The sequence below is a fragment of the Primulina tabacum genome, chromosome 5 (assembly GCF_025594145.1).
Source record: "Primulina tabacum isolate GXHZ01 chromosome 5, ASM2559414v2, whole genome shotgun sequence".
NCBI lineage: Eukaryota > Viridiplantae > Streptophyta > Magnoliopsida > Lamiales > Gesneriaceae > Primulina > Primulina tabacum.
This window is the reverse complement of record NC_134554.1, coordinates 2,685,201-2,965,876: the sequence shown is the minus strand read 5'-3', so window position 1 is coordinate 2,965,876 and position 280,676 is coordinate 2,685,201. Positions and strand designations below refer to the sequence as shown.

At 34.4% G+C, this 280,676-nt stretch overlaps 37 protein-coding genes, 3 long non-coding RNA genes and 5 pseudogenes across 80 annotated transcripts; 22 read left to right on the top strand and 23 right to left on the bottom strand.

The window, feature by feature from the left end:
- Window positions 1-530: 530 nt before the first annotated feature.
- On the bottom strand, window positions 531-1,347 carry LOC142545507 (uncharacterized). Its single transcript, XR_012820292.1, has 3 exons — window positions 1,219-1,347; window positions 1,047-1,140; window positions 531-852 (listed from the first exon to the last, which is right to left on the bottom strand). It is a non-coding gene; the product is annotated as an uncharacterized LOC142545507 (long non-coding RNA).
- A 1,403-nt stretch (window positions 1,348-2,750) lies between these two features.
- On the bottom strand, window positions 2,751-6,973 carry LOC142545505 (putative methyltransferase PMT7). 2 transcript variants are annotated; one of them, XM_075652731.1, is made up of 7 exons: window positions 6,507-6,973; window positions 5,612-6,020; window positions 4,945-5,234; window positions 4,342-4,713; window positions 3,806-4,052; window positions 3,587-3,725; window positions 2,751-3,386 (listed from the first exon to the last, which is right to left on the bottom strand). In XM_075652731.1, exons 1-7 carry the CDS (start codon window positions 6,706-6,708, stop codon window positions 3,225-3,227), a joined length of 1,821 nt encoding a protein of 606 aa, XP_075508846.1. In that variant the 5' UTR covers window positions 6,709-6,973; the 3' UTR covers window positions 2,751-3,224. The 2 variants fall into 2 exon arrangements, with proteins under 2 accessions (XP_075508846.1, XP_075508847.1); XM_075652732.1 differs by lacking the exon at window positions 6,507-6,973 and adding an exon at window positions 6,140-6,457.
- A 2,137-nt stretch (window positions 6,974-9,110) lies between these two features.
- Window positions 9,111-11,339, top strand: LOC142544570 (uncharacterized). The gene is made up of 3 exons (XR_012820061.1): window positions 9,111-9,819; window positions 9,946-10,145; window positions 10,649-11,339. It is a non-coding gene; the product is annotated as an uncharacterized LOC142544570 (long non-coding RNA).
- Window positions 11,340-13,226: 1,887 nt separating this feature from the next.
- LOC142545504 (putative calcium-binding protein CML35) lies at window positions 13,227-14,115 on the bottom strand. Its single transcript, XM_075652729.1, has one exon. The coding sequence runs from the start codon at window positions 14,015-14,017 to the stop codon at window positions 13,370-13,372; it is 648 nt and encodes a 215-aa protein (XP_075508844.1). The 5' UTR covers window positions 14,018-14,115; the 3' UTR covers window positions 13,227-13,369.
- A 2,273-nt stretch (window positions 14,116-16,388) lies between these two features.
- On the bottom strand, window positions 16,389-18,537 carry LOC142544569 (triacylglycerol lipase SDP1-like). Its single transcript, XM_075651608.1, has one exon. The coding sequence runs from the start codon at window positions 17,639-17,641 to the stop codon at window positions 16,535-16,537; it is 1,107 nt and encodes a 368-aa protein (XP_075507723.1). The 5' UTR covers window positions 17,642-18,537; the 3' UTR covers window positions 16,389-16,534.
- A 5,064-nt stretch (window positions 18,538-23,601) lies between these two features.
- On the top strand, window positions 23,602-27,993 carry LOC142545503 (calmodulin binding protein PICBP-like). Of its 3 annotated transcripts, none has more exons than XR_012820290.1 (4): window positions 23,602-23,992; window positions 24,254-26,100; window positions 26,180-27,648; window positions 27,762-27,993. XR_012820290.1 is itself a non-coding variant. In XM_075652728.1 (3 exons), the coding sequence occupies exons 2-3, from the start codon at window positions 25,761-25,763 to the stop codon at window positions 27,586-27,588; spliced, it is 1,749 nt and encodes a 582-aa protein (XP_075508843.1). In that variant the 5' UTR covers window positions 23,602-23,992; window positions 24,254-25,760; the 3' UTR covers window positions 27,589-27,993. The 3 variants fall into 3 exon arrangements, 1 of the variants encoding a protein (XP_075508843.1); XR_012820291.1 differs by having other exon boundaries at window positions 27,748-27,993; XM_075652728.1 differs by having other exon boundaries at window positions 26,180-27,993.
- Window positions 27,994-31,483: 3,490 nt separating this feature from the next.
- Window positions 31,484-34,780, bottom strand: LOC142545624 (putative protein phosphatase 2C 55). The gene is made up of 3 exons (XM_075652899.1): window positions 34,463-34,780; window positions 34,047-34,415; window positions 31,484-31,606 (listed from the first exon to the last, which is right to left on the bottom strand). Exons 1-3 carry the CDS (start codon window positions 34,778-34,780, stop codon window positions 31,484-31,486), a joined length of 810 nt encoding a protein of 269 aa, XP_075509014.1.
- Window positions 34,781-35,371: 591 nt separating this feature from the next.
- LOC142545565 (putative protein phosphatase 2C 55) lies at window positions 35,372-36,178 on the top strand. Its single transcript, XM_075652816.1, has one exon. It carries the CDS (start codon window positions 35,372-35,374, stop codon window positions 36,176-36,178), a length of 807 nt encoding a protein of 268 aa, XP_075508931.1.
- A 1,643-nt stretch (window positions 36,179-37,821) lies between these two features.
- Window positions 37,822-39,751, top strand: LOC142545501 (protein EARLY RESPONSIVE TO DEHYDRATION 15-like). Of its 3 annotated transcripts, none has more exons than XM_075652725.1 (3): window positions 37,822-37,976; window positions 38,348-38,724; window positions 39,404-39,751. In XM_075652725.1, exons 2-3 carry the CDS (start codon window positions 38,376-38,378, stop codon window positions 39,484-39,486), a joined length of 432 nt encoding a protein of 143 aa, XP_075508840.1. In that variant the 5' UTR covers window positions 37,822-37,976; window positions 38,348-38,375; the 3' UTR covers window positions 39,487-39,751. The 3 variants fall into 3 exon arrangements, with proteins under 3 accessions (XP_075508840.1, XP_075508842.1, XP_075508841.1); XM_075652727.1 differs by having other exon boundaries at window positions 37,826-37,915; XM_075652726.1 differs by having other exon boundaries at window positions 37,833-37,960.
- A 329-nt stretch (window positions 39,752-40,080) lies between these two features.
- Window positions 40,081-44,184, bottom strand: LOC142545500 (GTP-binding protein BRASSINAZOLE INSENSITIVE PALE GREEN 2, chloroplastic). 7 transcript variants are annotated; one of them, XM_075652721.1, is made up of 6 exons: window positions 44,038-44,167; window positions 43,823-43,899; window positions 42,924-43,104; window positions 41,516-42,838; window positions 41,222-41,385; window positions 40,081-40,692 (listed from the first exon to the last, which is right to left on the bottom strand). In XM_075652721.1, the coding sequence occupies exons 3-6, from the start codon at window positions 43,039-43,041 to the stop codon at window positions 40,342-40,344; spliced, it is 1,956 nt and encodes a 651-aa protein (XP_075508836.1). In that variant the 5' UTR covers window positions 43,042-43,104; window positions 43,823-43,899; window positions 44,038-44,167; the 3' UTR covers window positions 40,081-40,341. The 7 variants fall into 7 exon arrangements, with proteins under 7 accessions (XP_075508836.1, XP_075508834.1, XP_075508833.1 ...); XM_075652719.1 differs by having other exon boundaries at window positions 43,823-43,911; window positions 44,085-44,166; XM_075652718.1 differs by having other exon boundaries at window positions 43,823-43,911; window positions 44,038-44,163.
- A 1,002-nt stretch (window positions 44,185-45,186) lies between these two features.
- Window positions 45,187-46,750, top strand: LOC142544568 (putative F-box protein At5g04010). The gene has a single exon (XM_075651607.1). The coding sequence runs from the start codon at window positions 45,217-45,219 to the stop codon at window positions 45,982-45,984; it is 768 nt and encodes a 255-aa protein (XP_075507722.1). The 5' UTR covers window positions 45,187-45,216; the 3' UTR covers window positions 45,985-46,750.
- A 2,770-nt stretch (window positions 46,751-49,520) lies between these two features.
- Window positions 49,521-52,220, bottom strand: LOC142545499 (uncharacterized). 2 transcript variants are annotated; one of them, XM_075652715.1, is made up of 3 exons: window positions 51,919-52,220; window positions 51,605-51,699; window positions 49,521-50,781 (listed from the first exon to the last, which is right to left on the bottom strand). In XM_075652715.1, the coding sequence occupies exons 2-3, from the start codon at window positions 51,687-51,689 to the stop codon at window positions 49,844-49,846; spliced, it is 1,023 nt and encodes a 340-aa protein (XP_075508830.1). In that variant the 5' UTR covers window positions 51,690-51,699; window positions 51,919-52,220; the 3' UTR covers window positions 49,521-49,843. The 2 variants fall into 2 exon arrangements, with proteins under 2 accessions (XP_075508830.1, XP_075508831.1); XM_075652716.1 differs by lacking the exon at window positions 51,919-52,220 and having other exon boundaries at window positions 51,605-51,725.
- A 1,631-nt stretch (window positions 52,221-53,851) lies between these two features.
- LOC142545497 (uncharacterized) lies at window positions 53,852-57,981 on the top strand. 3 transcript variants are annotated; one of them, XM_075652713.1, is made up of 11 exons: window positions 53,860-54,005; window positions 54,104-54,179; window positions 55,200-55,322; window positions 55,417-55,500; window positions 55,745-55,825; window positions 56,106-56,245; window positions 56,348-56,447; window positions 56,531-56,600; window positions 56,874-56,936; window positions 57,024-57,126; window positions 57,372-57,980. In XM_075652713.1, exons 3-10 carry the CDS (start codon window positions 55,261-55,263, stop codon window positions 57,102-57,104), a joined length of 681 nt encoding a protein of 226 aa, XP_075508828.1. In that variant the 5' UTR covers window positions 53,860-54,005; window positions 54,104-54,179; window positions 55,200-55,260; the 3' UTR covers window positions 57,105-57,126; window positions 57,372-57,980. The 3 variants fall into 3 exon arrangements, with proteins under 3 accessions (XP_075508829.1, XP_075508827.1, XP_075508828.1); XM_075652714.1 differs by lacking the exon at window positions 54,104-54,179 and having other exon boundaries at window positions 53,852-54,036; window positions 57,469-57,981; XM_075652712.1 differs by lacking the exon at window positions 54,104-54,179 and having other exon boundaries at window positions 53,853-54,036.
- A 1,060-nt stretch (window positions 57,982-59,041) lies between these two features.
- Window positions 59,042-72,511, top strand: LOC142545496 (chromatin-remodeling ATPase INO80). Its single transcript, XM_075652711.1, is given in 24 exon segments — window positions 59,042-59,346; window positions 59,593-59,680; window positions 59,946-60,330; window positions 61,024-61,459; window positions 61,548-61,748; window positions 61,885-61,995; window positions 62,201-62,628; window positions 62,705-62,813; window positions 62,902-62,982; window positions 63,055-63,227; window positions 64,977-65,102; window positions 65,907-66,068; window positions 66,146-66,203; window positions 66,649-66,879; window positions 67,238-67,384; window positions 67,543-67,779; window positions 67,781-68,101; window positions 68,197-68,454; window positions 68,532-68,639; window positions 70,313-70,407; window positions 70,496-70,652; window positions 70,955-71,152; window positions 71,240-71,392; window positions 71,923-72,511. Coding segments are annotated over 24 exon segments (4,557 nt in total). The 5' UTR covers window positions 59,042-59,298; the 3' UTR covers window positions 72,169-72,511.
- A 4,802-nt stretch (window positions 72,512-77,313) lies between these two features.
- Window positions 77,314-78,963, bottom strand: LOC142545495 (zeatin O-glucosyltransferase-like). Its single transcript, XM_075652710.1, has one exon. It carries the CDS (start codon window positions 78,881-78,883, stop codon window positions 77,513-77,515), a length of 1,371 nt encoding a protein of 456 aa, XP_075508825.1. The 5' UTR covers window positions 78,884-78,963; the 3' UTR covers window positions 77,314-77,512.
- A 7,154-nt stretch (window positions 78,964-86,117) lies between these two features.
- LOC142544567 (protein MIZU-KUSSEI 1-like) lies at window positions 86,118-87,045 on the top strand. Its single transcript, XM_075651606.1, has one exon. It carries the CDS (start codon window positions 86,163-86,165, stop codon window positions 86,943-86,945), a length of 783 nt encoding a protein of 260 aa, XP_075507721.1. The 5' UTR covers window positions 86,118-86,162; the 3' UTR covers window positions 86,946-87,045.
- Window positions 87,046-87,821: 776 nt separating this feature from the next.
- Window positions 87,822-96,866, bottom strand: LOC142545494 (villin-3-like; annotated as a pseudogene).
- A 3,191-nt stretch (window positions 96,867-100,057) lies between these two features.
- LOC142545493 (uncharacterized) lies at window positions 100,058-102,584 on the bottom strand. Of its 6 annotated transcripts, none has more exons than XR_012820289.1 (5): window positions 102,570-102,584; window positions 101,084-101,189; window positions 100,879-101,008; window positions 100,614-100,735; window positions 100,058-100,542 (listed from the first exon to the last, which is right to left on the bottom strand). XR_012820289.1 is itself a non-coding variant. In XM_075652709.1 (4 exons), the coding sequence occupies exons 1-3, from the start codon at window positions 101,172-101,174 to the stop codon at window positions 100,714-100,716; spliced, it is 243 nt and encodes an 80-aa protein (XP_075508824.1). In that variant the 5' UTR covers window positions 101,175-102,475; the 3' UTR covers window positions 100,076-100,542; window positions 100,711-100,713. The 6 variants fall into 6 exon arrangements, 1 of the variants encoding a protein (XP_075508824.1); XR_012820288.1 differs by lacking the exon at window positions 102,570-102,584 and adding an exon at window positions 102,482-102,500; XR_012820287.1 differs by lacking the exon at window positions 102,570-102,584 and adding an exon at window positions 102,273-102,475 and having other exon boundaries at window positions 100,059-100,542.
- Window positions 102,585-116,214: 13,630 nt separating this feature from the next.
- Window positions 116,215-118,368, bottom strand: LOC142545492 (1,4-dihydroxy-2-naphthoyl-CoA thioesterase 1-like). Its single transcript, XM_075652707.1, has 3 exons — window positions 117,281-118,368; window positions 116,772-116,963; window positions 116,215-116,557 (listed from the first exon to the last, which is right to left on the bottom strand). Exons 1-3 carry the CDS (start codon window positions 117,416-117,418, stop codon window positions 116,405-116,407), a joined length of 483 nt encoding a protein of 160 aa, XP_075508822.1. The 5' UTR covers window positions 117,419-118,368; the 3' UTR covers window positions 116,215-116,404.
- On the top strand, window positions 118,077-120,032 carry LOC142545389 (pentatricopeptide repeat-containing protein At2g29760, chloroplastic-like; annotated as a pseudogene).
- A 1,015-nt stretch (window positions 120,033-121,047) lies between these two features.
- Window positions 121,048-128,776, bottom strand: LOC142545491 (putative elongation factor TypA-like SVR3, chloroplastic). The gene is given in 15 exon segments (XM_075652706.1): window positions 121,048-121,455; window positions 121,551-121,746; window positions 122,384-122,549; window positions 122,753-122,847; window positions 123,231-123,315; window positions 123,392-123,543; window positions 123,711-123,827; window positions 123,910-124,044; window positions 124,779-124,868; window positions 125,838-125,990; window positions 126,132-126,308; window positions 127,101-127,238; window positions 127,240-127,305; window positions 127,533-127,642; window positions 128,410-128,776. Coding segments are annotated over 15 exon segments (2,076 nt in total). The 5' UTR covers window positions 128,672-128,776; the 3' UTR covers window positions 121,048-121,321.
- A 4,189-nt stretch (window positions 128,777-132,965) lies between these two features.
- On the top strand, window positions 132,966-134,449 carry LOC142545490 (remorin 4.2-like). The gene is made up of 2 exons (XM_075652705.1): window positions 132,966-133,600; window positions 134,147-134,449. Exons 1-2 carry the CDS (start codon window positions 132,977-132,979, stop codon window positions 134,336-134,338), a joined length of 816 nt encoding a protein of 271 aa, XP_075508820.1. The 5' UTR covers window positions 132,966-132,976; the 3' UTR covers window positions 134,339-134,449.
- A 3,106-nt stretch (window positions 134,450-137,555) lies between these two features.
- Window positions 137,556-141,670, top strand: LOC142545488 (zinc finger CCCH domain-containing protein 30-like; annotated as a pseudogene).
- Window positions 141,671-143,690: 2,020 nt separating this feature from the next.
- LOC142545487 (uncharacterized) lies at window positions 143,691-157,440 on the top strand. 2 transcript variants are annotated; one of them, XM_075652704.1, is made up of 24 exons: window positions 143,693-143,979; window positions 144,101-144,201; window positions 144,417-144,627; window positions 144,744-144,825; window positions 145,444-145,744; window positions 147,157-147,259; window positions 147,361-147,497; window positions 148,675-148,848; window positions 149,753-149,958; window positions 150,035-150,178; window positions 150,273-150,361; window positions 150,715-150,862; window positions 151,686-151,738; window positions 151,922-151,977; window positions 152,357-152,520; window positions 153,931-154,100; window positions 154,655-154,712; window positions 154,805-154,877; window positions 155,468-155,569; window positions 155,652-155,748; window positions 155,822-155,950; window positions 156,028-156,260; window positions 156,339-156,479; window positions 157,169-157,440. In XM_075652704.1, exons 1-24 carry the CDS (start codon window positions 143,772-143,774, stop codon window positions 157,346-157,348), a joined length of 3,360 nt encoding a protein of 1,119 aa, XP_075508819.1. In that variant the 5' UTR covers window positions 143,693-143,771; the 3' UTR covers window positions 157,349-157,440. The 2 variants fall into 2 exon arrangements, 1 of the variants encoding a protein (XP_075508819.1); XR_012820284.1 differs by lacking the exon at window positions 157,169-157,440 and having other exon boundaries at window positions 143,691-143,979; window positions 156,044-156,260; window positions 156,339-156,480.
- Window positions 157,441-159,312: 1,872 nt separating this feature from the next.
- On the top strand, window positions 159,313-164,468 carry LOC142545485 (1-acyl-sn-glycerol-3-phosphate acyltransferase 2-like). Its single transcript, XM_075652699.1, has 11 exons — window positions 159,313-159,760; window positions 159,954-160,076; window positions 160,967-161,006; window positions 161,114-161,187; window positions 161,262-161,321; window positions 162,199-162,276; window positions 162,423-162,581; window positions 163,117-163,242; window positions 163,670-163,762; window positions 163,901-163,984; window positions 164,064-164,468. The coding sequence occupies exons 1-11, from the start codon at window positions 159,680-159,682 to the stop codon at window positions 164,307-164,309; spliced, it is 1,164 nt and encodes a 387-aa protein (XP_075508814.1). The 5' UTR covers window positions 159,313-159,679; the 3' UTR covers window positions 164,310-164,468.
- LOC142545486 (target of rapamycin complex subunit LST8-like) lies at window positions 164,104-168,506 on the bottom strand. Of its 6 annotated transcripts, XR_012820283.1 has the most exons (11): window positions 168,352-168,486; window positions 167,831-167,922; window positions 167,119-167,232; window positions 166,937-167,039; window positions 166,746-166,781; window positions 166,502-166,571; window positions 165,994-166,071; window positions 165,348-165,426; window positions 165,125-165,219; window positions 164,317-165,031; window positions 164,104-164,232 (listed from the first exon to the last, which is right to left on the bottom strand). XR_012820283.1 is itself a non-coding variant. In XM_075652702.1 (9 exons), exons 4-9 carry the CDS (start codon window positions 166,816-166,818, stop codon window positions 164,689-164,691), a joined length of 681 nt encoding a protein of 226 aa, XP_075508817.1. In that variant the 5' UTR covers window positions 166,819-166,821; window positions 166,937-167,039; window positions 167,831-167,922; window positions 168,352-168,486; the 3' UTR covers window positions 164,562-164,688. The 6 variants fall into 6 exon arrangements, 4 of the variants coding, with proteins under 4 accessions (XP_075508817.1, XP_075508818.1, XP_075508815.1 ...); XR_012820282.1 differs by having other exon boundaries at window positions 166,502-166,821; XM_075652702.1 differs by lacking the exons at window positions 164,104-164,232; window positions 167,119-167,232 and having other exon boundaries at window positions 164,562-164,698; window positions 164,945-165,219; window positions 165,310-165,426; window positions 166,688-166,821.
- A 646-nt stretch (window positions 168,507-169,152) lies between these two features.
- LOC142545484 (serine/threonine-protein kinase Nek6-like) lies at window positions 169,153-174,945 on the bottom strand (annotated as a pseudogene).
- A 2,707-nt stretch (window positions 174,946-177,652) lies between these two features.
- On the bottom strand, window positions 177,653-180,061 carry LOC142545293 (chaperone protein dnaJ 6-like; annotated as a pseudogene).
- Window positions 180,062-182,406: 2,345 nt separating this feature from the next.
- LOC142545173 (uncharacterized) lies at window positions 182,407-182,817 on the bottom strand. Its single transcript, XM_075652168.1, has one exon. The coding sequence runs from the start codon at window positions 182,815-182,817 to the stop codon at window positions 182,407-182,409; it is 411 nt and encodes a 136-aa protein (XP_075508283.1).
- Window positions 182,818-185,202: 2,385 nt separating this feature from the next.
- LOC142545483 (transcription factor bHLH48-like) lies at window positions 185,203-191,006 on the bottom strand. 2 transcript variants are annotated; one of them, XM_075652697.1, is made up of 8 exons: window positions 190,722-191,006; window positions 189,848-190,348; window positions 189,595-189,729; window positions 189,434-189,499; window positions 186,640-186,708; window positions 186,148-186,219; window positions 185,794-186,001; window positions 185,203-185,712 (listed from the first exon to the last, which is right to left on the bottom strand). In XM_075652697.1, exons 2-8 carry the CDS (start codon window positions 190,304-190,306, stop codon window positions 185,678-185,680), a joined length of 1,044 nt encoding a protein of 347 aa, XP_075508812.1. In that variant the 5' UTR covers window positions 190,307-190,348; window positions 190,722-191,006; the 3' UTR covers window positions 185,203-185,677. The 2 variants fall into 2 exon arrangements, with proteins under 2 accessions (XP_075508812.1, XP_075508813.1); XM_075652698.1 differs by having other exon boundaries at window positions 185,203-185,564; window positions 189,848-191,004.
- Window positions 191,007-200,078: 9,072 nt separating this feature from the next.
- LOC142545480 (OVARIAN TUMOR DOMAIN-containing deubiquitinating enzyme 4-like) lies at window positions 200,079-203,817 on the top strand. Its single transcript, XM_075652695.1, has 5 exons — window positions 200,079-201,223; window positions 201,398-201,519; window positions 202,447-202,487; window positions 202,652-202,750; window positions 203,167-203,817. The coding sequence occupies exons 1-5, from the start codon at window positions 200,668-200,670 to the stop codon at window positions 203,336-203,338; spliced, it is 990 nt and encodes a 329-aa protein (XP_075508810.1). The 5' UTR covers window positions 200,079-200,667; the 3' UTR covers window positions 203,339-203,817.
- Window positions 203,818-204,464: 647 nt separating this feature from the next.
- LOC142545481 (ras-related protein RABA4d-like) lies at window positions 204,465-206,535 on the top strand. Its single transcript, XM_075652696.1, has 2 exons — window positions 204,465-205,072; window positions 205,666-206,535. Exons 1-2 carry the CDS (start codon window positions 204,843-204,845, stop codon window positions 206,111-206,113), a joined length of 678 nt encoding a protein of 225 aa, XP_075508811.1. The 5' UTR covers window positions 204,465-204,842; the 3' UTR covers window positions 206,114-206,535.
- An 873-nt stretch (window positions 206,536-207,408) lies between these two features.
- LOC142545479 (FT-interacting protein 3-like) lies at window positions 207,409-210,832 on the bottom strand. 4 transcript variants are annotated; one of them, XM_075652692.1, is made up of 3 exons: window positions 210,397-210,832; window positions 210,147-210,181; window positions 207,409-210,001 (listed from the first exon to the last, which is right to left on the bottom strand). In XM_075652692.1, the coding sequence occupies exon 3, from the start codon at window positions 209,893-209,895 to the stop codon at window positions 207,583-207,585; it is 2,313 nt and encodes a 770-aa protein (XP_075508807.1). In that variant the 5' UTR covers window positions 209,896-210,001; window positions 210,147-210,181; window positions 210,397-210,832; the 3' UTR covers window positions 207,409-207,582. The 4 variants fall into 4 exon arrangements, with proteins under 4 accessions (XP_075508807.1, XP_075508809.1, XP_075508806.1 ...); XM_075652694.1 differs by having other exon boundaries at window positions 207,409-209,978; XM_075652691.1 differs by having other exon boundaries at window positions 210,438-210,832.
- A 3,214-nt stretch (window positions 210,833-214,046) lies between these two features.
- LOC142545478 (protein STRUBBELIG-RECEPTOR FAMILY 2-like) lies at window positions 214,047-218,722 on the bottom strand. Its single transcript, XM_075652690.1, is given in 17 exon segments — window positions 214,047-214,369; window positions 214,445-214,601; window positions 214,699-214,838; window positions 214,918-215,065; window positions 215,176-215,441; window positions 215,537-215,811; window positions 215,935-216,260; window positions 216,364-216,429; window positions 216,514-216,579; window positions 216,666-216,737; window positions 216,819-216,865; window positions 216,867-216,891; window positions 216,963-217,034; window positions 217,130-217,195; window positions 217,297-217,368; window positions 217,447-217,579; window positions 217,864-218,722. Coding segments are annotated over 17 exon segments (2,193 nt in total). The 5' UTR covers window positions 217,952-218,722; the 3' UTR covers window positions 214,047-214,195.
- A 1,410-nt stretch (window positions 218,723-220,132) lies between these two features.
- Window positions 220,133-222,939, bottom strand: LOC142545477 (squamosa promoter-binding-like protein 9). Its single transcript, XM_075652689.1, has 4 exons — window positions 222,822-222,939; window positions 222,336-222,684; window positions 221,046-221,185; window positions 220,133-220,926 (listed from the first exon to the last, which is right to left on the bottom strand). Exons 1-4 carry the CDS (start codon window positions 222,862-222,864, stop codon window positions 220,346-220,348), a joined length of 1,113 nt encoding a protein of 370 aa, XP_075508804.1. The 5' UTR covers window positions 222,865-222,939; the 3' UTR covers window positions 220,133-220,345.
- A 2,887-nt stretch (window positions 222,940-225,826) lies between these two features.
- Window positions 225,827-230,335, top strand: LOC142545476 (protein EMSY-LIKE 3-like). 6 transcript variants are annotated; one of them, XM_075652683.1, is made up of 10 exons: window positions 225,827-226,123; window positions 226,310-226,513; window positions 226,822-227,024; window positions 227,136-227,492; window positions 227,580-227,768; window positions 228,589-228,657; window positions 229,076-229,291; window positions 229,386-229,454; window positions 229,538-229,595; window positions 229,989-230,335. In XM_075652683.1, the coding sequence occupies exons 2-10, from the start codon at window positions 226,504-226,506 to the stop codon at window positions 230,003-230,005; spliced, it is 1,188 nt and encodes a 395-aa protein (XP_075508798.1). In that variant the 5' UTR covers window positions 225,827-226,123; window positions 226,310-226,503; the 3' UTR covers window positions 230,006-230,335. The 6 variants fall into 6 exon arrangements, with proteins under 6 accessions (XP_075508798.1, XP_075508801.1, XP_075508802.1 ...); XM_075652686.1 differs by adding an exon at window positions 226,602-226,726 and having other exon boundaries at window positions 225,827-226,513; XM_075652687.1 differs by lacking the exon at window positions 226,310-226,513.
- A 2,474-nt stretch (window positions 230,336-232,809) lies between these two features.
- LOC142545475 (uncharacterized) lies at window positions 232,810-236,180 on the bottom strand. 3 transcript variants are annotated; one of them, XM_075652679.1, is made up of 3 exons: window positions 235,685-236,180; window positions 234,823-235,537; window positions 232,810-234,056 (listed from the first exon to the last, which is right to left on the bottom strand). In XM_075652679.1, exons 1-3 carry the CDS (start codon window positions 236,050-236,052, stop codon window positions 232,992-232,994), a joined length of 2,148 nt encoding a protein of 715 aa, XP_075508794.1. In that variant the 5' UTR covers window positions 236,053-236,180; the 3' UTR covers window positions 232,810-232,991. The 3 variants fall into 3 exon arrangements, with proteins under 3 accessions (XP_075508794.1, XP_075508795.1, XP_075508796.1); XM_075652680.1 differs by having other exon boundaries at window positions 232,810-234,053; XM_075652681.1 differs by having other exon boundaries at window positions 235,704-235,911.
- Window positions 236,181-238,215: 2,035 nt separating this feature from the next.
- On the bottom strand, window positions 238,216-239,521 carry LOC142545474 (uncharacterized). Its single transcript, XM_075652677.1, has one exon. It carries the CDS (start codon window positions 239,373-239,375, stop codon window positions 238,350-238,352), a length of 1,026 nt encoding a protein of 341 aa, XP_075508792.1. The 5' UTR covers window positions 239,376-239,521; the 3' UTR covers window positions 238,216-238,349.
- Window positions 239,522-240,549: 1,028 nt separating this feature from the next.
- Window positions 240,550-245,651, bottom strand: LOC142545473 (enoyl-[acyl-carrier-protein] reductase [NADH] 2, chloroplastic-like). The gene is made up of 13 exons (XM_075652676.1): window positions 245,487-245,651; window positions 244,200-244,463; window positions 243,404-243,513; window positions 243,255-243,310; window positions 243,090-243,174; window positions 242,966-243,013; window positions 242,650-242,724; window positions 242,463-242,574; window positions 242,335-242,386; window positions 242,202-242,253; window positions 242,052-242,109; window positions 241,371-241,469; window positions 240,550-240,899 (listed from the first exon to the last, which is right to left on the bottom strand). The coding sequence occupies exons 2-13, from the start codon at window positions 244,459-244,461 to the stop codon at window positions 240,751-240,753; spliced, it is 1,158 nt and encodes a 385-aa protein (XP_075508791.1). The 5' UTR covers window positions 244,462-244,463; window positions 245,487-245,651; the 3' UTR covers window positions 240,550-240,750.
- A 3,153-nt stretch (window positions 245,652-248,804) lies between these two features.
- On the top strand, window positions 248,805-251,389 carry LOC142545472 (zinc finger CCCH domain-containing protein 14-like). Of its 2 annotated transcripts, XM_075652675.1 has the most exons (4): window positions 248,805-249,134; window positions 249,803-249,863; window positions 250,359-250,645; window positions 250,691-251,389. In XM_075652675.1, exons 1-4 carry the CDS (start codon window positions 249,062-249,064, stop codon window positions 251,128-251,130), a joined length of 861 nt encoding a protein of 286 aa, XP_075508790.1. In that variant the 5' UTR covers window positions 248,805-249,061; the 3' UTR covers window positions 251,131-251,389. The 2 variants fall into 2 exon arrangements, with proteins under 2 accessions (XP_075508790.1, XP_075508789.1); XM_075652674.1 differs by having other exon boundaries at window positions 250,359-251,389.
- Window positions 251,390-254,077: 2,688 nt separating this feature from the next.
- Window positions 254,078-257,926, top strand: LOC142545470 (delta(12)-fatty-acid desaturase FAD2-like). 2 transcript variants are annotated; one of them, XM_075652672.1, is made up of 3 exons: window positions 254,109-254,221; window positions 255,941-256,007; window positions 256,515-257,926. In XM_075652672.1, the coding sequence occupies exon 3, from the start codon at window positions 256,526-256,528 to the stop codon at window positions 257,675-257,677; it is 1,152 nt and encodes a 383-aa protein (XP_075508787.1). In that variant the 5' UTR covers window positions 254,109-254,221; window positions 255,941-256,007; window positions 256,515-256,525; the 3' UTR covers window positions 257,678-257,926. The 2 variants fall into 2 exon arrangements, with proteins under 2 accessions (XP_075508786.1, XP_075508787.1); XM_075652671.1 differs by lacking the exon at window positions 255,941-256,007 and having other exon boundaries at window positions 254,078-254,221.
- A 4,075-nt stretch (window positions 257,927-262,001) lies between these two features.
- Window positions 262,002-264,607, top strand: LOC142545469 (actin-97). The gene is made up of 5 exons (XM_075652670.1): window positions 262,002-262,141; window positions 262,752-262,819; window positions 263,085-263,478; window positions 263,636-264,249; window positions 264,341-264,607. The coding sequence occupies exons 2-5, from the start codon at window positions 262,760-262,762 to the stop codon at window positions 264,404-264,406; spliced, it is 1,134 nt and encodes a 377-aa protein (XP_075508785.1). The 5' UTR covers window positions 262,002-262,141; window positions 262,752-262,759; the 3' UTR covers window positions 264,407-264,607.
- Window positions 264,608-265,574: 967 nt separating this feature from the next.
- Window positions 265,575-268,835, top strand: LOC142545468 (uncharacterized). Of its 3 annotated transcripts, none has more exons than XR_012820280.1 (3): window positions 265,575-265,713; window positions 266,230-268,574; window positions 268,708-268,835. It is a non-coding gene; the product is annotated as an uncharacterized LOC142545468 (long non-coding RNA). The 3 variants fall into 3 exon arrangements; XR_012820278.1 differs by having other exon boundaries at window positions 265,649-265,786; XR_012820281.1 differs by lacking the exon at window positions 265,575-265,713 and having other exon boundaries at window positions 266,355-266,480; window positions 266,619-268,574.
- A 1,928-nt stretch (window positions 268,836-270,763) lies between these two features.
- Window positions 270,764-273,113, top strand: LOC142545467 (uncharacterized). Its single transcript, XM_075652669.1, has 4 exons — window positions 270,764-271,353; window positions 271,554-271,621; window positions 272,197-272,273; window positions 272,406-273,113. Exons 1-4 carry the CDS (start codon window positions 271,147-271,149, stop codon window positions 272,891-272,893), a joined length of 840 nt encoding a protein of 279 aa, XP_075508784.1. The 5' UTR covers window positions 270,764-271,146; the 3' UTR covers window positions 272,894-273,113.
- A 1,784-nt stretch (window positions 273,114-274,897) lies between these two features.
- On the top strand, window positions 274,898-277,320 carry LOC142545466 (uncharacterized). Its single transcript, XM_075652668.1, has 2 exons — window positions 274,898-275,127; window positions 275,539-277,320. Exon 2 carries the CDS (start codon window positions 275,694-275,696, stop codon window positions 276,987-276,989), a length of 1,296 nt encoding a protein of 431 aa, XP_075508783.1. The 5' UTR covers window positions 274,898-275,127; window positions 275,539-275,693; the 3' UTR covers window positions 276,990-277,320.
- Window positions 277,321-280,676: the final 3,356 nt, after the last annotated feature.

The following is a 280,676-nucleotide window of genomic DNA, read 5'->3' as shown; positions in this document are numbered from 1 at the left end:
TTTTTAATTACGTAAATAATAGACTAACTCACCAGTAACATGTTTAAGTTGCGTTTATATAAACTGTAACTGCAGTTACTGTTCAGTGTCTTCTTTTGTGGCACGACGATTAAAACGTGGCTACCGGTTTATTTTTTAATTAAAAAGATTGAGTTGCATCTTTACTAACAACCATAACTCTTTATACATGATACACATCTGGAGTGAAAAGTTGATACCTGAATGAAAGTTTCGTTTTCAATTCACGTAAGTTGCAGGATCAATTATTGGAAGGAGATTGTTTTGTCTGTAAGCAGCATTTGCATAATTTATCTAATGTGATTGTTTACGTGGCATAATAATTAAGAGTAGTGTTTAGTTAGTTGTGAGGTTTAGAAAATTATAGTTGTAACAATAGTAACTTTTGGTACAATGATTTACACTTGGTCCAACATTTGCATGTTTTTTTTATCGGGGTTCATATGAGCTTTAATGAATGACATTTTTTGTCATTATGTGTACTGATAACATAATATATACTGGGAAACCAATGTCAAAAACTCTTCTACTAGTTTTTGATAAGTTGCAGCTGAGTGAGGAATGAGAATATATTGTCAAAAAAAGAGCTCTATGTAACGATATCTATAGCTAGGGAGTACCCAAGATATCTGTATACATAATTGCATGGCTCTAAAAACAAAATCACCAAACAAAGTAATACTGATAAGAGCATACTTCTGAAAGACAGCAGCGGCCAGGTGCAAAGTGAGTAAAACAACGTCGATTAATTTAACAGGTACTTATGTCCCTTATATCTCAATGTTCAATCAGAAGCATACTTCACACATCCAGCAGCAACATAACGCGAAGAGGCTGAACAAAAAGAGGAGGGTCACTCAGAGTTAGCCAGTGGCTTCAAGCACACGTTGCTTTTTGGTAAGGTTTGTTAGACTGAATATAGAAATGATTGAAATTTGCAATTGGATGTCTTATCAAAACTTCGACATATAATGGGAAGGATAATTTCTTTAAAGTAGTTTGATATGAATATGAGTTAAGGTCTTTACCATCCCTCGATGAATCCCTTGTCTCCTTTGGCTTTTGTTCGTGACCAGCACTTCATCTTCTTCTTACATGCTGGACGATTTTCCTCCGGATAACCTTCAGGCAAAAGTTTCAGTAATATCAGTTAATTTAACAGAAGTACTGTGCTTTTGTCTGTACGTGTGAGAGAGAGACCTGGAGGAGGAGGTTGTGTTGCTTGGTTCTGCATTTTGGTAGAGGAATAGACTAAGTTTCAATGTACGTGGGATTTTAAGAACACCGTATATATATAACATCTAAACTATGCGTAAAAATTCTACTTTTTAATTACATACTTATCTTATAAAATTAGAAAATAAAAGCCTTTGATCACACCAAACCTATTTCCTTTTTTTTTAATAATAAAATCCATCTTGAGATTTTCTTCAAGTAAATATGTTTTGACAATCTTAAATGACGGTACAAACCAAGTGTTTTTTTTATTTTTTTTAGATTATGAGGGAGATGGATGCCATAATTAAGGTGGTGTTGCATTTTGGTTGGTTCGATTGACGTTACACGGTCGATCTCAGGATGTACTGAATGATAATAACCATATCGAGTTAAATCATTCAGAAAGAAAAATTGAAAAGCTCAAGTTTGAAAGCATTTGTGCAAACTAGCAAGCTTTCCCACTTCATTTTATGGAAAAGTAAAGAATCCTTAAATCGTGTATATCATCGAATGGCAACAATTGGGGTCTCAAGATTTTAATTTTATATTGTCCAGATACGATTAGATTTCGCGGTCTCTTGGTCTAGTAGCATAATACTCTCCCGACTATGGAAGAGGCTAGAGGTTCGACCTCAGACAAGAAAAATCATCTCCCCAATTGTAATAATAATAATAATAATAATAATAATAATAAAAGAACGGAACTGTTAGATATATGTTAGAATTCGAGTTAATTGATTTTTAATTAAACAATAATAATTCAGAATATATGATATAATGATTTTTCAGTTGTTGGATTCCTTGCTTGGTGAAGATTGAAGAATAAAAGGCATCAGGTACTTCATCACAGCGCCAAAGTCAATAGAATAAATGGAAAGCACTTTTGATGGGAATTTTCTTTAGTTCAAAGAATATATTCTGAATTTCTATAAATAAATTTGTCTTGACAAAACACATTATTAAAAGAACGAGAGGTGTGAATGAATTTTCCGTGAAATATTTTTATAATTAACAATTCAACTCTTTCGAATGACACATTCTATCAAATATTATATCATGAGTTAATGATTTTTATTTCATCAAAATAAATTTAGAAATATTAATATATCCACATGCATGCATGTATGTATGTATGTATGTATGTATAAATGATATATATTAAAAACGAAATAAAATAAAATCAAGCAAGCCATGGTTTTACTTTTGAATAGCTCTTAGGATTTTACAAGAGAGAGGTGCTAGACTGACTGCTAGTGATATTTAGTTCTCTCATAAATATAAACATATTAAAATTGTGCATTATGGAAAACAACATTCCAAAATGATAGGTTACATAAATTAAACACAACATCTTTCACCAAGGGAAGAAAAACCATCTTGACAATTTTTTTAGAAAATATTACATGTTCAAATTCAAACTCTAATTTGCGCCGTACCAAACATTAACAATAGTTAGTATTTCAAGCTTCAATCAAACTCGAGCTACTTCAATGAATTGCAAGCTACAGATCAAATGTAAAATCATGAGAGATATTCTCTTCGGTCCTTTTGCACCCCTAGGCATGAGCTTCAAGGCATCATGCCATAAATATAAGATTTTACAGATACAGAAAAGAGTTATAAAGCAACAACACTTCACAGCATACTATTTCTCATTTGCCAATAACCAGTTGATGTCCAAGGAAAAAATTGTATCCTACATCTCAGTTCGACTGCGACAAAAAAACATATATGCACTCCTTCCGAGATTATGATGAAATGTTTATAAACCAATCGGAACTCAGTTAAGCATATACAGTTTCGTCGTTAAGCATGAGTAACCAAACAATTTAGAAGCACTCACAATTGCTGTCTTCTGACAGCTCCATTGGGATGTTTGACGGACTGTGATGGAAGAAAGTCCTATTTACCTCGTGATACAAGAAGTGCAAACCGATTAGTTTACATCTAGAAGCACTTGCAGAAATATGGCTTCCCATATTCATGCATCAAAGGATTGCCCAGAACTTCTTCCGGCAAAATAAGACTTGTTCCATTTTCTTCTCATCATTTTCCAGAGTATGCAGTTGAGTATCCCAAAGAAACTTTGGAGCAAGATCTGCGATCTTTGTCATAATACTTGCATCTTCACCTCTAATAATTGCATAACCCTGAACAGCAAGATTCATGAAACTCAAGATACTTGCTTACAAACTTAGTCGTAAAATTTGGCTACATTTCTCAACATTAAGGCTTCCTTATATGATTTATATAATTGGAAAGTGCAGAACATTAAATATAAGTCAAGATTACTGGTAAACAACTTTATCAAGAAAGCACGCATAAAAGTGATAATATCAGCAATACACACCTGAGGTCGCAACATACGATCCATCTCCAGCATTATGTCCTCGAGTAAGCAACCTTCTTCACGGTTCTTGTAATGAGATAGAAGATTGTTGGCATGTATCAGATCATATGAACGTGGGTATGTTGAGAATGGTTCGCACCTGTTGGTACCGAAGGAAATCTTGATATAGTATTACACTAATTGGCATGAACAACTTACAAGTTAAACTCTACAACATACCAGTCGTGGAAAGCACCAATTAAACCCCTGTCATAAATGGCAGATAAGGTATTGTTGGCGCTTATAGGAACTACATTCATAATCCAAACAGGCCATGTTTTCAAGGCAACTGCAAATCCACCGAGGAAAGCATTCATGTCCATGACGTTGCGTACATCTTTCTCTTCAGCATCCATCAATCTCCAGTAATGCCGAATTTGGTCCTGCCAGTAGATTGTATCTACCAAAAACTTTTCTCGATTGATACCTGCATCGAACACATCGACCGAGGTAGGCTAATTTTTTTTCCTTATTAAGCTCAAATTGGAACTGTGTTAGAAAATCAAAGTTATAATTATGCGAGAAAAGTTGAAACACGGCATTCAGAGGTGTCGATGAAGAGAATTTCAAAATTTTTCTTAGAATCTGTCATGATGTGATTGATATAATGTTTGAGAACTAATTATCACCGTTATTATAAATTATAATATCATCACGGCATATTTCAATCATGCATATTCCATTCCAAACTGGTTTTTTTACAAAGGTGAATGTACCTAGCTTGCTGAGGGTTCCAGAAAACTCTGAGAGACGCTGAGGCATAGGAGGGAGTTTCTGGGAAACACGTTCAGCTATACAGTTCCTCAATGGTGCTTTCCACGAGGGCTTTTCATCATCAAGGTGATTGCATACATTGATAATTTTTTGCTGCGCATTTTTCTGTATGCATGAGTTGTCCTCTGGCTTAATCCAGATTGCTGTCTGCACTTTCCGAGCAATGAGTTTCCAGCACATAGCAGAAGTCAGATTCATCACCTTATCCCAAATCAATGGATATTCTTTATCAGTTTTGTAAGCAGGAGGAGCTGAGTAGACAAAATATCCATTTGATCTCAATAGACGATCCACTTCTTTGATCAGAATGCCTTCTGCAATCATAAGTGAAAAGTGCTATGTATTATTCTACTTCAATATAGTTGGAGTATTCTCCTCAGATGAAAGTATATCCCGTAAGGCTTTAGCATACTAAACATAAATAACCTCAATAGGTAAGGTCTACGAACTCAAAATAGTGAAAATATGGCAGGAACTGTTTAAAATCGATACTTTCCAACAGAGACCTCTCAATAAATCTAAACGATACATACGAAAAGGCTTACCATTCTCATGCCAGTCAACACGACATCTGGAACAATGGACCATCTCAAAGGTGTTACTGGGATATGGTAACATTTTGGTGGACAAAGAAGAAATCATAGCACCAATTCCTCGTTCTAGAGCAAATTGAATTTGATTTTCATGACCATCTTTGGGAGCAAAAGACATAGTTTGAATGTTCAAGGGAAGAAGGTAAGCTGAGAAGCTAGCTACTCCACAACCAACATCTAAAATTTGAAACACACCAGCAGAAAGGAGGTTTCCATTGTCATTTGTAGTCATATTTCCCAATCTGAAAAAATAAAAGGATTATTGATTAATCAATACCTGAATAGCACAAGGGTAAACATCACAGTCTTCAGTGAGTTCTTGGGACTTAAAAGATGCCGATAAACCTATCTTTTAACAATCAAAATCTTCTAATTTGATCACTTGCAACAATTCACAGATGTAGCCGAAAATTCAAATACGTAAAAAAAATACCCTCGGTTCCATTCAAGAAAAAGAATGAACCTTCAGACCAATGTATGCACATATGTAGACACATAAATACCTATTTCTAGAGATACACACGTACAAACACATATACATATAAGTGTGCGAATATTACTCTGTGTGTGTGGACGTGTGTATCTATATAGAGTCAGAACAAGTTGAAATTAGAAGTACCTCTCAATGTATTCAGAAGCTCCATTCTTGAAATGAGTACCCCCGCCAGGAAACCACCACAATTGACCCTTCTCATGCACCCAATTTTGCCCTCCTTTCACCTCAGCAAGATGTGTATGATTCACATTGCTTCGCCAGACATAGTCCCTGCTAGAAGGCCACCTGATCGGTATCTTATAGTCAGCTGGTGGTGGCACCAAACAAAATAAGCGCCTTCTGAGTGGAGGGCAATGCCTCTCTAGCTCCTCCTTTCTGGAAAGATCTAACTTCGGCAGTAACTCTTTGATGTAAGAAATGTCGTGGCAAGGAATATACTCATCGTATTTTGAAGGACAAATGTTCATTCCTGTTACTGGAATCCTTAGCGGTACTGTACGGTATGTAAGACTAACTTTATTTGTAAACACGCCTGCAAGTATCAAATTGCAGAAACACTCAGAAATACATACATTTGAAGCATTAGTTGGTCACGAGAATACAGGTTGAATATTAAGTATAGGGAAAGTACATATATTTTTTAAACATTACAAGTTAAATTTGATATTTTCCCCTCAATTTTGGGTTGACTAGCTGGATCACATGATTGGTAGATCAAAGCTCGAACTCAAAAACTCAACCGGGCTCGATTTGTTGGAGACCAATAAATCAGAAATACCATATATCACATACAATTTTCAACATTTCTCCCATTAATTATGTCAGTCCAAGGCGCTACGAATGATGGAGCAAGCCACCAAGCTCTACAAAGTCGAATTTCAGATACCACATAGTGAGCTTAATCTCACGCCGGTTAAGAATCCAAGAATCCATTTTCTAACAAATAGAAACTCTGCTGTTATATCAAATAACTAGGAGTAATTAGTTAATTCATCAATATCAAATACTAATGCACTACCAGAGTTAACCGTATCATTGGAGATGAACACAGACGCTTCGTTCTGTTGCACGGCTGGCTGTTCAAATGGTACATAGGGAGACGAGGAGCTGTTTCCGAAGAGTGTCCCGACGTAGAAAGAAGCAGCCATTGTTAAAAGGATAAGCATTATGCGCTGACCCGTCTTCCAATCAAAGGCTCCCACGTTGAAAAATCCCACCATTTTTCCTACCTCGATAATCACTCCGGCATCGATATGTGGGCGCTAATCAGTTGAAGAGGGCTTGAATTCGAATGACATTGTTGTACGGAGGCAGATCGAGAGATCTCACACAAACCCAACCCAAGGTGCGTGAAATGCGTGAGACAGAGGAGGAGGAGGAGTACTGGCAATCTTGGCGGAGAAAGCTATGGCGTCGGTGGATCCATTGGAAGGAACCAGAGAGATGCTGCTGCACAGAAGAGGCATAAAAAGACGAAATTTAAATCACATAAATTATTTGTTTGTCTATAAAAAAAATTAAATTTAGACTTACAAAATGAAAATCAAGTTTCTTATATTCGTCAAAAATGTACAAAATATGAAAAAGTTAAGAGAAAATCCAAAATAATATCAGGGTTTTAATAAATATAACAAAACTCCATGCAAAATTTTCTCTGTTTCAAATCAATATTGGCTAAGTAGTTTTTAAATATTAACACAAGAGTCAAACAACAAACATTATATATTCTCTGCAATTAATGATAATCATCATGCAGACTAATCTACGGAACGGATCCCAAAGCAAGGTATTAATGCATCAACTCCTAGTATACTTTGATGGATCCATTTGTGTGTGTGTATATATATATATATATATTATTAATAACTTATTTATTTTTAATTTATTAAATAATGAATATCCGTCATAATAAGAAATAATTTTAATTATTTATTAGATTTTAGCATTTTTATTGTATAATTAATAAAATTCAAAAATAATTTAATTTTAAACTAATATAAACCGAATTGGGTCCCTCAGATTTCAAGTCCGAGACTAGAGGGGTCCAATTTGAGTTTGACAAAATCTGTCCAGACCTAGCCAATTCGAGGGAGATTTAGATGATTAAACGGGTCTATAAGTAGGGTGGAACGAGCCCAATGATTGAGTAAACCCATCTCGAACCTGTCCTCGTCCACTGTTATACTAGTTATTTTGCACAGCGTGTATAAAGTTTTTTTTATTATTGATTGGCTAAAGTGAAATTAGACTAAATTATGAAGGGATTAAATTGATATTTGAATTGTTAAAATAAAAAAATAAAAATAAAAGTGTGTTGAAATTTAAAAAAAAAAAACAAAAATTAATATTAGTATCTTATAAGGTTAAAGTTGGAAGAAAAAATTGGTTTGTCCTAGGTGGTTACTATCATGTCCTCAACTTTAATAAAATAGAATAGATATTATTAATAATTCATATATATTTTTATTATATTAATAACAAATATTCTAATCAATAATTTTAGTTCATAATTTTATATAATTGAGTAAATTGTATTATATTATGATATGTTTATATGAAAATATGTAATTATGATTTTTTATGATTTGAATATAAATTAATAGATTTTAAATTATTATAATTTTTTTTAAAAAAATTAAAAATTATATAGCGGAGGCAATCCAAATTGGACCCATTGGTTTTTGAGCGGACGTGACTGGTCTAGAAATGAGATGAGACAGATCTCGAATTTGGTCAAATCGTTCCAGACCTATCTTATTGTCATTTTTCAACACGAGTTTTCTAAATAACACAATCAAAAATAAATAAATAAATTTAACGACCAAACAATTAGAATAAAATTTAACATATAAAAGATCAAGAAAATCGAACCAAGTATATTCGCATCTTCCCCTCCCCCATTGTAATTTTTTTAAAAAAAATTGAATGGAAGAGAAAAAAAAGAGAGAAATTCGATACCCTAAAAAGAAAGAGTGAAACAAAAAGTTCAAAAATATAAAATATAAATAATTATAATTTTTCAAAAAAAATTACAAATAACCTTTAGAGGAGTGCTCAGGTGAGAAAAGACTTAAAAAAAATTAAAAAACAATTTAATTTACCTAATTAAAAATTATTTTTTACAATTTTATTATTTGTTAGTGTTTTTTTTATTTTTGAAACCGAAGCGAAAATGGAAATTTCCATAAAAACAAATTGGAATGAACCAAAAATGGTGTAAACCAAAACGTAAATTCGAAATTTATTGTTACAATTGATTATTTGGATTTTCATAAAAACTCATGAAATATCACAATTTAATTTTGTGATACCAATTTTTTTTATCATTCTCAGTTATTTTTTTTTACTGTAAGCACAGCCATTTGGTTTGGATAAACAGTAGATGCGCGTTCGAAAAATCCTGTCTAGAAGGATTCTTGATTATTAGAATCATGTAGTTCTAGATTTCACATCTGAAATGCCGTGGAATCTAACCCATTCCGGCATCGTACATTTCAGTTTGTTTCACCCTGGGCGCCCACTTCATGTAAAAAAAAAAAAAATTGACTCGAAAAAATCCGAAGCAGTTGGATCGACTATTGCGGACATTGCCAGCAGGGGTAGGGTCGAGTAAACGGTAGATTTCAACCCGAAGACTCCCTTTTTCCTTACTTTATGCCAGACAAATGATTATGATTCCAGTGGACGTACCGTTTGGTGGATAAGTGGTTTTAACTGTCCACTATATCCCGTGAGAATGACTAATTCTTGCTTGGCATTTTTCAGATTTTTTTGCAGATCTGCATTTTGTTGAAAAATATGATGAAAACCTAGTGTGCCAGCTAGCTTTTACGGACCTTATGTCATCATGCAGAAATTCCAGATCATTTTCCACGGGAATTCGATCCCCAAGGAGAAGCAGATGCGGTATTTATCGGTGCCGGCGTGGTGGCAAAAGCGGTGGCGCGTGAGCTTGCCATGAGACACGGCAGAGAAGTTGTAGTGATAGAGTCCGCTCCCACTTTTGGGACATGTACAAGCTCTCGGAACAGTGAAGTTGTTCACTCTGGGATTTACTATCCTCGAAATTCACTAAAGGTTCTTGCATTCTTGAATACCGTTGAATTGTTTGCAGAAGACAACTGCTTGTAAAGAGCATGAAATTCCCCATCTGCGAATTGGCAAGCTTATTGTTGCTACCGGCTTGTCAGGAATTCCCAAGATGAACTTGTTGATGACTCGAGGAGTTGAAATGGAGTCCAAGGGCTAAGGATGATGGAAGGTCAAAAGGCTACAACAATGAAACCAGAATTACAGTGTGTGAAAGCCTTATCATCACCCATTTCTGGTTAGTTTATAGCCATTCGTTTATGCTATAATTATTGGTATGCATCTTATCTTGTATTATTCATTTAACTGGGTCTCACACAGATAAAAAACCTTATCATCGTTAGATATATTATGTCTATTTAGGGGAGAAGCTGAAACCCATTGCGCAATCTTCACATTCGCGAGAGCAAGTCCCTTAAAAGCTGGGACAAAAAATCTAGTCCAAAGACGGATCTCATTCTCATTCCCAAGCTTGTCGTGAACTGTGCTGGCCTTAGTGCCTTGGCTCTTTGTAAGAGAATGCAAGGCATAAACGAAGGAACCACTACCAGACCCTACTTTGCTCGTGGTTGCTATTTCACACTAGTAAACATTAAAACTTCCCAGTTTCAACATCTGATCTGTCCCATCCCAGACGATGGTGGCCTTGTGTGCATGTTATAATTGCAAGCATTCTTGACTTAATATTGTTCATTGTTAAGTATTTACTATATCTAAATAAAGCCTAAAGACAGAGAAGGAAAGAAAATGTATTTTATGTTTTATGTTAGACTTTTGAATTCGGGCAATTTTGCACGTGGACCCATAAAAGACACAAATACTACAAAATGAATTGTCTGGGGGTGTTAATTAGCATCTTATACATAACACAGGTTCCACATGCAACACCTTTGAAAAGGTTCGGTTGAACATCTGATAAATACTTCCATGATAAAAAATTAGAGTAGCACAGATAAAGGGCCCATAAAATAGTCATTTTTTTGTTGCATTCCAGTAAATAATATTACTTTTGATCATTTTTGAGTTGATGGCCGGGAATCCTACATAAGTATTCACCCGTGTTGGCTGCAGGGAGAGGAGATTCATCGTATACCAGGCCTCATTAACCTTCTTGGTATGGAATCACCTGGGCTCACTTCAAGTATGGCCATTGCAGACCATATTGCTGCCACTTTATCAAAATAAATCTTTTCTCTCACACGGAGGAGACAACCGACAGTTTGAGAGGCGTTTGCGTAGGACCGAAATGAGGTATATCCAATCACACCCTTTTCACCAATGTTGCTTCTAAATTGAACGTATGGAGATTTTGGATTTTCTTGTAAGGAAAATGGCATCAAAGTTGAAATTATCATGACATCGATGAATATTTTTTCGATTTACTTGTGAGCTAGAAGTAGAAGATAAAGATGATTATTTCTTATCATAGTCATCGGACATCAAAACCGGTGTTTGGAATCTAATGTGAGCCGGGTATAGCTTGTTTATTTGAAAATTATAATTTGTCATGTCCACATAGTATTGGAGGACGAAGTGGATAACCAACCGGAGGAGCGGATGCCACATTTCATATCAGAGTCGTGATTATGTATTTGATTTCTACACGTCAGCGACGATGCAATTCCTTAATATTCAGACACTCGACATGCCAACTACGCGATGGGCATCATGTCGTAACTTTTATACCATAATTCATTCGCACGTCTTTCAACTCCATCAATATTTCAAGCACGTTAGACGCAACAGGCCACGTTTTTTTGTAAAGATAAGTTCAACGAACCTTAGTGCAACATTCTTTTTGAACTTTTAGCATTCAAAATAATGCATCGAAATTTAAGAACGAAGTTTTGTACTTGTCCGTAGAAGCTAAAGTCTCTTTGAAACTTCGACGAAATTACACTATATTGCGCAAGTCCGCCGTCCCATAACTTTGGTGCAAGTCAGAGTAAAAATACGTGAACCATTAATACATAAAGTAATGCCATGCCGCCACCACGCGGAGACCGAGACCCTTCGAACTCCAGTTGGGCAATCTAAAGAAAGACATTCTATCTGAGCGAAATATAAAATCGTTTGAAATTCAACTATAACAAAATTTTCAAATTAATTTTAATATCTTATTTTACTAAATAATATTAATTTATAGTAATGTAATATAATTATAGTTATGAAACATAAAAACGACAGATTTATTTCCAATATCTTATTTTATTAAAAAAATATGTGATTATAGTAATAAAATATTGAAACTAAAAACGTACGATACATTGAACATTAAAAATCCTTAATGCAATTGATTGTTTATTATCTTCTAGTTAAATACATGTGATTTGTTCACAATTTACGTTTGCAAACTAACTAATCAATTTTGTGAAATAGATCTTCAACTCGATCGACTCATAAAAAATTTTATATGAAAAGTATTATTTTTCATTGGAGTTATGGATTAAGTTGACATGTCTCGTAAATAAAAAGATTTATGAAATTGTCTCATACATAACTTAATATAATTGATGACAAATTTAATCTATTTGATGACCTTTTTTATAACTATATCTTATATTTACTGTTTTGTAAAATTTGATTCTATTAAAGTAACTATTTTGACATGACATCATCCCAAAAAAATTTGGATTTTATCCCGACTTTTATTTAAATAAATTTTTTATATACTTTTTAACGCATTTAACATATCTTATCCATCTCTATTTATATTTCTCTCAAAAAATTTCTTATATTTGACAAATTAGTTTTCAATGTATTTTTATCATCGTTTAAAACAATTACATTTTAAAAAAATATTTTAAAACTAAACATATATTGTACATAAACAAATAAACATATATTATATATGCAATGTGTGACATATCCATGGTATAAATATATTATGAAAGACCAATACTAATGGGTAATATTTTATGATACGATATCATGAATTTGAGTAGACTTTTTTTGAGACAGTCTCACGAATCTTTATATATGAGACGGGTCAATTCTACCGATATTCACAATAAAAAGTAATATTCTTAGTATAAAAAGTAATATTTTTTTCATGGATGATCCAAATAAGAGATTTGTCTCACAAAATACGACCCGTGAGACCGTTTCACACAAGATTGTGCCTACAAATTTTTATTCATACAATTAAAAAATGTAGTTAGATGTTTGGGACAATATATATGATCAAAAATAGTAACTCATATGAGAAAAAACTCCGCACATGGTTCCGAGATCTTTTATGAACAAGAGAGACCGTAAGTAATCTAGTGTTGTGGTTTTTCATCATCAAAATATGGTTTTTTTTATGTTCATTTTATTTGTATTTTTTAGAAAAAATAAAACAAAAAATAATGTTCTTAATATACAAAATATATTTTTTAATTGATAGAACATCTATCAATTGTTTTTATAAGAATGTCTGAAATTTTTTTTAATAGATATCTTATGAAACGATCTCACGAATTTTTATCTGTGAGATGAGTCAATCTTATCGATATTCACAATAAAAAACAATATTTTTAGCATAAAAAATAATATTTTTTCATACATAACCCAAATAAATAAAAGATCTGTCTCACAAATACGACTCGTGATATCATCTTACACAAGTTTTTGCTTTTTTTTAATCAACTATTTCAAGAACTAATCCTTTAATTCCAATTCCAACAAACCAAAAATTTCCAATAATAAAAATAAAATACTTTGAATTTTCATGATCATCGAAACAAGCAAACAATAAGTTGGTCCTTTCCATTTTGCTAATTTTTTTGACAAAACGAAGAAAAATTGAGTTCATCTTTGCTGCTCCATCATACGGCTGAAATCCTCGAAGCACACAAATCCGTCCCCATTCCGGTCCACATCTGCGATCATTCGCCGGCAGTCCTCCACCGTGCACCGCGCGTCGCCGATTATTTCGAAGACCTTGTAAAGCTCCTCCGCCGATATCTTCCCATTCCCATCGGAGTCGAAGAAGGCGAATACCTCCCTCAGCTCCCAGTCGCAAGCCGGCTTCGCAAAAGCCGAGCCGATGGCGTAGAACTCCTCCAGAGAGATGCACCCGTCCCCATCTCTATCCACCTCGCTCAGCATCATGTTCAGCTCCTCGTCGCTCGGTGGCTCGGCCCCCAGACGGCTGAGCAAGGCCTCCAGCTGCTCCTTCCTGACCTTCCCTTCGCGGCCTCTGTCCATCATCTCGAACGCCTGTTTGAGCTCAAAGAAAACATCAGGTTCGCTGGATCGGATATCCGAGGACGATGATGGGATAACGCTAGTCGGTGTGGATAACCCTTGGGGCTTCTTGAATGATCCATCGTCGGAGCACGACGAAGACGTCGTATGAGATCCGAAGGATGACGGGTCCGTTTCGGATCTGGAAACGGAGCGAGATTGCTTGCGTTTCTTAAAAATCTTGGTGGGGATGATCCTGGCGAGTTTCATGGCGGAAACTGGAACAGGAGACAACAAAAGTCGCACGGCGTTGTGATTTGGAGAAAGGAAGAGGAAAATGCAGGGTTTAAATGCATGGGGAAGCAAGAGTGAGTGAGCTTCCACGAAATTTCCTAGAGAGAGATGAAAAAGGCGGGCAGTTGAGATAGTCTCGTTTCCTCATAAAAATAGTTTATTGTTAAGCAGGTTTGAATTTTATTCCATATTTTTAAAAAATAATAATTAATTTTGATTGTGTTAATTTTAAATATTTTTATCAAAATATTGTTTCGAAAAACATGCAATCAATTTATCCTATCTTTTCCAAATTTAATTTGTAATTTTTTAACATTTAAACATTTTTGATTACGTCTCTGGTAAGACGGTCTCACGAATCTTTATCTGTGAGACATGTCAACCCTATCGATATTCACAATAAAAAGTAATAATCTTGGCATAAAAAGTACTATTTTTCATTGATGACCCAAATAAGATATATTTCATCAGATAAATTTGTACCAACATTTTTTTCAAGCGTATTCTAATTTAGTTGAACAAGTGTGCATTATTTATATTTGTGTAACGTTGTGTGCATTAAAAGGTGAATTTTAAAATGTTATATCTATCTATATCGGATATAATTTATATTTTATACACTGAAGACAAACTTTGTCGACATGATCATCAATAAATTATCACATCATCCAATTTCACCGTATTTTCGACAATAGACATGAGTGGTATATGTTTGAAAGCTGAATGAGACCCCATACTTTATCATTTTTCGAATTATTGAAAATAATTATCGGTTTGTTCGTTTTTCTTCAATAAATAGGTATAAATATTATATCTGCCAAGTGTCAATAAATGAAATATACACGATATCTATTCCTATTGAGTTTCTAGGGTTGAAAGGACTAAAAAATTACATTTCACTTTACTTTTTATATAGGACACATTAAATGAATAAAAAAAATATTAATGATATATGTAATTATCAAAATGGTATACGCTGATAAAATACTTAATTTTGAAATATCAAAAACACGATTATATAAGAAATCAAATATTTGACAATAATGTCGAGAAAATTTAGAGAAATGTGTGTAGAAAATTACAACTCATTAACTATACGCATAAAGAGAGAGATAAAAATGATTGCAAAATCTTAAAAAATCATATCATAATACAATTTTAAAAAAAAGGGTGTGGTGTAATTAGATCACATGAGTAAAAATTGAATAAGTTTTGATGAAATGTGAAGGATAACAGGTCGGGGTGATATTATCCTAAATGATCATGAATCTAAAAGTAGTTTATATAATAATATTAATAATGATATCACTAACGTGGCAAATTGTGAATTATCAAATTTCAAGATTAGGATAGAACGAGACTTAGAACACGTTTCGTCAAAGAAGTTCATGTGTTAAAATCAATATTTTTTTAAAAAAAAATTACTTTCTTAAAAAATATAATAACCATTTTAAAAAAATACTTTTTAATATTTATCAAAACCTCAAAATCACTTCTTTTTTTTAAAATAATTTTTTTTAAAGCTATCCAAACTCACTGCTAAGACAAATTTCAGAAATAAATCAGAAAGGCCCGTGATTCTATTTTTCAATCTTTTATTGACAAAAATTTGTGTGAGACGATCTCACGGGTCGTATTTTGTGAGACAGATTTCTTATTTGGGTCATCCATGAAAAAATATTACTCTTTATGCTAAGAGTATTATTTTTTATTGTGAATATCGGTAGGGTTGATCCGTCTTACAAATAAAGATTCGTGAGACCGTATCACAAGAGACCTACTCTATTTTAGATGAAATTATAATAAAATATATTTTCTTGTATTCTCGAATAAAACCAGTGAATGTCGTGTCGTGCTAGTTGGCTAATCTAGGCCATCCTATCTATCTACACCACTCGTGTCGTATGATTTTGTAACTTCCATTGTCATTCTCCTTATTGGATCTTTATATTCATATTCAGTTGTCGTTGCCTACATTATTGATGTTCAGTGTCGACAACTTTCATCGAAATTTCCTCGGCTTTTCATCAGGGACAAGCAAGTCATTGTCAAAGCATGGTCTCCTTGCTTATCTTAAATCAACAAAAACGAGGCAGTATTCGGTAATCTTTCTGGTTATTTTGGTTTCCTGTTTTCTTAAAATTGTTGAATACATAGAACGTCTAGCGTAGAAAGTAATTTATATTTTCAAGATGCCCACCTCAATTATTAATCTTTAACACAGGAGTCTTCAAACATGAACTGTAAGTTGCCACAAGATATTTCATTGAGACCAGTTGACCGATCACTTTCAACTTATCTAACACCGATGTTTCGTGTTTTGGATTAAGTCTCGTATCCAAAATCTAATCATAACAAACTTCATCCCAATAGGAATACAATATATAACTTATTTCTGATCGGGGAGTAGTAACCGTATGGACCAAATCGTGTACCACAAATTTCTACATGGTATACAACAATTACAGAGGCCGGAGGGTATGTTATGCAACCTCAACCATCCGTAACATACTTGTCACATATACTGTCACTAGAATTACTATCATTCCGGATTTGACTCGAATCGACATCATCTACATATATGTTGTCGTCTCTAGCATCGTCCTCCTTTTCAGAAACCGAGCTAACATCCATTTCCTTTTCCAGAGAGTGGAGTTGCACACACTCCGCGACTGAATCATGTGGCGAGCTATTATGGTCTGAATCATGACTACTCCTATTTGATGGAGTCAAGACTTCCTTTCTCACGACATTGAACACTATACCATTGTGAATTCCTTCAGGCTGCAAAAAATCTCCTTCGGCCACCATAATGCTTGAACTGGTGCCAGGAAGATCTCGGTTATTCAAGTCTATCTGATCAAATTCGGTGTCGGATGTTCTACCCGGTGTTGAAATTATATTCGTGCATTTATGGGTTTGATCTCTTTCCTGAATCTGGACTCGAAGGTTGTTTCTGGTCATCATTGAATCAGTCTCAAGATTCTGTACAAAGTCGAAAAACTTGTCCGCCGAGGTTGTTCTCATCAAGGGACCGCCAGATCGTGTCCAAGTGTTGGGATCAACGCTCTCAGATTCACTGTCACTTCCATCATGAGTGCAATGGTGTGTACCTAAGTTTCTGCCTGTACCAACTACTTGGTGAAAAGACGAATCGACATCTGCAAGGAGGTCATCTTCCAGGGATCCCGTTGAATTTTCTCGAGCAATGACATTCCAAGAAGGGATTCTTTTGGATGCGTTGAATCGGACTGTGCTGGCTAGACCATGAGAAGCGGCAGCTGCTCTTTCAGCACTTCTCTTCAACCTTCGCATATGGTTAAGTATGGCAACGCACTCATCAAGAGCAAGCTCGATCCCACAGTTGGCTTCTAAAATCCCTTGTGGATTTCGAGGATGAAACCATGAGATAACTGGTGCCAAATAATCCCTCAAAATTTTCTCAGCTTTGTGAAAGCACATTAACAACATTCGAAATATATGGTGCCTAAAATGTGATATGGACTTACAAATGATGATTCTGAAAGCAATCATTCGACCAAATAGAGTCGAAGGTCCGATCGATAATGGATCAACACTTGCTTCATTACTTATATCCATGATGTAAAGTGAGTGTCAAATTTTAGTGTAAACTATATTTTGCGAACTTCAAGATTGGATTAACAATTTCGTAGCTAATAGTAGAGTTATGCACAAAGCACTTGCTCTTTTCTCAAGAGGAAAAATAAAAGTGATCTGTGGATAACGACAAGTCATAAAAACCATTCCACACAGAGAAATCTCGATGTGCAACAGAAAAACGAGGAATAAAAAAAAATCAACAGCTTAAAGTTATGAAACAAGCTGAAGAAAGAAATATCAAAACCTCCAAATTTCAAATCTTGCCCCACAACCATTGGGAAGAAAACCCACGAGTCGAAAGAATAAACTACAAATACTTCACCCCAAATAAACCAAACCCAAGTCCACCAACTCTCGCAAATCCCCTATGAGAAAAAAACAATTTCCGGAACACGATCATCCTTTGTTCCCGAGAAAGGTAAACATGAAACGGAAAGCCGAAGAATGAACAACGAATTAAATGCGTGCGGGCGAAGCCAACGTAGAAGGTGGAACAACAAATGTTAATTCAATTCAAAGAAAGCATCGGTATTTACAAAATCTGAGCAGATAAGATCAAATCACGAAATCGTTTTGCTGTTACAAGTGACGCCTGGTGCAATCAGGCATAGTATTTGCAGAATCGAAGATTAAATATACACACAAAAAGAAGAACACGACTTCCTTATTGGGTTGATGATCGTTTCTTTGACGGTTTATCTTCACCGCTGCCATTTTGCTTCTTGTGATTACATGCCTTCGACAATATAATATGCTTCAATTCCATGCTACCTGTAAGACAGAAAGAGGTTGGATGCTCTCTAGAAAATTTATATATTACTTCATAATAGTTTTGGTACACACATAATTATTTGTTAATTTGGTTTCAGTTTCAGTTTCCTCGTTTAATCTCAAAATTAAAAACCCTTTTTCTTACATACACGTAGTCACAGCTTTTTGATTTGTAACGAATAAACTTCGACATTAATATAATAATCTATAAATCACGTTAATTATATAAGATTGAACTTCTGATAATTGACAAAACACTCATATATTTCATTCGTTTGAACACTCATTTGAAATTAAAAACACTATCATCGACCATCATTCATCTTATCTCAAAATTATTATTTTTTTAAAAAAAAGCCTTTCTTGAACTATTATACAATTGTTTTCTTAGATGAAATACTTTTATTTCAGATTTTAGTGCAAAATTTTGTTGTCTGCTATAACGTCATTTTCAAAAGGTGGTATATTAAGTTGCTATTGTTGGCATTAAAAAAACGTGGGGTTTCTAGAAGTTAGTTTTTTGAAACCAATGTCTAAATTATCTCTCCTTTTTTTAAGATGAAATTATATCTATTTAATGTCATTTGATTAGCAAAGTTCTGATACTATAATAACAAAAAGAATTTAGATTGCATTTTTGCAAACGTGCAGGTTAAAAGTATGAATAATGATAAAAAATACAATACAACGATATTTACAACAATTATATCATGAAATTTTGCTATTATGTAGTGAAAGTTTGATATTATATCATTAGATTTTGTATTTAATGTATAATGAGATTTGATAAATTAATTTTTTATTGAATTTTTATGATATAAAAATTATTATAAAAATTTGATTATATATATCATCCGATATGATATTTAGTAACATATTCTCGAAAAATATATTTTTGGGAACCGTGAAATGAATTATTTTGTGTTTGAGTCAACTTTTATATATATGATAACTAGTATTTAACCCGTGCGATGCACGTCATGATATAATTAAAAATTAGTGAAAAATGAATAGATATTTAAATTGAAAAAATAATATAATTATAAAAAATAAAATAAAAACTATTTTTTCGCTTATTATATAAAAATTCTTAAATAAAACGCATGTCGATTAATTTTTTTGGCTAATAATCACTCTCATATATCAAAATTTTAGATTGTGTTAGCCTAAAACAATGACATGATGTTTATCGTGTTTAGTGTATTCATGTAGGCCACCAACTTTAATACATATTTAATTCTTTAATTTTCGAAAAGTTATATATTATTATTTTTTAACATGTGATAAAAAATATTTTTAAATCACATTCGATAAAATTAATGAGAAATAATTTTTTAAAAAATTCAGTAATTTTGTCTAAATCCACATTCACAAACAATTTTGTGACATGACACGTGTTTGACACACTTGAATGATAACAATAATTGTTTCATCAATATCATTATCCAAATTGGCTCTGATTTTATTTACAAAATCTCTTCATAATATACACAACAGCATATTATTCTGAAAGAAAAATGAAACATGTGATCCTAAATAAATTATCCATAAATCAGAAAAGTTATTTAATTCACATTTATTATGTATTCCAAAACAATATCAATAATTTTTATAATGTGTCTTCTAATAGATGCTTACTTTCTTTATAATTGGTTTAATCATTTCTATTACGGGAAATTTTATATTATCATGCATCCGTGAACTTTGTAATATAGAAGAAAATTATCACATTAATAATACGTAATAATTAAAATTTTGTACAAATAGATGAATAATATTTTTTACTTTTCGATCATGGAAGACATATTTCAAACTTAATGTCTCGTTGTTCTCGTTGTTTCCATATGTAGGTAGTTCATAATAACGAACAAATCTAAATTTAAACGAACATTACATCTTGAAAGGATTCAACTCATATATGGTGCTGAAAAGATGAGTAATTTCAGAATTTAATTTTGGAGTAGATAAATTTAGTAAGATAAATAGAGTAAAATTGACTTCTAATATAATATGCAATATTGCATTATTTATAATTTAAAATTCAAATAAGACATTTCAATGGACAAAAATTATACATTGTATGCTTTTGACAAAATTATATCATACTTTTAACTCTTTTAAATTATAGAAATATGGAATTGCATGCATTGAGTGTCAAAACATTTCTAATTATTGAGTGTAATATACATGTTTATTGAGAGTAATTTAATATTTATTTGAAACTCTTTTGAATATATCTCTTTTAATTTTTTTTTTGTGATCTCTCTTATTTGAATTTTTAAGAAGACAATTCAAGATATATAATATACATATAGTTTTGGAAGAAAACTACAACGCATTAATTTTTTCAAATTAAAGTAATTTCGAAATAATATGTATTTGAGATAAAAAAAAATTATGATTATTAAATGGTAAATTAATGTTCATTGGAAAACCTTGTTGTATTGATAACTTTTACACTCAACCAATTTTATTTTTAGAAAAATTAAATAAACTAATAAAATATTGTATTTTTTTTAGCAAGTAATTTGGCCATGAAATTACTTAAAATAGAAAAATTTATTTTTGAATGATTTATCTCATGAGTGATACTGAACCTTATAATCATGTGTATTTTAAATTTATTTATACATTTTTTAATTAAATTGATTGATATAATCAATGCAAAATTTTTAATATAGTTTATGTTTTTAATAGAGTTTAGTTTTAATTTAAGTAAAAAAAATAAAAAATATATAATACATAAATTACATTTGAATTAAAAATTAATTGAATTCAAAATTGAATTAAATGAATTGATGTAATCAATGCAAACAATAATTGAAGGAATCATTTATTGCAGTACACATGTATCAATATTCATGTAAATCTTTCTATTTTTAGAAATAACATTTTGACGGAAAATTATTATTTTTAGCAAAAACTCTGCTTTTATATATATATAGATAATATGTGGTGTGTGTTTTGTTCTGTCCACGTTGCTCTTTTTGGTTATTTTATTGTAATTTATATGTTGCTCGTTCATTATTTTTCGATCATATGTTTTATTTCAAATAATACTCGATGCATGTGTTGTTTATTTATATATTTTTATTTTTTTAAAAAATTTAATTAAATTTTTTAACTAGTTAGTTTTTTAATATAAAATAAGTTAATATTTTAATTATAAGCATTTATAAGAATATATTTTAAAAAGTATTAAAATGCATAAAATTAAGTTGGTTTTTAATAAAAAGACGTACAATGACACCAAATTGCTTGTCTGATTTAGACCCAAGTTTAACATATAATATAAGATAAACGTTTTATATCTTAGATTTCATCATAAAACTTTCCAGTTAGCGATTCTCAATTTATCATGTTTATGTAATTCATTTAATTTTATTAACGAGCTCGATCGCAAATGATGATACTCGATCTTAATATATCCTCGATATTTTAATCTCACGAATCTTTATCTATGAGACGGGTCAACCCTACCGATATTCATAATAAATATTTTTAGCATAAAAAATAATATTTTTTCATGGATGACCCAAATAAAGACCCATATCACAAAATATGATCCGTGAGATCGTTTCACACAAGTTTTTGTCTTCTTAATTTATTTATTTTAGAAGGACATTTTTTTGCTTATTGAAAAGCGAAAAAAAGAAAAAAAAAAAGAAAAACAAAAAAAGGAAAAGAAAAATGCTATTGGACTTGGGCCATTGGCTAAGCCCAATGATTTTTAAATAACGGTACAAGGCTCTTGTTCAGCCTCTAAATTAGTCTAAAATATCCATGCTAATTAGTTTTCAAGCCCAATAATTTTAATTTAATTCCTTTTGAAGAAATTTTTGCATTTAAGAAACAAAATTAAATTATTGGACAAAATTCTATATTTTAATAAAATTCAAAAATTGTTTAGATATTAAAGATAATAGATAAATTGATATTTTTCCGGTTACCATTTTGTCCTCACTGTCCCATAAATCATGCAATTTTACCATTAATTTATAAGATTTAAAAGACTCTTTGTAAAATCAAAACGAAAGAAACTCGATTTGAGCTCAAAGTCAAGCACCGATCTTACTGTAAAGGAGCACTGCACTGGTCCACACGTTTTTCTGAGCAACTGCATCCATGCGACAATACCCATGTGAGACTGACCTACTTATTGTTAGCTGTTGATGCCCATAATTACTAATTAAATTTTCAATCTTCTATTTTCTTTAAAATTGGTACATTTCTAATCCTAATTATTATAATAGTACTTGTATTGCTTCAAATGAAGGTTGATGTTAATCTTATTTACAAGTGTTTGGAAGAGATTGAGGCTACGTGACCGATGATTTTTCTGTACTGCATCTGGAGTGTTTTTCACCAGATAATGTTATTCAATTTTTATTCATATATGAAAAACTCGCATGATGTAATGACGCTAAAATATAATGAGATTGCGCGCGCACTTGTGAGATTAGGTTTGCTCATACCTAAAATAAATGAATGCTAACTTCATAAATTGAAGTTGCTGGAAACACAATAAATGGGTGGCGTTGTCACCCAAAACCATGAGAACATTCTCATTGTATTAATTTTTTTTTTTTTTTGAAATAACTCATTGTATTAATTTTAGTACCATGTATTTTGTAAAACAAAACAACAATGTATTTTTTGTCATTTTGATTTCTATATTTAATTGTTCATATATTTTATATAAAAGTTCATTATGTATGTGCATTCATAGATGAGTAGATCACTTGTGAGACGGTCTCACTAATTTTTATCTGTGAGACGGGTCAACCCTACCGATATTCACAATAAAAAGTAATATTCTTAGCATAAAAGTAATATTTTTTCATTGATAACCTAAATAAAAGATCCGTCTCACAAAATACGACCTGTGAGACTGTCTAACACAAAATTTTTGAAGATATAAATAATATTTTTTCTTCTATATATTTGGAAAATATCTGTCAAGCTAATTACTAACCTTTATTAAATTTCCATATATATAGAAGAAAAAATATTATTTATATCTATGCATGTACATACACAGTGAACTTATATATAAATATATATGAACAATTAAAATATAAAAATCAAAATGACAAAAAATATGGTAGTATTTGTTAGCCAAAGTCAAAGGAAGGAAAGTAAGGGCAAGTCAAAGGGATTTGTTAGCAAATCCCACAAGATTCTTGAATCTGTTAAAAAAATTGTCCTGTTGTTTGCTTTGGAAAATATCTTCTAACTAGGCTATTGTGATCTGTAGAAATATATGTAACCTGGGTGGCTTTAATTTCAGTTTACGCCTCGGCTTCTTTTGTTGGTTTTTTTCAAGATTTTGGCAGCAAAACAGAGAGGTTGGGCTTGAATGAGAAGCAGAGAAATCTGAAATCAGTAATCCTGATAACCAAAATTTTAAATCCCAGTTCGATTTTTGGGTTGATCGATCCGTTTCAGTGATATTTAATCACGAGTGGCAGAACGTAGATTTTTATGGAGTATTCTGATTCATCGCCGCATTATATGAAGGCCACAAGCAGTTCGCATGCGAAGAAAGAAAACTCTCCGGTGAGTTTCCGACCGTCGAACATGAATTTCATTTTTGGCATAATAATATATTTGTCACTACATCCCCACCCCCTCTTTTTGGTCTGGATTTACTGGCTGGTATGGACTTGATCAAAGTAACTGCATGTAAAAAAACTTGTCACTTCTGTTTGTTTTGCTTCTCTTCTGATTTTTTTCAGTGAATTGCAAATCTTGAGAAATTATGTGTGTAGTTTAAGGAGAAGCTCAAAGGTTTGGAATTTCCTGTTTTATTTATTGCAGGGAGATAGTGAACATGAGGATACCATTTCAGTTGGTTCTTCTACCGTTCGATCATCAATACATGGGCAATATGCTCCACCAAATAAATCTGGAATCGCACACAGAAATAACAATAAGAAAACACTAAAAAGTTTGGGCAATACGAAGTCATTCCGGAGAAGGGCAAAATCAAGAATTTTTCAGCCCGAAATGTCTGATAATACTTCAGCCTCTTGCCATGAATTTTTAGTTGATGCATCTGAAGCGTCAACTCATTATTTTAAGTCAACAGGCTGTTCCAAAGGCAAGAAAATGAATTCTCAATCAAGTAGTGATGGAAGTAGCTCGACTTTTTTGGGATCAAAGTCGCGTCGTAGATTTAAAACTATGTCAAGAACATCAAGCATTAGAAATGTGAGGATTTTGATAAAGAAAACTAGCTTTAAACCGAGGAGGCCTTTTCTCAATCACTCTATTTCTGAGGATGTTGCTGTTGATAGAGCGACGTATTCCTCAACTCTTAAGGACTCAAAGTTTCCCCAGCCAATTGAGGTTCCGTTCGGAGACACAATCTCCGGAAAGAACTCGGGAATGAAAGTTTGCCGGTACCATCATTGTTCTCTCCATGGCCATTGTCGGGAGGATCATGGCTCTGTTTCTCCTCCAAAACCATTCCTACACAAAAAAAGACAGCCATCTATGAAGCCAAAGAACGAGATAGTGAAATCTGATCACTGCAGCTGTGAAACGAAAGATTATACTGACAGCATGAAGAATCACCAGGAATCCCAAATGGTTTCTATAACAAAATCATCAGTTCAAGAGGGGGAAATGGGTAAACGGAGGGATCTTTATCTGCCATTCAGTGATGAACAGAATTCTGAGGCGTACGGAGAGGGATATGGTGGCATCCAAGACTTTGATTTTCTCGAAATTGCTTTTGGCGAAACTTCATTTCCCGAGAGAAGTTATGAAGAGAATCTGATCATAATGAGTAAATATTCTCCTAAGTACCAACAAATAGGAGGGATGTCTTTCGGGCCAAAAGGGTATTGTTTGAAGTGCTCTGATAACGATACAGAACGAAGTTTATCAACTCCCAGAAGTTATGATCATGCCACCTATTCAAGTTTTGACAAGGACAATACTTTTGAGATCCCTCTGAACAGAGATGATGTTGTTTTGGATACACACCCATTAGCCCACATGGATAATTCCCAGAGAACTCAAAATTCACAATGAGGATCATGCAAGTTTCATTACAGAAGAATGTGAAAGCGGAACATCCAGCAAGGATTCCCCAGAAACTCCAGTTATCTTTGATGATGTTACCAAAGACAGAAGTGGGTTCTCATCACTTTCAGATAGCCAAACTTTGAGTGATAATAATTCTGATGTTGAAGGAGAGCTTACAACTATATCTTCTATTACCGGAGATTCTATTACCAGTGTAGTGCAAATTCCAGAATCTGGGAAGGACGCATCTTCTAGTGAAGGCAATAAACTTCAATTCAGCAAGCCGAGGCACATGAGCATGTGGCACTTGATACATCAGCATATGGCCTCAGAGTTGGCTACAGAAGCTGCAAGCAAGCCACTTCCATCTTCTGAAGTTCTAGATTGTGTTGATAATAAAAGTTCATTTCTTGCCGAGGAAAATTTGGTTGCAAGTCGGGATTTTCCTGATTCTAATATAGGTGCGGAAAATGACTCCGACACTCGGGAGATTGAAATCCAAAAGCTTTTTGCTATCAAGCTAGTTCGAGAGGCGATTGAGAAGATTCTTCTTCCAGAGGTTCAAGATGTACTGTCGGTTACAAGTGAAAACATCTCTCCAAAAGAATACCCTGAGAAGAAGCAAAATGAAGGTAGAGTATGTGTGTGCCTGCGCACATGTTTGTGAGTATTTATATGTATATTTTTTACTGATCATCCCGTTTTCTACAGATTACACTGAAGAAAGTTATGGAGACCCGGATGCTGACAAAGGGAAAGGCTGTGTGCCCTCGACTTCAGAAGAGATATGCCCCATCGTCGAAGATTCTTTTAGTGTGAAGATGGTGAAAACTGGAAAATCGACTATAAGCAAATCTGATAAGAAAGCACCTAAGCACTGGAGTAATCTCAAGAAGTGGATTCTACTTCAAAGATTCATCAGAGAATTGGAGAAAGTGAGAAAATTTAACCCCAAGAAGCCTCTGCAGCTGCCGTTAAGTCCTGTTGCAGAAGCAGAAAAAGTCAACCTGAGACCTCTAGCATTAGACGAGAAGAAAAGAGGAGAAGAATGGATGCTCGATTACGCACTTCGTCAGGCAGTGAATCAACTAGCCCCAACTCAAAAGAGAAAAGTCGCGTTGCTTGTAAAAGCTTTTGAAACTGTTGTTCCACCCCAAGAAGATAATCAAATTCAGCACCGAAGAGACAAAAATGGAGTACCAGTTGAAGGGAAAGGAACGCTACTTGTCAATGATAAAGTTTCAGGCATAGTTTCTGCAAGACAAGAAAGAAGCGCTACATTGATCAAGAAGTATAGTGATCTTTTAAATTCAAATCAGGATGTCGGCAAATCAGAATGTGGTGATAGGGATCCATCTGTTGCTACTAAAAGCCTGATCATCGATGATATGGGAATATCAATAACAACCGAGAAAGTGATACAGGCCGACCCAGACGTCAAAATTCCTCAAGAAGAGAAAACATCAGAACACAAAGATACAAATGGGGCAGTAGATGACCTAGTAGACAGGAAAGATCATATAAAAATGTGGCATATGGTATATCAGCATGTGGTGTCTGGTATTGCAGAAAAAATGGGAAGCCAACTTCTTGATGGACCAGATGATGAAGATGTGAAATCACCAGGCACAATTGAAGAAAATCATGTATTCAACAATCCAGGAATTGGATTCACTAGATCAGATGCTCTCAAACTTGTAAAAGAGGCGGTTGAAGAGATTCTTCTTCACGATACTCAAGACAATACCGCTGATTCTCTATCTGTCTCTACAGAGCGAGAGATCTTTGAAGAAAATATCAGTGAAGTTGGAGAACAAGAAAAATCAAAACCCGAGAACTGGAAGAAGCTGAAAAAGCTATTACTCCTCAAGAAATCGATCAAGGCATTGGAGAAAGCTAGGAAATTCACACAAACTCATGAACTCACTCAGGAGCCCAATTCGGAACCAGAGCGAGTTGACTTAAAGCGCCAGATAATGGATGAGAAGAGAAAGGCTAAACAATGGATGCTGGATTATGCTGTTCAACACATTGTCACGAAACTCAATCCAGCTCGGAAGAGAAGAGTGTCCATGCTAGTTGAAGCCTTCGAAGCAGTGGTTCCATTTCCAGAAATTTGAATACAATGAAGGTCCAAAATTACAGTAGGCTGTCAAAATCATTTGATTCTGTTCATGAAGGTGAACTTGTGATCTTTGTTCCGAAAGTTTCTTTAGTTACTAATTCGAGACTTGCTTACATTTGGAAAGATATTTTAAGCTATGATTTGACAATCTCAGATGAATGATTGCAGAACATTTACACTTGAAGGATAGCGTCTGGTCCCCCTTCAAAAATGCATATCGATGCAGGTCACCCTTTCATGTGATGATTTTTTTTTGTAGCAAATATATAGCATGTGTGTTTGATTCTTTCTGGTATGGAGTGCTTTATGAAGTTCTTATTGAAGGAAGATTTTGAATCTCTATGCATTGAACAATTTGTATATGTATGTTAAAGGTATTACGAAGTCTGAGATTTGACTATATTTTAGATGTTTGATGTAAATGTTAGTGTACAAGGATATATCCATATTCTTTATTTCTGTGTTCTTGCTCACTATAAATTTAACAGAGTGCTAACAAATTCCTTCAAACGCAATCAAGTAAAAGCCATCTGGTTTTCTGAACAAGCTTTGTCAGGTCCACATGATCCAACGGCTCTGCTGTTCACAGCACAGATCCAAACTCGTTTCTTTATATTTGAAGTTTCAAGCCAACCCATCTACACATCTTTGAGCAGGCCAGGTGTTTTTTCCCTTTCTGGATAACCTAATCTGGCTGATGATCAAAATTCAATATTGTCAAAATTGTTTACTAATCATACTGAAAGTTTGATCATTCTATTTTTAGTGATAAACTGCATCATCATAATTACTTTATAATGGAACCAGACCAATCCATAGCATATCGGATTAAACGGGTTCCGGATTTATCGGATTGGATATATAATATGATCAAAATCGGATCAAAACAAAACAGACTGCACATGATTAACCGGACTATTGACCGAATTAAAAAGAAATATGATCGGTTTGGGATCGGATTGAATATTTTTTTTAATCTTCTAATAATATGTACCTAAACATATCATTTATCAAGCAGCACATTCTAAATTAGGTATATTATTTTTATAGATAGAATCTACGAGTGACAATTAGTTAACAAACAACAAATTACACACAAATTTTTTTTAAAAAAAAACGGTTCGGACCGGATTTGATCCAGTTCCGGATCTTGTTTTTGTAGTGGATTGGTTCCGCTTCCGGGTCAAGTTTTTCTATGCATATTTCATCTTTATGTGATAGAATGATAAGAAGATAATAAATATAATCAACATATCTAGAATCCTAATATTTCGGACTTCGTAAATATTTGGGAAGCTTCTGTTTATTTCCTTCCAGAACCAAAACAAGTCACCGATTAACTTAGTCCTAGTCCAATTTTACGTGCCTGCGTTGATTCTTGCACATGAATTCTTTTACAACAAGGATTTCTCTATTAACCCAAATACGATATCCTATATATATATCTATACAATAAATAAAAGAACACAAACACAAACACAAAAACATTCACAGATAAATTCCTTTTAAAAAATCTTGGTTAATTTTCTTTAGGGACATGGCCAACCTTCAGTATTACTTCTTCCCAACGGATTTCTACTACCCTAGGCCGTCCATTAACACGCGGTCAAATGATGATCAACGGCAGGTGATTCTTCCAGCCGAGAATCCAAACACGGGGGACAATATCAATGAACATGGCGATGAGATGAAGGATGCTTCCGATAAAAAATCGAGTAGGGTTAAGGCGACGTCGTTCGGGATGAGCTTTGTTCCACCTAACAAACAGATATCGGGAATGCATTTCAGGAGTGATCGTGCGATGTCTCGGGGATTGATGAATGCCAAACTTTCAAGACAAGTACCGGATAGATATCGGGAGGATCAAATTCCCTATGTTCTTTGAATTTTTTTAATCAGTACATTCTTTGAAGTGTTTATAATTTTAAGATGTTCAATACTTTTTTTTAAATTGGATTTCAATGTACGTACTGATATTTGCATATGGTCTCCATTATATATATATATATATATATATATCTTGCTACATAAAGAAATATGATTAGATCTCTTTTGTACATTTTATTTGAAATAATTCGGGTAAATTACATTTTTTTTTACCTTAGAATCTCTTATGTTATTCGAATCAAGGTCGCATTAAGGGACTTTAATCCCGCAATTCATAGCAAGAACCTTGAAATTGTACGAGAAAAGAATGTATATATAATTGGTAAATCGATAAGATATTTGAATATTTGAGAGATTTCTACGTAATGCCAAATAATCAATCTTGGAAATTGGTATATATATCACAAAACTCTACCCCGAGTCCCACCATATAATAGCATATAATAGGCACTGAACTCAATTTTGGGTTGATTGATTGAATTTGCTTCTCATAGACTTATTCCGCTTTTAAAAAAAAAATTATAAAATAAAAAAAAATCGAGGTATGGAATTAAGTATTTAGGTTGTACTTAATACATGAACTTGTTTGGATATATAAAATTGCAGTGAATTTCAAATAAGCATATCAAACTATGCAATTTGATAAAAATTATAATAAATCTCAAATATATTTGATCATTTGAAATATATCTTTCATACTCTTTTCAAAATTCAAATCAAATCCAACTGTCCAAACACAGTGGTTTTAATAGTTGATGTTTCTCACCATGTTTTTTATATGCTTTTACTTACACTATTTTTTATTTGTATTTTGTTACCTAGTAGCCAAAAGACCCTTTGATTATCGCTTGAAATCTTAAAATATATTCTCAAAAAACTTCGTTATCATCTAAGAGAGTAAACAAATCGAATCGAACCAAATATATTGAAAATTTTAAGATTTATTCGAGTTCAAGTTTAATTCAAAACTCGAAAAATTTAATTTTTGGTTCGAGTTCGATTCGAATCAGGACTTGGATTTGAGTTGGGATTGAAAGATTCGAACATATGCTCGAGCTACTGGAACTATTACCTGAAAATAAATAGATAAAATCTTGAAATCTATTTATTTAATATATATTTATATTATATTAATAAAATAACAATAGTCAAGAGGGGCTCGAGAACTATCAAACAATATAATTTGGGCTCAAATTCGACTCGAAAAAATTCGAACATGTTTGAGTTCAGCTCAAGTTCGGTATATTCAAATACGAATCAAATATTTTTCAAGACGATTCGAAAAATTCATGAACCGATTCGATTCGTTTAAACCTTTATTCCCACCTATCAATTCCAGTTTCAATTTCAATAACAAATTTTGAAGCTTATTATTACATGTTTATTTTTCAAGTAACGAAGAGTATGCAAAATAATTTTCCTGACTTGAGATATAATTAGTTCATTATTTGATTCGGTTTGAAAGATATACTTTTTCTTTGCGGTTCTTTCCCATTATTCTACAATAGGAAGTATGTTAAATGAGGCATGAAAAACGTCATGATTCATGCGCGCAGAAATTCAATAAGTAAGACTAATTAGTTTTGCTTAGGAATAACGCTGCATTATTAAATATCCTACTCTTTTTTTATCGCCGCCTTCTAGTTAACTAACCCACACAGCCACATGAGCATAGGCCGGGCAACGAAAACAGAATATTCTTTTGCATAAAATACCTACGACAAAGTAACAAAAAACAAACAAAAGAAAAGGAGAAAAGAGGAAGAATTATTAAAATTTTGACCAATTGATTTGGTTCGGTGGGTTCACACCTCACCGAATTATAACCTAATATTTCCTCTATAAATATGAAAAGCCGGTGCACTTATATTACACAAAACTATCTTTCAATGGCAGGGATGCAATACAAATTCTTTCCGACCGACTTCTTGTTCCCTCTCCAACAATCCCCCGCGGCCGCTGGCGGAGGAGACGGCTCGGCCCAGCCTGTTTCGCCAGTCATATCAACAAGAGATATCGGCGTTCCCGAAGGGTCGAAGCAGCTGCCTAATTCCATAGCCATGACCAACGGCAAGATTGTGAAGCCAGCCAATCCTGTCATCGTCAACAACAAGAAGCCTGTCTCCCTATCATTCACAAGAAAAATCAAGCATATTGAGCCATGAGTTAATATAGAGCTAGCTTTTCTTTACCAATAAATCCTGCATATATATATAGATCGCAACCGGAACTGATCCATTTGTCATATATATATATATATATATATATATATATATATATATATATACGCACACACGCACACACAGCGAACCCATTTTTCGATGTTTTGAGAAGCCTGGAGTTTTGTAGAGGTTTATATATGATCAGCAATAACCTGTTGTACGTTTTATCATCATCAATTTTGTAATTTCGTAGTCTCAAAATATAATACTAAGTAATTAGCATAGATCCCTTTTGTATTAACGACAACAAACGTATTTATTTATGAAATAATAATAAATTAAACCCTGACCTTATTTTTTAGAATCTTGGGAACCCATTGTTGCTATTTTTCGATGCGTTCTGGATTAATTCAAAAGATCGATACAGTAACATGTAAATCACGGCTGATTTTATTGTTATATATAGGAAACTTGTCTTGTTTATTATGAAGCTGTCATTGACTTGTCCAAGGTCCTCTTCGAAATCGGATGCCTCTGCCTAATTCGCTCTACTTCAATGCTACGTTGTGTTTGCACGTGATTTTTTTTTTATTTCAAAATAATTTTTATATATTAACAATCACTCTTAATTGTCTTAATTAATCAATTAAATTTATATTAACAATTTTCAAATTATTTTAATATTTCTCTGAAGTTAATCTTGTTTGTTGAAAAAACCTTGTTAGAAATAGTAATTCAAAAACTAACATCTACACCATGTTATTTAATTCAGTTTTATATTTTAAATTTATGTTATTAATTAATTTTAAAAAAGAAATCATGTTATCAATTTATTCATTTGTTTTTTTAAGGAGTTTCTAGAAGCTAGGTAGAGCAAAGAAAATATTAAATACTCTACAAGTACTTTTTGATAATTACTATTATTTAGACCACATATTGGACATGGAAAATTGAGGAGAGGATATAATTTTAAAATCAATTATTTCCAATATCGTGAGGGTAATAGTTGCTGTAGCTACAAGTATGCATTTGTTTGAAACTAATAAAAAGAAAACCGGTTTATTGATTTTTTAAAAAAAATTAATGAATTTATTATAAAAGTAAACTAATGAAAAATAAGTATAAAAAACAATAAGAATAATTAGGTAATTGAAATGAAACATATATTAAAAGTATTATCCCTCAAAACTTGGTTTGTCGATCAATTTGGAGAAAAAGCATTATTTATTTGATCCCACAAATAATCTTTTAATTGAATTAATTTACACACAACAACTGTGAAATAGTCTCACGTATAAATTTTATAAGAAATATCTTCGATTCTATCTTGTATAAAAAAAAATTATGTTAAAATATTAATTTTTATTATAAATATAAACCGAGTCAATCCATAATTTTATGATTTTTAAATAATTAATTTTAATTTGATTTGATCGGGATTTGTTCGAGGGCAATTAATAAGCTTATGGCTTCCGGCAAAAGTTTGAATTTCAGCACGTTCCTGGTCAAATTTATATTGGTACACTCGTGTTTTAGAAATTTCACTTTCCATATAAATTAAAATCAACTCCAGGGTGACGTGGGAATTTGATGCTCAGGGACACTTTTCACAGTTGAAAAAAAAAAGGATTTGGTCCTCAGGGACAATTTATTCAACATTGCATAGGGTTGAGTTTGAAAAAAATACAATTTTACTATATAGTTCTTGTAACAAAAATAATTTATATTACACTTGTTAAAAAAATAAGGAATAGACATGAAATATTTCAAAATATGAGGAAAAAATCTCATCATTTTTTCTTTTATTTTTTGTTTAATATTTGTGCTATAATATAAATTTTATTATTGTTACATAAGTCATGTAGGAAAGTATTGATGTCAAATGATCAATATTTGATGAATTTTGTGGTTTCATGTGAAAAAACCAAAATAAAAAAATAAAAGTTATTGGATGAAAACTCAATTTTGAAAAGTTTAACGATTAAAACTTAAAACAAGCTAACTTACAGGACTAATATTTAAATTTTCCCATCTAGTTCCTTCTTTTTTAATTGGCCACTCGGTTGTTTATTTAGAAAAAATTGTATTTTTGGTTGTTTATATTTATATTTTTTCGATTTTGGTCTTCTTTGAAGTTAAATTTCAATAATAATCCATTATATTTGTTTTTTTAACGATTTTATTCATTTTTTTCTTTATTTTATTATCTGTGAGACGAAATTATTAAAATTTTGACGAAATGAGATGTTCAAAATGAATCCAGCCAACTCGTAAACCATTCGATCTAAATTTGATAATAATAATATCGAGTTCGAACTTTTTCATAATTGTTTATAGATCGTAAGCCTATATTTACTGAATCAACAAATTAAAGAAATCTTGAAAACATAATCAGAAAAAGTACATTAATACGGACAACGAAGGCAGCAACGACCGTAATATCGGCGTATTTCCCGCCAAAGTGCAGAACCCCTGCCTCGTAGCCCGACGACTCGAATGGGGTGTGGATATTTTCATTCAAAGAGTTCTGGCGCATCACCTTAGCCAATTTCCAAGCCACCAACTCCGGCTCATTCGCTTCCTCCTGACACAGCCTCACCACTTCCTCTATATCATCAGGATACACGTTGTCGAAAAGCCCGTCGGTCCCGGCGATTATGACATCACCACTCTCTACGGTCACCGTGTTCTCTTCCGCCACGTCCGGGGTATCGCCCGAGAAGTTTTCCCCAACTGAAAAGGATGGTTGAATTTGTGCTGCTGTGTGGGTGAACTATACACAATCTTTCCCCACCTTATAACCAAGAATCCACTGTCCACCACGTTCAATGCGCGGAGGGTTCTCCCGGCGATGGTGAGGATGCAGGCGGTCGGTTTTCCAGTAAGCTTCATGAAGAAAGCACTTCGGGTCCACGGCGCTCTTGCGGCGGCGGTTCTTGATTGCTTCCACGGTTCCACCACGTTGCGCATCAGTTCTGATCTCGAGTACTCTCCTGCGTCGACGCCTCTATTCGAACATCCGCCCACGCCATCCGCCACTCCAATGGCGTTGGCCTCCTCAAAGACGAAGTGGGCATCTTCGCCGAGTCGTTTTCTTTGGGTAAGCAGAAGAATCCGGTGATCATCGACATTGATCATGTTTACAGATGAATCTCTTGATTTTGCTTTATCTCGATCAGCATTATGTTTTCTCTGTTAATTCTAACAAAAAATTATAGGTTTGTGAGTTATTTGGACCAAATAGGATTCTACATAAGGTAGGTAATAACAAGTTAGGATCCCATGAACAATTATAAGTTCAACCAATCACATTTTCACACGTTTACTACGGCAAAATTTTTTTCCTAAAAAACCAAAAATAAAATTAGGTGAAAATCAAATAACATATAAAATCTTAGGATCACAGATTTTATGGGTTTGATGTAATCGATTAATGAACTAACAAGCTAACAAATCATTTATATGGATCACAAAAAATTAAAGCGAATATCACTAAGATCTAGCGATAATCAAAATCTTATCTGTTAGCAAGAAAATAACATAAAAGTTGGAATCAAAAGTAATATAGAATTTCAGTCCAATTAGTGCTACACTTTCAAACTTGGATTTAGAATTTCACTCCTATTGGTTTACTTAAATATCTGCTCTGGTGCAAATCTCTCAAGACGTATATGTGTACATATACATCAATCCAAAGGGAAACTTTTCATACGAATTCAATGCAAGACAATGGTGATCATTAAACGCAAATTCAAGAGGTCTATAAGAAAACGTGGATGTCCGAAAATATACATGGCTGGTGGATCCTTCTACTCACCCAAAAATAACAAGTCGAAACCCCTAGGCGTAGACGCCCACTTCATCTCAAAGGAGGCCAATGCCATTGGTGTGGCGGACGGGGTTGGCCGATGGGGGGAAAATGGCATCAACGCAGGAGAATTCTCTAGAGAACTCATGCGCAACGCGCTGGACTCAATCAAGAATCACCCTGGTGGTGATGTAGTGCTAGACCCCAAGCGAGTGCTTTACGAAGCCTTCTCAAACACGAAGGCGAAGGGCTCTTCCACCGCCTGCATCATCACACTCTCCGGAAGACACATCCGTGCGGCCAACTTGGGTGACAGCGGTTTCATGGTTATGAGGAGAGGAAAGATTGTGTACACTTCGCCTGTACAGCAGCACAAATTCAACCATCCTTATCAGCTGGGAAAATATGAGGGTGGCGATGTACTGGAGAAAGCAGATGAGATCATGGTGCCGGTAGAGTGTTACGACATCATCGTCGCGGGAACCGACGGACTTTTCGACAATATGTTTCCTGAGGATATTGAGGCTGTGGTAAAGCAGTGTTTGGGGGAAGGATATGATCAGAATCCGGTGGCTTTCAATTTGGCTATGGCGGCCCGCCGGAACTCCTTGGATAAAACTAGGTGCTCACCATTTGATATAAATGCCCGCCAAGCCGGGGTTCTGCCCTTCGGAGGCAAATGTGATGATATTACAGTGGTTGTTGCCCATATCCTTCCTTCGAGCTGATTATGGTCCTAAAAAGTTGCATATCCAGCTCGATTCTTTAATTTTGTTGTTATAGCAGATATTTCGTATATGCATGCAGAAAAGTTTAAACAATGTTATCATATGGCCGGATTATTGTCTAAATCAGAAAGTTTAATTTTAGTGTAATTGGTTGGTTAATCTTGATTCAAGATTCATGCGAGATTGCTTACGAGTTTCGTGATTAATGGACTGGGTTGATCCAGAACCGTCCAAACCAATCCAGCATAATCCATTTCAATCTGGAACAATTAATGTGATTTAGGGTCGGTCTAAATACGATATTCTAGCTTAATTGGATTTGTTTTTTAACCTTGATCCGGAACCGTAACCAATCTGGAATCGGTTCCAATTCGGTCTGTACATTCTTTTAAAATAAATTTGATTATTTTTATGTTTAATAATTATCACTTGTAATTCTACATACAACAAATAGTAATTTAATTATCAAATACTTTTCTTAATAAACGTCACGTTTAGGTACATACTGATTGAAGATGGAAAAAAAAATTCAATCCGATATCAACATGGTCCTATTATTTTCTAATTCGGTCAACAGTCTAGTCAAATGTGAAGTTTTATAATGTCAGGTAACTTGATTTTAAAGTTTCAAATTCGAACATTAATTTGATTTCAGTCCTTATCTGTAAAAAAAAATTTGCAATGCCTGATTGCACAAAAAAAATCTGCATTCCTTGGGTTGGTAGCTTCGATGCTACAGTCCCACATGGTTTGGATGGACAAGATTCACACACATATTTTATTTTAAAAAAATTAGTGAACCCCATGTATATGTGGCTAAATTTAGACAATTGATTCTATCATGAGTTAGTATCCCTATATGTAGGATGAAATCAACCCTTGGGTTCATATATTTTTTCACAGATAAAATTTGTAAAATATGATACAAATATATGATATTTGAGTATCAACAATTTTATATCTGAAATAAAAGATAAGATTTTAAGCATAAAATTGGAACAAATATATTAATATCAACATCCACTATACTTTTTGGGTGTTCAGATATCATTTATTTGTATCAGATATGAAAGAGTCGATCCTCAAATATCATATATTTGTACCATACTTTCGATATTTTGTAATGATTTTCATCCGAGAAAAAAACATGGATCATTAATATAGATATTTTTTATAAATATTTGAGTATTAAAAAAAATTATATATTAATATTATAAATGAAATATTCACTACTGAAATATCATATATTAGTATAACATTTTCGATGTTTCGTATCTATTTTTATTCTAAAAAAAATGAGTCATTAATATCAATACTTGTTATAAATGTTTGTGCATTCAAAAAATATATATCAGTTTTTGTACTCAAATATCACATAATATTATAATATTTTGTATTAATTTTTATTCGAGAAAAAAATATAAATCTAAAGAATACAATTATTATTATTATTATTATTTTTTTGTAGATTTATGAGTGCAAAGACATGCTTTTCTAACATAGTTTGATAGCAAATAAAAGTTATCTTATTGGTAATTCATCGTTCATTTCTTCTATGATGTTTATAATTCACTGTTGTAATGACGTCACCACCTTGGTCATCTCGTAGGGGACCACTATGAATACAAGTCTTCTTGAGGTCATCAATCCGTGGCTAGGTTCGGTCACTCCCGAGGCCTAAGGTTAGGATCAATCATCTCGCCTCGTACGCCTACGTAACTTCCGCTCCCGCTCTGAGTAAGATCCATTGCTCAATTGTTGAGACTTCGATCCCATAGAGCGGTATAGTTTCTTCAAGGTGATGTTTATGGATTCGAATCCACTCAATTTCCTTTTAGATTTCAGATTTATCCCTCTATTTTTCGTTTTCCAGAGTGTTCATTGCGATCTGAGTTTGTAAATTTATATTTACGTTTGAATCCACGGACCTGAATTCGCTTTTTGGGATTTATTTTATGAATTTTGAAGTGTGATGCAAGGTTCTCGAGCTATAGATTGCACTTCAATGTGCATTAACCAAATCCAATTTTTTTTTTCTTGTTCGACTCGATGAATTTAAGCTTTGATGCCTTATAATGATTGTAATTCTGCTTGATTCAACTTGTTTGCTCAGTCTTCCAAGCGGCTTGATTTTTTAGAGATTATTTTTAAATTTGTTGCTTGATTCAGGTGGTTTTCATTCGAACAGCGTAGCATCATGGCTCTAGTGTCTGGAAGAGGGTCGGTGCTCAACCCGAATGCACCACTCTTCGTACCGGCGGCGATGCGGGAGGTGGAGGACTTCTCTCCGGAGTGGTGGAACCTGGTGACCACCTCCGCTTGGTTTCGAGATTATTGGCTCAGCCAGCAACAAGGAAATGATGATTTTGGTGAAGTGATCGGCGGATTTGATGGAAACGAGGCCCTTGAGTTCTTGCCCGAGAACATTGATGTCTGTGTGGATGATGATATCTTGACTATGGAAGCCCAGTTTGAGGAATTTCTCCATGCATCTGAGACTGAGACTGATCGTGAGAGCAAGCAAGTCAAGGGAATGCATGAAAATGGTAACTTACGCACTTAAAAATCCGATTTTTGTTCTTCAAAAATACTTTTTTATTTTATTTTTTTGGGTTTCAAAAAGATCCAATTTGAGAATGATTATTCGTTTAGAAAATTTGATTTTAAAGAATACATTATATGAACCTCTATGATCGAAAATATTATGCATATGATTGTTAAGATTTTGTTTATATGTTTACATTTTGAAGTGATATGTATTTGGTTAGATTTTGTGATATAAAAGGTGTTCTACTTGTATTGGAATTTGGATGAAAAGTGAAAATGAACGCATTTTTTATATGTACGCAAAAGGAATTCACCAAAAGAAAGAGGAAAAACTTTACGAAAGGAATATTGATACATGCTGATTTAATACTTAATGGCTGGGTAAGTACCAAGTAAGGTGTCTTGCATATCTTAGCCTTTTATAATAGTTGAAGTAGTGGTTTCAATCATACCATTTTCATGGAAATTCTATGTCCAATCTAAAATCCCAATCTAAAATCGTAGGACAAATTTGAATGGTGCCATGTTACACCATCTTCTTGCAGTATATGTAACAAACTTCAAAATTTTCTTGAAAATCCTTGAAGCCCAGTTCTGTACTTCTGTTTCTATTTTTTTTTCCTGTAATAAATTTTGCCATATTGATGTATTTTACATGCTATGATTACTTTTCATTAGGTTTTAGCAAGAATGCTGAAGCACTTGTCAAGAACATGAGCGTGACAAACCATAGAAGCCCGAGGGATCCTGTGAAGCCGTGAGATAAGCCAGCCAAACATGTTAACCCCAAGTGCAGCCCCCGTTTCATTCAGCAGCCACACTGAACTCTGTGTGTGTGTGGATCTCAGTTCATATTCGGCTTAGTAGCGGTCTCTGTTTCTTGTAATCTTATGTACAGAACAAGGTTCCAACCCCTTCTACTTCTTGTTCACAGTTTGATGTCTCTTAGTTTTTAAGCATATGAAAAGATGTTGTAGATATACCAAGAGGAATAAATTAAATGAGCACTTGTTATTTGTATTTTCAGTGTTTTTTTCTCATATTTACTACATATGACTCGGAACAATTTGATTTTAAATTCACCACATGCCCATGAATCGTTTGTTGAAAAGAACAAAAGGTATGAGATCATCTTTATTTGCATAATTGGAAACATCTTGACATATACCTACTTTACTCTCAAGTTTTACTTTAATCGTTCATCTGCTAAATTCTATTTGTCATGACTTAAATAATTTACATTACTTTTCAAGTACTAACCAAATACACTATGTTTTCATATTTACAGGTACCCACATGGCCACATGCTATCATAAAACTATATAATCCACCACATTTTGAGCTAAAATTATCTCTTCGGTAAGAAATAAGAATATCCCATTCAAAAGACGCAATAATCACCTTGTTTCCCAATATTTCTTTCATTAAATTTCTAGAAAAAAATTCTCCGGAATAATCAGAAAGATATCAAAACTTTACCTGAGCATCTTGCTGATCTACCTACATTTGCCAGTTTTTCAAAATACTGATGTTCCTTTTGGTTCAACCATAAGACCTTCCCTGGACTGGTAAAGCATTTTCAAAATAATGCATCAACTTTAACCAGGGTTTTCTCTTCAACTTGGAATATCTGAATGCAACTCTTCTCTCTCTTCTTCAATTTTCCTTGATTTAGCTTCAAATTTAATCTGATTGGCTATTGCATCAGATATCGCCTTTGGAAGCCAAAATCCAGGGCGTTCGAGAAATGGAGCACGATCAAGTACCAAAGGTTCACGCAAAGTGATCTGGATGCCGTCATACGTCCACAAACTCAAGTTTGCTTCGCCTTTCAAACCCAAAGAGAACCAACCTAAGCCTGCTACTGCAATATCAACGCTGTTCACATCCCAGCTGGTTCCAGATGCATTGATGTCTCTATTTTCCCAAGCTCCCAGTTCAGAAATTCGGTCTGTACAAATGGGTGGCTGGAAAAAAACACCCAAAATGGTCAAAATATTTGGTAGTCAGAGTTCTATCTATTGAATGGAAGTATACCATTCATATGAAAGGTCAAAGTGAGTAACACATTTAATCTAAGAACTTTTTATCATCATTCAATATGATGAAAAGGAGTGAGGACAAAGACAGCAGGCAGCTGGATAAAAAAATAATAAATAAAGTAACAAACACTGATGATAAATGAGGAAGGTGTGGTCTTAAGGAGATTTCGTTCAGTTTGCATAGGAATTTCATGCATATTGTTCGTCTTGAAGAGCATGCTAGGCAAACCAATTGACTGAAACTACGAATGGGAAGCTGAGTTGTAGAATTATGTTGACAAATCCGGAAATATTTGAATAAAGAGGATGAAAAATTTTTGTAAAAAAAGAATGAATGATTTGTCCAATCTTTATTGAAGCACAAAAATTTTACATATTTCTGTTAGACAGTTTTGGTGTAAGTTCCATGGGGTTGATGCAGTAAAAGCTTCTCTTATGTGGTCAAAATCGTTACCTGCAGCCTAATTCCAGCATGGTTGCTCTTGGTCTCATCAGCATTTTCTATCTTTCCTAGATGAAGAGAAACACTTGGTGACAAAAATACAGTCACGTAGATTGTATCCACAGAAGCTTGATTCAGATCGAGTCTAACTAAGCCTCCAACATGTATTGCTTGACCTGTCTGCAGATGTTACAATAATTTATCATACGTAATCGGGGGTTGAAAAGGGCAGACAACATTTAACTGCGTTGAAAAGTGAAGGTGATATGAAATGCCAGAAGAAATATAACAACGTCATCCAATAACTTGCCTTTATCCTAAAAGTTCGAGGTTGAAGTTCTTTACGTATCTCAACCATTTTCTGCTCATCCCTGTTCAATCTCACAGACATCAAATATGGATGTAAAAGACCAGGAGTATCATACATCTTAGCTTTAGCTGATAATATTCCTCCAATCCTCAGGATCCCAAGGGTTGTTCCTGGAACAGCAGCTTCTGTAAGCTTTGTAATCTTCACCCCTTCTTTCTTTGAAAAAGCATTTATCAATGTTGACTTTCCAGCATTCTGAGCCCCAATCACCCAAACATTCCCTCTAGGCCCAGCTAAGTCCTTCACGAAAGCCAGCAAATTTCGCACACCCAAATCCTTGCGTGAACTAACCAAATAAACTCCACTGAGTTTAGGTGCTCCATTTGCCTTAGCACGGTGTCGAACCCATCTATCCAACCGTGTAGGTGAAATTTGAGAAGGGAGAAGATCAACCTTCGTCGCCACAAGAACAAGCTTAGGCAACTTGTTCCTAAGCTTAAAACCGTCTTTCCCTCCTTCAAATGCTTTGAACAAGGACCTAGCTGCACGTTTAGGAAAAGACCCATCAAAATCAACACAATCAACAACCATAACCAACACGGTAGCATCTGCATTCCCTGTGGGTTTCATCAACCTCTTACTAATCAACTGATCAAAATCAAAATCAGGTATTAAATTTTCTGCCACTTGATTCTTCACCTGCCCATAGTTTCTAAGCGAATGGCACCTAGCGCAGACCGTCACTTCCTCCTTCTCTTTTTTAGCATCCCTAGCCATTCTTTTTTTCTCTGCCTTTGAAACTCTTATCCTTTTTCCCTTTTCAATTGTCTCCTCAGTAATGTTTCCGTAACCAACACCAGCTGGAGTAAAACCATCTAGTTCATTCAAATAATCATCTTCCACATCTTCCAACTCCGATCCAAATTCTCCTGATTCCCAATCAATTTCTTCATCTTCACTGTCATCCAATTTCACCACAACATCATCCTCAAAATCCTCGCCATCTTCTTCAAACTCATCAAAACTCTCAATCTCCTCCTCGCCACCAGCCAGTTCTGCCACTTTCATTCTTTTCATATAATATCCAGGGAGATTTTGGTCTTTATCTTGCATGAACACGCCACAACCAGGGCATATAGGCCCATAATTCTCATCTCCATCCCTCCCTTCACTCAAAATTAAACCTTTATCACCTTTCCTAAATGTCCTCACATTCTTTTTCTCTGTTTTCTCAACAATTGCTTTAGTATCTTTTACTGCTAAAACAACATGCAAATCTTTCTTCTTATATATGTCTTTCTTTGTTACCATATGCAGGCCTGAAAGGAAATGATTTTGGCCGGTGCGTTTTATCAAGTTAGCAAAATGCAATAAACAAAAGAAATTCCAGGGAGGTAGATTTACCTGATAAAACCTTAAATCTTGACAGACCTCTTGATTCAAACTTGTTGATCAAAGGCTGGTTGATATTAAGATTCGTGATACTTGAAGATAAAGAACTCATTGATAGCAAACATGCCATTTTTTGCTGCTTATCCCTTTGTTTCTCCCTAAATCATGTTCTATTTGGCGGAACAGGGATTAACTGGAGAAGACAAATAAACAGAGTTCCTAAGGAACAATTAAACATATATAATAATAATAAAATGGGTAAAAACTGAAATAATGGATTCATCTTTTTTGGTGAAGAAAACAATATTCGAGAAAAAGTCAGAAAAAAAGGTTTCAATCATTTTCTGTTTTTCTTCACTGTCATTGAGGGAAGCTAAGATTATCCACTCAAAAAGTTTAAACTTCGAACGGAGTCAAGCACATAGATAATTCAACAAACGATGTTATTATATTCCAAAATCTATCCAGCTACTGCTGTATCACTAATCACACAAAGGTAAACAGCATCGTGCTTGGCAGAAGTAAAGAATTTCATGAAGTATGCGGTACTCAACAATAAGGGAGGAAACATCAAGAAAGTTTAACTCTTCAAATAACATACCCATTCGAAACTGAAAACAAAGCATGACCAGTAGTAAAATCAGAAAATATTAAATGCATCTCAAGAGAAAGCTAACGAGGAATCCGTAAAATTTGTTTATTCTTCTCAATTGAAATAAGAATCGTTAAAAGTTCACTTTCTATTAAGGCGCACACACAAACATCTGATACGCATACAAATTTGTTCAAACTACCAATAATTCCATCCTCCCATTTAAAACTGTCCGACTTCTTCATTGAATAAAAGCGTAGTGACACCAATTGATTCAATGATGTGAAGTCTTCAGACTCCACGCCAAAAAAGGGCTAACCTTTTAAAGAATAGCAAAAAGAATCAAGGGAGATGAGCGTGTTACTCCTTGAATGAAAATTTATCCCATCAAAGCCCCTGTCGCACAACCTAGGTTCACTGAAAGTTAAGATCTTGGACAATGAATGGTGGAGAAATGGGTTGATTATCAAATATTTCAAGCATACAAACTCAAAGAAAAATGTGGTTCTGAAATCTAAATCGACAACAGGTTACCAAAATCTGAAGAAGTTGATAAAGTTGTGTCGAAGAAGAAGAAATACACGGAGAATGCGCAGAAGAGTGTGTTTCTTCTGTGTCCCGTCGTTGGTTAATCCGGTGACGATGCGGATGAAGATATCATATAACAAATAACTATTTCACCGTTTAGTAATAATAATAATTTCTAAAAATATTTGAAAATAACAAAATTTAGGAAATTTTTACCATATTTTTTTTATTATTATCGAGGACTAGCAAAACTTTGGTTAAATGAAATTAACTTTGCAGGTCGATTAAATTCAAAAATTCTATTATTTGAAATTCAAAATTTCTATTTCTGGCTTTTTAAATACGATCAAATCAGTTCATTTGGCCTGTTTTCAGATATTTTATATAAAAAAATCGATTAAACTAACTATACTTAAGCTTAAAGTTTTTGTATTCACTTTTACTCGATGGTTTTTTTTTATAAAAAAAAATCATATTTTTATAGTTTTTTACCAAATATTTGGCTAATTTGGCTACAAACAAAAATAATATATTTTCATTTAAAAAATAATAATAATATATTTTAACAAATTGATTTTTCGAACCGGTTCGAAAAATATTTGATTCATGTTTGAGCTTATCAAATTCAAACCAAACTCGAATATGTTCAAATTTTTTTTCGAGCCAAATTCGAGTTTAAATTATTTTGGTTGATAATTCACGTGTCGATCACGAATTTTAATATTTTATTAATATAATATAATTATATATTAAATAAATAAATTTCGAGTCATTTGAATACTTATTTTTTAACAATAGTTCGAATAATCCATAAATATATTTGAATCTTTCGAGTCGAATTCGAACTTAAGCTTTAATTCGAATTTAATTCAAACAATTTTTTAAAAACATTTTTGAATTTCTAACTGAACTCAAATTTAAATAAAATTAATTCGAACATCCAAATTTTTGTCATATTCCACCGAATTCAATTTATACATTAATATACAAATTATAATACTTCAAATAAAATATACTTGCAAATCATATGCAAAATTTTGAAAAATCCTGTCTTGTCTTACACGTGTCCTATGCTTGATTTCACACGTTTGCAGTGCTCTTACGTGGTGTAAAAGAACAAACAAGATAATGCTCATCAAAAAAACCCCAACATTTTCCCTCGCCACCCCGATAAAGCCCAAATCTATGTCGACTAGATCTTTGGAAATGAAATCTTCACCTCCATGGCAAATTCTTGATTTGGTAGCTCATTTTCTCGACCCCAAAAGCCTAGCAACTTCCGTCTGTGTTTGCAAATCATGGGCCATTTTCATGTCCTCAGACCATCTATGGCAACCTTTTTTCTCCGAGCACTACCCCTCGCTCTCCAACCTCCCCGCCGCCGCTGCAGAGTCCACATCATACCACAAACTATACTCCCTAGGCCACGCCGCTGAGAAACGCCGCCTCCAACCACCCCCCAAACCCGACCTCTCTCTCCAGCATCTCATATTCTCTATCGACATCCGAAACCACAAAGAATCCATTCTCACCTTGGTAAAGCCCGGCGGAGAGGTCAATCTGGACAACAACGGAAACATTTTCCGGTTTGACATCGACGTGGAATCGAAGAAATCAATGGGATTCGAAGCGTTGAATGGTCTGAAAATTACGTGGAATGTGGTGTTGAAGGGGTTTAGAAGCGTGTTTACGATGATGGATTGTGAGGGAAAGGGTAGCTTTATAATGGGACTGGAAGGGTGGTTTTCCAAGGAGCTTCCGTCAGCAGGGTGCTGCTCAGGCGGCGCCAGTGGGTTGGTGGTGGAGTTGAGGTTGGGGCTCCGGGAGAGCCGCGGGAAGGTGGTGATGGAGAAGATGAGTGTGGGGGTTCTGAGTATAGTGAGTTGGAGATATGTGGGCGTTAATGAGGTTCTTAGGTACTTGCAACATTTTCTTTTGCCATCTAATTTGTAACTTAGCGTATGTATATGCAAGAAAGTTCCCTTGTTAGTTTTACACTTGATCATAAGAATTAAATGTTTAACTTGGCATCTATTAATTACTCAAATGTATATGAATAAATAACCATAATAAAATCAATATACAAGGAATTCAATAAAGAAGCAAGAAAGCTCGTAAATAGATCAAAAGAGATTGCTAACATTATCTACGTATGGTGACAAAAATGTTTATACACCGCAAATAGCAATTTAATATTGAACTTGCATGAATTAATACAATTGATGAATCCTTCCGAGTCACCTCAAAATCACTCAATCCAGGTACAATTCATCCCTTTCTTGCTCGAGAACAGAAATCAAAATCTTCAAGCAAGTTTCCACATTTCCACCCACATCTTTCGGCATCAAATTCTCAGCAACATCAGCAGGAGTAATCTTAATTTCTCCCAACAGAACCTCAATCCTCCCAAACAAATCATGATCCTCTGGCCAAGATAATTCCTAGCCAAAATCTTGAACCCTTCAAAGCTACAATATGACAGTTCAATATGTTTATCCATTCGCCCTCTTCTGATCAAAGCTGGATCCAATTTTTCCACGTGATTTGTCGTGAAAACAATGAGTCTTTCACCTCCACAAGCTGACCAAATCCCATCTATGAAATTCAGAAGCCCGGAAAGAGTAACCTTACTCACGTTCTTTGCGTTATCTACAGGTTCCTCTTGCTCATGTTCTTTTTTGTCCCTTTTCTTGCTCCTCTGCCCGGTTAAATCCACTAAACGATCAAATGAAGCATATTATTTAGTAATATTTATTTAGCAGCATATATTAAAAATTGATCAAATTGCTTAAAAACAATGTTTGAAATCAGTTACACACAAAACATTTATCTCAATCATGTATCTCAATTGACACACAAAGAGTCTAAAAATATCTATATTCTAAATGGGAGAAAAAATTTTATATGAACTTAATATTGATTAATAATTTATTTTTATTCAATCTGTCTCATCTCCCTTCGTCTTCCCATTATTATATATCTTTTCATGAATTTGAAAGTAATGTATAAATTTAAAAAATTAAAATAATAATTATTTTGATTGAGTTAAGTACACTATTAATGATCCTTTTAAATTAACATACAAAATGACTTAAATAACATCACGCATATGACGAATTGAAAAAAAATGGTAAAATAGTAAGCTCACAATTAGAAGTCATATATTTAGTAGATATTATATTAATATATAATATATTATTTAGGGATATTTTTTTAGCGTCATATCGAAATTGACTAAATGCTTAAATAGTTTCATTGAAATCACTTACATACAAAGTAGTTTAATATTCAAAATATTAATAATTTTTTATTTTATAACATTATTATAGTAATTTTCTATGAATTTGATGTCAATGTATAATTAAAGTAATTAAATTTAAATTTAAAAATAAAAATAAAATAATAAATACATTAACTAAGTACTCTATTAATAATCCTATTAAACTAACGTAGAAAATAATTTTAAAGAACATCATGAACATGATAAATTATAAACAAACAAAACGGTAAAATATTGAGTTTACAAATGAAAATCATATATTTATAAAAGTAAAATAGATGTTAGTATTATTAGCAAAAAAAAATTTTTTAATATGTAACATGTAATTAAATTATATTTAAAAGTAAAATCAAATTAATAATTATTTTAATTGAATTAAGTATACTATTAATGATCATACTAAACTAACATAGAAAATTACTTAAAGAGCCAAATGAATATGACAAATTATAAAATAAATAAAAGGGTAAAAAGGTAAGCTCACAATTCAAACTCATATATTTATAATAGTAATAGATATTAGATAAATTAATTAAATTTAAATTTAAAAATAAAAATAAAATAATAAATACCTTAACTAAGTACTCTATTAATAATTCTATTAAACTAACGTAGAAAATAATTTAAAAAATATCATGAACATGATAAATTATAAACAAACAAAATGGTAAAATAGTGAGTTTACAAATGAAAATCATATATTTATAAAAGTAAAATAGATATTAGTAATATTAGCAATTTTTTTTAAATATTTAACATGTAATTAAATTATATTTAAAGTAAAATCAAATTAATAATTATTTTGATTGAATTAAGTATACTATTAATGATCATATTAAACTAACATAGAAAATGACTTAAAGAACATTGTAAACTTAACAAATTGTAAAATAAATGAAAGAGTAAAATAGTAAGTTCACAATTCAAACTCATATATTTATAATAGTATTAGATAGATTAGATATTAGATAATATTATGATAAATTTATAAGTAAAATCAAAATAATAATTAATTTGATTGAGTTAAGTACACTATTAATTATCATATTAAACTAACATGAAAAATGACTTAAAGAACATCATTAACATGACAAAATATAAAACAAATGAAAGGGTAAAAATGAAAACTCACAAATGAAAGTTAAGTACACTATTAATTAACATATTAAACTAACATAGAAAATTACTTAAAGAGTCAAATGAACATGACAAATTATAAAATAAATAAAAGGATAAAAAGGTAAGCTCACAATTCATAGTATTAGATAGATTAGATATTAGATAACATTATGATAAATTTACAAGTAAAATCAAAATAATAATTAATTTGATTGAGTTAAGTATACTATTAATTATCATATTAAACTAACATGAAAAATAACTTAAAAAACCTCATTAATATGACAAAATATAAAACAAATGAAAGGGTAAAAAAGAAAACTCACAAATGAAAGTTAAGTACACTAATAATTAACATATTAAACTAACATAGAAAATTACTTAAAGAGCCAAATGAACATAACAAATTATAAAATAAATAAAATGGTAAAAAGGTAAGCTCACAATCGAAACTCATATATATTGAGTTAAGTACACTATTAATTATCATATTAAATTAACATGAAAAATGACTTAAAGAACCTCATTAATATGACAAAATATAAAACAAATGAAAGGGCAAAAAAGAAAACTCACAAATGAAAGTTAACTACACTGGTAATTAACATATTAAACTATTCAAACTCATATATTTATAATAGTAACAGATATATACGCTAACAGATTACGTACGTGATTTGTATGTGGCTGTGGCGGTGGTATAAAGCAGCTATAAAAAAACATCAAAACGATGCATTTGTTGTTTATTGAAATTTGTCATCATCTCAACCAAACAACTCACAAACGTGAAAGCTTCCAGTGCTGACATCTAAATTTCGTCATTGTGGTCTATACTAATCTGAATCAGATTCGTTGATTTTTTACGGGTTTCCTGGAAAATAAAAGTTAATATCTTTATTATATATATACATTACTGCTATATTCTGATTGATGAATATTTTAAGACACGTTATTTGGATTAATCTTGAATCAAATCAACTTGAATCACTCATAGAATGCTCGAATCACTGTTCGCAACCTTCAGAAATTGTGACTTGGAGACTAATAGAACTTTGATAGTGAACGGAAAAGAAATCAAGAATCCTTCGAGTTTCAGCACGAAGACAAGTATACCACAAAAAACCACTAATATTTATACAAAGCCACGCAGGAAACACTGACGATACATACTACATACATTAAACCTTCGACAAAATCGAATGGATAACCGAAGATGATGCTAGCTAATAACACAACCACCCAATATCAGAACTTGTCTTCAAAATTTTGGGGGAAATTAGCTAGAGGGAGGTATTATAATGCCGAAACTCAACGAATACGGTGCTCGTGCTCGTTTCCAAGTTTGACACAGTATATCTAACGTAAAGAACAAATGAAATAGAATGAAAGGAATGGCACCTTTCCACTCTGAGTTCAGGAGACATGTTTTCCCTTGTTCCAACTTCGCTCCAAAGTGATTCCAGTATGATGGGTAACCGGCACACATGAATTATACGAATTCAACTTTCTTGAATTGGATCTTCTCTCCATTGCAGATTGCTCTCCCCAGTGGGCAGTTTCATGCCAACCCTTGCCATTTTTAGGGAAACCGTTCACACATAGTTCTTTCTTTGCGGCCGTAGACATCTTGTGACACGTTGCGTTTCTACCAGAATTTACATTGGGAAAATTGTAGTCGTTTTGTTCTTCATAAGCAAGACTGTCTTGTAAGACTTCATGCCCGACTTCATAATTGACAAGATTATTATCATAATTCCATCCCCACGAGTTACTCCAACCACTTGCCCACGGCATGTATCCTGTCTGTCCAATTCCATTGCTGAAATGCCACGTGTTATCACATAAACCCGACCATGAAACTGCAGCTTCGTTGTTGAATGAATTGTCCCAGTTATGCTGCCAATAATGACCATTACTAGCGGAATATAAGTTAGCCGGTACTTTAACATCCTCTTCCTCGTCTCCCCAGCCAGAGGGCGAGAATTCTTGGTTTGAAACAAGAGAATCACCAAAAAATACGACAGTATCAATGTTTTCTTCGGTATAAGGAATTGCAGGTTTGGTATCAAGGTCTAATGGCAGCTCGGGATCAGTTTCCGAATCCCATTTTATGTCGTCAATATAAAGGTCAGGATCGGGTATTTCAACATCGCAAGGAAAGCCGTTTATTTGAGCCCAGAATCGTTTTTTAGCATTACAAAACGCCTCTTCCCCTGCGGAGTCGTTCCATTTGACCACATTATCATAGAGGTGCATAAATTTCTTCATTTGCAGCACAGTTTCCCAATCCAGGGAACCGACGACTTTGCAAAATTCTTTCTCCCATGAAGGCACAGTCGGTTGCCAACTGCCTGTAGAAAAAACCAATGTATCTGTACAAATTAAATTAAAAAAAAGTGCAAACATGGCAGCTGGAATTGAAAGAACTGTTTTTGTGTGAGCGAGTAGATCCTTCAACAATGGAATGTTTTCTTCAATGCTCGCCTTATAATGATTGGATTCATGAACCCAACAAAAAATAGACTGATTTAAAACAGGGACAGAGTTGGAGAGACAGTGACAACAAAATACAATATCAAATTACAGACATGGAAACAGAAACATAATAAATACAATCAACTTGCATCATAGATCGACGACAACTCGAAACTAAAATTTTAACAGAAACAAACCACTGCCGTTTAGGGTTTTACGTGTTAATTACAAAACTGATAAAATCCAAGTATGCATTTCCAGCTTCAAGCTCTGCGCACCAAAGTGTACAACATGATTTCGAACGACAAATTTATTAGGCATTCAATCTTTTTAAACTCATAATCTTCACTCTAAACATTTGAAAGGAGGAAATGCATCTGAGACATTTTGAAGAACAGGCCGCACACCAAATCAGTTCAATCAAACAAAAAATCTTCAAAATAAAAGTGAAAAATCATGTTCTCCTTCTAACAAGAGCTATATATATTATGTTCAAATTTAACGAGTTCTCCATTTAACAATGGAACCATCAAGAGCATAAAACAATTAAAGATCAATATTTTCACATTCAAAATTCTCATGATTTCAAGATAGAACATTTACATAAAAAAAAAACCCACATCAATTAAAGTGCCAGCAAGAAAAAAAATACAACGAGAAATCAACAAATAAATCAGAAATCAAGAAAATTGAACGTACCACGAGGTGGCCTTTTACCCTGCGATTTTCTCCTCGGCACCTCCTGTCTACGGTTATCCCACTTCTGCCTCCTCCGATTCTCCATGGTGACACAACTGACAACACCAAAAAAAAAAATATACTAAAACCAGTAATACAAACAACAAAAAGTTCAAGTTAGTCAACCAACAGAGAAACTTTAAAATAAAAAATAAAAAATAAAAATAAAAACAAAAAAAAACGTTTTTCCTAAAAAGAAAAGAAAAGAAAAGAAAAACCCAGGAAACAAACAAGCAAAATTCCGAGCCGAAAGCGAGAAAAGAAATGATGGGCACCTCAGATTTCGCGTAAAATCCCTAAAACAGAGCAGCACGAGAGGCTTGAAAACTGGTTTTTCCGCTTGTTGTCGCAGACTTGCAGTGGCTACTACTTCTTGAAGAAGATAGTACAAAGACAAAGACAGAAGATACTTTCCAAGCAGGGAAAAAATCAAAGAAAGGGGCAGTAAATTGTTGTCAGATGAGACTCCTGAGAGGCTAAAGTTATGTGATCTGCGTGAGGCAGATTTATCGCTACTTGTGAGGGGAAAGGGGTGGGGGGGATTTCGAAAGGGATCCTAAAAGAGTTCTTTAAACCGTTCAAACATTGAAATCAGGGAAATAAATAAAAATAATAATAGATTTTGTTGAAACTTCACTCCACGATTTTTTTTATTACAGCCACGATTTTTTTTTCGGTTGTCTTTTTTCAAGTTTTTTTACCATGTTTTTGCAACGATTTTAACATGATATTTGCTATTGATTTTTTTTATGAGTTTGAGTGCCATATATATAAGTTGCAATGATGATGCATAAATTCACTAAAAAAAATGAAAGAATGTGACATATTGTTTACTAATGAAATCAAACAAATTGTAATTGTGTGAACAATGAGGAGTGAGTCAAATAGGCAAATATAATTGAAATAATCTGTCAAAAAAACCATTAATGGCAAAATCTTCTCAAAAATGAAGCTTAGAATCATAAAATTTAATGGCACAATCCATTATTTAAATAAGTCTATCAAATATCACGTGGATCCAAATTGTATCATTTGTTTGGCAAAAACTTGTGTGAGACAGTCTCATTAGTCGTGAGATCGTCTCACCAAAAACCTACTCCATTTATTTAGGGTTGGGTCTCCTTGTTTTGCATGATATCCCTTGCTTGTACCACCTGTGTTGAGATACTAAGCCCCTTATTCCTATTTGTTGATTTGCTGGTAGGTTTGACCAATGACACAAATCAAATAAAGAATTTCATATGATTAGGCCAAACCTTCATTCTAAATTCAACCACCCAAATGTCTCTTTCCAATGTGGCAATATTAAGCTGACATGATTATTTTGATAATATATAATAATAAATAACTACATCTGTACGATCGAGTGTAGTCTACACTTTTTAACAAATATAAAATAACATGTCTTCCAACTATTTAAAGTTATAATCATGTACATATTATGTATTTATCATTATTCTATATTATGCTATATGAGTTTTTATTATAAATAAATAATGTAACGATTACTAAAGTATGTATATGAGCACAATGTAGAGTAATAATTGATAAATAATATTTTGTTTGATCGATTAAATTTTAGATTAAATAGTGAAATTACAATTTTTTCCATTTGATTTTTTGAATTATATGAATAAATAATAAATTATTTAATTACCACATATTAATCAATTCAATCATATTATGAAAAATTATTACAGATGGTATTAAATTATCAATCCAATATTGATAAACAATGAAACCAAACCTGATTAAAAATAACAATTGATTAAAAATATTAATAAGGCTATCAAGACCAGTCAAGCCAAATAAACAAAGACTTAAGGTTATAAATACCGAAATGACATGTTTCGTTCGGCTAATCATATAGGCAATTTTAGCAATTTATTTTAAACGCCAATTTTCATTAAAATGTAAGAATATATAAATTTATTGATTTTATAATAACATGTAACATACACTTTTCATTTATTATTTATCCAATCTCAATCAAATAATATAATTACAAATCACAATATTATCTTTTCACGACAAAATTATAATTTATAAATCTTATCTTAAATATAATTATCAAAACAAACATACCTTTTATTTATTAAATTAAATAAATACTATTAGACGTTCTGGCCATCCATGTTTTAATAATCACAACAATATATATGCTGTCAATCCCGCATACGCAAGTAAACGCCGCTAAGTGGTTATTCCTTCGATTGGATAGATTATATGCCCGAATCAGCTTAGATATCGCGTCTATTCAAACTAAGTGCTGCGGTTTAATTTTTCTCCCCAAATGCCCATCACAGGCCTGGGGTTTTCGCGCCGTATTGCCAGGTCCAGACCCCATGGACTCCAAGACCAAGTATACATATGCGAATCTCTTTAATCTTGAGGTGATTTTTCATGTTTGTGTTTAATCTTCTGAAATTTTTGTTTTCCCTTGCAATTGTGGCACCACAGGCCTGGGGTTTGATGTTATTTCTGCTGCGGTCAAATCATTCTGACTGTTAATTTATTGTTGGATTTGAGGTACCAGGTCTGTGATAGTCGAGGACTTATTTTGTTTCATTGATTTTTTCTTGTTTGTCGATTTTTTTTTTTGAATTGGTATTCTTTAGTCTGATGCGAAGGCAATAAGGGATTGAAGAAGCGATTCATTAGAATCGAGCCAATATTTACGTGGATTGGGGGACGTCAAATTGTTTTGTTTTGTGTTTTGTTTTTGAGAATCTGAAATTCCTTTTACTTGCTCGTGAAATCGTGGAAAATCCGTTGCAGTTGTGTATGGTTTTAATTGTTACATTTTCGGCACTGAAGTTTTTTATAGTGGTTTTACCTTTTAGCAGATAAGAATTATTTCCTTTTATTATTTTATCAATCCGTATATGATTTCACAACCTAATGCATTGGAAAAAAATTAAAGGTTCTTTACACCAATTTCGAACTTGGAGTTGTATAATGGCTCCTTCTTTTTAATTAATTTATTTTTTCTCCTTGCGCTGGTATTTACATGTATCTGTCGAGTGATTGATTTCATTGAAAGTATATGAGATAGTTATATTTATTGGAAAAGCACTTGAACTAATTCTGCAATGGTGGGGTTTTATATTTTGGAGTCTCATAATTGGGAATGCTTATGTGTTATGCATGTTTAAAAGATTTGATAGTTCTATTTTATGAACGGGACAGGAACATGTATTGGAATGTCGTGATACATCACCAATTGCGTTTCCTATTCATCGTCTTTCTTTCAGAAAACATAAACCTGTTTTTTTTTTATTGCAATGTTTTTGTATAATTGATATTGGTATGATTATATGCAAGGTACTGGTCACATTTTATTTATTTACAGGGATAAATCATTAAATCACAAGTGTAATTAATAATACAATGCATATGTATAATTTGTTGTTTCTATGTTGGTTTCTAGGGATTAAAATCTAGTAAGGTAAATGTTACTTGATTTTAGAAACTTGTTTTAATACCATAAGAGTTCCGTTCATCGATTTGTTCATCCTTTGTCTCACAATTCACAAATTTTGCTGTGTTCTTTCAGGAAAAAAGTTTAACAAGAGGCAATTCATTGGGGATTTTTGAGGGGTGATTAAGTGAGGAAAATGCCTAAATACAAAGACGAGGCACCAGCAGTTCGAGTGTATACAGTTTGTGATGAATCCAAGTCTGTGACTAACTTTTTATTCCCTTCAAAGTCATTCCGTTTAAAATTGAATTTACTTAATTAAAAATTGGGTACCAAAATACTTTTTCTGCAGGTATTTAATTGTGAGGAACGTTCCGGAGCTTGGCTGCGGCGATGAGTTATTAAAGTTATTCTCTACCTATGGCACGGTTGAAGAGTGAGTATTTATTAGTTCTATATATTCAACATTGATGCATATATAAATAATTGGAACTTGGACAGTTTCTGAAACGGGTTTTTTTAATCTTTATTCCCCACATAATTCATCTTTTTGTGTTTGGGAATTTATTGTTGTCACATAAGAGTAATTATGTTAAAAACTTAAGTTTCATTCGGTGGGGGAAGAATTCTATCATCACTTATTGATTAAGATTTTGATGGTTTTGGTGTGTTTTGCTCAGGTGTAAGCCAATGGACGGTGAAGAATGTGAGCCATTTACTGATGTTTACTGGATTAAGTTTAATCAGCTCAACAACGCCAGGTGATTTTAGTTACTAAATACTTCTCTTTTTTCCTATAATATTTATTCATATGCATATCAATCCTTTTGTTGTTCGATTAGTTGAAGGAATAAAATACAGCATATGGCATCACTATGAATAAAATTCGTGGATTTATCAGCATAAGAATTTTCCCATGATGCTTTTTCTCTACATAGATGCATCCGTAAATACCGATATGCATTTTATGCATGTGTCTGTGTGTTATACTAAATAACACTTTTTTTTGTGTGTCCATTGATATACGTGATTTCGAAATAGGTTTGCTAAAAGGAAGTTGGATGAGTATGTTTTTCTTGGAAATCGATTGCAAGTATCATATGCGCATCAATATGAGAGCCTCCTTGAGACAAGAGAGAAGTTAGAAGGAAGGAGAAAGGAAGTGCTAGCACGGCTAAACTGTGAGTCTGCAGTGTAATAGAAGTTGTAGAGTTTAAGATTTCTTATCTGTGGCTGATTTTTTTTTATTGTTATTTGATCGGTGGGATACTCTTCTGAATCAGCTAGAAACTTTAAAGGCTCTTCAGATTTTATGAGTAAGCCATTGTCAGTTTCTAATTCAGCGCCGAAGGATTCATTACGAACATCATCCTTAGCTCTAAGGTAGTTTTGTAGCCATCACCACTGAATATCTTTGGCAAGTCTATAAGATTATACCTTATGATAAAAGCGTATCTTTTTTCTAGGGAATTAAGGGACTCAGAAAGTGTTGCTAACAAGCGACAAACATCTACCATGTTGGTTCCCGTTAACAAGGTTGGTATTTAAATTAAATATGTTCGAATTTCATCCATGATCGAATGTTTTTTTATTTGTATACATTTTTTTACTTCTGGCACCAGTTCGTAAAGATATCACTTACACTGTCACCCTCCCATATCAAATCTTGCACATAGTTTCTCCTCGACTGTAGCATTAAAATCTTTTAGCACAACATTTACTCCTATATTTTGACTGTGTCATGGCATCTCTTGATGGAAATATGATTCTATCTTGTCAACTGATCGATTCCTGTTGCTTGAATGATAGGAATATTTCCCCTCGGAATCTATGAACCAAACAGCTCAGTTGGTGAGGGAGAAACTGAATAAGGTAAATGCAAAACTGTAATATGCCATCTTTTTGGATGTTTTAGCATTTCAGTTTGTAAATCCACATTTCATGTCTTCTTTCTTTCAGATACAACAATCGAGTGTTGGGCATGATCAAGAAACTAGTTCATCCAAAAAGATGCGTGTTGATAATAGAAGGAGAATCTAGGAACTTGATGAGTGGAATAAATGTAAGTTTTACTTAGTTTTATGCAACTTCACCACGCCTTACACTTTTGCAATGTATATTTTGTTGGGTTACTTGACTTGTTTGGATGAATTATGTTATCAAATTAAGTATTTTCAATAGTAATTGTGACGAGTATCATTTGAAAATTCATTACTCAAATCCTTCTCCAAATAAAATATTTTTCTCCAAACCAAATCCTTACATTTAAGTGCAACCTTTAAGAATTTGCGCCGCCGTCGTTATTAGGTGAACTTGTTGTATGCTCCGATCTGAATTCCAAGTCCTTGGCTATGAAGTCGCACAGAAACTGGTAGTCACTTCTTCAACATTTCTCGTCGAATAGGGCAATCGTTGGCTCCATGGGTTGTGTGGTGACAAGAAACCAGGTATCAGCAACAACATAATCCACCTTCAGCAAATTGACAACTCTGGTATTTGGCCTTTTCAGAGATGATGAGCTCTAGCATCCTCAGAATCCGGACCTTCCGCAAATGGAAAAGTCCGGTGGTTGGCATGTTCAGAGCTAATTCTCGCAGCTAGTGGTCGATGGGCACAAATTGGTTGCCTATAGTGGAGAAAAAGGTTATGACCTTTTATTTTCCAAAAAATTGGTTTATAAAGAGATTTGAGTTTTCGGGTTACAATAGATACACATTAAAAAGTTTGTGAAACAGGGAAAGAGTGACAAATAACATCCACAATAACAATATTATGAAGTTAGTGAAATGGATGTCAATTGATACCCTTACGCGGTATACAATCATAGATAGATAATATATGTGGGAAAAACTTCAACAAATTAGTGGCATTGGCATAACAATTGGTATTTTGTACACATGAATCAAGTTCGGCCAGTTCCCTACGTGAATCGATTAAGGACTTCTTAACCTTTAATTATTATTTTCTTTATAATTAATTGTACAGATAATAGAATATTGAGATAAAAAGCTGGAAAGATAATATTTTTGTAGCTTCGTTTTTTTAAATATTTTTTAAAATTAAAAGTCAATCAAGCGTTACGATAATATTTTTAGTAGCTTCGTTTTTTTTTTTCTAAATATTTTTTAAAATTAAAAGTCAATCAAGCGTTATGTCCTCTTAGCCAAAGAACTTTATTTAAATAAATCATAAAAACTATTTATGTGTAAACATAATTTTTTTTTTTAAAGAAAGAAAGAGAAAAAAGATCCAGAAGTATCCCTTTGGAAGTATCGCAGGGCGGATGAATTTTGTTTCTACAAGCTTCCAGTAGATGATTAAAGGCAAATGGATTAGAACGGATTTTTCCAAGATATAATTAATTGGTATATAATACGTTACGTACGATCTCTTTAAAATATATTAGTGTGTAATTCCATATTGACTGAAAGAGTCATTAATTAATTGATACATAATAATCTATTAGTCTATTGGATGAATATACGAGTTAATAAATATATAGTGAATTAACTAATTATTCATATATATTTAATTAGTTTAAATTTAAATATTTATTCAAGAGTAATTAACCGATTTTTAGTTTCACAACTCAACAACTTTACGTTTTAAAAATTCTTGTTTGTACACACCAGTTCCTTTTTAAAAAATTTCCTTGTTTTAAATTTTTTTTCAAGAGTAATTAATCGATTTTTAGTTTCACATTTTTACCTTTCCCAAAACTACTAACCACAAAAAATTATTTATTGTACCCATGAGTTACTTTTTTTTTTAAAAAAAAAAATCCTTGTTTAAAAAAATTTCAAGAATAATTAACCGATTTTTAATTTCCATTTTCATTTTTCCCAAAACCACTTAACCCCAAGTCCGGTAGTCTACAACACACCTGAAACTCAATAAAATAAAAATTTATGTGTAAAAAAATTAGTAAAATAAAATAAAAAGTCAGCAGTAGAAGCAGACTGGAGCAGTTGGCGCACGTTAAAATACAGCCACACCAGCGGCTCATTTTAGCACACACCCATGAACAACTGTACCTGTGTCCACGCTCCCCTCTACTTCTTCTTTTCTCTCGTATCTCGTTCTATTTTCTCAATAGGGTTAGGGTTGTCTTCGTATTCTCTCTATAATTCGCCGTATTCTCTCCGCAACCAAAACTTGTCTTGGTTTAATTTTTCTCCCCAAATGCCCATCACCGGCCTGGGGTTTTCGCGCCGTATTGCCAGGTCCAGACCCCATGGACTCCAAGACCAAGTATACATATGCGAATCTCTTTAATCTTGAGGTGATTTTTCATGTTTGTGTTTAATCTTCTGAAATTTTTGTTTTCCCTTGCAATTGTGGCATGTGAGTCCTGGTGGGTGAATGAAGATGGGATGCGGATTAATTTATCCGAATTGTTTCAGTTACTTTTGTGTTTTACTTTGATGCGGTTTGTTTTCATATGTTCTGTGACATCTTAATATGTTGTATATTTTTTTTTTAAATTCTAATTGAGTAAGAATTTTTGTGCGAATTGTGTGTTTGGTAGCCTTTGATGAACTTTCAACTGCCAAAACAAGATGAGGATTCTGATTGTTTTGAAAGCAGTAGTCAGGATGAAAGCAAAGGTAACCAAGGTAAGCACTTTTCTGTACTACAAGATAATTTTTTTGTTGGTTTATATAATTTTTTATGTCCAACTCTTTTATCCTTCGCGACTTAAAAACAAATTATTGAAAGAGAGGATTTTTATATCTCGTCCACGATTTAGTGAAGTGTGTGAACTTGCATGAAGACTGATGGTTTTCTTCGGTTGTTTCAAAGAACATGGGAATTTGTATGCTTGGATTGGACAAATAAGTGGCCTTTAGTGATTTTCTTTTTCTTTTCCCATATTCTTAGGCGAAGCAATAGGGGGCCATACTAACGGTATAATGTCAGATAGAAGATCGAGGAAGAAGAAGAGGCGGAGTGCGTATGGTAGTGAAGAGGAAGAAGCTGGTAATTATAATCCCTATATCTCAGAAGAACGGTATCGAACAATGCTAGGAGATCATATTCAAAAGTACAGGAGGAGAGTGAATAACTCTTCTCAAAGTCCAGCGCCTGCTAAAACTGGGACACAAGTAATGAAAAGTGGTCTTGGACTAAAAGATCAGAAAATAACTGGTGATAACAGAGAAGGGTCACACAAGGTCGAACCGGCTTCAGATTTTCTCAGTATTGGTTCCGAAAAGTTTGGAAATTATTTAGAATCTGATAATGGACTGCAATATGGTGCTGGCAGGTTTGCTTGTTTCCTCTTATTTAAAATTCCATCTCTAAAATTCACTCTTTTATAACATCATTGCAGGTCCCATCTGTAAAAATTGTATTTTATGTTTGATCAAATTTTTTTCATTGATAAGACACTAATATTTGAATTTTTTTGACCAATTGACAATGTTAGTGTCAAGCAATATGATTTAAACCTGTGTCATAGCTATTTGTATAAGATTCGGGTATTATATACCGAGATGATTGGTTAGTCATTCAATTAGAAGCTTTAGATCCTTTGACTTTGATTAGGTTGGTGAGCCAATCTATGAATGTGGTGCTTATCTCAATCCCAGGCTCATTAAATCAAGGCCTATGCAAGCCGAATTTACACAATGACCACCATTAATAATCATTTATGCATCCATCCTTATGTTTATTGTCTCAAATTCAGAGGAGTCCGTAGTACTTTCTTATAAACCTTAGAAATTCTCCCACAAACCTGTGGGAGAGGGGTAGTACAAGAATGGTCAGATCTATTACTCCTGAGGTGTCTAGGTGGCTCCCAATCATATAGTGCTTTGTTCTAAATGACTCCTTAAAAGTCAATAGTTTCTATTGGTGTCTAGGTGGCTTAGGCTAGAGCTGTTTTATGAGTAATTTTATTGAACATGGACTTGCGTTAGAATCTTATTCACTTGTTAAATTTGCTGGATGATTGCAGAACAAACCTTGAACCTTCTTTCTTGGATATCGGGGATGGAATCACTTACAGGATCCCTCTACCGTATGAAAAGCTGTCGCCATCATTGAACTTGCCGAGCATGTCAGACATTCGTGTTGAGGAGTTTTACCTGAAGGGGACTCTTGACCTGGGATCATTGGCTGCAATGATGGCTTCGGATAACAGGTTTCGGCAGAGAAGCAGGGCAGGGATGGGTGATTCCAAGCCCCAGTATGAATCTCTTCAGGAAAAATTAAAAGCCCAGTCAGGTCATAACTCAGCTGAAAATTTTTGTCTAAAAATAACTGCAGCCTCATTGCAGTCACATGGTATCCCAGAGGGGGCTGCTGGAGGAATCCGAAGGTCAATTTTGTCTGAAGGTGGTGTGTTGCAGGTTTATTATGTGAAGGTTTTGGAAAGAGGAGATACATATGAGGTCCGCAAACTTTTCTATCTCTAGCCTTATGGCACAGTGAATGTCAGTATGTGAATGATGTTAACAGTATTGGTGTGATGTTCTGCAGATTATTGAACGTAGTTATCCCAGTAAGCCTAAGGTGAAGAAAGACCCTTCTGTTATCGAGAGGGAGGAAATTGAAAAGACTCTAAAATATTGGGTTAGCATGGTGAGGAAAGACATTCCAAAACATCATAGGAATTTCAGTAGCTTCCACCGAAAGCAACTGACAGATGCAAAGCGGTTCTCAGAATCCTGTCAGAGAGAGGTATATACAGCTAGATAGCTTTCTACTTGTATTTTCTTTTTTCACTTTAATTTTCTTACTATTTTGCTGTGGCGAATGTTTATTCCACTTTTTAGCCTCCAGTTTTGTTCCATGACTTCAATGTGTTTCTTCTCAGGTTAAAATGAAGGTCAGCAGATCCTTGAAATTGATGAGGGGTGCTGCACTCAGAACACGGAAATTGGCTAGAGACATGCTATTGTTTTGGAAGAGAGTTGACAAGGAGATGGTAAGTTTCTTATTGGTTTTGTTGAACTTTTGAAATCATGGACCACAGTTTTCCTTACAAATTATGACTCTTGCTGGTTATGCTACTGCTTCCATGAGCATTTTTAAAGGGCAGCAACTTGCTAAGATTTTGTTTCTGTAGTATTTTAGTCTCATGATACTCCCTAAACCAGAAAAATGCTTATCTTTTGTTATTCTTTGTTGAGGTGGAAGTGAGGAAACGAGAAGAAAGAGAAGCTGCAGAAGCTTTGAAGCGAGAACAAGAACTTCGTGAAGCAAAGAGGCAACAACAGAGGCTCAATTTTCTACTGTCGCAAACTGAACTTTACAGCCATTTCATGCAGAATAAGACTTCTCAAACCTCTGAAGCATACACAGCAGGTGATGAAAATTCTAATGATCAAGAAATGCTGTTGGGTCCGGCGGGAGCTCTGCCTGGGGATGAAGATGATCTTGAAGATGCCCAACTGAGAAATGAAGCTCTGAAAGCAGCTCATGATGCAGTTTCAAAGCAGAAACAAATGACAAGCGCATTTGATACCGAATGCTTGAAGCTACGGCAGACCTCAGAAATAGAAGCCTCTCTGCAAGATGCGTCAGTTTCAGAATCGAGCAACATTGATTTATTGAACCCGTGAGTGATTTTTTTCCCTCTCTACAATGTACTGATGGTCTTTTGATATGAAACTACTAATTTATGATGCTTTCAGATCAACCATGCCCGTGGCATCGACGGTGCGGACACCTGAGTTATTCAATGGTTCTCTTAAAGAATATCAGCTGAAAGGTCTTCAGTGGCTTGTAAATTGCTATGAGCAGGTAGCTAGAGGTTCCTAATTTTGCCCCCTTTAAGAAGTTTCCCCAGTTTTTACTCTATGGTCAACTCACGCGGAACATTTTCTTCCAGGGCTTAAATGGTATTCTTGCTGATGAAATGGGCCTGGGGAAGACAATTCAAGCCATGGCATTCTTGGCTCATTTAGCTGAGGTAATTAATCAATGCTCGTTTTTTTGTTCTAGCTTTTTGTCATGGTTTTGAATTTATCAAATATCGGGGCAGGAAAAAAATATATGGGGACCTTTTCTAGTTGTTGCTCCTGCTTCAGTTCTGAATAACTGGGCTGATGAAATCAGCCGCTTCTGCCCTGATCTGAAGACTCTTCCATATTGGGGTGGGCTTCAAGACCGTACAGTACTTAGGAAGAACATTAACCCAAAGCGTCTTTACCGAAGGTTATTTTCCATTTCTAAGACCACCCTTTCTATTTTATTTAGTTGCTATTGTCATTTACTATGTATCAAATTATACATTAGCAGCATAACATATTCGCAACAACTGTGATGTTGATTTAACATGTTTAAATCAAATATTATACTTTATATGCATAGTTGCTTAGGGCGCAAAGCGCACTAAAGCGCTAGGATACCCGAGAGTATGAGGCGCAAGGCTTTATTGAAGTGCATACAAAGTGTAAATATCTTGAAATAAGGATCATCATCATCTAGTGAACTTTGACAGAAACAAAACTGAGTATTGGGTATATTGCTACTCCATGACTGATGAGTCATGATCAATTAGTGATGACCTTTGAGGAATAATTGCTGAACTTTGACAGAAACAGAAAGGAGGGATAATTCTGCTAACCTTCGTTGACAGAAACAAAACTGAGTATTATTATTACCTTGATTGGAAGGTCAGCCGCTGCACAGTTGCACTCTCCAATTCAGCGACTTGTAGACGCAGAGAGAATTTGGGCATGAGGGAGATGAAACATATGCATATATGTTTTTTTAACATCAAATAGGCATGAACTTTGCTAATTGAGCTTTAAAATTTGTTGGGCTTGAATAATTTTATGTGTACGCACAAAATCTCAATACTTAGCACCCGATGCACGCTTCTGCTCCTCACATCTGCCCCTTGGCGCGCCTAAAACGCGTGCCTGTTTAAAGTGTTGCAGCCTGCCAGGCGAGTGCCTTTAATAACTCTGACTTTATTTAGACCAACTTGAAATGTGTGTTATGTGATAGAAATTCCATAATGATTTTTGAAGTGGGGTCTAGTTTTTAGTATTTTGTATCTGAAAAGTCATTTTGATTTTTAATATGTCTTGATCGTTATTTTTCTTAAAGTGAAGCTTGTTTAAGTAAGAGCAATCAGTTGATTCGATGGTAATTTATGTGAGGAGTTTAATTTTCCATGAATCTCTAATATAATTCCTAGATCCATAATCAACCACTTAGCCATGTAATGGTACAATAATATTTACACTAGTAAGATATAAATGAAAATGTTTTATGGGGAACTTGCATCTTCACTAAGTGCATGGTACTATAGATAGGGCTCAACCTGATGACCTCATGAACTCCGGAGTGAGGGTTAATTTGTTAAATTGCGTTGACTAAAATTTGACAGCAAAAGAGTCAAAGACATGCAGTGTCTGATCAAAACTAGGTAGAAGTAATTAGCTCTAGGAAGGGTAAAAGACTGGAATGGTAATATGCTAGATATTCATACATGCCATGGTGTAGCTTCTCCAGGGACAGGTGCCTTCCTATGATGTGTTCGTTTACAGATTTTGACAGTGCACTGTTTACTGCAAATACGAACCCCATTAAATGAAAATAGACAATACTCTTGCTTCTTCTCATTAAACCATCAATTGTAGAATGTTGCACATCCACTCTAAAGAAATTTCAAATACACGGAGTTGATTTTGTTTTGAAGAATATGTTATTATCATCTCATATAAATCGTTAAAATTAAGCTAATTAAATTTAGCATCTGATGTGGAAAAGGAGTAATTCTGCAGTTTCATGTTTTTTCGGTCTTCGCAAATTCTCGTCTGTATACGATTTTGAGCTCCTACCTCTCGTCTCTATGAGTCAATTCCACGACTTTCTTCTAATTTTTTTTGTATGCATTATGTGAATGCCTGTTGCCCTCGTTTGCGTCTGTTAATGAAATTTGTGACTTGTTAGGAATGCCGGATTCCACATTCTAATTACCAGTTACCAACTGCTAGTTTCTGATGAGAAATACTTTCGCCGTGTTAAGTGGCAATATATGGTGTTGGATGAAGCCCAGGCAATAAAAAGTTCAAACAGGTTTGACCATTTACATTAATGATTTTTTTGGGCATAAAGATATATAACTTGAACTATATAATTATCAACTTTTATTGATTTTTTGTCCAGTGAATTTCCATTGTTTTTTGCTGGCTGGGAAAGAATGCATACTGATGTAAACAATGTGGTGTGCAGTTAGATTTTCAATTAAATTTTATTTGAAATGGTGCTGGGTATAAATTTTGAAAGCTGACTTAATATGTTAATGTTTGAAATGACGTGTGTATTTTGTATGTAATGATCGAATGAAAGAAAAAGAAAATCGAGGAGTGTAGTAAATGAGGTTTAAATGGTTAGAATAAACTGAATTGTTTCACATTTTTAAAAAAATTGAATTGTTTCAAAATAAAATTTGCATCTCATTTTCACCCTATTTATTGCTCGTCTCTTAAGGTTCAGAACCTTATACGCAATGCAGATCACTCAGTGGTTGCGTAAAATCCTCCAAAACCCATTGTTAATTGAAATTGGAAATCAACTCCAGGTTCTGGCTATCCAAAAATGCAGACCAGGCAATATCTATACAACATAGCGGTGTTTGTTTTTTTGCCTTTTTTTTTTTGCACTTGCCTGGTTGTGGTAACCATAATTCGCTCAAAAATTCCTATTTCGATGGTTTCTTGAACTACTTTTGTTCCTTTCTTAAACCGATAATGATAATTCGTTTTTGTTGTATGGGTTAGTACCTTATATATTATCTTCATATCTTGTTTGTGAACACATCATCAATTGTATGCATAAATATATTTAATTGATCATATTGTGGCTTATATTTTATGACAGCATAAGATGGAAGACACTGCTGAGTTTCAATTGTCGAAATCGTCTGCTTCTAACTGGTACTCCGGTACAAAACAATATGGCTGAACTTTGGGCTCTGCTACATTTTATTATGCCAACCCTATTTGATAGCCATGAACAATTCAATGAGTGGTTCTCAAAAGGGTATGTTTCTTCTCTGTTTAGTTGTTGATATCTCTGAACTTCAAATATCATTATAACGCTATTTTCATTACAAACAGAATTGAGAGTCATGCGGAGCATGGTGGGACATTAAATGAGCACCAGCTTAATCGTTTGGTGAGTACTTTATGTCTCCTTTTGTAGCTTATCAAATGTAATCTTTGTAACAGTGGTTGGATTTTTAATCTTTTACTATAGTGTTTTATCAACACGTAGACCATAATACTTTTTTTATGTCGCATCAACAGTTTGTTGACCATGCTCATCTTTGGCCAAATTATGTAACAACTGCTTAATGCCATTGACTATAGTTGATGCTACTAAGCTCTACATGACATTGAGCTCAACTTTCTCCGCAGCTTATCATCTTTCACTTATTTCCGTGTAACCTCGGGTTTCTAAAAGAGCTTTGTTTTATTATCTTGAAGTGATCTTCAATGTAGGATAGTTTTCTGGAATCGGTTAAATTGGAAAAAGTGAGGTGTTTTGGACTTGTGTGTTTTTGCTTTCTGATTTTTTGTTGGCCCCCACCTTTGCCTCACCCATTTTATTTTGAAAACAGCATGCAATTCTGAAGCCTTTCATGCTGCGGCGGGTTAAGAAGGATGTGATCTCTGAGTTGTCCGGGAAAACTGAAATCACAGTGCACTGTAAATTAAGTTCTCGTCAGCAAGCATTTTATCAGGCTATAAAGAATAAGATATCCCTGGCTGAGTTGTTTGATGGAAATCGTGGACATCTCAATGAGAAAAAGCTTATGAATTTGATGAACATTGTTATCCAGCTGAGGAAGGTAAACTTTTGTTTCTACTGTTGTGTATTGTTACTTTTGAGGACTCAAGGCACACTCTCTTATTGAATGCATGGTGCTTATTAGAACTCAAGTGTAACTTGCCTTTTATTTCTGCCTTCAAATAAATACCCATGTATCTTCTAAATTGATTCCATGTATTTAGATTAATAAAAAAAAATGAAAGTCAATTACCTTTTTCAGAAATGGGGACATCAGTATCACTTCTGTACTTCCTGAAAATGGAATGAGAGATTTCAAAAATGGATGAGGGAACATCATTTGAGTCATTTTGGATGTTTATCACCTATTTGAGTTCAAAATTTTACTTTTGACAGTGGTATTCATTCTGCATGTCCAGGTATGCAATCATCCGGAGTTGTTTGAGAGAAATGAGGGAAGCACATATTTCCATTTTGGAGAGATACCAAATTTTCTTCTTCCTCCACCTTTTGGAGAATTGGAAGACATTTGTTATTCTGGTGGTAGAAATCCCATTGTATATGAGGTAATTTGAGAAGTTTGTTATATGTCACTAATTTTCATTGTAAGGCACACCATTTTGCTTTACAGATTTGAAGTTTTCTCCCATTTCACGTGTATGCTGTCTCTCTGATTTATTAAACACCAACTACATGATCATATTATAAACTGATTTTATTTTAGATGCCAAAACTCGTGTACCAAGAAGTTGTCCGTGATTCCAAGTTGAGTTATTCTCGATTAGGCCGAGGGTTGAGCAGAGTGTTAGTTGAGAAACTTTTTAACATATTTTCTCCAGAAAATATATGTCGATCCGCACTGCAGCTGGATTACAGTTCAGATGGTACTTCTTTACAAAATGGAACTTTTGGATTTTCCCGCCTCATTGATTTGTCGCCAGCGGAGGTTTCATTCTTGGCATGTGGGGTCATTTATGGAGAGATTATTGCTTTTTGTCACGAGATCGAATCGGGAACGTTTGAATGGATTATCGGACATGTTGCTGGAAGATGAAGATTATGGTGACTATACTCACATTAGCAAGGAAAAGGTGAGAGCTGTCACACGGATGTTGCTGATTCCATCTAAATCAGAGACAAATTCTCTAAGAAGGAAATTTTCGACAGGTGCTGGGGACGTCCCTTTCGAGGCTCTAATAACATCTGATGAGGACAGGCTTCTACATGATATTAAACTTTTGCATTCAGTATATTCTTTCATCCCCAGGACTAGAGCACCTCCGGTAAGAACTAATGCGGATTTGACCCATTTGTATCTTAATTAATGATGAATTTGTGAGTGTTGAAGTTTAACTTGAAATGTAACATCTACTATCAGATAAATGCCCATTGTTCTGATCGAAACTTTGCATATATGATGACTGAAGAGTGGCATCATCCCTGGCTTAAAAGATTGTTGACAGGGTTTGCTCGAACGTCTGACTTTAATGGTCCAAGAAGGCCAGGAATTTCTCACCAATTAATACAAGAGATTGATGCTGACATACCTGTTTCACAGCCTGCTCTTCAGCTTACTTACAAGATATTTGGGTCCTGTCCGCCCATGCAACCATTTGACCCTGCAAAGATGCTTACAGTTTGTGCTCTTCATGTCCTTATTGATGGTTCTATAGTCTTTGAATGTCTTTAAAGGTTCATTGTCATTTTCTTCAGGACTCTGGGAAGCTTCAAACACTTGACATACTGCTGAAACGTCTACGTGCCAAAAACCATCGTGTGCTTCTCTTTGCTCAAATGACGAAAATGTTGAACATACTTGAGGTAAGTGGAACTAATTTTCACCAGCATGATTTTGTATGTACTATTATAAAAATTGTTGGTATTTTATTTATGATGGTTCTACATGACGATTGTACATTACTAAATTATGAATTTTTTTCTCTATAAATGTGTCGGAGAAATACTCTTTCCTGTGTTATTTATCTGGTAAGGTCGTCCCCTCATTAGTCAAAACTTTTACACAATAAAACAATATCCTAGTTAATTCACTTTGTGAATGTACGAAGTCACAAACTTAGCCTAGAACTCTATGAATAGCCATCATTACCCTTGAATGCACGACCAAGCTAACCGTTTCAGGTTATTAACTCTTCTAAAAGCTATTATGATATCTAAATTAGGTTTATGAAAATTTGAAATTTGGCAAGTGTGTGCTACTGATATTTCCTTCATTTAAATGACAGAAACCACTGACTCATAAATCTACATATTTGAAGTAAATAGAAAATTGCACGTGCACAATTTCATATGAAACAAAATTAGTTAATTTAATAAATGAGAATTGCAATTACATATGTTAACTATTCATGTTAATCACTAATATGTCACTAACTTTGAACAGGCAATAATATTTTCCTTTAAAATATGCTCTACTTTTTGGTGTATGTTTTAATTTTTTTTTTTGTCTTTTTCTTTAATCTAATACAAATATTTTCTCATCATATTCAATATCAATTATTGGACTTTCTTGAGCTTCAATGATCTGTACCTATTTTTAATTTTCTTTTGATTTTTATGATTCTGACGATATTTTATCTTTTGGTTATGTAACCTCGATTGTTCTATGGTATTCTTTTTTTCTTTGCCATATATGGTTTTTGAGACATTCAAAAGTGTTTCCAATGGTTCAACGATAATATCTCATTATATATTTCAATAGCTATCTTGTATGAGAGGAAGATTATGATTATTCTTGTTTGTTTCTTTAGAATATTGTAGTATTTATGTAGAATCTCCATATTGTAATGAAAAAAAGTTATTTATAAGTGTGAACTCTGCAATGACTGATGTTTCAGCATATCATTCACAACTTCAAACAAATCAAATAGTCAATATATTCCTTTATTGAATAACCAATACGAAAATAAATGTGTTGACAAGATGATAATTTCATTCTTTGTCAAAGTACTTTTAACATTGGATTTAGAATTACTGTCACTAAATCAATATTTACCCTTGGATGTGCTTACAACTAACTCCATCACTTGTTTTAACAATTGATCTCGTGCAATTACTGCATGCCTTACACCAAGAGCTAGATTTATTTTTAAGCTAACGACTTTAAAACAATACATGTGTCCAGTGTTTGTTCAATACCGTAAAAAAATATATAGATTTTTGTCATAAACAGTAAGTGGCAAACGATAAATTTTACTTACTCACCATTAGAAATAGTAATTTATTTAGATGCTTTCTTTGATCAATAATGCTGTGCTGATCTGCTGTTGATAAAGTATATAATGCTGTGCTGATCTGCTGTTCATATGGCAATTGTTGTGGTTTGACTTCTTCTGATTCTTCAACTATCTTGTCCATGCATACTACATTCAAATTTTTACTTGTTTGTATTTTTCCCAGTTTTTTAAATTATCTTTGAATTTATCTGTAGAATTCTCTTACTTTACATGATGCCTGTACGACGACTTGCTTTGCAGGATTACATGAACTATAGAAAATATAGGTACCTTAGGCTTGATGGATCTTCCACGATAATGGATCGTCGAGACATGGTCAATGACTTCCAGCATCGGTATTTTCTCACTTGTCCTTGTTTTATTTCGCACGTGAACACATAAATTTTTCTGAAATTTCCACAATTCACGATCCCGATGCTGCAGGAACGACATATTTGTGTTCTTGCTGAGCACAAGAGCTGGTGGGCTTGGAATCAATTTGACGGCTGCTGATACTGTCATATTTTATGAAAGTGATTGGAATCCAACGTTGGATTTACAAGCAATGGACAGAGCTCACCGTCTGGGTCAAACTAAGGATGTCAGTGTTTTGTTACCCTTAATCTTTGAATTAAAAAGAATTCTAATCTTACTTGTGGTTAGCTTTTCATCTTTCTTGCATCGTTGTGGTTTTCTTGGGAATGATCTTTCATTAAAGCAATTGGATATCTTCATTTTAACGTTTTATTGTTTTAGTGTTCTTTCTGGTTGTTTTTCCTAAGCAATGAATATAAGCACACATGTTAATATTATGGCAGCTGGCATCCATCTTCAAGGAAGCATTGTTTATATATTTTTATTCCTCGATTTACGAACATCGAAACATATGTTTTGATCACGCAGGTCACTGTTTATCGTTTAATATGTAAAGAAACGGTGGAGGAAAAAATTTTGCAGAGAGCTAGTCAGAAAAGCACTGTGCAGCAGCTTGTCATGACAGGTGGTCATGTTCAGGGTGATCTTTTGGCTCCTGAAGATGTTGTATCATTATTGATTGATGATACTCAACTCGAACAAAAATTGAAAGAAGTTTCGCAGCAGGTGGGTATTAACGCCTTGAAATCATCAGTTTAAATTCAAAAACACTTGTGATGATATTGAAGTGCTTGTGCTGTATTCTGTCACCAGGCTAAAGATAGACAGAAGAAGAAAGGTGGAACAAAGGGCATACGAATTGATGCAGAAGGAGGTGGTGCATCTATTGAGGATTTTACAAACCTTGGATATGGTAGTGAGTCTGAGCTTCCTGAACCTGATAAACCAAAACCTACAAACAAAAAGGTGACATCCAACATCCTTTTGAATCTTTGATTGTAAATTTTGCGTCTTGAAAGTTTCTATTTACCGTTTTTCTTTATCTCGGGGATGGAATCGGGCAGGTTTGACTTAGGACCCACCCCGCAAAGAGAAAATTGGACTTTGGGACCTGCCCCACCTCGCTTATTATTTAGCCCTACCCTAAAACCTGGTGGGCCCAATCATGGTCCGACCCGCAAACCCGCCAAGTTCACATGCTTTCAATTTGTTTTAAATCCAATTTTAAGACTTCTACCTAGGAAAAAAATTTATTTAATATTATTCAATATAATAAAAAAAAATTATTAGTTTAATATATGTACCTGTTGACCGGTTCCTAACCCACCTCGCTACCTGTTTGACCGGGTTTGGACAATTCCGCCCCATATAGAGCCGGTAAAACCCGGCGCATTGTCATACCTACTTGATCTCTTAAGATATGTAAGAGTAAGTCAGATTTGATTAATTTCATCATGTGTTTTGAATATTTGCTCAATGCCAAGATGTATTCGCAGAGGAAAGCTGCAACGGACAAGAAGGGGCAGCAAAATAATTCTAAATTGGTGGGTTCATCGTCTCCGAACTCGATGATAGTGGACTATGAACCCGAAGTTCCCACACAAAACAGCGAAACCCTACAGCAGCAAAGACCAAAGAGGTTGAAAAGACCGACAAAGAGCTTAAATGAAACCATTGAGCCTGCTTTTACAGCTATCCCACCTGTATTTCAAGACCAGAATCAAATTGCACCAGTTCCCTGAACCAGTACAGGGGATACACTCCAGTCTAAACTCCCTATTTGTATTCGAACACTGGCTGCTGAAGAAGGTAACCGAACGTAATGTACAGGAGAGAGTCAAACATGAGCTTCCCCTTATTTTTGGTGGCAAGATGAAAGGTAATTGAGGGAAATTGAATATATTATGTATTATTTGGTAGGATGTTACTAGCTGCAGATATCCTGGCAACTGAATTACAAATGTAGTTCTAGTGTATAGAAGGAAAATAATTCCTATTTACCAAATCATATTTAATGTAAAAAAAGTTCATGGGATGAATCGACTTGAGTATGATATATATGCAATCTTGAAGGTTTACTTTGAACCCACTAAGCTACTTTCTCACACTCCGACACAGTGAACATAGCGACCAGTAATTGTAGTGGCTTCAGTCTGAACAGGAGAAGAGGAACGTCCATCTCCTCACATGATAGAGAAGAAAATCGTTTCTCGAAAAAATTAAAAATTTACCCCCAAGAATTGAAGTTCCATCCCCCTTGGTGTTGTTAACTTGGGCTCTCCCTGAGCTAGGAATCTATGATAGTAGCTCTTTTAAGATCTTTTCAAATAGATGCAAGAAACTGCGCTCAAAGTTTAAACTTGTAATTCTGAAATCAAATTCGTGGCCTGTGGTCTATCAACGATTTGATGCCAACCACAATAATGAAAATTATTGCGCTTGTTTCACCTGGTAGTAGTCGTTAGCTATAATTTTATTTTTCTTTTTTATTGCAGATACGATAGTAAAGATTACTTTGAGTCTAGAGATGATTCGATTTTTTATTTTTTTTATTACAGGTACGTTAATAATTAACTCGGGCTCAATTATTTAACTTGTTCGAATACTTGCTCAATGGCTACAATTTACTTTACACTCTATTGATATGAGCAGAGCCGCGAATGAATCGAACTCGAGTCGAGAAATGCCACCTTCCTCGGTTGACTGTCGCAAGGCAGCTCCTAACTTCTTCTCAGCCCTCTTCCTTATCTCTTCCCCATCTTCTGATGCCATCAACGTCTTCACGACATTCGCAATGGTCGAGGCTTTCACCACTTCTCCACTTGGATCCCATTCCCTCGCACAATCCCCACTTTCAATATCTGAGAGTTTTGTGTCTGGAAATGAAATCTTTTCTGAGAGTTTTGTGGGACGGCTGTGAATTTATATATATAATTATGCTATCTAATCCAACTTATTCTGTTTTATAATTAATAAAAATCAACAGAATAATTTCTTTTGGAAAAAAACTAAATTTTATTAAGTATATTAATCATAAGACACCGTTATTAGAACTAAACACAGGCATGAAAAAAATTTCAAAAAAATGTTCACAAGTACTCCGATCCATCACTATCTCATGCAGAAAAACAATTATCAACCTACTATGCTGAAAATTTTATAAATTATTAAGAAAAATTTATTTATAATAATCATATTTAATTTTTTGGACAAACATAATTTGTTTTTTTAAGATAATCATCACAATTATTTATTAGTATGTTAGCTTAATTTGTTCATCATCCTCGACGACTTTGTCCTATATTATAAAGAAATTAAGTAGATTTGACTATCATTGTTTTATAATTAATTGTACACAGGCCTTTCAAACTAGCAAGTTCATCTGTCTTGTCTACTTTGCAATATCATTCATTTTGGCTTTACATGTTGACATCTGTTTGTTTAGCTTATTCTAGAATTTGAAAGTATTGTGTATTATTTTAAAATATGATAATACAACGTAACAGATTGTTTTTGAGAAGCGGTGAAAAGGTATATTAAAGGTAATAATTAAACTGGGAAATTGAAAATGGATGAAAGATAGGCTAGGGTCAGAACCGGTATGGAATTGGCATGTTAAAGAAAGGGCATGGCTCGGCTCTTCCTTGTTGCAGCTCTTCTGCTCTTCCGATGATGTGGCTCTTCCATGGATCTGTTCTTCCCGTGGTGCTGCTCTTCCCGTGGTCGGTACGAGTATGCATGGGAAGAGCAGGGTTTTCCTTGGAGAAAGACCCGACGTGGCATCGGATAGTTCTAACATTCAATTGAAATATTAGTAACATGCGCTCAAAAGATTTAGAGATTCTGTTTTTTGGTCTATTTTGGTTAAATCGGTCATTTTGGCGATCTGTTGTGTTTTGTTGCCGAGCTGGAGACTGAGGATGATTTGGGTCTTTTGCAATCATTAGCTGAAGTCTATGGACTGCTCAGAACAAGTTGATTTTTGACGAAGTTTGGCTGGCACCAGAAGGTGGTTCTGGAGACTACAGTCCCTCGTCGCATGGCGACGCCAAATTTCTAGGCCCTCTTCCTTATCTCTTCCCCTTCTTCTGATATCATCAATCTCTTCACCACATTCTCAATACTTGAAGCCTTCACCGTTTCTGTGCTGGGATCCCATTCCCGCGCAACAATCCCCACTTTCTGTATCTCGCTTGTCAGGAAAGCATCTTTAAAAAACTCGCTGTACCAAGTAATAAAATTAAAATTAAATATAGAATAAATTCGAGAGAACATAGCTTAAAATGACTATCAAAATAAATCATTCGAAATTAAATAAGCAAATAATTTTGTGAAAAATAATAAGTATATTATATTGATTAAACGAACCGTAAGAAAAAGATGAAAAATAAATGGAAACAAAACACGAATTATCGATAAACTAAACTAATTAATCAAGAAAAACAATGTAGAGTCAAGTAATTAAGTAAAAAAAACTCATATGAGAAAAATAGATACTCACTAAAATAAAATGAAACACTAAGGCTCCGTTTGGTACGTGTGATGGGATGAGTAAATGATTAGTAATTAGAGTAATTAAAAAATGAGATATATGGATTAATAGTATGGTGTGATAAATAACATGGTGTTTGGTATGATTTTAAAATGATGGATTAATTTTGTAAATTTTATTGCAATTATTAAAATGGCACAAGTGTTAATTAAATATATATTCTTAAAATAATTGGATAGATAATTAAATATTTATAATTATAATTTATATTTATTAAAATTAATTTAAATATATTTATTAAAAATAAATTTGTAAATATGCATTTACTTTAATAATTAAAATAGCAATAATATTTTGAATGTTAATGTTAAATAAAGTTTAGTAATAATTACAATATTATTGTTTTTTAAAAAAATTATAAATATTCTTAAAATAATTTGATAGATAATTAAATATTTATAATTATAATTTATATTTATTAAAATTAATTTAAATATATTTATTAGAAATATATTTGAAAATATTACGGTAATCATTAAACAAAATAAATTAGAATTTAATAAATATTTATTTTCATAAAAGAATTAATTAACAAGATTAGAAATTTATAAAAATTTAATTTAAGATAGATTTGTATTACAATTTATTTTTTTTAAAATGATTGAAAATAATAAAAATATATGAAATTAATTTATAAAAACTTATAATAAAAATTTAAATATTATATTAATTATTAAATTTTCATTAATTTTAATTTTCGTATTATATTGAAGTAGTCAATTCAAGGGTATTATGGTCAATATACAATTTTATCATTATCACTATTCAAGAATTATACATTATCACACATTTGAGAAGTAATATTTAATCACACAAATAACATAAATAGTGAGGGCTTTCAATCATAATGAAGGGCCTCCATGCTAAATTAAAAATGAACCAAAAGTGAGATAAGGGATGACTATTTAATAATCATTCCCTTATCATGGCTACCAAACATAGCCTAAAAGATCCAATGTATTAAACAAATTAATGTAATAAAACTAAAATAAATATAGACTAATATATAGTTTGGATGAGAGGAACTCAAAATAACCATAAAAATAAATTCTTAGAGACCGGATCTAATCTTCAAATTTTGTGAAAAGTGGCAAATATATTTTACTAATTAATTAAACGAATTATGAAAAAAAAAAAAAAAAAAAAAAACCATGTAGAACCGTGCTAGAGGGAAAATTAAAAGTACGAATAAATTCAATGTATTCAAATTATATTAATGCACATATATTAATAATTAGTAATTAGTTTTTAAAGATAAAAAAAGAAATTACAAGTTAACTTATATAAAATAACAACTTGTTAAATTAAAGAGAGAGTGATATACATGAAAATTCATAATTGAAAATGAAATATTTATATGTAACAAGTAGATTTTGAAAATGAACATTTTCAGTTGAAGATTACATTTAGTTATTAAATCTTATTGAATCCAGAACTCCGATCCCACATGATGAATAACCAAAATGTGATTTAACTTTGTTTATTTAGTGTTTCAATTTTGTAAGAATTTAAATTTGAATTTTGGTAGTTTATTTTTTGTTTTGGTTTTCACTCTATTTTCGTCGGAGTGATGACATGACGCTTGACATAACGTTAAAAAAATATTAATATGACATCAAACAATATTAATGTGTCTAACACTAGTCAGCACCTTATAAAAAACTTGACAAAAAGTCTAAACACGACCTAACAAACTCAAATTTAAATACTTAGAAAACCAAAACACATAATAAGAAAACTTATTAAACTATTTTGGTTATTGCTCCAACATCATTAATCACAACTTGGTCGATTCCTTGTATCATCCAAAGTAGTTATGTATTATTTCTTTTAAAAAATAGTTTTGTATTAAATCTAAGAGGAAATAACTTTTAGCCATATTTTGGATTTTGATCCTCTAAATACTCAAATTTTGATTTGGTCAGCAATTTCAGAATTTTTTAGTCCTACATCTTTGAATTGCTGATGCGGGGTAGAAAAAAGTTGATTTGAAGTCGAAATTATATCGAAAATTGCTGACGTGATGTTGAAAAATGATTACGTTTCTGATGATATACTAAAATTTTAATCAAAATAGCTAAAAATTAAAAGTTAGGTATTATAACCAAAGTTATCTAGTTAATGAACTAAAACTAAAACAAAAAAACAAAAAACAAAAAACAAATTTAATGAATCAAAAAGTTAGCTTCCTTTGAATCTAATGTTTTATAGATGTTGAGATTTGTTAGATGTTTTTTTCGTGACATGAAATACGTTACCCAATATTTAATTGAAATATTAGCTGAACCAAAAAGTAGGAATGATTATGTTTTTTACTTGCTTATTGTTAGATGGATTGAACTTTGAACACTATTTCTAAATTTTCAAAAAATAATTATTTAATTTTACATTACAGTTTAATCACAGTTAGGCTGTATAATTACGTACTAATACAAGTAAGTGTGTGGGATAAAAGTACTTCATATTTTTTTTTCTCTCTTTCGCTCCTCCATCCTAAACGTAAGCTACACTTCTTCATTGGCTAGAGAATGACTCTATCTGGTGATATGAGCAACAAATGAGTCGAGCTCGAGTCTTGAAACACCTCCTTCCTCGGTTGCCCGTCGCATGGCAGCACCCAATTCCTCGGCCCTCTTCCTTATCTCCTCCCCATCTTCTGACGCCATCAATCTTCTCACAACATTCTCAATAGTTGAAGCCTTAACCACTTCCCCTCGTTGATCCCATTCCCTTACAACAATCCCCACTTTCAATATCTCACTTATGAGGAAACCGTTACTTGGTTGGTCCGAATGCATTGGCCATGCCGCTATTGGCACACCCATTGTAACACTTTCAATGCACGAATTCCACCCGCAATGACTCATGAATCCACCTGTCGCCGGATGAGCGAGAATTTCCGGCTGGGGTGCCCAATGCCGCACCACGATTCCAACCCCTTCCACCCTCTCTTCGAACCCTTTTGGTAGTACAGCTCCCCTCACTTCTCCAGTAAATATGTCTCCTTTATCCGCATCCCTTAGAACCCAGATAAACTTCTGTTTGCTCTGTTCTAATCCCGATGCCAACTCTTTTATCTCTTCATCGGAAAGCGAAGTTGTGGTCCCAAATGATACGTAGATGACAGAATTTGGCTCCTGTTGATCAAGCCACTCTAAACATTTCGGTGGGTTGTCTCGTGAAGGTAACATGGCTGGGATTATTGGTCCAATTGCCCAACTTTTTCTATCACCGATAATCTCTTTACCCGTTAACAGGTCCAAATAAGGTTGTTCTATCAATCTACAGGTGTTAAATATATTTCCAGCTCTATATTTCAACGGCTCAGATTGTAGAGCTGCAAAATTCATGATATCATCTGATACACATCCTTCTAAAGAAGGTAATTCTTTTGAAAGCTCGAGTGGAAACTCTTTCCCCATTCCTTCCCAGACAAAAGCTACCTGACTAAAGGCAGATATACAGTTGAAAACATAGGATTCTGCATTCGGTATGGAGACAACATCCTGGACAACTAGAGCAATTAGAGGGTCGTGTATAACTATAACCCGCTTAGATTTCTTGGCGATTTCCTGCAGGAATTCGAAAACAGGTTGCCGTTGGCTCAACGAGGCGTCCCAGGCTGGTTGGAGCTGCACAGGGAATTTGCTGGAAGAATCAGGATTTGGAGAAGGAGATTCAAAAGCTGGAATTGGGATGTCATGAAAATGAATGTTGGATACATGGCGAGAATTTAATCCATTGACACGAACTCTGGCCTGGCGATTGTGGGTGGAAGATCCGATGTAGTGTACCTGAAGCCCATATTTGAACAGCAAGCAAGAGAGTTGCATGAGCTGATTGAGATGTCCTTGAGCTGGAAATGGCACCATTACTACTGAAACTTGAGTTGCTTCTTCCGCCATTTTAAGTTTTCCGTGTCCGAACACGAAATATTTTCTGTGAGATAAGAGGGGATGACTGGTGAACCTTATATCCTTGGAAAATCAACTTTAGTCCATATACGACTATTTCCGTATATTAAAAATTATTCTATGTAATCATTAATAGAAAAGAATTAGAAATAATAAGTGGCCGAAATATAATTTTTTTAACATATTTTATTTAATTAGAAGCAATATAGACGGGGAATTCAGTCTTCTAAATAGCTACAAAAATACCATAAAGCCGTCCCATTTATTAAAGAGTAGGACTTTTCAGATACGGTCTCAAGAATTTTTATATGTGAGATGTGTCAGTCTTACCGATATTCACAATAAAAAGTAATAGTCTTAGCATAAAAAGTAATACTTTTTCATAGATGACTTAAATAAGAGATCTGTTTCACAAAATACGACCTGTGAGACCGTCTCATACAAATTTTTGTCTTTATTAAATCCACGGATCGTATCTTAAGATTGAGATGGAAATTAAACGTTTCTAAATATTAAAATCTTATGTTGGTTCTATTTAATCTATTAAATAAAAAAAATTATACGCAACGTTGAATGCCACAACGAAAATATATTGCACAAATTAAGAAAGGTCAATAAAAACGACGTTATTTAAAATTAGTCGCTAGCAGAAGTTTGAAAATTCAGTAAAATATTAATATCACCTTTTCAAGTAATTATTAAAAATTAATTATATTGTGAAATGGTTTATGGATATTTATACAAGAGATGAGTCAAATTTTCTCGTATTTACATTAATGAGTAATATTTTTTAAATAAAAACATAATATTATATATGTGTAACCCAAATAAAAGATTCGTTTCTTAAAATTAATTCACGAAATCGTCTCGCAAAATTTTTGTGTTATTAAAATATAGTTAATAGAAAACATATATTTTTCTATCCAACTTTTTGAGTTAATCTGTTGTTTACATAGATAGAACATGTTACTGAATCAGAATATAATAATAATAACAACTGATACTCACGGAAAATTTTAAGGTTCGTTTCTAGCAAGTGTCACTAGTCCAGACGCAGATTTTAAAATTACCTTGAGCCTGAAATCACGAATAAAATCGTTAGAAGGGGGCTAGGTGAGTGTCCCGACGTAGCCCCTCCGACGCTCAAGTCAGAGACTGAAGATATATGAGGGGAGCAGCTAAGGATGCTGCTGAAAACAATATCTTGAATCTCCTAACTGAATACTCAAACCTGATATTTATAGGAGAATACATGGCCCTTGATGGGCTTGTCTTCCCTTTGGGTTAGGGATGAGCCATGGTTAATTGGTTTGGGGTATCAACAACAATATTAATTAATTAAATAAATAAATAAATATTCGAGTCATCATCAGCGTTAGGGGTGTCAATCGGGTGGGTTGGGTCGGGTTTCGGGTCAACCCGTGAAATTTTTTTTATTTTTTTTTCAATCCGAACCCAACCCGAACCCGAAGTAACCCGAAAACCCCCAACCCGAACACGAACCCGTATATCCCGACTAAACCCGTCTAACCCGAATTTTATTTTATTTTTTTTTAAATTAATAAAAAAATTCAAAAAAATAAAAAATAATAATAATATTTTAATTTAAACACATAATAACAAAATTTTCGATTTAAATTTGAAAATTTAATCGTAGAAAATTAAAAGTATATTTACTAAATCAAATAAAAAATTGTTAAAAAAAAATATGCAAAATAAATATTAAATGAAGAAAATTTATCATATAAATATACAATAAATTTTGTTCAAGTATACAATATATAAAAATATAGGTAATATTTTCAAAAAAAAAGTTCGCGGGTCAACCTGCGACCCAACCCGACCTAACCCGAAACCCGCCTAACATGGCACTAACCCAAATCAACCCTACCCGAACCCGAAAAACCCCAACCCGAACCTGATTTTTTTTGTGTTGGGTCGTGTCGGGTTGACGGGTCGTGTCGCATTTTGACACCCCTAGTCAGCGTAAACTTCGGCTAAAGATCAAGGACCCATTTTTCCACGAGAAAATTTGTTCTTGTGCTTGGACCATTAATTAATATTGTCTTTTTCTAATAAAAAAAATAATAATAAGATTTGTCTTTAGAAAGTAGATTAGTCCTCGCTACTTTTCGGCCTTTTGCACATACTTTCAAAGAATTGAATGATGGCCACAAATTTCTGGGCCAGTAATTTTTCTTTTTTCTTTTTTATGGAATTCAAGAGCATTTAAACAAAAGTGATAAATTTATTATTTGTAGTCTGAAATTCCTGAATTTTGAGTCAAAAAAAAAACTTTAACGATGATGTTTGAATTGATTTGATTTCGTTCTCCAGTGTTTGCATGGTATTATGTGAGACCCAAGCTCTAAGCTAACGTCCAAGTCCAGGAAAAAACTGCACCCACTTATACCTGGACTGGGCCAACGATATGAAAAAATCTGGCCCACGTTTTTTGGCCGACCCGATCAGAAGCCGATTGATTGATGGACCCTGGTTATGCATGCAATTCCAAATGAATGGGGACACGTCACTAGTGACCATAGTCTATATATATATATAATATATATATATATTAATGTGCCACTGTTTCTCGTTGACAATTGTTCCCATGCATGCATGGAGGTCGACTGCCCTCTGCTTTTTTAATTCAGTGTTATCATGCCAATCATTCATTATTTATAATAGTAATAATACAGATTAAATATAAGGATAATTTTGAGAATTGAATTTGAAATCTATATTTTATTTATTTAATCAACATGAAAGAAACACCATGATCTCCTTTCTCTAAAACAAAACAAAAAAAAAACAATTTAAAATTCATCCATCCATCCAAATAAAACTTAAAAGATTTAGAGTACAATTGACAGGTTGATTAGATTAATTAGGCTTTTTCCACGTAAAATGGGATGAAAATCACTGTATACATAATGTGGCAAATCCATTAAATCAAGGAAAAAGTAGATGTCTCACTCGACGAATTTCACTCGTAGTTTATTCAAAGTTCATTAATTAGAATGGGGTCATCTTATGTACACCAATTCAAAATTTACCCGATGTAGCATAGTATTCACCTTAAATCATCGAGCCACACTTACATGTAACATGGGACCGTTTCATTTCTTACAAAAATTTGCGTGAGATGTGACGAATTTTTTATTTGAAGTCATCCATAAAAAATATTATTTTCTATGTTATTACTCTTATGTTAAGAGTATTACTTTTTTATTGTGAATATCAGTAAGATTGACTTGTCTCACAATAAAGATTCATGAGATCGTTTCATAAAAGATCTACTCTAAGTTTTTTTTAATAAAAATTTGTATTTCGTTTTCAAAGGATAGCCGCGATCTCGAAAGTGGGTATCGTTGAACGATGTTGCAATTCTGTAACTACGTGTCTAGTCGACAAATACTACTAATTATCTATACATAATATAACAGTGTGAATCAAGGTCAAAGTTTTTCTATTGTGTAATGTCAACTTTGTCCTTAGTTTGTACATACAGGAAAAATTTAGTGAGGATGTTTTTGTCAAATCAGTTATTATGATAAGGTACAAAATTGTCAAACTATATTTATGTTAGATAATGATCAAGTTGCCAAAAAAACTGATATAGATGAATTGAACAAACTTTTTTCACAAAAAATATTAATTTGAAAAGATTGAAATACCAAAATATATTGGTTTTATTTGCTTATAGATGAAGTGAAAAAGAATTTTTTCACAAAAAACTTAATTTGTAGAATTTTTTCACAAAAAAAGTTAATTTGTAGAAGATTAAAATAACAAAATTCTTTTGTTTTATTTTCTTGTAAATAAAGTGAAAATATTTTTTCCACAAAAACTTAATTTGTATAACGATATGATGTTAAATATCTTTTATTTTACGTTCATTAAGATTAATTTTTTTTTAAATGAAGAATTAAACTAATGAAGCCAAATAATTAAACTAATTTTGTTTTTGTTTTAACAAGGTTGGTGTCATGAAGAATGTTAGATATTTAATTACATTTACAAAATTATACAAGAATTATCATATATAATCCTAATAAATATTTCATTGATATTTATTTTATCTATGTTTCTTTATCAAAAAGAAAGTCAACTAATATTGTTCAAAGCCTTGGTTTATTTTATCTATATTTTTTTCCACAAAATATTAATTTGAGAATATTGAAATACAAAAAATCATGGGTTTTATTTGTTTATAGATGAAGCGAAAATAATTTTTTCCCAAAAGAATTAGTTTGTACAATATTGAAATACCAAAATTCTTTTGTTTTATTTGGTTGTAAATATAGTGAATTTTTTCCACAAAAAACATAATTTGTGTAAGGACGTGATATTAATTATCCTCTATTTTGCATTAATTGAGAATAATTAATTTAAAACGACAAATTAAAATAATGAAGTCAAATAATTAAATCATGTGGGTTGGTGTTATGAAGAATGTTCGACGGTTAATTACATTTTACAAAAATGATACAAAAAATTATTGAATATAGAAGAAAGATGACCTTATAAATATCTCGTGAGTATTTATTCTATCTATTTTTCTTTATAAAAAAACCCAACTAATATTTTTCAAAGCCTTAGTTTATTATTAAAATCTAACAATATATGATTGAATACATACAGTTTTACTAATTTTAACTATTTTTCGTCTTTGTAAAGATAAGAAACTGTAACAATTACTTATTTGATGATCTTGCAATTGACGAAGATGTATTTTTATAAAGGATGGATATAAGTAAATCAATTATAGATTTATGTAATCTGAAATGACATATCTTTTAAGGTAAATTTTTAAAATTATTATGAATAAATCTTTACAAAAATTATTCATTATTGCTCAATATTTCTCCTTATGAGTTATGATTGATAATAAGAAAGGTCAAATTTATTTATTTTTATTTGCTTGTAGATGAAGTGAACATATATTTTTCACAAAATATTAAATTGAATATGATTTGTTTTATTTTGTAAATCTATAATCTTTTGAATGAGTTATATATGCAAGAAGTTTCTCAGAAAAAAAAATTAATATATACAAATTTAATACTTCCAATAATATAGTATGAAATATATAAAAAATTATGTTATCGTAATTTTGAATTTTTGTATTTAAATAACATATTGCATAAATATGTTATATCATTAAGAGTTGAACACTTTTTGATAAATATAATAAAATATTAATTAATCATATTTTGTCAGTTGTCTAGAAGATAGAATAACCAAAATTTCATTGATTTTATTTGCTTGTAGGTTAAGTTAAAATATTTACAAAAAATAAATATAATTTGCAGAATATTGAAATAACAAAATTCTTTGGTTTTATTTGCTTGATGAAACAAACTTTTTTTTTCAACAAAATCTTAATTTGTGTGGAGATTTGTAGAGGCATCAAATAGAGAAGAATATACATTTCTTCTCATAAGATTTGCTAATGAAGATGGTGAGAATATTGTTTTTCACAGAGAAGAAAAAACTGATGACAACAAAAAATCGTGAAAGCAATATAAATTGAAAATATAAAAGAATAAAACATTTGACGCAATAATTTAATTTAAAGTTTAGAATATATTATCTATGTTATATTTTTATTTTTCATAAATCAATAACACGTGGTGAAATAAGTGGTCAACGTTATGTATTATACTTTTTTATTCTCTCAAATTTAATTTTAATAACTATTGTGATATCAATTTTATATTATGTTTTCTCCAATGTCTAATTTATACAAAATTATAATATTTATTACTACTATGTTTTTCAACAATTATTAATTTATTTAGATTGCGCTATGATAAATTGATTTCAAATTTATGGATTAGAATTATAATTTTCTTGTTAACAATGAAACAATATATCAAATCTTGAATCTACGCATTACTTATTTACATATTATTATTTATATAAAGTAGAATAAATTTCAAATAACATTGAGTGGACTTGAAAAATATCATATTTAACATGAAATACTACTATATAAACATGAAATGAGTGGATTTGAAGTTTATGATGTTACTTCTCTAAATAACAAAAATACATTTGAATGTATTGAAATCCATGGATTTGAAATCACTCCATTCAAGAATAAACTTTGATTTATAACACATAAAATTTTTAAACAAATATCTTTTGCACTCATTTTATAATAAATGTAGTACACATTATATTACATTGAATTTCCTACGGATAATGCTAAAGGTACAACCAATATATCGTACTGCGATATTTACAACAATTATATCGTGAGATTTTGTTATTATCTAATGTGATTTTATATTTAATTTATCATGAGATTTTGATAAATTAAATTTCTGTATTGATTTTTTTGAATTGTAAGAATTATTGTACAAATTTGGTTGCACATGTAACATTACTCATTTTCTATCGATTAATATAGCATGAAATCATCAATATATAATTTTTTGTAAATTAATCTATTCGGATCTCATTTCTTTAACAACAATTATTGATAATAGAAATGTATTTTCACGTGCGTCGCACGTGTCTTTTCCTAGTTTTTTAAAAAGACAAATACTACTAATTATACTTCTATTTGTAGTGCTGTTAATATCTGATCGAGTGACTCACAATCTTATACACATACATACATATTCTACATACATGTATATATATCATAAAAAAATTATTGTGAGACAGTCTTACAGTTCAATTTTGTGAAATGAATTTCTAATCCGTTTTAAAAAAATACTACTTTTGCATGATAGATATGAGTTTGATCGACCCGATAATGAATATAGATATGTAATACGGTCTCGTTCTCTGTATATATTACCTTGTAATCAAATCATGATAATAAAAAATTAGCAATAATTACAGCACATATCATTTTCAAGCTTGAAAGAAAAAATAATAACTGTGGTGGTACTCAGTTGGCTAGGGATATCATGTATTTTAATTCCGGCACATTTTTATATTTAGTATTATGCGTATCGATCGGAAGACAACATAAGGATCGTGTAATTGTGAGAATATATTTCTCAATTAATTATTCATGGCCTATACACTATTCAAATATATTATATCGACAGGTGGCATTAAAATCTAATATTAAATATGTCTTAATATAATATTTCGTCTTATCTAAAAAAACAACGACCATTTTAATTTCAAAAAATTATACAGAGACGGTTTGATTTTCAAAATTTGATTGGTGACGGGTGACCTATAAGGGTGCGAAATGATTTGCATATAAACGGTGAAGCGTCATGAAATCAACCAATGAACAAAAATGTCAACCCTTGCACAGTTTGAGCAAAGATTTCTCACTCTCCAAAGAACCGGAAGCAGCAAAAGCACCACCAAAATGAAAATTATTCCACCCACCCACCTCCTAGATTCAACTTCCGATGACGATTACCATCGTCACATCCGCCGTTCCTCCGCCTCCATCACCACCTTCTTCAAATCACTATGCTCCATCATATCGTTTCCGTCCATCCTTCCCTCTTGTCGATGGCTAAGTCTCCCGACCCATTACCCTTCCGTCACCCCCACACTTGGCCGGAAAGTCACCGGGACCCTCTTCGGGAACCGCCGCGGCAACGTCAGCTTCGCCGTTCAGACAGATCTTACGTCCGAACCATTTCTTCTGCTCGAGCTCGGTGTTTCGACTTCGGTCCTCGTCAAGAAAATGTCTTCCGGGGTGGTACGAATCGCGCTGGAGTGCGAGAAAACCCACGCGTTGCCACCGCAGAAGAGGCGTACGCTGCTGGCGGAGCCGGTGTGGACGATGTACTGCAATGGGAGGAACAGCGGGTACGCGGTGTCGAGGGTGTGCAGCCAGTCTGACTGGCACGTGCTTAGCAAAGTGAGGAGTGTGTCCGTCGGGGCTGGGGTGATTCCGTTGGTGGAGGACGGGATGAAGAGCGGCGGACCGTCGGAAGGGGAGCTGCTGTACATGAGGGCTCGCTTTGAGCGAGTGGTGGGGACGCGTGATTCCGAAGCTTTCTATATGCTGAATCCAGATGGAAACGGAGGGCCAGAACTTAGCATATTTTTGCTTAGAATTTAATCCTCGTTTTCTTTTTTCTTTTTTTCTTTCTAATATCATGTTGTAAAAAAATAAATTAGTAATAAAATTTAAAAAAATATATATGGGTTAATTTGGACTTTCTAATCTATGTTAAGCTTGACCGTGTATTTGGTACATCTAGATCCAGTGCTTCACTCACTAAAAATATTTAAAATTGTAAGCATTAAAATACAAATTTTATATTAAAATCGATGACTAATGCTAAAAATATAACAAATATATATGTCGTTCTAAAAATAGATTATCGATTTTGACCATTATGTCACTCAAATCTGAATACATCTCCATGTCCGATCATCGGAGGGTTTTGAATTTTATGCCAGCATCTGACATACTTGTGCACTCTCTTCTGAACGTCGGATAGATACAGTCTAAGTATACGATAAATGCCATTTGAATATAGATAGTATATGGTCGGGGATAGAGCATAATGACATGATAAAATCATCTCAGAAAACTATGTTTAATTTAGAAAACACTATACGGATCGCAGCGGAACTTTTAAATTTTATGCCTTTCATTTGCCATATTATTGTGTTACATCTATAAATTTCTAAAATAATTTCATCTCACCATATGAATTATGATATGTAATATGAGAAATGACAAGAAACATTGATCATGTACTAGGTGTCTAAGGTGCAAGGGTCGAAAACAAAGAGAAATGTTTTGACACGTACAAATATATTAGCCAACAGATTCCAAACAATTTCCAATTTCTCTTTTTCAAATAATAATAATAATAATAATAATAATAATAATAATAATAAGCTAAAAGACGTCGACTAGCTGGATGTTTAAATAAACGGAACATGTGAAGTTTGGTTGCAAAAAAAAGCGAGGTGTTAAAATTAATTCAATATAACAATACACCGATCAATTATATAATTCAGGATCAAACCAATACTCACTCAAATTTGTCTCAAGAAGCTCACAAAACCCAAAAGCATTCACAATTAAATCCATCCATCCATCCGTCTGACTTTAAGCAACTTCATCAACATTCCTTGCCAGTGCAAGCATTTACACAAAGGTGATTGATTATTTAACACCAAACGATAATAATCACAAACTCATCTGGCATAACAACCAAATCAAAGAATTTAATCTGTCTCTTGCCTTTTGAACTACAATCTTCAAAATATGCTGCAATGCTGCATGTACGCAAGACACTAACTACGACTTCAAGAAATCAACAGATGACAAACCGATGCAAATGTTTCAAAGGCAGATACGAAAAATATAAGAAGCGGAATCCAGGCGTAATGTGACCTCATAAAATCAGGTTGCGCTGGAAGTATAGGAAGAAAGGAAAGAAAAGCAGTGGAGTCCTAGAAGAGATCGGCTTTCCTTTTATACATGTCCTGCTTCCATTTAGGTAACTTATAGAATGCTTCTTTTGTCATTTCGAGTACGGATTGGAATTCTTCGTCAGAGAGATAAGCCTGAAATGAATCATTATAATAAGCAGAGAGACATACTCTGAGGTGGAATTGATAATGCGATCGAAAGCAACAAACCTCTCTCCTCTTATAATCAATTCCAGTCACAGGGTTGTCAGATTTAGCCTTGAGCTGTTCGTAACTAAATGTGCTTTGAATGGTTTCAGTGTTGTTTTTGTCCTGGTCAATCTCAGGCTTCGTTCCTGAATCCTCCTCATTTGCCTCTGATATAGGTTCAATTGTTTCAGATTCCTCGACTTCCACAACTTCTTTGGAATCTTCAATCTGAACAGAATCTTCGGACTTGGCTGCAGCTGCAAGAATGGTGACTATTTTGGTCACAGAACTAAAGTTGGCTAATGTAACTCTATTTACGCATTAGAAGGGCATGATTATAAAACCATGATGACTAGTCCCTGCAGCCGGACTTCTATTTGAGCGGGAAGGAGAAACATCTTCTTTCTTTTCAGCAGTCAAAACAGATGATAAAGCAGCCACTGCTGCTGCTCTCTGTGAACCCTCACTTGCTCCCATGGGCCTTGAGGCCGAACCAGCTTTTGGAGATGGAGTGGATTTAAATGCCGAGTTCAAAGCAGCTAATGCTGAAGCTCTTTGAGTTGGTCCCCCTTGATTTGAACCATTGGTCTTCTCCTGATATGAACGAAAAACAAAAAACAAAAAGCAGATGACAAAAGGAAACATATTTGAGTCAAAGAAAATTCCTCAGATCAACCTTTACCTCCACAGCATGCCCAGCACCAAAGAGTAACATGACCTTCTTCTGGAATGAGTTTCCAGGCACCTGTTAGGCAAATGCGAATTTATTTTGTCAACATGAGAATATAGCATTAGGAAAAAGGTTTATACCTACAGAAGTGATCGAGATGAAACAACCAAAGTAACAAATTTCATAGAAGAAACCAAAAGGAAAAATTTTTGGGTAAGGACTAAGGCGCATCCCATATTGTCTGTGGAAGATTAACGCGAAATTAATCAAAACCAGAATAACACCACAAAAACATCCAAGTGAAATAACCATCTATGACATACGTTAGCTTTTGCAGGATCCCATGAAAAATACGAGGTAAAGAAGCATGGCTCATTTGCTTCTGTGACTTTGTACAATGGAACATTTGGAGACAGCCCTTCCAATGAAGCAGCCATGTCAAGATATTTCTGCAGTATGCTTTAAGTAGTCAGTAAAGCACAGATAGGAGATACGACTTTAACAATTGAAAATTTGGGCGTCCAGTACCTGTCCAATTTCAAAAGCATTTTGCCTCTCATTTGGGTCCACGGACTGACCAATCCATACAAAGACTTCGGCATGTGTGTCAAGTATTAATATATCCTCGGTTAAGAGGTCGTCTTGAGAGAAGTTGTATATTTCTTCAACCTAGATAATAATTATTATTTAGATATAGCTTAAACAGAACTTCTGAGACAACTTCTATTAACAGCATATACCTCAAACTTTCCTGGGCGCCCACATGGAAGCATGTGCATGAGAAGAAAATATGTCAAAACAAGCCAAGAGATATTACTACTACACTCTAGATATCAATATAAAGAAATCAAGTGATCAAGGAGAGAAAAATCATCACATCAAAGAAAACTGCTACCTTTATCAATGGAGAACCCAAATAAATGGGGATCTCTGACAACATCCGGAGATAGCTTCTTGCTGGTGTAATTTTGTTTTCCTCCAAGAGCAAACCAAAAGGATGAGTTTTCAGTTCCTTCTTTAGCGTGTTTGACGACTGAACCAGGCTGAGTTTATCAAGGTAATGTAGTTGTTAATTGCAATGTAAGATTCCATAAAGACACTTCCACGTGTATAAGAAGGACTCCTAGTATGACATCTTTTTACGAAACATTTTGCTACTATAATCAATCAACAAATCTTATGCCTGCACTTCAGTCAAAGAGATTGTAATACAACTAGTTTTTTTAGCTCTTGAACAAACCATCCCAATGCATATTCCTCAATGGAACTGACTCGGTTCCAGAATACTTATCATCTACTTGCCTCGATTATTGAAAAACATGTTTAGCATAAATGGATTCTGGAGAGATTGTACATAAAAGAATAAATGGAAACAAGATAGGATTTCTATTTGTTTTGGTTGATCTACTTTCTTTTCTAATTGGCTTTGATAACAAATGGATGACAGATTTTGGTTAATAACATTGCTGAGATTTTCTCTCTTCTTCCCCTTCTCGGCCTCAAACCCCCCTCCCCCCTTTTTTTGTTTCCCTTTTCTCTCATCTCCCCAGTATCCTCCCCAATTCTTCTTCCTCATCCTCTTACTTTATCCTACATTCTCCACTCTCTTCTCATTTTTCCACATCACATGCATGGAAGTCACTCTTTTCATTTCAGTTGGTTTCAACACCACCAAGCTGGATGATAATTTAATGTAATATACAGATATTTTTTTAAAAGATAAATTAGAGACGGTGAAGTCTTCTTCAACAAACTTTATACCTTCAGAAACTCTGCAACTTTGGCTGCTAGGTGTTGCTGTTCAAAGGTGCTTTGATTGCCATGCCAACTAAAAAGAGAAGATCCAGATTGCAGCAGAAAACATTCATTTGAGTTCAACGATGTTGCCACCTGAAAAATAACCAGATTAGATTTATATCATCATAGACATTACCCAAATATTCAACAGTTCAGATTTCATACACCTACAATGAAATAACTAGGAGACTAAGCTTTTCTCAACTTGGATGTCCCAAAACCTAAATCATACAGGCAGAACTCTTTGAAACAGAAAAGGCTCGAAAGTACACAGCATTAAGTATAAACATGTCAATTGACATACCGCTTCAACTTGAATGACTTTGTTATTATGCAAAGAAGTTCCAAATATACGCATGAGCGCAACACCATCAGCAGTGTATGTTTCATCATTCAAACCTTTGTCAGCAATATAGCTCTTGTAACCTGAGCTTATTCCACCCTAATAAAACAAGTTGATTTGATTACACGGATTCTCTATCATTTCATTACACGTTACAACTTATTTTTCTCCCTTTATTTTCAATATCCATAGGCATACCTTGAGGACCACCATAGGCTGAAAAATGGCAACAAATTGAGGCGGCTCTTTCCCTTGAAATATCTTACCCTGCACCGGTCTTCCTTTCAGCGAGTTATACATTGTGCTGGACAATCTATCAGCGAGCTTTCGATCCACCTGAATATTGGGGACCAAGTTTTATTAGTGACTAAATGACAAAATGATTGCAAATAGGAACCATAAAAAATTCAAATCTCTCAGCCTCCAGATGTCAGAAAAGTACAAGTAACAGGCATGTTTTTAGCTCAAAAAGTAAAATTAGGGTGAGAGCTGTAGGCAGGCTCGGTAAAATTGCAAGAATACCACCACCCACCCCACATCACACACTAATACTAATATATGAAGTGTAAAGGTCAATGGTGATGAATATGCAATCATCGGAATCTTGGAAAAGGCATAAAGATAAAAATCTCGTAGCCAATAATGGAGAGCACATATGACAGAAAACCTGACTATTTGATTTCATAGAACATAGAGAGAGAAACGGAAACACATCAAACATAAGCAAATAACTTTCTCACAATTACGCAGGATTTACTCACAATATTCAGAATGGGTGAGCTTTCGGCCAACAGTTGACAATATATAATCAGTTAACATAATTTAATCTCATAGGAATCCTCTTTTTTCAATTTCATCCACCATAGATCGTCTTCAAAGCTAAATTCCTAAGATTTAAACCCCTATGTATTGACTCGCCCACCATAATTATCTATGACTCTGAAAACTATAAATTGCAGATACCCTGCTGTCCATCCAATATACATTTTGGCATGTTCACTCCTAATTTTACTTCTCACACCAGTCATATCCATTTTCCTAACTGATGATATGTGTTCCTTCATTGAAGAGAACAATCAATCTTTAGCTAGTACTCTGCAATTTATATTCAATCATTGAAAGCATGCCAACTGATAAATGCTAATATCTTACTTGTCCTTAAACATTTCATGGAAATCCATCTTATCATTTCCATACCAGTAAACTGGATTCTTAATTTCACTCTTGATACGTCTTTCACAAATTTCTTAGAATTCTTAAACAGATGAAAACCTAACAGAAGTAACTGTCTGAAGAAGGATATGGAATCAACATAGAGAGCAATACAATATGATAGTTGTGAAAATACATTTACACTAATCCAAGAAGGTTAATTTTTGTGCAAACAATACATGACATATAACACCCCCACCCCGATCACTATTCTTTGGACATAAATCCTTCTCCTTCCAATTTCTTCAGTTAGGAATAGATTCTTAACTATTTAACCTCCACAACAGTTTATGGTACCTCAGCGCTGTCTTTTCCAATCCAAGAACATAAGTAGTAATCTTCCTTTCTTTCAGATGAATGGTACGTATAGAGCACAATATAGCAATCCCCACTGTAAAATTTGCCAATGTCTTCGTTGGGCACAAGATTTTTGGCACCGCCATTTATGTGCCAAACCTAGAAATAAACAAAAATTAGAACTCCAAGCAATCCTATCCAATAACATCTATATGTAAGTCAATTCCAGAGGATCCATAAAAGAAAAGCAGGGAATGGACCTCTATCTTTCCACCTCCTTCAAGCAGTGGAGGGACTTCCTCATTGACCGGAGTACTTTTGCTTGTTCCCTTTGTGGAAGCACCTTGTTGTTTCAACAAAGCTGAAAAAATTGTAAAATATTTTTCTATTTAGAAGACGTGTAGAGCAAATATATCTGAAAAAAGGCAAAAGACATACCCGCTACTATTCCTCTTCCCTCCTCGGCCACAGAAGGTGCTGACCCTACAGGCCATGAATCAAAGTTGGATTTGAACGCATGTGTCTCATGACCTTGGATAAGCCGATATATCTGAGTTGCTTTTGGTCTATTTTGGCTAGCCAAAAAATCCTGGAACATCATTTGGCTGTGAAACTCCATTATTACGTAGTAAGAGATAAAAATTCATCGTTTTTACCTCTGCAGCTTGAATAGCAGCTTTCCTCTCATCAACTTGAGTCACCCGGCCAACCCAAATAAATACTTCAGAACCACAATCCAACAAATAGCAATTATTGTTTTCTAGAACCGACTTCGAAAGTTCACCATCAACTGGCTTGAGTTGACCAGAAATAATGCTGTAAAAAGCCGAGGAAATGATGAAAGCACGAGTTAATTACGGTCACCATAAATGTTGTTGCCTCTTACTTTCTAGATCGAATTGATCAATCAAAATCTCAAAAGAAATGCCCAGTTTCATGTCATCAATAACTTGATTGCTGAATGCTATCCATTGCTAATAGATTTAGCAATTACCAGACATAGAAACCTATAATGACCACTGGCTATCTCGGAGACAAAAATAATAAGTTGTGAAAAAATAACCTAAAAAGCTGGGCAGAAGTTTTCTCAGGAATAATATCATCTTCAGTAGCAATCTTTTTAGCAATTGGAGCAAACCCGCCAAAGAGAACCCAAAATTCGCCAGAATCTGATTCAGCTTGTAATTTTCCATCATCTGAAGTGGGGAATCACATTCAGAGAATTAACATAATGCCATGTCAAAACACAACAAAGTAACATAAAACACCTAATAAACAGAAAACCATTGAGGGAGTGTTCATACCGACGATGGCAACATCACACTTCCCTTCAGTGATATCTGTCCTTCAAAAACTGAATTACTTCCAATGCTTTGGCTCTCTCCTGAATATTGGAGTTTGCCCCATTGAATTGATATATCTTGTCTTTTGTGTCAAGAATAAAGACATCATCATGGTTTAGGGAGGACCGGGAGAAGGGAACCTACATGTTATTGGAAAAACATTATTTCACTTCCTGCCGATATTTAGAATTTTACGGTGCACCGGACGTTACTCCACCTGCTTCAATCTCACAACTCTTTTCCCTCTACAAATATACAACCGCGTTTCAAACTCTTCTTCTTCTGTTTTCTTAAATCCAGATGCAACACCACCTTCCAACGGTATGATGCATGGCTTGAAATATGACAAGAATTTGTCGGACTCGTGCCCTTGTATTTCTCTGTATTGCACAGCCCGACCACCGAGAACAGCATCAAGTTCGACAGTTTTGATAGCTGCAGTTCCAGCTTCATCCTAAAAATAACGTGGAGCTTCAAGTTACAAGATTGAAACCATTAAAGTGCTCTTGAGACCAAGAAGAATAAGTTTTGAACCTGACTAGTATCCTTTCCAAGCCAGAAATGTATGTCATAAAGAAAAGCACCTCCTTTACCAGGACTTGTCTATATGTAAGAGAGAGAAAAACAATAAATTTAACATAATTCTGACACATGGAGCCTACTTTTCTCTACTTTTAAATCAAGTACCTCCAAATGGAAATTTAGAAAATTCAACTCATAACTACAGTGTAGAGGAAATAACCAAGCACCTGTAGAACAATATAAGAATCTCCTGCGTAGAATTTACCAAAATTAGATTTTGGCCAAGGAACAGGTAGGAAGTTCTCAATCCTCCAGATCTCAGTCCCTCTAAAACATATTAAGTCTAACAAAAAAAGTAGAAACTTCAAACTGAAAAAACACATGCAAATGAATAAAAGTTACCAAATATGTGTAGTTTTCACAAAAATAATAAAGGTGCAACAAAAATAATTGGTTAGTGGATACATTCTCTGACCCGCTCCCTGAAATGCAGGTTCCAGAGCTTTAGCTGAGCTAGACATTGTGTTTTATCCTCCCACTGCAAATGATTGTGATACAGAGAAAAGATTTTACCAGAAATGTATTTCACTTCCACAAAATAAATTGCCTGGGAGAAAACTAAAAAAGAAAGTGGTAAGCAAGAATATATTTCAAAAATTCGCACTCCATAGTGATAGCTGCACCAATCATCGTACTACCTCCATAGAGTTGAATATTATAACGCTACCATCTATAAGAATAGGAAAATCAAACAAGAGAGGACCGTTCAAATCACAACCATAAAATTTTAATTAATCATTTGTGAAGTAAAAATCCACAGTAGCAGGCATTTTTCGTATTCTGAGACAAAAGTGTGCCAGCTAGCGTAATGCTCAACTACCCATCATTGCATTTATGAAATACTTGTTTCTTTCATGTAATCATCTCTCTTGACTAAAACGTTAAAATATGAAAAGTCAATAGCTGCAGATGTAAACATAAGCCATTTACTTCAGAAAAAAGGTTATATTTATAGTATCTACTATTGGCTGGTAATTTCCACAAGGTTTTATGATTTCTGTTGAGAAGAAATTATTGGTATGAATTTGATGCAAGATTCTGATGCAGAACAAATATCAGTTTTGAAGCATTTTGATATGTAAATAATGTTTGTTAGCATCATTCCTTTTAGTTTGAGAAGATGAAACACTTCTGACCATAGTTTCTTCTGAAATCTATTCCAACAAATTGATGAGAATCATCAAGAGAAACAAACTTGGACAGTGTATAATTGCCTTCTTTATTAATCTTGCCTAAGTCAAACTTCGCGTCTCAAGAAACGACCTCTCCAGTAGTTTAGATAATCCAGTTTTCACAATCTCCATGAGGTCAAACAATGCTGATTGTAACTAGTGCTTTGTTAGCCAACAAAGCAATTAATTCACACCATAGACATAGAAGTTCAACAAAAAGATTTTGAGTTTTACTCCTTTCTAGGACATCCAATGGATCCAGATAGTGCAATGAATTTTAATGAAAACGGGAATCCAGGCAAAATTTACTTTTGCCCCAGAAACACCCATGAAATTTATGTGAATATCCATTATGTAAAGTGTAAACAGGATGTCACTGTTATCTGGATTTAGTTTCTATGACATTCTTAAACAGCTAGTGCAGTTCTACGGCCTCTGTGTTTATAAAGTAGCACATCCCAACTTTTCACCTCCAACAGCAGGACCATTAAGGAGCCGCAGCGTGAGAATCAAAACAAAGCTGATTATCAAAAACAGCTCTTGGATACTGCAACAAGAGGGCCCCGTTTTTTCAATTTTCGTTTCAGGCCTCATTCATCACAGGTCCGGCAATGATCACAGCAAGGTACATATTTCTCCAATCAGATTAATCAACAACAGCTTAGCAAACTCTAAATTAAACCCATCTTCCAAATAACCAATAACAATAGTTCAGATCACGGGAAACAATTGAAATGATCTCATAATACAAACCACGATATAAAATAAATATACCAAATTCATGAATGAAGAAGATCGATAAGACAACCGCGCAAGAAATATCAAGCGACAAACCTTTATAAGATCTCCAAAATTCTTTCTTTCTTCAAAAATTTATGAAAAGCAGCGAAGAAGAATGGTGTCCTTTAAAAGAGAGATTTCAAGGAAAAAGGGGTCAAGGTCTAAAGGGGAGGAGCGAACAGAGCTGGCTAATACAAAAAAAAAGTTGGGCAAAGGAAATAAATTATTATTACAAGAAAAAAGTGAAATCAATAATTGCTCCATTGTACGTACTGTCGCAATATTTATTATATCTTTCTACGTGGCATAATTTCTGTTTTCAATTAATTTATTTGTATAATTTTCAAGTTTTTTATTTTTTAAAATTAAATATAATTTATTCTTTTTCTACTTTCGTGTATAACTTTGTTTTTCGCTGGTCTCGAGCTTTGTGGCTTGACAGTTATTTTTGAAAAAAAAAAAAAAACTGATGAAAACTGTGGGGTCTCTTCGTATATTAGCGGTCAGACATAGTATATTTAGGCATAGTTTGGTACATGAGGGCCCTTGATAAATAATTTTTTAGAAGGATAAAATGTCCCTTCTATTAGGTGTGATAATTTTAATTTAATGACAAAATACACTACAAATGACTTAATTGCCCTCAATTTATAAATGATTTTTATAAATCTATGCTAGGTAGGTAGAAATTAAATTCAAATAAATATTTTTATTTATTTTTATATATTATATAATATGATAATTATATAAATGAGTTCGAGATAATTATATAAATAATTTTTATAAATATCAATAAAATTATTAGTATCACTCGATTAACCTTAAAAATTGATATTTGACTTGACTCACAAAATCAATGGCTCAATTATCATATTATATAATATATAAAATTAGGTAAAAATAAATAAATCATGCAAGAACTATCGGTGCATGAACAGATAAAAAATATGAACTCAAGCAATAACTTTGAAATTATAAAATTTATTATGATAGAGTTAATTTTTTCATTACAATCTAATATATAAATTTAATCACTCTTATTAAAATCATACCAAGCATTAAATATAATATCCTACATCTTATTTATCCTTAACTTATCATTATATTATATATCACATGTTTATCATATCATGTGTACCAAACTATACCTTATATTATTAAATTGAAACACTAAAAAAATTAATTTTTGGTTCATTGTCTGTTTTAATAATTATATATATTAATAAAATATTAAAAATTTAATGCAGATCACATATAGCTCACTGGATTTATTTTTTAAAATCAAAATTGCAGTGTAGTCTATCACTATTTCTTATAATCATATTTTGATCTTCATTTAAATATAAACCAAATGAATTATAAAAAATATTATACAAACAAACAACGCGTGCATTTGTATATTAATATATAATAAAATATATATATTCATATTAACACGGCATCGAAAATAAATTGTCTTCTTCTAAGGCAATTTAAGGCAATTAAATTGTTGATGGTGACAAATATTTGTTAAATCATTTTTTTATATCCCAAATATGCTAATATTATCAATGAAATGTTATAATCCAACAACTAACTCATAACGAATATTTAATGTGATATATATATATATATATATATATATATATATATATATATATTGAAAGATAAACATAGAATAAGATATATGTGTGTGTGCGCGTGCGTGTTGTGTTCAAATCATTCCATTCTTATTCTATGTTTATCTTTCAACTAATTCTATTATATATTTTAATTTCTCCCAATATCAATCACAAGACATTTTGAATCGCAAGTAAGAACTCGTGCGACGTTTAAATCAAACCATAAAAAATAAAACTAATTATTTAAGCTAATTACTATGCACACGCGATGCGTGTGTACGAATTTTTTTTATCATTATCGATGTACTAAAATGTAATTTGACAATTTATGGAGTAACTAAATTGATATTTGAATTGTTGAAATAAAAAAAATAAAAATAAAAGTGTGTGTTGCAAATTTAAAAAAAAAACAAAAAACAAAAACAAAATTGTAATATTAGTATCATATAAAGGTAAAATTGAAAGAAAAATTTGGTGTCCTCCTAGATAGTTACTATCATGTGCTCAATCTTAATAAAATAGAATAGATAACATATTATATTAGTGAAAAATAAATAAAGTAATTAATGGATGTAGATTGAAAGAAAAGACTTCGCTAGTCCAACATCATTTAACTTCTGGTTCCAAAAATTCCAACTTAAGATATTTTGGGTGTTTGATTTCTTCACTTCAAATTGACTTCAGTTCGTTATTGCTTGCTTTCGTTTTTACTGCAAACTATAATTGCTAATTTGGTGTTCTTAAGAATTTGGAGCCGCATTCGATTCGTTTACGCCCATGAAAATTCATTTTTTTTGCTAGAACTGGTACCATTTTCCAACAGTAACGTGGGTTGTTGGTGAGATTATCGTGATTGAACATGTAGCGAACGAGCAATTCACCAAGTACTGCCTGGCTACACTTTTCTTTGTGGCGTTTATTGGGTCGCCGATCCAAAACGAGAAAACCGAAACTTGAATAACAATAATAATAATAATAATAGTAATGTGAGTGGTAGAGGAAAGGCGGGTCGGATTTTTTTTTATTTGTTAAATTTATTTACTATATATAATAAAACTATAACTTTATTCAATTTTTAGAAATTTAGTTTAGGCTTTTATTTTGGCTTTAATTAATTTTAGTTTTGTTTTTAATATCACACACGAGGGAGACAAGCCCAACAATTAAGGCCCCCAGTTCATATACCCAAAAGCATGTACATGCATTGAATTGTATCAATCAATACTAGCCACGAGACCAACCATGTAATATTTATATTATCACAAAAAGTAAATTTGGCAAATTTTAAAGTTATATCACATGCATGAAAGGTGAAGCACCCACAATAAAATAAATTTAATTTCCCAAAATAAAGAGAGACGGAAAAAGAAACTGGTTTTAAAACCATTTTGTGTCGTTAATATGCAAATTTATCAGCAGACTTTGACTATATTAATTTTGCCCGGAACAACGAATGAAAAAGGGGTTGACGTTGTTACGACATCATTAAAGATTAATTTCGAGCTGTCTTAAATATATTTTTTTTTATCACGGCAATATCACAGAGTATATAAAAAACACAGCACAAGACTTGCGCCAATTCATAAATTTTCATTGCAAAAATATGTGATAAAATTAATTAACATTTGCATAGATTGCTCTTGGTTCATTACATAAATAAAAATATATTCGATTGAATTATTCAGTCAGAAAAATTATCAATTTGTATTGTTTATAATTTTCGAAAAAACAAAAATTGATGCTTGTATTGTTAGTTGTCTCACGTCGATTGGATGACATATCTGGGAGTTGTATATATAGATTTGAACAATCTTTCCCCCTTGAGCTAACTTTTGGGATTGGGTTAGGTCAAATGCTCAATCTTAACAAGGTATAAGAGCCAAGTTCCACCGTCATGTGTTGGACTGCCTATAGTTTGACCAGTCGTTCTGCACATTGTTGGGTCATTTGTAAGTTTCACGCTCCAAATGTTCATTCAATGACGTGAGAAGGGTGTGTTGGTTGTCCCACATCGGTTACATAAAATATCTGAGAATTGTATATATGGAATTGGACAATCCTCCCCTTGAGCTAGCTTTTGGGGTAGAGGTAGTTCCAATGCTCAATCTTTATACATTGAGGGGCACATAAGGCTTACACTTTGCGACTCCGGAATCGAGCCTGAGTTGGCGATAAATGATGTGGAACAGCTAGCTGAAGCCGGGAGAAGATTCTAGGCTACATAATACAATGTAGTTTGAATCATTGGATGAAGTGGAGCCCACGTTACATGGCATTTCCCTAGACAAGACATGTTCATATCATCGTCTGAAAATTAAAGTAAAAACACACGAAGCCCTTCAAAGGCCTACCTCCTATTGAAAGGGAAAAACATGCACCAACCATTGGCAAGGCGCAACCAAAATCAAATCACAAGAAATATGCTGTGCATACAGCAATTATTTTCACCCGTTATGCTGCAACGAGTCTATGCCTGTGAGAGGCAGAATCATGAGAAAAAACATTCAACAAAATATTCCTCAAAGGGTATTCGTTGGTGGCCAATGATAAAAACCATGAGCTCTACATCATGCGAAAACGGAAAAAGCTGTGCCTTTTCATTGATGAAGAGCGGACCTGATGATGAAATTTTGGCGGGTGATTGGGTCCATGGCTACTGGGGGACCAGCAGTACGAGGCCATGCCTGGAACTTTTTGTCAGTCTCTAGCCACCATTCTTTATCTGAAACCGTCTTAGGAGTAGTACCTGCAATGCCAATGGCATCACAATACCAGAAAATTATATAGACAAAGTTTCGAGTTTGATGCATAAAAAATTTACCTCCAAAAATCTTCTGATCGGCAATTATATGGTCAACAGCATACACAAGCGCAATCGTTCCCGCTAAAGAGGAGATGTATTTAGCTGCCATTTTTTACTCCAACAACTACAGAATTCAACCAAATAAGAATACAGTTATGCCCTAGATAGTAGCCTAATGAACAATTTCCAAAAGTAAAAGAAACTCAAAAAACAATGAATATAACTCAAAGTTCGAATAAGGCAGAATCAAGACTCAGTGGCTATCTAGTTCCCTTCTGAAGACAAGATCGTATCAAATCATTAAGAGTTGGACTAATCATCCATAACAGCAATATGCAAAACTCACTTGAATAGGATGCCAGTCATGTGTGTAACAACTAAAGCAATAGAAATTGGATTCGATCCTATGCCTTCTACGGAACTATAGCATCATACCGAGAATCTCACACCCCCAAACCCCCAAACTCAAAGCAAAGTTTAATGTAAAGGGAATTGAATAAATACTATCTGGATGTAAACTTGGGAGAATGGGACATAAGCACGGCGGTTATTTATGCCAAAGGCCCAAAGATGAATAATCTCAAATAAGAACATGTTGTAATTATCCAATGTTATATGCCGATGTGAATATGAATACAAAAGCTAAACTTCAATAATAGACAAGGATAACGTAAAATCATCTGACAAATATACAGGCATAGTGAAACAGATCATCAAAAAACATTTCTCTAGTTCAACTTCAAATAACTTAAACCATCATCTACCCATACAGGAAAAAGTATGTAGACACAAACATAAACAGAACAACTGAACAAGACCAAAATATCATTCAATTATATCATAAAATGCAGATCCTCATATGCACATATCTCAATAGCATGAGTTAGTGTGTCTTTCAAAGTTGAGTGAGATGTTAAATGATTTCCTTTATCAATCATCAACATAACCATAATCATTTAAAAACGATGCAAACTACAAGGCACCCAAGAATCAAGTAGCCCACTATCTGAGGGAAAAAAAAACAAACAAATCTCAAAATGCAGAAACGCAAATAATCTTTCTACAATAGCTGCATCGCCATACGGCAATGAGAAAACAAGCATTATCAGCCATACTTGTCTCAGTGAATACTCTCGAAAGAACAAATTTATCCTATACAAGTAACGAATTAGCACCAAAACAAAATTTCGTGAACGAATAGTAGTACAACATACTAGCAACAAAGAAATCCATAAAATGCGCGTGCTTGCGCCAGCAAGTAATTAAGCATCGCGAAGCTCTATCTCTCGATTAAGGGCAGCAAGATACGCCATAAATCAAAGATTAAAAAAAATTTAGCACGAAGCAAAGAAGCAAAACCCTAAATCAAAGAAAATGAGCGAAAATTAAAAAAATTCGGGCCAGATTTAGGATTACACGGTAAACTCTGCCAAGAACATTTTACTTAATCAAATATTTCGCGACTATTGACAATAAAAGTGTGCAAAAAGTTTGTCTCCACAACCTTACATCTTTTTTCCAGCAAGAAATGCTTACAACTATTTTTAATCTATTCTATTATAGTAAAAGTGAGTACATGATAGTAATCAATAGAGACACTAATTTTTTTTTTTCAATTTTATCTTTATATGATACTAATATTACACTTTTATTTTTGTTTTTTTGTTTTTTTATTTCAACACACACTTTTTTTTATATTTTTTATTTCAACAATTCAAATATCAATTTAGTCCCTCCATAATTTGTCAAATTTCACTTTAGTCCATCTATAATGATAAAAAAATTGTACACACACATCGGGTGTGCAGAGCAACTAGTATCAAGTAACATTCTGATCTTAATAAAAAAAAAGAGAATTATTATATTTTTTAGAGTAGGTTTCTTGTGAGACGGTCTCACGAATCTTTATCTGTGAGACGGGTAAACCCTACCAATATTCAGATAAAAAGTAATATTCCTTAGCATAAAAAGTAATATTTTTTCATAGATGACCCAAATAAGATATATGTCTCACAAAATACAACCTGTAAGACCTTCTCACACAAATTTTTGCAAACTGTTTTTGACAAGTACAAAATTAATTTGATAAATACAATATTGATAAACGGCCAAATTGGTACACAGATTTATTATGAATATCTCAATTAATACACGATTCAACAAAAAAATCAATGTTATTTTTAAACTAAATTGCTTTTAAATCTAATTAATCTTTATAAATTCAATTTAGTACACTTTTTTATTTTAAAATATATATTATATTTATGATAAATAAGTATCGTACTTTTTGCTTATTGAGATGTTAATTTTTCCGTTGGAAATTTTCGATTACGGATACTGAAATTGTTTCAAAGTACAGTCAAAATTGATCAAGGATGACTCAGCATAAATAAAAAATGATGTACGAAGGGAAAAAAAAGCAAAACAAGTCTCGAGAAATAAATTAAAGTATGTAGAAGAAAAGAAAGTGAAAAACTGGTTATTTTTATTTATTTATTTATTTCTCTCTTCAATTTTCGAATTATGATAAAAATGATCGAACAGGAAAGCATTTGCAAATATTATTTTGGGGTTTGGGATCGTCGTTGATGCATTTTCCAGACCCGCAACCGAAAAACCTATGGCAGAAAGTGTAGCAATAATCGTTATCTTCTTGATTTCTAGAATTACAACGACCAATGCTATATCTCCCGTTACAGTCTACCGCTCCTTCCACATTAATATGATAAACACCTGCAAAATAAAATGATTACCTTAATTTCTAAAGAGTAATGATTTTGACTTATAACTAACCATTATGGAAATCTTGTAAACTGAAAATTTGTTCGTCGAAAAATTTGAAATTTAGACGACCATCAAATTTTGGTGCATAATGTTAATGGTTAAGAGAGTGATGGTTAACGGTGAGAAACCCATTTTACAGAAAATGATAGTTACATGTAAATATGATAGAGGGAAAAATGTACTTACATATGGAAAACATGAGCACAAAAATGAGAACCCTAAAGTTTTCCATTTTTATTTACTCTCTACAGAATTTTGTGTGTTAATATGAAACAGGTTGATTGGGGTTAGTGCCTGTTTATATAGTAGTATTTGACACCTTAATTCTGCAAGTACAATTTGCATTTATTTTAAAATAGAAAGTGAAATTATTAACATTATATATATTTTTATAATATGATTTTTGAAATTAATCAAAATTTCATATTTTTATTTTCAAATGATCGACGTAATTTTAACAAATCTCGTATAAAATAAATGGAATTATCCTAAAATTTTGGTACATAAAGTAGTTAATGGTGAAGAGAGTGATGGTTAACTGTGAGAACCCTAAAGTTTACAGAAAATGATAGTTACATGTAAATATGATAGAGGGAAAAAAATGTACTTACATATGGAAAACATGAGCACAAAAATGAGAACCCTAAAGTTTTTCATTTTTATTTACTCTCTACAGAATTTTGTGTGTTAATATGAAACAGGTTGATTGGGGTTAGTGCCTGTTTATATAGTAGTATTTGACACCTTAATTCTGCAAGTACAATTTGCATTTATTTTAAAATAGACAGTGAAATTATTAACATTATATATACTTTTATAATATGATTTTTGAAATTAATCAAAATTTCATATTTTTATTTTCAAATGATCGACGTAATTTTAACAAATCTCGTATAAAATAAATGGAAATTATCCTAAAATCGTCCAAATGAATCGGTCATTAATTATCTGTTGTAACCAAAGAATGAGCAACGTAAACTATTTATTGCTTCCATTTTTTAAATTAAAGTGTCAGCTATGTCGGCACGCACACAAAAAAGCCTATAAACAGTACTATTTTGCTTAAAATAACATAGTTTAGTGAGGCTCGCATTTACTACAATAATAAATGGCTATTGTGACACTTTTTTGTAGATACTTTTAATTAAATGTTGTTACAAATACTTAATAATGACACTTTTAAAAAATTAATAATTTGTAAAATAAAAAAACATATTAGATTAGTTATCCTGACATTTTTGATTGATGTCATTTTTTATAGATAAATTGATTATTCTAGTCTATTTCAAAGTCATAATTTCAAAAATGACCTTCTTTATTACACATTTTATATTATGTCTTATTTAATTAAAAATCATAAAATACATTTTTCTATGAACACACATGTTCCATTTTCGTGATTCATTTATTTAATTATCTATTATTTCTTTTTAAGAGTTGATTTAACATATGTTCTGTTTTATTTTATTTATAATATATTAATTTATTAATACTACTTACTTATATCAATAAACATATTTTAATAAAATTATGATTTGTTAGTTTGAATTAGTGCATACAAAACCACCAAGGTTATAATATTTTAATTACGATTGTTGCTCATTTAAAATAATATAAACAAAATCACAATCACCATGGTTATGAAACGTAATAATTACGTCAATGTGGGTTTATACAAATATAAACAAAAAATCCGATGGTCTCAATTAAATCTCTATTTTATTTCATACTAACAGTTTATAAGTATGCACAACAAACCTTCAAAAAATAAAATGCATAAAAATAATACTCGACAAAAGAATTATATCAAATTATCACCCCTCTATGTTCCAAATGCATGGAATTCATAAGATTATTCGAGAAATTGCGAAAATCAAATAAAGAGTTTGAGATAAATAAATTGATGGTGAATAGAGTTTAAATGATAAGGGATAATCATGTAATTTGATACTGATAAAAAGACTATTCTGGTAAATTAATTTAATTGAAAACTAAAATTGATTATAGTAATTGTGTGAAGTTTATTTAAGAAAATCTCTCTTTTTTATATGGAAGGAAACAATTATTTTTCCCACATCGTAAAAAAATCATTAAAAAACTAAAAATTGTCACTATAAATAAATGTGGGAATATTTGGGTTGGATAAATATTGGAGGAGAGAAAATAATTGTTTCCCTCCATATAAAAAATGACATCAATTAAAAATGTCAGGATAACTAGTATAATATGTTTTTTTATTCCCACATTAATTTTATCTATTTTTCTCTCCTCCTATATTTATTCAACCTAAATATTCTCACATTTGTTATTGTCACTATATATAAATAACATACACGACACTTTTAATTGTCATTATAAATGATTTTAACCGACATATAAATTTGTCATTATTACTATAATAACAAGGCATGTATAAATATATTTAAAACATGAGTTTTCCTGAATATGATGACATTTATGAATGTCACCATAAACATTTATTCTTGTACTATCTAGACTTTGCTCTCATAAACGTACGGACACTTGGAGTCATGATGATTCCAGAAGAATTCATAACAAATATATCCCAACATATAATTTTAAGTGAGAAAAATGACATGAATCATGGTATTGTATATTTGAGCCAAACACTGGATGTATAAAAATTTAGAGACAATCAATGCATTATATTCGCACAAAAAAGTGCTTTTGATTAGATTAGTAAAGTACGGTTACAAAAATTAGATTGTCGTTTGAAGGAGAATTAGTAAATACTTTTATAATATTAATAAATTTTGAAATAAGAGGTTCGACACATGATGTTGAAGATGGTGGGGAGTGATCGTTGGTGCTAGCTAAGAGGTTGCACGAACAATGACCGGCTCCAACATGAATGAACCGATATAGAGATTACATCAAATAGGTTATCTTTATCTGATTTTGGTGTGATAATAATGGAATTAATTTAGAAAAATAATTTCTTTAAAAAAAACCATTTTCCTTAAAAAAAATATTAAATGAAAATAAGAAGGCGTGCCACTGAAATAGATTTTATGTTCTTCTCTAGCCTAAGAAACGGGAAAACAAAAATGAGATTTTCCGCATCCGAGGATGGAAAGAACAAATATTTACGACGATAATTGAGAAAATCTAGAGCCAATAAAAATTTTAAAAAATAAGCACGGAACACACTTGTACCTTCCATCCATCCTAATAATTCTATAAATTAATTTACCTTCAAATAAATATAAAATTAATAAATAAAATGATAAGATCACGATGTATCTATCAATATTTAATTAACCCGATTTTTCCTACCCGCCACCTTCACCAAATTTATTAATTATAAGTCAACATTTACGTAGAAATAAATATGGGTGGATTATAAAATCCGATTCTAGTTTGGAATGATTCCATTGTAATCTACCTATAATTGTAATATTTTGCGTAAAATAACAAATAATTCAGTGAGGCTCACAAGTCCAACTTTGTTTATAGATTTATAGATGTATAAAATCTCAATGGCAATGTAGTCCACGGGAATTGGAGTTTTGCAATATTTGTCCCCAATAATCGTAAAAATTCAATATAAAATAAACAAAATTGCAGAAAAAGTAAAAGAGATGAGTTTTAATTTTGCACCGAAACTGATAGAACCATGAATAATATATTAATATATGAATAAGTAATAAAAGGATAATAGAAAATTGAAATTAACTCCAATTTATTGTATGTATATTCGAGCCAAACACTTGATGTATAAAGATAATAGAGACAATCAATGTGTTATATTCGCATCAAACGATGTAATTCTTCGGTCCCATAATATAAACATTAAAGTTTTCAAACTATGATAAATCAGATAGTCGAGCACGCACAAAGTTCACTCGGAGAGGCAAGGCAATATCCAGTCCCACAATCTATCCCACGACAGAAATTAATACAAGATTCTCCATCACAAGGACCGATGTAATAGGACCCAAAGTTGCAGAGCTGAACCTCCCCTTCCACATATATGTGATTAATATCTGCAAACAAAGAATGCTCACTTTTAATGTCAAATATATTAATTTTATTGTAAATATGGACATGACTGATCGTATCACGGATAAAGATATGTGAGAACGCCTTATGAAAGATATACTCATTAAGAAATTGTACGTACATAATTTCATTTTTACTTTCTGTATTAGTTTGAGAGAATTTAACTATTTAGAATTCTTGCATTTTTCTCCCGGAATATTTCCCCATTAAAATTTATCGATTTAATAATATATTTTAGATGAAAATAATCAGAATTAATGTGTGACAAAGAGAGAAAAATACATACCATTTGACAACATGATTACAAATATGAGAGGCAATTGCAAAACCCTAAAGTTTTCCATTTTTACTCTCCCACTTCACAGCAGTAGTATTTGATGGTTTAAATTGGCGAGTTCAAATTTTCTTTTTTCCTAAAATGGAAAGTTTAGTCAACTAAAAAAAGGGAAAGTACAATGTATTATTATTCCACCCTAAAATAATATTATTTTAGCCGAAAGTCTCAAGTTGTATAATTTCATTGTTGATTGTAACACTGATTTACTTATTGGATTTGTTCGATGTTGGACGTGGCCTGTGGAGTAGTTGGATTGGAGAAAACTAAGTTAAAATTGTCTATATATTTTATTTATTAATCGAACTAATTATGAAAACTTGTAAAATAATAGAAATCGGATCAACAAGAAACAATCATGCACAATAGCTCAATATATCAAACAAAGAATGTCATGTTTTCAAAATCCTCCAAAGAATCTTGCAAACAAATATTTTAAATTTTCTTAAACGGGATATATGACACAATTCAAGCCAACCAAAAATATTATTGAACGAGACCGGGTTTTATAGCTCAATGATAGTGGTCTCGTCTTTTGCTTATTGAGATGTTAATTTTTCCGTTGGAAATTTCCGATTGCGGATACTGAAATCGTTTCAAAGTAGAGTCGAAATTGATCAAGGATGACTCAGCATAAATAAAAAATGATGTGCGAAGGGGAAAAAAATACAAACCTATCGAAAACATGAGCGTAAAGATGAGAAACAACCGGAAAATCCTAAAGCCCGCCATTTTTTCAATGCTCTTCAGAGTTTTGTATGTGTGTAGAAAAATTTTGATTTGGTGCCTTGGCTTAATTTTATTGAATATTGCCGCACGATTAAATAGATCGATACATTTGATGGTTTGAATAGGCAAACGTAATTTTGACTTATTTCAAATTAGAAAAATGCAGTTTTCTGAATTTTTAAAATATTAATGTGATATGATTTTTATTATCGCGCGATTAAATAGATACATTTGATGGTTTGAATTGGCAAGCGTAATTTTGACTTATTCAAATAAGAAAAATGCAATTATATGGTTTTTTTAATATATTACTGTGATATGATTTTTAAAATTCATAAAATATTTCATAAGTTGATACATTGCCTTTTTAGCAAAACTCTACATTCACGGACTTGGCTGCGGATTCTAAGCTAACTCTTCTTGTATACATGGAATATACATAATCTTGTTATGGTGATATATTAGATATTGAGGGGACTGGATATAATAATTAATAAATCAGTGATAAAATAAAAAGTAATATTAAGTTAATTTTGTTCATGGAATATACATAATCTTACTATTTGGTAAGCAAATCTTTACAGAGTCCTGATATGTTAAGCAATCACTGTATAGATTGTACCATATCAAATTTCAATCTTTACATAATTGAAATATTAATTAGCTTTTTTTTTTTTAATCTTTTGATCAGTAACCATAACTTCATGTACAGATTGTACCAAAATTAAATGGGAAATCAAATATTGAACATCATATGAGTTATTTTAGGAAAAGATATATTTGTCTTAAATATATTTTTTTGACACTACCTCTGGCCTAACATTCTTTTAAATAATTCAAAATTCTTATTGAAATATAGTATATATCGTTACAGATATATATTCCAAAAAATGTACGCATTTTAATTTTAAAAAAATCTATAACACTAATTAGTGTTCATGAAATTTGAATTGATTTTTTTTTTTTTTTTTTTTTTTTTTTTTGCGGCAGTGGATGAATCCAATCACTCGCAATATCACATGCTCAATGCCGAATTATATTCAACCATTTTTTTAATTCTTCTTCTACTTTCATTAAAGGGATATTAAAATCAACGTTTTTTATTATTCTTCTTTTTCTCATTAAAGCAATATTATTTTAGTAGTACTAGAGTTTATTTAATTTTTTTTGAGAACATTAAAAAAATATATATATCTATAATTAGTATTTGAATAGACGTATATAGTTATTTAGTTTTTAAATTTTAGTAAATTTTTTTTTTGTATTTATATACATATTTTAGATTTTAAAATTTAAAATATATTATTTATTATATTATATTAATATTTTATATAATATAACATCATTAAAATCCGATCTTCGGTTAAAGCAGCCCGACCTGTTAGACTTTTTTTTAAGTTAGACCGGTTCAATCACACGTTGGGTTATTAAAATATCGACTTAAATGGATTTTACGTTATCCTCTAACTAGCCTAAGATATCAAATATTTACGACAAGAATGTAGAAAACCGAGTGCCATACCCGATCTTTCCTACCCGCCACCTGCACCAAATTTATTAATCATAAGTTAACATTAGGGGAGGATAATTATATATTTTTTATATTGCAAAAGCTATATATATAGACAATGAGATGTTCATTACAGATTGAAAATACAACAAACCATATATATTATATATATAATCTTATTTCGAAATTTCATCCATCTTTGTTTTTATATTACTTTTACGATTAACACGATAACCTTGTTTTATTATTTATTTTAAAGACTGTGTCTACATTGTTGTCGATACCATATTTTTTTTACAAAGGTACTCTATTCATTTAGATACGTAATGATTTGCGTATAATTTATTCATAACTACAATATCTAATATACTTTAAAAAAAATTCATATATCATATCTAGAAAATACATATTTAATATAATTATATTATCCTTATCCAAATAATAGTTAAAAACTACATGACAAAAAAATTTATGAACCAACTCGCTCTACTAATGATTATGATCGTGATTCATATACGAATAGTCATTATTTTACACATGCATCTTTAAGTCGTTTGCTATTATTCATTATGGACAGACAAAGCAAAACAAGTCTCGAGAAATAAATTAAAGTATGTAGAAGAAAAGAAAGTGAAAAACTGGTTATTTTTATTTATTTATTTATTTGTCTCTTCAATTTTCGAATTATGATAAAAATGATCGAACAGGAAAGCATTTGCAAATATTATTTTGGGGTTTGGGATCGTCGTTGATGCATTTTCCAGACCCGCAACCGAAAAACCTATGGCAGAAAGTGTAGCAATAATCGTTATCTTCTTGATTTCTAGAATTACAACGACCAATGCTATATCCCCCGTTACAGTCTACCGCTCCTTCCACATTAATATGATAAACACCTGCAAAATAAAATGATTACCTTAATTTCTAAAGAGTAATGATTTTGACTTATAACTAACCATTATGGAAATCTTGTAAACTGAAAATTTGTTCGTCGAAAAATTTGAAATTTAGACGACCATCAAATTTTGGTGCATAATGTTAATGGTTAAGAGAGTGATGGTTAACGGTGAGAAACCCATTTTACAGAAAATGATAGTTACATGTAAATATGATAGAGGGAAAAATGTACTTACATAAGGAAAACATGAGCACAAAAATGAGAAACCTAAAGTTTTCCATTTTTATTTACTCTCTACAGAATTTTGTGTGTTAATATGAAACAGGTTGATTGGGGTTAGTGCCTGTTTATATAGTAGTATTTGACACCTTAATTCTGCAAGTACAATTTGCATTTATTTTAAAATAGACAGTGAAATTATTAACATTATATATATTTTTATAATATGATTTTTGAAATTAATTAAAATTTCATATTTTTATTTTCAAATGATCGACGTAATTTTAACAAATCTCGTATAAAATAAATGGAAATTATCCTAAAATTTTGGTACATAAAGTAGTTAATGGTGAAGAGAGTGATGGTTAACTGTGAGAACTCTAAAGTTTACAGAAAATGATAGTTACATGTAAATATGATAGAGGGAAAAAAATGTACTTACATATGGAAAACATGAGCACAAAAATGAGAACCCTAAAGTTTTTCATTTTTATTTACTCTCTACAGAATTTTGTGTGTTAATATGAAACAGGTTGATTGGGGTTAGTGCCTGTTTATATAGTAGTATTTGACACCTTAATTCTGCAAGTACAATTTGCATTTATTTTAAAATAGAAAGTGAAATTATTAACATTATATATACTTTTATAATATGATTTTTGAAATTAATCAAAATTTCATATTTTTATTTTCAAATGATCGACGTAATTTTAACAAATCTCGTATAAAATAAATGGAGAATATCGTAAAATTGTGCAAATGAATTGGTCATAGCAAAAACTTGTGTGAGACGGTCTTACGAGTTGCATTTTGTGAGACGGATATCTTATTTGGGTCATATATGAAAAAGTATTACTTTTATGATAAGAGTATTACTTTTTATTGTGAATATCAGTAGAGTTGACTCGTCTCACAGAAAAAGATTCGTGAAACCGTCTCACAAGATACTTACGCATTGATCATTAATTATTTGTTCTAACCAAAGAATGAGCAACGTAAACTATTTATTGCTTCCATTTTTTCAAGTGTCAGCTATGTCCGCGCACACACAAATATTTTGCTTAAAATAACAACACAGTTTAGTGAGGCTCGCATGTCTAGCTTCGCTCTAATGTACGTACGTACGGACACTTGGGGAGTCATGATGATTCCTGAAGTATGTATACAAAATTCATAACAAATATATCCCAACATATAATTTTAAGTGAGAAAAATGACATGAATCATGTACTTCTATATCTGAGCCAAACATGACTGGATTTATAAAAATTTGGAGACAATCAATGCATTATCTTCGCACAAAACAATGCTTTTGATTATATTAGTAAAATACTCTTACAAAAATTAGATTGTTGTTTGAAGAAGAATTAGTAAATACTTTTATAGTACTAATAATCTTAATAAATTTTGAAATATGAGGTGACACATAAGGTTGAAGAGGGTGGGAAGTGATTGCTGGTGCTAAGAGGTTGCACGGACAATGACCGGCTCCTGATAGAGACGAATTGGAACATGAATGAACCGATATAGAGATTACATCAAGTAGATTATCTTCAACTGATTTTGGTGTGATTATAAGGGAATTAATTTAGAAAAAAAATTAAAAAAAAAACCATTTTCCTTAAAAAAAAAATTAAATGAAAATCAGAAGACGTGCCACTGAAATAGATTTTATGTTCTTCTGTAGCCTAAGGAACGGGAAAACAAAAAGGAAAAAACTTGTGTGAGACGGTCTCACGGGTCGTATTTCATGAGACATATATCTTATTTGGGTCATTCATTACAAAGTATTACTTTTTTATGCTTAGAGTATTAACTTTTTTATTGTGAATATCGGTAGAGTTGACATGTCTCACAGATAAATATTCGTGAGACCGTCTCACAAGAGACCTACTAAAAAAAAAGAAATTTTCCGCGTCAGAGAATGGAAAGAACAAATATTTACGATGATAATGTAGAAAACCTAGAGCCAATAAAAATTTAAAAAAATAAGCATATATGGAACACACTTGCACCTTCCATCCATCCTAATCGTTATATAAATTAATTTACCTTCAAATAAATATAAAATTAATAATTAATATGAGAAAAACACAATATAACTATCAATATTCAATTAACCCGATTTTTCCTACCCGCCACCTTCACCAAAATTATTAATTATATGTCAACATTTACGTAGAGATAAATAATTTAATAATTATATGTCAACATTTACGTAGAGATCATAAATATGGGTGGATTATAATTTTTTATATTTCAAAAGCTGTAAATTGGAAGAAGACAACAATATGTCAATATTATATATATATATATATATATATATTATTTATTGACAGACGAAAAAAACAAGTCTCGAGAAATGAATTATATTAAAGGTTGAAAGAAAGAGAAGAAAAGAAAGTAAATTTTTTTTTTTTTATTTATCTCTTCAATTTTCGAATTTTGATAGCACTCGAACAGGAATGCATTCACATATATTGTTTCTGGTGTTCGGGTCGTCGTTAATGCAGAATCCAGACCCGCAATCTGCCCGACGACAGAAACCGTTGCAATTAGCGTTATCTTCATGATTTCTGGAATTACAACGACCAATGCGATAGGTGCCCCAGTTACAGTCTACCTCCTCCCCTTCCACATAAATATGATAAACACCTGCAAATGAAATGATAATGGTGAAGATTTTGAATTTTAACCAACCGTCGTGGAAATATCGTAACTTGAAAATTGTTCGTCGAAAAACTTGAAATTTCAGCTGCAAATACAAAAATATTTTGATGATATAAAAAGTATTTAATGGTGAAGAAAGTGACAGTTACATGGACAAAGGTGAAAACCCTAAAGTTTGCCATTTTACAGAAAGTGATAGTTACAATATGTAAATATGATAGAGGAGAAAAAAATATACTAACCTACCGAAAACATGAGCACATAAACGAGAACCCTAAAGTTCGCCATTTTTATATACTCCCTACTGAATTTTGTGTGTGAATATAAAAAAGGTTGATTGGGTGCAATGCCTTTATATCGGTTAGTGCATGTTTATATAGTAGTATTTCATGGCTTAAACCAATTAAGAACAATTTGCATTTATTTCAAAATAGAAAAGCAATTATTAATAATTAATATATATATATATATGTATATATATGATATATATATATATATATATAGACACACACACACATAAACATATCGTACGTAAGAGCATTTATACAGGTAAATGTTATTATATATATATATATATATATATATATATATATATATATCAAATGTCTAAAATAAAACATTAGCATGAGATTATGACTATGCATGAATAATTTTTATTTTCAGACTATTGTAGTAAGTTTAACAAATCTCATATAATATAAATAGATGTTATCGTAAAAGAATAATTCTCCCATAAGACGATTTGACTTATGGACGTATATACAGATCGATTCGATCTATATTCACAATTAAAAATAATATTTTTGACATATTGATTAGCCTGCGTACATCATGCAAGAGACCAATCGTATTATTAAGATTCAGATTATGTGGGATATGCAAAGGTATTGGATGGAACACACTTTGTTGTCTTGTCTAGAGCAAGGAATCATTCTGTCTTGACTATTTGCCTATACGAGGCACCAGTACTGCGTGGAACTCCTCCATGTATAGACCAAATATATATTCTCGAATTTTAACATATCAATATCAGATTTTTAAAAAATAAAATGATGATTATTTTTATATTGGTCGTCCAAAACAATACCTACGAGCTCTGTTACAGATATTTATTTATTATAATTTTATCAATATTTTTTTAAAAAAATATAATTGTATGTTTGAGTTGATAATTATTTATCATAATATAATTTTTAAATAAATATATTTTTTTAAAAAAATTAATCAATGAAATAAATTAAATAAGCTTGAAAATAAAAATAGTACGTTATTCATTTTATTAATGGTAATTTTTTAACCACAATCTTTACGGTTAATGTTTTACCCCATCGCTCCTCTGCGATTGGTTTTTGGTACATTTATATTGTGGATGCTCTAATCTACCTATAATTGTAGTATTTTGCGTAAAATAACAAATAGTTCAGTGAGGCTCACATGTCCAACTTTGTTTATAGATTTATAGATGTATAAAATCTCAATGGCAACGTAGTCCACGGGAATTGAGATTTTGCATTATTTGTCCCCACTAATCGTAAAAAAGTCAATATAAAATAACAAAATTGCAGAAAAAGTAAAAGAGAGAGTTTTTAATCAATGGGACGAGAGGATTATAGTTCATAAGCCCCTTCTATCCATCGGGTATTATTTCTAAGGATAATATGAAATTTATCGGCATATTAATAAAATACTATGAATGCTGATTCCACTGAATCTTATTGCATAAAAATGTTAATTAAAGTAATTATCATGCATTGGTATTTTACTCGATGTATATGCATTATTACCATAGGCTTTTTTAAAAAAATATATAAAAAAAATTAAGACTATGAGTTTGACTATCGTTACATAAACAAAATTAATTAAAAATATCACATTCCCGAAAACTTGAAAACTTGTGTTCCCAACCCGCAACTTACATTATAGATCCTACATCATTTTTAATTTATCAAGACTTTAAATTGGCTCATTCGGTTACATAAATATGCAAAAGTTCATTATATTTGAATTATTTAATAATTGGATATATACAATTACATTTGACCAATGTGAGTACAAATATAAGCAATATTAGGCTCACAATTTGGCTTATTTTTTGAGATTTTCAGCAGCAACTGTGGCAGATATATACAATTACATTTGACCAATGACTCACAAATATAAGCAACATTAGGCTCACAATTTGGCGTATTTTTTGAGATTTTCAGCAGCAAATGTGGCAGATTCTGGCACTGGTAAGTTACAAAGAAGAGTAACTCGTGATGATGCTATTAATGTTATAACTTCAGTCTTGGAAGGATCACATTTCCACAAGTTAACCTCCCATACCTGCTCAAAAATACCTCCATAGCTTAGTCATATACATCATTTACATAACTAAATTGTTCTAAGATCGACGCCCACGTATGTACGTGTACTCTATCGTGTGCCTCTTTCTTTGATCGGTGAGATCAAAGGCACAAGATCTTACCAACGCTTGGTACTCAGAAAGCAAATCTTGACTTAGGTGAAACACAATACCAACAAAAATGGGGTATTCTACCTGAATGGTTTTACCAGCATTCACTGGAGTAGCTTCAGCAATGACAAAGTCGCCCAAGTTTGCGCTTTTTAAATGATTGATGCTAAGATGAATGCCTGCCACTCTTTTAAGTCCCGATGCAATGTGAGCTCCAATGCTAGCCAGTGACTCTGCTATCAAAGCCGACACCCCTCCATGAAGCACCTTGAATGGCTGCACATCCACATCTCAAATTCTCAATCGCAATGCTCAGTTCACCAATCATGTACTTACTGTCATGTAAATCAGGGACTATAACATATCAACATCTTTTACTATATATCACAAAAAAAGCATCTTAGATTAGCCATCTCTAGCTTCTCGGTGTGCTATTTTCTGAATTTACAAGAAGACTTGTTAAAGTCTTTTCAGCTACAGAATAGTTTTGCAATTAGTATTCTACCATTTAACGAATGAAGAACAGTCCACTCAAATTTTACACCGTGTGTGCCTTGTTGGCTTCAAAAAAGACCAAAGCATAGGAATATCACCTGACAACATTTCGAGTTGATCCGAAGATGGCCTGAAACTTTTTCAGCTGAAATTTCGTCCAGCTCGAAGCCGATGGTATGAAGTGGCATGTCCAGAAGCTCTGTCTTTGACAATGCCCGTGGCGGTGGCGTATCCATTATATAATCTCAGACTCTTGATCAATTTTTTGATTTCTCTTCTTGATAAGGAGGAATAAGCTCTCTCGCTCTTTACCAAGTTATATTAATTGGTATCCAGCTTGCCACATAAATATAATATTGGTGTGTGAATCTCAACGAGATCAAGTAACACGAAAATTGTCAAACTAGGCAACTCAATGATTTAAAAAAATGAATCAAGGTTTGAATTCAATAACAATTTCTTTTTCTTATTTCTCGACCTGAAGATGACTACCAACCAGTAAAATTAGGCTGTCAGGTAGTTGGGGAGAAATAAATTAAAGATTTCCACTTTGTCAAGAATCTGACTGAGACCGATTTGGGAAAAGATCCTTAACCCGACCAAGGTTCAGAAACTAGCTTTGATTCTACTCAAAGATAGAACGGAAAAGTAGAGACTTAATAATTTGTTCAGATCCGAGAAAGGAATCAAGAACCAAGGAGGAGGAAAAAAAAAAGATGAGAAATCTGAACAATTAACGCCCAACGATCAGATCCGGAACCAATTGACAAGACATCCCAAAGAGTCCGAGTCCGAATCCGAATCCGAATCCAAATCCAAACCCCAGAACAAATTACGCAAATTCTCTATTTCAAACATCGAAATTTATATGTTTAGTGGAAAAACCAATAGAATATGAATGAGGCATTCGAGTTGTTCAGGGAGATGCAAAGGACAGGTGTGAGGCCTGATGAGATGACGATTGTTAGTGTCGTTTCGGCTTGTGCTGTGAGTGGGGCTTTGGATTTGGGGAGATGGTTGCATGCTTTTATTGATAAGAAAGCAATAAGGAATGACCTCAGATTAAGCACCGCGCTTGTCAATATGTATGCCAAATGGTGGGTGTATCGGGAAGGCGCGAGGGAAGTTTTTTAGACCATTCCTTTTAAGGATGCCAAGGCTTGGAGCACCATGATCATGGGGTTCACCCACATTTGGATGCCAAGGCTTGGAGCACCATGATCATGGGGTTCACCCACATTTGGATGCCAAGGCTTGGAGCACCATGATCATGGGGTTCACTATAAATGGTCTTTCAGAAGAAGCGTCGACGATTTTTGCAAGAATGGCGGAAGCTGGGGTGAAGAAATTGATACCTTTGTCTTTATGAACAAATGAATCTGGCGACCTATGCGTAGTGAACAAATGTGTTGGAACGCTAACTTTAGATGGTTACAGCTGTTTGATCCCAGCTAGTCTTCCATATCACATCCATATAGGAGACCTTATTTCTGCATATTTCATGCTATTTGTTTTTAATTTTTGTGATTAGGTTCATACAGAACTCTTTTTTTAATGTTTCTTTCAGGTTGAGCCAAACAATGTGGCACTTGTAGGTCTACTATCAGCTTGTGCCCATGGTGGGCTGATTTCTGAGGCTAAAAAGTATGGGTCTAGCGTGCTTGAGTCTGGGATTGAACCATCCATAGAGCACTATGGCAGCATGGCAGATTTGTTGTGTCTAACAAACCAGATTGCAGTGGCTTATGAATTTGTTGAAAGTGTGCCAATCGCCCCAAATCCAGCAATATGGCGAACCGTACTTGTTTGTTGCAAGAACAATAAGATGAATCACTTTGAGATTGCAGCAGGGCGGCTTCTTGAATTAGAGCCACTAAATGCTTAGAACTTTATATTACTTTCAAGATTGTATGCATCATGCTCAGCTTGGGCGAAAATGAGTGGTGTGAGGAGACAGATGAAGGATGGGGGCATCAAGGCTCTGCCTGGTTGCTCCTCTATCGAAATTGAGGGTCACGTGCATGAATTCGTGATGGGAAAATGGTCCCATCCGGAGGCAAAGGGCATAAATATTGTTCTATTAGAAGTATCTGAAAAGGTTTGTGAATTTGGACGTCAACCCTGGATTGCAGCTATATTGCAGAATGTAGGGGATGCAGAAAAGCAAGAAGCTCTTTTGGAGCACAATGAAAGACTGGCTATTGCTTATGGTTTGTTGAAGTCGAAAGTGCCTGTAGTTATCAGAATAGTGAAAAACCTTAGGGTCTGTGTGAACTGTCATGAACTGAAAGACTATTAGCAGATTTTACGATAGAGAGATTGTGGTTAGGGACCGAGTTCAGTTCCACAAGTTTGTTGATGGAGCCTGTTCTTGCAGGGGTTTTTGGTAAACTTTATTGATGACGGGCAGCACACCAGATAAGCCATTTGTGGGGATTTTATATGGGCTTCTCATGCAGTTGCTATCCCAAATCACTTGGCCAGACTGTGGAATGGTTGATCTTTCAGAAACCAAGCGAAGGAAGGCCGCACGGGTCCGGATCCAGCATGAGTAAGATGCTGGACCAATGGAGTATTACATGCCTTTTCGTCATTGATGATCAATTTTGGACATCTATGAGTTTAGTACTACACCAAGTCTGATACTGCACTATGTTTCAGAGCTGCAATTTTGAAGAATTTACTGTGGACAGCTATTTTAAGTCCATTCAGCTGAAGCTTGCACTCTTTCTTTCTTATTATACACAGTTTTAAAAACTAAAAAAAGTTTGCATCCAATTTACCAATTAATTAAACAGATATTGCATTGTGATGTGCCAGTAAGTAAAATTCCAATGCTAGTGACATATACTAATGGTGGTTTTTGGCGATTTACATTTGATACAGAGTTTTTATTTTTCAATGCATCATTTATTTAATTAATGAGGTTTGGCCATTCGCACTCAAAAATTACTTCTTAACAAACCCTGAATGAAAATAGTATAAGTAGTTTTGAGATAATAAAATGATACGTGAAAAGAATAGGGTGTTTTTAACCAGGTTTTGATCATGGCATCTCCTCCCACAGTGGGGAGAGGATTGTGTTACTTTACCACTTGGGTGGGTGGCCTCCAAAAGAACAGGTTCTAAATATAAAGGAAAATTTGATTTTGAGATTATCATAACCATGCAATTTTCTGTAGGTAGCTCAAGCAATTGAATTTGATCCGTATGATAGTTATTGGGTTTTCAAGTATAGAAGGATAAAGTGTTTCTCACAGGAACAAATCATTTGATTGGTATTTTAGGTAAGTATTCAAAATAATAATATTATTATTATAAGGTTTTCTTTTATTTTAAAACGTTGTAGAAAAAGGTCAGACTTCAAAGTTACAAAATTGCCCTTGAAGGGGTTTAGAACTATAACTTCAGTTTTAGATGCAAATCATTTGAGTGGGTTGATAAAAAAAATATAGAAGGTGGAACGTCTAAAGAATAATAATTGGATAGTGTATTGTTTCAAAAGAAAACACGAATAGAAAAAGAAAAAGAAAAAAAATTGGTTCTTTCATGTACTGCAAGAATTTAGTTCAACATATCTCTAAAACATTACTTTCATGATAAATCTAATAGCAAAATGACCTCTATCACATTAAAAAAAATTATGTAGGGTCAACTACGAATTTTATATATTTTGATCAATAATAGTTCATGAATTTGTCGTAAATATCCTCATTATAACATCTCATTAAGCTGATGCAAGACAAATAGTTGCCAAAAACCCAATTTTATAGAATATTTAGCTGTTTTAAACATAATCCACTAAATTTTAGATATAGATCTGCAAGTACATCTTCAAAAGATATTTAACAGAAAAATCATGTAGTACATATCAAGTAGCAATTAATACCAATACAAGAAGCACAAATACATTTCTAGACGAGCTCTTAAGTTATGCTTCCGCTAATCTTGAACAGAGAAATATTTGGCAAAATCATCTCTACAAAGGTCAGCAGATAATGGTTCAAGAATCATCCTATATTTTATTTGTATACCTTATTGTTTTGCATGTGTAAGGATTTTACGCTGTCTAATAATAAAAAATGTTCAATTTGTAGATCTGAAAGTGAATCAAAACGATTGCCCTTAAAGAAATAACTTCAGCGATATTTCTTAACGGACTTTGGATTTTTGCTCATCCGGATACTCAAGGGAGTAACCTCAACTAGCTCATCTTCTTGAATGTACTCGATACAGTCATCCAGACTGTAGTCAAGTGGGCTATCGAGAACCACTGCGTGCACCAAGAAAATGGTCCATCCGTTAAAGCATTTTAAAAACTCTGCTGAAAAAAGCTATTATATCGTGCGAGTGGCGTAAATATCTTACCCGTTTGCTCTTTATTAGACCGGACATTTGTGGCAGCTTTCTTTTTACATACATTGAGGGACAAGTCACCAGGGCGTTGGTGAATGCCTATGATTTGACCTTTATAAACATCAACTCCAGGTCCAACAAACATCTGGCCTCTATCTTGTGAACTTGAGATTGCATAAGATGTAGTCGTTCCATCCTCAAAAGCAACCTTCAAAAAGTCGAGTAAATTATGCTATGAAAGTTAGCTATTCCAGACCGCAAATGCCAAAGGATCCACCTAATTTGAGATTTAATAAGACCAAGTGACAGTAGTTGTTCAAAAGCTATACATACAAGGATACAACTCATACATTTTAATTGTAAAATAAAATAGTTAAAACCGTCATGTTTCGATTGCAATACTACAAAAGCAATGACAGAGGACATCATGGGCGATTGTTGCTCCCTAACAACAACCCTTTTAAATCCTAATATCATTTCAGCTTACTACTCATGGAAAGTGAAACTTTAGAATGAGTGTTATAATATTAACAACACTCAGTGTTTGCCGCCGTATCAAAAGCTTTAATTGACCGTAAAAGATAGTTTAAATCTTTTAAACAATACATAAGCCAAAATGACACATTTAAATGATGTACCACATTAACAATCACAAGAAATTAGGGCAATTTGCTTGCCGATCGATACGATGTCAAGAAAATTTCAGGAGGAGTGAACTTATGTTCCCCAAGTAGGTTATGCATTAACATTTTAAAACCAGTAATTTTCAGATGCCTAAAAGCATTCATAAAACCATTCGAAAATTGTATCCCAATGTAAAAGAGGTAAATATCGATCGAAATTACCAGCGAACCAAGATCACGGGTACTTAAATCACCAGCCCAAGGTCCATATTCATCGAATATTGTATTCAGAACTGCTGTGCCTCGAGAAACTGTGAGAATTACATTCCTTAATCCGAGAAGTCCCCGGGTTGGTATTTTATATTTCAGCAAAGTTGTGCCTTCCGATCTACGATCATACAAGATTTCAATGGCAGATGTGAGAAAAAGCAAGACATAAAAGTAAAAACAAGATCAGGAGAAACTCCTATGAGGGATACATGAATAAGCAGATAAAAAAATTGTTTATGATTAAGAATATAGATATGATACGTAAATCCAGAAAACGACAGACAAACACACACGAAATGAAGGTGGAATCATTTATAATACCCAGTTCCTTGCATATCGATCATCTGGCCACGTCTTCTGCCTAGAAGTTCTACTACGGGTCCCATGTACTCTTCCGGAACTTCTACTATAGCTATCTGCAAAGAACCAAACGGAAAGTTTCACATCTAGAGTAGAGATAATATGACTACAAAAATTGAATCAAATGGTAGAAATGTAATGATATTCTAGCTGTATGAACTAATCCGGTATTTTCTTGGAAGGTGCGAAAAAAGACAAAATTAATTCTGTATCTTTGCATTAAAAAAGTCACAAAAATTGTTTTATGTATACATGGGAAAGACAAATGTCTCCAACTATAAATAGCTTGCACATGCACCAGATAGATACGTAAGACAAAAGATTAATCTGATTCCCACAGGCAAAATATAGAAATGCTTGTTAATGCCAAGGCTAAATTACTTCAAATCATTTTTAGTAAAAAAGGATTTTTATATGAACTAAATCAATAAACAATCACCTCATAAGGCTCAACTAACGTATCATTCACTCTCTTATTGATAACTTTAGGTGGTCCCACCATGAACTCGTATCCTTCCCTTCGCCTGCAAAAATTTAGAAAAAATTTTACCAAGTGAAGATAATATTCATTGATCAAAATATAAACTAATAAATTCTTACATATTTTCTATCAATATAGTGATATGCAGAGTCCCACGTCCACTGACAATAAATGTATCTGAAGTTTCTCCATCTTGAACTTTCATCGCTAGATTTCTTTCAAGTTCTCGATACAATCGATCTCGCAGATTTCTACTAGTGACATATTTTCCCTATAAACCATAAACAAAAATTACTGAATAAAAAGTCATTTCAACCATGTACAAAAATATCTAGGTGAGATTAAAGAAAGAATTTGATGTTAACATTATTAATTGTCTTTCATTTCATACTGCTACTCGTATTCCTCCAACAACGGATGAAAAATGATAAACCATACCTCACGGCCGACAAAAGGTGAAGTGTTGATCGAGAAAGCCATTCTCACCGTAGGTTCTTCCACCTTTATAGATGGTAACGGCTTCCCTAAAGTTTTGTCTGCAATTGTCTCCCCAATCTAGATCAATGAAAGAAATTTATTAGCACGATTTCACAATAGCAGAATATGATATATTCCCATTAAACTAATTTGACCCTACCTGAATGTCATCAATTCCACAAACGGCACAGATATCGCCGGCCTCTACGGTTTCTGCAGGAACTCTATTGAATTTATCGTACACAAATAGTTCGCTTACTCTAGCAAATCTGCATTCATCATCTGAAGAACAAACCTAAAGGCATGAAGAAGAAATGCGAAAAAAAAATCACCATCTACACAGCAAGGATACAATTGATCCAAACATCACAATTATCAATTTTGTTTAAGTATGATTCATGTAAGGCAAGGGTCAAGCTAGAGGTGCCAAAGAATCAAGATAACTCAAATATTATTCAATTTTTTATTCAAAATTATCAAATTCGAGCTTGATATGAATAAATATATTTTTGAGATGAACTCAAATAAGAATTGAACCTCTTGCAAACGTTAACATGTTTATAAAACTCAATAAATACATTAAAATTGAACAAGCCTGGTAGATCGAGCTATTATTTATAAATGTCGACAATTAAGTTAGAGCCAAATGAATTGAGTTCGAACACCCAAACTAATTCGTTTATCTTTGAGCCAGCTACAAATTCGAGGTCAAATTCAAATAAGTTTAGTAGTATGTGGCTTAATTTGGTTTATTTGTATACCACTAGGTGCATCATGAATAGAGTGCCTACATAACTAGAATTGACATTTTTAACACAAATACATCTAATCATCTATATTTTTTGGAATAAAAGATGCCTCGGTTTTTTGTGAAGAAATTTTATTTCCTTTAGATAGTCGTCTATCTCACTCATACAACTTCCTTCCAATTACGAATCAACCGAAGAACCTAAGGCTCCAAAACATAGATGTTTTATTTAAAAAGCTTACTTAGAAACTTGAATTTTATGAAGTTTCTAAGAAGTTTACCCGCACTTCCATTCCTCTGCGCAATATCCCAGCATGCAAACGTCCAATAGCTATGCGCCCTTTATGCTCTTCATACTCAATATTTGTCGTCTGCACAGGTTTGAATAATAATTTACCAAACATAAAACATATGAATGAAATACAATAATTTGAGAATTACAAAAATAACATATATTACAGATATTCATAAAGTTGTCACTTGTCAGTGACTAATTATTACCGTCCTCTCAATAATTTGATGTTACTCTCGTCTGATTAGATCACTTGCTTTCTTTTATCCCCCTTACATGTGCAACTTCGAATAGAAAAAACAGATCCCTCCGCCACTATAATAATATATCTTACAGTATGTTTAGATAGGACAAATTAGAGCTAAGACAATTCCAATTTGTCATAACCAACTTCGGGGTCGTAATAGTCACTATGAACGAAAAAAACCTTCAAGCCATCTTTACAGCTATTACTCACTCTTAATAGTTATTATGGTTATGGAGAACTTTTGAAGTATTTGCCCAACTAATATGATACAAACTGAAGTCATTTAAAAATCTTAGCTCCGCATCCCTTTGCCCATTTCAAAATTTTCATTTAAAATGCAACTTTAGGGAAATTATCATCAATGCAACTTCAATACACTCAGCAAGTAACCTACGATGTTGGTCAGCATGGATCATACAAATGTATGACAACAGGAGATAATTAATGGTTAATTAGATGGATATACTAGCATGACACCCTCTTCTCTAAGTTAACATCAAGTGCTCCAAATTATTGATATCATTGCCTTTCAACAGCAGATGCTAGTTGGTGATCGGTCTATGTTCTGCCCATCATTGATTTTGAGATATCTCCCAGAAAAATGGAGTTTCTAGAATCAGCATACTCATATTCAACAACTACTTGTTTCAAAAGGCACAATATAATTATCCTCCCAACCAAATGTCACCATGGCAATCTGTCTTGAAAAGAAATTCCAGAACCCAAAATCACCAGGACAAGGATTAAACAATCAACAGATAGAAGAAAACGTAAATGTAGATACTGAAAAATGCTACTAACAAGCATTTGAAGGGCTCCATCTTTGGCAATTTGTGGTCCAGGTATGCATCTAACAATGGATTCAAAAAGTGGTCCAAGATCCTCTGACAAATTTTCAGGTGAAAGTCCTGACTTTCCTTTGAGGCCACTTGCATATATAACTTGAAAATCACACTGCAATAAACGGATATCTTTCAGGACAGACTCTTAACTTATTATATGCCCAGTCAAAGATATGGACAAGCCAATCCATGAATGAGAGTAAGCACGTCATTGCAATCATGATGTTAATATTTTTGAGATAAAGATAAGTACCTGTTCATCTGATGCATTCAGCTCAATGAACAGTTCGAAAGTCGAATTAATCACATAGTCTGGACGAGCAGAAGGCCTGTCAATTTTATTGACAATAACAACAACAGCATGACCAAATTCAAGAGCCTTCTTCAATACAAATCTCGTCTGTGGCATGGGACCTTCTACAGAATCAATCTACAAAGATAACCACATCTATTTATCAGAAATAAAATCCTGTCAAAGCATAAAAAGCTTTGCATATTAGAACAAAGTAAATAGAAGAAAAATATCATGACAAAGACGGCAACTCCAGAAGACAGGCATATAAATTAAGAAAGCTCAAAAAAGAACAACAGTCAATTTGAGACATGGCAATGCACAGAAAATAAAAAGAATGTTGGAGCAATTTTTGGAAGCTAAACACTGGTGAGGTGTACTTATAGTTGAGACCAGTGTACACAGTTGAGACCAATGTACCAAGAAAAATGAAGATTATAGATGATAAAGTCAGTGAAACAGAAATCTAAGCCAAAAATAAACAACTCATAAGCATCCTTATTCTTTTTTCTGAATATCCAATCTCTTGTGCGGAGTAAACGGCATTAGAAACCACTTTTCCCAAAACTGAGATCTCATGGGAGATAAACCAACAACAGTCATATATTTTAATTCACTCCCTCATGTTTAAGTCTATAATCTATATGCCTGGGATTACATCCAAATCATATACGTACACGTCGGATGGACATGCGGCAACTCAGAAATAGCCATCAAATACCAAATCAAGCAAATATCACCAAAAGTTGTGAACTTGGGGCCTAGCTTTGTTACTTATCAGATGAGAATAAATATCAATTCACGTGAACAGTTAGAAGTTACAATGTCATAAAAATAATCAAATATTTGCGAAAAAATATTGATTTACGTGAAACAGCTAGAAGCTACAATGTCATAAATATGATCAAGTAACAGGTACAGAGGAAATACCACTAAAAGAACTCCTTCCACCATGTTGAGGATACGTTCCACTTCACCTCCAAAGTCAGAATGTCCGGGAGTATCGATTATGTTAATTTTTGTGTCATTATAAGTAATAGATGTGTTTTTGCTTAGTATTGTAATTCCCCCTTTCTCGCTCTAGATCATTTGAATCCATTATCCTCTCCTGTACAAATTGGTTATCACGAAAAACCTGCACAAAAAATCATAGTTGAGACAATAATGGTCCTTCAATTGAACACTATGTGGGATAGTCACAACAATGAAACAAGACCTGCACTATGACAAGTGTCAAGAAAAATATTCAGAGATAGAAAACAGGTAAACTACAAACCTAAAATAAATCCATCTCAAAGCATAGGTAGCATGTAATATTTCACAACAAAAAAAATCTTCTGTAAAGATCCCAAATATACATACTTTTGATTGCTTTAACATGGAATCGACCAAAGTGGTTTTCCCGTGGTCTACATGAGCAACAATTGCTATGTTTCGTATGTCATTTCTCCTTATCAATAGGCTCTTAATCTCTGAAACAATTAAATGAAATAACCGTCAGGACCAACTGAAGCAGTTCCCATGCTTTATGCACAAACAGTTTATATGCTATGCATAGCATTGTAAGAGTTTGATATTGTCCACAGGATTCAGGTAAAGCTGAGTTAACAAGCATCATACAAACCACAGATGCCGTCCAAAACTAGCAACTAGTTGCACATTCAAAAGACAAAACATGTACATGGTAATGTAGAAAGTTCATTTAATCCCCAGAAGAACATTTCAAAAGCATGATCCAATATAGACTTCCCATTATACCAAGAACTTCAATGTCTTATCATCTTTATTTTTACCTGAGCTCCGACTTTATTACATCTAAAGACTCCACTGTTGCTATTAAGGACACAAATAACGGACCCCGACGGTGAAATATTCAACTTAAGATAGCAACTTAATACACTAGATAAGACTAATATCTAAATACCCTTTCATAAGAAACACGCATATTCACGCACAAACTGAGCGAAAGTGACGCTGGCACACAAAATGACCGATGAAGCACATTCACCACACATGGAAATGTCCCTTCATGCTTCTTGAATTAGCCTTTCAATACGACAAGCGACTTAAACAACCAGAAAAAGGAAACAAAGATGCATATAACGAAGCCATCGAGATCATAGAGTACGACTACAACATCAACACAAGCAAAGGAATATACAAATGAACCGGGCAACCGTGAATAAGTAAAATAAAATAAAATAAAAAAGATAAAGAAAGTGCCACAATATTATATCACGAGTATCATCTACATCACCAGTGGTGGTCTCTGCGACTTGAGAAACCGAGCATTTTACAGAATTACGAGAAGGGATTCTTGAACTTTTAAGACTAAAGCTCTTCGAATATGCCTTCAAAGATAATCTGTCACCGAGAAGTTGTCTTTTCAGCAAAGAAGAAGAAACAACGGAGTTTCTTTTGCTGGGGCCAAGATTTCTCGATGGTAACACTGAGGCAGGGGTGAGTTTAGAATTGGCGTGAGATCCGATAGCCATCTCCATTGCTCTTTGCTTCGGTATTGGAAGAAAGAGCGGTGGAAAATGCAAAGACGCAACTGGAGGATTGGGCTGTTGGGGTGCAAGTGAGAGGCTGTGAAATGGAGTTGAGTTATAGCGAGGCTTAACAAGTTTTTTTATTTTCCATTTTTTAAATATTTGGTTCATAATAATTCTAATTAATAAAAGCTGATGTTTTATTTGGACTATATGTATGACAAGTAATTTTTTGCATTTAATATACTGTATTTTATAACATTATTCTTATGTTTTTCTGCACAACAATAAAAACATCAATGTTAATAACAGTTATGTATATGAATTATGATCATGCTCGTTAATAAATATGAGTTTATTCATAAAACTTTGTTTTCAATTCTTATTTAAATAACATTAATGCAATTATATTAGATACGCAATTCGTAGAGATAGATAATATGTGCATTTTTTTATTTTGTAAAGTAGATTAAGTACTGTAGTTATAATTAAATTATATAAAAACATTACTTTTCTAAATATATATATAATATTTTTGTAAAAACTAACTGATATTGCAAAGTCGTACCTCTCAAGACAACCGGTACATATAGATAGATGAACGTTAATAAATTGAATTTGTTTCTTATGCATATAACAAATAACATGCAAGGATTATACCGTAAATTCGATAAACCCATTTTCTAAATCAATTTTTACTTCCAGTATAATATCTAATCCATGGCTCCAAAAGCTAATCCATCATCGTTAACAGACCTTTAATCGAATTATTACGCAATTGGGCCTATAATTGATATTAAAATATGAGCACGAATTTTCAAGCTAATGTGAATATTAGTTCGTACTTTATTTTGTTTCCCAAATCATGTGCATCTCACGATCCACTAGTTTCAAATGCAAACGAGTATACATGATCCAGCTTCTCCAAGATGGGCTGACTAAAACAACATACAAGGGCGGTGATTTTTTTTTTTAAAAGATAACTTGCTTAGAATTAAAGCAGATAATCCTGAGATACAAATTTTTTTAAAAATAAAATTACTTCCATTAAATAAAGTAAAAAGATAATGTGTGTACAACTACGCTGAGCATCTCCATGAGAAAAGTTATCATGGGTTCGAAACTTGTCTACGCTACTACAAATCATCAATAACTGAAATCGCAGTGGGAATACAACGAAAGCATAAAATTTTAATATTCTTAACTATGGCTTCAACATCCGGCTTCTTACTCACAAACACAGCACGATTCAGAAACAAAGCCTTAGTAGGCTAAAAGGTGTACCTCACCATTGTCCATCCGTTACATATGAGTGATAGAACTGAAAAACGTCGCAAGTTCCAACATCGATCGAATTTTCAATGCCGGCTGGGCCAAGCTCGGCGCTAGTATTACACACAACCCTAACCGCATCAAGCGAGTCCGAGAAAATGCACACTGCAATTGGATTGACATTAACTCCACACCGACAACAGAACTTGAATATCGAATAAAACAAGTTTTCGCCACACACACCAGCCCCAGAGCATCTCATACAACTACCCCAACACTATATATATATATATATTCCTGGTATTATCAAAACCCACATCGACATCTAATCTCAACTGATTTGGTAGCGGAGGTGTCCATGAAGATTTTGATATCTGGTGCAAGCTAGATTCAACAGTAGCATCACATGCTATATTTTCTTATATATTTTAGTAGTTTATGTTTGGATATTATTTGCACACAAGTTTTACTTATCAAACAAACACACACACACACACAAATATATAATAAATCTTGAAGAGATTTGTAAAAGCATGTACGTTTTAACTCGAATTTTCCCCCGGGTACAACATTTTACAGCGAAAAGATTTGTGTAGATTTTGTGATGCATTATTTGTTCATGCCCATTAATATTTGGTGAGATTCATGGGTCCGAAATGGTACGATTAATTTTGTGGATTAAAATCACGTTTGGACACAGACGATAGACTTTTTTTATAAATTTAAAAAAAATACGCAAGAGTACTAATTTTTAAATCTTCGAATTGATGCCCAAATATAAACAGCATTTTCACTTCTTCTTTTTTTTACAAAAGAAAATTTGAAACTAAAACATATTGCGTGAGTGTGTGTGTGTGTGCTGCTATTTTTTGTTATCGTTAATAATGGATAATAATATTAATGGAAGCATCGTTTAAATTTAAAGAAATAGTACAATATGGATAATTAAATGCAAATAAAGATAAAAGTAAGTAAAGACAGACGTGCCTGGCCTGCAATCACGCACCATTAATTAAGGAATAAACCTGATTAACTGATGCAAGTGATCAACAAATCAATATTAAATTAGATATATCAGCCTGCGACGAGACAATTCAGCGATTTATGGGCAGAAATAATTATTTACCAATTAAATAAACATCCCTTTGACAACAAATCGCTTTCACAAATTATATTCCAATAAAGATATAGCAAACAAATTCGCGTCCCCGAAACCACGAGATATAGTGGCACAGGTCACATTCCACTTGTGCATGCACGAACCATATAGGCCAGATTCATGAAACAAGCGTCCCTTGCCCAAAGGTATGACTAAAATGGTAGGGTATTACGGACATTTATTAAGATGTCATATATTCAATTCTTCTCTGTATCTGTCTTCTCAATTTATCAGTCATATGAAATTTGTGTGGTGTGGTTTACATGCTACTGTGTCGACCCTGGCTCTCAGTTTACCCAAAACACACCAAAAGACAGCGACTGAAAGTTTCCCAACGTTTTAAAATATAAAAAGACGTCCGTTTTCAAAAAAATTTAAAAAATCATGTATAATAAAATAAATTTTAATTAACTAAACGAGCATTTTGGTTGTGTGATTGCATTTTTTTTTATTTGTCATTGGTTTATATGTAATTTTAGTCGATTAAATTACTTTTTTAAAAAAATTTAAGATTTTTTGTTTTTTAATCGGAGAGGACCGACCTATCATCAGTAAATGATGATGGTGGAATTTCGGAAAATGGTTCTGCATCATCACTCCCATGAAAGAGCTAAAATTGAGGGGAAAAAATGGAAGCAGAATAATAAAATCGTGAATAAAACCATAACATAACAAAAACAAAAATCGTGTGAGTTGCATGACCAAAAATATAATTTTCTCAAATTTTTAGCATCTTTTAATTTTTGTAATAGTGATGATTATTGCTTCACGAAAATCACATCATAATAACCGCATCCGCATTATCTAAAACTCATCGAAATCAAACACGAGCAATACTTTCTTATATAAAAAAATCCATATTTTGAAATAACTTTGGGTTAAGAAGCAGAATCAGATATAATTTTTCTGTACCATAAAACTAAAACCCTTTCAGATACTTGCCCTCAATCACCATTAATATCTACTAAATTTTGACACATCTCCAGCATTAAATTATCAATGAAGCCCCTTTAGTAAACTTTTGCTAAATGCAGACTATAAAGTAAATCTTCACACAAAAAGAAGATAAAGACAACAATGTCTCAATTATCTTCTTACTTGTTTATTTAGGTTGAAGTCCGATAACTTAAAATTTTCACGCAGGACAAAACACTTGGATCATTGCCCAAACCAACTCCATAATCACATCGCCGGTCCCCATTTCATTTCTTTAAACATATAAACGTGTTTATGTCATTGGCACTTTATTTTTGCAAGCCAGCTAGGTCGAGCAATTCGTACCTCATCGATATTTGCATTTAGCTAAAACAGCAAACAGTGTTGTTTTTCTCCCGGTGCAAAGGATCCATATCCAAATATATATATATATGCAAAGGTCTCACGTTGTTTCTCTCTTGTAATGACTCGAGTTCGAGTCCTCCCACCCCCTAGAATAAGATTTTTTTTAAAAAAAAAACTAAAAATAAACAACTAGGTAAGAATATCAATTTAATTTCCTAAATTTATAGTATTAATCGGGAGATTCATGTAGAAACTTACTGGATCTTGAATATTTTGACATGCCGGCCGGATTATAGCTAACTCCGAATAATGTATATGTTATATTAAATTTAAATCCTTAATATTAAATATTTTGATGTCTTCGTGAAATATTCTATAAATTTTTAATAACAAAATAATATTTTATGCATAAATTTTTTATGCGTTGGTGACTAGTATATCTTACTTAATATCAATACAGTAAGTCCTAAGATTAATTAGGTAATCCATATTTAATTTATCTTAATCACTTTTTATTATATTATGATCATATAATAAAATGGTGGTGGTGTAGTTGAAAACTATTATAAATCCCTTTGTAGATGACTTTGTCTTTGTGAATTATGATTCTAATCCTTTATCCTTTCACATATCGTCACACACACAAAATTCAGAAGCACAATTTCCAAATGTTGAATAATGAAATTAGAAGTTTTATCACCTCCAATCCAACCACAAATAGCAATCTTAGGGAAACTCCCAGCATTAGAGACATACATGCTCTAACCCCATCTCCTCGAGAACCTTGGGAAACAAATAGTCGTAGATTATCGTCGTACCTATCCACGGAATCATCATCCAACTACAGTGATGATCGCGACAATCGGAGTTTCGCTAGAATTAGCAGTGATCAATTCAGCGCTTTGGTCACTGTGGGTTCCACAGAGCCCGAGCTGAGCCCGAGTTATAGGAGCATCGGAGAGGATGGTCATACACATGAGGAAAGTACTAACCCCTTGGCTATCATGCTAACGGGTACTCGTGAACGTGACCATGGTGATATTCGTAACAACGGCGAAGCGTCCGCGCAAAGCGTGAAGAAAGAGGAGGTGGAATGTAAGATCGATGCATGGCAAAATGCTGAGATATCCAAGATTAACAATCGTTTCAAGAGGGAGATTGCGGTAATCAAAGGTGTGGAGGATGAGCAAGTTGAGGAGGCCACTTTATGGATGAAGAAAGTTGAGGTAAATTAATTGACACTTTGTTAAGAATAAATAATGTAAATTGCATGGATGATGGTTGTCTAATTTTTGTTCTCATATATTGCTGTACTGAGTGAAAAAGGGCAGAGATCCATTTGCATGGTCTCTTCATTTTTACAAGAAATATTGATTGGAACTATAAGATTATATATATAGCCCTCGAATTTCAATTTGATCTAGTAATTGGGTTTTGGTACATTTGATTTGAAATTATCGAAATAATCACTTCTTCTTTTTTCCTGATCATCCAACTGGAATACGAGCTCAAATATGATTTTGCTTATCTAATTATTTGAATTTGCTAAAAAAATAATTTTTCATCCTAAAATTTTCTCGATTTTTTTGTATATAAAACGAATACGAGCTAGCTAGTTGTCATGATCTAAAGAATGATAGTTTTTGTCTTAAAAAAAGGAAGAAGATAGATTAACGTAATTTTCCCTACTACTTAATTATCATCATGTTATAATGAAAATCGTATAATTAGCAATCACCTTACAATTAATCAGTCAAAAAAAAATTTTGTAGAGAAAGCTAGAGGAGAAGAGAGCAAAAGCCCTTGAGAAAATGCAAAATGATATGGCAAAAGCTCAGAGAAAAGCCGTGGAAACGAGGGCATCTGCCGAGGCCAAGAGAGGTATGCGGGCCGCTAAAGTTCTCGAAATCGCCAATTTGATGAGAGTAGTCGGACGACCTCCCGTCAAACGATCTTTCTTTTAGAAATAAATTAAAGGAAAAAAACTATAGTATTGTTAGATATAATTATAACACATTATTATATTGTACTGAATTGTCTCGATTCATATATAATAAAGGTTTCTGATTTTGTTTGCATTGTTAACTGGTTGGTAGATAGCCCAGACTTTGGCAATAGCTATAGCCTAAAGGAAATACTCACGCGGGCTCTAGGGCTAAAACGAAACCCATTCTTGCCTGCCACGTATGTCCCACAATAATGGAAAATTCAATAAATGAGTGATTTTTACATATCAAATTGTCGTTATATGTTTTGATTGAAGTTTTTGTTTCAAGTGGTCGATGAGTACTTAGAGTAGTTACACAATTAAGAAATTATATACACTACAGCAAATATATCACAACAAAGAATAACGTGATAGCAATCCTCGTATGTGTCATGTAATATCGAGTAACTCTTTTGTGATACGGTTTTATGGGTTTATATTTGTGAAAATGAGTCAACTCAATCCATGCTTATCATGAAAAATAATATTTTTTATTTATATTTTTTTATGAATTGAGTCGATTCAAATATTTATCTCACAAAATTATTCGGTGAGACGATGTTAAGAGAGCTTTTGTTCATATATTATACATGGTATTTTTTCCCTTGCACAAAAATTAATAATGCTTTCAAATTGCAATGATAAACTTTTCATTTTCCATCATCTTTGTCACTAGGCCATCATAATCACAAGAAGAATGTGATGGATGCTACAATCCGTTTAAGGTTGCAGGTACGGGTGTGAAACATTTTTTATAACTGTTAGAACTGAATTGCACCGTACCGGTTTTTCTTAATATTTTATAAAAATCGCGATTAAAAATATTAATCATAAACCGTACCTCATACGCAGTTCAGTTATTTTTTTTTTTGCTAAAATTACACCAAGTCACACCGCCTAAACCGCTCGCCATAATATTTGACATATAATTGTAATAATTTGTAAACAACATATTTAATCAAATAAATCTTCATCGTTATATCTCAACTTTCTTTGAAATTATTGCTCCTACAAAGAAAACTTATCTTCTTTTTAATTATTCTTCATATTAATCTTTTATTAGAGTATTTATTTCTTTTACCATGATATTCTGTTTGAAGTTCGAAAGTAAAAAAAGAATAAAACAATGTCAGTGTCATTTTTTTGTGAGTGTGGTGTTGTTAGATTATTAACTTAGTTTTGAATCTTGATTATTGTTTTATTTAGTTTTATCTTTGTATAATTTGAACCATATTTTATATTTGTAGACACTATATTGTTGTTTTTTTCAACAAATTAGAATATATGTTCAAAAATGTTTCATCAAAAAAATCGTAAGCCTACCTCAACCACCTGATATCGCTCAAAACCGTAAGGCTAATTCACGTGAAACCGCGATTATTTTTTTAAAGTACTAACCGACCACATATAACAATTCGGTTTGAATTTAAGAAAAAACCGCAAAATCGCACCGTGACGTTTAAGGGTGCAGGGACGCTGCAACTTTTATTATTTTTTTGTTTTTATTTTATTTAATGCCATTTTTTATTTTATAAAATAAGATTTGAGGTCACATATCAAACATGTTGATCAGTTAACTAATTTACTAAATAAATAATTTTCAAAAAATAGTTTTTTGTGATATTTTCTCATAAATTTTTTTCGGTAAGACACGTCGAAAAAGTTTATACTTACAGTACACAATAATGTAATATAAAAAATAATAATTTTTCTTATATTAGGTTTGATGGAAGAACCGTATTACAAAACTGATATATGATACATGTTTCATTTTTGTCATTTTCAAAATTGTCGTGAATCGTAAACCATAATTTTTTAAAAAATATTTCTACAATTTATCTTAAATTTTTTTAATCTTTTTACTTTTCTAAAAAAATTTATTTTATTTATATTTAAATATCCGTTGATTTAATTTTCGAAAAAATAAAGAAGATGCACGTGTGTTGGTTTAATAGACATATATGTACGTGCACGTAAAATTATTGTTAAAATAACAAAAATATGTGTGTGTCCGTCTTTCTTTTACTATATATTATTAATCATATTACCACGAATACTACGTATTATATATTATATAAATAGTAAACAAAATCATCAAATGAATAAACACGTATTATTTTATTAATTTTTTTCAAAACTAAACTAATCTATTTAAATATATATGATTTTTAAATAAATTAAAATTAAAAAAATAAAAAATAATATTTTTTCATGTATGACCCAAATAAGAGATATGTCTCACAAAATATGATTCGTGAGACCGTTTAACTATAAGTTTTTACCATTATAATTTGTGTGTTCTATTTCGCTTGCATCCTTCTCATTCTTAAATCTTGCTCTAAAATAGACAAATTTCACTTGAAAGTTGAGTACTTTATAAATTTCATCAAAATTTAAAATAAATATTTATCTGCTTTCATGAACAATTTTCATCCACACACAATTTGAAGTTTTTAGATATTGTGCATTAAAAAATATATATTTTATAATACATTTTAAAAGAAATAATCGCGAACTTTTGAGACTAAATCAAATCCCCAAATTGTACTAAATAAGTTACTTTTTTAAAAAACATTTGTTAAAAATATTGGCTTTTTCGATTCAGTGTATAACTCGTTTACACCCCTGATCAAGTGAAACTGAATTCCTGCGCATACATATATTTTTTTCAAAATTAAAATTTTATAATACACAGTACAATTAAAGTCACATTTATTAAAATATAAATAATTTTTATTCCAAAAAACTTTAAAATAATGCCAATATTTCTAATTATATTTTCTCGAATATTATTATTCTCAAATGATTAATTAATTAATTTATTTTATTGATAACACTTTATTAATTTATTTTTGGGACCCTAATAAAAAAAGTGAATATATAACCAAAGCATAGCTCCAACTTCCCCAAATTTCATTGGCGCAACTCTTTTTAATTTTTTCTTTGGATTTGACCCAACATTTAACCAAAATTGATTTCTGCCTGAAGTCCGCTGCTCTGATAGGCGGAACCCAAAACCACATTTCATTCCAGTTTAATCTACTTGCCCTGAAACCCGACGCGCTCAAAGCGGTCACCGGTTTACCCGGTTTCTTATGCCTCTCTTACGTTTATCTTTTTCGAGTCCTTTCACCTGCCCTACCGGTTTCCATTCCACTAGCATTTACGGTTTACATTTACTGCTACACTCACTCGTCACACAGAAAAAATAAAAAAGAAAATGGAAAGAGGAGACATAGTTTGAAATGCGTTAGACAGAGGAAGTCAACAAGAAACAAAAACATAGGAAATGGCGAATAAAAAAGCGGCAGAAGCCGGATGCCTTTTTCTTGTTATCACAGTTTTCTCATTTTTTTCCCATTCACTCCATCTCTGTAGATCTGCACAGATATAGATTGAAACTCCATCTTCATGGTGGTGGGAATGGATTTAAATATTCAAGGTTGAAGCTTTTTGCTGCTGGTGATGGCGGCTCATTTTATTTTTGCTCGTTTAATTGTTAACTGGTGAGAAATACTTACTTTTTAATCCTTTGTTTACTTGAGTTTTGCTCGAGTATATTTGTTGTCATCTGCAAGTTTTTTGTTATGGTTGTGTATAGAATTTTACGAGTCGATAGGTGTATTTTCTGATATTTGCGATTTGATTGTTCTGGGTTTGTATAAATAGGCTATATTTGGATATTTGTTTTTGATGCTTTTATGTGAAAGAACTGGACATTTTTGTTTTTGTGGCTTTTTCTGCTGAATTTTTCTTTGCTCATTATTTGTACCAGTTATAATTATTAGATTATTTCGAATAATTATTAACATTTTTTCAGCTGTTAGAAGAAACTTTTGAAGTCATTTATGTTACTACTATTTCTTTTTGGTTTTGTTACTTTGTTTCATTCATGTGTGATAACTCTCGTTAACTTTTGGTGGGAGAAACTGAAGTTAGGCATGTATTTTAATTCTCTTTTTACCTTTTTTAGTTGCGTTGATCATCATACCATCAACACATACGTCACGCTACTAATACTGGAGAAAAGTATGTCATACGTGAGAAATTTAATTTGGTATCGATATTCTTAGCAATTTTACTGAGAAATAAGAGCTATTTACCGCAGTTGGTATCGGCATTCTGATTATTCGTTATGCATCATGATAAATGTTCCTTTTCTTTTTATAGATATGCAACGAATCTTTTATGTTGCATACCATGCGTGGCTTTCCTTTTCCTAGGCCATTTTTTTGGGGATATTCCAATTTTCACCTACTGGTCCTCTTTTGTGTGTCTTGATCAATTATTGTCATTGTCTTATTGCATATTCAATTATTTTTAAGATTTCCTTTCTTACAATAATGTCAGATGTTTTTGTGTTGTTTGTTACTACCAGTCGGACTTGCATGATGAAAGGATGCCCAAATTGTAACATTATATAGAGGTTGGAAGTGATCAAGATAGCAGAGCTGTAATCATGAGTGTTAATCTTTTGACCACTAAAACTGACGATTCTTTTGCAAATTTGCTTGAGCTTGCTGCCAATAATGATGTAGAAGGATTTGAAAGGTTCATTGAGTGTGAACCATCTAGTATTGATGAGGTTGGACTGTGGTATGGACGAAGAAAAGACTCGAATCAAATGGTTCTGCATCATAGAACTCCCTTGATGGTGGCTGCTATTTATGGCAGCATTGATGTTCTGAAAGTGATAATCTCTTCACCTGAAGTCGATGTTAATCGATGCTGTGGCATTGATAAGGATACTGCTCTTCATTGTGCTGCATCTGGTGGATCTACAAATGCAGTTAACGTTGTCAAACTACTCTTGGAGGCAGGTGCAAATCCCAATCTAACAAATGCAAATGGTAAATTCCCTCTTGATACTATCGTCGTTTCTCCAAAGAGTCTGGACTACAAACTTTCCCTTCAAATGTTACTGGCTGTTGATGCTTCTTTTGATGAGGGTGATTTGAGAGTGTCAAGAGGCACTTCTTACTCGAATTCTCCACCACTGTCACAGTCTCCTGGAAGTGGATCCCCATGTTCTCCTCCAGAGATGATACCAGCTGAACTGAACTTTAATGATGTTTCAGTGTCATATGTTCCAGAGAAGAAAGAATACCCTTTTGATCCATCTTTACCTGACATCAAGAACGGCTTCTATTCTACGGATGAGTTTAGAATGTTCTCATTTAAGGTCCGACCCTGTTCTCGTGCCTACTCCCATGACTGGACAGAGTGCCCATTTGTTCACCCAGGTGAAAATGCCCGGAGGAGGGATCCGAGGAAGTTTCACTATAGCTGTGTGATGTGCCCAGATTTTCGTAAAGGGGCTTGTCGAAGAGGGGACATGTGTGATTATGCTCATGGGGTTTTTGAGTGCTGGCTTCACCCTGCGCAATACAGGACTCGGCTTTGCAAAGATGGTACAAGTTGCAACAGAAGAGTTTGTTTCTTCGCCCACACCCAAGTTGAACTTCGACCCTTGTATGCTTCTACTGGTTCTGCTGTACCATCTCCTCGCTCAATCACCTCTGCTTCTAATGCATTCGATTTTGCTGCGGCGATGAACTTTTTACCCGGCTCACCTTCTTCACATCCTGTGATGTCTCCTTCTCCATTCTCTCCGCCCTTGTCTCCATCAACCAATGACGTTACAAGTACGGGTTGGCTGCCCCAACAAAATGTTCCGGCCTTGCTTTTGCCAGGAAGCAACCTCCAGTCTAGTCGATTGCGCTCATCGTTAAATGCTAGAGATGTCCCTCTTGAAGACTTGAGCTTATTTACAGATATTGATGTCCAGCAGAGGCAGCTCTTGGACGAGTTATACATTCAAACGCAACCAAGTGCCAATACCAATTTTTTGAATCTTTCTGCTCGTCCAAACACTCTAACTCCATCGAATTTGGAGGACTTTTTTTCTGCAGAGACCTCTTCTCCTAGATATTCAGATCAAGCCTTGGGTTCAGCTGTTTTCTCTCCTACACACAAGTCTGCTATTTTTCACCAATTCCAGCAGCAGCAACAAAGCATGCTATCTCCAATTAAAACTAATTTTTCACCAAGAAATTTCGATCACTCTATACTCCAGTCCCCTTTTGGGGTTCCATCTCCGGGGAGAATGTCGCCCCGCAATGTGGATCCTGTCTCTCCAATGAATTCCCGAGTGTCGATGCTATCTCAGCTTGAGAAGCAACATCAACAGTTTAGGAGTCTCAGTTCACGAGATCTTGGCTCTGGGGCTGCAGCTGCGGTTGCCTCTTTGGAAGACTCTTGGGGATCACCTAATGGGATACCTGGATGGGCTGTCACAGCCGATGAATTGGGTAAACTAAAGCGATCATCATCATTTGAGACCCTCAACAATGGGGAGGAGCCGGATTTATCATGGGTTCATTCTCTTGTCAAAGAATCTACTCAGGATATGCAAGATAAATCTGCATCCCGAATTGTTAACTTTGCAGGTTCTGCTGAGTTCCAAGACTGAGCAAGTCGATCTGTCTGTTTTAGGTGCATGGCTTCAGCGAATGCAACTTGATCGGGTAATGGCGCATTAAACAAAAACACTTAGCAGATGTGTTTTCGCCAAGTGAGCATGATGTTTTCATCTGGTTACCAGCTTATAAATTCTGGATTTTATTGGTTGTGAGCTAGCAGAAGCGGGACAAGTTTCTTAATCTTCGAGGAAACGCAAGTTTTTGCTGTTTTGATTCATTTCTCGAGATTGATATTTCCGTGCTTGGGGAACACTGGGATGGTTGGAAGATGCCATGTCCCCTTCTATGACGAATATATATATTTTTCTGGTGCTCTAAGGTTCTTACTCGTCATTTCAGCAACAAACATACTTGGTTCTACATAACTATTCGAGTCTCTTTCTAGCATCACTTAAGATTACCATTAGGTGGTTGCCAATCTTGTCTAATGGATGCATAATATACTCAATAGGAAATGGATAGTATAACTCGAGAACATGCCTGATGAGACTCCGATGTATGCATGAAGATAACTGTTATTCCATTTGTCAGCCTCCTGATATCTCAAATTTTCATTCTTTAATACTTTGATTCTTGATCGGTGATGGCCAAGTAATGTTCTGTTTTTATTCTGGCTCTACAAGATTTTTCTTGATTATTTATCTTTTGCTATTTTATTAGGTGCAAGTATGTAATAACTAATTGATCCCGTCGTGTAATTTTCTAATGCAAGAACTGTTTTCATCTTTATCCTGCTTCCAACTTTCAGAAATTGGAGAAATTGACATCTTTTTCCGTTGAATTGTGATTAATCATCTTTGATAGAAGTGTTAATAATATGTGTTTTTTTTTTAAATAAAAAAATTGATATCATTTCGATCTTGCTTGCTGCTATTACCTGCGTCCGATGTGCATGCGTCCAACGTATATGTATAGATGGAATGGAATGTAGGTTTGTAATTAGGGATTATGCTGGTTGCCTCCATGGGCGGATTCCCTTAACCCCGGTGTGGGTCTGCCCACACTGACGGCTACAATATTCAGATTAAAAATTTTCTTCACAAAATAATATATATCAATTTACATTATAAATATCGTTTTTTCTGGGCTAAAATCTTAATTTCTCGTAGTTATATATATATATATATATATATATATTTTCAGTAGTCTTCCTAAGTTAAATACAAAAATGTCAACTTTTTTGGGTTATGTTTTTTTTCCTACTCGATCTGACTAGACTAAAAATGAGTTTATCTAAAATGTCAATGTAACAGATTCAAAAATTTAAGAACCCGCTCATGCTACAATACAGGTGAGCATACATGTGGCTCCACTTTTGAATTGGCATAGAAAAAACATAGAAATATTTTCTTTAATAAAATAGCGTCTCTCTATATTCTCCACTCGAGGAGATGGATATGAAAATCTAAGGATTTAGATTATTTACAATAAAACAATCGATATAATCTTATTAAATTCATATATTATTTATTTACATTGTACACATTTGACATTTGTAATACAAAGTAGAATGAATTTCAAATGACACTATTATTAAATGAACTCGAAATCTACCTTTAGTAACATTAAATATTATATAAGGACGTAAAATATAGATTTAAAGTATATGACCTTACTTATTTAAACAATCAAAATACATTTGAAATCCATCTATCTATGCGCGAATTTATTCTTTTGAAATAAAATGTAGGGTAGTATATCGTGCCGTACCCAAAAAAAACATATAATATATTGTGCCAAAAAATAGGGTATTAAAAAAAATTATACCTATACGTTCTGATTATACTGAAATATTACGATATATCGAGATTTTGGTACGATATCAGTATATATTATTTTATACTGAAAATTATCTTATATTATTTTAAAAAAATTAAACTTATTATTTAAAAATATAATATTTTTAAATTTATATTTATTATTTCCAAATTTCGGTGTATAAAAAAAATATTTGAATTTGATACCGTTATTATACCGAAAATTTTTGTATCAATATCGTATCGTACCTAAAAGTTCAGGATACCAAATTTTTTGATCAATTCAGTAATTTCGATATTGTATTCTCGGTATACCGAAAAATTTGATTGAATTACGAATATTTACGAACTCTCCGTCCATCTCATAGTCCTCGTCCGCCATGGCGTTAAGGTATTACCCCTCTTTTCCAACTGCCAATTGATCGCGCGAATGCCAATTGAGGGGTTGATTTCATCCTACATGTAGGGGCACTACCTCCATGATAGAATCAAGAGCCCAAATTTAGCCATACATAGATGAGGTTCACTAATTTTTTTAAAATCACATATGTGTGTGAATCTTGTCCATCTAACCCATGTAAGAACAATGACTCCATATGTAGCATCGAAGCTACCCAGTTGAGGGGGAAACAAGAACAATTGACTTTAGTAGTAGTAGAATGGGCCTAATTAATCTCATTGAAGCCCACTAAAATTACAACTTTGTTTGTAAAGCCCACTAGCGCAACATCCATCTATCGGTACCATATTTAAAGAGCGTACTAAAATTACCATTCTCTAAACTACAATTAGTCTGAATTATGGGATCCACAGATCTTGTATTTATATAAACTCATTTGAAATCAATGAATTTCGAATGAATTTTCATTGTTGAATAACCTTATCAAAGGAAAATAAAAATTACTCTCTTATATATTTACAATATATTTTTATCAAAATTTAACAAATACTGGATTTTAGAAAAAAGTCGATGAAATACAATAACTAAAAATATATATTAAAAGTATATTATATTATTTAATTATAATAAAAAATCTTAAATAATTTGGGAAAAGGAATCTTGAAAAACATAAATAGCAGCAGGGAAATAGAAGGTTTTGTACTTTTGTTCCTCTTTCCTTTTTTATTTTCCAAACGTTATACAAACGAATTTCGATTCTTGGATACAGAGATGATGGAAGAAGAAGAAGAGCAATTAATTGGGCGGGTTTCTTTTTTATCTTTGCCACCGCCGGCAATTGCTGAGTCTGTCCCGGGCCTTATGGTATCCGCGACCGTTGGCCGCATCATGACTTCCCTCCTCAACGCCAAGCCCAAGAAACTGCAGAACGCCATTTCTTGTCTCCGTTCACAGCCCGAAATTATCGCCTCTATCGATGGTATGCACATTTTTTTTGGTAATTGTTCTTGTGGGTGTATGCTGTTTTATTTACACCATTTTGGCTTTTTTCTAGTTTTTACACTCTGATTCTACCTTGTTATTTGTTCTTTTTTCCCCAGTTTCTTTGGAACATTCTCTATGGTTTCTTCACAAATACGTAGTTGAAGCAGAGGAAAAAGACGGGCACATGGACCAAGTTCTTGTTCCCATGATTGAACATGTACACACTTCGTTTCTGTTTTTTTCCTCATTTTTAAGCAATATTTTTTTAACTTTCTAACTCTTTACAATCTGCAATGCATACACTATTCATGTTAAAAATTTGTGGAAGGATCTTGTTCTTGTCGAGTTCTGTCCATCTCATTTTCTTGGACGTGAAGTTAGTTGGTTGTGACGATTTGTATTGATCTGTCGATGTTTATTGTGTTAACTCAGGAACTGAAAATCAAAGGATCGAAACATAGAAACCAGAACATGATACTTCTGAATTGGTTGTTTCTAGAGGAGGGATTGTTCCAAGTCGTCGTCAGAAATTTAGCCGGAATAATTTCTAGAAAGGATGATAGTTATGTTGCTCTTGGCTGGTGTTTACTTGGACGCAGAATTATTGAGTATGAGAATGCAGAGAACAACTTGGAAACCAGTGGTATTTGATCATACATATACATGCATGGCCTTTGTTCTCCTGATATGTCTAAATGTAGCGTGAAGTTTACTGGTGAATTATTCAGGAGTTGTTAACTGAACTTTTGGTTCGTGTAGGAATGAGGGAAAAGTGTTATGGCATTTTGAAGATATTCTGTTCATGTATGAACCAGCTTTTATCTATAATGTGCAAGGGAAGGTATGTGTGCTTTTACTTACTGATATGCAATTGATTTTGTCTGTCCTCATCGGCGTTTAATGGCTTGATGGGTTTCGGCTTGTGTAATACACCAGTACTTCCAAATGAACGGTGGGATACTGGAATTCCATTTTATTTTACGCTAAATAGCTTCCACTTTAATCAACGTAGAAGCAATATTTCCAGGAACATATTTAATCTAAAATCCTATTTTACCTTTTCCCCTCCTAAACACTTATCACAGCATGCGATTATTCAATCCTATGGTATGACTGTTGGTAGGTTTTTACTAACGCGAATTCAAGATGGAGGGTCTGTTTGTTTGTCATGCTATGACCTTATAATTCTTTCTGTGGATTCCGATGGAGAAGTTGATAATTTCTTGGTGTCTGTCTGGAAGACGTTTGTTTTTTATGTCTCCTGTAATCAAAGGAGACATCAGATAGATGCTACTGGGTTTAATTAGTCACTGTGGTTATTGTTAGATATTTTTAATATGAAATTTGGTGTAGTCATAGTACCTGGATGCCAACTTGGGAGACCATCGGTATTTGTGCATTAGCTGTATTAGATCTTGTTTGTACTTCTGACCTTATCTTTTGTTGCTGGAAAATGTAGACGTATGCAGGACGGATTTGAGTTGCCAACTCGTCTTGCAGTAGCTGCTGCTGATTTCATTTTATCACTTACAGTAGCATTGACCAGAAAGGAGCTGGCTTCCAAAAATGTACATAGCAAGCAGAAATCGTCAGTTGTTTATTCTAAAAATCTGTCTCCCGCTTTGCTGCCATCTTTTTCGGGTGACAGCGAAATAAGAAAATGGAGCAAAGCATCTGAATTGCCCGGCGACTCAGAACCGAAATTAATGCTTTGGAATAATCTTGATGCCCTTATAACCCTAGTGAAGAAACTTACAGCTGTATGCCCTTAGCTTTTCCTTTCTCATTTCCTTTATGCATATTTCTTCATATTTACCGCTATATACTCACAGATGTGTTCTTCAATATTTTTCGTTTTTCCCCAATTTTCTGCATGTCTGGGTTATATCTTTTCTGTCCCCCTCCCTTATAATAATACTCGACCTGGTTTTGGATCTTCTGAAAATAAAATAATTATTCCATGGACAGGCCTCAAGCAAACTGCAAATATGAGGTGGGACTTCTCTTACTATTGATCTTATTCAATACAAAATCTGAAAGCAATAATTAATGCATCGATGTTGCGAGCTCCATGTTATCCTTTGAGCTTTTTGAGAATTTTAGGAAAGTCGGTTGTGACTTGGAAGCACCAAATTGGGTCCAAACAGTTTCGAGGTTCTATTAATCGTGCCAGAGGAAATGTTAATCGTATCATTATCTTTTTCAATTCATAAATTGCATCCTTTCGAAAATGCTTAGATATATTATCCTTTCAAGTCCACTGCTGCAAATAGAAAGCATGCTTAGATTAGTATCACCTTGTGTTTGCTCTTTGATTGCCATTTAAGGATCTTATCTTGATGGAAGCTGTAAGTTAATTTACCAGACGGACGTTGTTTTATAAGTTGGATAGAATCTGGTTCGTCGTTGTTTTACCTGCTTTCTTGTATTTCACATATATGGTTAACCTCATTTTTATGCATTGCAAACTAATGTACACATTGAGAGCTTTTGAGATAATGACGATTCTTGAGGTTTCTTTAGTTGGGTTGAATAATGAAGATAGGTTGGTGTTAGTGATGGTGACTCGGACAGTCAACAGGCCTTGCTAGGGAAAAACTGCGCTGCACGAATGAGTTTAAGATTTCCCAGACTACTAGTTTTTAGGATTATTGGCTATTCCATATAAATGTGATCATGCAGTGATTTTTTAGTTTCTCTTCCCTTATGGCCGCTCGAGCATTAGATGAAAAGCCAAAACTTGATAGGAGTTTATTTTTCTTACCTTCTCCGTAACCTCTTTCTCGGCACTGATAGATATGATACAGTTTCCACTATTTGCTCGAATCAGATAACATTTTATTTGGCGCTGTAGTGGGAAATTTTGTCGATTCCCCTATTTGGATTAGCCTTAAAATTGTTTTCAAAATTGGGACTTCAGAATCTTTTTTCTTTTATTCCGTAGAAGTTTACTAAATATAAATTAAAAGATTAATGCATTGTGGGAAGTAATATTTGATATTCATGTAAGTAGGTACTGTATCTCAATCACACAAATGCTACTAAGGAAATATAAAAAATCAGTGGGTGAATCCTAACAGGGATGTGTTAACTTCCCAGCTTTTGGTGCTTATTGGGCTTTCTGACTGTGAGTTGACTTTTTCAGCTTATTGAAAAGGTGGTTTAATTGCAGTGGAGCAGGAAAAGCCGTTCTTTGCATGCAAATGGATTGCAGAGAGTACTGAAGTGGCTTCAGGGAATTCAAGAACAATATGATTGCCGTCAAAATGAGGCAGGTGTTGTTGATGTTGAATCTTTGAAGCTTTCAATATTGTTAATTATTTTAATAGTCCCCAACCTTTAGTTTCTGTGCTCTTATTTGTGTTGTCGATAGCAGAGTCAAAAACGCTGAAGGCTGGGTCATTGCTCCTGTCTTCTTGCTGGAAACATTATGGCATCCTGTTGCACTTGGAAGATTGCAAATTCTCTCGGCAATGGAAAGAACTATTTGACCAATATTTGTCTGGTATCCAGGTAACATTTCTTGATGTAGTCATGTTGTTTACATTGTTGATGGTGGAGGAACAAGGTGAAAAGTTGTTTCTCTTTTCATTTGCATAGGAATTACTTGTGCAGGTTAAGCAAAGTCATCTTGTTTTGCTGCATAGAGCACTCAGTTTGCATAAATTTGGCATTCTCCTTTTCTTTTTCTCTATCTCTGTGTCTAGGCTTGGGGGATGTTGTCTGATGAGTTTACTGGTTATATTTGGAACATTTATGATGCTTTAAACTTTCGTAAGGCTTCAAACAAAATACATTCGTGATGTATCCTCTAATATTCAGTTTCTTTTACTTTGAAATATTTTTGTGTTAAGCGGTTGATTAGTTTCTTTGTTGTTGTTTCTGTTTGCATGTGAGAATGATTCAGTTACATAATTTCCAAAAATAAAAGCATAGACATTGTGAATGTAATTTGAAGTGCATTGCATAATTAAAATCAAACTTTTACAAGAGAAAATTCTGTTTTCTGCTGTTGATGACTATTTTTAGCCTTCAAGTTACAGTAGTGGGAACTGGTAATTTGTTGACTTTATCTTACAATGTGGGCAAATAGTATGGTTAATATAATCTGCAGAATCTTGTGATTCAAGGTTTTCTATAGAGATATAATATCCTTCACTCTGTTGACATTGGTATGTTGTGACCTTTCATGGACTTCTGTTGATGAGTGGAACTTTAAGTCTCAAGTTGTCAGGTTTTGGGGTTGCACGAACTGTCAAGTCAAAATGGGTAAGGTTCGTCGGGTTGCCTCGTCCCGCCCTACCAAATAGGCGGGTTGGGTTGACGATTTCCTGACCCGCCTAAATGGTGGGCAGGGCAATAGTGGGTTTAGGCATGTTGCAGGCTAGCCCACCCCGGCCCGCCTAATATAACTTAAAATTGCTAAGCCCGCCCCGTCTAACCAAATAGGTGGGTTGGGATGGCAATTTCCCAACCCGCCTAAATGGCGGGCGGCCCGTCCCGTCAAATGGTGGGTTGTGGCGGGTTGCGGGCGGCCGTTTCGACGGCTCACCACAGCTTCTTCTTCGAAGTCCAGTTTAGAAATTGAGTGAACATGCAAATATTAATTTGTTTAATACTATGGCGTGAGTCTTCTGTAACTGCTGATTCTTCATTTCATTCTTCAGATTCTCATGTCCTGCGCATGCAGTTTTATGCAGGTGACCAAGTTGAAGAACCTAGTGTGAGTGGAGAAAGCAGAACGGAGACAATGAATTTCTTCCTAAACTGCCTTTTGCTTATGCTGGGTCGACTAGATAATCAGCAATTTGGAAATGCTCTAGAAGAATTTGGATCTCGTATTACTCAAGCTCTCATGTCCCAGGTAGCACCATGCATTTCTCAGATTAAGTTGGGGTGAAGTGTATTGTTTGATTAATGGAAATGTGGTATTCTTATGATCGGTTTCTTGTCCATATACACATAAATCTTTACAACCTTAAATATCTTACTGCATGTTTGTTTTGATTATGTTGAATGTGGAGTCTGCGGTCTGCCCTTTCCTGATTTCATCTTACCTTGTTTTTTTTTCTATTCATGTTTAGCAATTGACAATCCATGATCAACTTCTTTATTGTGAGGAGTTTAGGTTGAAGATGTGATAAACACTACTTGATTAGTAAAGCAGGAAAAAGACTGTAAGGGGAATTAGAAAAGTCGGAATCAGCTGTATGATCCAGTAAGTTTTCCAGTCAAAGGGATGCACATCCACAGTAAAATTTCTTAAAAACACTGAAATCTGTCTTTGCAGGAAGACTTGATAGTTTACGTAGCTTATCGAATCCAGTATGAGTATGTTTTTTATTCAGGATATAACATTTACTAAATTAAAACCCGCATTTGATCTCCAACCCTAGAAGATTCTGGAACTTTATAAATATCAAATTGTGAAAATATTTCTAATGAAAACAATCAATTGTCCAAGTTAATACAGATCAAGTTGATTCTGGGTTTTGTATTCTTCTAAAGAATTCCTGCGGTCTACCCCTCGTAAGTGTTTAACTAAGTTGGTTTTCACATTTAAGTGCATGAATTGATCCATCGACATTCTTAAGTGGCATAGTGTTTTTGGATAAAACCAACCAGTTAATTGCTCATTGGATTTTTTATATCATTGTTGGTCTTGCAGGCTGATGTCGTCTAGCATCCTAGTGATATAGATTAGGATGGACTTTTTTAATATTTAAAAATGCGTTGCCTTTTAAGTGTCTACTTTGAATGTATTACAGCTGCGGTGTGCTGATGAAGAAGTAATTGATGGAGTGATTAGCATATTTAAGGCACTCATCTTCAATACAAACCATATTTTGTACAAAAGCAGTCTTGATGAGACTAGACAAATGGATGCTTTTCTGCCTTTGCTATTGAATTTTTTGGATGAGCAAGATGCGGCTGCAAAAGCCATCGTTAAGCTTGTTGCAGAATATTGCTCAAGGTATTTGCACATAGAGGCCTTTTTTTGGGGTTTGCATGTATTTTTATTTTGTGACTGGAATCAATGAATTTGACAGATGCTCAAATAGCAACTGCCTTCAAGAAGTTCTGAAGCGGATTGATTCTAAAAATGTTGCACAGAGGAGGAATGCTTTTGATGTTGTAACAGATATCATTAACATGTCTTCTGGTCCAGATAGCACACTTTCAAGAACAGCGTGGTACGTCAGCTAATTTTCTGGTCCTCAAACATTTTTCATAATTCCTCAACCTTTTTTGTTTACATTAACTTTTTATAATATATTTAACTTGCAGGCAAGATGTTGCAAACCGCTTGGTAAAATGTCTTGAAGATGAAGATTTGGTTATACAAAATCAGGCAGCTAATTTGATTCCGAAGATCGGTTAGTTTAAGTATTTATGTTTCTTCCTTCACTTAGTGAAGCCACTGTACGAATCAGGTTGACTTTTAACCTGTGCCTTCGCATCTTAATTCAGCAACAATCTACCTTTTTTATTTAGCGCACATCAAAATTTTTTAACTTTATACACTGTCACGAATTTGAAATTTTCTGCTGGGTTGATGAACTGAAGAGTAAATGGGACTATATGTCATCTGTTTCTTTACTTACTCACAGTCATCCAATTGTTGGAGATAACTTATTTTCCCATTCCTTCTACCAGATCTCGCCTTTCTTATGTACTAATTGATTCACTTTCTTTTAACTGAGAACATCTCTAATAAAATATTTTACAGATCCGCCATTGGTTTTGCCTGCACTAGTTGGCTTGAGTTATTCAACAAATGATAAAATACAATTATTTGCAAGTACCACTCTCATAGCCTTGCTGATCAATCATAAACAAGAACCTGAGATTTTGTGCATGCTGATCGATTGTCTCAGGTAGCTGACCATGCACTTATTTTTATTTTGCCTTTGTAATCTTTGTAAAATTTACTAATATTTGTCAAGGTTATAAAATTCGCTAGGCGTTAGTCGGGCGCCAGCCCAGCGCCTAGCGCCTAGGCCGCCTAGGCGGGGACTAGGCGCGCCGCTAATCGGATTCTACGATATCAAAGATTCAAAACAATATAAATCATATACTAGAACATAGCTACGATATCAAAAATTCTACGATATCAAATATTCAAAACAATATAAATCATACTGCCTCTGGAACGAGGACTGCTTCTGCCTTCTGGAACGAGGCTTGCTTCTGGAACGAGGCTGCCTTCTGGAACGAGGAGTGTTTCTGGATCGAGGCTGCCTTCTGGAATGAAGAGTGCTTTGGGAAATAACGATAAGAAAGAAACGCAGCAGCCCAGACAGAAAACCATCATACCTAGTGGGCCAATTTTTTTTTTAAATGGGCTTCTTTACCGGATCATTGAATTTTGAAGCCCAAATTTTTTTTTTTAAAAAAAACAAGCCCACCTAGGCGCCCAGCCTCCGCCTAGGCGCGCCCAGGCCCGCCTAGCGCCTGGGCTGGCCGCCTAGCACCTTATCGGTGCGGCCGGCCTCCGCCTAGCGCCTAGACGGCGCCTAGGCGGGCGCCTAGGGCGCATTTTAGAACACTGATATTTGTAAACGTAGTAACTCAAGTCCTTTTTAGAAGATTGAAGTGTTGAAAGTGAAAAAGGAAGACTTCACTCAACAGAAGTTTGGTTCATCTATATTTTTATGCATTTGCATTTGTACCTAAAAACCTCAACATTATCTGTTGCAGCAATCTTCGTGATGGCTCAGATCTTTCAGGGTCTCCCTCTAGAAGCAAAGAAGGTACGTATTACACTAGGATTCATGGTTTTTGCTTAGTCGAATTGGACTTCGTTCTTGCATGAATGGCTGCTTCCTCCTCCTCCCCTTACCTTAAAGATAAGTCAATTAAGATGAAGTCAACGTTCTTATTACATCTGAGAATAACATGCATAACTTAATCTCCTTTCAACCTTTTCATCACAGGATCAGCTTTAGATACTGGTGGCCTGCTAAAGTTGCTCCCTGAGTGGGCAAAAAATGTGAGTATTATCAACTATGATAATCTTCATTTTGGCCGAACTAAATAAAAGCCTCCATATCACCTTTGTTTTCATGATAAGGAAAAGGCATTCTACCACTATGCCTTATGTTACCTATTTAGGAGAGACATCTTTTTGTTAAGTAGCGTTTGGTCAGGCTCAATTTGTAGTTTCTTTATTGAGGATGTAATCTAAATCAGATTAGGAGCCTCGTCATAAGGAAACTTGGTCTATCCAAATTGCCTTGATTGGCTGTTATTCACAGGGAAAAAGAATAAGATTCTTTGACGTAATTTGGCTTTTTTATGAACATATTAATGATGTTTTATGGTTAACTTTTGATCTGATATTAACTACGGCAGTTTGATGAAATCTTCAGGTTGAAGATTGGAACGCAATCGCAGGTGCCTTGACAGTCAAGATGTTAGCTGAACCATCAAATTCGGTTATTGTCAGATTCCTTAGTCATATAAGTGAATACATGGCTGCAGCAGTGGATGTAATTTTTTACCGGCTTTTATCGTATGCAAGGGAACAAAAGGAGTAAGTAAATATTCACTCTGATCCGACCATTTCAATGATCTCGCCCTCATTTCTGACGTGGGTGCAAAGGGAGTAGTGTTTCCCTTTTCCTGGTGTATGAAAGTCTCCCGACACCATTTCTTGAGAAAAACAGTTCACTTAAATATTTATATGCATGCACGTGAATGTGATGGCTAAAGCGCCCTATCGATGATTCCACAGTTGCTTGCTCATGAATCTGTAATCATGGAACTTTAGAACTTGAGCTGACATTGCTATGTCCTACATACACCATGCCTCTATCTGCTCCCAAATAGTTTGCAGAATGGTTACTTCTAAATTTCTAGTTCTCTAGGGCATAGAACTGTGGATGATAGTTTGCTAGGAGCTAGCTAATTATGAGAGTGTAAGCATCTGTTTGCCTTTTTCTGTAGAAAATTCTGATCGATTCTCTACATCTATTTTCTAGTTTATCTATCACATGGTGTTGTAGCTTTGCGACTTGCCCTAGTGTTCAAATTTTCCAGAAAGGACTTTCCTGAATTAGAGTCACTTCGCAATGATGTTAAAATAAAGTTCGGAAATTCTGAATCTGTTTTGATTTATTCTTTATATACAAAAGGGTGTTGTCGTGGGAGGGTGTATAACCCATGAAACTCTTTGTTGCTGTCTCTCTTGTTTTTATGTTTTGAGTGATTTCACTGTTGTGCTGTTGCTTGAAAAAATAAGCTGGTGATCACTCATTCTGTCATCAACCTTGGCAGTTTTGTATTTTTGAATAGCTCGCACACTTGTAAGCATATGGCATACGGTTGCTTACATGCATTAATTGCTGTTAGGAAACAAGGGCTGCATTACACTCTTCGATCATCTCCTTTCAGTGTGTGTTGCTTTCATAAGCATGACAAGAAGGCATGAATATTTGGTAGTCGTCTGTTATATCTTAAGATGCAGACGGGGTCATAAAATCTCTAGTTTCTGAATATTTATGGCTCATGACCTTTGTGTGAAAATTATAATTTATCATGATATTCCTACTCATTTTTGCCTAATAAATTGGGAAAAAATTTATGAAAAGTAAATCTTTAGTGTTCCCTCCAGTGAATGCTCCTAAATTCAACTTGGTGAGAGCACCAAGTTGGGGAGATGAATATTTGTTTTAACATGTCATTTCAACCTCAAATTTGTTGTTGATAAAGTAAATGAGCGACCAAAATAAAGAACCACGTTCGCCTAACTTCTTGTCGCATACAAATTTGATGCTTCTCTTTGGCATCCATCATTTTTTCTTTTTGTAGCTTAAGTCGCTGTTTTCCTTTGACATGGCATAATCTAGTTTGTTTAGGGATATATGTGATGATGGTATAGTATTTAATTAATTTCCATAGTCTTGTATTTTTTCCTGTATCTTATATTTTTGTCTGTAAACAGAATTGATGAAGAAATGAAAAATGGAAACAGTGATGCTATGAGTTTTGAGCATCGTCTTTTCTGTCATCTTTGCCCGTTGCTTGTAATCAGACTGCTTCCTCTGAAAGTTTTTGATAACCTCAATTCTCCTATACTATATGGCAATTTTCTAAAAACATGTGATCTACATGGTATGTTTCTTTTTTAATTATTTGTCATTTATTGTTCATGTTTCTCCTTGAACACTTAATGTTGGTGTATAATATGCAAAAGTTAACGGAATATGAATGCATAAACATTGAGAGAATGTCTTAGTGAAGCTTGTAAAGGATACTCTATGAGTTTTGCATTCCGTGTCTTTCACTATGTCCTAATTATCTTATCTTTTTTCATAAAAAGTGGGTGGACAAATTGATCCATGGCCTTTTAGGGTATTGAGATTCACCATCTAGGTTGAATTTTCAGGTCCGATAGTTTCTAGTGAGGGTCCTTTTCGGTTTCTAAATGTAAAAAGGGATATCAAAATGATTGTTTGGACCATCATTGGTCGGATTTTGTATTTTAAAAATTTCATAATCCAGGAACTACATAAAATTTGATTACTTGTTCTTACATCTAAATGAAAGTGTTCAAAACTTGTATCATCTGTAGCAAAAGAACAATAACTCGGACCTTTTGATCTGTTGAAATTCATTGATCCAATTTTTTCTCCTCTCGGGTGTCCTACTTATTCTCTTGCCTTCAGAGAACAAGCTCTTAAGCATTGAGGGCGCAGAGTGCATTGCTGCCTTGCTGATAAACAGGTTTACCATACAAATGAAGCACTTTCAGTTTCAAGTTTTACTGTTTTAGAAAGAAAAAAGAAAAATAATATTCTATTCTGACGACTCTTTAGGGCATTGAGTAAGTCTGAATTTGAAGATGTTCGAAAACTTGCTGCTGAGCTTTGTGGGCGGCTTCATCCCAAGGTAGGAACTATTTGGTTTGAAACTGATTCTGCAGTCATTACCTGGTACACTTTCATTTTTTGTTTTCATTTTGGTTATTTGGAGGATTGGGACTTCCTTTCATGCTAATGTGTTGGAGATTTTCTTCCGACGTTGACTCGAACTTTTGGCTGACTGAACAAGATATTTAGATGTCTTTCTAAGTAACGATTGTGAAGTTCTGATGATATTTTGAGATAATCAACTCGAACTCTTGCAAGTAATAGAAGCATTTGTCAATTGTGTCCGAACAATATTTTGAGATAATATCTTATGTTGGTAGAACTTTGGCGGGTATTTATCTACTGGTAGAGTCATCAGAATTTCTGTTTGGAAAGCGTTTTCATACCTAACAACCCTTCTTGAGAGCTACGGCAGGAGAACGGATAATTTCTTTGAATTTTTTTAAAAATACATCAAAACTTTATAATAGAGCCGGAGAAGGATGTTGCTAGTAGATGTGCGCTGGAAGACTTTTATTTTGTGTTATGTCAGGTGTTTTTATTTGGTTCGTGACTTCTTTTGTCAAGTTTTGTCAATCAATTAGGTTTCCCTGGTTTTTTATTTCACAGGTTCTGATTCCTGTCTTGTCCTCAAAGTTGGAATACGCTGCATATGCAATGGATGTGTTGAGTATCAAAGTTTGCTTGTTTTCCTTCTGTACAGCTCTTACGGTAAACTTCTCGTAAACATTTATACACATTTTTACTATTTGTGTATGCTTGTTTTCAATTGGCCACATGTTTTCTGGATTAGGTGAGAGGTTTTAAAGCAGGTGAACATCCTAATTTATTTAGAATGAGGAAATCAATACAAAATATTCTATGTTGGCCATCAGCAGACAAGGATGAAAGTAAGTAATAACTTCACTATGCTACTGTCTCTCCCCCTAGTTTTGATGTCTAATGACCTCAATATGGCTTCAGTTTCGAAAGCACAACATGGGTGCATAGATAGCTTGGCATTGATGCTGTGCTCTGAACTACAAGATTCACAATCCTCAGAGATTTCAACCATGGAGAATTCATCTTTTGCGGCAAGTAGAAAGCATTCTGGTTGGTATAGCTTTAAATTTGTGTACATATTATAATGACAACCGGTGCACAATGGGCCTTTATTTCACAAATTGCAGGCGATTCTTCTCATAGAGGGTCTGTCCTTTTGTACGTGATCAATCAATTGACCGACGACAAGAAGTTTCCTTTCGAATCTGATGGAGGTGACTGGAAATCTGACAGTACAACCCACCTCTCATTTCGCCTATGTATGGCTAATGTCCTTATAAGTGCCTGCCAGAAGACATCAGCAACTGAAAAGAAGCTATATGTCAAAAAAATTCTCCCATGTGTTCTTCGTGCTGTAGGGGTATGCAAATTTCTTATACTTCGAAGGATCTGATATAGCTTATTATTTAGGGACTGCAATTGTAATTGTTTTCTTCAGGAAATGGTGGAGCCAGATATTAGGGCTGCATGTGTCCAGGTTCTCTTCTCAGTGGCATATCATATGAAGTCTTTAATTCTTCCGTATTCTTCTGGTCTCCTCGATGTTGCTCTCAAATCTCTTCGAGAAGGATCACAGAAGGTATCTTATTTTTTGCTCACTCTAGTTTGGACAACGTTTTCTGGTTATTTTTTTCATGTGTTAAATTTATGTGTAGCACTTGGAATGTTTCTGAACTCCATCTTGTTAATAACAGCCTTGTGCTTTTACTGCCTGACTCTCACCGCTAATTTCTATTCGTAAGGTTTTGTACATTCACTGACTTTCCAGAACTCTCTGTCTACACCGTGGTCCTGTGTCAGAATGAGGCATCGGTGGACAACTTTTCTGTTTTTCACTTTTTTATGTGCTGTAGTTCCTGTTCCATCTGTTAATATAAGCGGATAATTCATTTTAAACGGAGTAAAAATTTCTCTGACTGCTTATGAAAGCTTAAAGACGTGAAATGCTTGTGTGGGTGTCATTTGCTTGCCAGTTATGATTTGTCACAGCCTTTATCATTAAAAAATTATCTGGCATGCAAATGCCTTTACCTTGTCGTAGTGCTTATACTTTGCACTTGCAGAAAATTGCTTGTTTTAGTTTCTGCAACCTAATTAACTCTCATACTGAGCGAGAACCCATCCAGTACACGGAAAATCCATGCCATTGATCTATAAATTTGGATTCTTCATGATTTACTTACCTATGTCTTATGGTTTATGCACGTTGTTATATGATTCAGGGATTCGTTTCTTAGTGCTTAATTCATAGTCTTTCATTGTTAACAGGAGAAAATGGCCGGCGTTAAGTTGCTCGTGTGCTTGATGGCAAGTGAAGAAGAGGTAGTTGAACGTGTATCCGTAGGTCTCTTGGAAGCACGATCGTTGCTCCAAAACCTGTCCTTGACAGATCCTTCCCTGGATGTAAGGAAAATGTGCCAGCAACTTCTTGCATGTTTAGCTTCTTAAGTTTGTGTTCAGAACAAGTAGCTCCCATTTTTCGCGTGTCCCGGCAAAATTTTCCACGAATGGGGAAACTGAGTAAATGAGTATATAGTCAATCGAGTTTGATTTTAATCCTTTTTGAGACAGTGAAATTCGTGTGCAAGCTGTAAAACTAGACATCTTAGTTTGAGAGAGAGAGGTTGTCCTTGGATGGAAGTATTTGAATTTGGAAAAAACTCGATTCTGTAAGAACTTGAAAATCCATTACGCTGATACAAGTTAAAGATGGAAATGGATGTGTACCTAACTAAACAAGTGAGAATGAGAGAATCCAATCATATCACTCTTTGCGTCTTACATCTCCATATTTCAAAGTTAAAGGGCCACCCATGTTACATTTACATACCCATTTGCCTACCATAAATGGCTCATCTACTACGTTTAGGCAAATAAATGTAACTGTTTTATCGGCAATAAACAACCATTCCTCGTTATTAAGATTAGGTGCATGATTATGCAACTTGTAAAAAATCAATAAAAAACAATTTTGGCACCTATTTATTTGTATAAAACAGATCATCTTTCCCCCTGTTTTTTCTTGGCAAAAAATTGTGTGAGACGGTATCAGGGATCGTATTTTGTGAAATGGATCTTTTATTTTGGGTCATCAACGAAAAAATATTATTTTTTTATGCTAAAAGTATTATTTTTATTGTGAATATCGGTAGTATTGACCCGTATCACAGATCAATATTCGTGAGATCGTCTCACAAAAGACCTACTCATTTTCCTTTGTTTCATTTTTTTGTTTTTGTATCTCACTAACCTTTGTTACCCTTCTTCACTTCGAATTCTCCAAAGCATGCCTGATTTGTGTAGGTGTATCTGTTTCTCGGATTACTCTATGTTACATTTAGCTTATTTTTCTTATATGATATAGTTTGTTTAAATATATGTCAATTTCTATAAAAATATGAAAAACTCACGTGATCTAATGATATTATAATAAAAGAAGAATATTCTCGATATATATACTATTGACACATGTTTTTCTCTGCCTTAACTACTATTAGAGTATGTCTCTTGTGAGACGGTCTCACGAATCTTTGTATGTGAAACGGGTCAACTCTACCGATATTCACAATAAAAAGTAATACTCTTAGTATAAAAAGTAATACTTTTTCATGGATGACCCAAATAAGATATTTGTCTCACAAAATATGATATGTGAGATCGTCTCACACAAGGCTTTGCCCCACTATTATTGTCATCAATATTCCCAACGTACACACACATTTATTTATGATATTGTTTAAAATCTAGAATAGGTTGTTTGTGAGACGGTCTCACGAATATTTATCTGTGAGACGAGTTAACCCTACCAATATTAACAAAAGTAATACTCTTAGTATAAAAAAATAATATTTTTTTACGAATGACCCAAATAAGATATCTGTCTCATAAAATATGACCTGTGAGACATTATCACTTAAATTTTTGCCTAAAATTTATTTTCCTAAAGCAACAATATTATTTGGTAATGAATTTTCAAAATTAATTGTAATTAAGAATTTTAAAAACCTCAATAATTGCGATTTATTTAATCAAAATTATATTATATCTCAACTTATTAAATGTGACAAATATTTTTAAAACTATTTTTAATAGACCAACTAACATAATTATTTCAACTTCTTTTAATTTATCCTCATATTAATTGTATTCCTTTTATTTTCTCAAAATACAATCAATATTAGTTATTAACGATAATTCACTGATTTCTTACAATCATATTCTTGACTTTACCCCGTAAGATTAATTACTTCAAACTTTTTATTTCCCACATCCCACCGTATATTATTTTATTTTTTCTTAAAATAATTAATAGTAATAATTTTTTAGATATACTTTTTTCCCAAAAAATATTTTTTTAAAATGTTTTGCTAATAGGCGCGTGACACGACGTTATCTTCTCGTCCATCTCACGCTTCACGTGACTTGTACGGTACAACTCAGTGAAACAATAACATTCACCATTGTTTCCCTCTTTACTCGACCAGAATTACTCGCTCACGTTCTCGCTCTCTCTAGAAATGCATCCATTTCCGTTGCAGTACTGCTACTAGATTACGCCATTTTTCTGCTCGTAATTATTCAGTAAATAAGTTTTATGAGTATTTAGTGTCATAAATTTATAACCGGGTGTCGAAGTGAGCGAAATCTTGAAATTGCTGCAACACGTTTTCCCAGAAAATTCTTCTTATAAAAATTGCTTCGATTTGATTCTTCTTTTTTTATTCCTTGAGATAGAAGAATCGTAATCTGAGTTTATACGGTTTCGCTTGTTACGGGGATATGGCAATTGCTGCCGCAGCTGTTATTGTGCCGTTGGGTGTTCTCTTTTTCATTTCTGGCCTTGTCGTCAATTTGATTCAGGTTCGAATTTTTGGTATAATTTTACTGGCTAATTCTGATAGTTTTATTGGTTTCATCGAATTTTACCTCAGACGCGAGAAGGTTTTTTTCTCTTAATGTTAAGCTCTTGGTTCTCAGTTATATTTCTTTCGAGTTCCATTTTTTTGCTTTTAGTTTGAAGAAATGTGTGACTTTAGTTTTGTGAAATTTTCAGGCTATATGTTATGTGTTGATAAGGCCGCTGTCAAAGAACAAGTATAGGAGGATAAACAGAGAGGTCGCTGAGCTTTTGTGGCTTGAATTAGTGTGGCTGGTCGATTGGTGGGCTGGTGTTAAGGTGATTTCTTAAAATGCCACATTAAATTTGAGTCTACAAAATTGTATTGGTTCTTGGGACTCCGTGGAGTTCATCACAGGATGCTGGCATAACAATTATTTTGATGACTTCTTATATTTCTGAAATATCTGTGTTTGCAGCTGGGATTAAGTTTCTGATTTCAAGCTAGTCACAGTAAATCAAATATTTGTGACTACCCATATATGGTTAAGGACTAAAAAATTTCATGGGAAGATTATTGATTTTTGTATCCTTATGATGGGTAACTTTATTTCCCCAAGCTAGTACCAATGCAATAAAGTGAATTGAAACCCAATGATTTACGATATTTGACAATTCTTTGAGAAATATGATAAACCAAATATTCTTTGCTGCATAGATGACATGATTCCTTCTTAGGACCAAAACAGATGTCTTTGCTATTTTATGTTGATTTTATATTATCTGGTTTAAGATGATGACATAGTACGATGTGAGCTGAAACTCATGGCAGAATTGAAGAAAATAAACCCACAGTCAAACCATGGTTTTGAATTTGTTATTCGTCTGAATCTTCTGAGTCTTGTTATGTTGCAGTGATTCTGTGACTGCAGATTGAATTGTACACTGATTCTGGAACTTTTAAAGTATGATAAACCAAAGTTTTCTTTGCTGCTTAGAACTTTAGTATTACATGATTCCTGCATCTTACGGAGTACAATATGCAAGATGACATTTTGCAATTTTATACTGATTCTTACATTATCTGGTTTAAGATGATGGGGTACGATATGAGCTGAAACTCTTGGCAGAATTTAAGAAAATAAGCTGATAATCAAACCATGTTTTTTAATTTTTCATTAATCTGAATCACTTGAGTCTCTCATGTTGCAATGATTTTATGGCTGCAGATTGAACTGTACACTGATTCTGAAACCTTTAAATTGCTGGGTAAGGCTGCAAAAAAGTTGTTTATAGATATTGATTTGCGTCCCGTGCCTTGAAAATTTACCCTTGCTGAATTTGCATGTATTTGGCTTTTCTGGTAACTTGTATAGGTAAAGAGCATGCACTTGTCATGTCTAATCACAAAAGTGACATTGATTGGCTTGTTGGATGGGTTTTGGCTCAGGTTTGTTATCTGCGTGTTGGTTCTCAGTGAGTCTATTAACATATATTCATCAGTGCAATTCTCTTGTACGACAGCGATCAGGTTGCTTAGGTAGCACATTAGCTGTTATGAAGAAATCTTCAAAGCTCCTCCCAGTAAGCATCTAGCTTTGACCTTTGTTCTTATGGTATTGAAGTTCCATCGCTCTGACTGCAAATTTTTTTTTTGTGATTTAGTTGTTTCATATTAGATTTCTAGTAGCAGTAGAGAAAAAATGCAGTTGATGGATGCTAATTATGGCCATATTTGACTATCATCTGTTTTTTTTCGTGAGATGACGTGATACAGTTGAGATAAGTTGTGGATAGTACTGAATTTATCATCGAACTATATTTATGAGATTATTTGCAGTTTGCATTAATGGTAAGTGAAGATATGGCGTGGACAAACCATCAGCTCGATAATGGAACGGTTTGTTTCCCAAGACTTACGCCGTGGTTCTATCCAGACCGCGTGTTTACGTGACTTGAGAAAAGACAATGCAATTTTTTTAATGGAGTTTTAAAATGAATGTTGTAAAAGTGTTCTTGTTAGGAACTCATTCCCAATCCTCTCAACAGTTAGATCCATCAAACAGGAGTCATAAACATATTATGTTGTTTTCTCTGTTCCCCTCTCCTTTCTATGTGATTCTCTTCTCGTGGTTCTAATTCTTCTTTGCTGGAAATATGACCAGATACAATGATGATTGAACTAGATATGTAAGCTGAGCTGAGTTGCTCATGAGCATGGCGAGCCCAGCTTGAGCTTTTTTAAGCCGAGTTTGAGGTTTCTAATGATTGTTTCTAATGATTTTGTGCTTACTTTTTAGCTACTTAAAATCTCGTGATCTGAGCTAACAAACATGTTGAAACAAAACTAATGAACTAGCTTTTTAGAGAGCAGAGCCCGTAAAATTTCACATTCTCAACTCAATATTGACTCGTTTATACCCTTTATTGAATGGATGCCCTGATTTCACTCTGTATTCAGGTGATAGGATGGTCCATGTGGTTTTCTGAGTATCTCTTTCTTGAAAGAAGCTGGGTGAAGGATGAAAGCACCTTAAAGGTATGGTCAAGGGTTAACTCTTTTTACAATGAGTTGCCCTTGCCTCATATTCTTTTATGTTTCTTTGACCCGTATGCCTTTTTCTTTAGCATTTTTGGCTTAGACAGTCCTTGATCGTAACATGATCTTGCTTAAATCTCTTGCAGTCTGGACTTCAAAGGCTAAGGGACTTCCCTAGGCCATTTTGGCTGGCACTATTTGTTGAGGGTACTCGCTTCACCCAGGCAAAACTTTTAGCCGCTCAAGAATATGCATCCTCGACTGGGTTGCCCGTTCCAAGAAATGTTTTGATTCCTCGTACTAAGGTTACGACCTACTCCAAGAAGAATTGTTCATGGCTGTCATCAGTAATAAAGCTCTGTGTGATTTTCAATTTGGCTGGTTTAATCCCTATTGAAAAAATCATTTGAGCGGCCTGATTGTCGTTTCTCAGTAATGCATCCCTAACAAATTTTAGTAGTGAGCAAGTCCAGCAAGCAAAAAGGCTTCATGTTGAAACAGTAATTTTTAATGTCATTTCTCATTTTTTTTTAATACAGACTATCATCATGTTCCATCGTTTCTCATTGTTGATGCAACATGAGGATTGCTGCTTCAGAATATCTTTCTCGTAAAGTTTTTTGTTTTTTTTAAAGAAGGGGTTGCCGTTTGTTCAAATAAACTAGCCCTTTATAATTGTTTTCTGGAGCTTTGCTTGTGCAGCTATGAGTCCAGAATGACCATTGTTCACTGAAATAATTTTAACTTTTTTCTACTGTATTGCAACATTATTGTTCGATCATCGATGATGTATCAAATTATCTATATACTTGCTTTTGGGTTAATTTGGATTCTTTTCAGGGTTTTGTTACAGCAGTAAGTCATATGAGATCATTTGTTCCAGCTATTTATAATGTCACTGTTGCAATCCCCAAAACTTCTCCTGCACCAACCATGCTGAGACTCTTCAAAGGACAATCTTCTGTGGTAAGCCTGCAAAATCTTTATTCTTAAAATATGGTGTCATGTATGGTAATGTTACGGCAACATATGCAGTTTTGAAATAATTGAAGTGGTGTCGTGCTGCATCAAGTCGTGTACTGAATTCCCCCGATAAGCCTCTAGTCCAAGCTAGGTCCGTCAATAAAGTAGCAAATCATTGCTCATTCTATAAAAACAAAATGCTAAAACTTACGCCAGGTCTGCAACATAAGCTGTCAAATGCGAGATCTAAGAATCAATTACAGAGTTTCTTCATAGGTGAAACTGCAGTGGTTCTTAGTATTGAGACTGTACACTTGTTTCTAGATTTAAGAATACTGATTAATGTTGTATACTTGTATGTAACTTACTGTGAGACATTTTCTCTATCACATTTGCTTGTATGTTGTGTTGATCTTTTGCCATCTGTTAGGTGCATGTCCACCTCAAGAGAGAGCTAATGAAGGATTTACCGGATACAGATGATGCCGTTGCTCAGTGGTGTAGGGATATCTTTGTAGCCAAGGTGCACAAGCAAATGGATCCTTGAATCACCTTTCTTCTTACATGGTTTGGCCTTGTTAATAAAGATCTGGCCAAAGCATACTGAATATTTACATATTTTCGAACACTTCCCCTTTATGATCAGCTTCTGTCTAAGCAGGATAAGTTACTGGACACATACATGGCAGAGGGTTCCTTTGGTGAACAATTGCAAAACACTGGTCGCCCTGTGAAGTCCCTGTTGGTAAAATTCTCATGCAGTCTTCTTTGTATCTTAATGAATCTCCTTTTCGGACAACTGTGAATCTTTCTTTTAAAAACAGGTTGTCTGTTCTTGGGCCATTTTGCTCATCTTGGGGATCTTGAAAGTTTGCCAATGGTCCTCACTTTTCTCTTCTTGGAAAGGGGTTACCTTTTCAGTAATTGGCTTGGCCATTGTGACGGCTCTTATGCAAATCTTGATTCAATTTTCTCAGTCTGAGCGATCAACACCTGCCAAAATCGCACCTGCAAAGCTTAAGAATGGTGGAGTGACGTCATCCCCAGCTAGACAAAACACATCGCAGTAAGTCCAACCTATGTCTTGTAACCGAGTCACTTTTCAATTCACAGTTGTGATACTCAGAAGTGCTTGTGCTCGATGCTTTTGTACTGAACAGGCTGTATGAGTAACAATTCATTTATATCTGTTATGATACTATAAATTGAGCAAGTGCTTGTTGCAATAATGACAATGCCGATCAGATTTAAATGTTTTACGGAGGAAAATTATGATTTTCAAAATTTGAGAAATTTTTTCAACCAATGGTGCGACACTCCGTGCAGTCGACAGTTCAGCTTGAAGGTTCATTCCCATCAAGAAGAGCACAACATACGGTTGCTTTCTGATGACCTTTGTAGACTTTAATTTCTTCACCATTGGACAAGGACCATAATCTTGCAGTCGAATCAGAAGAAGCTGAAACCAAATGTATCAATCCAGTAAAAGAAAGCAGTTAGTAGACGTTATCATAGGGATCACTGAAGAAATTTTGATACTGTGATAAGAAAAGCTCCATCAACAGAGAAAACACAGTCACAAACCCAGCATTGATGTCCTACAACGTAGAAGTAACATCGATGTAACAGCAAATAACATCAACATATACATGGTTTAAACCAAGCTAATATGTATAAGCGTTTGGTTAAAAGGACCAATGTTTACCTGTCAGTTTTTTTTAACGCCGCAAAACCATCTACATTCCATATTTTGACGGTATGGTCAGAAGTATAAATCCGAAACAATCTAGTCCTGAGATTAGAATAAAGGAGAAAAATTCGAAATAGAAGCCCAAATGTAATATAAAGCAGTTCTTGAGATAAGAGAAAGGTCATGGATCCTAACCGGTTTGGTTCACAAAATTCAGGAGAGAGGAGACATTTAAGAATATACCCATCGTGAGCCAGCAACTTGTGCAGTGGCTCGAAGATGCTCATAGTCTGCAATAAGCTTAATCAACTCATGGTTACTAAGTCGTCAACATGCAAAGCATAAAAAGTGAATAATATATTTGTTCATGGCTGTCTCACTTGAGTCCCTTGCAACAATCGCCACACATAACAGGTACCTCGTTTGTTTGCTGCAACTATCAGGCTTCCATCCCACATTACTGTCAAGGATCCTACTGCTGTATCCACTTCTGGAACCTACAAAATATGTTGTGTCCAGCTATTACAGCTGCACTACAAAACTTTGTTTTGTGAAGTGAAAAAATTGAGTTATCCACCAAATAAATCACAGGTAAGTGGACAGTAAAATGTGCTACAAAGCCCGGGCATTTTTTTCCCGAAGGACGGAATCCATGTCTTAAAACCAGCCATGTAACAGAGAATATTATTTATCACATTAATCCTACGAAGAGGCCCAATTCAGAACCACAGAAAAGGATCAATTCTCACCCATGGTTTCACAATGGCTAAGAACAATTATCAATAATATTCTCATGATCCCAACACATTAATTATTTCGAACAAGTAGTTGGGATCAGTGATTCAACCTACAAGATCAATCACTTCCATAACCTAAACCACATTCACTGAAACTATATCTACATCACATAAAGACTTTCTAGATTCTTTCTGCCAACAAATTTGATGTATTGGGTAATCTAGCTTGAACTTTAATGAAAGAAGTTCATACTTTTGAAAAAGAGGGATGACGCTAAGATTTGTGGATAACTCAAAACGATCAAAAGACTGTAGTAAGCTACATACCAACTCACAGCTGCAAGAATTCGCTCTCAAATCCCAGATACGGATATTGCCATTTTGGTCCCCAGAAATCAGTTCAATCTGCAAATCACCAAGAGAGGAAAAGGTAAAAGACCAGCATAGGGCATTTAAATTATCCAGGAAAATAATACATAGCAGATTGTTCATGAAAGTTGAAGGAAAGATAAAAAAATGATGGTATGAATTCGTTAGATATCCTCCATCACAGATTAGGTATGGTCAGGATTCGAGTTCTTTAAAAAATAATTGGCTTCCATCATGAAGTATTGGATCAAAACCTCTGTGTCATGGTCCATTTCAATTATCCATTGGTGGTTCCTATGACCAATAGCAGATCAGAAGATCCATAAGCTAAAATCATATTTCGCAACCATCATCCAGAATATGATTTTTCTAGCCATTGAAAACATAACCTTGCATTCCTACATACCTCAAATAGTTCAAATTTCAGTAAGACGCCTCATTGATAGATAACAAATTCATCACGGACCTGATTTGGGCGCAAGACAACAGGTTTAACTGCTGCACGGCTTTCATATTCTCTCTGGAAACCCGGTGCCCTATGTCACAAAATGAAAGTAGATCCACGATAAATTATCTAAACTGAAAAGCTCAAGATCAGACTCTGCTTGATGACGGGCAGGAAGAAGACAAAAGATATTGAATGACAAGTTACATATTATAAAAACTTCCCATAACCCAAGTCCCAAATTTAACAGTGCCGTCTTCAGAACCTGAATACATCCAATTTCCATCACGCTGAAATCCAACTGCCATCACATTATTAGTGTGAGAATCATAGTTCATCACCTGACATAATAACAAGAATTGGCATATAAAAGTAAACACAGAGCTGATAAAAGAATTAAAATCTTGTAAGAGAAAATGCAGAATATATTAGAATAAGCGAAACAAGATGGCATACTGGCTGAGGACTGTTCGAATTAACATCGAATAATCATATATGAGGATTCCCGGCTGCTGCTAGGCCGCACTTATCGGGTGTAAAAATCGAGCCTGTTTACTTGCTGCAGAGAAAATTAATATCAATTTCTGCCATCATCGGTGCACTTATGCGGTTATGCTATGCAAAACTGTGTTAGAAACCTTTGAAAAGGTACGATAACCTAAGCAAATTCACTTCTGCCAGACCTTCTGTAGCCCTTAATGGTTTGAGCCAAATACTAACAGCTCGATGCAATACACCAAACAGTTACATCTCTGTGTATAATTAAACCACCAATAGAATTAACATTCTGATGCAGAGGGGAAGAAATTCTAAGACAGTAAAATGTGAAAGGATTTTTTAAATTCATTCAAAAAGAAGAAAACCTAATACATAGGTTCAGTAAACAAATTTAACTACTGGCACTGCACATATTTTTTCTCGTCGTAAAACAAGCCTTGTCCGCATTGTCTATAGGAAACTGCATGCTTAAAAAACGCATTTGGGCCAAAACACAGATATCAACGTTTAAAAGAAATGATTCATTCAGCCTAAAATTTAGTATCAAATTCAATAAAACACATTCTAAGCCAGCTTGCAGTCTCCCCTGGAAGCTTAAACTCGTATATAGTATAAAATTTCGACATCCGACAGAAATATAATCACTTTAACATCGAACAATAAATTGTACACATATTATCCATTTTAAACATGAGCACCGGGTGGAAACATAAAGTTATAAACACAGCAAAACCAAAGATGAAACCCAACAGGCTGATAATTTTTTTAGGCATACAGGAAAGTGAAAAATAGAGTAATAAACAAAGCAAACTAAAATTTGAAACTTAAAAAGCTGAGATTTTGGGGGCATACAGATTCAGGATATTGGATAGTCCGGTGGCAACGCCCACTTTTTTCCTCCCAGAATCGAATTGTGTGATCGTAGCTAGCTGTGGCTAAAACCACTGATGGTTGACTCATGTCAATTATCTTTCTTAACAGTTAAACACCATTAGAAATAGCATTGGAATTCATAGATAGAGAACAATAAGATAAAAATCATGTTTATAGAAAAAGGAAAGCAATGATCAATAAGGAAACAATGGGTTATCGAAACCACCTTTTTTTAATTGCAAACACACAAAAAAAAAGTCTAAACTACTTCGTACAGGAAAATGCAAACGTCAAAGGATAAAGAGGTAAGTTACGGATCTTTGATGACAATGAGGGAAGCTGAATGAAGGGTTACGCCCTCATTGTCATTAAAGGAAAATAAAAAAGAAATCGTTTGAAATGGATTCCAAGATTTTATTTATTCTTTTACCTGATATATAAACAGAAAAGAAAAAAGAAATCGTTTGAAATGGATTCCAAGATTTTATTTATTCTTTTACCTGAGAAATTTCATTTACTCCACTGAACTTAACCCATCATTGGCTCTTTGTGAAGGGTTTTACAGAGAGCGGAGAATAGAGAGCCATTTCGCTCGATTCTGTTTATAAAGAGGGACAATCTCAACGAGGAAGAAAATTCCAACGCATGCTAAAACGAAGCTAGGTTGGGCCTCCAGTCCCGGATTGTGTTGGCCCAAGTTCCAGCCCATTATCATCGTGGGTCAGCCCTTACACCCCGGAGCAGAAATTATCCTGGGATGTGCATTAAAGTGAGGCTAGTACATATCAATATAACTTAAACAAATGAATGCGAACGACACTAAAAAAATATGATTTTAATAATACCATTAAGGCACAGTTTCAAGTATTGCATTAGCAATTTCTTGATAATTTATTTATCATACTCGATATTTACTTTGTGATATTATTTATGAATAGACGGTCTCACGGAACTTTATTCGCGTCATATGAATTTCTGTGATTATTTATCTATATACTAATTATTTATCTTACATCAATCAAATAATTAAATTTAAATTACAATATTAACATTAATAAATAAAATTATTAGTATTTTTTAATTATTTAAAAAACAAAATTATAATTTATCATCTTTACTCAATTTTAATCAATCAAACGAAACAAATTATTATTTATAAATCAAATTAAATATTATATTAACTATTAGTTTTATATTTTTTTTAGATATTAAATTATTTATATGCATATTATTATTTTATCTTTTAACTTCAAATGGTTTCTGATTGCTAAAAAGTGGAACTATAAAGAGCAAACACTTCAACGGATAATATCAAAGCTTTTACTTTCGAACAACCAGTTCAAAATTCTTCTAGCAAACATTTCAAAGTGGGAAACTTACAATAAATCATTGGGGCAAATGAGAACTACAATTCACTAACCCAAAATAAAAAAAATAAAAAAAAATCACACACGCATAAATGGAAGGAAAGAAAAAAAGCACATTCAAACATGTGTGCTCGTAAACACAATCCTCCACATCCAATCCAGAACTAATCTCTTCCAATCAAATCATACACACACCCAATCAAACACCACTCTTTTTGCTTGAAAACAAAAGAATCCTTCGAAATGGAATCTTGAAAACTAGGATTCCTTTGCTAACTTTTGTGCATTGATCAAGCTTTTTGTGAGCCAGATTGCTGTTTCTCTGGAAGAAACGGCCTCGTCTCCAAATGCTTTTAGTACGCCAGTAAGCTCATCGAGCTTGTCTTGTTTCAGCAGTCGCGCACACAATTCGAGCAGTGACTCTAAAGCATTTGCTCTCACGTTGCCATGATTCCCCAACTCAGTTTTTATCACATCGTTTGATATTTGATTCATTGGATGGATATCTCCTTTGTCAGCTTGGCTTGAATCCCTTGAGTTCTCTGTTGCAGTTTCAACCATATCCTTATCCAGACGAGTTCCAGATGAGTCAGGCTCAGGGCACACTCCTGAATATGTGACCACACTTTCTTCCCGGCTTAAAGAGTTCTGAGATTCTGCAACAACTTTGGATGTTAAAGTTCCTTTAGTTAACATAACGACTTCTTCAAGAACAGATACAAGCTCATCACTACAGACATTATCTAGCATTATTATTTTATTACACTTTTCAAGAATTGCATCTTCGTCCTTTGTTTTTTTTCCCTCCACGACTTGGGGACTGCACAAAGGTTCAAATTCAATTGCTTTATCCCTCTTTCTGTCAGAATCTTCCAATTTCTTAATGTACTTAAGAGAACTTTCCACTTTTTCTTCAGTGGCTGATGTAACCTCCAAGTTGAAGCTTTCCTTGTGAGATATTGAAGATTCGAAAAATTCTTGACTGTCTTCATTGCAAGCAGTCGTCTCACAACTTGTGCCCCCACTTTTTGAATCCTCGCTGCCATGAGAAATATTCCCTGAATAGCTTGTGGGGTCAACCCTTTTAGTTTCGAGTTTGTCTTCAATCAAGACATCGCCATCTAGTAAATTCAGATCTTGCACATCAATGTTTTCCTCAAATAATGGAAGCAGTTCCTTCTGTTTCGGTTTCATCTCTGTTTCTCTGTCATCTTTTCCACCATCAGAATTGCTGGGTGATGGTTTGCTTGTTTTCTCCTTCGTGCTGTTAGGTGATGGAGATTTTACAGGAAGAAACACAGTAGGTAGATTCCGACATCGAAGCAGGAAAGGTTTCAAATGGGGATGCCTCAACAATTCGGCAGCCTATGATGGAAGAAAAATAATTAGACCGAATGAAAATAAACTCAAATGCCCAAATGAAGGGAAAAATAGTATCAACCCACCGTTGGCCTATGTTCGGGACACTTCCTTAGCATGCTTTTAATGATCTGTTTTCTGAGAATTTCCAAATCCTCTTTTATGTCAATCAATTTCATATTTATAACATAAAAAACAAAACATTGAAACAAATTGAAAATCTGCTTACAGAGTCGAAGAATATATATGAGGAAATGGAGAGAGCAAACATTTGTTAATCTTGTTGACTAAGTCCAACCATATCCTAGTTTAGCCAGTTCTAGTTTTAGCAATTTGTGCAACTAAAGCTGTTGAAATGGATTCGATGCTATGGAAACAGAAGGATCAAACTTACAGGGGCTTTAAATGCTTGTCGGTGTGCAGCAATCTCGAACATGCAGCAGCCTAAAAAATAAGAAAACGGTACTTTCAATCATCAAGAAAAAACATTGCAATGTTAACTTCAAATTCTCAAAGTTTGACTTACCTAGCGACCATATATCTGATTTATAGCCGTATGGCATATTATCGGTAAGAAGCTCCGGGCACATGTAGTTGGGTTTCCCAACAACCTAGTACTTGATAAGAAATTATAAACATTACATAAAGATTTACAGTTCAACAAGTGTAAGGCAAAAACCTTACTTTTATCTATATGCACTAGACATTATCGTTTCTTTCCTTTCCCATTTATTGGTTTGTTAGGGCTTTACGAAGGGGCGACATTATAACTCCTGTAGATAGCTACTTTATTAGATCAGGTCCGCGAAATGTTTTGTCGGGTGAAGCATGTTCTGTAATAGGAATTTCTCTATAATTTTCTAAGGAAATAATAAAAACTACAGAAATGCAATGAGTTCCACCAGCCCTCTTTCAGTTACATAGTCTCTTGACGTTTGACCAACAGAATAGCAGCAGCCCTTCCACAAAGTTTCGACGCAAGTGCGGGTATCATCACATTCCTTTCCTTCATTGCAAAAAATAATTTACTGGGGAGCTACATGTTAACATCATATTAGTTCTTTCGTCACTTTAGGAAGTAACCGGATCAAGTTCGCCAACGAGCTATTTGGGTTATATCAAATAATATTATCCTTGTAATGTAATTATAAAACTTGATTCAAGTGTTCAAACATGTTCGGCAATATTTTGATCCAAGTTAAAATAGCTCATTGATCACTCTGTAACACTTAATATATTTACAGATATTATACAAGTACCTTTTACAATAAAACTAGCTCCCAAGCTCAATCCAATTTCGAACATTTACTCAATATCAAGCCCAAATGCTGAACAGATCAAATTCGAGCTCGAGTTACATACATAAAATGAGTAATATCCACAACCTGTTTTTCACCATAATCACCATAACTATTCATTCTCAATTTTAGCGGGCTACGCGTCCTCGTGCACTCTGGTATGCTGTAGAAAGTTGAAAATAGTACTGTTTCCATACAAATTCTAGAAGTTGGAAATTATATATTTCATACCGTCGAGGCAAGGCCTTCCTCATCAAGAAGTTTCCCTACTCCAAATTCACCTGTAAAATAAATGAGTGAACAAAACATAAGAAAACATTAGAAATGAGTACAAGAATCAAGTTATTTTAAGGACTTGTTTAAACCCCCTTACCAAGACGGATGTCATTTTCCTTGGTAACAAATATGTTAGATAACTGTATTGAAAGTAAATCATGTAAGAAACGACTGTCAATAAACTGAACTTAAATGGCACAGCAATATCGTAATACCTTGAGATTCCTATGAAGGACTCGATGGGAGTGAAGATAATCAATAGCTAATAACATCTGAGTCAGCCATTTGCAAAGTTTCTGAAAAGCAAATAGAAGAATGTTACAATAAGGACAAGCTATTACATTCAGATAAGAGGACTGCTTTTACAAGAATATCAAATAGATAACCTCCTCGGGGAAATATGCTCCTCTAGCCATCCTAATTTTCTCAGATCTGAGCAACGAAAATATTGTCAAATATGAAGAAAAATGAAAAGAAGACACCCACAAATACAAGAAAACAAGGAAAAGCTAAAGAAGAACCACACGATAAAGACATGGCATGTTAGGATTTGGTACCAATATTTTATAATTTCCTTGACTTGTTATTTCCTCTCCTTCATACATGCATTATTGGCAGAGAAAGTTTCAAGTCTTATTTCCAGAAGTAACAGCACAACTTTCTTCGTACAAGAAACAGAGAATAGAATTTTTGGTACACTTCAAGCAAGGTAGTATTGTAGATAAATCTGAAGAATCACTTACATGCTTCCGACTTCACAATAGTCAGTGACAATGCAAATGCAATTCCCCTGTGGAGGGAAAAAAACAAAATAGTTTACGTCTGTTTACTTCAGAATCAAGTTCAGGTTAAAAACACCGACCTTTACAAAATCTAAAAGAAATTTGAGGCAGATCTCAACTGTACATTCGTATGAAAAAAAATACAGAATACCTTATCCAACCAAGCATTTTTGTACTCCAAAATGTAAGGATGTTGCAATTTCGCTATTACATTAATCTGTACAGAGAGATGAAGAAGATTATTTTTCATCGCAAAATAGGAAAACCTAAAATAGGAAAACTTCATAAATATTACTTATATAGGTCATGCATTGCAACAAAGTCCAAAAACTAAGTAAAAGTGCAAAAAAATTGTTTAAAGAAATTCCTCTTGTTACATGCTATTTGTTCCAAGAAATCTATTCATAAAATTGGAACAAAATGAGATCCCTACGTATGTTGTTCTCAATGCCAAACACTTTTCATGTAAAAAAAATAGTAACGGAGCTTTATCAAAGTAAAAATAACTCAGTTACTTAAATAGGTTGAAAATTATTCTGCTCCAAATTCATAGCATAAACTTGCCCAAGGAAAAAAATTGAAAACAGTTGCCTGAATGTAGACTAAAATCATATTTCCAAAAACTGAACATTATTAAGCTTGAGAATCAACAAATTCTTTCCATAACTTTGACGTATTAAGACCTTCTAGGCTTATTGAAAAAACATAGGTGCAGTCACTATCATAGATAGCATACTGATTAGCACAAAACTAGTACAAAAAGGAAATTGTAAATGTCAAAAACCTCAATAATCAAAATCAAAACATAGTTAAAAGGCAGATGGCTAAGATAATAGTAAGTACAATTTCAGCTCCAAAGGGAACACGTATAGACATAATCAAGATATAGATTCAAGAGTAATAACTTAAAATCAAAACAGAAACTGCTTCAATCAAGACACCGTGCTTCTGCCATAAAAACTAACTATAAAAACTAACTAAAAAGCATAAATTAACCTCCTGATTCGTAGTACACTTGGATTTCTCTGTCATCTTAGAGAGACGAATTTTCTTCAACACGTACCTACCAAAGATAATGGTAGCATCATTAAACTGACAATCTATAAATAAGCAGAACGATCTTCCAGGGATCAATTAGGCTAAACCAATAATCCTTGAAGAGAATGGATTCGAACATCTCCTAGAACAGTTTCACGTTGAGTTGACTGTTTTAGTTTTCTTACGAATCGTCACGGTGAAAATATAACAATTACTTTAAGGGAATTATTTTTCTAAATAAGCTCGCACTTCAGAATATAATTCACAACATACATTCTACAACCGTTCTGGAAAAATTTTGGACAATCAGAAAATTAAGCCCAGCAATATGCCACACAAAAAGTGAAAGATTAAAATTTTATGCATGGACTCATTACTTCTTTTTCTCAGTTCTGTGGAGCACAAGAAACGCTGCCCCAAAAGAACCTCTCCCAATTTGCTCAATCCCTTCATAATCTTCCATCTTGCTCTTAATATCACCAATTTCCGCCTCCATCAATTCCTGCAAAGCCAAAAAACTCAAGTGGGTCTCTCTAGTTCCAGCCAAAGATTCAGTCTTTAAACCAAATAAATCAGTTAATGAAAACTCACCTGGCCCACTCGACCAAGAAACTGTAGATTCCACGGTATACCCTCCCCAAGAAACCAAGAAAAAGCAAATCCCCTGGATTTTCCGTTGCAGCTTTAAGCGGAAGACTACTACAAAGTTTGGTCGCTGAATTAATTAACGCAGTTATACCACACTGAAACGCCTTAAAAATCAAAGCTGTGAAAGTATCAGACCACACTTAGGACAACAGGTTATGACTTGTGCTCGTGTAAATGTGGGGGGGGCAGGAGTTTCAGGTTTTTCCATGGGGGCAATATACTGTCAAGAAAAGGCAACAAAAGGTGATTAAACAGTTGATTATTTTGCAAATCAGATAGGCTTAGGTTTGACAACACGAAAACATTTATGGTAATAAAGAATAAAGAATGTTGATGGTACATTACATGCTGTAGTTAAATGGATAAAAAGTGGGAAACACAAAGTCAAATAATCAATTACATGCCAGATATAAACACAGCGTTCCACGCATAGGGATAGCATAGCAATGTATAATGGTGGACTTCAAAAAAATTAGATGTCCCAATGTGTTCCTTGCATTTGAAAAATCACCAAGAAATTTCATCAGTAAATTTTTTTTAAAAAAAGAAACTACTCCAGAAGTTGGAGACCATCCTTGATAGTTATTTTCTACATATTATATACCATTGAAAAAATATATATATATATATATATTCATATAAGATATTTACTAAAAATTAAAGGGTGATAAATTTAGAGAAAAATTAAAGTTTTATATAAAAAATGATTCAATTAGCATAATTTTGTCATAATTAACTCGACTTGATTCTGATTAAATTGTTATTAAACACTTGTATTGCATATCAATTTGACACGAGTGGCTAGTGGGCTCCACCCATCCAAAGACACTTATAGCAATTTGTATTCTCCAGTTGATTAAGGTGGTCTCCAATCCAACACCAAGCGCGTTATTTTCAACCTCAGGCTGACATCAAATTTGGTACTAACAAGGTAGCAATAATGCACATGTTTTTTTAATAAAAAAAATTGTATTTTTTAATTATATTTTATTTGTTGTAATTGTTAATTATAATATGGGTTGATTTTAAGTTTCAATAATCTGACTATATTATTTCAATAAACTTGAAATTTTTTAAATTATATTATATGCGATTGAAGCATCAACTCCGAATTAGAGGCTCGCTTCAAGTTCCATTTTTAATCATCTTATGCTTTGGTATTAACTATATAGTAGATTATATTAAACTTTATAGCAATATTAATCACAATCCGCAGGGTTGTGGATCAACCTAATCCCGCCGCTAAACACCAAAATCGAAAGATTAATTAAGGAAAAAGGGCTGTTGCATACATGTATGTAATTAATAATTTATGCGGTTGCCGAAGTCACGTGATGTCGAATTCTGGTGACAAAGTAATAAAATGTGATATTAAAAAAATAATAGATTAGGAAATAATTATATATATATATATATCTTATTAAATGCAGAAATTCGATGAGTTTACATGCCAACAACCCAAATCCTCCGGCTCATTAAATGCTTAGTACTTGTGAATTGACTTGCGTTGTCTCGATAATTCAGAGACGTGTTTTCCACTTTTTTTAAAAAAATATTATATATTTTTTGTCATTGTTAGCGAGTAGGGAAAAGTGGTTGTATTAGAATACGGTTTGAGTAAATATTTCATTTATTTTGTAAAAACATTTGTTTGGTTCCACTCGATCAATAAATGTATTGAACTTCTTGGGATGTATTTGATTCGATTATTTTGGAGGTATAAATTCGAACGATTCTGTTTGTTTTGTGTATATATGTTTGATGCAATAAAAAAAAATCACACCCAATAAAATACCTTGAACCAATTATCACGAACCAATTTCTTCAATAAACCGAATCAAACAGCTCCAAAAATATAACTGTGTATCAAAGAAAACGAGTAGGATGACTCCGCCAGAAGGCGAAGTCGCTCCGTAGTATTTGAGAGAAAAATATAAGACTGATGTAAATAATTGTACATGAAAGCGTATCTTAATTAGGGTTAGGAGCCCTTTATTTATAGGTATAGAGTCTTAGTTGATATGAAATTTTGTAATATATGCAATTAGATTTGTGCATATTCATATAATATTTTGTGATATCTCTAAAATATCTAAAATATAATTAATGATATGATAAGATTTTTACCATATCATCAAGGTTGATTCGTGTGATTTGATTGTTATTCATGATCTATCGAAGAATTAAGAATTATTTGATTTCTTTTCTAGTAGCATATTTCTGATTAATTACGTCCATTTTGACTAGTAATTTTCAAATGTTACTTTAATTTGTGTTATACTTATATATAAGATAAATCTAGAAAATTAATGTGGATCAAATGGAACTCAAGTTCTCAAAACGGTTGTTGGATAACTGGTAATTTTATTATTTAATTGACAATTGAATTAAGGAAAAAAAAAAAAGGAATCGGAATTCATAGAATTGTCGGTAGGAATATGTAGGTAGGTAGGTAGGTGGACTCACCGGACCATTCGTGTTGTTTTTTTTTTTTAACGAAACAATAATATGATTAATGGTGTGCAATAATAATTAAAACAAACAAATATCGAACAGCTTATTTTTTAAAAAAAGATCTATAATTTTAAATGATGATACATTGCTGCCAAGTATTCTTGACCTGGTGGTAAAAGTGAGGCTTCAAATCTCGATTGTGTGGATAGTAAAGTTTTGCTTACCCTTATTTATCCATCCACGAAACAAAATAAATTGTATTCTTACTAAATTGAACTCGTTTTGGAATAAGAGTTTTTACCACAATCTTTGAGACTCCCTTGACAAACATATAAATTTTATTCCATTATTTGAGTGTAAGAAACCTGATTTGAAAATTTGAATGTTTTGTGTACCTAAATGAATCTACGAACCATTGTCTCCTTCACGAGAGAGTTTGAAATTTGTAGCCGACCGGAAGGCCCCCCATCACAACAAGATGTCAATCACGGGTTAAATTTTGAGGCCTTCCAAGATGCTTCAATTCTTTGAACTCGGAAATTTTTGGTCGCCACGGGTCAAACACGACTAGTTCCACTATGGAAAAAGTTGTCCTCCAATATTAGAAGGGAAAAAAATAACTTTACCCTCCAAACTTCAACTGAACAAGACATAAATTAAATTTCTGGCCACAATCTGAAAATTTATAATCTCTAATCTCGATCTTTACTCCGCCCTCGTGCGTAGGATGGCAAACTTTATGAGATGGAAAGCGAGGAAAATCAGAAGGCACCAACTATTTACCACCTTTGGGAGACAAGTTTCCGGATCACTTGGATAGGGGGAAAATTGATTCTCTCAACTTTTAACAGAAGTAGAGGCAGAATATAGAGGCCCGGAAACTGGCACTACTTGTGTTTGGATTTCTTCCTGCTGTTGAGTTTTCTTCCACCAGCTTCGAATTCTTCTTCACTTGGTTCTGGAACAGCTTCACCTCCACCGTATTTCTGGACAAGATTTAAGAACATTGCATCGATCTTGCTTCGCCTCTCGTTTTGTCTTTGAGCAATTATAGCATACAAATCTTCGGATCTTTCCTTGGACCAGGAAAAAGGTGCAGAGGCGTTCAGAACTCTATAATTTGAGATTTAACTAATTCAGCGAAGATTCTTGAGAGAGAGGAGAATTTAACTCACTTCTTTCTTTGTCTCAATGGACCAGTAGGTGGTTCGGTTTTGGACACCTGCTTAGCCCATTTCTTATATCCTTTGGTTGATTCAATTTTCCCTACAAATGCATGTGCATGTCTATGAAAGAGCGAAACTGGTACGCAAAAAAAGTACGAATACTTTCTAGGGGAAAAACGAAAGACGAAAAAGCTACTTGTGTAAACTAAATAGACAAATTGATAAAGATGAGAAACAAAGCAACGTCAATGACTTGGCACCCTAATTTTCAAGAGGTCTACTCTTAGCAACACAAAAAATATTGAACACAAAAAAAAAATAGCATTTCTGCACCATTCCGTTAACCGTGAAATTTGCAAATTATCATCTCAAGTACGGGAACGAACATTGTGGTCAATCTCACCTGCAGAAATAGATTCATCTATTATATCCTTAAAATCGATGAGAATCTAGCTTAGCATCAGAGCAAAGCATGCAGCAAAAAAGCCTACATGAGAGAAACAGATAAATAATGAATGGGGCAAAAGCAAATCACACAATTAACAATCAGAGAGCATTCCAGCTGCCCAGGTATGGCATACCTGTCCATGTTGCCCTTGCATTCACTTCAAATTTGCGGACTTCATTAAATGTATTTAAAGATACCAACATCAATAGATTAACAAATAACAGCAATAACAACATGTATGGATCATGGCTTACAGCATCATCAACACAACCAGTCTGGTCGTACACTGCCCGTTTCTCCTCATCCCCAAGAATTGAGATAACCTTTTGCAACTACTGAAATTTTTCCTTGGCCTCCTGCATAAAGAAACTTGAATAGCCAAAATCAGGTATAGCTGTCGACCAAATCATAATGAACTACATGAAGTTTCTTTTTAAGATCTTTTGTCCACGTACTCAAAGCACAACCCAATATTCCATGTTCGCCAATGGTTGAGATAAATCTTCTTGATATGCTCCCAATATTAATTTGATTCATTCTTCCACATTTCCCAAATAGTTGCTAATATTACTTTCATAATCTTTTGGTTTTTTCTCTCAGAATTACCCAAACACATGGTTTCCCAGACAAGCATTATTTTTCTGGCCACACCCGATGAAAACGAAACCAAATTTCAGCTAAACTGACACCATGAAGACATTATCATCTTATAATCTTTCACCTCAAGCCTGGAAACCTCTATTCATAATTTCATACAAAGGTACAAATTTTACGAAACGGAAGTCAAACAAATTAGGCCAATCCTCAAGGTATGGCAATGGCAGTACTTCAGCTGAGCATACATAGGTGACATTATTCAATTTCCTGCCACCCAAATAGATACTCAGGACCAATGTACATTCTTGCAGATCAGAACCGAGCATAGGCAATCATGTGATGCAGAAACATCCCGCAATTGTTAACATATCATACTAGTAGAGTTCCTCGAGAATAATTCTGGCCACCTATTCGGCATATTATACAACTCGGTAAAGCCAAACTGTCTGCTCATCTGCGCCTTATTAGATTTTACCGCAGTTGTGTTTATAGAGTTTTTTAACTTCAAATAGTAATTATATGCATTTTGTATGTCCTAGTAGTAGTATGAACCAACGAAATTAATGAATATAATGCTCAACAGTGCATAAAAACGAAAAACACCACGAACGAGAAGGCAAGGCAAATGAAACGACAGAAATACAAGTGCCAAACCTCGTACAAGCTTTTCCGGTTTGAGGAGGAAGATGCCCGGGGATTTTCCTCGACTTCTTCGTCGTCGTCATCTACTTCTTTCGGAATTTCACCGCGAACCCTAGATTTTCCTTTCTTCCCCATCTCCACCGATTGAAAACGTGAGAGGCACACTGTACAGTTAACACGATCGGCCGATGTGTGAAGGATTAAAGATGGTAAAACGTCTGGCTATTGGCGTCGCTGATGTCCCTTGGGCCATGAACGCCAGTAGGAGCGGCCAATAACGATAGCCCATAATGAAATTGGTTTAGACCAGCTCATGTCCCAGAAGACACATATTTCAAGTTGCCTAGCTGGCCCATGAAAGAAAAATATCGTATTTTAAGTGGGCTGTTCTGGCCAATAAACCAACAAGCCCACATTAGAAGAAGTCCATGGCCTCATAAGAACCATTCGATTGAGCCAGCTCAGCCCAGCTCACAATCCATCAAGCCCGAGTAATTCCGCAAAATGGTTACAAGTTTTTAAAACCATCGGTTCTTCCTATTCGGTTCCGTAACCAAACAAATAGAATTTGGTGGAAAAATTCTTGTATACACACGTCAGTCGCTTCATTTATTTGTAACATTTCAACTCCCATTTTAAATTTTGATAGTTGTGCCTAAAGAATTGCACATATATAGATTATTTTATAACTACTCAACTATTAGTTTAATATTTGCTGAATAATTAAAGTTTAAAACTTGTTATTAATTTTAAAGCAAAAACTTGTGAGACGATCTCACGGATCGTATTTTGTGAGACGGATCTATTATTTGGGTCACAAATGACAAAAGCATTAAATGTGGCTTCCAGTCCAAGACCAAAGGACATCAGCTTTTAACATACAATGATGTGGAGTCTCGGAAGATCAAACGCGACTATTAGATAATGGTATAGTATGGGGAGAAATCTTGAAGGACTAAAAGAGGTTATTGAGAACACGGTAAAAGCTCAATCAGCATTATTAGAATATAAACTATTCAAATTTAACCTCGATACAACTAAAGGAGAAAGCACCATTGCTAAATGCTAAGCCATCTCATAGTTCTGTGGCAACAGGCTAAATCTATCGTTCTCAGCAAACATTTTCTGATCAGCAATGCCAACAAACGCCAAGCTAGAACAGTGGAAACCTAGGAGATGTGATGAGGAGAAACAAAGAAGATTAACACCAGCTCACAGCCACCAACCACAGAAGACTAATTGATCGTCCCAACACAGGAACCTATTCTCCCGCTTACCGAGAAGTATAGCCCCCAAGAGAACATTGTTAAAAAAAGAAAAATAAAGAAAAGAAATAATCTCTGAAAGCGTAGGTGAACTTAATCTTTGGATGTATTTCATTAATAAAGTCATCAACTCCATCAGATCATATACTTTGTGAAGGACAACCTCGAAAGTTCGTTCACAGGTATAGGTAACCCAATATGGACAACCAAAATTTGTAAGAATGAATCCAAACAAGCTTCTCAAATGATTTGTAGGAAATTGGTATAGATAATGATAAAAAAAAGTAACTCAATTTTTTTAAAACATACAATAGCCAGTACACAATATCTCGATCGTCGTGCCACATCAGCAGCCCCGCAACACAGCGGGACCATTGAACACTTTTTCATATGCTTGTTCATTCCACAGAATGCACTCGCAAAATTAAAACTTCGATGCGCCTAATTACTCAATACAAAAAAGAGTGGAATATCGTGTGATTTCTTTGATGGTTCCTTCAAAGGAATAAGCATATCTGAAGTATGAACAACCGGCACTATGATAATCAGTTAGCATCAAAATACAGTCTGAAAAAGCTCAACTTCAATGTCCATTTTAACACACTAATAACACTTCCTAAAACGTAAAGACTATACATAACATTTATACATGTAAACGAAGAACACCTAATATACGTAGTGTTCCATATAGCGTGGATTAAACTCGATGCGTGAATAAAAAGTTACGATTCAGGCCAAAGCAAGAAACAGTGAGGAAGAGATGCATAATAACCACAATATCTAGCTAAAAATGTCAGAAATGGCCGTGGCAACAACACAGGATTAGTGTCTCCGTAATTCTTACATAACATCACATTAACTTTCATTAAACTAAAAATAGATAGAACATGAAACGAAAAATCATCAGCAACGTAAGTGTAAACTATTTGTAATCATCGACTTAGAAAGATTCCACCATAAAGCATCGTATGTATAAACCATTTATAACTTCCAGTAAATCAACAAACTGAAATATCATTAGCTAATATCCCAAGAAAGGAACCACTTCAAATTCAACGGAGAAAATTCCAAACTCGGGAATTTGCAAATCTGAAGCGACAACAAGTCTGTTACATCTATTTCTCCAGAACTTAATATATCAGACAAAAGGCCCTGGCTTAATGGCCAAAAAAAGGTTTAAACAAAGCCACACCCGATAAAAACGACGAAGGTTTCTCAATCAGATTCCACGGGCTGGGACGACTCGAATTCGAGCCGCTCAAGGGCTTTCTGGTGCGCCCACGTCTCGATCGTGAGATCCGGCTTGGCGTTGAGGCCCATCCCAAGTATCACGACTGTAAGGAAACTAGTGATATAACACGGCAGCTCCCAGTCCTCCCATTTCCTCGATTCCCCTGGTAGCAATGGCGTGCGGTTAAATAGGTAACCTTTGGGCTGATCCTCGTGGCCTGGGCTTGTCCAACGGCTCTGTCCTCCTCCACCGCCGGATCGGGTCCTTAGGGAGGGGCTGAGGCGAGATCGAAGAGAGTTTGCAGCGACAGCGTATGGCTTGAAAGACGCCATTTCATGAGAACAAAATGAGAAGGGTTTGAAGGAAAACTCGGGCTTCTGACAACTTGACGGCATAGCTACGACGTCGTTGCCAAAGTTGCTATTGATAATCCAGTCCCTTAAAATTACTAAAAATAGCACTTACTTCCCCAGATTTCCAGAAAATGCAATGTGGCCATCACAAGTCCGAGTTCGATATTTGGGTTGATAGTTTCGTTCCTTTGATATAAATCGAATAAGTAGGATTGGGGATGTATGATAAATTAATAGTAAAGAAAATTCCCTCATTTATAACATTCAAATTTTATTTAAAAATAAATGTTCATTTAATGAGTAGACAGATTTCATTACAATGATAATTTGTGAATAATAAATTGTTGTTATACATGAGCTTTTATGCAAAGAATTTTATTTTGTTTTATATTTAATAATTTTATATATGTGATTCATAGATTCATGTGCTTTCTCTTATGGTACATGTATGTATTTTATCATATTGATCATACATGTACATGTTAACATAAAGCTAGTCAAAAATTGGGAGAAGGAGATCTTTGTAATGCTTGCATTCACATTTTAAGTTCCATTTCTTATTACAGTTGCAGCAAAAGTAATTGTCATTTCCTTGTCCATGCATTTATTATGTGCCAAGCTTCCCAGAGAAATGTCGGGCAAACTTCTTGATCGTTTGGCGCCTCATCTTTACAGAATGGCCACGATTCTTTCACGTATTCCACTGTGCGTTCTGTAGACGTCCGTGTAATGGATTAGGTCACTCATCCGAATGTGGGCTGCTGATATTTGCCGGTATTCCCTTCTAGAGTCGCAGCATTTCAGGTTGTAGTTTTAGTGATGAAGAGACTAGTCTACTCCCTTATACATACTGTAGTTATTTTGAATACAGAAAAAGTAAGCAAATGGGAAAAGTAAAACAAAGAATAAGTAAGAATAAAGCTTCTCTCTTTTACTTGAATAGTTTTTCTCCTTTTGTAGTACTGCTATACAAGTTTGGGAACGTGTATTGAAGCAAGAAAACCTCATTAAAAACTTCACAAACATCTAAACAAAGAATATGATTACACATCATATATATCAGCAGTCCTAAAGCAGTTTTCTGACACAAGCTACAAATAGTTTTCTTAGTAAATCAAATATATAGAAGAGTTTGATTATGTACATATTCTTTGAGAGTCTCGAGAACTAATACTCCATTTGCCGCCACAGGTGCAGGATACGGTGTCTTCGAATTCGATAATCAGGGCAGCAAGTCTCGACTTGGAAGGGTCTAATGCAACGATCTCAAGTACATTTACAAAAAGGATGACACCAAACAACTGACATGACCATCCCTTGATCTTTCAGTGCCGTGATAATAAAATATTGGAAGACATATGTAATCTTAAAATATCATCGATAATGGAATAAAGATTTTTCAGGACGGTGATAATGCAACCTTAAAATATCATCATTTTGCTTGGGAAAATTTTGACATAGAACTTCGAAAGTTTATTGTAACCAAACGCCATTCCACTATTTGTTGGAAAAGTTTGAATTTTGAAAAGGTTCGAATAAAAATTGAAACTGAAATTATTATTTTTGGGTTCTGTTTTTAGTGTTCAATTCCAGCTCTTATAAATGAAATTTTAAAACATTAACCTGGACAAGAACTTGTGAAATCATAAACCCTTTTTTTATATAAGCTAATTAATTCATATCATAAGGTCTTGAATTTTAGGTTGTATTTGGATTAATTGATTTAGGAAATTATTTTAAATCCATAATAATTACTAATGAAAATGTTTAGCTTGACATCCCTTGTATAAATTAAGTCTCTATCTGTATTTATTTTTTCAATAAAAAATCCATAATATGTTCTAATGAAATATCAAAATTTTAATTGATCATCTGAACCAAACAAACCGTTGGTTTCTAATTATTTACGGTTTAGATTGATTTGAAATTTTGCAAAACCGATAATATTAATTTTTTTAGAGTTTTATCATACCAATCCGATTTTGCGCACTCTCTGCGCTAATAGGGCCGCGAGAAGAGAAGACGTGAAAAGCAATCAATTGATACGAAAAAGTCACAGAATCAGCAAGTATAATGTGTATACAGTTAAAGGTTTTGTCTACAATAATCAACTCTGAGGGTTGTAAAAGAAAGGTTCCAGAACCAGGGAAAAAAGACTGAGGGTTATAAATTCATGCATTTCTTAAATTTAGCCACAAAGATTTCTAAAGGTTTGGTAATTAAATTTAAAAAAATGGTATATTTGTTTAAAAATTGGTGATTCTGGAAAGTTGTAATGAAATTATGAAAGCATGGCAAAGTCATACCTAAGAATGCTGATGCATACAGTTCAAGAACAAAGTCCTGATAATTTCAAGCAGCGCACATCGCTCACTGCTCAAGGCATTTCCACTACTTTTGCTGCCAAAATAACAATCAACAAGGCTAATAATAGCTTCATCGAACGTCGTAAATTAGTTATAATTCATGTTTACATTTGAATCAATCATCCTTAATAAATATGACATGTACTAAGATGGAACAACGTGTTTAGCTTAGATTAGCAACATATCAATACGTTTGACGACTTAATCTTCTTATATATAGACTCGAATGAGGATTTCCAGCGACGTAATACATGGAAATAACGGCTCCATAAAGAGAAGACCTCTCTAATTGCTAAGACATAAATACATACATTATTGTTGATTGAGACGAGGATCCAATGTCAACGTAAGGAAGCAAGCAAAGACACTCTGCCCAATCACTTTCATGCACAATCATTACTTTTCATTTCAGCTTTCCAGTACCTAAAAACAAATTAATTATCATGTTTATCAATTCCTTTCCTCAATCAAACATTGTCGAGAAACGCCCCAAATCATGATCAAATTATTTCTTATGTTTCGCACTCTAAGCTACATTAAGCTACAATCCACACCAAAATCCAGGAGTCCCCTGATACAGATCGCCTTTGATGTAAAGGCCAACTAACTTCTCTTAAAAATAACAAACTGTGCCATTATTAACTTATAGTACCTGAATTTGATGAAAAATCGAAACTTAAAAGCGAATTTTCTGTAGTAATGAATTTAGATTTGTCTTCTACTCTGCCCCAGATGGGCTGCTGAAGCCCCTCAAAGTGCCACAACTGCTGATATTGCTGTCTGCTCCCACTGATTTGGCCTTCGGGCCACATGGATGCAGTAAACATGCTTTGGTAATTATTATCAACTGCTGGTTCACTCTACATGAACAATTTTGTCAGAAAAAAAATTTAAAAAGTCTAGTATATATGCAAGTGGATGATATAATTATAGTGATTTGGAGTTATTCGCTCATTTTGATATTATTTTTTCAGTGATATCTGTTTTAGCGTTAATATATACTTACTTCTTCAGCCAAGAAGGCATAGTGATTGATATCACTTCTCGGGTTAACGGCAGCAAGTCTCATAGATAAAAACTGGGGTCAAAAGAAACATTTCTGATTAGCTGAAAACTGGCAGGCAATAAAGGTGGACGAGGAGTCGAGGAACGAGAACAAACTGCTCAAGTAACTAATTTTTAATAGCTAGATGGTCATTTAAGAGTGTTCGATTACAATAATTTTGCTGTTCAATGCAGATCTTTTAATCAGCCTTCTGATACCCAGTTCATTAAGGCCAACAACTTCTTGCCTTAATAAAGACCGAAAACAAAAACAGATATCTAAAACTACAAGTCGAAGATATGGGGACTGTTGTCTACACCATTTTTTAGTCTTCCAGGAGATTCGAGGAGACAGAAGAATAAGTGGTGTGGCGTCTTTTATATCCAAGTATTTCACCAGGTATAATTCAAATTCAGAATAAATCATAAGTGGTGAGAGTGCACCAAGTCAGACCTCCACTTGCCGTTGAAGTGCTTGCACGTGGTTTATTATCTCATCCAATACCATTGCAGTCCCTGAAATCTGTACAGGGCACAAAAAAAGTCTTCAAAATAAAAAGCTCACTCTGAAGGGTCGATGATATGCATCAACCAAAGAGGCTTCAGATATTTTTCACACATTCGCCAAAAATTCAGATAGTACTAACTGACAACAAAAGAAAAATAAGAATGGCCCATTATAGCTGAAAACAGGCTCGTGCAAAAGACTTTTATTTAAAAGAGTATATGAGTCCATTCGCCATTCCTCAGAGACCCGTGATTAGAGACTGTTGTAAAGGAAAAAATTATGTATCAAGATTCTCCTAAACATGTTATAACACAGTCAAGTAAACTAAGGCAGAAGACTATAAAATTCAAAAGCTGGAATTGGAAATATTCAAGCAAGTGTGATACTTGTTGTCTTCAGGAGATTCATCTCAAAGCATAAAACTATTGACTGCATCTCAGTGAGGTTTTAATATGGTATCAGATGTATGGCGTTACAAGTTTGAAACCTCTAGTGCGCAAAAACTCCCATATATTTCTTAAGATGGAATAGGATGGCTTTTGTTGCTAATATTTGACCGACTTTCACATATACATCTTGGATATCAATTCCGAGTATATATCCCTTTATCCCTGCCTAACAAGTGCGGGGTGTGTCAAAGGATAAAAATACTGATCGTATCACCTCGCATAAGCTCGAACATTTTAGACAAGACTCAAGAGAATTCAACAATGAACATAATCCATCATCGCAAATAAAATTAATCTGACACGAACATTTGGTTTTTCATTTCAATGTACCTTAAAATTTGCCTACTTTCTTCCAGAAACAAAAAATTGCCACTGAAGTCAACGTACACTCTTGAGAACACTCAAAAATATTTGAAAGGAAACAAGTATGATGAAGAGAAATTCTGAGGTAGAAAACTAGAAAAAGCTGAGAAAAAAGAAAACAACCAAGCAAATTGCCCCTTGATAAAATTTGATTTTCCATGTTTTTCCCGTTAAAATACTGAGAGAATGCAATCAATAATCATAACTCCAGTATTTAATACCTAACTCCTAAAATCACTTCTCCCTAGCTAAAATAATAAATCCAAATCATAAAATAAAACGTGGAATATTCGTGCCTATTTTTTTGTGCGGGATCACAAAAGAAATAGTCGAAAGTGTGAACCATAACCTGAGGCAAGATCATTTAGTGAAAAAGAGGTGATGCGAAGCAGCAAATGACAACAATGTCCTTAGAATGACAGGTAACGACCCAATGCAAAGGTAGAGATGTCAATGGGGCGGGTTTGGCTAAACCCATGACCCTCCCCATGAAAAAAATTTTGACCCATTACCCGCCCCACCCCGATTAAATATTCTTCGGACCCATCCCAACTTGAATACGAAATGGGCCCGGATAAACCCGTTAGACCCGTGAGACCCGAATTTTTTTAAAATAAAAAAGTAATATTTCCTCTCACATGACTGAATTATGAAACAGACAAGCCTCTAAATACAACATTGTGGAAAATTAATTCATGTCTTCGACAACACTTAATAATAACAAACAAAATATTTTCACGACATAAAGAATTACATATAAAAAAAAGTTACTAGCTCTCCAAAGAAATCTTCACATCCCCAAAAATAAGTCATAACATAATTTAAACAGATCAATATAAAATCAGCTAGTAGCCAATATTTCAGACACATTTTTCGGGATCATTTTCCTCTTCATCAAGAATGGTGGGACAAGTTGGTAAACTACTTGAAGAATTAACTACAAAATTAAATAGAGAAAGTACATTGAAAAAATAAAACTGTAATTTCAAATTGTAAAAAATGTAATTTAAAAAGAGTTCACATAGGAATAGTTAAGACTGTTATGGTTGAGTTGAGCTACTAAAAAAATGAAAATTAATAAAACTAAAATCCTAGTGTATTTATATCAACATATATGGGACGAGTACGAGTCTGAAAAATTGGACCCCGAGACCCGTCCCATGACCCATTTAGTATGCCCAAATCCACCCCATACACGCGGGTTCATTGCGGATCTGGGTAAAACCCGGACCCATTGACATCCTCATGCGAAGGGCCAAAAGGTGAAACCGAAATGTAAGAATCATGAGAGGGACAATTCAAGGGTAGCCCCTTCTCTTTGTGTAAATCCCATCATCTTTTTCCTATTCCCCCATTAAAAAGTTGACAGCGACACCCTAATGGTGGTCATCAATTCACAGAGTAATCGATTTTTTTTCTGCTTTTGAATATAAAAAAGTATGAAAAACATATAACCCGAATTTATGAAAGATAAAATTTTACATTTGGTTTAATATCTAGTTAACTTAAGTTACCCGGATGTGGGAATAAAACCACCTGATTTTACCAAACCGGAATTGATCCGACCACATTCAACTGGAGTCGACTAGATTTTCAGGTTTTCGGGCTCCTGACGTGCAGCCCTGTCTATAAGTCCGGAAGGATTTGTATTTAGGGAGACGACTCAACGAATTTGGAAGACGAGACTACAAGTTTGAAAAATTATAGATTAAAATTCAAATATGTTTTGGTTCGTGGGAGCGTTTAATCTAATTGGCTCCACCTCCGTTCATAATGGGTTCCGCCACTGCAAACTCATGCCTTTCTACTTTACACATATGTTGTATCTTTTAATTGTGATTATATAGAACTAAGATCAGAATGAATTACTAATAATAGGGAAACAATTGCTTTTGTGCCAACCAACGCACCAGAAAATGACAGCTAACCTTGTTGCATCCAGGGACCAGCTCCTGTAATTGTTTCATTCTAGCGTCAATCTTCTCTCTCCTCGCCTGTATAAAAAAACACGTTATTTGAAAACAAGCTGACAAAATTTTAAGCTGCTAATCAAAGATAATGAACATAATTACGAGGTAAAGAGTGCTACCCTTTCAGCTAAGCTATGGCTATCTGTGGCTTGGCCACGGCGTGCTCGAACATAGATGTACGGCAGCTTGTCTCCACTGCCTACAGAAATATCATTCGGCGCCACTTTTTTGCTCTTTATGTCCAGTTCGTTAACCTGAAAGAAATGTATTTTCGGAAAAGATTATGAAAATTTCATGAAATGGGTGAATTATCATAGAAGGTCCCCAAAAAGAAAATTCCATGAATATGAAGGTCGGGGATTCGAAAATTACCTTTTTCTCCTTCACCTTCTCCTTCCGCTTCAGGCTCTTGGGACTATGATTTGAAGCTGCAGGCATAGATGAATTAAGGTGCGAATCAAAGTCCGGTGGCTCTTGCTTCACCACATCTGGCATCATAGAGCAAGAACCTGACACCACGTAGTTACCCTCCGGCGAACTGCCGGCCGTAGCGAAAACTGAAAACTTAGAAGCTCGGTTGATGAGGGCAGTATTGCAATGAAAAATGTGAGGCGGAGTTTTTGCCTGAAAATCTTCGTTCACTAAGAGTTCCACCGCCTGTGGCGGCGGAAGTTCGAGAAGCGCCGTGAAAGATCTCCCGCCGGTCTCCTGTGGAGTTTTAGTGGATATTACGTCGTGGGCTTGCAAGAAACCGAAGCCCAATTGTTGGGAATTTGACCCGCGTATTCCGGATCTAAATTGCAGCTGAGTTTCTTCTACTTGCCGTTCCATAATTGAGAAAAAGTCACTAATCAGCTACGGCAAACAATCTATCTGAAACTGAAAATTTTGAAAATCCAAAGTTCGGTCGCGCGAAAGATAGAGAATAAACTCTGAATTGACTAAAAGTAAGCAGACGATGAATGTACATAGATATTTAAGCCAGTTCCACCCCTAACTTCAGCAAATTTCGAGTATCGAGAACTGAAATTCCAGAATTAGAAATACCGTCAATAAAACTTGAAAACCCAATTTTCCAATCAAGCAAATTGAACCCACCACCAAATGACAACTACTCATTAAATTGAAGTTTCTGTCCTCAAAAACCGATATTAAAAAAAAACATGCATACGCACCAAGTGTTTGATACAATTTCCAAACAGAGAAAAAAGTGCAAACTCTGAGGGTTTCGGAAAAGTGGAAGTACTTGAAATATCTCTACGAGATGAAGGAAAAAGAAGGGAAGTGGAGCTCTATAATTCCTTAAAAGTTCTGAATGAGGCATTCAGTTTTCTGTGTGAAAAGCTTCAACGTCAATGGCGGGCATTGGTAAAAATCCATTCTTCTGGTTTCAGTCGCTCGCGCGGGGAGATGTTGGATGTAAAACTCGCCTGCTCTCTCACTTGTCGATGTATGACAGGGATTTGATTTTTGTTGTTAGGTCTGGAATCTTTCCCTCCAAAAATTTTAGTCGAATCCACGTAATACAATGACGTTGATATATTCGGATGATTACTTTAAGTGGAGCATAAATCAACCTAGTCTTGAAGGCTATCGCTTAGAGTTTCTTTCACTTGTTTATTAACTAGTTATTTTGCGCACGGTGATACGTGTATATATATATATTTTTAATAATTATCAAAAGCTTAAAACATTATTTGCATTGTCGTAATTTTAAAAAAATAAAACAAAGTATTTGTTGAAATTTAAAAAAAAACAAAAATGTAATATTAATATCATATAAAGATAAAATTGGATGAGCAAAACACGGATCAAGACACAATTTTTATCTCTATTATAGAGATTCTTAATAATATAGTATAGAATCGATGGACTAAAATGTTATTTGAATTGTTGTAATTTAAAAAAAAAAACAAAAGTGTTTGTTAAATAAAAAAAAATGGTGTAACATTGGTATCACATAAAAACAAAATTGAAAGAACAAAAAACAGATCAATACATCATTTTTATCTATATTGATACCCCATAAGGATCCGGGTCGTCTTTAACCCGGTTTATTAATTGGGAAGCCAGATCATAGCCAGCTTCCCGGGCCATCATCATAGCCCGGGCTCTCATGCAAGCTCCCGGGAACTTTCTACTCGGGCTACCTCGAGAAGCGCACCACACTCGAGTGTATCGGTATGGGCAGTCTTATCTGTCAGAACTACAGGGGTTTGGCGTGTCAGAGAAGCTATCAGAGGTAGGGTGACTTGACAGAAAGTCAACATCAAAGGCTATGAGTGGTAGGTGTACACGCAAGTCGAAGTAATCATGATATTTCCTCCGATAAATAGCAGGTATGTTTCTCATTTAAAGGGAGGGGAAAAAACCTGAGCATTGGCACTCACATATATTCGCACATCACGATCGAAGTAATCTACTTTGCTCATTTTCCTAAACAACACTATAAATTATTGATTTGATCCGGTGGAGCATCCGACCCGGCTCACCCATTTCACCAGGATCGCATCATTGGCGCCGTCTGTGGGAAATTGAGCTCGAGACGTAGATATGGTTTTCATTCAAAAATAAGCTCAACTCTGCTTGGCAAACATACAAGTCCGACCAGCTCGGCACTCAGATCTTATGTGGATTTTATATGGGTTCAAAGCTCAGCAGCTATCTCGGATTGGCGTGGAAGAGCATTTGATATGCACTCAGTAACATACGGCTACATTAGTCACCAAATTAGCTCTGAGTTTCACTCCACCAAAAATGAATTCGGATTCAATATTTCCAGGTTAGCGATTTGGGTTCAATATGCTCCCCGGCCCAAGGCTCCGCACCTTGGTTATTCATAAGCCCATGGCACTACACCCTGGCTCGGGGCTCCGCACCTCGACCACTCCCAAGTCCCGGGACATGATCCCCGGCCCAAGGCTTCGTACCTTGGTTCTTAAAAGCCCAGGGCACTACACCCTGGCTCGGGGCTCCGCACCTCGACCACTCCCAAGTCCCGGGACATGCTCCCCGGCCCAAGGCTCCGCACCTTGGTTATTCATAAGCCCAGGGCACTACACCCTGGCTCGGGGCTCCGCACCTCGACAACGCCCAAGTCCCGGGACATGATCCCCGGCCCAAAGCTCCGTACCTTGGTTCTTAAAAGCCCAGGGCACTACACCCTGGCTCGGGGCTCTGCACCTCGATCACTCCCAAGTCCCGGGACATGATCCCCGGCCCAAGGCTCCGCACCTTGGTTATTCATAAGCCCAGGGCACTACACCCTGGCTCGGGGCTCCGCACCTCGACCACTCCCAAGTCCCGGGACATGATCCCCGGCCCAAGGCTCCGTACCTTGGTTCTTAAAAGCCCAGGGCACTACACCCTGGCTCGGGGCTCCGCACCTCGACCACTCCCAAGTCCCGGGACATGCTCCCCGGCCCAAGGCTTCGCACCTTGGTTATTCATAAGCCCATGGCACTACACCCTGGCTCGGGGCTCCGCACCTCGACAACGCCCAAGTCCCGGGACATGATCCCCGGCCCAAGGCTCCGTACCTTGGTTCTTAAAAGCCCAGGGCACTACGCCCTGGCTCGGGGCTCTGCACCTCGATCACTCCCAAGTCCCGGGACATGATCCCCGGCCCAAGGCTCCGCACCTTGGTTATTCATAAGCCCAGGGCACTACACCCTGGCTCGGGGCTCCGCACCTCGACCACTCCCAAGTCCCGGGACATGATCCCCGGCCCAAGGCTCCATACCTTGGTTCTTAAAAGCCCAGGGCACTACACCCTAGCTCGGGGAACCACACCTCGACCATTCCCAAGTCCCGGGACACGCTCCTCGGCCCAAGGCTCCGCACCTTGGTTATTCAAAATCCCAGGGCACTACACCCTGGCTCGGAGCACCACACCTCGACCAATCTAAATCCCGAGATTTGCTTTCTTGCCCGATTTTCCCATTTTGGTTATATGCACCAATATCCGGGTTTAAGTTTGCTTACATCTGGGTCACTTACTGATTATGAGGCATTTTATTCATTATAAGGATCAAGATCCCGGGTACTCATTTGAAGTTATCGGTTAAATCACAATACTTAGAAAATTTCTTAATTATTTTGTACACAAGAAATTATATTACTCGGGTCTTTGAAGATTTATCAGGATATGACTGCAAAAATGATAAAGGGAAAATGAAGATTTCATTAAAAAAAAAGAAGGCCCGAAGGCCGAGGAATTACAAGTAAGAGCAGGAAAAAGAAAAGAAACGCAAGTACAAATCCTATTTTATGTCCGGGTGCGCGGACCCTGGCTGATCTTCTTCGTCCTCGGAGTCTTCTTTCTCCTCCTCCCCGGCCTTTGGAAGTGATGCAATGGCTAGCCTAAAGTCTGGGAAGTTAGACTTATCCTTAGGCAAGAGCCCGGCCTCTTCAAATTGTTTGCGACATTTGTTGAAACCAGTCTTGAAAAGAGGATAAGCCCGATCATCAACTGCTGCCTTGAATTCTAGGGAGGTGAGGAAGGAGGTCTGAAGTTGCTCCCTCTTTCGCTCAGCCTCAGCCAGAGCCTCCTCCGCGGCATCCGCCCGAGACGTCTGCTCAGTCATACCCTCTGCCAGGGATTTATTCTTGCCTTCAAGAAACGAGACGTGTTCTTGAAGGGATTTCTCCCGGACAAGACTTTCTTGTAAATCATCCCGGGCTACATCCAGGGAGGCGTGAAGGGCAGCCTTTTCTTCTTCATGGAGCCCTTTCAGCCGGGCAATCTCTCCCTGGAGGCGATCGTGGATCTCTCTGGAAGCCCGGACTTGGGGAGCCTGCCGAGTAGCTATGGCAGCTACCTCCTCGAAGGCTGATATCAGCATTTGCATGCCCTGTTTTGTAAAAAAGAGGTTAGAAACAAACAAAAAAAAAAAGAAGAGGAAAGAAGGGTAAGGAAACTTACTGATAGAAGCCTGTTTGAGCCCTCGAGGAACCGAGGACCCGGGGTGGAGCTCTTCAGAAAAGCCTCCTCGGCAGGGATCAACATCTGCCTAACAAGGTTCACCCCGAGTGCCGTAGCTCCTGCTGTTAAGATGCTGGCCCGGGTAGGCTGCTCGGATAGGGAGGGCTCTTGGAGTGGCTCCTGAAGGGCCTGTTGGAGGGGAGGGGTGTTGGATTGGCTTGCCCGGGAGGAACCTTGGTCTCCCGCCTGATCATCTTCAACCAGAATCAACTATGGGCTTGTGATAGCCTTTCGTTTCCTCTGCCGAAGGGGGATATGATCTTCTTCATCCTCCGGGGAGCAAGGCACCTCCCGTTCTGGCTCAGTATTTGCCCGGGCTAATTCCTTCTCCCGGGCCGCCGCCTCCTCTGGTGCTTGTTTCCTCTTTTCAGCAGCAGCCTTCCGTGCTGCCAGTTTCTTCTCCTTGGCTAGCCGCTCAGCCTCCCACTTTTTTGCGAAAGCTTCTTGCATCTTGTCTGCATTTATGAAAAAACAAAGGGTATCACCTAAGAAACATAAATAAAGAATAGAAAAGACAAGACAAGGAAAAGAGAGTTACCGGGCTGAGAGCCCGAGCCAGCCGCCTCATCAATCGCCCGATCTATGGGGTCTTCAGCCCGGGCACTCAACCCATAGGCAACCAGATTCTCCTGGGAAATAAGGATAGAGGAGGAGTATCTTTTGCCCTCTACCAAGTCTTGGCTTCGGGTATAAAAATCCTCAAATTTGTAGGCCCGAGGAAGGGTGGGTTGTTGAGGAAGGGAAGTAAGAAACTCTGTTAAACAGGAGAGAGGACCCGGGAGTCGAATATAAAAGAATCTTCCTTTCCATCCTTTCTGGGAAGAAGGGATGTCATCAAGGAACCGGGCATTTAGCCGGGCAGTGAGGGAGAAGGCATTATCTCCCAATCTACAAACGAAAAAATAGTGGAGAATAAGGGGAGTGATAAGGAGATTATTCATTTTGAAAAGAATATAGGCCGATGCCATAATGCGAAAGGAATTCGGGTGGAATTGGTTAATGGGCACGCCAAATAATTCAGCAACCTCGGTATAAAACGGAGGGAGGGGAAAACGAAGACCACTTCTGACTTGGTCCCGAAAGAAAGTGGTGTACTCGGGAGGAGGGTTATTGGCTCTATCGGAAGGATCGGGAATCAGAATGGAAAAAGCAGAAGGGATAGACCCCAGAACCCGGAGCTCCTCGTCCGCCCCTGAGCGCAAAGTGCTGCTCATTGAGGAGAACCAAGGAACTCCCGGGGCCTCAATAGAAAGATGGTCAGAAGCACGGGCTTTGCCCTTACCCTTGTCCTTCTGCAGGACCCGTGAAGTGCCCGAGGAAGAAGGTTTAGTTTGGTGGGCTGCAGGCTTTTTAGAAGTTTGAGCAAAACGATGGCGAGGAGGAGAAGGGGGGGAATCGGAGCGCATCGCGGTGGACTCATACCCAGATGAGCCTCGCGCATTGGCTTCTGAGGTGGAAGAAGTAGAATTAGACATGGATTAGAGAAAAGTAACTTACGAGTTTTTGAAAGGACTAGTTGCAGTGGTACCAGGTCGCCGGAGATAGAGGAGTTTACATGCCGGAAAGCTGAGAGGAAAATTTGCAAGAGCTTCGCCGCAAATTTGAATTTGAAATTAATTTTTGAAAATGAGGAGGGCTAATATATATGGGCGAGGGGAGATCTCTGTCGCTAATCTAGATACACGTGGACGATCAAGATGTCCCTCGTAAATTGTACCGGGCAATGAAAGGACGTGCACGAATGTCAATATGTCAGACTTATCGGATCCTCGGAATATGAAACGATTTTCGGCGACATAAATGCTAAAGCATGGGTAATAATGACACTCTTTGGACTACTCGATAATACTAAAGACACTATATTCAAAGCCCGAGAGATATGAGGCCCCGGCACCATTTATTAAGCCCAGGAAAAATAAGGTCCCGGCGCCTCATTCAAAACCCGGGTTGTATCAGACCCCGGTACCCCATTTCATCTATGGGACATTTGAAGCCTCCGATGCTCTTACACACTCTAAATTATGTTTCAACAAAAGTACAAAGTATGACTGATCGGGACAGCGAGTCAAGCTCTAACCCGACTATTTTAAGGATGGGTGGTGATACCCCCATAAGGATCTGGGTCGTCTTTAACCCGGTTTATTAATTGGGAAGCCCAGATCATAGCCAGCTTCCCGGGCATTCCACTTCTTCCCGGGCCATCATCATAGCCCGGGCTCTCATGCAAGCTCCCGAGAACTTTCTACTCGGGATACCTCGACAAGCGCACCACACTCGAGTGTATCGGTATGGGCAGTCTTATCTGTCGGAACTACAGGGGTTTGGCGTGTCAGAGAAGCTATCAGAGGTAGGGTGGCTTGACAGGAAGTCAACATCAAAGGCTATGAGTGGTAGGTGTACACGCAAGTCGAAGTAATCATGATATTTCCTCCTATAAATAGCATGTATGTTTCTCATTTAAAGGGAGGGGAAAAAACCTGAGCATTGGCACTCACATATATCCGCACATATATCGCCATTTTCTCTCATCTTCAACCTGCTGATTTAAGCATCGGAGTGGCCACGTCGGACACCCCTCCGACGCCCATTCACGAGTTCCTTTCATTGTGTGCAGGTCACGATCGAAGTCATCTACTTTGCTCATTTTCCTAAACAACACTATAAATTATTGATTTGATCCGGTGGAGCATCCGACCCGGCTCACCCATTTCACAAGGATCGCATCATATATTATAGATATTCTTAATAAAATAGTATAGATTAGCGTGTTTTTAAGATGACTAAGTAATCGGACGAGGGTAGAATAAGTTCAAGAAATCTACAAACTCGAACTTATTATTATTAATATTATTGTCGAAGCTGAGTTCAGAGATAGTGTTAGTATACTTTCGCCCCCTGCTGCTTGGATGCCAGAGCATCGACCCGGGTCCATATGTTAGAAATCATCACTGCTTTCTTTCTTTTAGCTCAAAGTTTGCAATCTTTTTCTCTCGATTTTTTTTCAATTACACGAGTCAAATCATCGTCCTATTAAGAAAAACCCCACAAAAAATACGATCCTACCTAGCATCCGACAAACACATTCAGATAGTTCGTGATTGGACTAGGATACAGTAGATAAATATGAAAATATGAAATCATATTTGTATTTATGTGTGATGCTGGTTCCAAAATCTTCCTTCTCAGTGGCGGAATCAGGAATCTGGCGTTATCAGGCTAGAATTTTAAATTCTAACATCCTTTAATATTTTAAATTGATCTACCCGGACTAATATCAAATTTATTCATAATTATACAAAAATTTACATATAAATTTTTTAAGAAAATTCCGAGCTAAAGCCCGGGTACAACAAGCTGTACCTCCGCCCCTGTTCCTTCCAATCTTGAAAAAACAGTTCCACTCCAACTGGTATAGTCGTGAACGGAGTATGGGAACAAAAATTCGACCTCTTTGAAACTCAAGTTAATAATAAAGAATAAGACAGAAGAAGGCGCGATTGTATGAAATCTTACTTGTTGACTGATTATATTGTCCTAAAATACGTAGTTTTCTGAGACTGGAGCCTTTCTATCAATGTTCCAAGTGAATTTCTTGATATGTATGCATGAAATAATACATAAAACAAAAGTAAGAAAAAAATTGATTAGAATATCGATATGTAGCCATATGCCCACATAAAGAAACAGGAAGACGAAATAGTCAAGACTTTGCTTGGAAAAGGACCCAACATTATATGTAAATTAAAGCACTGAGTAAAAATACCAACCGGATGAAATTTGGTCATGAATGGGCCCATTGGGTAGGATCCGTTTCGCTTGATTGTTTCATCTAGTGTCATGTTTAACGGCTCCGAATAAGGTGATATCGGAACATGTTCGAAACGGGTTCAAAACTAGTTCCAATTCCGAAATAAAAAAACCTTGGAACCAATATGAACCATGGACCACTTATGTGATTTATAGTGCGGTTCCGGTCCGGATCAAACCGGTTTCGGGCCTGACTATTACTATTTTCTAACATAAAATTAATTTAATTAATGAACATATTTTATTTATTATTTTGAATTGAAACAATACTGACTAATCATAAAAATAAAAAAACTTGAGTATTTTTGGCAACGGCTACTGAATACACTATTGACAATGATTGGCCGATAACATGCCGGATCTGGTTGGGATCGGAATGGGTCCAGTACGGTTCACCCATATCGGACCAGGTTACGGACTGGTCCGTTAAACATGCCTAATTCCAACCGAATTTTCATCTCATTTCCATCTTATTACAAAGAAAGTGTCTCCCTCTTAGGTATGATATTATATCATATGTTTTTTTTTTAGTTGGGGTGAAGATTGTAACATCGAAGTTCCAAATCCGAGACTTAATTTCAAAATTGAAACTTTGATGTTTGATGAATACAAACCACTAGTTTAATATATCACAGTCTGTGATAGTTTTTTAGCAATTAATTATGTTAAAAGAACATGATAAAACTTTATGGTGAACCTAAGGGAAAGATGTATAGCCAGTTTACGTATTTTTAGTTAAATGTAGCGTTTTTAAATATTTGGATTTTGATAAATTGCATGATTCGTTTTTTTTTTCCCTCCTCGAATCACATTATTAATTTACTTTTTGGACAGATATTTTAATCACAAATAATCAACGAAACATGTCCAGCTAATGCTTTGTACAACATATGTAATGTGAGGTGTGCAGAGAGTTGGAAAATATATATATACTATTAATAATAATATAAATTTATATAATAATTTAATATTTAATAGTTTTCAATTATAATTAATGTTTTCTTTAAAAAATGTATAATCAATGTGAAGAAAACCCATTTTTGTGAAACATGAAAATTTAAAAGATGAATAATTTGTCGAAAAAAATTTAAACTAAATAAACAATTTTTTTGCTTAAAAGAAGGATTGGAAATTTTTTAAAAAATTATTTTAGAAAAAAAATACCAATAAATTTATAATTGAATTTTAAATAATACTTAGTAAAACCAATTGAAATTTAGTTCTTATACTGATATATGATTTAATGATATTGTATAAATATATGCAAATTTGTAAACAAATCCATTGTACTAAAATTATTGCAATTATGCTAGTTTAAATTTAAATAAATACCCAGGTTCAACGTTTTTAAATAATATATGTAGATAAATATAATTGTCACGTCATGCTTGTAGGCCCAAGATTATATTATATAGTTTTGGATCTAATTCAGGCAACGGCCCAATTATTTTGAATAATGTTTTGTGGGCTAACCCAAGAATAGGTCCAATCCTAATCTTGCAAAATTCAATAATCAGCGACGTCGTTAAATGCTTATTTCTCAATTGAGCTGATTCAAGAAATCGCCCAGCAAAATTATCTCAATCGTACACCGAACAACGCTGGGAAGTTGGAATCACAAGTTTCCCTGTTATAAGTCCGCTTCTTCTTCAAATTTTCTGCAACCAAGGTAGTGGTAAATATTCTTTTCTGCTTATGCTAATTATTCTTTACTTTGATGCTGTAAGTTTATTTTTTCTTGTTTTTTCATTTTATTTTTATCTGTGAACTTCATTGTTGTGATCTTATCTTCAATGTTCTTGTGCCCATTGAGTTCCTTCATTTGAATAACCGATGGGTTTTTTTTCTCTCCTTAAATATTGTGTTGTGCATACAGGTATGCTAAGTGTTAACTGTTAACTTAACGTATTTATGTAATCTTATTTACATCGTAATTTAACTGATAATGACATTTAGTACTGGTTCTATTTTGTATATATGCCTCTGAGTGCGAGACTTTGTTTTGAGCAATTTTTGGGGGAATTTCGAACGCGTTTTTTGGTAGTCGTTTGCACGTGACGTGACTCTGATTTATGTTGGATTTTGAAAATGAATTTGCTTAGCCTATGCATTCAGATTCTTTATCTCCGTTTTTTTCTTTCTTGTTGTTTTATTCTGTGGCAATTTATTGTGAAAAAGATATATTTTGTTTTTTTTAATCGAGGATTCTTTATTTGGGTTTTTATGCGCGTGCTTGTATTTTCTTGATAAGGGATGGGAACGTATTTGGGCTCAAATTCATTAGCTCAATGTATCGGTTTGTATTAGTCTGCAAGTTGATGGGATTATTTTCCGATTCTTGATTTAGTATTTCCTTGTGTAGGGCTATTCTATCCCGTACTTCCGGTAAGGTTTTGTGAACATGATGATTTGCTCTCCCATTAGTACGTCCACAAAAAACGTGACCTGCTTAATTTGGAGTGTCCGGAGACGGATGAGCAATCATGCTTTTGATGTTATCCAAGCACCTTCTACTTGTCGCTGTTTCCATAGCTTGAACATGCATCCGAAACTACCTTATACTTCCATGTCTGTGTCTTCTTCAGACTACTGTTTGTTGACTGGTGGGTCTAAAGCATCTAGACGAATAAGTATTGCATGTAAATCCGAAAACAAGACTACTCGCCACTCATTAGCATTTAATATTGTTAATCCTAAATGCCATCAGAGGAATTGGATGAGTGTCAGTCTCTCAACTGGATTCAGAATCATGAGTACGAAGCTTCCGGTGCCTGAGAAAATAATTGCTTCCAAAATTAAATATAATATTGGACCTGTTTCTTGGCAACAACGACAAGCATCTGCTGGCTTTTTTATTGCATTATTGGTTTGTTTTTCAACCACCACACCTACACATGCAGAAGCACCTGAGGGAAATGAGAAGGAAAAGAAAGTCTTCACTGACTACTCGGTGACTGGTAGGTAGCGTATCATTCATCTTCCATGTACAATTTATTCCAGGAGGCATGAGTTTTTTTCCCATACATTGAATCTACTGATTATGCTGACACATCTTTTGTAATGTATAATAGATGAAGTACCTTTGTTTTTCTTACCCGTTTCATAATAGATAACCCCTTCATGCTATACAGGTATACCTGGTGATGGGAGATGCTTGTTTCGCTCTATTGTCCATGGAGCTTGTGTTCTATCAGGAAAGAACCCTCCGAATGAGACCCTTCAGAGGGAGATGGCCGATGGATTAAGGGCTAGGGTATGTCTGAGGTCTGCCATTATGTACTTTTGTCATTAGCAACAAGGACTTTATTAAGGAAACTTAATGGTCATGATAATAATCTCATGAAAAGGGGTGCAAATGAGTCGGGTTAACGTAAAAACAAATCGGGCTCGAGCTTAGAATAAGAGAGCTCGAGCTTCCGACCTTGGCTCGCTATAGCTCACAAACTCATATTTGGTTTACAAAATTTGTACGTGAACACCTTTACAAACTTAGATCATGAGTCTAGTTCATGTGGTTTGATTCATGAACTCATTCACGAGTTCTTTATATGGATCACGAGACGAGTCTAGTTCATGATGTTTTTGATTCATGAACTCATTCGTGAGTTCTCTATAACAATAATAATAATGACGTATTAAATTAAATAGTTCGCAATTTTTTGCTGCATTATTAGAGCATAAAAAGTTAACTAAAATTAGTTTTTAACTTATCGAGATCAAAATAAATGAGTTCGACTCAAGATCCAACTTGTCTCGTGAACTCACTTGCGAGCTTATATTGAGTTTGCGAAATTCAATCACAAATCTGTTCACGGGTGCAAATATGAGTTTGGCTCATGATCCCTATTTATGAGCTCTCTATATAAAATTTACATTGATATATTTTGTTTATATACCAATAATACTAAATGTAATATTAAAAATATTAGTTTCATATTATATTATTAGAGTATAAACAATTATTTAAAAATTAATTTTGAGCATGAGCCGCGTTGACTTACCATACATTCCTACTTTTGAGTTAGAAATTCAATACTTCCAATTCAATAATTTGTGCTGCTCTTATCATACGATGCCCCATCGATGACCAGTTGAAAGTGTCATTTAGAACATAATGTAATTTTTCCTTGATAATATGTGATGCTGAGTCCTCTAATTGTTGATCTGCTAAATGTGTAAGGTGGCTGATGAACTTGTCAAAAGACGGGAAGAGACAGAATGGTGAGTCTATTTTTTACTTATTTGACACGGTGGATCCTATTTTCTATTATCAACTGAGACTTATTGTACACATACCACATTAACATGCCTTCAAAAAAATTTCCATCTTCTTCCTCATTTACTTTGTGAAAAATTCAATACCTGAAGTTTTAATTGATTTTCAGGTTTATAGAAGGCGATTTCGACACTTACGTTTCAAGCATGAGGAAACCTCATGAATGGGGAGGTGAACCGGAACTATTAATGGCTTCTCATGTACTCCAGTAAGTGTATGTTTTGAGTTGCACTTGCATGCACATATCTGATCTTGGATCTTTTGCTGAACTTACACTGTGATACGTGCTTCTTTTGAGTGGATAATTTTGTCGCTATAAATTTTTTCCATAAACCTCAGCATCTATGGTACGACCATAATCTCCTTGTTTTTCTCTGACTGTAATTTAAATATGATAAAAGTCTTCCTTGCTTTCTAACCTAATGTCATAAACGTAGTCGCCATTCTGCTAAGGAATGCTAAATTTCTGCTATGGGCATAAGTTGTCCCGATGTTATTCATTTTGCATTTTGTTTGGTTCTGGTATGATTGGAATAATAATTTCACACCCTTCCTCCTCTCCCCAAACAAAAAAGGACCACAGAAATCACGATTCATTACATCTAATGATTATAACTATTTCAGCATGCCTATAACGGTCTACATGTATGACCGAAAATCTGGTGGCCTGATATCCATTGCCGAGTACGGTCAAGAATATGGCAAGGACAATCCTATTGAAATCCTGTATCATGGTTCTGGTCATTATGATGCGCTTCATATACATGGTCGGAGTGGGGCAAGGTCAAGACTTTGAGATTCCCATGAGAATCTTGTTACACGATGAATCTCTCACCCTGCGAAAGCTAAGAAATACAGGTTGATTGGTGAAACACGAAGACGAGTCATGCTGTTATATATAAGTTCATTAGTAATTTAGTATATAAACGGAAGGAATATCAGAGTCTGGTGTGATTGGAATAATAATTTCACACCCTTCCTCCTTGCTCCAAACAAAAAGAGACCTCAGAAATCACGATTATGATTATAACTATTTCAGAATTCCTATAACGGTCTACACGTATGACTTTTGTGTGTATTCCAGAAATATTACACATAGTTTATTCTTGATAGGGATGAAGCTGATTTCCATACCACTTTTTATGGATAATTTATTTATTTATTTATTTACTTTAGATAAGTCATTCTGTGTATTCTTTCGTTTTCTTATGTTCTTGTATCAATTAAAAGTCGAGACAAGAAATTATATGGTTCTCCTACATCCAAGTGAAATGTCCAAGAATAGAGGTTTTTTATTTTATTTATTCTTTTGATTTTTTTTTAAATATTAATAAACCCTTTATAGATACTAGTTACTCTGCACACGTGATGCGTGTGTGTAAAGTTTTTTTATCATTATTAATGGATTAAAGTGAAATTTGTTAAATTATGGAGGGACTAAATTGATATTTGAATTGTTGAAATAAAAAAATAAAAATAAAAGTGTGTGTTGAAATTAAAAAAAAAAACAAAAATTAAAATGTAATATTAATATCATATAAGGGTAAAGTTGGAAGAAAAATTTGGTGTCCTTCCTAGGTGGTGGTTATTATCATGTCCTCAACTTTAATGAAATAAAATAGATCGGTGAATATCAAGTATGATTCTATTTTTTGAAACTATATTTGTCGTAACATTGGCGGCGTCATATGTGATATTGTCTTTTTATTTTGTAACATTTGAAATCCATGGAACATCTTTGTTTCATTTATTTTTTGGTCTAAGACTATTATTTTGGAGCTAAATTTTGAACAATAAATTATTGATAACAGCTAAATTAGAGATTTACCATTAATAAAAAAAATTCATAATAAGGTACCAATAAAAACCGTATTTGATGTTTCAAGGTTTCTCCATTTTTTTATTTTTAAAAATAAAATATTTAATAAAAAAATTAGAGAAACTTGGAAACGGTTAGATGGGTCCCGCACATGCCGTTGGTCTTCCATTTTTTGGCTTCCCTCCTCAAAACTCATTGTTCTACTAAAGAAATGTTTCCATTGATAGTTCTTTCATCGAATCAGATTCGTAATCGCGTAGGAACCCCAGTTTTCTTGATCGTTTTGCACGAGTAATTACTTCTTTCATTTCCCATTTAATCCATCAATTCAAAAGCGTAATAACAAAAGGGGGAAAAAGCAACCCTGTGCAATTTGGTTGATATTGCCATACCGGATATTTATGCTACTGTTCGGGGAAAATCGGGAGGATATTGCTTCCAAGGAGGAGAATACAGGATAGGATTTCGAAGGTTGGTGACGATGTCAAATTTATATGGTGGAGATTTTAATCAGAAGATCGATTATGTGTTTAAGATTGTTCTGATTGGGGATTCCGCTGTGGGAAAATCCCAATTGTTGGGTCGGTTTGCGAGGAATGAATTCAGTTTGGAATCAAAGGCTACAATTGGGGTTGAATTCCAGACCAAGACCTTAGTTATTGACAACAAGACTGTGAAGGCACAGATTTGGGACACTGCTGGTCAAGAGAGGTTTCATCCTTGAATCACCCTCTTGTTGAATCTTTCCTATTTTCTCTACAAGTGTCTTGGAATTATTTAAAAACTGTTTATCGCTTTTGTGTGGATGGGTGATGCTGAAATCAAATCCCAAGAGTTTGCAATATCCATGTGGAATTGAATCATATTTGTGTCTATATGATTATGGTAGCATTGCAAAATCACATGCAAGAAATCTTGCCATGATGCTCTGCGTGAATATCAGATAAATGGTAATTGAAAAAAGATTTGCACACACTCAAAACAGTTAGTCCTCGACATTAAGATAGAATGTACCTATGTAAATCTCTAAAAGTAGAGGAAGAGGTAAAGAAGATATCGTGACAAGAGTAATGCAGAGGGAGAGGAACAAGAAATGGTGCCTAAATTTTGATATAGACAATAAACGAATCTGAACAGTGACATTTTGGGATTTACGATACATATCTTTTGTGAGTGTGTGATATGCGCACCACATGTATAGAATCAAACAATTTAGAAGACCTCTGCATTTCTCATATAGTATATGCACCACAATCTTTGATCTTCTGTTTAGCCTTTTCTCGTTTTCTTTTTTGGTTTCATAGGTACAGAGCAGTAACAAGCGCCTACTACCGAGGTGCTGTTGGTGCAATGCTGGTTTATGACATGACAAAACGCCAGTCGTTTGATCACATGGCACGATGGCTCGAGGAACTGAGAGGCCATGCCGATAAAAATATCGTGATAATGCTCATTGGCAACAAATGTGATCTTGGCACTCTTAGGGCAGTTCCGTCAGAGGATGCTCAAGAGTTTGCTGAAAGAGAGAACTTGTACTTCATGGAGACGTCGGCCCTTGAAGCAACCAATGTTGAAAGCGCGTTCATGACAATTTTGACTGAGATATATCGAATCATGAGCAAGAAATCACTTGCCTTGGCCGACGGAATGGATTATGGAAAATCTGCATCACTGAAGGGTACTAAGATAGTTGTTCCTGGTCAGGAGATGAATCCCAATGGGAGAAAGGGTGGATGCTGCAGGAACTCTTGAATGTTTTTGTTTTTCTTTTTCTTTTTCTTTTGGCACAATTTATTTGAATTCTTTACCTTTTTCGACATAACATGGCTCGTGTTTAACGTAATATAGTGTTTAAATTGATCTTGTTTTATTCGAACGAGCGATCCGTATATAAAAATAATAATTCTTCAAGTGATTAGTTGGTGATGAAAAATCTTTCAAAAGGTTGGTATACCATCGATAATACCTGTACAGAGAAAGAAGCATTGAACTTTCTTCCATCAATACCAACTGTTGGCCCTTTATCTAAGACTGAAGCATCAGCTATCACAATAGAGTGGGAACTAAAATTGCAAACAAATTCCATGATTAAAAAAAAAAAGAAAAAGAAAAAGATTGCAAACAAATTAAACATATACGAATATTATTATTTTATTAGTTTGTATATTATTTGAACTCAAGCCAACTTCAAGCCTTTTCATTTATATTCAAATTGGAATCATATTTTCGATATCTTGTGATCTTTATAACATTTATTGTAACTGTTTCATCCTCTAAATTAAAACCAAAGGAATTAACAGGGTCAAATATTTATTTAACAAAACCCAGCGACGAAGTTGGAATACTCTAATTCCAATCAAACTAAACATAAACAGTCGAATTTTTAAAATTCAACCTTAGATGAATAATTCGTGACAACTCATTTGCAACCTTAATCAACACAAAACAATCAAACTCGTGTCCTTTATTTCTTTTATCTATCTACGGTTCTACACGGCCAAATGCATGCTACCATACAAAAACCAGATAGTCATGCAAACAACAAGAGGTCAACTGCTACTCTTACAGTGCCAAGAATATTACAACACAAATCCAGGTTCTAGGTCGACATTTGAGGGCCGCAAAAACATCCATCCTGGGGTTGTTAGCATCCTCTTGATTCAAAATTAGTCTAAAGAAGCGAATACGGGGAATATATATTGAACGGGTCACAGTCCGATTTTAGTACTTACCCAATAAAAAATAAGGCTAGGATTTATGCTGCATCTGGATTTAAATATGGCCCTCCATAAAAGAACCGATCAACCTTCACTAAATTAACTGAACCGTTTAAATCATTGGGTTTCACAGTGAACCAAAAACCATACATAAAACTTAATCGCATATGCATGATAACGACTCATTCTCGTATAATCTACCAGTAAAGATGAAGTACCTCGTCCAGAACATATCGAGTCAAATGACAACTTATGCAACTAGAGAGTAGAGATCGATGCATCTGTCTCCTACACAACCAACTTTTGAACGTAAATTACCCGGAAAAAAAAAATTTAAAAGAACCTGAAAATTCGCAAAATATGCAAGTTTTGAGACAGATTACACATCATACCACAACACGAATTTCACCACTTGGTGAAACATTTGGATCAAACAAGATCCATTCGGACTAAAGAGCATATTTTTAAACCAACTTAATGAAAATGGGAATGAACTGAAACCGTCTACAACATATAGTCTGTTCTAGCTGGCAACCTTCGAAAGAAGTTAAGTGGCACAGAAGGAAGCTTGTATCGAAACCTGGGATGTCTTAGCACATAAAATCCTGTCAGAAGAGCCACGACCTGGAAAGGTGTGACATAGAGAACTATGGCAGCAATTAAACAGAAAAGGACAAACAAAGCAGTAGCTCTGGGATCTCGCCAGCTTAACAGGGACTGAAGCCTCTCCCCTTGTGTCGCCAAGTCCCCAACTACAGTTTGAATCCGTCCAGCAATGCTTCGAAGACGATCATACCTCATCCGTACAATGTCGGCAGGCCGTGAAGTCGGAAAAGTGTCAAATTCCTCATCCAATTCATCTGGATGAGCATTGTCGGCGCAAGAGAGGCGAGTGTCCATGTGGGGTGGATTCCTTGGTCTCCATCTATAGTACCATACTCCAATTAAGAACAAGTAGAGAAAAATAGTCGGTAATATAAGCTCGGGATACATAACGAGGATCAAGAACAAGATGTGAATCAGAACGGTGGTAATGGGATTCTTCCAATTGCATATCTGATCAAACCATTTACCAACAGCGATTAACCCACTCAAAACACCCATAATTCGGAAAAAGTTTGCTTTGCTTCTTCTCATACTCCACATGTGAGAGCCCACATCAAGCATATACTCCACCACCTCCTTCCTCAAAGGAGGCTCGGCTCGACTTAGCCTCATGGAGACTATCTGAGTGGCTTGGTGCCTCAAGTTGTCGAGCTGGCCTACAGTCAGTGGATAAATGTAGTGCATTTTGGGTAGCAACGGTTGTGAGTACATATGCATCATGTTTAGCAGGGATGAGCAAGAGAAACGTACAGCCAAATGAATTTCACCCATCTTTTTGACACCACTGGGATGCAAAACAAGAAGAGGATATGTGTGTGTGTACACACGGTCAGTTTCTAAAGTCGAAAGTCGAATCCGGACCTTTCCTATTCGAGAATCCCTTCCAGCCTTATCATGAAAATGACAGTTGTCAAACACACCAATGGTTATTACAGTGCAAGGATCAAACACTTCCCACGTGTACTGTTCGTTCCACTTGGGAGAAAAACTGTCAAGAATTGTCCTTGTCCTTACCCACTTTTGTCCGAATTTGGCAACACAATAAGCATCCGTTGTTGCCCGCCCATCTTTGTTTTTCATCGGCGACAGCCCCTGAGCATTCAAAATACCTAATTCCAGAACCCCAATGCTTGATTTCCACAATGGTTTTGCTGTGGGTCTAAGATCACTGCTGTAGTGAGTCGACTCATCAAGAACATGGTAACCACCTTCCAAGCAAATTCTCATATGAATCCTGCTCGCAAACTTTACTTCTTTTTTCTTTTCACCTTCGACTAATATATGTTTCTCAAGATTAAACCACTTTGTGTTTATTGGTTTATGATCCAATCTCCTATCTACATACTGCAAAGGAATAGCACATCTTCCAAGAACTTCATCTTTGCTTGGAGCAACTCGGTCTTCTACACTCAAAATCAATGGCTCCTCAAATGGTTCTGCAGCCACAAACATCAGATCCTCATTCCACATAGGATTGATACTTTTGTTCATGGAAATCCTCGTCTTTAGTGCCTGATTACCCAAGATGGCCTTCACAAAAACTTCTGGAAACCTACTTTTATCAGTTGGCTGCAAATCCTGTGCTTCTATTACATTTACCCTCAAATACCAAAGCTTTGGAGAGAGATAGACCTTCGACCTGATAGTTGCAATACTATCTGCACCACTCACCGCTGCGGCATCAGAATGCCACGCCTCAGGAAAAGCTTCATCCGCTTGAGTTCCCATCCAAACAGCCAACATCAACTCCCCTTTCACCTTATCATTCTTCCTATCCTCCAGCCGATACCATTGTGGGGCAAGAGGACTATCTGGGGGAACCCTTTTCGGAACGTCATTCAAGTCAAACAGCACCCGACCGATAAAATCGTCTTTCACTGCATCCTTATCTTTTACAGTGACCTCAAGAACCGAGGCTTGGATTCGATCCTTGGAGAAAGCAAATACCTGATTCCATTCGGGGTTTGATTTCTTCTCGAAATGACGGGTCGTTCCCTTGTAGTTACCAAGCTTAACTTCAGTATAAGGATCGCAGCCACCAGTCATGTCCTTCCCAGGTAGATCTTTTGCCTTAACAACACGGACGTAAAGGTATTGCATTTGCTCAACGAGGTCATAGGTGCTCGTGAGCTTGTCTCCGGTTACCTTCCCTCCACCTAGGTGGGGGTTGGTCTCCTTAAGAGAGAAATCCTCTGGTGGAGGCCTCTGCATTTCTTTTTACCAGTAAAATACTATATCCGGAAGCAAGCACAATTTCTTTGCAGATCTCAGCAGAAATTAATTATAAGCACTTCCTACATAAAAAACAACGATCGAACTGCCAATGTATCACGAAAAATTCATCAAAGTGGGCTTACAAAGGGTAATGAACACTAAAAAATAAGAAAGAAACAAATCCAGCATCCTTTACTTCTGAAAAAAAAAATATAAACTGAATAAAAAAATATGGTACAGAAAAAAACCTTCATTCACAGCTTCAGATCTGAATGCCTCAAACCTGCAGGACAAAAGCAAAAACATATCAGCAGTTTAAAAATAACGTTATAAAAATAATCCAAACCAAAGAAAGGCCAGAAATCACAATATAAAAAAATAAAATCCAAACTAATAGCTAATTAAAATCATATCAAGAAAATATAAATCAACAAACCCATAAAAATTTCACCTTTTTAGCTTAAATCAGGAAAAATATACTATATAAAAAAAACCCACCCCCACAAAATCAGATCTAAAAGCGCGAAGTAACAACTCACCAGTCCTAACAATGCAAGAACGCACCGCACCCACTGACAGAAAAAACAAACTAAAAAAAGTGGTTGAGCTATATAATGAATATACTCTACGTTCAAGAAAGCTGAGACGATAAGGTTCTGCGGAGAGAGATTGGAACAAGTGAGGGGTAAAAGAAAGAAAGAGAAAAGCAAACAAGGGTTTTTGTTTTTGTTGGCATTAGGAATCAAGGAAAAAGAAAAGGCGAGACAACAAAGAAACAGAGAGCTAAAATTTGAGACCCCAATTTTCCTTTTTCTTTATCCAATTTTTGCTACTTTCTCCAGAGAGAGAAGGAAACAGTGGTGGGGGACAGCGAGAGAGATCCGATGACTCTACTTCGCAAAATACCTCACCGACCCCCCGTGCGTTCTGTGTTTTCGTATGTTTGAACGTATCGTACTGTTGGGGTTAATCACAATTAACCCCTGCAACTATAGTTATATTCATCTTCCACCCTTATAATGCTTCTTGTTAATTACAGTTGACACCTCCAATTATAATTTTTTTGTTCATCACATCCCCACATTATTTATCTACAACTCTACTACTATTTAATATTTAATATAAAAAGAAAATTATTGTACAAAAGTAAAAATAACATCTATATTGTTAAAAAAAGGAAAATAATTTAAATTGTCATTAATTAAGATGATTTAATATGGTTAATAAGGAAAATCGATTAGATGATTATATCACAAATTACCATCAATTACCATATTGACTTACGCCATAAGTCATCCAAATACAAATCAAATTGTCAAAGATAAATAATAAGACTCATATAAATTAGTACTCGATAAATTAATTATCTTTTTAAAATAATATTTTTTCTCGGTCTTTACTTGAAAAATTATGCTAGCTTAATAATTTTGATAAATTAATAAGATAATAATTTTTCGAAATAATCATGTATAAAACTATGACCATGTCGTATCATAAAATAATAATTCTATAAAAATAATTAGAAAAAATTAGTAAAATATGATTATATTGTTGTTTGTATTTTCATGAATTTTAATTTTTGTTGTTGTTTTGTTTATACAATAAAATCTTATTTGATTGGTCAATATAATGAAAATTATTTAATGGATAAAAAAATAAATCTCTTTTACTTATTTTTTTTATTAATAAATGTGTACAATGAATTTTTATATATATCAATTCAAAGAATATGGTACAGATATTGATGAAACACAATGATTTTTTATGTAATTAAACTTATGTTTGCTTGATAATAAAAAACTATTTAAAATAATAAATTATTAATTTACCGATTAATTAATAAAATTTTGTGGTTCCAAATTATTAATACATATATGTTTTACTGTCATGATAAATTTGAAAAATTTATCCACTAAAATATTACATGTTTTTATATTCATTTTTAATTACACATTGATACTAATATTTTATTTATTACTTCACTAGTGTTTTTCCATAATTACCAAAAACTTTTGTTTAAACATTCAAATATATTTGTTTCGAAATTAATATCCGTTTTTCACATATTTTTTTGTTCATTTTGAATTTAAAAAAAATGATAGATTTGAATGAGATTACACTGGTTATTATATGGAATAATGTCAAAATTATACCACATAAGAATTGTGAAAGTAATCAACCAATTTAATTATGTAAAAAAAATAGTTTGGGAGTGAATGGTAAAACCTGTATAGTTATGGGTGTCAAGTGAAAATTGATTCCTAATTCGAATGTGTGTTGTTTCGTCTGTTGATTGACTTGGGGGCGCATGTCACGCATGCGATGGCCTTTGGTCGGGTCGGCCCACGTGTCAACCCCGTATACATCGGGCCGAGGCTCAATTCTTTATTTTATTTTCGCATAATTTTCAACCCGTATGTTTCTATATTTAAAAAATCAACGAATAATATATTTGTCATGTTTCCCATGACCTCGATTAGGAAAAAGAAAAATTAAATTTTAAAAAAATATTTTTTTAGAACAATAAGATGGTAAAGATTATTGAAGTTGCTAAAAAATGTTCTTTTTTTATTATAAAGAAATCGGTCTAAGAAATTTTTTATTTTCCAGTCACGACTTTAAGAAATGTTATATTTTTTCTCATTTTTTAAAAGAAAATTCTGCGTTTGGAAACTGTCGAGTTTAGTCCTTTATTTGTTTTCTTATACCCACTCCATAGAAATTCCATTGTTTTTTCAAAAGTTGGTATATTCACATCTCATAATTTTGTATACAATTCCTTTTTTTTACAAGAAAGGAATAAAATCGACCATAAAAAGTAGATAAAACTTTTCCACACTTCCCACCTGTTCCACAATACATTCTCTCCTCTAAGCAAACTGGTTTGGATTTTATAAGCAAATTGGAGAACCCAAATTAGCTTTCATTATTCATTTTTTTTAAAACTTAGATTCGAAATTTTTCAGAGAAGAGAATAAAATATTTTTAAAAGAAAAAACGAAAATGGGGTAAAGGGGAGAGAGGAAATGTAAAACAAAGTCAAAGTCGCCCTATTTTCACACATGACAAGAGAGTGTCAGGCATGGTGTCTTTTTAGGGGGATTAGCGTAAAATAGTGGGCATTTGATTCTTTTACCTTTATTATTTTCTTTATCTTTTCACAAAATAATAATTAAATTATTATTATTTTATTTATCTTTTCACAAAATAATAATCAAAATAAATGTGGACCCACACTCTATTGTTCTGAATAATCCATCCATCAATATGCCATCCAAGTCGATCCCCCTCAGCGGATGATACGATGACGTTGGAAATTATTTTCATATTCTTACAAACATTCTTTTAATTATATTCTTGAAAGATAAAAAAATATAGTTTGTGTGGCCTTGCATTTATGAAATGATATTTTTTTTATACTCGGTATATATCATGTTCGATTTTAAAATCTTATACCATCATCTTAGGAAAAATCATATTATATCTTATTACAATGTTACAATTTTTTTCCCCGATATTAAACATTATAAAGAATTGTGTGTCTACTTACCAAACTCTAAACCCAGTAGAATTAATAATCCAATATAAATATTATATGCGTTTAATAAAGATATAAAAATTTATTACATATACTTAATTTGAACACGGATTTAGATCATCTACTTGTTGAAAACACAACATTGTGTGCTGTGCATTTTTTACACGATATGATCACATGAACATCTCGTTTAAACAGACAATTTTTTATGTGTGATGCGCACTTTTTACACGAGATGATCACATGAACATCTCGTTTAATCAGACAATTTTTCAAATTTATCTCATAGGTGTAATGTCCACAATATGATCATGTGATCATCTCGTGTAAAAAGTGTACATCATCAGGTACTATATTTTTAACATAATAGATGATCCAAATCCTTTGAACATAATCATGTAAAAAATGCAAATCATCAAGTATTATATTTTTAACATAATAGATGATCCAAATCCTTTGATAACTACCTCACAGTATATACTTCTATTTATTGGAAGGTTTGCATTTTATTTCATCAATAGTTTTTATTTTATAATTAATTTAAATTTGAAAAGGCTAATGTCAATTTCAAATTTCGATGCATGACAGCGTTTTGTCCTCTATCGTCTACTGCTATTGTTTATTCCTCCAATCCATTTCATATATATGGATATTTTATTTTAGTGCTTGCTCTGAAAAGGCGGCTTTAGCCAACAAAAAAATTATCGACTTAAAAAATCAACGTTTTTGGTTCAAGGTTACACGTACGTCGTTAGCTGACTAGACAGAATAGTAGCTGATAGTTGGTGATCCAAAGAATCGGGTGTTGGTTGAGCGGAACGATCTCTCCAAAGAATCTGCTTCAATGGTCCCATCTATGCTACCTGGCTTTTGCACAAGGCACGTCAGGGACTTGACGATTTCAGACATTGGTGGCCTAAATTCCTTCTCAGGCTGATCATGATCGTGTTATCGAAATCAAGTTCTTGAATATTATTTTAATGTAATGAATTGGTGTCACGAAAGTACCTGAATGCAGGCAGAGACAATGTCCGCAAAACGTGAAAGAGATTTCGAGGACATGGTTCGCAAGATGGATGGATGGATCATCTCTTCCAAAGATGCGTTGTCATGAAGCCTGGACGAAGCCCATCTCACCAATGATTTTTCTGATCTTGATCTTGAGCTGCATGGTTCATAAAACCTATCATATCAATGACTTTTACTTGCGATGTTCACGTTTGAGTTATCCAGAATATTAATAGTACTTATAAACGCTGTACTTGTCAAAAGGCCTCCTTCCGGTTAAAAGCTCTAAAAGCAACACTCCAAAGGCATACACATCAGACTTTGTATCGCAAATTCCAGGTTGAGCATGTTCCGGTGCGATATAGCCACTATCAGAAATAGCCATTTCTGAAGCCTGTATGCAATTTTGATCTGATACTTAGTCCTTGATCTCAAGCAAAACGTATTATAGATGCTGATATTTTGACGTTTACCTTGAGCTTCACACTGTTGCTCGTCAAGGGTCTCAAGATAGCCAGCCCGCAATCACAAACATGGGGCTTAAGTGTTTCATCAAGTAAGATATTTGCTGCCTTTAAGTTACTATGGGCAACGGGAGGCACGCAGGATGAATGCATGTAACTGATCATTCGACACAGACAGAATTGTGATGAAAGAAGTTAATGAACGGCAGATTACAAGTGAATGTGGGTTATACAAGGTGGGTTACGAAATGGCTTGGAGATACTCACTTCAATGCCTGAGAAATGCCAAGAGAGATTTGAAGGCGTAGACCCCAAGATAATGGTTTGTATGTGATGCAGTGTAAAGCATCTTCAAGGCACAAATTCCTAATATATTCGTACACAAGGAGATGTTGGCCATGCTCCATACAGTATCCAAAAAGTGTCACAATGTTAGGGTGCTTCAATCTTGAGGCATTTCGAATCACATCCAAGAACTGTTCTTCTTCGACGATGGATAGAGATACCATGTTAATGATTTTGACGGCCAAAATCTAATCGAATTGAAGTGCCGATCAGAAAATTTGCTTTGCTTGAAGTTTCAACATATGTACAACTTGAGTTAGATGAATCAAGTTCAGAGCTTTACCGTGCCATCTGGAAACTCTGCTCGGTATACAGAACCAAGAGATCCCTCTCCAAGAAGGTTTTCTTCACTGAAGCTGTTGGTTGCTATTTGGAGCTCTCCTAGACTGTAAACTTTTGCTGTAATAGGAATCTTTCTACCCGAGTAGCTTTTCCTCTTTGGCACTTTCATGGTTTTAGTTCGAATAGGAGGCAGACGTGAGGGGGTAATCAAAGGGGAGGAGCTGAATCCTGATATATGTGGGCTGTCCTCTGCAGCCATTGACCACAAATCCATGCCTAAAAACAAAAAACAATATGATATGGGCATTGCAACGTTATGAAAACTAAATAACTATAACTGATCACTGATACCAACAGAATCATATTCCCAAGTAACAACTAGTAAATCCTGAGAATGACCTTGGACTGTGCAAATAGCTCTATTTCTCGTGGAACCTTCACAGCTCTCCATCTCTCCAACTGCTTTCTCACGTGACCGATGATTGCGAACTACAACAAAAAGAGCAGCAAATACTGCAATGAGTGTGCCTCCACCAACCAACATAACTATTCCAGATGGGCTTGGTCTTTTCTTGCTGTGGCCTGATGCTAAATGAGTAGGATGGCTATCAAAAGCTGTTAAATTTGTTGCTGGTGGACTGCTGATATTCTGCTCTGTGGGAATAGTATCGGGAAAGTTCCAGGGTGGATAGTTTGTCTCTTTGTCAAACTTGTTACCCCCAATCCTAAATATAGATGATGGAACAGAGACAGAGGATTTAGTTGTGCAAATACGGGAAAGGGAAATGAAGAAGCTTAGATAGATGTGGCTGGCTAATACAGCTTTACCATAAGTTGTGTATTGATTGAAACTTTTCTGGAATAATACCACTAAAATGGTTGTCTTCGATATTCCTAAAACGAGAAATATGAGCGCAGAAACAAGTATAATAGATACTAATTTGAAAGTTGAAACGTTTTTTATCGAAAGGATCATACAAGTCATAAAGCGGGAGATTGGTCAAGAAAATTACTGATCCGGTAAAGTGATTTCCCTGCAAGAACCTGCAATATAATCTCTCAGTCACTTGGAAACTTAAGGACCAGATATCGGCACCATATCATTCCGAATCTGAAGATACAAAACTCACAATCCTGTCAGGTTAGACAAAGATTTGAAGGAGGTAGGGAGATCTCCAGTGAAGTTGTTGAATGACAAATCCCTGGTTTAAATCTTATTCTGAGCAAAATGGAACAGGGAATATACTTAAGTTCGATGCAACGAATGTGATAAAATAGCATACATTCCTCTGAGATTCTGTAGGCCACTAAATACATTTCCCAAAGCTCCCGGATAGCGTATTATGGCTCACATTGCTGCGACGAAAATTAAAATTCAAAGTATTGCATAATTGCAGAACCGAACTGCTGAAGCATAAACCACTTACAGATGCCTAAGATTCTTCAATAGATCCAAGGAGTATGGAATGCTTTGACTAAATTTATTTCCTGCCAAGTTTCTGCATTCGTCGGGTTAAAGAACATAATTATTTTGGCAATAGCGTTTACAGTTGAACTCAATTCTTGGTATAAAGATCAATTTTGATTGTCTTACAGGTGTGTGAGATTAAGAGGTAAATCATAAGGTATTTCGCTATCAATGTTATTTGAGCTGAGGTCCCTAATAACATGAAATTCCCGACAAGGGAAAGGCAGATAAGTACAAAGATTCAATGTGACCGATGGTTGATTCAAGCACAAAGTATTCATCTAAGTACTTACAGCTGCTTCAGATTTCTCAGATTAGAGAGCTGAAACCCGAGATTCCCAGCTAGGCCTAGCCCTTTAAGATCACTGCAAGTTTGGTACGCACAAGTAGTTAGTTTTGAGAGTTTTAACTTGATATCCTCTCATGTGAGTATTGGTGATTACAGGTGGATCACTGATGACATGAAGCATGAAACTCCAGTCCATAATTCGTCACAAGGGTCTCCGCCCTCTAATTTCCATCTTTGCAGCTGCACTGGGCTGTTGAGGGACCTGTACAGATCTCTAAGAGCTTGAACTGCATATAATAAACCAGATTATCAGTTCATATCAAAGTTAGTTTATCGAAAACCATCCTCACATTTAATGGAACTACTCAAGGCTAGTCACTCTGAAATTGTAGGACATGTCACCATAATTTGGTTGGTTTTTTCATCCTCGGGTTCATCAACTTCAGGATAATTAAAAATCTATGATGAGGACTAAAAACATTTCATAGAAAAACTTACAGGTACATATCAAGAATACATAATTTCAAGAATATCCTGGCTATACAGAATGTGAAAACATAAAGCCGAATACCATCATTTTCATCTGTGATTGCAAAGGCTTGTAACACGAGATTTGTCAGGGATACTATCGCAATCAGACACCACCACTGTTTAGTCATTGTTTTCTCAAGAATCAGAGCCTCAGAGGAGAAATTAACGCCTATAATTTCTGATATCCCATAAAAAAAATTACACAAATAGATCTCGTCAGTCTCGCAATTAGTAAGAAGTACAAGTTAACAACGCTGATTAAACTTGAAACACCAAATAAAGCTTGGCATAACGGAAGATGTGAAAATCAAGAAAAGTATTTGGACACTGTTCTGTTGCAACCTTCAATTACAATTTACAAGCCAAACTTATTACCTGCAGCAATCTTCATTATTGCTTCGATACGTCTCGATCTCTATAGGCGTAGTCTGTGTGTGTGTGTGTTTTTAGCACACACACATAAACATACATAGATTTTGAAGGTACACACCACGCACAGAGTTACAAACTAGTGGCGATAGATTATGGTAATATCAAATGCCCTTGGAAAAAAACCACACACACACACACACATGCACATGCAGATGACATTAGCATGATTGTTATTGTTAAATGTAGAAAAATGATTATTCATAAGAAAGAGAAGGATCGAAGAACTGGATATCACGAGTCGGAGGATATCTTTTTGCACCAATTTAACAAGAACGATGACGATGGCCGTGCCCGCGCCTGCGTGCGAATATACATACATTTGCTGGAAAATTACATAGAAATTAGGGTTTCGAAGCTACCTGTGTGATGGAGAAGAATTTAGCGAGGCGCGAGCAGAAGAAGCTGAACAGTGAAGAAGGAGAAGGAAAAGCACTGAGTTTGGTGTGAAACGGTTTGGGTAGTTAAAGGCGCGTGAGTGCTACGGCTTCGTTGAATGCATGATCTCTGATGTAAATTTAACCATTTTATTATATTTATCTCGGTTTAATTCTATCATTAATTCATATTTCCAAAATAAAACTGGTTAATATGATTGGTTTTGTCGCTGCTTCTTTAGCAAACAAATTAAATGAAAGTAAATAATTATTTTTTTATATTCTCCATAGGAGTCTAACTAATTATTTAGTAATTTAAATCTTTTTAACGTATAACAATGGTCCACACATCATGATAAATAATAATATATTTAGTTCGATTAATTAAATTTGAGGCAATATAAAATTATATAGTTTTACTTTTTAAATAATTAATTAGGTAAATAAAAAGTATATATTAAATGTAATACTAGTAATTGATGGATATGTTAAAAACCTGATAAATTATAAAACAACCAAACATTTGATTTTTTATGTCACCTTATCGAATAAAGTAAACAATCTTATAATAAAAATTTGAGATTATAATTTCAATCTAATAAGTTGGTTTGTTTTAAATTTTAATGTTTTAACCCATCAACTGTTTAGTTTTCATTAACTTGGATTTTTTTGGATCTTTTTTCGTCTGAAACCAATAAATTTATCAATACTATTTATTTAACACTGATACTTTAAGACATTACTCGTATAACGAGGATAAAAATTATATTATACATATTAAAATCTATCTAAATAAAAATTTCATTTCATTTTTCAAAATATTTTGTCTCCTTTTGCTTTATTTTTTCTTTTTCTTTTTGTTTAAAGTTATTTCAATCTATGGAATATAGATTTATGCTTGCTCTTAGAAATACATAGAAGAATATAAGTGTCAAATAAATAATATTCGATGGACATAGAGGTTTTTGGCAAAAAACAAAAAAAAAAAAAAAAAAATCAAAGTTACGGCATAAAATTCAAATATTGAGAAATTACGAAACTAAGACTCAAAACGATAATTTATAGGACTAAAATTATAATTTTTTTTAAAATAATATTTTACAGAAAATAATTTTTTTTGTATAACAAGGGTGTGGAGATTTACTATCTAAATTTTTAAACTAGCTAAACTTCCCAATAAATGGAATTTGAAGTTAGGCAGGCCTAGTTGGTTTTGAGGTCTTACCCTTCCCCTTAGCCACAGTACCTAGAAAATAAGTATCTTTATATAATATGAAGTAGCTAGCCACGTGAGTCCAAGATTCTGAAGGCACAGAGTGAAATTCATCCAGTGAGTTGCATTTTTCGTTACTCAAAATTCATGGAATAGCAAATTTTAAGTTCAAACTCAACGGGTATAAAGTCGAGATGAGATTTGCCTGTATAATCACGAAACATAAATCAAATTTCCTACTTTAGCTGCAAACTTCTCAAGAAGCTTGAATCGCTCCGCCAACAGCTTGATGACAAAACCAAATCAATTGTCCATTTTATTCATAAAAGATCCACCCAAGATTCATTATTGATGGTGCCCTACTAGCATTCGTTGACCAAACTACGCACCAAAGTCTCAAGTTTCACACAAACAAAACATGAAGTCCAAACATCACACAATTGCGAAGAAACGACGTTGCAGGCTGCTAACACAAGATTGCGGGATGATTAGAACTCGAGATTTCAAATCGACCAGTTTACATGCTGACCTGAAGAATCATAGCCCCTCGAGGGTTCCAGTTCATGAAACCGTTCTCCACCTTGTTGAACCAGTCCCAGCTCTCCGGTATACATATTATTAGAAGACTGATAAATTTGTCCTAGTCCCAGATCGGGAGGCATCTCGTGCAAAGTGTCGCTAGCCAGATCACCCTTGAAACTCCACGACGGGCATGCATATTGCTCGATAGGTGGATGAACTGTTGGTGTGCAGATACTGGTACCAAGGAAGTTGTTAATCCCGAGATTCAGGGGTCTGGCGCTACAGCGCCAGGGCTGGTTTGACAGAAGAGAGAGAGCACTGCTGGAGTTCGAGGCTCCGTCGAAACATACTTCTGAAGATACTCCAATGGTCCCAGTATGATTTGGCCTAGTTGTGGAACCTTGCAGAAGATCTGGTAGATAGTTAGGTGGGTTGCTCTGCCATGGAGGTTGATTCCCGAATGCTCTTTCAGATGTTGGAGTAATTGGCCAGGATTCTCTTCCAGCGAGACTCGGGTATGAGGTGAAGTCGACAGTAAAACTTCCACGTTTGCTATGATTACCTGTAATGGCAAAATGAAAACTGAGTCTACTCGGTTTTAATAAAAGATCCATGACATTTTATTAGAATGACAGAAATCATAATATCTTTCAAGAAAAGATCCAAAAGATTCTGTCTAACCGGGCATAGACGAAGAAAGACTTCCATAGCGAGGGGAGAATAAAGATCCTGGCTGTGGCTTCCGGCGACGCTCGTTGTGGCCAGCAAGACGTCTGCGGCAGCTTCTTTTCTCTTGGTCAAATTCAGGCAACTGATGAAACCTGGAGAAAAATTAGCGTAAGAAACAATGATTTAGTATCAACTGTAAATCGATGTGTTAATATAGATGTAACAAGTCTTGCTTCCCATATTATTTCCGATCTGGCACAGGATTCCTCTGGTTCCACATCTGCTTTCTCTTAAAATGAGAGTTATTTGGGCATGAAAGAGGCCACTGACATTTTTGGGTATGAAAGTTCCTTTAATAAATGTAATATGAAATTTTGATCGAATTTACATTTTACGGCCTCTTCCCACCTCATTTCCAACAGTTCTTATCTCAGCGTTCTTGGGACATTTCAAACTTAGCGGCCAGTTGCAAATCACATTTTTCATCAGCCCTCGACACAAAACGATGGATGACTCACTGACTGTATAACACCGGAAAGAGCTTTATTTACAAGACGATGGATGACTCACTGACTGTATAACACCGGAAAGAGCTTTAGCACGTTCCCACAAATTGCTTCATACAAGCCACATTAAGTACTAAAGAAACTGTTAATCAACTAAGATACTACAAGAATCAGGACAAGATCAATACGTTCACAGTCTATGTTGCGTATAGGCTCCCACTAGCCCAGAAGCAACATAAACGAATATATATCATCTTCATATTACTGCAGTTTGAATTATATATTCCATATACAAATTCATGAAACAACCTAAGACCAACAAAATCACAACTAACCCATCTGAGGCATTCTCAAATAGATAATTTTTCCAAATATCAAGTTAACTTTTAAAAATAAAAAAGTTCGGCCCCCAATCATCCTAAATCTTGAGTTGTCCCTCTTCACAATCAAAATCCAATATGATTTTACCAAATGACTCAAGACAAGGAAATGAAAAGGAGACCCCATACATATTGATGACTTATCGCAAAACAAGTCATTGGCACAATTTATCAAACACATCTATCATAATACCCAACCAAATTAAGATATACAATACGCACTCATAATACACAATGAAAATTGAAACCCCAACAAAAAATGAGAGAAAAAAGATGATCAAGGGAATAAATTATGTTAATATATGTGCTCACTCATGCGTGTGACTAATTATATATAAACCAAAAACGAATCTTTAATTACTAAAAAAGCGAATCTTTAAACTATAATATACAAAAAGATCAACAAAAAACCAGACCTGCTGCACTGCTGGCAAAATCTTTGCTCAAGGCCAGCAACAATGACATTTAAAGACTTGGAATGCACACCACAAACCTTGTGCCTTGAATAGTAAGGCTTAACATCACTCAGATCTACATTACACCCCTCAACCTGGCACCTCGGTGGCGGACCACCATGCACCGCCCCAGCCCGCCCCTTCTTCGCCGGCGACCGCGGAGGCAGTGCCGATACACCACCGGTTTTGGGCTGCAACCCAGAAGCACCCGCATCTTCAAAGTAGATTTTCTTGCCGAAGTTCAAGCCATTTAAAGAACCTGACCCACCAGAAACGGAGGAAGAAGAAACTGAATCACCCTTTTCCATCCCTGTCGTCTACAACCCATTCATCACTTGTTCAATGAATTCAAATGAAAGTCACATGCACTATTTAAGCAAAAAAACAAACGACATAATTATACATGAAATTTGTTGGGATGTGGGTGAGTGTGTAAAAAGTGGAGACCTGACAATGGGCCGTAACGACAGCTCTGTGTATTCAAGTACATGGGAGGCTCATTTCCGTCCAAATAAATAATACATGGAAGAGGGGGATTTGGATTTTATCTTTTTCTGTAATTACGGTTATGCTTAAGTTGTGTTATATTAGGAAAGCTATTTATAATAACAAGAGTTATGATTCACTGGTATGGAACCCAGATATATTTTAATATGTTATATTATGGATTTTGGAACAATTTTGTGTGACAAAATTGAGAATTTTGACAGTAAGAAGCTACATAATCTAGAAACCATGAATTGGAAGATGGGTGCTTAGAGGAACGTCATCTACTTAATTCTTGTTACATTTACATATAATCTTGGGAACAATACTGCCTACCATCTGACCAAGTATGATTTTTTTTTTTTTTTTTTGATAAAGATATGTTTCAACACATACAAATTTTCGTCGAAATGTCTTTTACTCATCTCTAAGCGCTAACAATTTCAATTTTTTTTATGCAGCTCGATGTCCTTTTGTGCCCGGCCATGCATCTTGGTGTCATTTTGTGCTGCTCGATGTCTACCGCGCAGCTTGATGTCCAGCTAGCTCGATGCCAAGCCATGTAGCTCGGTTTCCAGCTCATGCAGCTCGAAGTGTGTTTTAGAATAACATATTTTATCATAATAACTTGTAATGATTTAATTCGTTTGAACCTACAAAATCTATATTGTTTTCATATTCTTATCATATGGACATAAAAAAGAAGATAATTTTGAGCACGGTACGTATTCTTAAAACATGTGTTTTATAAATCAAATACAGTAATAATTTAATTAATGCTGGTGGACGTATCTGTAAGTACCCAATAATATATGATGTACTATTATATTTTATACAAAATGAATGTGCTTATTATTATTATTTTTGGAAAAAATAAATGATTGTGCTTAATCGTACAGTGCACTCATTTTGTCGGGATTATAATAATTTTCTAAACATTGTAACTGAAAAGCCAGTTTAAACCAAATTGTACTTTATGAAAACATCTTTATCCAACTTCCTTATATATTCTCCCCACCTGAAAGAAGTTTTCCCACATAGGAAATAATTCAGGTGGTACCTCGGAATTCTAGGTCTAGACAAAGAAAACTATTTATTTTATGATTATTTATGGTTTGAGGGATTTTAGTAAAAGTTGATCAGTAAATCAATTTGGACAATCAGATTAATTGTATGTCAAAATTGTATCAAGTGCTTTAGAATTGTATTATCGTTTAAGGGTGTCAAAGTCAGAATCGACCTATCAACCAGGCACGTCTCGACCGAAAAAATTAGGTTTGAGTTTGGATTTTCGGGTTCGTGTCAATCTAGGTTGGATCTGATATCTGACTCGAAAAAATAAAGGTTGACTCGAAAATTTTAGAATTTTTTTAAATAATATAATTAATAAATATTGTCTACGTTTTTATATATTATATGTTTTAAAAAATATTTATTGTACATTTTTATCGTAAATTTTCATAATTTAATATTTATTTTGTAAATTTTGTAATTTTGTAATTTTTTAAACAATTGTTTATTTGATTTAGTAAATATACTTTAATTTTCTACAATTAGATTTTCAAATCTAAATCATACATGAGAGATTTTGTTATTATGTCTTTAAATTAAAATGTATTTTTTCAATTTTATTTAACATTTTTAAAAAATAAAAATAATCAAAAATTTGATTGAGTCGGCTTGATCGGATGGTGAGTTTTTGGGTTGGCTCGAGTTCGAATTGAATACTTTTTAAATAACAATGTGCGTCAACCTAACCCGTTTGAATTCACACCTCTATTCTTGTCTGTACCGGGGTTTATGAAAGGAATCAATTCGCGAGCTTAATAAATCGAAATCAGAAGTATTTGATATTAAAACTTTTATAAAAACCACTCATTTGGTCAAAATCCTATCTTAAAATTTAATTTTAAGATTCTCATAATTTACATATTTGGCCAAAAAAATTTTATAAAATTAGAAGGAGTGAGTAGTTTGAAGGGGGGAGGGCCCACGCAGGAAATTGGCAATTGATTGAATAAAATTCCCAGCACTTATTAAATTATATTATTTCATTTAAATGATGTTTTCTCAGCCGTCGATCGACCCACTTCTATTGTTCAAATCTATTCAACATTTTCAAAAAGAATTGAATCGAATTAAAAATAATTACACGAGCAATTTCGAATTGAGTTTCGGTACAGGAGGGCATTATTCCTTTATTTATTTTCATAGATTTCATATTTTTTTTATTATATTATGATTTAAAAATACAGAGGAAATGATATCAATCTAGCTTTTTATTTGTTTTATGCATTTAAAATGATTGTTTTAAACAATAATTTAAATTATCTTGTGAGTCTGATAACATTTTAAATGAATCCATATTACAGCTCCCAAAAATCTGTTCATAATGATAATTAAGGAAAACAGTAACGAGCGAAATCAATATTTTATGGATACAACTCCAACTAAAAAAAATAACAAATTGATTTTTGGAAAAGCTATCGATTTTTTTTTAAAAAAAGAGGATATAGATTGTTAGAGTGCTGTTATTTGGGCTTTTAAAAATTTGGCCCATTTTTAATGGACCATTATATCGACATGAATCAGGTTATGTTCGGATTTGAGAATCGTTTGTTGTAGAAGACATTTAAAAGCATGAAATGAAATGAAAAATATTTTAAAATATAACCCAAGAACTGTCGTAATAAAAATACAGCATTAAAAGGTATAAAAAAATTAAAATTATTCAAAAGAAGGAACTTATAGTGCCGAGAATTAAAAAAAAATTTAAAAAATTTCAATTCAAATCAATTAAATTTATCTTTTGTCAAAATTTTCAAAATTAAATTGGGTTGAAAGAACTCACAGCCCACACATCATCTCAGCCCAACAGATTAGTAGTAGACTTGAACGAAAAATAAATTAATATGGACCATTAGTTTCTACGAGGCCCAAATTGTAAATTAAATCCACTGCTAGTATTGAAAGGACAGCGAATCGGAGAGGAACCAAATCGCATGTATAATAAACAAACGCATTTCGATTTTTGCTAGACATGATTTTACGCCTTTGCTCGAAATTCTCCATAATAATATTTTTTTAGAGTCAAATTCGCTCTCTCTTATACCTCGGAGTCTCCAGATTCTGTATCGGTGTTCTTTCGAATTGTTGTGAAGAAAGCGAAGGATTTTAAAGAATATATCTCTGCAGGATTGAGGAAATTTGAAAATCGTTTTGGAACCGTCTTTCTATCGAATATGAAGCTATAGATAGCAGTGGTATGTTATTGATATCTTGTTTAATTCATCATCTTAATCGGATTACTGGGGTTTGATTAAATTTTTAGGGTTTTTAGTAGATTGTGTGATATTTGGTGTTATAATGTTTTTATTGTTGTTGTGGAGGTACGTTGGAGAAGCTTAGGGTTGGTTTGCTTTTATCCTTTTATCTTTTGGGAATTATAGTGTTGAAATCGAGGGCAACCATTAATCCAGTGAAATGTAACGAGAAAATAATAATGGGGATTTCGATTTCTGAGGTTTCTTTGTTTCCCTGGCCTTGGGATTTCTCAAAAACCATCATTACAAATTGAGGATTCCGTAAGTAGCTATTTCGTTGTGGTCTTCTGCTAGTAATTTCTGAAGTTGCTTGAGCATTGATGAGCAAAGGTACACCCTGTTTCTATAAGAATGCTTTTATAATTCCTTCATTGCTGGGTTTATATCACTAACCTCCACCTCTAATTTTCGCAAGAAGAGCTCAAGTTATTTCCCTGGTTTGATTTGTTTCACAACAATCAAAACCACCCAAATAATACATAATACACCACTTAATCGGGTGAACTGCTGAACCATGGAAACCTTTTTCAACCTAAAGATATGGTAGTTGAAATTGAAGTCTGCAACCTTTTTTTTTTTTTTTTTTTACCTCTAGAACCGGTTCTTACACCATTGATTGTCAATTGAAATAAGTGCAGGTACTGATGACGATTTTCCCCAGCTGCAGTATAATAGAGTTCCTGTTGGTGTTCGTGTAGCAGAAAATGGAAGAGCATTGGTAGGTTTACCATCATATCAAAGCATGCAAGCTGATATGGAGTCTCAAATTCACAATCTGGAGAAAATAGCATATGGTGCAGTTTTACGAGCTTTTAAAGCTCAATCTAATGCCTTATCTTGGGTAGATTGTATTTCTTTATCTGTTTCTTATTCTCGGGAGTTTTTTATCATGATTTTGTCAGATAGGTGACTTGAATTGGTTGGGATGGTTTGTGATAACTTTGTTCCTCAGGAGAAAGAAGGTTTGATAACAGAACTAAGGAGAGAGCTGAGGGTTTCAGATGATGAGCACAGAGAAACGCTTACCGAGGTCAATGCAGATGAGCTCATTCAGAGAATCAGAGAGTGGAAAGAGGCAGTTGGGAACCGCAGTGCGGTGGTCAATGCTCCACAGCATGTCAACAACCAACTACCCAGTCCAACAATTTCACAATCTCGCAAAAAGCAGAAGACATCTCAGCCAGGAAGTCAATTTGGCACACCATCTCAATCTTTGCACCCTCAGCCAGTAACCTCTAATGCAACTCCTTTACCTTCAGCTGTAAAACGGGGACCTCCCGTAGGACCGGGTGGCCGAAGGATTAACACTGTATGTTATGGAAATATAAATGTTTTTGTTGAACCTAAATTAGACTTATACTGTGATTATTTAATATTCTCTTCCCTTTTTGGATAGGGTCAGCCTGCTTTTCCATCTGCAAAATCCCTGCAATATAAGTTTACTGATCAATATTCCACTGGTGTTCTTGTGGATGACCCAGCTGAAAGCATACGTGACCCATTAATTGGTAGGAGGGTGATGATAAAATGGCCCGCAGACAATAATTTTTATGAGGCACTAATTACTGATTACAATCCTGCAGATGTATGACCTCTTTTATTTTTTCTCGTCGCATTTGCATTTATTGTAACCTCGTGGTTTTGGAAATATCTTCAAAGTGTGTATAATAAAGTTGGTCATGCCTTAAAATGGATTTAGTGTGATTTATTTCCTTTTTTGTTTGGATCGAAGGATTTGTTATTGGTTCATCATATCAAACTCAATAGTAATTTTTATACAGATTAAATTGACCGCTTGCTTAAATGACTCAAATGATTCAAATTTGTGGCTTCATTATGTTAACAATTTTTTTTTTTGTTTTGAATGGTGGATATAAACTATGAATTTTATATCCATAAGAAATTCCTTCGATCAAAACATATTTTTAATATTTTCCTCTGTTTTGAGTTTTGCAACCGTGGACGTATAAATTTAAGCATTTAGGAAAGGCAAAGTCATGGATATGCTTATATTTATGGTTGAAGACATTGCATTTAATTCCATTGATATTGCTAGACTGCACGTACCATTATGACTATTTTTCATTATAATGTGGCACAACATTGTCTTTGTCCTGTGTTTTCTTTTAACTGGCCGCCATTTGTTTACCTATGACCTACCCGTAGTTTCATAAATTTCAAATCATCTTAATGGATTTTCTGTTGTATTCCTTTCACCCACTTCCTAACCTTTTATTTTGGATTTTAAAATTGGAAGTTGTTCATACCTTATATTATCCAACCTTAAGCTTATATTATACCGGGCCATTCTCTTTTCAGTATTTCCCCATGGAATACCTAGGTTATATCAATTATTCAGACAAATCAATTTTGATTGGCAGTAAAATTTCTGTTTTTTTTCTCAGGGCCGTCATTCTTTGGTTTATGATAGCAACACACCAAATGCGACCTTGGAATGGGTTGATATCAAGGAGGTAGATGTCTTTTGTTTCTTGTGTTGATAGTTATTCTTGGCTAAAGTTATTTTTGTGTGATGTTATGTTGATTGTTGTGTTGCCTTCTCTAAATGGATTATTAATTTTGCCACACCAAATTCTTGGTACTGTGGAAAGTTTGCCACAGGTAATTCTAGAACAAACCAGCTCGTCTCTTATATATTGTTGACACCTTTACTTGACTCAACATGATACCGTAACTAATTTTGTATATAAGAAGAAACAAAGTAGAAATTAAATAAGTGAGATATTTTTTAGTGTTGGATGTCCATTTTTAGGAGGTTGATTGGCATATGTGGACTATTAGTTATTAAGTTTGTTCTTTAATTTAATTCTGACCACCTTACCATTTTTGTTGTTGTTCACTCATCTGATTTGGTCGCCAATCCCAATGCAGATTCCTCCTGAGGATATTCGATGGGTTGGTAATAATCCTCTATTATCTCGACCAGGTGAAGGTGGGGTACAAGCTGGTGGTGGATCTGATGCAGAAAGAGGGAGGATATCCTCATCGAATCATATTCCAAATGAAATTCGAACATTACGAAATGGGGTCGTCAAGGAAGATTTGGGAGAAATTGAGATACTTCACACAGACACATTAATAAACAAGGTATTATTACTGATTATCTAATTTATCTTCTTGTACTGTGGAGCTTTGATTATTTATTATCTCTTTTATCACTTCACTTGTTTTTTGATGGCAGGTGAAGAAGGTACTTGATGCAAGCCATCCCGATGAACTAGAGATGGAGAAAGCTAAGAAAATGCTCAAGGTTGAGACTTTTTTGAGTGCCATAATTTTAATTTTGTCCTTCAGCATTTGCGCTTGAAGTTCAATTATAATTTGCTGATGCAGGAACATGAACAAAAACTGATCGAAGTGATAGCAAAACTTGCAGTTGCATGTGATAGTGGTAAAAAGCACATTTCCTTTAATTTGTTGTGGGTTATCTTGACTGTATGATGGTTGCTAAATTTGTTTGCACATAGATTGGTTACTAAATTTGTGACCTATGAGACTGAAATTTGTTTGCACATAGAATGGTACAGCTCTACAATTCCATTGTAGTAAATCTTTGCTGCTAGCATGTGCTTTTCTGTACATGATGCATGTTGGTGAGACGCGTGTGCCTAGCCGTGAGGTATCAGTATCCCTGCACTGCCACTTTTATGATGTCTATAGTATATACGGAAGCTTTTACCCCAGACAGTAGTTTGACTATGTGGCATACTGTTCCGTTTGCCAGCATGAACAAATTCATGCTTTTGATTATACTTTTGTGGTTGCATTTCAATTATTGTTTCAGATGGTGAGCACCCGTAATCAATGGACAGGCGACGCTACTTTGGTTATTTCTGTGATCTTGAGATGGTACAAAAAAGAGCTGGCGTTAGAGAATTGGTAAGGTCCTCGATGTATTGCTCTCTGTAATCTGGTTTCCTTTTTGCTTTTTAGCAGTGTTCTAAAAAGCGGTAGTCGGTAGGCGGGCGGTTACCTACCGCCTAGCGCCTAGGCGACTAGGCGGTTGTCTAGGCGGTTTTTTTTAAAGCTTAAATTATTAAGTGGTTCATGAGTATTATGTTTGTATATGAAATATATATTATTATAAAATTTAAAATTGTAATAATAAATATATATTAATAAATTTTTATATATGAATCATCCACATCAGTTTACTACTTTACTACAATCGTTGTACAATGAAAATTAAATTTGTTAAACATTTTTTCCAACATAATATATTGATATTAAATCTAAACATCTAACTCTTCTAGTTCATCTCCATATTTTTCCAATACTTCTTCTGTAACGGATTCAAACTCAAAATCCATGACTTCCTTCCTCCTCTTCATCCGATACAAATTCTTCTTCGTAAATTTCCTTACATCTTCAACATTTGTCTCAACATCTTCATCTCCACTATCAACAATCCATCCTTGTGCCATAGTTGCTTTACTAGCAAGTAGAACATCTACTCCTTTTTCTCCTTGTCTTCTCTTCTTATTGATGATCTTGGCATTGAATTGAACATAAACTAAATTGTTTAACCTTCGTATCTAGTCTATTTTTTTCTTAGTATGAATTACATTAAAAAAATATTAATATTGAATACATTATAAAAATATATAATAATAAGTATAGAATAATCAATTAAGTAATTACTTCCCTCAAAAGTCAAAAGTACTTCAATTAATTGTAAAATCGTTCAACCTTCCAGATTTTTAATTATAAAATCGCCTAGGCTGCTTTCGCGCTAGGCGGCGCCCGGCGGTCGATTAATATGGTGACGCCTAGAAATTTCGACTAGCCTAAAATTGGGGCGGTACCATGCTAAAGTATTCCTGTATTAATAGAATTAATGGTTAACTGGACTTGTATACGTTTACATTTCCGCTTCCTGTATATTAGGTATTCCTTCAAAGTTTGCTTCTTTATTTTTTTGTGGGATAATTACATCTACCTCCCCGAGATTATTCATGGTTAGTTACAAAAAAGCCAACTATATATAAATGTAAAATGTAGCCTCTTGTGTTTTGTGAAAAGTAACAAATAAATTTTAGGCAAAAATTTGTGTGAGACGGTCTCACGGGTCATATTTTGTGATACGGATATCTTATTTGGGTCATCAATGAAAAAGTATTACTTTTATGTTAAAGTGTTACTTTTTATTGTGAATATCGGTAGGTTTGACCCGTCTCACATATAAAGATTCGTGAGACCGTCTCATAAGAGACCTACTCTAAATCCTATAACTTCTAAATTTAGAAGCACAAATATCGAATTTGTGTTTATCTTACATTTTACGTTCCTAAGCTTGTGTTTATCTTAAATTTTTAGTGGGTTAAATGTGAGAAATATACTAAAAAGAGGGGTGCATGAAATGTTAAAAATTATCATATTTATATTGATATATGTTATTTAAATACAGTTGAATATTTTGTTATTATGAAAAATCTCAAAGGAGGCAAATTTAATTAATCGCATTTGGTTGCTGGTAGCATGTGGACAGTCTCAATTTTTAATTGTAGTTATGATTTTCCAGTTTGTGGGAAATTGATCAAAATTATGTAATGACGTAAACAAAAGGAGGCATTATTTAGATTTCCGCTCTTAAATTTGACCAAATGAATGTGATATTTATTTTATATAACCCGTAACCCAACGTTCATAAAATATTTACCATTACTCTAAAAAATTTTACCAGTATAATTATGAAATTCTATTATAAAAATATTTAAAAAATTATTGCAACTAGAAGCATAAACGAATCGATTCGAGTTTAATACAACAAAAAATTTAAAACACGTGCTTGGTTTGAATTAGTTATATTCGAACTCAATTCAAAACTAGAAAATTTTACAAATTTTGGTTAAATTCAGTTCGAGTTAATGTTTGAGTTCGATTCCGACTCGAAAAAAATTGAACATATTAGCTCGAACACAAATCAAATTTTTTTTTAATTGAATTGAAAAGTTTGTGAACATACTCGATTTATTTACACTTCTAAATACAAGTATGCACACAAAATGCTGTTTGTTTTTCATGTGTAATTATTATTATTATTATTATTTAGTTAATTTTTATTTGTAAAAAATATGCATAATTATATTGAAAATAATTGCGATTACCTTGTAATTATTATCGGTGCGATTTTTTTTTTTAAAAAAAATAACGGACAATTATATGAAATACATTTGTAAATTTTCTAATTAATGTGAATTTATTAATTTGAAAAGTGGATGAGATATTATAGTAGAAGATAAGATAGAATTTTATTAAATATTATTTTTATAAGTTGATTGAGGTATTATTCCAGATTAAATTGTTGTAACAAAAACGACCTCCAAAGATCTCACGCTTTATATGTAATTACATACTAGTATCTCCTCTTGCCACTCACATGTGCAAAGATGAATTTGAAATCCATTTAATTCAATTGTAATTTTATCATTTAAAATGAAATAATAGACACTCTACTTATTTACGTAATAATAATACAAATTCTAATGAGTTTCAAATGATGTTTCGGTTAACTTGAAATCCATTTTAAATAACATGAAATATTGTATAAACATATAAGTTATGAACTTGAGTTTATGATTTTACTTTTTTAAACAACAAAAATATATTTAAATACATAGATACGTCATCTTAATTCCTACACTAGCATTGAATCTATATTCATATTCCACAAATGTTACCATGAAAAAAGAAGAATAACTTGCTACGAATAAAAGCAAATCTATAACAAAGAAACGTGAATCCATATACTAAGCACAGATTTTCTATCCCTTTTCTTTCGTAAGTACTATAACTTCTTTGATCTTTTCTTTGGCTGTTTAGAAACTGGGGTTTCATCTCTTTCCCTACCCCGTTTACCTAAATTAGGCCGGGAAGCAGTGCCTGTTTTTGGAGGCCTCCCAACATTCCTCTTTGTCGGGCTACCCTTTTCTTTCGCTTGCCTCGTTTCTGAGCTTCGCTTGGTAGCAACTTGATGATCTTTCTTGTCACCACGTCTGCCACTGTCGTTTTTCTTCTGTTCAGATCCTCCTTTACTGCTAGTACTTTCACTAGTTAGCGGCGTATTCTTTAGTGCATCAAGCAGCGCACCATTGTTAGATGATGAACTTTGCTTCATTCGATTTAAGAAGTTAGCTGCACCACGTTTCTTTGAGTCTACTATGGGTTGGTTCTTCTTTTTAGTTTCACCTTTCGGCTCTGAATGAAGAGAAGATGACCCTCCTTTTCCCTGGTTTTTCCCTGATTCTGCCACTGGATTTTTATTTCCACTGTTGTTGGATTGATTCTTGCCATTTTTCTTCGAATTGGCTGCAACTGAAGGAAATCTATCCCTTGTTCTCTTCTTCGTGATTTTGGGCTCTTCAGCATTTTCAGATGGTTGTGAGGACTGAAGCTTTGTATCCTTCTCCTCAGCTAGCGATGCAGTTTGCTCTTTCTTCTTACTATCAGCCCCTGAAGATGATCCTGCTGCCTTCGCCGCAATGGAACTACGTTTACGACAAACTATCAACGAGCCTGGTATTCTAGGCTTTAACAGCAAAGAGTGAGAGGCCTCGCGGTCTTCTTTCTTGGTTAAAGATAGGGATTGTAGAGAAATTTGTTTCCTCGATGAAGACTCTGATTTGGTAAATTTCTGCGACATCTCTTTCGCTATGAGTTTTCGGAACTCAATTGCAGCCTGGGCCTCTGAGGAGTTTTTGCTGAAGAAGACGAGTGCATTGTTGACAAGCAACAAAAGATCACGAAAGAATTTGCTTCTGGACACCAAATACCAACCTTCTTTCAACCTTTGTTCTATTGTTTCGACATCAACATGTTGGAGAATCAACTTTTGATACTTGGATGTTTCCTGCTAAAGGGGAAGCAATATGTCACCAAGACAAAGATGTGAATACATCAGTAGTTCTGCAAACAATAGGCTAAATAGAAGGCGATTTCCAGCAAGGGAGAATATCGAAGAAGTATGATGCATTGAAAGAAGAATCTAATCATCCAACTCAAGATCTAGTACTGCTAGTCTTTCTAAGAATTGATCAGATAACTTTTAAGACCGTGAATGGATACCACATTATTCTCGAGGTAAAATAATTTAATATTTGTACATTTCAAATGAATTTGTGGCAGAAGTAGCAACTTGGTATATTACAGTTAAATGATTAGATTTCTGAGCTTTGAATTTCAAATAAAGAATACTCTTCAATTGTTTTTCCTAAAAAAAGAGACGACTAAATAAAAACGTTATAACTTTATGTTTTCCTAATCCAATTCAATGCACCAATTTTGACTCAGAAATGTATTTTACTTTCTTTTCCCCAGTAGGGTTGCGCATTCAGTGCAATAAGCACCGGAGAAGAAAATCACACACGTTCCAAGAAATTAACATGAGAAGAAATAAGTGGTTGCCAGCCCAAAAAGAGAAAAATAATAAGAGGTAGGGCTAGCGTGAATCCGAGTTCTTTTTTCAATAAATAATTGCAAAATTATTTTAAAAATTAAATTTTAACCTAATGAAAGTATGAAACGAAATTTAAATCCCTAATCATATTTTCCACATTTAACAATGCTTCAGACTTATAAAAAACAATAATAGCCAAATGAATCATAAATTAAATATTCACCTGGCTTCTCAGTCGCCGCTCGAATACGGAGCCGAGTTTGTGGGACCGTATAACTTGCAGAAAGTCAATCAACGGCTGCGATTGACCAGACAGATTTTTAACGGAACGAGATTGATCCTCGTGGTCACGCTCATCGCCACTGGTGTTACCTCGCCGCGCCTTATCGATACCCTCCTCCTTCTTCGATCTACTCGCTGAGCTCTGCACATCGGAACTCTCCTTCATTGCCTCGTCTCCTCCCTTCGACTCCGCCTCCGATTCTCCCGACTCGCTCGCTCGTTCGGCGATCGCCGCCTTACCTGATTCTTTCTCTATGCTGTTCGAACTGCCGTTGCAGGAGTCTTCGCGATCCGGTTTCAGATTCGGTTCAGAGGTCATATCTGCCGGTTCTTCGCTTGACTCCCCGGTTCTATTACGCTCAGCCTCTGCCGCTTCTGCTTCGACCGGTTCTAATTCTTTCTCACCGGTTCTTGTCTTCTCCGCCTCGAGATCTGTGGAATTAGATTCGTTCACCGACATGTGATCCTTCTCTATTTCTTCGGCGGCGAGCATATCGCCGCCGGAAACCGGCTCCGGCGAAGGCTCTTCATCCGGTTTGACGTCCTCTTCGCTTCTATTCTCTTCACTCTTCCTCTCTAGATCCGGCCCGGCTCTCTCTCTCCTGGAGCCTCTATCTCTTTCCTCTTCCATACTCTTCATCTTCGACTCCAACGACCTGAATAACAAACGCCAAAAAATTATTGAATACTAATTTTTTTAAAAAAAAACCCCACTCGTCATTTCAAGAACTTTGGACGTGCAGATCTCTAATATGGGAATGGCATGGAACGTAATACGCATATATTCAATCGTAAAAGAGTACTCGATGTTGAGATCGTAACGTTGGACTTCCCGCCGAAGCTCGGCAACCCGTAGTTTTCTGAGCTCCTCCAGCAACGTGGTTGCGGAGGCCGCGCTTTCTTCTTCGTCGTTCGATTTGTCGCCGGTAACAGATTCGTCATCATTCTGAGCGACGTAACGACGCTTCAGGTCGAGATATTTCTGCCTACAGTTTTGTTCCGTTAGCGTGAGATTAGGGTCGGAGCTCCGTTTCTGGAGCTCGGATGCGATTGAGGACCACGCGCCAGTGCCGTGGCGGTTGACGGCGAAGGCTAGTAAAAGCTCTTCCCAGGTCCCCCATCGGAAGGAATTGTCGCCGTCGGGATCCTGTTTGTTATCCGGTAGAGCCATGCGAGTGTTTTAAGGTAGATTTACGGTACGGTGCGTACAGTTTGAATTTTGTTTGGGAAATTTGCATCTCGTCAATTCATGGTTAAGTGGTGTGTTATTAGAGGTCTGGTCTAGGGTTGTGTTTGGCACTTTATATGTTGTGTTGTCTGACTTAATGGCTTATCGGCTCGGCTCGACTTGGCTTAATCACTTTGATTGATTTTAAATAATAAATTAAGAAATATGAAAGCTAAGATTCATTTCCTTTTATTTAGCTGCAGTTTGGTTAGGTTTTTTAATCATGAAAATTATATTTTAATACAATCATATGTTTATATTAGATAGTATTGTACACAAAAAAACTATTGAAATGATTTTCAAACGCACGGGTTAGTTGTATTTTTTTTCTTTATTACTATCATGTGTTACTGTTTAAATTAGATACAAATAAATAAAATATTCGTTACATAATTAAAGTTGTGAATTTTTTTAAAGATGTATACGTAAATGAATACGTTTTTGTGAGACGATCTCACGAATCTTTATCAATGAGACGGGTCAACCATAGCAATATTCACAATAAAAAGTAATATTTTTTCATTGATGACCCAAATAAAATATATGTCTCACAGAATACGACATGTAAGGCCGTCTCACACACGTTTTTGCATACGTAGATATGCAAAAGAATGCGATTAAAATAAATAATCAGCATCGATGTTGGATTCACTATAAAATATGAGGGGGAAAAACTCATGCATTTGGGATAAATCATGAATTTTAATTAATTTTATTATTTATAATAAAATGATATATTAAATTTACCAATTATTTATTTAAAATATATAGATTTCATGTGATATTATTATTTGATGAACTTGAAATTTATTTTAGTAACATAAAATATTATAAATATAAAATATAAATTAAAATATATAATTTTATTTCTCTAAATAACAAAATTATATTTAAAATCTATAAATTTAAAATCAGCCCATTCATAAGCAAGTGTGTGTTAGGGAAAATTGGAGGCGATTTATGGAATATTCTCCCCATGATATTAATGGCAATGGGACGACGGATGCTGGTCAAGCAGACTACGAAGACTTGTTTGGTAAGGTATAATTGGTTAAGGGATCTGCTGAGATTTCCCATCTTATTCTTATTTTTATTTGGTTTTTCAATATTTTTTAAAAAAATTTATTTGGTTTTTTTAAAAAATGTTCGTAGTAGGTCGATGATATATAGTTCATTTGACGTAAAATATTTTAAGTTTAAGAAGTCTCATATTCGTTACTCAATTGTAACATTCAAAAATATATATATGTTCTTCATATAAATAGTGGAAATTGACCCTTTTTTCATGTTTAACTTAAATTAAATAGATAAAATATTGTAAAAACAATATCTTAAGATTGTATGGTCAAGTAGGTATTGAGGGCATGAGCCATGGTCCTGGCTTGCTGGCCTAAATAATATGAATGTACTCTTTCCAACAGTGGCGATTGCCCATTTGCTTATTGTAATACCGTCTCTTTGGTACTTGGAACCATATTTCAATTCAATTCACTATCAATTCTTCTACAAAATCCTAAATAATATCCTTTTATATTCCTTTCCATTCTTCATATTCTTTAACATATTTAACGTATAGCATATCTGATTATATGCACAAGTAGAGGAAGAAATTTTTTAATATTTGAATTCTTTATTTCCAAAAATCTTTGGTAATTATTGGTACTTTTACTTTTCTTACCATTTGTTTAACGTGCTTAGATGAACTCTTTCTATTCAACAAAAAGAACAACGTTGAATGTGGGTAAAAGATTCTTAGACCGTATTTGTGTGAAAATTTTTATTTAACCGATACTTTTTGAAAGAAATGATTGATTCAATAGTATTTTGAGGTTGTATTTTGATTAAAAATAAGTCTCTTGTAAGACGTTCTCACAAATTTTATCTTAATGGATCAACCCTACCGATATTCACAGTAAAAAATAATACTCTTAGCATAAAAAATAATATTTTTTCATAGATAACTCATAAGATATTCGTCTCATAAAATACGATCCAGTGAGACCGTCTTACACAAATTTTTACCTTTGATTAATGAGTTTCAAATATATAATAACAAATTTATTTGATTTGTTGGATAAATTTATTTGATAATTAATTGTGATGAAATTCAAAAGGATAATCTAGGTAAATACCACAATGATAAACAATTCAACCTTCATAATTATGCAAATCACAAGTTCAAAAAAAATATAATATGCAAATGAGCAAAAAGCAACCAAATGAACCATAAACATTGAGCTTCACTTCAATGCCTTCAACTCATCCTTGCCTTCTCCGGCCGGCGATTTGGCATCAAAACCCTTCATTTGAGGTAATTGCTTGCCGCCTTTGCTCCTCCGATCGGCACCAGCAGAGTAATTATTCCGGTCATATGGTAAAAAATCCATCTTTCCGGCAGCGATGTCTGACCTCAGATCGCGCAAGGCCTTGCTCAGAAGGCCATTCTCAGCTTGAATTAGCTCCATGTGCTTCTTCATCTCCAAACAGGCGTCTGCTAATTCAGCATACTTGGGTCCAGGCTCTGTTTTCTCTACTATCGGCTTTGATTTTGTCATGTGCTCGATTCCTATTTTGTTCATCACCAAGAGCGGCAGCCCGATTCCTACAGCTCGATCACCCCGCTTACTCACCATCACCGCGTCCGTGTCCGCAGCTGCGGTCTCATGCCGGGCAAACCTTAAACCCCATCGGAAGTTCAACAGGGCGAAATCTGGAATCGGTAACGTCGTTCTAGCGCTCATCTCAGCACCTTTCAACAAACCACACACCACCCCCGCCGCCGCCTTGGACTCAACAGACGACGAGAAGAAACCGGTCCCCTTCAAATACCCGTTACTCACAAAACCGTCCCCACTCCCCACGCCACCGTCGAACTTCTCGCCACCCAGACCCTTGACAATCTCGGAGGAGTGCGATTTCTTGAGCGAGAAATCGCCGAAATCGGGCTGGAAATTGATGAAAAATCTAGGGTTTCGGCTGCCAATCAAGTTGAATTCGGCGCTCATGTTCAGAGGGCTTCTGTTCGGGGATCCGAAATGCCCAATCCCAGTCTTGAAAACGAAGGTGAAGGGGTTCTGAGAATCGTTCGGACGATACGAGAATTTGAGTGAAGGGCCAGAATCAAAGAAAGTGGCGAGATTGAGGCATAATTCCTTGGATTCTCCGGCCACAACTCCGGATTGAAAGGGGAAACTCATGATGTTTATCGGGACTTTAGCTCTCAACAAAGGCTTCCGGTCATCGCGAAACTTGATCGAAGCCTTCATATTGAGTGATCACTACTGAAAAATTTCCTCTGTGGGTTGCGAGTGATGACCAAGAAAAGAGAGGTGGGAATTCTGTTGGTGGTGGCGGAACTGATATAGGTCTCAATATTTTACGAGAGATTCTCTGTTTTAGGTTATTTCGAAATTCAAAAATAAAATAGAAAATTCTGGTTCCTAATTTTTGAAAAATACCGGGATTCTATCAATTTCCATTTTTAAAATTGTAATACATCGATTGGCTCCAAACTGGAATTATGTGGGTTTCAAACTAATTTTACTTGTACAGTTGTATTGACTTTTTCTTCAGTTTGGATATATATATATATATATTGCAATAGCACGAACAATCATATTAAAAAATATATATATTTATATAAATAATGGTGTAATTATAAGTTTTAAAACAAGTTATAGTTGTTTTTCAGAATTTATAAATTTTATCTCTCATAAAAAAAAAAGCTACGAAGGGAATTTAATCGGAAAGTTCAAACGTATTTGGCACATTTATTCTTATTGGGAAAAATAGTGAAATTTCAGATACATATTTTCAAGCACGATATAATTTTTTTCCTACACAAATGCGTAATAAGTTTTCCCCTTTTCAGAATAGAAATTAAACAAAACAGCATTATTGTTTCAACAATCTTTTTATTTTATAGTTTTATGCTCATGCGCAACACGATTTTAAATTATTTTACTAAAAACTAACTAAATATACATTCTTGAGTTCGAATTAAATTCAAACTCCAAAATAAATATAAATAAACTTGAGCTCAAACACAAAAATCTTTAAATACTCGTCTCAAATTCGATCAAATAATTTGCCCCAGTTAATAATGTTCCCGGGTGCACAAGTTTGTTTGTTTGTTTGTTTTTTTTTTTTTTGGGTCAAAATAGAGTGCTTTTGGATACGCAAGTTTTCCCAATTAAAAAAGAGGATGCAACTTTCTTTTTTTCCAAAAAAAAAAAAAAAAAACTTATAGCAATGAAGGATTTCTATTTTATCTTCTTTTTCAAAAAATAAAAATATTATTTTTCCACTGATGAATTTTTTATTTTTTAACTCATATTGTGTCAAAAAGTACTTTACTTTTTAGAAGAACCAGTTAAAAACCTCGAGCTTACGAAATTAAACCCTTCGGGTCTCCAAAGCAATGATGAAAAGTGCATGCACTAAAAATAAAATGTTCTTTCTGAAATGCTTATGATGTCTGGAAAAATGGTGGTATACAACATACAACCACGATATTCAGTCCGAATACTCGAAAAGGAGAGAATACAAGTCGCGATTTCACCTGTCCTCAAGAGTCCCAACATTTATTTTCATAAATCAGAATCGAATCTTCTGAATGGGAGGATGGATCTCTAACTTTGTTTAGGCTCTCGGGATATCAAGATCTTTAAAAACCGGGCTGTCGATCCCAACCCCCATGGCGTTGAGACCATTATCCGCGTAAATAACAGAACCAGTGATAGCCGAAGCCATTGGGGATGCAAGAAAAGCAGCAACATTCCCAATCTCCTCTGTTCAATTTACATAACAGGTTAACATGTGAATCAATCATCCAGTCCTGAAGATGAAAATGATACCTTCCAACGATGATAAAAGATCGTGCCTATGTTTGGACTCATTTTCTGGAATATTTTACATCTAGCCGATTTAATTATCTCATATTCATTTTTTTCCTCTGTTCCATTATTGCATTATGTTCAGCTTTACGATTTTATTTTTGCAGGATGCAATATTTTATCATATGACATGCATTCAAGGCACATTGCCAGAAAACACACCAATGTGACCGAATGATGCTTTATATAAGGGCATCTTCTCCCTTACAAATTACTACTGATTTGTGTTTCCAAGTTTAGGACAAGTGATAAGCCATGGTCGAAATATTTTGTTAATCACATTTACCATTTGCAGCCTTTCCTAAAGCATTTAAATGCTACCTGAGCACCAAAATGCAACTCAAATAGGAGGTAAAGACGACTCACCTGCAGTTAATTCCTTCTGCGAAGGGGCATTCTCCAATGAATAGTCGATCATCATGTCAATGAAACCGATAGCTTTTGCAGCACGACTTCTTAATGGGCCTGTTATACTCAAGTCCATAAGCATAACAATGTAAACATTTTGACTTTCTTGTTATTCTTACATGATAGTGAATTACTACTGTTGCAACTTGCATGCCATACTAATGCTAACATGAGGGCGGCTCGAGTTTACATTCATAGACCAAACATTGCAGTAGAATAAGAACCAGCCACACTTTAGAATATTGCTGGCAAAGGCACATAATATCTGGGTAACGTATGGATTCGTTTTCTGGCCCCTCTTTAGTTTCTGGAAAATGAAATCAAACGTTATCCTCTTTTCTTCTGACAAAACATATTTTCCCTTCTAGTATATTTCCAATATAATCAGTACTTCGAATATAATTTTCTACCACTACCTGCAAACTACACTATTATTATTTTACTCAAGACTATATTTTAAACTTTTAAAAACATCAGACACTATTAAAAACATTACTTAATCTCCGATGCACGTCATTAACTAATATAATTCCCATGAATATGCCAGAAAATGTTTTCCAAAAAACAACATAAACAAAACATAGCCATATTTTTTGGAGTTATAATTCATCCAAACACGAGTATAATTTTTTAACATACCTGCAGATATTGTGTTGACTCTGATGCCGTGTTTCCTTCCCGCTTCAAAAGCCAGCACCTTTATACAGTATATGATACCTTTTGTAAGCATTGATTGTAACTCAAGAATATGCACAATTACTATAAACCTCGAAACAAAGAAAGACTCACTCTGGTGTCACTCTCCAGTGCAGCCTTTGCGGAACTCATGCCACCTCCATATCTGAAAACAAAGTGATAACTTAAACGTGAAACAGAATACAATAGAATAAAAACCTATTTGATGAACTAAATGAGCACACACCCCGGTATTATCCTTTCAGATGCAATGTATGTTAGAGAGATTGTAGCACCACCTATCAAAGAAGAGAAAAATATAGGAAACCAAATTGTGTTGATACCAGAAAAAATTAAGATTGTTTCGAACCGTACCTGGATTCATGATGGGAACAAAATGTTTGAGTAAGGAAATGAAAGAATAGCTTGATGCTGAGACAGCCCCTAGATAACCTTTTCTAGATGTCTCCAAAAGAGGCTTACTAACCTGGATGAAATGCCCAAACAAGTGTATTTAAATAAACATGAAAATGCAACGAAATAACTGAGTTCTAAAATATACCTCTGAACCATTGGCAAGTGAATGCACAAGGATATCGATGGTGCCAAAATCCTTTTTCACTGATTCAGCAACTTCCTAAAAGATACAGAGATGCTCTCAGGAAGGTGAATTTAAAAATGCAGCAATCTGTACACTCAGATTCAAATGTAAACCTAATGAGTTTAGATGCTATGGCTGGAACTGAACTAAAAAACAGGTCCTTGGTATTTAAGAAAGGAAGCATTTGCCATTAAAAGATGGAAGAACGGGATCCAAAGTTTCAAGGGCCATCACAGAAAATTAGAATGTATAAGAAACACAAAAATAACTTAAGAACCTTCACAGTCCAATTGTCGCATCCTGAATAACGTTTATTTGTTTTGACCTGCACCATAGTACAAATTAATAGAGGCTGTACCGAGAAAAACATCTCATTTGTGAAATACCAGTAGACAACTCACATCTTCTGGAACATCCTCTGAACAATCATAAATTGCATCCAATGGATAGATTTTTGTGATTTCCATCAAAGAACCATCTGGCAAACTAAGGCATCAAGTTCCTGATCAGTGATCCAGATACCAAGTATGGTAAAAAGATCACAACTTAAAAAAATCGATTCTTACACGCGTGATTCATCGAACTTTCCACGTCGTAAACTGGTCTCGAAGATATTTAGTGCCTAAGATAAAGACTTTCATGAAGAAAAGAACAAATGTGCAGAGAATTTACATTATACGGAGATGGTGGGACAACATAAGAGTTTATAACGTACAGGCACCCATGTACCAACGAGAATATCAGCTCCTGCAGCAGCAAGAGATTTTGCTACTGCCCAACCATACCCATTATCGTCAGCCACACCAGCAATAAATGCCCTCTTCCCTGCAAACGATGATAAATATTTTGGTGAGCTGAGCTCAATAACCATGATTATCTTTTGCAACAAATTCAACGACAATGCAGATATGACCAATGTAAATAAGAAATAAGAGCAGGAATTTCCTAAACCATTTTCTTAAACATGATGATTAAAACAATAAAGTTGGCATTTGAGGCGGAGTTTAAGAGATTCTCCATGTTTCTTGAAACAAAGCAGTATTTTCTTTCTAAATTAATATGGTAAAATATTGGATGAAATCTTGAATTAGGTAAACAAATGTTTAAAATGGTTATGCACAATGGAAGCTAGCAATTAATGATTAACAACCACTAATTCCTGAAAGCTCAGATTGATAGTAAGTGGGGGAACAATAATTTTCTATTCCAAGTATTGGCTGGAGAGCGTTCAACAAAAGCTCTGATCTATATATTTAAGGTAACGAGTATTGGCCAAACATAAGGTAACAGAAGCCCAAATATGAGTACCAAGACTGACTAAAAAAATTTAGAGTCCATGTATACTGAACTTTTTCTCAGATAATATGTCAAAAACTACTATTCCGAAGCTCGATCCAATAGGAAGTTGTTGGCGACAGTTATAAGCCTATCATTTATCCAATCTTGGAAAAAGCTTGTCTGTTGACACAGAGAAACAGAAAATGACAATAAAAAGCACATGAAGGGCCAACCTCTGAGATCAATGGGCAGTCCAGGCAAAGGCTGCTTATCGCTTGCTCCCGACATAGCCTTTATGACATGCCTTTTATATTTCAACTGATTGCCTTCAAAGATTTTGGAAAATGGCTGTGTTGCAGACCGAAGCTTTTCCCAAGTCACTCCTTTAGTTTTACTCCCGATGTGCGCAAAATTTGGTCTTGAAATTCTATGATATGCAGAAACAGCAGGCCTTTGGGCCACAATTTGGGTTCTGGGAGTTGCATTCGCAGCCATGGCTTTTAAGATACATGCAATTTTAAAAAAAAATAGAAGAAGTGGATAAAATGTGATTAGATTTAGCAAGTTAAAACGGGAAAAGAGAGCTCGGACAAATAAACAAAATAGCAATCATGATAAAATTCCCTTAAGCCATGAAGCCAAGAAACTGACATCATGAAGACTAATAGTAAAGTACGCTGTGAGCGCTCAAATTCTGCCTCTAGATGAGACGAGAGAGAAATTTATAAATTCTTTTATTTTCTCTCTTTTTTGGGGGTATAACAAACTCAAACAAGAAAGAGTTATGTTCATTTCACGATGTTCTTCTTTTCATAAACAGTGTATGAATGTCAATTTTTCCTTCTTTTTTTTCGTGAATATGATTAAACTATAACAACATACTCTACACAGTTATTTTCAACAAGTTGCCGTATAAATTTTTATATAGAGCATGCACAGATCGCTTATTTAGCATTGAAATCAAGACAAAAGTTTCACTGCCAGTTTATTGGTGGATTACAGAAAAAATTTCCAAGTTCACACAACTGCATCATAAGAAAAAAAACCATAATCGTTGGTAAATCATTAGCTTAAATTAGGTGGAAAGATGCAAAGCTCGTAAAACTTTCATGGGGGAAAAACAAACATTGGTGCATAGAATAAAAATAATCTGAGAAAGAGAGCCTATATCAAAATGCGGATGCATAAGGCTCCATAGTCCACACCAGTTTTCCAGGTTTTAAGAATTTCTTTGGAGCATTATAAAATTACCCTTTTTCTATCATGTGAACTCCAAGAATATAATATAAATGCACCGTCAAATCTGATTCTGTATTCGATTAAAGAGAAATGTATCACCAGAAGTACCCAAAAAAGGCAAGATTTGACACAATGACACCACGAAAAGCTAAACTCACTAAAGATCTCGACATGAAAACAAACAAATCCTCATAAATTGAACCCGAAATAAGCATTGAAAAAGCTCCTCCTTTTTGAAATGCAGAATCACGATTGTTTAAATCAGGTAGCGGGATGCTCACCTTTTTTGTAATTCTTTTGGAGAAAATCCAATTTGATTCTGGGCTACTTTGGTTTGTGGCAGATTCAAATGTCGAATGAATTTGTAAATATGGTTTCGATGAAAACAATGCTAACGTCTGTTTGTTTGTTTGGTTGGTTGGTTGGTTGGTTTGAAGTTTGAACTGTTTGGAAGCGCCGCTCTGGAATTAGTTATTGAGAGCTCGTTTTTGTCACAATATGCATTGAAAAATATATTAATATTTTTTACAAATTTAATTTTAATCCTTTTTTATTAACATATATTTATTGTAAAAAAACATAAAATTTGTGACAAACAAAATTTAGATTTTGGGCAAAATGGTGAAAAGGTATCGGGTAAACACTAGGAAAAAATTTACTAAATTAATAGTTTTTTTTTTGTTATTATCAAAACTAAAATCTTTATAAGAATAATATATAATTTAAATATAACGACCAAATTTTAAAAATAAAGTTTGAGATTTAAATGTATTTTTTTTTAATCCAAATATTTATGGCTGTGTTTGGACTAAATAATTTCAAATTCATGAATTTTGACTGTATTTTATGATTAACAATGAAAAAATAGATCAAATTCTAAATCCATACACTACTTATATGTACATTAGTTATATAAAATATGATGAATTTCAAGCAATTTCATTATTTGGCGAACTTTAAATTTATCATAATTAACATAAATAATGTATAAACATGAAAAATCGGATTTAAAATTTACGATATTATTTTTAAAATAAAAAAATACATTAAAAACATTCATCCTGAAATTCTTCTGTCCAAACTCAACATAAAGGTAATTAATACTTTCACACATTCATTTATTATCAGTGCCTAAACAATTTATGTTTTCACTTTTCCCAAGTCCACAAAGGCCTGCAACAAAATGTAATGATATTAATTACGCATTTAGTGATTGACAAAAACGTGTGTGAGACGGTCTCACGGATCATATTTTGTGAGACGAATCTCTTATTTGGGTCATCCATGAAAAATTATTACTTTTTATGCTAAGAGTATTACTTTTTAGTGTGAACATCGGTATAGTTGACTCGTCTTACAGATAAAGATTCGTGAGACCGTCTCACAAAAAACCTACTCTTAATATTATTCATTCCTTTGTATTGACATCTATTAGACACGTGGGTGAAAGAGGGTTAAGGGGACCTTTGCAAAAGTTATTAAAATTATAGATAGTGAAACATTGTAATAAAATACAAGTTAGAAGTGTTTGAAAACAAAGATTGAAAAATTAAATTTTAGAAACAAATAATATTTAATAAATAATTAACTTAAATTCTAACTTGTTACTATAATAATTTTTAAAAAACAGAATCATCATCTCCATTAGATTTTTAATTTCGATTAAATTAAGTAGAAACCAATGCAAAATCTGGTTTAAGAAACAAACATGCCTGATTTTTTTTAAGACAATTCCAAAAATACTTTTGAGTATATCTCTTATGAGACGGTTTCACGAATCTTTATCTGTGAGACGGGTCAACCCTACTGATATTCACAATAAAAAGTAATACTCTTAGCATAAAAAATAATATTTTTTCATGGATGACCCGAATAAGATATATGTCTCCCCAAAATACAACCCGTGAGACCGTCTCACACAAGTTTTTGTCACTACTTTTTTGGTGATTGTACACTTCCTAAACTTGCTGAAATGCCAACTCCATTTCTTTTACAATAAGTTTGAACAAATAAAAATTTAATTTGGATTCGGATTTGGATTTGGAATTCTATTTTGGTGTTTGATAAAAAAATTAAATTAAATGTAGAATTTGTCTTAACAATTAAAACTAATTTATTTTATATTAAAAAAAATATTGTATTGCTATTTTTAAAAATGATTTGTTTATTAGCAATATTTATATAAATATTTATATTTTTTATCAAGTAAAAAATGCATTTTCGAATATATACAGAATATTTGCGTATAAAAAAATCAAAAAAATATGTAATCTTATCATTAATTTAACTGATATAAGCACGGATTATAGTATTTCTGTAAATATATTTTTTTTCCAATAAGAGTTTAATTCAAACAAGATAAATAAATCAACCTAACAATGAAATATTATAGTTCTCATTTAAACGTTTTCTCAAATGATATGAACATTATCTTTAATCGTTGTTTGCACGAAATAACATTTTGTATATCTCATACGTAGAATACTAATACTAGCCGTATGTTTGGAACCATGGAATTCAAGGGGTTTTGATTGTATTTGGAATTGAAAATAAAATTTTATTGTATGAAATATAGAATTTCAAAATGGAATTAACATGTGGTGGAATTAGATGAAATTTGATTTAACTAGATGAAATTATTGCAAAACGGATTAGATTTCATGTGATTTCATGGAATTTGGCTGTCATAAAAAGAAATTAATTTTTTTTATAACTTGCTCATAACTTTTAAATGTTCTTCTCAAATTTTATAAAACATCATTTATCCAAAAATACATATTATCAATTCACAAATATTTATAACATATATATTTTTGAGAAAATTATCTCACAATCAATTTTACGGATTAAAGTATTTCTAAAAAAAAAATTAAAATTAATTTTGAAATAAATTTTTATTTTTAAATTAATTATAAAAAAACCACTGAATTGTTCAAGTCAAAAAATGATATCTATTTTGGCCCTTGGACAGAAAGTGAATATACATACATACATACATACACATACATATATACATATATATATAAAAAATGAACAAATATATATATTTGCGTGGATTGCTAAGAAGATATTAATATTGTATATTTATTGAATGAGTGTTGTTTTATCGTTGATGTGACAATCACCTTGTGTATATATAAATATATTCGATATGTTGGATATTTATGTGAACACTTGTAAGGTGATATTCACCTATTTGATACATAGTTTTTTATGTTTTGTCATATCTAATAAATAAAGCAATCTTATCAATGCTTACAAAAATATAAAGAATTAATGTACAATATATTAAAATCATATACCAACATTTATTTAAATTAAAAAACCTAAATCTTTGGCGTGCCGCGTGCCACTGTTCCATCCCAAGAATTGAAATGCTTGCCTGGCCTGGACCAGGCCGGGCCGGCTACTACATAAACTTCAACTGTCCGCTAGGCCCAAGTCCATGCAGTCCAAATCAAGCTCTTAACTGGATTTAATCCCGTTTTCTCATTTATTTTTCGTTAAAAAAATTCAATAATAATAATAAAAGTACTTCAAAAATAATAATAATATAATAATTAATAATAATAATAATAAAATACACGACCACCTCAACATTATCTTCGCTGGTTTTATATTTCATTAATTTACTATTCTATCTTCCTTTGTCTGCCTCTCTCTTGTCGATGATAACCCTAGAGCCGATTTTGGGTTTAGGAACTAGGGCTGCATCGCTGACCCCTCATTTTGTTTTCGTTTCTTAATTTTCTCTACCGACAGTTTGATTTACTTCCTTTTTTTGGGTGTCAGATCGATATTCTTCTTCGAATCTGTTATCTTTGGATTCGAACTTCGATCTGCGAGCTTCCGAGCTATGGACGCGCGCAAGAGAGGCAGAGGTGAATTCGGTGTCAATGCTAATGGCGGTCTGAAGAAATTCAAGCCAGGTTCATTTTTTGCGAGTTTTGATTTAATTGAGGTTTTATTTTCTTCTTGAATTGTGCGCGCGCGCATTTGTTTTAGTGAGCACCAGCAAGCTTTGCTTAGTTGTAATTTGCGTAACCGAAGAGCTCAATTTTCTGATGTATTGTACCTGCTCCATTCGTTTATATTCTTCATTGGTTTCTTTGATTTTCTCTTTCTTACGAATCTAGGTTTACCTTGTCCGAGATAATAGTCTGCATTAGTTGGGAAAAAAAACTGTGAATCCTTTTTAGGGAAATAAATGCGGATCAGCATTAGCTTTTTTCCGTTGGCAGTCATAAAGCTTTATGGTTGCCCCCCTGAAATTTTCAGCGTGAGTATGAAACTGAAGTGGGTGCAATTATTTTTTTTGAAAAAAGAAAATTCTCGTTTTTATTTAATTTTTTAAGGAGTAAATTTTCTGAAGAATCCGAACTATTTATCAAGACTATAACGGTATCGGAATTTATGTTGAGCATTAAGTTATTATTCCTAGTATTTGGTAGTTAAAGATTCTCTCGTCAACCTTATTTGAGTTTCATTTTTAAATCTTACACTATTTATGAGTAAGATCTATTAGAGATTTACAGCATTAATGGTAAGTATCAAAGAAAATTATTACTGAGATAAGGTAATTAATGTTTTGCAACAGAAATGGACTCCTTACCAGGTGGTATAGGAAGCAAATCGAAGCCATGCACGAAGTTTTTCAGGTTCAAATCTCCACCCGTCTAATGTAAAATTCAAAATTTTTAATGCACTTTAATAACGTCTAATGCTAATAATAATTACAATATTTGTAATAGCAACCATAGTAGGTGTTTCTGTTACACCTGTTATGTTAAAATATTGTTGTTAAAGATGTGCCTCAAGTGCGAGGCTCATAAGCCCCAAGCAATGAACACTCTAGGCGTGCACTAATATCCAAGAGATGCTACTTGTCTGGTCGTGCAAGGTGAACCTTGAACAGTTAATCGATTCCAAAGTAGGCTACAGCGGTATTTAAGGGAAATTAAAATAATTGGCTCTGTAGAAACATGTTGGGAGCTTTTAAGACACGATTCTTTCGTATTTAAGGTAAATTAAAATAATTGGCTTTGTAGAAACATTGTTGGGAGCTTTTAAGACATGATTCTTTCGTGTTGGTTATCTAGCGATTTTTCGCAACTATTCTGATTGTCGTGGCTCAGTTATTTCGTTTTTTGCAGCACTGCTGGTTGCCCATTTGGCGAGAACTGCCATTTTCTTCACTATGTTCCTGGTGGCTATAATGCTGTTGCCAAGATGATGAACCTAGCACCTGCTCCTGCCCAGAGAACGACGGCACTGCCACCTCCAACTCAAAGTGGTTCTGCTCCAGCTGCTGTCAAAACGAAAATATGCAACAAATTCAACTCTGCCGAAGGTTGCAAATTTGGGGATAAATGTCACTTTGCTCATGGAGAGTGGGAGCTTGGGAAACCCAATGTACCATTTCAGGAGGATCCTCGTGCTGGTGGAGCTATTCCTGGCCGTTTCGGAACCAGATTGGAGCCACCAGTGACAGGACCTGCAGCAAGTTTTGGTATCTCTGCCACTGCCAAAATCAGTGTTGATGCATCCTTAGTTGGTGCTATTATCGGGAAAGGTGGAGTAAGTTCCAAGCAGATATCCCGGCAAACAGGAGCCAAGTTAGCGATCCGTGAGCATGAGACTGATCCAAGTCTTAGGAACATTGAGCTTGAGGGTACGTTTGAACAAATTAATCAAGCAAGCACAATGGTAAGAGAACTTATTGTTAACATTGGTTCCGCCAACGTCCCTGGAAAAGCATATGGAGGTCCTGGAGGTGGTTTTGGACGTGGCTCCGGAGTCGCAGCTGCTGCGGGTGGCAACTTCAAGACAAAGCTCTGTGACAATTATTCCAAAGGTTCCTGCACCTTTGGTGATAGGTGCCACTTTGCTCATGGGGAAGCTGAACTGCGCAGATCTGTGTTGTGATTGATTGATTAGTGTTCTTTCATCTAATCTATTGTGCTATTTCGTCTAGTTTTCTCCGTATTGGATCTAGCGATTTGGGGTTTTGGAGGTATAGCTATTGAAGTAGTTATCCCGATAATTTGTTAAATTTTGTATTAGTGTAGACTTAATTTCAGGTCGCATAATGCTTTGTTCTTTGGATGTGCCAGATGATAATTTCCTCGTACTTTGGTTTTGGAGAGAGTGCTACAACTTTCATGCCATCACACCTTTGTTCTTTTCTATGCTATCGGGTGTAGGGATGGCTTTTTAACCCAACCCCGTGTTAAACCTTCTTGTTCGGGGTTTAAATCTCGGGCAAAAAAATAGTAGACGGTTTCACAGGTCATATTTTGTGTGACAAATTTCTTATTTGTGTCATCCATGAAAAAATATTACTTTTTATGTTAAGAGTATTAATTTTTATTGTGAATACCGGTAGAGTTGATATGTCTCACAGATAAAAATTCGTGAGATTGTCTCACAAGATATCTACTCTTAATTTAATTGTAGAATATTATAATTATGTCAATAACTTTGAAAACAAATTATGTTCGATACTTAACCTTCACGTTTTATATGTGGAACGAGCAACAAAATAAACCTACGAGAATTAAAAGTTGCGTATGATTTTCTACTTTCGGTGCAGAATTGAAGTCTTATCATTTACTCAAATAAAATCCGTGCTGGAAACATATCCTTACCTCCACTCGTGGAAAATAACGAAATTTTCAATATATTGGAATTATCATATTTTTCGGTATATGGAAAAGTCGATACGATATAATAACGATACCAAAATTTTCAATACAGTATTGTTGTGGATATATGAAAGATTCGGTATACCAAAATACCGAAACAATATTTATAGATTAAAAAAACATAATACTTTAAATAATAAAATTATAAGTAAAATAATATAATTAATGTCAAACATTTGGTATAAACGATATATACTTATACCATACTGAAAAATCGATATAACAAAAATATTTAATATAATCTGGTATGACCTAAAATTTTTGTTATATCACTCTTCCTACAATCTTAAATGAACGGTTAAAAATGAATATGTCAATAACATAATACTCTCGTAGTCTGAAATCAACTCGTTATAATAAACGTGCATAAAACGAATTAGATTTATTAAAAAAAAGCGGATACTTCTATTATTTGTTTATTACTTTTCACGAATAATTAAAAACGAAGTGAATAAACCAAAATACTTAATTTTTTACAATAAAAAACTGAATTAATGAAGTTAATTGTTTACTTAATTTGATTTATGATTTTATTATAATGAAACTACTGGCGCCATTAAATTAAACGAAAACTAAGACCAAAGATGAGGATTATTAGAAGTCTAAAATATAGAGGTATTTTGGTAATTAAATTTTCGAGAAGGGAATTACGAATGGAAATTAGAAATCGACTACGTGTTTAACACGCACATAATCCCCGATGGTTTAGATAATATAATTGGGAGTAGGTCTCTTGTGATACGGTCTCATGGATCTTTATCTGTAAGACAGGTCAACCCTATCGATATTCACAATAAAAAAAACTAATATTCTTAGCATAAAAAGTAATTTTTTTTATGGATGATCGAAATAAAATATTCGTATCACAAAATACGACCATTGAAACGTCTGATACAAATTTTTATCCATGATTGATTAGTAGTCATCGTCAAGCTTCACATTTAATTGGCCTAACTATTTTCTTCATTCAGCCTACAAAGCTAGATGCGTGTAAATATTTGAAAAGTTACGTCAAATAAATTGCTAAAAAAATAGTATTAATGTATTAACTAGTATATCAAATATTTCAACGCAATAATGAAATAAACGTGTAATTAAATATGAAGTTTTTCAATTTTTTTAAACTTTTAATTCGAATTTGATGTCTTTTTAAAATATAAATATATTTAATTATCAACATTAATTATGTTATTTCATTTAATTTCAGTTATAATATTGAATTTTATGTTATTTTTATATATTTAGTTCTCGTTACTTTCTATCATATTAAATAATATATATATATATATATATATATATATATATAATGTTTTTTATTTTTTTAAAAGAATGTCATCACGAATTATTACGATTTTTTTTTTGTAATGAATGTTGTTGTTGGTTTTCCTAAAGATGAATATTGTTGTTGGTTTTCCTTAAGCAAAATATTGCTTCTGTTTTTCGTCATATTTTAGAGTGTATTTAAGCAACACTTCACCATAATAAAAGACATCTTTATCAAATTTTCCTGAGATAAATTTCCGATTTAACCGATCTGATTAATAAAAAATATCATTCTATATGACAAGAGTATTATTTTTCACTGAAAAAATATAATTTTTCAGTAGTTATATTGAAAAAATATCATATAATATATAATAATTTGAGTCAAAAATATTGTTTTTTATATCAAAAATATTAACTTTCACTATATATCTGGACCGAGTGAATCTATTTCACGGATATAAATTGTGAGATCGTTGCTTATAAAACCAACTAAAAATCTCGAAAAGAACCAATGTACACATTTAATCATCTAATCTAATATAATTCAAAAAACTAAAAGCACAAACCCGTGGAACCTTGAAATATGAAAAAAACAATACTGAAAAATATAGGTTCAAGTAATTTTTTAATTATTTAACAGGGAAAATATGATCACATTTACACACACATTTTACGTAGATAAAATTATATTTTATTCAAATTAAATATATCTGCACACATCGCTAGACAACTATCAGTCTATCACTAGCATATTATTAAATTCGAGATTTTTATGATTAGCTCTTCCAGTACATACCAAATTTTTTTACGCACCATAATTCTATCCCAATTTTTTTAATTAAAAATATATAATAAAATAAAAGGAAGTGTATATATATATATATATATCATGCACTGGAATGCTGCGACGGCCGCTTGCTTATAAATAATAAACATCCTCTGTCTGTCTTCTCTCGTATCTCAAAACAATAAAATATTTCAAACCTTGTTGGGGCGCAGACACATCGGGGAAAAGAAAGAGCTACTTCATATTTTTTATTTACCAGGTGTTTCTTTCTTCTATTCTCGCTCGTATCTTTTTCCGTGTTTTGGTTTCCTGATTGGTTGAAAACTAGATACGGGTTGTGTTGTTTTGAGATTGTTAACGTGCCTCGCTTTTTTTCGAATTTAACGTCTGTTTTTACCCGAGGGAAAAGGTATTCTGATATGCTTGCACGCGTGAGGAGAAAAGGGATTTGATTTTTTTCTACGTTCAAGTGTTGAGATCGGAGATTTTCATATAGGCCTTGAGAGTTTGGATCTAGATTTTTAATGGGTCTGCAGTTTCTTTCCGCGTTCTCTGTTCATGAGGAATACATGTTCTTTGTTCTTTTTCATGTTGGGACTAAAGGAGATGAAACGTAAGGTGCAGTGTAAAAGTTTCTGATATTTTTCTACAGTGACTAGATCGTTATTGTTACCGGTAAAGAGAAAAAGAGGAAAAAATTGTGATCTGTACTTAACAGATGCATTGAATTTTTTATTGCGGTCCTTTGAATCTGATTTGCAATAGCACGTCTCTGTCAAATTTAGATTTTCACAACATAGAGTGTGTTTGATCAAGATGGCCTCCCCTACAAAGTGTTTTGTTTCTTTTTCAAATGTTTTTTTTAATATAAAAAATGTGTTTCTTTAAAAAAAATGTGTAGTTTTTTTAAAAGGTGTTATATTGTAAAACTGATGTATGGATGCAGAATTTTTATAAAACCATATTTAAATAAGCTAAAATCGAAAAGGCAGCAACCATGTAATTTTGGGCTTCTTTCTTTTCTTCTTTGTCGAACATATAAACTGATTCTGATTTTTTTAAAGAGAAGCATTAAATAAAGGTCAAGATATTGCATCGGGACTTCTGTTTGTATAGATACTACTTGTATTTTACGTTCCATTTTTTGGGGAACAGGCGGGCCTACTGGCCACTCCTTCCCCCCTTATGTGTCACAGCCACGTGATTGCCATGGAAAATATCCAGATTTCCATGCGCTTTGGGGTCATGTATTATTGGGCACCAAAGGTGTTTGCTATTGTTGCTTATGCGAATAATACTAATAACAACGTAATAATGGTAGTTTGAGCCCTTTGTAGTATCCGACCACGACTGGATGCTTTGGATTTGAACCACATAATTTTTCGTTTTGTAATTTATTTTCATTTTGTTTTTATATAGTCATAAAAACAAGAAAATCTTGTCTTCCCGAACAAATGGAATCAGAAGGCAGGAGCTGCCTACTCTAAGACACTTTTAGTGGTAGGTAATTTAGGAAACTAGCATAGTAAGACGAAGTTATTATTTGACACCATTGTTTATTCTGCTACCACCAACTTTCTTTAATAGGAATGAAGATTGGGCATTTGGGAAGTAAGAAAAGTGGAATGGAGAAAATCCCTTATGGATAAAGACTAATGATCTTTCTTATTTATCAAATAAAAATATTCTACTCTATTTATACACAATTGAATAAGGGCAAATAAAGAAATACAGCAATAGAAGTTTGTTATGTTCTATCCAAAGATTTATCTAGAATTCTACTCATATGTGGGTTCCCATTGCTGATGTGTATTTGTATTACTTAACTTGGGATGATAACCAAATTATTGTCAATTAGTGAGTGTGTCCTGATGCTGATCACGGCATAAAAAGTATGGAACTTTTGGGCGTAACTTTTTGTAATTAGATTTCTTCGGTTAGTGGTATTGAAATATACAATTGGATATCCTCCTTTCAGGTTTCCAACGGTCGTGTTCGAGGGCGAAATTAATAGTTTCTTGACAAATATTTGCATCTTTCTGCTGGTTGGATATTCCCATAAGTCGGCAATACATATTTTAGAATGATTGAAAATACTGTATCAGTGTCTGATTTGATTACTTTTCTACGAATATCCTTTTTCTTTATGCTTTATTCTTATCAGAAACCCACTATTTTGTTTGGATGTACATTGAAGACCTATGTAAATTGTTGGACTTGTTCTAATTGCAGTAAGAATTTCTACAAAAACCTTGATATGTTTGTGGTATCACAGTTTCTTGGTGGTTTACCATGAGTTTGCTGTCTCAATACCTTGTGTTTTAAGCTGCTTGACCGATGACCTCCACTAGTAGTCGTATTAAAGGTTTAACAAATGTATTTTCACGACCATTTCAAGTTTTGTACAGTTGCATTCAAAGATATATTTTCTTTGCAGAATTGTATAATCATACGTTCACATTAAATGATAACTCAACGAGTGCTACTTGTACCTAAAACTCGTTGAGGTTAATGCAAAAACAATTTGTCTGATAGGCTTGAGCTTCTTGCAGGTCGTTGAACAATGGGTGCTGGAGGTCGGATGTCTACTGCTCCTCAGGGCAAGAAGACAAAATCGGGCATCCTCGATCGAGCACCATACTCGAAGCCTCCGTTCACACTCAGTGAGGTAAAGAAAGCCATTCCGCCCCATTGTTTCCAGCGATCTGTTCTCCGTTCTTTTTCCTACGTCATTTATGACCTTGCAATTGCCGCTTTCTTCTACTATGTCGCAACCAATTACTTCCAATATCTCCCCTATCATCTCTTATACGTCACATGGCCGGTTTATTGGATATGCCAAGGCTGTATATTAACCGGTGTTTGGGTCATAGCTCATGAATGTGGCCACCATGCTTTCAGTGACTACCAATGGCTTGATGACACCGTAGGCCTAATATTACATTCTTCTCTTCTTGTCCCATACTTCTCTTGGAAGTACAGTCATCGTCGCCACCATTCAAACACCGGTTCCCTTGATCGTGATGAAGTGTTTGTGCCCAAAGTCAAGTCCAGTCTAAGAGGGTCTGCCAAGTATTTGAACAACCCACCAGGCAGAGTACTCACACTCATTATCCAGCTTACAGTCGGTTGGCCTTTGTACTTGCTATTCAACGTTTCAGGAAGACCCTATGACCAATTTGCATGCCACTACGACCCGAATAGTCCTATCTACTCAGACAGGGAACGGGTTCAAATCCTTGTTTCTGATGCAGGTGTTCTTGCTGTCACGTGCGGGCTTTTGCGCCTAACAGCAGCTAAAGGATTTTTGTGGGTATTCTGTGTTTATGGTGCCCCGTTAGTCGTGGTTAACGGGTTCCTAGTTTTGATCACATATTTGCAGCACACTCATCCTGCGCTCCCTCATTATGATTCTTCCGAATGGGATTGGCTTCGGGGAGCTTTAGCCACAATGGACAGAGATTATGGTATTCTGAACAATGTGTTCCACAACATAACCGATACTCATGTAGCACACCATTTATTCTCGACAATGCCGCATTATCATGCTATGGAGGCTACAAAAGCTATCAAGCCAATACTAGATAATTACTATCAATTTGACGGGACTCCAATTTTTAAGGCAATGTGGAGAGAAGCAAAGGAATGCATTTATGTCGAGTCAGATGAAGGCGACAAGAACAAAGGCGTGTACTGGTACAAAAACAAGTTATAGGCTTCGATGGAGTTAGCGCTGCCCGGAAGAATGGAATAAGGGATTTCTGGGCGGTGAAAGTAGATTTTGGTTTCATTGCAGCTTCAATGTAGACCGTTGTGTTTGAAATACTTTCCAAAACCTCTCCACATATCAATCGAATAAGAATTTATTAACGGCATTGTTGGTCATTGAAGAATTTACCGTACTAGTCGGTGTTTCGAAAACTAGCTATCCTTCAATTTTGGCCTTCATTTACCGGCATTCTAAGCATCGATCTTTTAAGTTGTAGGACAGTGGTAACAGCAGACAATAGTTCAATCAACTTAATACACTCGTGTTATGTTTTCTTTTCAACACTGCATGTTTGGCCTACTGTGATATCTGAAATGCGACAGAGACGAACGTAAAAAAATATGATAAAAATAGTCAATGAGTCAGATTTTTAGAGAACATCGATCAACAGACAATTGTATCAAGTGCAAAAAGATCATGGTTTCTCTAACAATTACAAACTTGTACATGCACAAACACGCAAATGAGTCACTGAGACGATGAAAAGATCCATAGAAGAATCATTCTAGAAGAATCGAGAATGACGTTAAATCATAGTATATTTATGTTTAAAAGTGATTTAAAAATAGTAGTAGTGCACATTAGTTTACGGTTCCCCCCAAAAAAACATTAGTTTATTCATCATTTGCTTATAGAGATTGATGAAATGGAAAAAAAATTCATATATTCGTCATTTTTCACATGGGCCTTAAACATTTGAATCAAATAAAAGATATTACCATTTGTTTAAAGGGACTAAGGGAGTCTAGATGTATTCCTTCAACTCTCGTACTCGGTTATCGGTTGACAACCACAGATGGACCAGCATCTAATCTTGTGAGGAACTCAGGAACTCCAGCAGTACTCCTAGCAATCTGCATTCATTCACACCAGCCAACTGAGATGCACCACCATAGATGTATCAGTTAGAGATGTAAGCAAACAACGAGAACCTACCATTATCTCATCATCAAGATAGGGTATCAAGAACAGCCTGTGAAACGTCCTACCTGCAGATTGAAAACATGTTCAAGGAAGAAATAGGAAGAAATAGGGGAAACGTCCTACCTGCATAAGATTATGGGGATCACATATTTGCTTTGTCGAGCTTTGCAAGAGAAGTCTTTGGACATTTGAAATGCAATGGATTTTGTCCCAACTACCAAAGATTTACTTCATACTTTGAGAGCAGAAGGTTATGATATTCTTCTAATGATTGTGCAATCAGTTTGTGAAAATAATGGTATTGAGATATCAGATATGAATGCTTGGTATAGATCTGCTACAGGACGTTCGAGCCAGCAAAGGGATTCTATTACATTTGAACATAATTACCGTTTTCATGTATTTAATGTTGCAATAGATTTTCAAGTGGAAGAACTTAATAGCAGGTTCAATGATGGGGTTGTAGAACTTCTTAGACTTAGTTCTGCTTTGGAACCTCGAGACAACTTTAACTTGTTTAATGCTGATGATATTTACGATCTTGCAGAGAAATTCTATCCTAGTGATTTTAATAAACAAGAACTACATTATCTGAAAAGTCAGTTGGATCATTATAAGTTTGATATAATTCATCATGAAATGTTTCAGAATATTTGTACTATTTCTGAATTATGTCGACGATTACTAGAGACTGAAAAGGCACGTCATTATCACTTAATTGACAAATTGATTCGTCTTGTTTTAACGCTCTATGTTTCTACTGCGACAACAGAACGATCATTCTCAGCTATGAAACTTCTTAAAACATCTCTCCGGAATAAGATGAAACAAGAGTTATTTGCAGATTCTATGATAGTCTACATTGAAAGAGAGTTTACTATAAGAATAGACATTGATTCAATAATTGATGAGTTCTACTCAATGAAAAACTGCAGGGCACATCTTCATTAGTTTATATCTGGTTTGTATCACTCCCTAATATTAATAGTTAATTTTTAAATATTTGATTTATATTATTTAATGTTGTTTATCGATTCATTCCGCCCAAGATAAAAATAATTTCTGGCTACGTCCCTGATTGTATAGACTTCAATTTAAATATCGTCCGGCAAAAGGACAACTTATATCAAACTACATGAAGAGGGTTTAAGGAAAAGGGCTGCCAGAAGAGAGAATGAAATATTTGTGTTGAAATATGATATATTGGGTTAAAAAGTGCGGCCCATCTATGGTAAATTGACTTGAAATAAGAAAATAGGTTAACCTCTTATTTTTATTTATTATGGCCCATGTATAATTTATATTTAAAATTTATAATAAATAGGTTAATTATGTTCAACCGAATTATTCAAAAATAAAACAAAAGTAAAATTGATTTAATCAATTTTTTAAAAATCTTAAAAAAAATCAGGAGTAATTAGTTTTTTCGGTTTAACTGAATAATTGCAAACCCATGTTCAAACATAGCATACAATTTTCCCTAGAAAAGATAAGAGCATAAAATCACGTTATTTTAGAGTATGTTTAGATTGATATAGTTGAGAAGATTAGTTTCAAATTTCGTACTTTGCTGTAATGGGCAAAATTCAAATTGATTTCAAATATATTGAAAATAATACAATTGTAACATTAATCGTATTTAAAATTCATCATTCAAAATTTTTATAACAATTCTTTCAAAATCATTGTAGCGCAACTTGACTTAAAAAGTGCTTATGATGCACTCGAAGAATTTTTTAGCTCATTTTTATGCATCCAAAATTAATTAATTGTTACCATCTGGATGATGTAATAATATAAACCTTTGTAAACAAGGGTTCGATTCATCCGTAATGCAAATAAATAATAATAATTAACTATTACTGACGATTCATATCAAACATGTTGTGCCCAAGCAAAGAGGTACCTCCCGGCCTCTGGTTCATGCACGTCGTTTACTGGACCGGATCAACAATTCAAAACTAGGGTTGAGAAAAAATATCGAATTTTCGGTATAACGAGATTATCGTATCGTAAAAATAACGAATTTTCGGTATACCGAAGATTTCGGTACGATATAGTAAGAATACCGATTTTTCGGTACGGTAACTGTATCCAATTTGAAAATTTCGGTATATAGCGTAATACCGAAATACCGAAAAAATATAAAACATTTTAAAATATATAAAATTTTAAAATGTAATGTTTTTTTCGATATAAAACGGTATATACCGATACCGTACCGAAATGTCGATATATCGTACAATCTCAGTATACTAGTTATATTTACTGAAATTTTCGGTATATCGAAATTTTCAGTACGATATCGATATGAATTTTTTTATACCAACATTTTTGGTAGTACAGTAGAAGATATATGATTTTGAGTACAGTATACAGTATGATATACCACCAGTCAAAATGAGAACCGGATGGGGGCGTAATGGCCACGTGTCAGTACCGCGGTCTCTGAGCTGGACTCGATCACATTCTCTTCTCTGCCCCCACATCCCACATGAAAAAAGCGGAAAAGGGCTAAATAAATAAATGCGCAACAATTTTTTTTTTTTAAAGAAATATATTTTCCGCTTTTTGCTGTGAGACAAATTTGCCCATCTCTGTTTATTGTTTGGAGCCCACTTTCCACGGGGACATACATCTTCGGGGTTTGGAAAATCTTTTATGCTCTTACGACACCTCACAGTTGGTGTATTAATAGATGTTAATACGCTCATTAATGTTCATGCACCAATGTGGGCAAGAAAATTATTAATCTTCGATGACATGGCAGCCAAGAAATTAATGAGAATGAACGGCGTTATTCCGGAATTTGCGACGATTTTTGAAAAACCGTCGCCAATTCAAAAGCGTCGCTACTTTCGAAAGTTTTCAAAAACCGTCGCAAATAGCGACAGTTTTTCAAAAACCGTGAAAAACCGTCGCTAACATTATTCGCCAACGACTCTTTTGAAAAATAAATACTACGTATCATATTTAACAAACGACTCTTTTGTTGTAAAATTTTAGAAATATTAGAAAGAAATACAAATAATTAAAAATAAAAAAAATGAGTAAGTGGACAGTGGGACTCATAAATAATGAAAGTTGAAATTAAATGAATGTGCGTGTGTGTTAATAATGGGGAAATGTTAATGTAATGAATATGTGGCTTGTGGATCCCATCATTTTTGATGAGATGGAGAGTTATTAACATGGATTAATTCCGACGGATATGGATGCCCTTAATCTTAACCAAGTGTGAATCATTGGTTGACGTGGGAATTTGATGTGGAAGTGTCCAATCAACGGTCCTGATCTTCTTTAACAATAATTTAAGGATCATTTCAGCTGAATTTCATCTGGGGTTGAGTTTCATTTGCCCTTTTTAAAGTGGAGGGCGGGCGTCTCTTACAAAAGAAGCACAGACTGCTTATTAGACAGGATGAGAGAATTTTTCAATCAATTCCATCACACCAGCAAGAAAAATAGTGAGCCATTTTCAGCAAGGTTCGATCTTTGCCCTGAATCTCACTTTTCTCATTGAAAGTTCGAAAATTTCCGTCACTTTGGTGGAAAGTTTTGAATCGTGATCAGTTGTCTGTCTTTTACCATTTTTAATATCTCGATCTGTTCGGAGATTGCTTTTGTGTTTGAATTTTGTTATGAAATACATATGCTTATGCTACATCAGATTCTTGATGCATGGATCTGCTAATGAGAATTTCATGTTGACAGAGTGTTGAAATTTTGACGACCATTTATCATGGTCCGATCAATCCACATCATATTTTGTCCTCGAAGACCTCATGTTTCCATGTTCTTCTATTTGTCCATCCTATTTATTCTCCACTCGCAGTGTTGCATCGGAACATAAATGACAATATGTTGGTATTTCAAATTAATATTCTGAAAATGACCGAATGCTCTGATGCAATCTCATTCAACAAGAAGTTTTCTTGATCAAAATTTTCTTTTCCTCATCATATTGGCCATTGATCTTAACTTTATGTGCTTTAAACTCCCTTTTATGTTTTTATGTTCACGAAATTTCCGTGTACGTTCCTGGAAAATGAATGAACGAATAAATGGAAGATTGAGTTTTTTTACGACTGTGTAGGTTAAAAGATGGAAGAAGGTGAGGATATTCAGCCTCTTGTCTGTGACAATGGGACAGGAATGGTCAAGGTAAGATTCCGGTGTTTCCATTTGTATTTATGACTAAACTTCATTGTCCAATGACCATCACGGAATCAGTAAAATCTTGTGTTAGTTTGACGTGCTATGACAATGAAATCAGATCTAACATTAAAAAATTTCTGATAAAAATTTAGTATATGATTATCAAGATTTTCCCATTGATATGAAGGCGAAGCTGTCATGATCTTGAACGATAGGCTGATTGCTATTTTGGAAATGAGCTGATTGCTTTTGTTGATCTCGAATGAGACAGGCTGGATTTGCTGGAGATGATGCTCCAAGAGCTGTTTTTCCGAGCATTGTGGGGCGCCCTCGTCACACTGGTGTAATGGTTGGCATGGGTCAGAAAGATGCTTATGTGGGTGATGAGGCTCAATCCAAGAGAGGTATTTTGACACTCAAGTACCCTATCGAGCACGGAATTGTCAGTAATTGGGATGACATGGAGAAGATATGGCATCATACCTTCTACAATGAACTTCGTGTTGCTCCAGAAGAGCATCCGATTCTCTTGACCGAAGCTCCTCTTAACCCCAAGGCCAATCGCGAGAAAATGACTCAAATCATGTTTGAGACATTCAACACCCCTGCCATGTACGTAGCCATTCAGGCAGTTCTCTCACTCTATGCGAGTGGTCGCACAACTGGTGAGGAAAATGCTAATCGAAAATTTTCTATTGTTTAATAATGTGTCTGTCTCTCTAGTCCTTATCCAACTAAAAACGATAATATGGTATTATTGTTGAATGTTGCTTAAGATTACTCTCAAGTCACTATATTACAACTTATGTTCCATGTTGATAGGGATTGTTCTTGATTCCGGTGATGGTGTCAGCCACACTGTCCCCATCTACGAAGGCTATGCACTTCCTCATGCAATCCTGCGTCTCGATCTGGCTGGGCGCGACCTCACAGACAGCCTCATGAAAATACTGACCGAGAGAGGCTACTCTTTCACTACAACAGCAGAGCGGGAAATCGTGAGGGATATAAAAGAAAAGCTAGCTTACATCGCTCTAGATTATGAACAAGAGCTAGAAACCGCAAAAACAAGCTCCTCTGTGGAGAAGAACTATGAACTTCCTGATGGACAAGTGATCACTATTGGCGCTGAGCGATTCCGTTGCCCTGAGGTCCTCTTCCAGCCATCAATGATTGGAATGGAAGCTGCTGGAATTCATGAGACAACTTATAATTCGATCATGAAATGCGACGTTGATATCAGGAAGGATCTATATGGCAACATTGTACTGAGTGGCGGTTCGACTATGTTCCCAGGTATTGCTGACAGGATGAGCAAGGAGATTACGGCATTGGCTCCAAGTAGCATGAAAATTAAGGTGGTGGCTCCACCTGAAAGGAAGTATAGTGTCTGGATCGGAGGTTCGATTTTGGCCTCTCTCAGTACATTCCAGCAGGTAAACAGTCTACGTTAAATTCGTTTTACATTCTTTTGTAGTCATCAAAAAAGAACCCCCTGTCTGAGGGATCTGTGTGTTTCTATTGCAGATGTGGATAGCCAAGGCAGAGTACGACGAATCAGGCCCTTCCATTGTTCACAGAAAATGCTTCTGAGTAAAATTGTGCTGCCGCTGTTGTTTCTTATATGAATCTTTTTTTAATTTCTTTTTATTCTCTAACTTGCTCTTTAAATTTTTAAGATATGATTTGAATTTTACCAATATGATTCTTGCTAAAAGTTTTCGTTGTTTCAAGATTGATATTGAATTGTAGTAGAGTTGGGGTTTGAAATGAATGACACCGTGCTTCTCTCTTTGTTTCTTGGTTCATCCGGCATTCTTATTTAATATCATTGGTCGTTGCAGTAAACTTCTACGCAGTGACTAATATTTACTAAACTAAGCATTTGAATTGAATGCATATTTAAATCAATAATTTTTTTAATTTTTTTTTAAATCTTGTGTATACCTGTCTAAAATAAGCTTAAATTTAAGAATATTTCTTTTATGAGACGGTTTCACGAATCTTTATCTGTGAGACGGGTCAATCCTTTCAATATTCATAATAAAAAGTAATACTCTTAGTATAAAAAGTAATATTTTTTCATGGATGACTCAAATAAGATATTCATTTAACAAAATATGACTCGTGAGACCGTCTAACACAAATTTTTACCAAAATTTAATCATATGACATCCATTCATTACATTCGGATCCTATGGTTTGGCCAAAAATGAAAAAGCTAATAGTGTTTTTTAAATTTTATATTAATGGATTTATATAGGAAATTTGTTATTTTCATAATAATAATACGACTGCATCCAAGTTAATGATAACAAGGAATTATTTGCTGGAAAATATTAAACGGAGAAAACGTGATGTGGCACCGGTCCTTTCAGAATCTAGTTTGTTTCCTGGATTTGATTCTAACTGTGTAACAAACTCATGACCGATGTCAATATTCTATTAGTCATTTTTGGATTATGTCACTTAAAAGTAGAACATAATGTAAACACGCTCTCTCCAAAATGGTCCAAATTCAATTTTTTTTTTTTTTTAAATGTCCAAACTCAACGACTCTGTCGTTTGCTTCGTTGTAATCAGTAGTCGTCCTGATTTCTGCACTGAATTCAGTCCCTAAATCATACAGCGGAGTTGAGCATTTTGCTGCGATTCCTCATTTCTGCCGATAGCCCAAATGAGCTAATTTTCGCGTTTCCCACGTACAAATGGTCGAAGCTCATCCTTTAACTATCAGAGACTCGACTCCGCCGTCGATTCCCCAGGATCGTTCGTCGGATATTTCAATTTCGGGGAAGATACATATCGTCGATTTATTTTCTCCGGGCAGCCTTCGTTTTATCAGAACGCTTCCGTGGACCCTCGCACTCATAAGCCCTTGCTTTCTAGGAATGTTTAAGGTTTTAGTTTTACGAGGCGCAAAGCCTTTTACTTGGCAAGTAACCAGCAAGACATGGGGTAGATGATGAGAGGGTAATTTTTCTTTTATCCTGTTGGAAGGGATTCTGATCTCTTGTATTTGCAAGAATTGAATGGAAAGACAAGTATAGAAATGTGGTTACATTCATTAATTCAACATGTTTCACTCTTCTTTTCTTTTCGTTTTCCTTTTGTTTGGGTGAGATATCTGCAATATTAAGTTGAATTACCTTGTGTCATCTCCTAACTAGATAAAATTCAACCGCAGTGTTGCAATTTATATTTGTTGGTTCAGTCACGTAATAAATTTCAATGTTATTAGCTGGATTTGATTCTTGGTAGATGTATCTCAGTTTTGTTATTTAAATTCATCTCGTAAGTCAAATGGAATCAAATATGTGATATTTTCTTACTTTATGTTGTGTAATGTATTCTAATTTATGGTTTTTGAGCGTTTCATGAGGTTTGGTTTCTGACGCATTTCAATTGATATTTAGGTGCGGCCTCTAATCATTTTCAGTATTTGCCATGGCTGCTTCTCAAAAAAAGCCTGAACGTGCATATACATATGGGTAAGATTCCTGATGGTTGTTTCATGATCTTACATTGACACTAGGGAAATTATGCATCGACGACATGAATTGGTCAAACTTTGGTAGTACCTAGCACTGCCTTGCGCTAGAGTTCAACAATCTTGTAGTTTGGAAGGTGCTGTAAGTAAAGGCATGGGCGATGGTTTTTATCCATGGTGGATTTGCCCCTTCTACTTGTGATCAAATATTCTATTAAATTTAGTATTATCATCATTATATTTATCTGTAATTTTAGTATAATTTTGATTTGCGAATGCAATTAAGTAATTACACGTGTTAATTACTTTATAAAGAACGGGCTGTCACCAGAATATGAGCTGAGAGAATTAGATGTTTTACAACAGGTATAAAAGATTGACGGTTTTAGCTGCTTTTACCAATGCTGCAAGTATTTTACAATTTAGCTTGTGTTGATTGTTGAATCCCTTAGATTGATTGTAGCGTGAAAATTGTTTTTACTATTGCATCTGTGACTGACTGATTATGTATACTGCTTGTGTAGACAGCTGTTTCTTTTGTTTGTCATTCTCCTTAGCTGTGGAAGCACTTCACGCATTCATACAAGATGAATCCGAGCACAAGTAGTTGGTATTTGATGGCAGTCTTTTAATTTATATCAAAATTACTGGATTTCTTGATTTCTTTCCATCTCATCCTCATGCAGTTTGTTATTGCTTAGAATAAGAAACATTTAGTGCTATCAGTGCAGATTTTTGTGTGTCTACCTATGGTGGGATCAGGTGATTAAAAACTCACGAAGTGCACGTTAGACTCAGGGCTTGGTGAGGCATGAGAAGGACCTTGTGCCACGTGCCTTGGCTGTGAAATATGAGCCTTAATGTGTCGTAAAGGCTCAAAGTGTACTTTAAGCATGCATTTACTGAAGAGGTCACGTATTAAGGGTGAAAATTTTGGATGTATGAATCATCCACTTTTCTAGTAAACTAATGAAGATTTCCTTTATTGTTTCTCAATTGTGTAACATGAATTTCTTCATACATTAGATTTTAAGCTAGTCGTCTTGGTGCATCTCAGTTCTGTGAGACAGAGCCTCACTTTGCATCTTGGACCTAGTCTCAGAGAGTATGTGTGCTTTAGGATATCATACTTTGGTTCTTCAGAAATTATGGTCGGTGCAATCTTTGTAAATCTTGTCACATTTGACTTTCTTTCTATGTTTTCCATTTTTTTAACCAGTAATTCTTGTATAATTTTCATTCTTTTGCTTAGCAAGGTGATGATTTCCTTCCATGCTTTTGGTTAACTGTTATCAATAAATTGCATTTCTTATTAATCCATCGATTGGAGGATAATGGGTACTGCAAGTCGTGAATTTGACAGAGAAAGCTGCTTTCCTTGTCGTTGGCTCATGTAATTGGTGCAAAGTCTTGTTAAAAAGAGGATTTAAGTTTTCCAAGAAGTAAAACTAAATCTTCGTTTTGGAACTCAAGAAGCTGTTCTGCACTATTACACTGGTATCGTTGGCACGCTTATTTTGTACCTCAGAAAACCTTACTTTGACACGAACTCCACTGTGTTGACTAGTCAACACCCGTGATACTGGTTTTCTCCTCCGGATGGGATATTTAATGATTATACGTGAATACTGAAAAGAGTGGATTGCTAACCTCGGACTCTTACTGGTTTATTAACTGATGAGTTACATTTACAAATCCATATGCTCTGCTCTCTTACACCCTCCTCCTTTGATATTTGTTGTCATAATTCAAAATTATTTATTTTTCTGGACTAAAATATAATTATGTTTTCCTTGCAATGTACAGAAAAGCTGAAGATATGAATCACCACTCAGTTTGTCTTCATGTTCTTGCTGACTCTATCCGAATTCCGAAGGTATGAGATACACCATTCTTGATTGCCCGTATCTTTTTGTGGAGTTATAGTCTTCTGTTGGAAAATTCTATCCTGGGATCGTAAGTTGCGCATCAATTTTTTTATCGCAGGATGGGTTTAATTTAGCGTCATGGTTGCTTGGTCTGGGGTAATTATCCAATCTACTGCAGTTTTGATGAATTTACGGCTTAAATTCTAAGCCCACGATGTTGCTGCAGGGTCTTATTCTCTGCATTTGCTGCATGGTAAAAAATGCTGAAGTTTTGTGATTGGGACTACTTTCCGTCTTAGTATTTATGTTTGTCGTGCCTCTCTTTAAAACCACTGGTGGAGTTTTGATATAGATGGCACCTCCTAGTATTCCTTCTTCCGCCTTAATCAAATGCTGGAGACAGGTAAAATTTCATTATTATAACTTTTGACTTTCTTTTACGTGAATTGTTGAAATTATGGAAGAGGATAAAATATTTGTTGAATATGATTCTAGCTAGTGACTTCATGCTAAAACTTTGTGCTATTTGTTATCAGGTTTTCCTCACGGAATGATACTTGCCGAGGTCTCTCAGACCCGCTTCTGGGAATTGGCGCCGGGCCATGTTGTAGGATATATTCATTTTCCATACAAGGAACTTGGCTGCTAGAAATTTGTATCCAAGAGTTCTGCAGTATCGTTCTCATGTGTTGCATGTGGATGAATAGTAGAGCTCACAATCGGTCCTTTCAAAGTTAGACTATTGCATAGTATGTCTAACTAATAGGTCTTTTGTCCTTGTCAATATCGTTTATATTTACAATAAAAATAATATTTTTGACACTTTTTATGAGTGACCAAAATAAAATATTCATTTTGAAAAATTGACTCGTGAGCATGTTCTCTCAATAAAGATAATGAAACGGTAATTTTAAAATTTCTGTGTAGCAGTTCTCTCAATGAATGAAGATTGGTCTCTAGTGCTGCTTAAGATCGTGATAATCACAGGAAATTTAGGGTCCGCTTCCAGCAAGTGTCACTAGTACATACGCAGGGTTTTGAAATTATCCCGAGCCTGAAATCACAAATAAGATCGTTTGGAGGGGGCTAGGAGGGTGTCATGGCGTAGTCCCTCCGATGCTCAAGTCAGAGACTGAGGATATATGGGGGGAGCAGCTAAGGGTGCTGCTGAAAACAATATAGTGATTGAATGAACTGAACACTCAAACCTGGTATTTATAGGAGAATAACTGAGCCTTTTATGGGTCTGTCTTCTATTTGGGCTAGGGATGGACCGGGGGTAGTGGGCTCATCTCTGGGATATCCGATCGCATTCACAATAAACAAGTGACAAACTTGAGAATTGTGGTGAATTTGACGAGGTATTCACCATCATTCCATATTCAGAATCTAATCCTAAGCAGAGGTTTCCAAAACATTTGTCTTAAAGTACTTTAAATAAATCTCATGTAACCTGCGTTTTCCCAAAAAATAACTTTTCCTTATTATTTGTTTAAAAAACTTTTAAACAGTCTTATACCACAGAAAAAAGTTTTGTAAGTTCAAACAAATTCCATAATCGTACTCACGCACACATAATAATAATTCATTGTTTTTAAGTGAAAATTGCAGATTTTTTTAAAAAGAAACAAGTATTGATTTCAAATTCATCACTTTTTTTATTTTCCTTATCTAAATTTAAAATCTAAAAACACTAACCTCTTAAATAGATTGCGCACGAGTCACAAAGTTTTTTATATATGAGTTGAAGGATAGGGTATGGCAATTTGTATTTGTATTTGTATTTGTATTATAACAGAAAGGTGTCATGCTTTGATAACGTGCACACCTTTAACTTAAACTTACTAGAAAAATAAAAAATTACATATAAATTGGATTTTAAGCCGAGTCACTTACCACATGTGAAAAATGAATTATATATAGCATACCTAATTGATAGTAAACTAATATCTTAAAAAATTTCTTAAAATTTAATCTTCACTTCGAAAAAAAAAAGCAACGATTTGGCTCACACGATACGCATGTTCTGATTGCTGATTGAAATAAAAGATATGATAAAAGCATCATAGCCTCTCTCAGCAAAACAGAATTTATTTAAAAAAAAACTAAAAATAGTAAAAAATACACTAGCATTGTATATGTTATTGTTATATTTAATTTGATTAAATAATCATAAACAATTTACACGAAATTATTTGTAATTTATAAGAGTTATTTTATTTAAAATATAAGTTTTATTTAGATTCTTTTTTATGTAAAATATGGAGTGACTTGATAAGTTTTTAGTAAGGTAAGAAAAGTAATTATGGAATTAAATGTTCTGATGTAATCTAAAATAGTTACTTTAAGATATAATATTTAATAATATAACATAAATAGTATAGGTAAAGCAAAGAATGACATGCATAAATTTCATTTATGTCCATTTTTTTAAAAATAATGATAAAAATTTATCAAAATAAATAATAAATCAAGTATCGAACCACAACGATTCATACTTTGAATTAGTCGATAAAATAACTAAAACCGAGCCCTTCTAAACGCCAAACCTAATCAAACTGCACGTAATCAATAGCTGGCATCCTAAAAACTGTCCTAAATTTTTTTCCGTACACACTTGGACACTCCACGCCGCCACCGCCCACCGGACCCGCACCTCTATTTTGCACGCGCCACCAGCAACAATCATATTTTACCCTTTGGACATACACTCACACATCCGCTCCTCATGTGTGTGGTGCAACAAATAAAGGTCAAGAGAGAGAAACGCACAAAACAGCACATATGGAAAGAGAGAGGGGGAGGCATCCTAAAGCTACAATTTATCTTGCGGGACATGTATTTTTTATGATCTCTTTCTCTCCCAAAGACTTCGTCTTGGAACACTCGTTCGCTTCTTGATTACCCCCTTTCTTCTACAGCATTAACTTCTTTGTGCGTAGCTATTGTCAAATTCACGGTTTAATCTGTGAACAATGAGGATCAGGAAGCGTTTTCCGCAGACATCTACTGCCTCAGATCTCCATCTCAGCCAGTCAACGGCGAAGCGACCGAAATCAGAGGCTGCGCAGACCTCTGATCCTCCTAGACACCCGTCCGATAAAATTATGGCGACGGGTAACAGTAATACCAGATGGGCTCAACCTCAAGACGATAATAATGGGGAGAGGATGAAGCTTAAGGTAAAGACTTTTTAGAGAAAACATCTATTTTAGATACCGGACTTGTTCAACGTACGAAGACCGAGAGTTATAATTTTTTGGGGTTAAAGTTACAAGTTTGCACCTTGCACCATGAGTTCTTACACTCGGGTGCGAATACTGAAGCATACGTATTAAGATTTATTTCAATATTTGTAGTCACTGCCTCTCTTTTCCTGTAGGAATCTGGGGATGATGAGACATGGAGAGAGGACCAGAAGATGAAGCGTGCTGCTACCAATGATATCAGGTGATTAAAAGAACGAAAAGAAAAGTAACTGCAAATTTTTTGTTGTAATTCTCTTCTTTCATGAATTCTTATAGCCGGTAAAGAACACAAAAAAGAAAGGGGAAAAAATCAATTCTGTCACTAATTTAAACCTTAAAAATTAAGTTCTAGCTAGTAGCCCAGTAAAAACTGAGAGAGGTGAAAAGGGTCGAGGGTGTGTGCGTGTGCGTGTGGGTGTGGGGTATTGTGATGTATATCTAGTTCAACCCTAGTAAAAAATGCTTACTGTGCAAGTGGAGAAACTGTATGTTTTGATGGTGTTTTGTTTAATCAACTATGGTTACCCTTCCATCCCATCCAATCTAGATACACTAGCCTGTATCTATCTATATGGAACTCAACTTAATTATTTCATTATTTCTTCTCTATATAATGGGAACAAATAGTGCCCCCATGTGGTGCATGTTAGCATGGGGATACATGCTGGTCCCCAGCTCATTTTCTTTACACATTATTTTCCATGCTACCATGTATTTGTTGCGTTGATTACTTATTTGTCAACCAAATCATCTTTATTCAACGCTGATAACTTTCAGGGAAAATAACATTCCATATGAGGAAGAATGTAACAATAATACTTTTATGCGGCCATCTTCTTCTGCTGCTGCTGAAGGTATATATATATAATCCTACTCCATATCAAATTTAACAGCAAAAAGTTGACCATATTATCATTATTTTTCATGTTCTTTGTATGTTTTGTGCTATATTATTTATTTTGATCACATGGGGTATTGGCGTGAAGGGGATACTAAGGTACTTGTCCCGTTGAAGAAGAGGAGAGGGAGTTTTGAAAGAAGCCCAAAGGAGGAAACAGAAACGAGTGCAAGAATGAAGTCCAAAACTAACAAGAAATGTGACTTAAGTAGTCAAAGTCATCAATATGTAGCTCATAATATCAACCACTGTTCAACTGCTGCTAGTGCAAAGAAGAGTAAAAGAGGGAATGTGATCGTGGAGGGCTCGCGCTGCAGCCGTGTTAATGGGCGGGGGTGGCGGTGCTGTCAGCCTACACTCATCGGATACGCCTTGTGTGAGCATCATTTAGGCAAAGGGAGGGTTAGAAGCATGAGTAGTGTGCGCCAGCGTCATGAGGTGGATCATAGCGGTGATGCACATCCCTTGAACAGGAGAGACTTGGAGCTGCCCCAACCATCGATGGCTACGAAGAGAAGGACTAAGGTTGGCGTGGTGAAAGCTAGATCAATAAGCAGCTTGCTAAGCCAAGTTTAATGCATGGAAGGACGGGTGTGATTCTATTTCAAATGATGATGGATTAGTTATGCATGTGTTGGGATGTATGCTCATGCTTGTGATTCATGTATTTCACAAAACAGCCAAAATGAACATGGTGCTATATCCTCTATATATACAATGTTTCAAGATACTTGAGTCAGCGTGTGTGTTAAAAATATAATTTTATGTATTAAATGATTACTTGATGTCTGTGTAATTTTTTTTTTAATTTGTTCATGAGTCCAAGGTTTTCATTGGTATCCCTACCCATTTTATTAAATTTATCAGTACTTCGTGAGTTTATAATTAGGTTGATCTGGTATTATGCACACTTATGTGAGCATCAATGATGTGCCACTCGCCTACTGATTTGTAATTTTTCTATGTTTCATCGCATCTAATACATGAGTACATATCAGTGATTCACATCTAATAAAAAGTTGAGTTAAAAAATAGTGATTCGATTTTAATATTTTTTGCTGAAGCTAATGTGTATTTTTAACTTCTGCGTGAATATTAAACAATTTGTAATTTTTGTCATGTTTTACTAGCTAGGGGGTCCTAGGCCTCAGTACCTAATATTCCTGAAATTTTTTTATTTCATTAATTACAAATTATACCAAAAATCATTCTTAGAGACAGTTTAAGTGTTTGTAATCACTTGAAAATTAATATGTTCAATCATTCAATTATAATAACTTAGCTGGTTTTAATAATATTTCAGTTCTTCCAACCCAAATCAACTAAAATACACAGAGCCAATGAAACTAATTAGCAAACCCACCCTAAATGAAAACGGGAAAAAAACCAGAGGCGAATAGAAATATATAATATCCATGCATGAAAATTCCTCGAGTTCATGTTCAAAAAAAAAAAAAAAAGTTTCCTCGAATTCGATTTGTTCGGTTTTGACAAATAAACTGATATAATAAACTGATATTTCTAGACTCTAGTCTAATTATCAATTCTCATGCATTATCTATCTTTATCTTCACGTTCATCACAAAAGGGCCAATATATACATATTTTGTGTGTGTGTGTGTTACAGTGTTAGCAGTAAACACGCATCTGCATGGCTACAAATAATTATAGACATCTGAATAAGAAGAAAAGCGTGCACGAAGAACAATCAAACAAGAGTATACATTTACACGGACAGATATCGATGGCGATTAAGAATTCTCTTCTTTAATTTCTTTTTAATTAAACAATCATGCAATAATATATATTCTCCTGATCGATTAATTGAACTCGGACTACATATCTTGCAAGAATAAATCTTGAAAAAACATGAATGAAACTCAAGAGATATATATTATATTTATATAAATAAAATTGTAATCAAACTATGAAAACTTACCGACGTTTCTTGATCTGTTGATCAATCTTGAACATTTATAAACAAAGAAGAAAGCAGAAAGTGGCGCGTCGTTGAATAAATCCAACGTTTTGATGATGTTGTGGCTGTGGCTACTACTGATTTCTTTATATTCTCGATTAAAATCCGAATCGAAGGGATTTTTCTTAGGTTTTTGATCCAAGAAGATACGTACATGATGTATGGAAGAGGTAGGAGAGAAAATTTAGTTGTTTAATAATACATATTCTAAAAATTAAGAAATATGGATATTTTATAAGGCGTGTCTGGGATGGACTCATAGGATTTCAATCAAGATTTGGCGTCGACCAAATTTACAATTTTCTCGAAATTGAAATAGCAACGAAAATTTAGGCTTCAGTTACATTTTTTTAAGAAAATATTACTTTATTAATTATTATATATAAATAAATGCAACGATTCTATAATTATATACTGCTGTGCAGAGGAATAACACAAAAAGAGAAAAATGAAATGTGTTTCGAAATTTAGTAAATATGTTTGACTTGACTTCGCTCATAGGTCCATTCACAAAAGATGGCCCAATTAATTTGGCCCAAACGTCCTAATATCTGTGATGGGCTGTGGTCTGGCCCCCGCCACACGGTCCCTCTTCTCCGAAATTAGACAGAATGTTTCCCCCCACTTCTTTCCTGCCATAGCTTTCTGAGTTGATTGAACCCAATTCACACAGCATTTCTTATCGATCCCACCCCCAGATCCCTATTCTCCCGCTCTTCACTCGGAAGATGGAGAGAAAAATCTATTGGATATTCATTTCCCAGCTTAATTCCCAACCATAATTCCTCTATTTTGCTTCTCAGCTGAAAAATACAAATTTTGCTTTCCGGAGGTGTCTATCCCTCTTCCTGTAATTCGTTCTTTTGTTATTATACACGTTGTTTTACGATATATGTATTTGGAGTGTAAAGTTTTTTTTCTTGGTATCTTTTGAGGCTTTTGTCTCCGTAAAGATGAAAACCCTTGCTTTGGTTTTCAGCGTGGAGCAGTTATTAAGACGTATCTTGAGTTTAGATTTTGAAATTTAGATGTTTTGCTTAAAATCTTTGTGATTGTTTCTTTCACCCTTTGCCTTTTTTCAGTGATAAAGTTGTGGGTTTTTTTATTTGTTCGACTGTCCTGAAAAGATGGGGTTCTTCGGTTGACTGGAACTGATTCTTGATTTTACTTCTCTGGTGCTTTGTCGTTTAAAGTTGGATTTGGATTCTTTTTAGGCTAAAACAAACTGGGTTTAATTTTTCAGTGACGGTAGGTATTTTTGCTCAACGACTTCAATTAGGTTGCAAGCCTTGTTTTGTTCGAGAAAATCGTGAGATTTTGTTTTTTCGGGCATAAACCCGGAAGTCCTGTTTCGAAGGTTGGGCGTTGACTATAGTTTGGGTTTTCTCGATTTTTTAGATGGATGATGAGAATCCAAGTTCAAGAAATCTTGATCTCAATTTGGGGCCTCTTGATAATTCAAGTTATGATAGTGCACCTGGATCAGGATCTTATCCATATGTTTCTATGAACTTGGAGGATTGGTTAGATGGTCCTGTTCATAGGGTAAGGGGTGCAGTTAGGCAAAGGAGTCAAAGGTGGCGGTCCTTGTGGAGGCAAGTTCCTATTCCGCCTGAAACTAGGAATCTTGCCCTCGAATTAAGTGGGGGGATTGAACAGCATACTGGTGAGGGTAGTGTCGCAGCAGATGAAAGGTCTATTGGGCCTGCCAAAGTGTCTGAGAATGGCATTGATTGTTTGGAAGATGGAGGTCTGAGTAAGGAAGGTTGTGGGAAAAATGATGGTGATGACGGAAGCTTTTTCGATTGCAATATATGTTTGGATTTGGCGAAGGACCCTGTAGTTACTTGCTGCGGTCACTTATTTTGCTGGCCTTGTCTATACCGATGGCTACATCACCATTCAGATGCAAAGGAATGTCCTGTTTGCAAGGGAGAGGTGACGGTTAAAAATCTGACTCCAATATATGGCCGGGGAAATTGCATAAGGGAGACAAGTGTGGATTCTAGCCTGAAGATTCCTCTCCGGCCCCAAGCACGGCGGGTTGAGAGCTGGAGGCAAGCTATTCAGAGGACAGCATTCACTATCCCGATGGAGGAAATGATTCGACGACTTGGAAGTACATTCGATCTTAGTCGGGAATTTTCCCAAGTGCAGCCACGAAATATTGATGATCCTCACGACTCACCTGAGAGAAGTAACTCGTTACTTAACCGAATTCTAACTTCAAGAGGAATGCGAAGGGAACAAACTCCTGTCCCTGTTCTTCCATCTGACGACTTAATTGACTTGAGGGAAAGCAGTCCAACTGATTATGAGGTGAGGGATAGTCACCGGCTTTCATCATTTTTACTTCGTAGGTCAAATTCACATCCAGCTGCTGCATTGTTGAATCTTACATCTGTAATAAACTCAGCTGAGAGTCTGGCTGCTGAGAGGTTAGTAGAATCTTACTTTCACGACCATCCGGTAGACATAAATCAAGAGCTGCTTCCACCTGCTGATGATAGGGATTCATTATCGAGCATTGCCGCTGTTATACACTCTGAGAGTCAGACGGTTGATAATGCTATTGAAATTGACTCCACGGTATCCCTCTCTACATCGTCTTCAAGAAGAAGAAACAATTCTTCAAGGATTTCTGACGTGGATACCGGAGATTCCCGTGCACCTCGGAGGAGGAGACTAAATTGATACAAGATGATTTATGCATTCGACTCAGAGTGAGTAAAACCCTGAAACTCGTGTGTTTAAACGGACAGCACCCCATAGGTACTCCTACTACATGTGGTATTTGATCATTTGTTGGTGTAAATTTGAGTTTTATTAAGGTTGGAACTGTCTTAACCCACCAAATTTTGATTGCTATAGCTTTAAGGTAGAACTTTGTTTGATCGATGTAGCATGTATAAATTGTGGAATGGGGCCAACTGAGTTGGATTCATTTTAGTTGCACCTGAAATAACCATTACAAATTTATATGGTTTTTGTGCCCAAGCAAATTTAGTCTGAATTCTTGCCTGAATGATTTTTTGATTTCTTAGAGAAGGAAAATTGATGTATGGGAATATGGTTGGTATTTTTGACTGAATTGCTTGGGGTTTTAAATTTTTTTATGAATAACATTTGAAGTCAAAACTTTCATTTTTGTGTATTTTTTTCGAGGACGTTTTAAACGGCCAAGCTTGCTTAGCCAAAGAGTGAATTACAAACTTGGTTATAGGCCAAGATTCAAGCCTTCAAAAAATCTATATTTTTCTACTATTTAATAAGTTCATAATTTTGAGTTTGGATTTTAAATTATTGTCTATAATGCGGAAAGTAGTTTGTCTACTAAGAGAGTTTTTTCAAATATTAAAATTTTACAAGGCTTAAAGACATATTCCGACACCTGGTTCAAAGGAAGCATATTATGTTGAATTAAAAAACAAACAAAACAAAACAAATAGGAGAAGAGTCATTGAGCCGAAATCGCTCGAATTTACCAAGTTTATAGGTCCATATTGGTTGGTATATCTGTCAGAATGAAATGGACATTTCAATTCATTCCATAAATATTTTATCGGGTATGTTTAGGAACAAGGGATGTCTATTTTCATGGTAACTGCTATTTTCCACATTTAACAATTAAATTAAATAAAAATATGATAATTAAATAAAAGCTTAATAATAAAAAATAAAATGAAAAGGTGATTGTTCAATTAGGGCTCACACATTTAGCGTTAATGGGCCAAGACAACACCAGCCCGTTAATCAACTGAAAGGAGAGGGAGGTTATAGCTGTTTCTGTGAAACCAGTGTCACGTAGTGCCCTCCTCTCTAAGACCCACGTGGTTCCGGCTTTCGCAAAGCCCACAAGGATATACTCATCACTTGGAACGGGCGGGCCAGACCATAGTTACCATAAGCTCAGCCAATTGGGCTAACTCAATGTCCAATCAGAATTATACCCTCGCTCTCAAGGCCACGTTACTGAGCCCGCCGTGCTGTTAAGTGCTTATGTTCTTCTTTCAATGTGGGACAGCTGCATGGTTGATTCCCTTCCCGACCAAAGGAAAGTGTAGGGACGATACATATATTAGTTAAAAAATTGAACTATTTATCAGAATTTATAAAGTACATAATTCTCGAGTAATTTGTGTTCTAAAATTTAAAGATTTTTCCAATGTTGAATTTTTGAGTAATGGCCTGAACATAATAACCAAGTTTATTAGAGGGCGGTGAAGATTTGGGCTAGTAAAACACAAGTAACTTGGAGGAATTTGTATTAAAAGAGAGTATGTCGACGTAAGTTGTGTGCAAAATTTCTAGATCAGACGATTTATTTTTATTACTCAATTACTCGTTTATTTTATAGAATAAAACAATCTCTTCCATACCTTTCTTCATTTGAGTCAAGTATCGGATGTTCAAAAGAAAGCATCACTCGTGAACATGAAGCTATATCAAATAGTAAATGATAGGTAGGCCGAAGAGCTGCCGCCGTTGTTCGTTGGGCGCCGGTTCAGGCATTAACATTGCTTAATTAAGACAAATCCATCATACCATATCTTCCCTACTGATTATTATGAGAAATTAAATGTCCTGTCAATGAGTTGACAGCATCAATAATTTGCATGATTAGTCAAATTCTAAAGCCATTATGCTTTCATCATTTCCCCATCCGCGATGGACATGTATATTTAGCTACTTAACTGTGTTGGATCTTTAATAATTATGCTGGTTACACCACACAACTTGTTTAGGCTTTGCTCGCCTTAACGTATTGTTATTGTTAATTCTTGCAAATATAGTACACATGTATTATGTGTATGCGCCTGCCATATGTATATCAGTTTGATGAAGACCAGGGGAATCGGGTAAGAGTTTGGTGGGCGATCTCACCGGGTCTGGTTGATGAGCTAGAGATGGTTGTCCGGGCACCTGGACCTGCACTTTAGAGAGAGAAAGAACGTTAATAGGTGACTGAAGATTCTACGACGTGATCACTCCGATACTAAAGTCAATCAACGGTTATAGGGACAGTTTTGTAATAAATGTTGCAGGCAACATGTAAGTGAATGAATCATTTAATGTTAAAACAAACGTGATTTTTATATAAATAGAGTCAATGATGACCTTGTTTTCATTGTCCACTTACTAATTATGGCAAGATGATTGTCTATACATTGCTCTTATAAAACGTCAAATTGTCCATTTCGCGTTGTCAAATACATGCGATTTTGACAGTAATGATTACCAAGATAAAGTATCACGTACTTGTGAACTCGAGTGATGTGCTATTATCTAGGTAACTTGGGTAGAAAGTCATCACACGGAAACTCGTCTGGAAGCCCGAGCTTCTGGTAGCCCCGAGAGATGATGTCTCGACATTCATTTGACCGGATATTATTGCATTGGTCCAAAACTTCTCATAACCTGATCCATGACCCGAGATCATCCAATACCCATGACTCGGGCATCCCTGGGTTTAACACCACGATATATACTAGCTAGTTTGTGATTATGCCTTCAATAAATTCATGAATATGAATAACCAACTTATGATTCTAAGAGAAAATAATGTATAATATTGTTTTTTTTTTTGTCTTATTATCGGTTAATATATAGTTTTAGTTCATCAACTTATCTTTTGTTTTCAATTTTTAATTTGTTTTAACCACAGGGTTAAATTCTGACTAATCAAGTTATCATTTTTCGATATCATCTCAGTAATTTTCAATATGATAGTATTTTTTAGGACATGCATGTCAGTATTCTAGTGATGGAATGGATTTAATATAAGAAAAATAAGCAAGTTATTGGTTCAAAGTCGTAAATTTGTCCATAATAAGGGGAAAAAATGAAAAGTGTGCAATTCATGTAATAAAAATTATTATAGTCCCTAATTTTAAAGAAACAACTTTTTGTCCATTACAATGAGAACAACTGGAACATCTTTTAATTACATTTCACTACACTCGAAATACTATTTAGTTAAATTATTTATTATTATTATTATTATTATTATTATTATTATTATTATTATTACACACGTTTGTGTCTCTGTGTTTATATGTGTGAATATATGGACTAGATTGATATTAATTTGTATGGTTCTGGAACTTCTGGTCTGGTTCCTTGCCTGCAAGAAGGAGCATCCCAGGGTAATTAAAAGATGGAGCAGCGACACGAATGATGGGTACTGATAATTGTAATGATAACTAGTATGATAATTATAGCATAATTACGACACGAAAAGCCTGAAAGACCCAAAGGAAGTATTAATCAAGGGATCCCATGGTCGTTGTATTCTTGGATGAGAAGCTGTAATAATAATTTGTCTGCAATTATTGTAAATCATTTTATTTTGCGTAATAATTCATTGGTCTCATTAAATAT

Coding starts and splice junctions, on each gene's coding strand:
- LOC142545505 (XM_075652731.1), bottom strand. CDS start 6,708: ATGGTGGGATTTTTCAACGTGGGAGCCTTTGATTGGAAGACGGGTCAG. Junction 6,021..6,506: donor CAATGATACGGTTAACTCTG/GTAGTGCATTAG, acceptor TGATACTTGCAG/GCGTGTTTACAAATAAAGTT. Junction 3,387..3,586: donor ATCGTATGTTGCGACCTCAG/GTGTGTATTGCT, acceptor CTTGCTGTTCAG/GGTTATGCAATTATTAGAGG.
- LOC142545504 (XM_075652729.1), bottom strand. CDS start 14,017: ATGAAACTCGCCAGGATCATCCCCACCAAGATTTTTAAGAAACGCAAG.
- LOC142544569 (XM_075651608.1), bottom strand. CDS start 17,641: ATGGATATAAGTAATGAAGCAAGTGTTGATCCATTATCGATCGGACCT.
- LOC142545503 (XM_075652728.1), top strand. CDS start 25,761: ATGAGCATGTGGCACTTGATACATCAGCATATGGCCTCAGAGTTGGCT. Junction 26,101..26,179: donor TGAGAAGAAGCAAAATGAAG/GTAGAGTATGTG, acceptor CGTTTTCTACAG/ATTACACTGAAGAAAGTTAT.
- LOC142545624 (XM_075652899.1), bottom strand. CDS start 34,780: ATGATCAATGTCGATGATCACCGGATTCTTCTGCTTACCCAAAGAAAA. Junction 34,416..34,462: donor CCCTCCGCGCATTGAACGTG/GTGGACAGTGGA, acceptor GATTGTGTATAG/TTCACCCACACAGCAGCACA. Junction 31,607..34,046: donor CCTTCGTTGTCCGTATTAAT/GTACTTTTTCTG, acceptor TGTGAATGATAG/GGAGACAGGCTTCTTGTTGT.
- LOC142545565 (XM_075652816.1), top strand. CDS start 35,372: ATGGTGATCATTAAACGCAAATTCAAGAGGTCTATAAGAAAACGTGGA.
- LOC142545501 (XM_075652725.1), top strand. CDS start 38,376: ATGGCTCTAGTGTCTGGAAGAGGGTCGGTGCTCAACCCGAATGCACCA. Junction 38,725..39,403: donor CAAGGGAATGCATGAAAATG/GTAACTTACGCA, acceptor ACTTTTCATTAG/GTTTTAGCAAGAATGCTGAA.
- LOC142545500 (XM_075652723.1), bottom strand. CDS start 43,041: ATGGCATGTTTGCTATCAATGAGTTCTTTATCTTCAAGTATCACGAAT. Junction 42,839..42,923: donor AAGATTTAAGGTTTTATCAG/GTAAATCTACCT, acceptor ATTTCCTTTCAG/GCCTGCATATGGTAACAAAG. Junction 40,693..41,221: donor ATGCTGGAATTAGGCTGCAG/GTAACGATTTTG, acceptor GTTTTTTTCCAG/CCACCCATTTGTACAGACCG.
- LOC142544568 (XM_075651607.1), top strand. CDS start 45,217: ATGTCGACTAGATCTTTGGAAATGAAATCTTCACCTCCATGGCAAATT.
- LOC142545499 (XM_075652715.1), bottom strand. CDS start 51,689: ATGGAGAATCGGAGGAGGCAGAAGTGGGATAACCGTAGACAGGAGGTG. Junction 50,782..51,604: donor GGGTAAAAGGCCACCTCGTG/GTACGTTCAATT, acceptor TTTTTTCTACAG/GCAGTTGGCAACCGACTGTG.
- LOC142545497 (XM_075652714.1), top strand. CDS start 55,261: ATGCCTAAATACAAAGACGAGGCACCAGCAGTTCGAGTGTATACAGTT. Junction 55,323..55,416: donor ACAGTTTGTGATGAATCCAA/GTCTGTGACTAA, acceptor CTTTTTCTGCAG/GTATTTAATTGTGAGGAACG. Junction 56,246..56,347: donor AGTGCTAGCACGGCTAAACT/GTGAGTCTGCAG, acceptor CTTCTGAATCAG/CTAGAAACTTTAAAGGCTCT.
- LOC142545495 (XM_075652710.1), bottom strand. CDS start 78,883: ATGGCGGAAGAAGCAACTCAAGTTTCAGTAGTAATGGTGCCATTTCCA.
- LOC142544567 (XM_075651606.1), top strand. CDS start 86,163: ATGTCAACCCTTGCACAGTTTGAGCAAAGATTTCTCACTCTCCAAAGA.
- LOC142545493 (XM_075652709.1), bottom strand. CDS start 101,174: ATGGCAGCTAAATACATCTCCTCTTTAGCGGGAACGATTGCGCTTGTG. Junction 101,009..101,083: donor CGATCAGAAGATTTTTGGAG/GTAAATTTTTTA, acceptor TTGGCATTGCAG/GTACTACTCCTAAGACGGTT. Junction 100,736..100,878: donor CGCCAAAATTTCATCATCAG/GTCCGCTCTTCA, acceptor TGCCTCTCACAG/GCATAGACTCGTTGCAGCAT.
- LOC142545492 (XM_075652707.1), bottom strand. CDS start 117,418: ATGGATACGCCACCGCCACGGGCATTGTCAAAGACAGAGCTTCTGGAC. Junction 116,964..117,280: donor TCAACTCGAAATGTTGTCAG/GTGATATTCCTA, acceptor GTGGATGTGCAG/CCATTCAAGGTGCTTCATGG. Junction 116,558..116,771: donor ATGCTGGTAAAACCATTCAG/GTAGAATACCCC, acceptor ATTTTTGAGCAG/GTATGGGAGGTTAACTTGTG.
- LOC142545490 (XM_075652705.1), top strand. CDS start 132,977: ATGATTCTAATCCTTTATCCTTTCACATATCGTCACACACACAAAATT. Junction 133,601..134,146: donor TATGGATGAAGAAAGTTGAG/GTAAATTAATTG, acceptor AAAATTTTGTAG/AGAAAGCTAGAGGAGAAGAG.
- LOC142545487 (XM_075652704.1), top strand. CDS start 143,772: ATGATGGAAGAAGAAGAAGAGCAATTAATTGGGCGGGTTTCTTTTTTA. Junction 145,745..147,156: donor TAGTGAAGAAACTTACAGCT/GTATGCCCTTAG, acceptor GTTTAATTGCAG/TGGAGCAGGAAAAGCCGTTC. Junction 150,863..151,685: donor ATGCTGATCGATTGTCTCAG/GTAGCTGACCAT, acceptor TATCTGTTGCAG/CAATCTTCGTGATGGCTCAG.
- LOC142545485 (XM_075652699.1), top strand. CDS start 159,680: ATGGCAATTGCTGCCGCAGCTGTTATTGTGCCGTTGGGTGTTCTCTTT. Junction 162,277..162,422: donor AGGATGAAAGCACCTTAAAG/GTATGGTCAAGG, acceptor AATCTCTTGCAG/TCTGGACTTCAAAGGCTAAG. Junction 163,763..163,900: donor GGGATATCTTTGTAGCCAAG/GTGCACAAGCAA, acceptor CTGTCTAAGCAG/GATAAGTTACTGGACACATA.
- LOC142545486 (XM_075652700.1), bottom strand. Junction 166,572..166,687: donor ATGGGAAGTTTTTATAATAT/GTAACTTGTCAT, acceptor TTTGTGACATAG/GGCACCGGGTTTCCAGAGAG. Junction 165,220..165,309: donor GATTGTTGCAAGGGACTCAA/GTGAGACAGCCA, acceptor AGCTTATTGCAG/ACTATGAGCATCTTCGAGCC.
- LOC142545173 (XM_075652168.1), bottom strand. CDS start 182,817: ATGCCGTCAAGTTGTCAGAAGCCCGAGTTTTCCTTCAAACCCTTCTCA.
- LOC142545483 (XM_075652697.1), bottom strand. CDS start 190,306: ATGGAACGGCAAGTAGAAGAAACTCAGCTGCAATTTAGATCCGGAATA. Junction 189,500..189,594: donor GCCATAGCTTAGCTGAAAGG/GTAGCACTCTTT, acceptor TTTTTTATACAG/GCGAGGAGAGAGAAGATTGA. Junction 186,002..186,147: donor ATGCCTTCTTGGCTGAAGAA/GTAAGTATATAT, acceptor TTGTTCATGTAG/AGTGAACCAGCAGTTGATAA.
- LOC142545480 (XM_075652695.1), top strand. CDS start 200,668: ATGATGATTTGCTCTCCCATTAGTACGTCCACAAAAAACGTGACCTGC. Junction 201,224..201,397: donor CACTGACTACTCGGTGACTG/GTAGGTAGCGTA, acceptor CATGCTATACAG/GTATACCTGGTGATGGGAGA. Junction 201,520..202,446: donor CCGATGGATTAAGGGCTAGG/GTATGTCTGAGG, acceptor TAAATGTGTAAG/GTGGCTGATGAACTTGTCAA.
- LOC142545481 (XM_075652696.1), top strand. CDS start 204,843: ATGTCAAATTTATATGGTGGAGATTTTAATCAGAAGATCGATTATGTG. Junction 205,073..205,665: donor GACACTGCTGGTCAAGAGAG/GTTTCATCCTTG, acceptor TTGGTTTCATAG/GTACAGAGCAGTAACAAGCG.
- LOC142545479 (XM_075652692.1), bottom strand. CDS start 209,895: ATGCAGAGGCCTCCACCAGAGGATTTCTCTCTTAAGGAGACCAACCCC.
- LOC142545477 (XM_075652689.1), bottom strand. CDS start 222,864: ATGTACTTGAATACACAGAGCTGTCGTTACGGCCCATTGTCAG. Junction 221,186..222,335: donor TTTTGCCAGCAGTGCAGCAG/GTCTGGTTTTTT, acceptor ATTTTTCTCCAG/GTTTCATCAGTTGCCTGAAT. Junction 220,927..221,045: donor TCTTTCTTCGTCTATGCCCG/GTTAGACAGAAT, acceptor TTGCCATTACAG/GTAATCATAGCAAACGTGGA.
- LOC142545476 (XM_075652683.1), top strand. Junction 227,025..227,135: donor AATCTAATGCCTTATCTTGG/GTAGATTGTATT, acceptor TTTGTTCCTCAG/GAGAAAGAAGGTTTGATAAC. Junction 227,493..227,579: donor GTGGCCGAAGGATTAACACT/GTATGTTATGGA, acceptor CTTTTTGGATAG/GGTCAGCCTGCTTTTCCATC.
- LOC142545475 (XM_075652679.1), bottom strand. CDS start 236,052: ATGGCTCTACCGGATAACAAACAGGATCCCGACGGCGACAATTCCTTC. Junction 235,538..235,684: donor CGTTACGATCTCAACATCGA/GTACTCTTTTAC, acceptor TTTGTTATTCAG/GTCGTTGGAGTCGAAGATGA. Junction 234,057..234,822: donor AGCGGCGACTGAGAAGCCAG/GTGAATATTTAA, acceptor CTTCCCCTTTAG/CAGGAAACATCCAAGTATCA.
- LOC142545474 (XM_075652677.1), bottom strand. CDS start 239,375: ATGAAGGCTTCGATCAAGTTTCGCGATGACCGGAAGCCTTTGTTGAGA.
- LOC142545473 (XM_075652676.1), bottom strand. CDS start 244,461: ATGGCTGCGAATGCAACTCCCAGAACCCAAATTGTGGCCCAAAGGCCT. Junction 242,254..242,334: donor TCTGAAAGGATAATACCGGG/GTGTGTGCTCAT, acceptor CTTTGTTTTCAG/ATATGGAGGTGGCATGAGTT. Junction 241,470..242,051: donor AGTCAACACAATATCTGCAG/GTATGTTAAAAA, acceptor TGAGTATAACAG/GCCCATTAAGAAGTCGTGCT.
- LOC142545472 (XM_075652674.1), top strand. CDS start 249,062: ATGGACGCGCGCAAGAGAGGCAGAGGTGAATTCGGTGTCAATGCTAAT. Junction 249,135..249,802: donor TCTGAAGAAATTCAAGCCAG/GTTCATTTTTTG, acceptor GTTTTGCAACAG/AAATGGACTCCTTACCAGGT. Junction 249,864..250,358: donor CCATGCACGAAGTTTTTCAG/GTTCAAATCTCC, acceptor CGTTTTTTGCAG/CACTGCTGGTTGCCCATTTG.
- LOC142545470 (XM_075652671.1), top strand. CDS start 256,526: ATGGGTGCTGGAGGTCGGATGTCTACTGCTCCTCAGGGCAAGAAGACA.
- LOC142545469 (XM_075652670.1), top strand. CDS start 262,760: ATGGAAGAAGGTGAGGATATTCAGCCTCTTGTCTGTGACAATGGGACA. Junction 263,479..263,635: donor TGCGAGTGGTCGCACAACTG/GTGAGGAAAATG, acceptor CCATGTTGATAG/GGATTGTTCTTGATTCCGGT. Junction 264,250..264,340: donor CTCTCAGTACATTCCAGCAG/GTAAACAGTCTA, acceptor TTTCTATTGCAG/ATGTGGATAGCCAAGGCAGA.
- LOC142545467 (XM_075652669.1), top strand. CDS start 271,147: ATGAGGATCAGGAAGCGTTTTCCGCAGACATCTACTGCCTCAGATCTC. Junction 271,354..271,553: donor GGGAGAGGATGAAGCTTAAG/GTAAAGACTTTT, acceptor CTTTTCCTGTAG/GAATCTGGGGATGATGAGAC. Junction 271,622..272,196: donor GCTGCTACCAATGATATCAG/GTGATTAAAAGA, acceptor GATAACTTTCAG/GGAAAATAACATTCCATATG.
- LOC142545466 (XM_075652668.1), top strand. CDS start 275,694: ATGGATGATGAGAATCCAAGTTCAAGAAATCTTGATCTCAATTTGGGG.